This window comes from Tenrec ecaudatus, chromosome 11 (genome assembly GCF_050624435.1).
Source record: "Tenrec ecaudatus isolate mTenEca1 chromosome 11, mTenEca1.hap1, whole genome shotgun sequence".
NCBI classification, from domain to species: Eukaryota; Metazoa; Chordata; class Mammalia; order Afrosoricida; family Tenrecidae; genus Tenrec; species Tenrec ecaudatus.
Genome location: NC_134540.1, coordinates 74,511,479 through 74,741,600, shown reverse-complemented (window position 1 = coordinate 74,741,600; position 230,122 = coordinate 74,511,479). Strand labels below are relative to the sequence as shown.

The window sequence follows — 230,122 nt, the reverse complement described above, 5'->3', positions numbered from 1 at the left end:
CAACGAATGGCAGTGAGTTCACCTTATTGTTTGGAACAAATGCATTTAGATTCTTATAAATTTTCCCAATATACGATTCACAATGGTTCTTTGTAAATAATAATAATGAAAATAACAAAGCAAGTTCATTTCTTGCTTTTTAAAAAAATATTTGGTGTGTAAACTTGAATACTTTATTAACTGAACTTAAAAAAAATCATTTAATTGAGGGTTCATACAACTCTTAGCACAATCCATACATCAATTGAATCAGGCATATTTGTATATGTTGCCTTAATTCTTTTCTAGACATTTACTTTCTATTGAGCCCTTGGTATGAGCTCTTTTTTTATTTATCTCCCCTTTCCCTCTGCAAGTTAATTTCTTACACGTCTCATGTATGGATTCACATTCTATGAGAGAGATTGATTTACAAAAGCATTTGGCTATACAGTAGTATTGCACTTGTGTGCCCTTGGACACTGATTTTTCTGATTTAGGCATTCCAAAACAAAATAAATCTCCCCACATGACTCATAGCAAACCTACATGACAGATGTTTTAGTGAAAAACCTTATGTTGAAGTGAAATTTCTTGGTATGGCTCTTCTATTCATAGTCTTGTAATTCAACTAGACCGTAATATTATTTCAGCTGGGAATAATAAAAACCTCCAAATATGAAGCTCTCACATGCAAGTAAGGGGTCACCCTTTGTTTCAGAGTCTACAAAATAGAGTATTTTAATTGTTTCATAGCAGTTGAGATAAATTAGAGGCAAGACAAAGTGAAACATAGTTCTATGCATCATTGGATGTATTACAACTGTAATGTATTGATTGGCTAAAATAAGCAGTGACAGGGTATATGGTTACAGAGTTTATAACCAATCACAAATAGTGACATAATGGGCATTTTCAGGAATATGTAGCTAAGACCTGGCCAAGAGCATAGAATGTCCTAGGGAGATCTGAAACCAAGAGTTTCTATAAGGCATTGGTTACAAACTCCACGATGCTTCTTCCCTACTTTCTAAGTTGGACTACACAGGGAAGCATTTCTTGAATGTCAGGACTGGCTCCTAAGCAGTGAGCTGGGATCTGTGTGAAAGTTTATGCTGAGACTTTAGAATTAGCTCAGCCATTTTTCCTTAGGCGAGATGCCTTTCCTTTTACATCTCCCGTCTCTCCCTCCTGTTGATCGAGGATTAAAAAAAAAAACAAAAACCTTTGGTCATGATCAAGAGCATATTCTCTTCTTTATGAATTTATTCCTATGCTGCTGTTAGGTTGTGTTTTAGCCTTAAGCCCCCCTGTCCCCTAGTCAGGAACTACAAAAACAGTAACTTGGTTTTTGGACAGCTCTGGTCTAAGTCTACCTTGCTACTGCTGAGCAGCTTTCTTCATTGATCTTAGTATGGGGAATAGATACGGTGTAGTCACATTGGAAGAATGCCACCTGAAATGCAGGGAGTTTTTGGTTTGGTTTTTGAAATGCAGGTGTTTACCTCGGAGCGGCACAGCCAATTTCGTTCCTGGAAGTTAGAGAAAGAAATATAATCTCTATTAGGAGATGCTACCAGTGAGGAAAGCAGCACACCTGGCACCATCGTGCTTGAGATCAGAGAGAATATGTATCGTTTGCGTTGTAATTACTTTCACAGTAACTATAGGAAACAGTTGTTCACCGTGAGCAAGCAAACAGAACAACCAACTTCTCTTCCTTTTAGGCCAGTCTCAGGATGTTGTTGAATAGACAATAGCAGGACCTACCTTTCAATTACTAGCAGTCAGTTAACAGTTAAATAAGAGAAGAAAAGGAGTCATCTGGCCCTTCTGGTGACATCTACATTCAGCCTGTTTGTCTTTAAGCAATGTATCAATTTATTAAAAAATCTATAGAGACTGCAATTATTAAGGTTTTTTTTCTAATGACATTGAGTAAAATAACATGGGTTACAAGAACAATCTTTCAAATGTCTAACCTAAGTTTTGAAACTTTACTAGTTCTGAGTCTCCAAATAAAGTGCTAATAAATGTAAGTTCTTGAGCACAGAATGAAGCAAGGTTTTCCGTCCCTGTAGTAGATATACATCTTGTGATATATTTTATCATCTCAATAGCAAGGATTGATTTTAATATCATTAACCTAGTTTCTAACAGACAGCAACCAAGAAGCTGCACCATGAGGTAGCCAACTGAAGATACTTTAAAAGGACAGTAAAATCACAGTGGGAATGGAATGGAGTCAAACAACCTTTTGATAAATTTTAGCAACATCTTGTTCAACTTTTCCAGTGGTCTTATTCCAAGAGCCACAGAAGGCTTAGCAATGAAACAAATCCCTCTTTGCTGTGCCAAAAGGAACTCTAAGAATATTCATTGTCCAAAGATTTTTGTTTATATGGCTATTCCATTAGCCACATCATCAGAAATCTGGGATATTGTGGATGATATATTGTGAATAAGCTACCATATATACTTGAGAATAAGCCAAAATTTTCAGCACATTAAAAAATCATTTTATTGGGGAGCTGGTACAACTCTTATCACAATACATACATACATGCATTGTGTCAATAACATTTGTACATTTGTTGCCATCATCATTCTCAAAACATTTGCTTTCTACTTGAGCCCTTGGTATCAGCTCATTTTTTTCCCTCGCTCCTCCCCCTGCCTCACAAACCCTTGATAATTTATAAATTATTATTATTTTGATATGTCTTCCACTGTCCGACGTCTCCCTTCACCCACTTTTCTGTTGTCCGTCCCCCAGGAAGGGGGTTATATGTAGATCCTTTTGATAGGTTCCCCCTTTCTACCCCACCTTCCTTCCACTCTCCCGATATCGCCATTCTCACCACTGGTCCTGAAGGGATCATTTGTCCTGGATTCCCTGTGTTTCCAGTTCCTTTCTGTACCAGTGTACGTCCTCTGGTCTAACCAGATTTGTAAGGTAGAATTGGGATCATGATCATGGGGTGGGAGGAAGCATTTAGGAACTAGAGAAAAGTTGTATGTTTCATCATTGCTACGCTGCACCCTGATTGGCTTGTCTCTCCCCGCCCCCCATCCTTCTGTAAGGGCATGTCCTGTTGTCTACAGATGGACTTTGGGTCCCCACTCCACACTCCCCCTCATTCACAATAACATGATGTTTTGTTCTTTGATGCCTGATCTCTTCGACACCTCGTGATCACAAAGGCTGGTATGTTTCTTCCATGTGGACTTTTTTGCTTCCTTAGATGCCTGCTTGTTTATCTTCAAACCTTTAAGATGGAAGATGCTATATCTTTTGTTAGTGGGGCACCAGCAGCTTTCCTCACCACATTTGCTTATGTACCCGCTTTGTCTTCAGTGATCGTGTTGGGAAGGGGAGCATCATGGAATGCCATGTTAATAGAAGAAAGTGTTCTTACATTGAGAGAGTACTTGAGTGGAGGCCAATGTCTATCTGCTACCTTAATACTAAACCTATAAATATATGCACATAGATCTATTTCCCCATCACCATATATAAATATATTTACATATGTACATGCCTGTATTTAGACCTCTATAAACGCCCTTAGCCCAAAGCAGGTGCATAAGCAAATGTGAAGAAAGCTGAAAGACAGCATATGGGGTCTTAAAGGCTTGAAGGTAAACAAGTGTCCATCTAGCTCAGAAGCAACAAAGTCTACATGGAGGAAGCACACCAGCCTGTGTGACCCTGAGGTGTTGAAGGGATCATGTATCAGACATCATCAGAACAAAAAACCATATCATTGTAAATGAGGGGCAGTGCAGATTGGGGACCCAAAGCCCATTTGTAGGCAACTGGACATCCCCTTACAGAAGGGTTGCGGGGAGGAGAGGAGCCAGTCAGGGTGCAATGTAGCAATGATAGAACATACAACTTTCCTCTAGTTCTTAAATGCTTCCTCTCCCCACTATCATGATCTCAAATCTACCTTACAAATCTGACTAGACCAGAGGATGTACACTGGTACAGATAGGAACCAGAAACAGGGAATCCAGGAAAGATGTTCCCTTCAGGATCAGTGATGAGAGTGGTGATACCGAAGGGTGGAGGGAAGGTCGGGTAGAAAGGTGGACGTGAATACAAGGATCTACATATAACCTCCTCCCTGGGGGACAGAAAATAAGGAAGTGGGTGATGGGAAGACATTGGATATGACAAAATAATAATTTATTAATTATCAAGTGTTCATGAGTGAGAGGAGAGCAGGAAGGGAGGAGGGAAAATGAGGAGCTGGAACCAAGGGCTCAAGTAGAAAGCAAATATTTTGAGAATGATGAGGGCAACAAATGTACAAATGTGCTTGACATACAATGGATGTGTGTATGGATTGTGATAAGAGTTGTATGAGCCCCCAATAAAATTTTTTTAAAAAGAGCTGTAAGAACCCCTAATAAGACAATTCATTATGTATGTAAGTTAGGCTCTTGTTAACAGATTGAAGATAGAATGATAAGTCCAGCAATCAGTCAATTCCCTGTGCTAGACACTGACTGTAGTAATTTAACAAAGGCATTGTGTTGCCAAGCAACAAATGAATAGTGGTAGAAATAAAACGACTGTAATAGAGACCATTGTTAAAAGAAAGCAAAAGGATATTATAAACATCCAAAATGGGTTAGCATTCTCAACATATGTTCAAAAGGGATCATCTTTTTAAAAATCATTTTATTGGAGCTCATACAACTCTCATCACAATCCATCCATCCATTGTGTCAAGCACATTTGTACATTTGTTGCTATCACCATTATCCCTTGGTATCAGCTCCTCATTTTTTCCCCTCCCTCCACCCCCTTCCTCCCTCACGAACATCTAAAGGGATAATCTTGCTAGAATTTCCCAAAAGACACAAGATTATCATGGGGCTTAGTATATATTAGTTTTAAGTAAATTAGATTTTGCAAGACCAATGACTTGTTTGTAGCAAATACCATTTTCAACAACACAAATGAGAACTGCACACATGGAGTGCCCCAGATGGAATACACAGAAAGTCAGTCGAGTGCATCTGTAGGAAGAGACCCTGGGGAAGCTCAATCTCAGCAGCTAAAACGAAGCCAGGGGCTGGCGGTGGAACCGACCACCAACTGATCATGTGTAAAGTCAGTTTGAAGCAGGAGAAAATGAAAACAAGTCTACCTGAGCCAAAATAGGGCCGTGAGGACATCCCACCTGAATTTCGAGAACCCCTCAAGAGCAGATTTGTTGCATTAAACACTAATGACAAGAAGACTTGAAGAGTTGTGGGAGTGACAGGAGATAGAGAACCTGCAGGCAGAGCCAGGGAAATCGCAGAATGGCAGGATGTCTGGAAGGGTCATCTCAACAGGACATTCTAATCTTAAATCTGCAGGCATAAGACCCCTAGGCTACGTCTAATCTCTCAGGTTGATGAACCAAGACCTTTTGCTGACTTTTGCATGCCCAGGAAAAGCAAGCATGCCACGGTTTATGATTGGATCTGAGACGCAGGTCCAGCCACGGGAGTGGTCCATTCATAACCCAGAGATGCAGAGGCCAAGCATCCCACACCTGATAAAACCCCCTAGACACAGTTCGTTCAGCAGCAGCTCACTTGAGTCCCTGCCTGTTGCATCAAGTGCTTTCCTTTCCAAATAAACTGCTTTCTGTTTGTCCTTTTGTGATCTGTGAGTCCATCCTGCGGCTCAATACATCACAGAAGTTGCAGCAGAAGAACATCAAGAACACCATTCCTGAAGAAAGCAAAAGGTCATTAAAAAGACAAGAAAGAAGAGTACAGTCATGAAGTTTCGGGCTAAGATCATGGACATAGCCTGTCTGAACAACTTCACTGGAGAACTTTTTCAATGAATTTCAAATGGAAGGCATGTCAGCAGAAAACAATGAGATTGATGTAAAACTGACTCCAGAAAACATATCTCAAGCCTTGAAAAGTGTGCGGAATGTCAGAAACTTAAAAATGAGGCTGGCTATAAGCATTTCCCCTGCCTTATGGGCTATTTCCCTACCATTTTTCTTTCCAAGGAGACCGAGTTCTAGGTTAATGTGATTGAAGTCCTTCCACCCTTCAGTTAATCTCACATATGTTTATTGGCCAGGTTAGCACAATAAACCCTAACTATCTCACCAGCTTTGTAAGGTAGAACTGGGTCATGGTAGTGGGGGGGTGGGGGGGGAGGAAGCATTCAGGATTTAGAGGAATGATGTCTGTTTCATTGGTGCCATACTGCACCCTGGTTGAATTGTCCCTTCCTTGTAACCCTTCAGTGGGTGGGGGGGTGGTTCAGTTGTCTGCAGATGGACTTTGGGGCTCCATCATTCCAGCCCCTCTTTCACATCAATATAATTGTTTGCTTTGGATCTTTTGACACTTGATACCCAATCCCGTGGACACATCATGATCACACAGGCTGGTGTGCTTCTTCCATGTGTGCTTATTTGCTTCTCAGCTAGATGGCTGCTTGTTAAACTTCAAGCCTTTAACACCCCAAACACTACATCTTTTGATAGCCGGGCACCATCCACTTTGTTCCCCACATTTGTTTATGTACCCATTTTGTCTTCAGTGATTGTGTTGGGAAGATTGAGTATCAGAGTGCCAGGTTATTAGAACAAAGTGTTCTTGTCTTTAAAGAGGCCATGAGTAGAGGCCCAAGGTCTGTCTGCTATCTTAATACTTAACATATAAATATATGTACATTGGCCTCTATCCCTTTCATTATAAATAAACATATTTACGTATATACATGCCTTTAGCTATACCCCTACAAATAGCTTTTTCCTCCTACTTCTTTAAGCATGTTGTCATTGTTAGGTGTCATAGAGTCAATTCTGACTTACAGTAGCCCTATTACAACTGAATGAAACAATGCCCGGTCTGTGCCATTGTCACAGTCCTTGCTGTGCTTGTGCCCATTGTTGCAGCCGCTGGGCCAATCCATCTTGTGGAGGGGCTTCCATTTTTCTCATGGAAGAAATGGGAAGAGCCAGTTTTCATTTACCAAGCATGATGTCCTTCTCCACCTGGTTTCTAAGGAGCATTCTGACTGTACTTCCTCCGAGTACAGCCAGAATGCTCCTTAGAAACCAGGTGTTTGTCCTCTGGTCATCTGTGGCACTTTCAATATTCGTCACCAACACCCTTGTTCAAATGCATCAGTTCTTCGTGGTCTTCCTTATGCACTGCCCAGCTCTGTGTGCTTTGATACGTCATGAGGAACTTGGCCCTCCATCGGTGTGGGTTTCCTTCACCAAACCTGTAACCACAGTCTCAAGCCCAGTGCAAGATGCTGCACCTGGGCGTGCTTGTACTTCTACAGAGAATGGCCCAGGCTCCTTCCAGTTTGAACTGGACTGAGAGCCTGATAGATACCCTTCAGCTCCCCCAGACCTACGAGTCACGAGAAGGAACCACAGACCTAAGAGTCACCTGCAGGAGCCTCATTATCTGACCCACTGTTTTACCCAAGAGGAGGCTTGCTGGCATAGTGTTGTGTTGGGTTGCCAGCTGCAACGTCAGTAGTTTAAAACCCCCACTGCTCCTCAGGAGAAATATGGGCTTTCTGCTCCGGTAATGAGTTATTGTCTCAGAAGTCCACAGGGGCCATTCAACACTGTCCTGTAGGAAACCGCCAACCACTGGCAGAAGAAGGATGTGGCTTTCTACTCTTGTAAAGAGCAATTGCCTGAGCCCTCGCCTGTCTTGGAGGTTCTGGGTCTCAGACTGCTGGTGGGACTGGAAAACAGTAAAACGCTCTTGGAAAGTGATATGACACTTCCTCAAAAAAAAAATTGGAACAGAAATGCTGTATGGGCAAGCAATCCCTCTATTTGGTATTTACTCTGCAGAAAAAAACCCAAACATACATGTACCCCGATATTCATTGCAGCACTATTCTCAATTACAAGAAGATGGAAACAATCTAAATGGTTTTGATTTGTGTGTTAGTATAGGTTGATTCAAGAAACAAATTCATAGACATTCATATGTGCATAAGAAAGAGCTTTAGGGGGAGTGGGGAAGGAGGGAGAAAATGAGGAGCCGATACCAAGGGCTCAAGTAGAAAGCAAATGTTTTGAGAATGATGATGGCAACAAATGTACAAATGTGCTTGGCACGGTGGATGTGTGTATGGATTGTGATAAGAATTGTATGGGAAAAAAAGAGTTGTATGATCCCCCAATAAAATGATTTTTTAAAATAATTTCATATTAAGAAAATATCCCAGCCCAGTTCATATATCAAGTCCATAAGTCTGATATTAGCCTATATGTCTGATATCAGTCTATAAATTCTTCTATAGATTCATGCAACACATGCAAGGACACCCAATGCAGGAAGATCCCGGGCCAGTGGGTGGAAAATTTTGTTGACCCAGTAGGGTGGAAGCATCTCAGAGCTGGTGTGAGTCTCTATGTGGCTCCTCCAACCCCAAGGCACCGATTCCATCAGCATAGCTCCATGTGGCTTGCCAAAAGGAATGTCTCACAGGGAGAGTGTGTATCCTGCTTCCAGGGAAGAAGACCAGAGTTCCCAGAATCCTCAGGAGAAGGCCATGCCCACACCAAAGCCTCATTGGCTGTCACCTGATTGACAGGCTAAACTCCACCCCTTCACTCAAGTTGATAGAAGATTATATAACTGCCACAATAACCTTGTCTTTTGTGTGATCCATAGAATCCTTTAGAGATAGCAATTTAGAAAGGTTGTGTCTTCAAGGTCTGGTTATATCAATCAAAGTCATATATGTCATCCTTTTTAAAATAGAGTTTCATATAGTCTTGAGTCAGGCTTTCAGTAGCTACATTAAGGAAAATGTTACCTATCAAATAGATAACACGAGAAAAGAAAAATAAGGCTTATATATATGGTGCTGCTGAAGAACATTGGAAATACCATGGACTCTTAAAAGGAAAAATGAATCTGTCTTGGAAGAAGTACAACCAGAATGCTCCTTTGAAGCTAGGAGGGTTAGACTGTTTCCCATGCTTCAGACATGTTATCAGGAGAGACCAGTCCCTGGAGAAGGACATCATGCTTGGTCAAGCAGAGGGGCAGTGAAAAAGAGGAAGGGCCTCAAGGAGGTAGATTGTCATGGTGGCTGAAATTGATGGGGCGCAAACACAAGAACAATTGTGAGGATGGCAGGACCTGGTGGTGTTTTGTTCTGTCGTTCATAGAGCCGCTGCGAGTTGGAACTGACTGGACAGCCCCGAACAACAATACACAATACCACTCACCATAAAGAACCTAGTTTCTTTTTTAAAAAATCATTCTATTGGGGCTCATACAGCTCTTATCACAATCCACCTTTGCATCCATCTATCCATTGTGTCAAGCACATTTTTACATATATGTTGCTATCATTTCGAAACATTTTCTTTCTACTTGAGCCCTTGGTATCAGCTCATTTCCCCACTTCCCCCAACCTCCCTCCCTCATGAACCCTTGATAATTTATAATTTTTTTCATGTTTTACACCAACTGCTGTCTCCCTTTACCCATTTTTCTGTTATGTGTCCCCCCCCAGGAGGGGGTTATATGTAGATCATTGTGATCGGTTTCCCCTTCCCTCCCCACCTTCCCCTTCCTCTCCGGGTATCACTACTCTCATAATTGTCTTGAGGGGTTTATCTGTCCTGGATTGCCTGTGTTTCCAGCTCTTATCTGTAGCTGTGTACATGTTCTGGTCTAGCCAGAATTGTAAGGGAGAATTGGGGTCATGATAGTGGGGGACGAAGGTGAAAGAAGCATTAAAGAACTAGAAGAAAATTGTATGTTTCATTGGTGGCATACAGAACCCTGGCTGGCTCGTCTAAAACCTACTTTCTTAAAACGTATCCTAGATAAGCTTATTAATGTGTCAGATAGAGAAGGTTCACTCAGATCCTTTTGACTAAAGCGAAGCATCAAATGAAAGTTCATTAGAGAAATAACCAACCAAACAGAACCCAGGAAGACTGAGTCAAATCTGACTCACGGAGAGCCGACAGGACAGAGTGGAGCTGCCTCTGTGGGTTTCTGGGGATTTAAACCGTTACAGGGGCGGGCAGCCTCATCTTTTTCCAGGGCAGCGCCTGATGGCGAGTTTGAACCACTGATGTTGCAGCTAGCAGCTTCATACCCACTGCACCACGAGGCTTCCTTTAGAACAAAGGAAAAGGGAGCTAACTGCCTACGATCACTGACGCTTGAAGCTGTTTCAGCACAACCTAGGTGAGGAGCTGCCACCTCCTGCTGCAGATTGCCATTACCCGTTCTCTCGCAGGAGGAAGCCTTGGTGGCCTAGTGGTTATGCATCGAGCTGGAGCTGAGATCTTCAAGCTCTGAAGTTCGAAACCACCAGCTGCTCGCGGTAGAAAGACAGGGGTCCCTACTCCAGTAAACCATCTCAAAAACTACCAGGGCAGGTCCACGGGGTCTCACTGCGAAGCATCGCGTCCCGTTTCTCAGCTTCTCAGTCAAAAGATTCTGCCATTTCTTGTAACAATACCCAGAGATGTGCATGAAGCCTTAACAGAAGTTTAAAGGTGATGTCCTGACCAAAACAGCTAAGAGAGCTTTGAGACAGAAAAAGAAAACAAAACGCTTGCTAGAGCAGAACTAGAAAATGAATGAATTGAGTATAACTCACTCACTCATCACTCACTCTCTCACTCACTCATCACTCATCACTCACTCACTCACTCATCACTCACTCACTCATCACTCACTCACTCTCTCACTCACTCACTCATCACTCACTCTCACTCACTCACTCACTCATCACTCACTCACTCACTCATCACTCACTCACTCACTCTCACTCACTCTTCTCACTCACTCATCTCACTCACTCATCACTCACTCACTCATCACTCTTTCACTCACTCACTCATCACTCACTCACTCATCACTCACTCTCTCACTCACTCACTCACTCACTCACTCACTCACTCACTCACTCACTCACTCACTCACTCACTCACTCACTCACTCACTCACTCAACTCACTCACTGCCAACCAGTTGATGCCCACTCAGCGACAGGACAGGACCGTGTAGAAGTGCCCCTGTGGGTGTCTGAGGTGAACGTCCTCCCAGTGACCACTAGATGGCGATGAAGACACATTGTGTTCGCGAAGAGCCCGACGCAAACCCTTCCATTTCTGCGACTGCAACTCTGCAAACAGGAGCCTGGTTATGCGATGGAGGGCTAACTCAAGGCCAGCGGGTGCTCACGGGGAGAAAGATGGCAGTGAGTGAGGACCCTTGCTGGTTCGTTGTTTCAAACTGCTGACCTTAACAGTTAGCAGCCCAATCCATGCTTTATGCTTCCCGTGAAAACTTAAAATTCTTTCTAAAGTGAAATCACAACTTTCCTTCTTTTTAGACCATGTGTACAGAACACAGTTCATCACTCTAACTATGTATGTGGACGAGCCTCTGTGTGTTGCGAGGCGTTAACTGCTCAGCTGCTAACGCAATGTTGGAGGCCCGAGTCCTCAGAGTCTGCAGAAGAAGGGCTTGCCAACTTCCAAAAGGCAGCACTGGGCACCTGTGGAGCACAGTTCTCTTCTGCCACTCGTGGGGTCCCCGGCCAGGTAAACGGTTATTATAGAAGTGGTAGCTGGATTTTCTGCCCAAGGCACAGTTATAAAAAATAGCCTTCTCACCATCTCTCCCACCTTTCAGCCACAAATCTGATCTGCTAAGCACCTCCCCTTACATGAGTAAAGCGGCCTTGGTAACAGCTTGGAGATGTCCGTACGACACACAAGGGTCTACTTGGGACATCCGGTGAACAGGGGCTATGGGTTGGCGATTCACCAGTGAACTGGCACGCCCCATTGACTCTTCACACGGCATCACTGTGTATAGTCAGCTGCAACACTTACCCATGTGGGTTACACATAATTGAAATCAGAAGAGTCTAGAAATGCCTTCTTTCCCCTTCCCTGCTTGTCTAATAGGAGGTTCTGCTTCAGGGAGAGCCTGCCCTCACTTGAAAAATGGGGCCTGTGTGTTGACACTAGCATCGGCCCTCAGATGGCTCGTCCTTCCTGGCTTCCATCCATAACAGTTTCTTTCTTTCATGTCCTGATCCTTCCTTTCAAAGCTTAACTACATAGCGATATAATGCTCCAAGCTCTCTGCGCCTTGACTTTCAAAAAGTGACTGGCATCGAGTCATGTATTATCAGATCTGAACAAATTTCTATATAGAGAAACCCTATAGGACAGGAGACTGTAACTCTTTACTGGAGAAGAAAGCATCGTCTTTCTCCTGAGGAGTGGCTGGTGGTTTTGAACTGTTGACCTTAGAGTTAGCAGGTCAGTGTGTAACCACTATACCACTGACTAGGTAAATGTAAATTGATGTTCTCCTCTAATAGAATGTAAACAGTTTGAGACCAGGGATTAAGGGTCTGTCTAGATTTTGTAGAGTGTCTAAAAATCAAGTGACTCAAACCATTGGTTAAATGATATCAGGAATGACCGAAATTGGAATTGTCACAGATGTGCATAAGGAGGAGAAATAGAAAAGGGGGTGGAAAGAACAGAGACAAGAAAGTAGGCTTAGATTGCTGTTTCAGTAGAGGGATTGATTCGCCTGTGGACGTCGACCAGGGCAGGGCAGCCTCCTGTGTATATTACATGATCACTGTAACTAAGAGGTCAGCTGTTTCCACGTGATCCTGCACTGATCAGTGCTCATTGCAACGGTATGTCAGGCAGCAGACAGTGCCAAATTGCCAGGACAGCCATGTCCGTGACGTTAGCAAAATTCTCTGGAACAACAGCTTCAAGTCCTCCACGGTGATGGGGTTCTCAGTTGGTCCCTCTTCCGCCAGTTAGCACGAACCACTGGTTGGTGTGGTTTCTTGCATCTCCTCCTTTGTCCTGACAGACTCGCACCTCTCTTCCTGGAGGATGGATTGACTTGATACGCATTCACTCATATGATGGGATCACTTCCCTCAACGTGTAGGTTAATGTTCAGGTGCCCTGGGGGGGGGGTGGTTACGAGTGGGGCTGCTCACTGTAAGGTCAGTGGTTTGAAACCACCAGCTGCTCCTCGGGAGAAAGATGGGACTTTCTTGCTCCTCAGAGAGTTTTCATCTTGGAAACTCACCGGGGCAGTTCTACCCTGTCCTGTGGGGTCGCGGCAGTGACTCGATGGCATTGCATTTGGGTTTTGGTTTTGTATAGATTGTTTATTTTACGTCCATAAGCAGACTTTGACAAGTTTCTTCTTCAACGGAGGCATTCCCTTCATCCTTTTACTTACTGTTTTTGTAACTCGAACAAAAATCTTTTGTGGAGAAGGCCATGGCCACATTTTACACTTACAAAACCATAAGCAGGCTGATTGTTGTCCCGAATTTATCTCATAATAAACACCACCCCTCCTCTGCCATGACCCTGGACCAGAACCCCCCCGTCCCGCCTTCATGTGGTCCTGGACTCTATTCACTGCGAAGCCCCACAGAAACCCAATGACACTTTGAAGAAATGTCTCGTGGTGGTGGGTGCTGTTCAGTCCCAGATCCCAAGGTCAGGCAGAGGTGAGCCAAAGGCAGGGTCCAGAGCCTGAGCAAACAATGCCCCAGGCTTCTTGCTTCTGCCAAAGCTTGGTGAGAAGAGCGAACGTCCTCAATGGAGGTGCAGCTTTGTCTCCCAGCTGACCCCAGGGGAGACCCAGGGTGGTGACTTCAGCACCCTCTCCAGTAAAGCCGGGTGTCAGAGGCATCCCAGCCAGACTCTGTAACAAACAGCTCCCTTCAAAATGAGATCGTAACTCCGTGCACAGAGGCTAGACTCCAGCACGAAATGGAAGCCAGACCATCATTCCGTGCTCACTCCTTCCCCTCCTGAACTCAGGTGAGGCCTTTCCAGAGATGCTCGCTGAAATCATCACGCCGTACTCAGCACTCCCTAGCACCCTGGCCCCCAGTATTATGTCATAGTGTTCTCTACAGCCCTTGGTGTTGGGATGAGTCCATTTTGGCTCATAGCAACCTGTATGACCCTGCAGAACTGCCCCTTGGGGTTTCCGCGGCTGTAGTTTTTCCACAAGGGAGCCCTGGTGTGTAGTGGGTGCCCTTTGGGCTGCTAAGAGGTCAGCCCCTCAAAACCAGCCTCCACTCCACAGGGCTTTCTACTCCTGCAAAGCGTCACAGGCTCAGAACCCACAAGGGCAGTTCTACCCTGTCCTATAGGTCCCTGGGAGTTGGCAGTGACTCGACGGCAGTGAGTTTGTTGGGTTTAATCTTTACCAGAGTCCTAGTGGCACCATGGGTAAGTCCTCGGCTGCTGACCAGAGTTGGCCGTCTGATCTCTCCGGCTGCTCTGAGGGGGAGCGTCGAGGCAGTCTGCTCCAGTCAAGCTTACGGCCATGGCGTGCCTGTGGGCACGTCTGCTCTGCCCTGAAAGGCTGCTCCGAGTTGGTGCTGACTCGCTGGCAGCAGGAGCAGGCTCAGCGGGCCTTTCTGCGGGGTGGGTTCAAACTGCCAGTCCTCTGGTCACCACCAAGGGCGTATTCATTGCAATGCCACCAGGATTCCAACACACCTGTGCTGTGCTTCATCTTCTGTCAAAAGACGTTGATTGTATTAAGCTAGAGATAAGGATTGGCCACAGGAGAAAATGAACATCATTAAAGAATTCATAAGCCCACCCCCCTCAAACTAACCCTTAATATTTGTCATCTTTTTCCTCCCATAGTTTTGTATTTTTCCTTCTTTAAAACGAAAACAACATCATATTGTCTTGCAACCTGGCCCCCCCACCCCCGACTCAACAGGTAACAGAAACGTTAATATCCGTGTCAATATCATTTTTCGTGTTGTATACTATTTCACGGTAGAAAATTTACCACCATTTTCTTTTCAGGAGCAAAAGGTAAACATATTTCTATACCACTGTCTCTTTTTCATGGTTTCAAAATAAGGCAGCATGTCTGGACCCCACCATTCCTCTAATCCAGATGCACCGAGCCAGCGGGCGCAGTCATCAGCCTGTGAAGGTGGCCAGAAGAAGCCGCAGGGTCAGCTTGAGGAAAGGACAAGGAAGACTTGAAAACAGAAACAAAAAGCAAAGCTTGAGAAGCTTGAGGAACTAAAAGCAAAGGGCCCCGTGGGCACACATGCAATTTTCAAATCTGGCAAGAAATCAGCTGAGGCGATAGGGACCCTTGGTTCCATCTCTGCTTAGACATCTGGATCCCCTGCTGTAACATCCGCTGGCACCTCTGGTTAGAATGAGGTGTGAGCAGGCAGGCTGCTGCATGTTAAAGAATACATTTTTATAAAAATTAACAAATTAATCAATGCCCTTTCGCTGGCTCTTGAATTTGCTTCTAAAACTTAACTACTGTAAATAGTAGTTACGTTTTTATTTACTTAAGTTTTTATGTATTACTGTATAAGTCTGTAATTTGGACAGGGACATTTTAACATAGAGAATGATTTTTTAAATTATTAATTAACTGTAGCAAGGTATTTAATTAAAAAAACTATTGCAAGGTAACGGGAACCACAAGGATCGGCAAATAAGAAGCAAGGTAAATACAAAAGAGTATCGAAATAGCAGCTACAGGGAGAAGCTGTTCTCCCAAGTCTGTGTCCCACCCCACATCCGGGCCTGAGATCCAGACTACAGGGCTTGAAGGCAGCAGAGACATTACTGTGGCAGGGCCGGGACAGAACTTGCTGAAAAGCATCCCTCGGGAACTTGTGAATGTACCGTTCTGGGAAGAAGGACTGGTTGTACAGTGGTTAAGTGTTTGGCTGCTAACTAAAAGGTTGAAGGTTAAAATCCATCCAGTGGCCCAGAGAGCAAAAACCCCTGGCGATCTGCTCCCCTGCTGACTAGTTGCTGTCCTGCGTCCTGCAGTCAGTTCTGACTCCTGGATACACACACACACACACACACACACACACACACACACACAACAACAACAACAACAAAACGCCGCCTGCTTCTGCGTCATCCTCACAACGGTTGCTATTTGGAGCCCATTGTTGCAGTTGCTGTGTCGGTCCATCTCCTGGAGGTGCTTTCTCTTGTGTGAAGACCCTCTACTTTCGCAAGCACGGCGTTCTTTACGAGAGACTGAGCTTTCCTGATACCATGCTCAGTACATGAGACAAAGTCTTGTTGGTCTGTATTTTAAGCAGCATTCTGACTGTACTTCTTCTAAGACAGATTTGCTTGCTTTTCTGGCAACGTGTGATATTTTTCATATTTTTTCACCAACATAATATTTCAAATGCATCAATTCTTCTTTGGTCTTCCTTAGTTAATTTCCAACTTTCACATGCATATGAGGCAATTGGAACGTGCCTGATGGTGCACCTCAGGCCTCGGAGTACCATCTGACGTCTTACACTCATTAACACTTCAGGAAGCTTTGTAGAGCAGATGTGCTCAGTGCAATGTGTTGTTTGATGTCTCCACTGGTGCTTCTGAAGTGTTGATTGTGGAGCCAAGTAAAATGAAATCCTTAACAACTTCAACTTTTTTTCTACTTACTATGATGTTTTCTGTTGGTCTAATTGTGAGGCTTTTTGTTTTCTTTATATTGAATTACGATCCATACTGTAGTCTTGCTATTAATAGTAATCAGCAAGTGCTTCAAGACTTCTTTGATTTCAGCAAACAAGCTTGTGTCATCTGCCTATCAAAGATATTGCCTGTTAATAAGCCTTCCTCCAATCCGGATGCCACATTCTTCTTCATGTACTCCAGCTCCTCTGATGATTTGCACATTGATGCTGAATGACCACAGCTTTATGAACACCTTTCCTGATTTGAAGCCACACAGTTGTTCAAAATGTTCTGTCCCACTATCATGTTCGGCCTTTATTTGGATTTCAGTAATTCCTCTTGGCTACATTGCCTTTGATTAAGCCCCACCAGGCATTCTATGCCCTCCTTGCCATCAATTTGAGATCACTTGTTGTTCCTTTGTCCCTGGGTTTGTTAACATCCACTTCCTTTCCCCTGTCTACTCCTCTCCCATGTCCCCTGGAACCATTGGTCCTGTTGTTTTCTCCTCCGGATTGTTTATCCCGCCCATTTTATCTAGATAGAGGGAATTTCTATTCTTATCAAAACTCCGTGCCCCCAATTGGACTCTGATGCCTCTCAGAGTGGTCCTGTCCACAAACAAGGAGAAGAGGTTCTCCCGCAGAATTATTTGGGATTTTTCTGCCCCTCGGATGAAGCATCCCCTCCTGTTAGCGTTGCGAAGTTGTTCCCATTACCCTGAAGGGCATTGTGGAGGGAGCTACAGCACGTGGGACTCCTTCCCATTTTTCCACATTCAAGTGAAGAGATCAACCCGGTCAGCTAGCAAGCCAGGTGCAAAGGCCCAGCGGCCGATCAGACCAAACTGGGTGGGCTCCCTAGGCTCTGAGGCCAGTAGTCGGGTGCAGAGGTGAGGAGGGGCAGGCCAGCAAGCATATCCCAAGACCCTTCTCGGTGCCCCTTGCCTAGGGCCTCTGGAGAAACTGGGGAAGGACACTCAGCTACTGTTCTTTAAGAACCCTCAGCCTCAGTTTCCTTATGCTGAGAACAGAAACAAGATCGCCCTCAGAGGGCTAGGGTATTGATGGCACAAAGTGGCCGGGGTTTTGTTTTTGTTTTGGGGGGGTCTTCTCTTTACCTATATTTAGAGAGGGGGGAGGAGGTTTTGGTCAAAGGATGCCTCTCTCTGTGGGCTTTATAGTAACTTCATCCAAATAGCCAACAGTTCCTGAGAGTGAATCCCCACGAGGTAGCATTCCTGAGTGAACTGGGAGCCTTTGCTGTCTGTGAAGGAGCCCTAGTGGCACAGTGGTTTAAGCGCTCGGCTGCCAAACAAAAGGTCGGTGGTTTAGAACAAACAGCAGTTCTGCGGAAGAACAATATGGCTCTGTTGCCACACAGAGGGACAGTCTTGGCGTCATTCTCCAGACTTGCTATGAAGCCAAATCGATGTGAGGGCGGTGGACGGGTTTGAGTTGCTCTGTAAGGGGCGTTGGTGGGACAGTGGGGAAATGCTCGTCCGCTGACCGAGAGGTCTTTGTTGTGAACTAACTCTCTGGAAGAAGGATGAGGCCATCTGCTTCTCCAATGACTAAAGCCTTGGAGACTGTAGGACGCGGTTTGACTCTGTCCCAGAGGGTCGCTCAGAGTTGAAGCCGTCTCCGTGGCCTTGGGTTGGGTTGGGCTTTGCTGTCACTAGGCCTCCATAGGGACCCGATAGTTTAAGTGAATGAGGTGAGTGGGTGGGGCTGGCCAGGCCACAGAGACCCCCTCATGCCAACAGCTAAGCTCAGGAGGGGTGAGTTGGTTCCATCAGTGATGTTGAGGTGGTGGTTAAAAGTTGCACTTGTGTTGGCGATCCCACATACAACAGAACAAAGCATTGCCTGGCATTGCGCCATCTTCACGCTCACGAACATGCTGAAGTCCCCCATGGCAGGCACGGTGTACTGAGTGCTTTCTCACCCAGAGGGCTCATCCTCTTGTTCCCCAGCAGAAATAGTCTGCGGCGAGAGATCGAGCTTTCGTTGGCTAATGTTGGAAAGCACATTTCCAGGACTGTCGAGTTTGTTTTCGTCTGGAAGTTGCACTGAAACCTGTGCACCATGGATGGCACTGATAGTATTTGCAATACTGGAGCCACAGCTTCCAGCACCACAGGCACATGCCGCAGTAGGACCGATTTACAATGAGCAGTGGCATCCACCGGGAGGTGCGTGTAAAGGTGCTCTAAAGGGCAGGTCTAGGGGTTCCTGGTGTTGAGAGACATCAGTGCATGTGAGGGGCTGTTTGTAGGTGCTCTCAAGTTGGTTCTGACTTGTAGCGACTCTACAACACTGCATACAACAGAATTTAGATGAGCTATATTCAAGGCCATATATCTGTGGCTTTTGTGGACTTGTTTTAATTTTCTTCAGCTTCAAATTGAACTTGCATAGGAACAATGGACGGACGGCCTGTACCATTGTTGGCCCTGACAGTGTTCTCATTGATTCCGTTGTATGTAGTGTCACAGTGTTGCTTCTTCCATGCTTATTGTACATTCAAGTGCAGCGAAATCCTTGACAACTTCAGTCTTCTCTTTGCCGTGAGGGTTTGATTAGTCGAATTGTGAGGATGTTTTGTTTTACACTGAGGCATGCAGCCCATCTGAAGGCTGTAATGTCGCATCTTCATTAGTAAGTATCCCAGGTCCTCTTCATCTTCAGCCAGCAAGGCTGTGATTTTTCCAGCACCATACGATAGTTTGCCTTCACAAGTTGTCGCAATTGCAGCTTAAGACTCGGAGTTGTTTTCATTTCAGCTTCATAAATGGTTTTCTTTCTCCAGGTTTTTGCACATTTCATCCTAACACTTTTTCTTCTCAGGGTGGCCTTTGAATTTTCCTGTTCAGCTCTTTTACTTCATTGTTTCTGCTTCTGTTTTATGTTTTAGAACAAGTTTCAGAGTCTCTTCTGGCATATATCTTGGTCTTTTCCTTTCAGATTCTTTTTAATGACCCTTTTGCTTTCTTCGTGTACAATGTTCTCGATGCTGTTCCACTACTTGTCTGTTCTTCTAGTGTCCGAAGTGTCAGATCTCTTCTTGTCTCTAAATTTAGATGGGATATATTCAAGGTCATATATTTGTGGCTTTTGTAGACTTGTTTTAATTTTCTTCAGCCTCAACCTGAACCTGCCTAGGAGTGATTATTGGCCCCTGGCATTGTTCTCATTGATGACATTAAACTTCTCCATCATCTCTTCCCACGGGTAAAGTGATTTCATTCCTGTGCATTCTGTCTGGTGAGATCTACATATAGAGTTACCATTTACGCAGCTGAAAAAAGTTGCTTGCAGTGAGTAGGTTATTGGTCTTACAGAAGTCTATCATTCGACCTGTAATGTTTCTTTCACCAAGGCCATGTTTTCCAACCGATTCTTCATCTTTGTTTCTCATTCTGGCAGGCATGGAAGCTCCACATTGAGAATCCTTCCAGGCCTTGCCTAATTTGTATCCTTTTTGCTATAATAAAGCTTTAATTAAAGGTATAATGATTTCTGTGTATTTTATGTCATTCCAGTGCATTATTAAATGCAGGGGAGTAGTGGAAGCCAGTGTATCAGAAGGGAAAGAGAGCTGGTGGGACCTGAACTTGTGGCTGATATCGTGAAACAGGAGAGAGCATCCCCAAATTTGGAGCTAGTAAGTCAGAAGTGCGGGACGTCCTTAAGACTCAAATTTATGGCCGGCCAATGCATGAATACTTTCTTTTATTAAATTTGCACTCTATGATGCTCACTCTCCCGACACAACTGCTGAAGCAAAAGTGGGTGAACAAGTAAATGTGGTGAAGAAAGCTGATGGTGCCCGGCTATCAAAAGAGATAGTGACTGGGGTCTTAAAGGCTTGAAGATAAGCGGCCATCTAGCTCAGAAGCAACAAAGCCCACATGGAAGAACGCACCAACCTGTGTGATCGCGTGGTCCCGAAGGGATCAGTTATCAGGCATCAAAGAACAAAAAATCATATCATTGGCTGCACACCTCCATGATACGATTGCTGAAGACAAATGGGTGCATACGCAAATGTGGTGAAGAAAGCTGATGGTGCCCGGCTATCAAAAGAGATAGTGTCTGGGGTCTTAAAGGCTTGAAGGTGAACAAGTGGCCATCTAGCTCAGAAGCAACAAAGCCCACATGGAAGAAGCACACCAGCCGGTGTGATCACGAGGTGCCAAAGGGACCAGATATAAGGCATCATGCAAAAGAAGAATATATATATATATATATATATATATCATAGTGATTGAAGGGGGAAGTGCAGAGTGGAGACCCAAGGCCTATTTGTCGGCCACTCGAGATCCCCTCATAGAGGGGTTTAGGAGAGGAGGTGGGTCAGTCAGGGTGCGATATAGTACCGATGAAGAACACAGCTTTCCCCCAGATCCTGGATGCTTCCTCCCCCCAACTACCATGATCCGAATTCTACTTTGCAGGACTGGATAGGGCAGAGGTTGTACACTGGTGAATATGGGAGCTGGAGGCACAGGGAATCCAGGGTGGATGATACCTTCAGGACCAAGGGTGTGAGGGGCGATGCTGGGAGAGTGGAGGGTGAGTGGGTTGGAAAGGGGAACTGATTACAAGGATCCACATGTGAACTCCTCCCTGGGAGATGGACGGCAGAGAATGGGGGGGAAGGGAGACTCCGGATAGGGCAAGATATGACAATATAACAATCTATAAATTATCAAGGGCTCATGAGGGTAGGGGGAGTGGGGAGGGAGGGGGAAAAAAAGAGGACCTGATGCAAAGGGCTTGGGTGGAGAGCAGATGCTTTGAAAATGATTAGGGCAAAGAATGTACGTATGTGCTTTATACAATTGATGTATGTATATGTATGGATTGTGATAAGAGTTGTATGAGCCCCTAATAAAATGTAAAAAACAAAAACAAATTATGGCTGGCATTCTGAAAAGGGAGTGGGAAAACCCTAGCTTTACAACTAGAAGACGAGAAGGGAGGGTGTCGTGTGGCTCCCAGCTTACAGCTGGCCCCTGAGGGCTTGGGCAGACGTGGCAGCTGGAGTTCTGTGCCCTTGAGCTGATGAGCTCTGACCTCGCCCTTGTAGGCCAGGGAGTAGTGCCACCTGGGCAGCTCTGCCGGATCACAAGTGGAACGGGATGGCAAGTGTGGAGGTTGAATATTTTCCACCCAGTTGGTGTGAAAAGTGAGGATTTTGATTCAATATCCACCTCCTCTCTCAACTCTCTTCGAGAACTTTTAGGGATAAAAACGAACTCTCCCTTTGACCTTCTTCAATAAAACTTCAGTCTTTAGATCACTCAGTAAGACACACCTATACAAATTACATTGGAAACATATTTTTATATCCTCCCTTGGAGAGAAATCAAACGACCATATGAGAACTTTGGAGCACCCTTTTCATCTATACAGTCATAAAAGATGTTGCTTCCACGAACAGCAAGTGTCATTTATTCACCCAGGGTGGTGAACCCAACTGAAACCTGCTCCGGATAGTAACGTGTACGTTATGAACTCATAAAGGGAAACCAATGAAGAACTGGGCAGTATCATTTTCATTTCCCTATTGAAGATAATTCTACCCTCTTTGACAGTCTTGGTTTTCATTTTATTGTGTTGAAATGCATTCAGCATGACCAAACATGGCGGAGTAAGAAGAGCAATAGTGCAGGCCAGGGATCCCTGCTGACCCAGTGGGTTAAGCATTAGGCTGCCAATGAAAAGTCTGTGGTTCAAAGGCACCTGACACTCCACAGATAAACAACGAGGCATCTGTTTTTATTAAGATTTATAGTCTCCAAAACTCTATGGAGCACGTTTTCTTAGTCCAGTCAGTCCAGCTGTGGATTAGAATTGACTCGATGCAGTGCGTTTGGATTTTTGTTTTATATTAGGGCTTTGTTTTTGACATTAGTGGGGTGATAAAGAGTAAGCTAAAAGCTTCATGGACCATCTCATTTCATTCAGAAAGGAACATCAGTATCAGGGCCTCAGAGTCAGGAGTCCTGCTCTGTCGTGTACAAGCAGCATGGTCTATGTTTCCTCCTTTGTACATGCCAGGTCTAACAGTACCCACTTCAGAGGGAATGATGAACAAGAGGGTAGCTGTGTGTGCCTCGGAGGCCTAACCCTGGCTCTATGGAGGTCCCAAACCATGTCCGTCTGGGCTTCGGGAGTACTTGCTCAGGGCTTTCTGGGGAGACAGCACCTCCCTCTGCGGACAACTTACTGCCCATTTGATGGCTTCCAGGCTTCTCATCTTAGGCCATTCTCAACTTGTTCAAATCTCAAGACCCTGTTTTGCTCTTAAAGATTCTCGAGAGTTCCCAAGAACTTTTGTTACTATGAGATATAGCTGTCAACACTTACCGTATTAAAAATATAGACTAGCAGAATGTTAAGATAGGTATGTATTCACTTAACAATAACTGTGAAAATAGCAGTCTTTCCACAGACAGAGGAGCAGCATCTTTTTACTGTGTCTGGTGCTCTTTGACCGTTGAATCCTGCCTGCTCCTGTTGTGATCTCTGAGCATTGTTTCGGGTGATGGATGAGTGTCTGAGAACCTCCAGCCTTACACAGGTATATCGATGGTCATGGAAGAAATGTTTTGATAACCTTTTCCCAGCCTAGTGGCTATCCTTCTTTGGTCCAAATCGAAGAAGGTGTAGCTTAATAAAATTCATTACAATGCGGAACCTTGGGCCAATTTTTGTATTCACTGAGTGCCAGTGAATATTCATTTTTTGTTATATTAAAATTGGGGTATTTTATATGCTAAGTAGATCTTTTAGTAATGATTGATTTGGGGGATCTGATGCATTAAAAACAAAGCAAAACAACGCTTTGCCATTGGGTCCATTCCGACTTGCAGTAACCCTACAGGACAGTGTAGAACTGCCCTTTGAGGTTTCTGAGACTTTAAATCTTTACAGGATTTCTCCCGCTTGCTTTCTCCCTCAGAGCAATGGGGGTGGTGGTGAAGGGGGTGTTGAGCAGTTGGCCTTTCACTTAGCAGCTCAATGCGTGCAACCTTCCACACGACCAGGGGTCCGAGGATGCGTTAGTGATTAGGGACGGAGATCTGCTGGTGCCGACACATTTCATTATACACTTAAATAGTTCACACTTGTTCATTTTACCACTCATCTTCTTGGGAAATTATTGTAAGTATTGGGAAGCTGTCAAGTTCACAAAGGCAGATACAAGTTTTCCAAAATAATAATTTTGTGACTTGGTACAAAGGTTATTATTGGTCACTGGCAACTACCGGCAGCTCCAAGCAGTTTTCCTTGAAGTGACAGGCTCACATTCAAGTTTAAGAAAACATGCATCAACTACCCAAATCAGAATCACCAGTTTGTCTCTCCATCCTTCTTCCCAAGGAAAATTGGGTTCCATGGGGAAAAAAGTGCTTAGTTCAGTTTTAAAAATAAACGTTTTCCTCCAGACAATTCTGTGTGCAGAAAAGCGCTGTATGCAAACTGTCTATTTTGTCAAATTGAATATTAAAAGTAATGTATTCAAGGAATAGGATTTAATAAAATTGATTTGATGCCTTCTCAGGGACATCCTTAAGTGAAGTGCTTCTTCTTTTGTTTCCAATTGCAGTTAATTCTTAGATATAGGTTGCTGTGAGTCAGCATCGAGGGCAGTGAGTTTGGTCTTGGTTTGATCCTTATAGTTAGATGCCTCCGTCAGAAGTGTGGCTCAGCAGATAAGAACCAAGGTCATGAAATGAAAGGTGTATATATTATTAACTGGAAACTAACTTGTTCCATAAACTTTCACACAAAGTCCAATAAAGAAAAAACAGGAGACTTTAAAAAGGAGAAGAAGAAGGGGGAAGAGGAGGGAGGAAGAAGAAGGAGGAGGAGGTTTAAGGGAGAGAAGAAGAAGGAGGAAGTGGAGGAGGAGGAGCGGGAGGAGAAGGAAGTGTGGGCCATTCAGCTCAGGTCTGGGCCACTCGAGGCTTCCGGCATAGTTCCTTCTCTTTAGTGAGAGGTGGGGGTCCCACGTGTCTTACGCAGTTCCTGAGAGATACTGTCCACTCTCGGCAGTGAGTTCTGGTGCAGCCTCTGTCCTCAGCTAGCCGTTTGTCCTTGGGCATATCTGCTGTAGCTTTCATGTCGGGTTTTCTCAGAAAATTGGGTGGCATGTCCTACAATGAGGCTTGAGCACTTACATGAGATATCCCATGTAAAGTTCTTGTCCAAGTGTCCAGCACAGACCAACACCTGTTAAATATCTGAACAGTTACTGTGTGTCTGTCTGTCTGTCTGTCTGTCTGTCTATCTATCTCACTGCCATCCAGTCCGATCTGACTCTGAGTGACCCTATAAAGGGTGCTTTTTATCGATTCTCACTACAGCATCTCCTCACAGTATTGCCTTGCTGCCTGGGAGCTGGTTTTCCACTAATAGCCAGCGTGACCTTTGGACAAACAGGAGCCATCCCAGTAATAAAGCTGCTTAGATTTTGAACAGATGTTTGGACAGTAAAAGATTAACCTTACTCAAAGAAAGATTGGGTCCTTGCCCAGTTCCTGGGAGGCAAGCTCAAAGCCCTTAGAATGTCCTGACTGATAAGAGTGGCTGGGCTTATCCAAGAGCCTTGGACCATGCCAGGTAGCCTTTGATAAGAGCGGTTTGGTGGGGGTGGGGAGGGGGGGGCACTTAAGCTCTTTGGTATCAGCTTGTCCTCTGGAGAGGCTGGACACGAGGGTCAGCCTTGCAGGCAGTCAGCCACCAAGGCTTCTCCGATTGGCACAGCTTTCAGGGTGTGGCCATACATTGTTGTGGTACGAAGCAAGCTCTGCCCACGTGCCTCCACTGGAGGACAATTGCAAGCCTGAACATGGCTTCCCTTCGTCCCTGCCCCATGTGCCTCTTCCCTAGGTGGTTTTAAGCAGTGTCTTTCCGCTGTCATAAGCCGTAACAGTGAGCGCAACCCCCTTTGCTGAGTTCTGTTAGTAGAGCACTGAATCTGAGGGTAGTCCTGAGGACTGGAAAACTGGGATCCTTCTTCTCAATTCAGGTTTAACCGAGGCAGAATGTCCAGCTTTAATAAGCAATGAACATCTTGCTCACAGTTACCTATAGGAATCCTAATATGACATCTGATGTGGGTTGAACTGCGTTTCCCCCAGAGAGATTTATTTTGGCAGTTTCAATAAAAAATTTTATTACACAGCTATTATGTAATCAACATGTCCCCAAATCCAAATGATACTAAGTACAGATCTACACGGTGGGTCAGAACGACTGTAGCAAAGTAAATGGATTCTATCATCTTACGCCTTTTAAACCAGAAAAGCAAAAGTCCAAGTTCAACATGATCCGAGAGGTCCCAGCAGCCCCAGGGACTGCTGGAGTCCAGGCAATGTTTACAGTCTGTGATTCCACATTTACACAGTCGTCTACAAAGTGTTTGGTCAATGGACTCTTCAAGTGTATATGCTTTTAATAAGTCCACCACCACTCCTCTGCCAATCACACTGAGCTTTTATGAATTCATAACCCGAGATTGGGTAAATCTGCTGCAGAGACCTCTTTAGAGCATCGCAAAGCAAGGATGTTACTTTAAGCACTGAGGTGGGCCAGACCTAAGCCAACCATGGTATCTTCAATTGCCCGTGGTGTAGTGGTTTGTGAGTTAGGCCGCTAACTGCCAGATTGGCAGCTCAAAACCACTAGCTGCTTCTTGGGAGAAAGACATATATGAAGCCTCTACTGAATTCCTCCTGTCCTTCACCAAGGATGTACATAATCTCTTCCTCAGAGAGAGCACATTGGAAAGTGGCATTCTCTTCTCCTGCCAGTCCAGGGAGGGGCAGTCTATTAGGGGCTTGCCTGGGTGTGTCCTTGATGAGTATACTGGGGGGGGGGGTCACATCATCACGAGTCATGCCTTATCAGTCACACCCTGGTAGCCTTGGTCAGAAGGCCCTGGACTAACCTTGTAAGCTCTTCTGTCTAACACCCTGTGAGTATCCCAGTCCTGCCTGTGTAGCTCCAGCTGTAACTGATGTGCTGATCTCCCACCACTCATGCCTTCGTGACGGTTTCCTTTGTTCCATCCTTTCTTCGCTCGTGTCCTGACTAAATCCTTTGGGTGCCATCATGACTTCGTGCTAATGGCTACCTTCGTCTGGATGATGTGTCTGTGTCTTTGCCCCTTTTCAGGCTTAATAAGTGTTCTCCTTAAATTGTATTTGAGACTGGGATCTCTTTTGTACCCTAAAACACCTTAAAAAATAATGACGAGTCTGTCAAACACCTCGTGACCTGGACAAAATTGGAAGGCATTATGCTCAGCAAAGTCAGTCAATCTCATATAGCTAAATATTTCATGATACCAATATTATACAGGGGAAATGAAAAACAAGGAAAGAATGATTTTCACACAAAAGGAAAAGACTTTGAAGTTTATGGAGAGGTTGGAGTGGGGTGTGGGGAAGACCTAGAGGGAAAGAGAGAGGGGTAAGTGGGGGTGAAAAAGAAGAAAGACTTCACATACGTGGAACAGGTAGGGGGGTTTTCGAGGACCCTGTCCCTGCTCTGATGCAATGGTCTGCACCACTACGTAGAGTATGCTTTTCTTTGAATGTCTTATATTCCGCAAAATACAGTGTCAAAAGCAAAGATGTCACTTTGAAGACTGACCTGACTCAAGTGAGGGTATTTTTCCATCACATCATATGCCTGTAAACGTTGGAAAATGCTTTTGAGTTATTGTGTTGGCAAAGAATATGAAATGTTCCATGGGCTATCAGCAGAATATACAAATCGGTCCTGGAAGAAGTACAACCAGAATGCTTCTCAGAAGCAAAGACGGAGAGAATTCATTTCATACTTTGGGCCCATCCCTGTAGAAGGACGTTACGCTTGGTAAAGTTGAGGGGCATCGAAGCAGAAGACCCTCAATGAGCTGGACTGACACACAGCTGCAGCAGTGGGTGGAAACAAAGGAATGACCGAGAGGGTGGTGCAGCCCTGAGCAGTGTTTCAGTCTGTTATCGTGAGGCTACTAGGAGTTGGAACTGAGTCCAGGACCCCCAACAACGGCCCTCATACTGGCTTAGGTAATCGAATCCAATGACTGCCGGCTTGATGAGATAAGGGAAATTTGAAAGCAAGCATACACACAGGGAAGACAGCCATGAGCCAACGAAGATAGGCGATAGTAACGATGCTACCGCGCATCGAGGAACGCCAAGGCTTACTGCAACCACAGCAGCTAGAAGAGGGAAGGAAGCATTTTCGCTGAGAGCAGGGTACTCCAAAAACCCAAATCATTGCTATCGAGTTGATGCCGACTCATAGCGACCCTGTAGGACAGGGTAGAACTGTCCCTGTGAGTTTCGGAGACTGTCCCTCTTTACGGGACTAGAAGACCCAGTTCTTTTCCAGCAGGCTGAGTAGTGGTTTCAAACTGCTGACCTTGCAGATTGCCCCACAGTGCATCACCACTCCACCACCTGGGCTCCTGCAAGCGGTATAAAGCCCATGCAATCATCAATACTCTGTGGCATCACACGCCTCACCAAAGAGAAGCAGTTCTAGTCGTCTACAAAACCAAACTCACCGCCACTGGATCCTTTCTGACTCAGCACCTCTACATGACAGGGTAGAACTGCCCCACACCCCGGGGCGTTGCTGAGACCGTACCTCCTCAAGGGAGCAGAAGGCCCCCTCTTTCTCCCAAGGTCAGCTGGTGGTTTCAAACTGCTGACCTTGCAGTTAGCAGGCCAACTCATAACCTCTACACCGCCATCACATTATGGGTGAGTTAGTGGAATGTTTGATCAAATATAGCAAGCTACTTTCAAAGTTGATAATTTTGTATGGCCCTCCAATGAACTTATAAATATCCACATAGCCCTTGGCAGGAAAAAAAAGTTCCTCTCCCCTTGCCTTATACTAACACTGTGTTGTTAACATAACAAAGAAAAGCCATTCCCAAATGACATAAAAACTACAGTGATGTTCTTGGATTGTTGTTCAGGGTCATCAAGGTAGTTCTGATCCATGGCAACCCGATGCACAAGAGCATGAGCATGACCCGGTCCTGCACCCTCCTCTCAATTATTCCTATGTTTCAGCCCACTGTGGCAGCTGCGGGGTCAGTCCATCTTGTTGAGGACCCCTCTGCTTTTCCACACATGACGACCTTTTCCAGGGCCTGGCTTCTCCTGACAATACGTCTAAGTAAGATGGAATCTCGCCAGCCTGGCCTCTCAGAAGCACGCTGGCCGTACGTGCAGAATTTGGGGTCCTTTTAGCAGACCATGGAGCTTTCCATTTTTTTTGCCAGGCACAATTCACACCCATCGCAGATACAGGTGTTGGGATTTACAGTGTGTGTTTTTTACACAGCACAGCTTAATCTGTAACAATTAAAAGGGTTAACTATTGAAAACTAACTTGGTTTGAAATCCTTCTTTAGAAATAACAGTTTTATTGAGAAATAATCAATCACACAATCCACCAATCTAGAGTGGACAATTCAACAGTTTTAGGTATGAAATTAATTTCCTGTAGAGTCTGCTATGGATAGTGGGTTCTGGATTCTTCTTCAAAAGTATAATCTGATCCTCTCTCAGTGGGTGCTGGGGAAGCAAGTGCCTTTTCTTCTAAGTCACCAATCTCCTCTCCATTGCTTTCATTGAAACTCCGGTCCTCCCCTGCCTTGTGCCCAATGTGCAGAGAACGACACCTGATGGAGTACTCAGCCAACTGTGATGTGCTGGGGCGACTTGAGATTGTAGCTAATAAACTTCCACAATGTTTGAAAATCTTACAAGCAGATGTTTGCTATTTTAATTTTGTTTAAGTTCTTATCTCTACCCAGAAATCTCTGGGTGGTGCAGACAGTTAATGTGTTTGATGAGTAACTCGAAGGCTGGAGATGAGGGTTCACTCACAGGCACTGTGGGAGAAAGACCTGTTGCTCTACTTCTGGAAAATCAGCATTAAAAACCCCAAGGGTTTGTAATGATGCCATCATGAGTCAGGATTAACTCTGCAGTAACTGGTGCTTGTACCAGTGTTCGTCCAGTTCAACTCTTCCTACATTGAAAGTGCCAGGACCTTGCTCAGTGCTCAGTATTGTAAACTCGATTGTGGTAGATTAGTTTGGTTAGGATGTATGCAACTAAGAAATTAGTTTGATTTCTTTTTTGACCCATTTAAATTGTTTCTAGTTTTAAATATTTCCTGACTTTTTCTCATTTGGGGTTTTTCCCTCTGGTTTATCTTGTTTTTTTTTTTTGGTTTTTTTCAGGTAGGCACCTTTTTATTATTTTTTTTATTTTTATTTTTTTAATTAATTAATTTATTTTAACAATTTATTGGGGCTGATACAATTCTTTTCACAGTTCATACATATACATACATCAATTGTATAAAGCACATCTGTACAGTCTTTGCCCTAATCATTTTTTTCTCTTTTCTTCTTTTACATTTTATTAGGGACTCAAACAACTCTTACCACAATCCATACATATACATACATCAATTGTATAAAGCACATCCATACATTCCCTGCCCCAATCATTCTGGTTTATCTTGTTATTGTGGTTGCTTTTTGTTTGCTTTTTGTGTGTGTTTCCGGTAAATGGAATCCACAATAGGAAAATCTGTAGAGACAGTAATTGGATTATTGGCTTATTGGAGTCTGGGAAGAAAAGTTGGAGGGAAATGGAGAGGCAATAATGAATACAAGAAGGAAGAAAATGTTCTAGAACTGGTTGTAGTGGTGATCACACACTTTTTAATATAACTGGACTATAGAAGTGGATGATATGTGAGTTAAATGTCAGTAAAACTAAAATAATAAAAAATTTTAAAATAAAAAACAAAGGAAAAAAAGGAAGTGCCAGGAGGAGCCAGAAGAAGGCAGCGTGTCCTACTTACATGGCAGGGGAGATGCCATGATCACGAAGGTGGTTTTCCCAGGGCAAGGCTCACCCACTGCACTCCGGATGTGCTGACCCCTGCGATTTCCCCAAATGTGGGAAACTCGACTGCATAATTTGTGATAGTGGGGGACTGCATTCGTGTTCTCCCCTGACAAAAAAATAAGTAAAATAAAAATTTAAAAAGAAAGAAAGAAAACAGAAGGCAGCTGTCTCCACACTTAGTGGGGAGCAAGCCCTGTGTGTTTGGCTTCCCTAGGCTTAAGGAGATTGACTCCCTCACTCTCCATTTCCTTTCTTTCTTCACTTTGAAGATAAAGGTCTTCCCTTGCTGATACTTTCTAAAACAAGGAGGTGGGTTACTACTTACAGGTAGAGAACATATTAAGTCACCAAATTCCATGTTTAATAACAACAACCCAAAGTGCCCAAATGTAATGCACCAAGTTTACTGGTTCCCTGGCCTCAAAAATAGAGTACAGAGTTTTGCGGTAAGGTGTTGGCTAGCCATTGACTTCGTGTTTCATTGAGACCCTGCTTCTGGGGTCAGGTGTCATGAGTCCTTGAACACATTCTTTCCAGGAACCCCGTGGCTAGTAAACTGCTTGCTCTATTTTTCCTTGGGAGGGCATCAGATTGGGAAAGGTCTGGGATTTTACGCACCTTACAAGCTAGGAAGTTAGCCTGTCATAGTTTCATAGATGCTGGCAGAGAAGGAGATTCCAGGATCAGAGACGCAGGATGGTTTATTACTCTCAGCAATAGCAGTAGTAAAAGTCCTGGTGGTGTAGTGGGTTATGAGTCGGACTGCTAATCACAAGGCCAACAGTTCAAAACCACCAGCTACTCCTTGGGAGAAAGAGGCTTTCTAATCATGTAAAGAAACTGCCATGTAAAGCATTGTCCCACAAGGACAGTTCTACTCTGTCCTATGGGTTGCTATGAGTCAGAATTGGGTAATGGCAATGAATTCTTGGGGTTTAATAGCAGTAGTCAGAGGATCAGAATTTATACCAGTTGCCCTGTCCCAAGGCCCAGAGCAATATAGAGAAAATCTGGTGGCATATACACACAATGGGGAGAGAAATCATGGAGCTTATGGGTAGTAAATATGTCTAACCTTTGTTCTGGGAGCTTTTGGGGTGCGGGATTTAAAGTGCTCGGCTAAACAAAAGGTTGATGGTTCAAACTCACTAACTGTTCCTTGGGAGAAAGACGTGGTCGTCGGCTTCAGAAACCCTATGGGGCAGTAGGGTCACTATGAAAGACACCTTTATTCATTTCTGCCCTTTCTGGGCAAGGAGATGCGATATCTTTGCAGCCTATTCCTTGCACAAGGATCCCTGAGAAGATCATCTGGAATAAAGGCAGTCAGCGTTCTCCTCCACTAGAGTCAGGGAGATGTAGCTCCCAACACACGTCAGCTGTTAAACAGGGTTAAATCTGGACGGTGCCACCTTTCAATTCATTGGGCCTTGAGGAATATGTATCTCACCTGCAATTCAGTCCCCCTGTCTCTCCTTACTAGAAAATTTACCTTTGAAGCAAAGGGAAAACTAAGTTTCAGTTTGCTGTCGGGTGTTGTTCAGCTGGCTCTGACTGACGTGGACCTTGTGTGCAACAGAACGAAACACTGCCCGCTCCTGCGCCAGCCTCACCGTGTTGCTATGTTTGCGTGTTGTTGCAGCCACTGTGTCAATACATCTCATTATAGATCTGTTCACATAAAGATAGCATTAAGCCAGTAGTAGCAATGGATGTGAAATATGTTTAATATATGATTTGCAAATCGAGGCACAGTTTCCTGTTCCTCCTGTTGTCGTGAGGTGCTGTCGAGTGAGTTCTGACCCATCGCGACCCAATACACAGCAGCGTGAGCCACTATCCGGTCCTGCGCCATCTTCACAATTGTTCTTTTGCTTGAGCCCAGGGTTGCAGCCACCGTGCCAATCTGTCTCGTTGAGGGGCTTCCTGTATTTTACTGTGTCTCTACTTTGCCAAACACGAGGTCCTTTTCCAGTGACTGGTCTCCTGACAATGTGTCTTCCCATCTGAGTTAGTTTGTTGTGTCAACCTGGCTGATAAAGACATGTGGAATTCATTGACGGGCAGAGGGATAGATGGCTCGGTGAGCCTCATTTTTCTAGTTCTCGGGTCTCTTGATTTCTGACGGTTGGACCAGGGTGCAGCTGCCTTGGCCAGATCCCTGCTTAAGCGGGCAAGGCTCACGTCCTGCAAGACATCCCCAAGGAGAAACCACATGGACCTACCCTGATGCAGCCCTGAGTGCTGGAGCAGCTGTGTGGAGACCTCGGCCAGTGCCAAGATGCTTACACATTCACTAACTTGGTTTTCTTCCTGCAGTTGGCATCATTGCATCTGTTTTGTGAGATAGAGGAGGACTTCGTGGAATGGTGTTGGACATAGGGGTTAATGTTGGACTTGTGGGCTTGGGCAGCACTGGGTTGGGATGTTTTCTTGATGCACACATAACCTTTATGTAAAACTCTCTCTTATACATGAGTTTCTGTGGATTTGTTTCTCTAAAGTACCCAGACTAACACTCCATCCTTGCCTCTAAGGAGCTTGAAAGTAGAAAATGTTCTTATACAGATCCTTCTACCCCATTTCTTCACTAGTTATTATACATGACCTTGGACACATGGTTCAAATCACTTATGGACCAGCCACGTCTTCTTGGAGAACAATTCAGAAATATTACTGATTGGCCTTTAAAAGAAACATTCTAGTCTGGCCTTTGAAGTGTTTGTGTTCAAAGTGCACATAGATGACAGCTATTAAAGAGCACATTTCCCAAGGCAAAATGTTCTTCATGGATTAAGCTATACCATTGTGGGAAGTATGGTTGATTTTTAGAAAAGGCTCAAAGACCCCAGATACTATATCTTTTGATAGCCGGGCACCATCAATTTTCTTCACATTTGCTTGAAGATAAACAAGCGACCATCTAGCTGAGAAGCAACAAAGCCCACATGGATGAAGCACACCAGCCTGTGTGATCATGAGCTCTCGATGGGATCAGATATCAGGTATCAAAGACCTAAAACAAACCAAACAAAAAGCATATCAATGGCAATGAGGGGGAGGGCAGAGTGGAGACCCAAAGCTCATTAGTAGTCAGTTGGACACCCCCTGTCAGAATGGCCACAAGGAAGAGAAGAGCCGGTCAGGGTGCAGTGTAGCACAGATGAAACACACAACCTTCCTCTGGTTCTTTAATGCTTCTTTCCCCACTACCATGACCCCAATTCTATCTTACAAATCTGGCTAGACCAGAACATGTACACTGGGACAGATAAGAGCTTGAAACATGGAATCCAGAACAGATGAACCTCCTCAGGACCAATAAGGGGAGCAGCAATACTAGAAAGATAAGGTTGGGGAGGGAAGTTAGGGGGGAACCAATCACAATGATCGACGTATGGTCCCCATCCCAGGGGGACAAACAGCAGAAAAGTGGGTGAAATGAGACAGCAGTCTGTAAGACACGAAAAAGAAGAATTTATAAATTATCAAGGGGGCATGAGGGAGGGGGAAAATGAGGAGGTGATGCCAGGGGCTCAAGTAGAAAGAAAATGTTTTGAAAAAGATGATAACATATATACAGATGTGTTTGACAAAATGGATATATGTGTGGATTGTGATAAGAGTTGTAAGAGCCCCCAATAAAATGATTTTTAAAAAAGAAAGAAAAGGCTCTAAGAATAAAGATTGCCTCAACTTTAGTGGGTCAACTCAACCTCCATAGATCCCAGAAATCTGGATCCTGGAGGACTAGCAGTCCTTTGATCGTTGTTGGTGCTGTGAGGTAATTGTTGTATGGTTAACCACAAGGTCAGTGATTCCAAGGCAACAATTGGTCTTCAGGGGAAAGATGAGGCTGTCTGCTCCCATAAAGATCTATATTTTCAACAGTTTTATTGGCTTATAATTAACATAGTATGCAATTCAATAGTTCAGGCACAACAAGAAGACTTGTACAATCACCACCGCATTCAATGTTAGAACATTTTCTTCATTCTTGTACTCATTGTTATTAACTCCCCATTTCACTCCAACCTCCCCTGCCCTATCTCCAAGGAACCATTAATCCAGTGATTGTCTCTATAGATTGACCTGTCCTGGGTTTCAGATACAGAATAGCACTCAAAACAAACAAACAAAAAAGAACAGCAAGAACAAAGTGGAACAGATACAAGCCTCAATTGTAAAGAAAGCAGGAAATATTAAAAACTAGAACAAATTTAAATGGATCACGATAGCAAGACTATTCACATCCCTGGTCCATGGTCAGACGGGAGTCACCAGGGGCTTAATCCATGTATGTGTATTTCCCCTTCACCTTTTTTTTAAAGTAAAAGACCTTAAACAGCTTTAAAATGGGCCCAACGGGAGATCAAATGATACGATGCTACATTTTTACTTAACTGTGTCTGCCATAATCAGCTTTACAATGCTCTTTGTCTGATAGCTGGGCTATTTAAATCCCTCACTATGATCAGAGGGAATTCACCAGAGGTTTAATCCATGTGGGGTCTCTGCAAATGGATTTAGGATTTCCACTGTCATCCATAGCCTTCTGCAAACCAGGAGTTCACAGTTTAAGCTCTCACACAGTTCCTTCCTGTTGATTTGGATTATATTATTTACAATCCTAGGATCACACAGGCGGATGTGCTTTTTCAAAATGGGCTTAGTGGATGCCTCATTTATATAGCTGCTGTATTAAAAGTCTTTAAGATCCTATTCTTTCTGACAGCCGGGCACCATCTAGTTTCTTCACCACACTTTTCTATAGCACGCCTATCTCCAGTGATCACTTCATGAGGTCAAGCATCAAACAGGACTGTCAGCAGAACTAATTGTTCTTAGACTGGGGTTAGAATTAAGTGCAAGCCCCAAATCCATTCATGCATCTATAGTTTATATAGGTCTCTGGTTTATCTTGGAGACATAATTGTCACTTTATGTTAGAGAACATTATCAATCATCCCCCTGGGGTATCACTTTCAGTGCCATCAAGTCAGTGCTGACTCATAGTGACCCTATATGGCAGGGTAGAACTGCCCCTGTTCCCATAAAAATTTACAGGTTCAGAAGCCTACTTAGTGTTGCTATGAGTCAGAATTGACTCCCCAAGAGAGAGTGGACTTGTTTGATGCGGTTTAGATCTCTCAAGGTGTTTTTCTACAGACTGAAAATTTATCGAAAACAAGAGTGTGTTAGATCAGGTTGAGTAGAGAAACAACCAGAGATGCTCATATATGTATAAGAAAGAATTTTATATCAAAGAGTAATGATATATTAAGAAACCATCCAGCCCAGACCAGATCAAATTCATAAATCCGATATTAGCTCATAAGCCCGATACTAGTCCATAAATCCCTCTTCAGACTCAGGCAGCACATGCAATGATGCCAAATACAGGAAGATCGCAGGCCAGTGGGTGCAAAGTCTTACGGATCCGGTGATACGGGAATTATCTCCAGGACTCTTGCAGATCTGTGTGGCTCTGGCAGCTCACCAAGTGACCCGACAGCAGGAAGATGAAGCAGAGAGAAAGACTCTCACAGGGCACAGCAAGTTTCCATGCGGCTTGTCAACAGGAAGACAAAGGCAGGGTGGGGGGCTGGCCTCCAGAGAGCCATTTTTCTTTTTCTAATCATTTTATTGGGGACTCATACAACTCTTATCACAATCCACACATACATCCATTGTGTCAAGCACATTTGTACATTTGTTGCCATCATCATTCTCAAAACATTTTCTTTCTACTTGAGCCCTTGGTATCAACTCCTCACTTTTTCCCTTACCTCTCCCACCCTCCCTCCCTCATGAATCCTTGATAATTTATAAATTATTATTACTATGTCATGTCTTACACTGACCGATGTCTCCCTTCACCCACTTTTCTGTTGTCAGTTCCCCAGGGAGGGGGTTATATGTAGATCCTTATGATTGGTTCCCCTTTCTACCCTACCTTCCCCTTACTCTCCTGGTATCACTACTCTCATTATTGGTCCTGAGGGGTTTATCTGTCCTGATTCCCTGTGTTTCCAGCTCTTATCTGTACCAGTGTACCTCCTCTGGTCTAGCCAGATTTGTAAGATAGAATTGGGATCATGAAAGTAGGGTGTGGGGTAGGGTGGAAGCATTAAAGAACTAGAGGAAAGTTGTATGTTTCATTGGTGCTATACTGCACCCTGACTGGCTTGCCTCTTCCCCAAGACCCTTCTGTAAGAGGATGTCCAGTTGCCTACAGATGGGCTTTGGGTCTCCACTCCCCCTCATTCACAATGATATCATTTTTTGTTGTTCTTTGATGCCTGATACCTGATCCTATTAACACCTCGTGATCCCACAGGCTGGTGTGCTTCTCCCACGTGGGCTTTGTTGCTTCTCAGCTAGATGGCTGCTTGTTTATCTTCAAGACTTTAAGACCCCAGACACTATATCTTTTTATAACTGGGCACCATCAGCTTTCCTCACCACATTAGCTTATGCACCCATTTTGTCTTTAGCGATTGTGTCAGGAAGGTGAGCATCATGCAATGCCAGTGTAAAAGAAAAAAATGTTCTTGTATTGAGGGAGTACTTGAGTGGAGGCCCAATGCCCATCTGCTACCTTAATACTAAACCTATAAATATATGCACATAGATCTATTTCCCCATCATCATATACAAATATATTTACATATGTACATGCCTGTATTTAGACCTCTATAAATACCATTTGCCTCCTATTTCTTTCCTCTATTTCCTTTTACTTTCCTCTTGTCCCACTATCATGTTCAGCCTTCATTTGGGTTTCAGTAATTCCTCTTGGTTAAATTGCCCTTGATTAAGCTACACCAGGCCTCCTACATCCTCCTCGCCATCAATTTTGGATCACTTGTTGTTCCCTTGTCCCTGGGTTTGTTAACACCCACTTCCTTTCCCCACACCCCCCTCTCCCATGTCCCCCTGGAACCGTCGGTCCCGTTGTTTTCTCCTCCAGATTGTTTATCCCGCCTATCTTATCTAGATAGAACTGCAGGGATAATAATATGCACAAAAAAGCAAGACATAGCAAAACAAAGCACAAAAGAAAACAAAAAAAAATGACAAAAAAAGCCTGTAAATAGTTCCAGGTCTGTTTGTTGACCTTTAGGAGTGTTTTCCAGTAGTGTCTGATGGGGTGCCACGTCCTGGCCCCAAAGTCTATTTCTGGTACAGAGAGCCATTTTTCTTGGTTGCCCTCTAATCAAGCTGCGATCTGATTGACAGGCTAAACTCCATCCCTTCTCTCTTCATACCCTCAGTGGACACAAGATTATGTAAACACACAGAGGCATTAAGTAAAATGTGCATTTTCCTAGACAGGCAGAGCACTTCTATTTCTTGCTTCTTTGCTCTCATTTGCTATCAAGTTGATTCTGACTAAACAGTCCCGCACCGTCCTCACAATTATTCCTATGCTCGAGCCCAGTGCTGCAGCGACTGTGTCAGCCCATCTCTTTGAGGACATGGCTCTCCTTCGCTGCACCTCTACTTTCCCAAGCATGATGTCCTTCTCGGGGACTCCGCTCTCCTGACAACATGTCTCAAGTATGTAAGATGAAGTCTCCCTATCTTTGTCTCCAAGGAGTACTCTGGTCAAGCTTCTGTAAGACAGACGGGTTTGTCCTTTTGGCAGTCATGGTACTTCAATATTCTCCTTCAGTGCCATAATTCAAATACATTGATTCTTCTTCTGTCTTCGTTACTCAATGTGCAGCGCTTAAAAATCTTTTTTTCTTGTTTTAAGTGTTTTATTAGGGCCTCATACAACTCTTATCACAATCCATACGTACATCAATTATGTAAAGTACATCTGTACATTCATTGCCCTCATCATTCTCAAAACTTTTGCTCTCCACTTAAGCCCCTGGCATCAGGTCCTCATTTTTTCCCCCTCCCTCCCTGCTCCCCCCTCCCTCATGAGCCCTTGATAATTTATAAATTATTATTTTGTCATATCTTTCTCTGTCCGACGTCTCCCTTCACCCCTTCTCTGCTGTCCACCCCCCAGGGAGGAGGTCACATGTAGATCCTTGTCGTCAGTTCCCTCTTTCCAACCCACTCTCCCTCCACCCTCCCAGTATTGGAGAAATTGGTGGCGAGTGGCTTCAAACTGCTTACCTGTGGCTAACAGCCCAGCATTTAACCTACTGTGCCACCAGGGATCCTTATGTTGTGACTAAGGAAATGTTCAAACTTTGGTGCGTTTTTCTTGTTTGGTTTTGTATGGCTGTAGTCTGAGGTGGGCGCTGTGTTTTCCGAGCATGGAGAGGATGGGATGCAGGCTGAGCTGCTGGAGAAGTTATCAACGCTGCTACTGACTGTGAGGCAGAGCCAGGACAGAAACAGTGCTTTCTCTGAGAGCAGGGCCCAAGTCCGAAAGGGGTGGGTCGTCCAGAGAGCAAATGATATCAGGCTCTCATCCATTGGTGGTCAGAATGTAAAATGGTCCAGCCACTGTAGCGAATCGTTTGGTGCTTCCTCAAAAAGATAAATGTAGATCTATCCTATGACCCAACAATCATAGTCTTAGATACTTGTCCAGAAGCAGTGAAAGTAGGAACAGAAACTCACATGCCAATGTCCATGACGACACTGTTTACAACAAAAGAAATATCCATCAACAGGTGTGGATAGTCAACATGTGCTACAAACTACTGAGTCATCAGATAATTGAAATCCTGGTGCATGCCACCGTATGGATGAACCTGGAAAATGTGATGTTGACTGAAATATGTCAATCACAAAAGAACAAATGTTTTGTGAAACAGGCAAATATATTGATCATATGGTTATGGGCATGGATATGGGCATGGGTACAGGAGGAGCCCTGTGGGGTAGTGGGTTATGCGTTGGGCTATTAAACGCAAGGTCAACAGTTCAAAACTACTAGTTATGCCTTAGGGCAGGGGTCCTCAAACTTTTTAAACAGGGGACCAGTTCACTGTCCCTCAGGCCCATTGGAGGGCCAGACTATAGTTAAAAAACAAACAACTATGAACAAATTCCTATGCACAGTGCACATATCTTATTTTGAAGTAAAAAATCAAACGGGGCAAAAACACCCGGCGGGCCGGATAAATGTCCACGGCAGACTGCATGTGGCCCGCGGGCTGTAGTTTGAGGATGCCACCAGGGTGCCTGCTTTCAACTCAGCCAGCTTCCCTTAATGTTATTACCTTAAATTGTCATGGTACCTTTGTCACAACTGGGACACCAACCATATGGCTCACTAAGACCCCAAACCAAACCCGCCATCACCGAGTCCTTTCCAACCCAGAGCAACCCCGTAGGACTGAGGACAACTGGTCCATAGGGTCTCCAAGACATTTCAGGAACAGACCGCTTCATTTCTCCCCAGAGGAGAAGCTGGTGGAGTTGAACTTGCAGTCAACCCACTGTGCTACTTCAGATCATATTTGAGTTTCACCCATTTTTACAAGGATGCCCCTCTTTTCTGCTCAAAATCCAATCTGTTTTGTCATCGGGTCTCCCTCATCAATGCTGGCATATGGCAGTTGTCAGTGACCCAGAAAAGTTTCACCTTGTTCTCTCTTTTCTTTTTTAACCAATCCATATTTTAATTCTTAAATTCTTGACATTACAGAACTAAATGGAAATTTAATAACACCCCACTCTTACATTTTGATTGAAAAACAGAAATAAAATTCATGAGCCAAAACCCCAAACAAAACTAAGAACAGGAGAAAGCTTATAAAACTAAATCTGGAGCCCAGCATTAATACCTCCACAGAAAATGTGGTGTTCAAATTCTCAGCAGATGATGGAGTTGTGTGGAAACTGAACACTTAAAAGTTATTTAGAACCTGGAATCACTGACCAGAAATTACACAATTGGATCATGGAACCAACTTGTTCTTTAGGACCCAGAAAGTTCTGTATAGTTTTACTCTTTGTTTTATTGTGTAAAGTAATATGTAATATAGCATTGGCCACCTTAACTATTTACAAAAGTTTACTGTGATAAAATATATGGAACAAAAGCATTGACCTTCTCAGGGTGGTGCAACCATGAGCTCTGTGTATTTCCACAACGTTTTCATCATGCCAACAGAAACTTTGTACCTATTAGCCAATCGCCCCTCACTGTCTTCTTCAGCACCTCCTTCCCCTTCCTCTGAGACATCCCTGGATGTTGAAAGGCTTTCAATACACCTTAACAAAGCATGCTCAGGATCATGTGAGCTCAGTAGGGAGTTATTGATTTATCTGTGTGAAATATTAATGTGTCTTTCAGAGTTATTTGTGTAGTGAGACTGCAGTACACGTGATGCCTCCTAATGGGCCAACTGCACCAGGATCTATTTTTATTTCAGGGAAAACATAAAGTACTTCCCAGTAGCATGATGTCTGGTTCCCCTCCTCCTCCCCAGCTTCATTACACGTCCTGGCATAAAATATTATGCATACTGGCTGGCTCTGTAAATGAACTGTCTGCTTACAGTTTTCGGGATTCCTCTCAGAGGGCTAGCCCTCAGGAGCTCTCCTCACACTGTTTTCCTAGTGGCCCGATGCTCCCCGGACAGATTGAAAGTCATCTCATGACGCTTGTGAAATGTCGTCCCTAATGAGTTAGAAATGCAAAATGGCATGTGATTTTCCAAATGCTCCTCTGTGGGTTTGTTTTGCTTCTGTGGAAAGAGGCATTGCTGATGGGAGCTGGGGTCCCAAGAAGGGCTGCTCTCTCCCTGGCTGCACAAAGAGGGCCCACAGCCCAGGCGGAGCTTCATCGTGACGAGACAAGCTAGAAGGAAAGAAACCCACAGGCTCTTGGGGACTTCTCTATCTGCTGTTAGTCAATAAGGATGCACACAACCAGCTGAGCAGCCGCCCAAATGTGTATGAATGGCTGCGTGCCACCAGACCTCTTCCCTCTCCGCGTGCCAAACGACGGACCGCATTGTAACGAAGGCGCCGAGACAAGTTCTGACCGGGGGAGTCGGGGTAGAAACGTGTGCATAGGCAGCATCGAGGTGTAGTCCCTAACTATGTCCCCACCGCCGAGATCCTCCCTTCTGTCTCTCCCTTTGCTGGCGACTGGACATAGGATGTCTGGGGGGCGCGGCTGCAGGAGCTGGAAGGGCACAATCGTCCTGTACTGCAGGCCAGCCTCCTCTTGCTTATGAATAACCTCTTGTTGTGTTAGCTACTAAGATTTCACGAAGGTAGTAGAGTGTGTACTCAGACCAAAAAGAGAGTCAGATGCCTGGCAAGTGATAGTCCCTTGCGAATGTAATTCGAGAACACGAATAACCCCCTGGTATGACTCACTCTACTACAGCACAGTGGACTTCACAATGACATCTGCTGCGAGCAGCCCAGCAGTTGTAAGATTAGGGTGGGATGGAACACCTGTACTCGGGCCACCGCCCTGATGCAATGGAACGAACGTTTCCTATCAGTAAATGCCGTGAAAAGGCGTGCTTGGCTTTTTGCTACACCTGGATTCTGCATCTGACTCATTGCCCTCGCTTCTTTAGATTTGAGTCGGTGTTGTGCCACGTTGCCTGCCAATCCGGGAGTCTTCCAAGGCCTGCCATCCGATCTGCTGACCTCTATTCATTCATTCATTCACCTACGCAGCTACCGGCCTGACCTGCTGACCTCTTAGACTCATCCCCCTTTGCAGTCAGCCACTAGCCGGTGGTCTTCCTGCCAATCTTGGGTTTATCCGCTTCATAGTTACTTAAGTCAGGAGAAGCTTCCAGCCAACATTTGACCTGTGGATTTATGGCACCTGCTATGGATTTGGAACTTACCTGGACTTGAATTTACCTGCTTCTATAATAGTTCCTATAAATATGAAAAAGAGTTTGGTCGCTCCTCAAAAAGTTAGACATAGATTTAGCAACAATAACCAAACAACCCAGTTCACTGCCTCATATGACCTATGACCCAGCAATCCGATGTCTAGATAAGTACCCAAGGAAAATGAAAATACATGCTTATGCAAAAAGTTTTGCATGAATGTTTGTAGAAGCATTATTTATAATAGTCAATAAAAGTGAGACCAATCCAGATGTACAGCAACTGATGAGTAGATAAAATACAGCATATTTACAGGATGGGTTTCTCTCTCTCTTTTTTTACAATGTAGCTTTCTTATAGCTGGTTGAATGGACTATTCATTCACATTAAAAAGGGGTAATGCACTGGTACTCACTACCACATGGATAAACCTTGAAAGCCTGATGCTGAGTGAAGGAATCCAATCACAAAAGGTAACATATTGTATGAGTCCATTAATATGGAATGCCCAGAAGAAACAAATCCTCCAAGATAGAAAATAGACCAGTGCCTGGCAGGGGCAGAAAAGAGATGATGGAACAGAGTAGCTTCTTTGGAAATGGTTCTGGTCCTAGATAAGGTACCAGATCGTGCAACTAGATGATTGTGCAATCATGTGAGTACACAAAAACCTCATCGACTGTCACTTGAAAGGGGAGAGATCATGGTACAGCAATGTCATCATAATAACAGTATATCACTAATATGCGACTCCATAATAATAAATATGTAAGAAGTCTAATATATTATTAGCACGAATGCTAAGTTAGTTCCCAGGAAACACCAGCTGTTACACAGAGCTTCTCACATCACTGGCACATGTGAAATGTCCTCCGGGGAAAAAAGCCAAAATAAAAGATGAGGAGTGCCAGGTCCTAGCACCACCCATAACCCCTCTGAGCCCTTTAGCAGCATGCAGATGGACCATGGCCTCTGCCCATGCAGGTCCAGCCCTGAACCCCAGACTAACCAACCGGTGCGTCCCCAAATCAAGTAACTCCTGGATCAGTGCTGATCAGTGGGAGTGAGAGACTTATTATCTAAATTTTAGACACGTTAATATTTTTGTCACAAAATAGCCAGATTCAAAAATTGACAGAAGAAACCTGGAGATGAAAATGACAGAAGAGCAGACAAGGGTTTGCCACAGGACTGCCAGGAGAAAAGACGGTGACTTATGTCAAACAGCTCTTCGTGTAGATGACTGAGCTACACTGTCAGTAAAAATGACAGAAAATCTACAATATGAAAACACCAAACAACCTGCTGTGGAGTTGATGCTAACTCACAGTGACCCCATGGGACAGAGTAGAACTGCCCCTGTGGGTTTCTGAGGCTGGTGGAGTTGCGTCGGGCTGCTAACCGCAGGGTCGGCAGTTTGAAACTACTAGGCGCACCAATGGAGGAAGACAAGGCTTTCTTCCACCGTAAAGAGTTACAGTCTCTGAGAGCCACGGGGCAGTTCTGCTCTGTCCTACAGGCTCACTGTGAGTTGGAATCGACTTGATGGCTGTAAGGAATATGAAAGATAATTCTAAATAATTAAAACACTGCTGTGGGGGCATGAGAATGTAGGAATCATCTGAGCCCCGCACTCCTGAAGAGCGGCAACTGCTAGCAAGCACCCTACCCACACCCTCCCCACCTCCCCCTTTAGAAAGGACTAGCTTCCCTGTCTGACTCAGACAAGACTGGATGTCCTGTCCACGCCTCCTCCTGTCCCCACAGGACGTGTGGATGACCGCCTTCACACCTGCCACCACCAGACCCAGCGTTCCCTCCTTTTCTTTTAGGAGTTCCTCGTTACGGACGTTGTGCTGCTTGCTAGTGTCTGAGCGAAAGCACCTCCTTAGCAGGCCCGTGTGCTTTGTCTCCCATAGGCCCACAGTAAGTTCTTTATTTTGCACATAAAGAAAGAGGTATACAATTTTTACTAGTAGACAATCCATGCTTTCTGCCCCCACTGAGAAAATGTTGAAAAATATTTAAAGAATGTCAGTTTGAAGAGGCGCCAAATTACTCGCCAGCCTGGGGTACCCACACGCCCTGGTTGGGTTCATCTAGACCAACTCTGTTTGCTGTTCTCAAGTCTGCCAATGAGGAACGTTCAGGGGGGTTTTTTGCTTTGTTTGTTTTTAAAAAGAAGAGCCTCTCCACCTGCACCATGGTTTTTCATGCCTATCGTCTCCACCCACATCGCCATCTAGTTGCTCTCTAGTTCTAAAGTTCTCCATATGCCAGTCACCTTGCTTGCCCAGTTTTAGGCATTAAGGCCAAAGTTGCATGTACATAGCTACTTTCATGACGTCTCAGCAGCTTTTCCTAGTTATTGCTCCATCTTATTTCTCATTTCTCTCTCTATTTACCTTGATCCTTGTAATAGGGCGTATGTTCAACCGACCTGGACCAGGATTCTCAGTAGTAGTATTGCATGATCTGATCCTAACACAATGTAATCACCGCAGTCAGTTCTAAGAAGATTAGGGTGGGATGCAGCACCCTACTGAGGTCACAGCTGTGATGCACTCAATTGGAAGGCAGTCTACTCAGAGGTGTGGCCTGCTTTTAGTATCAGTGAACCTTATGGAGAAGCTTGCTGGCTTTTTTCTGGGTCTCAATCCTGCATCTGATTATCAACCTGCACAAGGAACCATTAATCCAGTTACTGTCTTTATTGATTTACCTATCCTGGATCTCATATACAGAAAAACATTAAAAAACAAACAAACTAAGATGAATAAAAAAGCAAAACAGATTTAAAAAAACTCAATCAAAAGAAAACAGAAAATATTAAGAACTAGAAAAAAGTTTAAAAGGTCATGAACCAAACGAGACCAAACCCATTGTCGTCGAGTTGATGTTAACTCATAGTGACCCTATTCGGCAGGCTAGAGCTATCCCTGAGGGTTTCCAAGACCGTAACTGTTTGTGAGGGTCGAGAGCCCGGTCTTCCTCCCCCGTGGATCACAGGGGAGATCAGATGATAGGGTGCCGAACCTTAACCTCACTGTACATGCAGCAACCCTGTCCCCGTGCATTCTGCATGTTAGCTAGGCTGCGCTTATCCCTGGCCCATCTGCCCTGCTCACTTGGAATGCATTTGCCTCTGCGGATGTCAGCCAGTGGCCCTCCTGTCACTGTTGGGCTCCTCAACTCTCACAGCTCCTGGAGTCAGGAGAAGCTTCTACCCTAAATGTATCTGACCCATGGACTTGCCCACCTCTACAACAATGTGAGGCATTTTCTGGGTATGCATTTATATTATAGAATAGATATCACTGTCTGTGTTGCTAGTGAGCCCAGCCTAAAGCAACCGTCATATGCTCGTTGCTAGCTATCTGAGCTTCTTAGCCCTGCTGTAACAGAAATGTCACAAGTGGGTGGCGTTACAGAGCAGGACTTGATTTGCTCATAGTTCTACAAGTCCAAATTCAAGGTGTGGCTACAGAGGGGAGTTCTTGTTTGTGTGATTCAGTAGGACCTCACCTAATAGATTGCATTGCATTATATACTACTCTGGATGTTAATCTGCCCTAGCAACTTATTTAAACATATGATTAAATCATAACTCTGTAGGAACTGGTGCTCCAGTGGGTTCCATTTTGGGCTGCTAGCCACAAAGTCAGTTTGAACACCCCATCTGCCCCAAGGAGAAAAGATGAGACTTTGGCTCCTCTAAAGACAATAAAGATATTACAGCCTCAGAAACCCAAAGGAGCAGCTCTACTCTGTCCTAAAGGGTCACTGTGAGTCAGAATGGACTCAATGGCAGTGAGTTTGGTTTTGTGATTGATAAATATATAGATATGTATTGATATATATGACCAATACTTCATTTCCTTAAAATTTTATTCACTCTGTTGTTGTTATTGGAGACATACATGTAAAACATATACCAATTCAACAGTTCCTACATGTTCGATTCCGTGATACTGATTAATTCCTGCAATCATTTTCACTCCCCTTGTCTGAGTTATATGGCCAAGATTTTAATACAGTTAGAAGGGGCCACAATTCAATCCGTAAGACTATGTTTAAACAATCATGGATGACGAATAAAACTGAGCTACTCTGGGTGGCCTCGGTTTAACATTCTAACGGGGTTGTGGTCATAGACGCCCTCGTCACGTCTGTTAATGAGGCCGGTCCGTGGGTTGAGAGGACTCCGTCCCTTGGCCGCGCCATTCCTAGGTTCTTCAGAGGAATCTGCTGGGAAGCTTCAGGGGCTGAACCAGAGGACTTCCATGATTAGATGTCTTCCCCAAATGAGAGCAGGATGATCTGAGGAACCCAAGTGTTGCGAATATTGCATTAGTGACCATTTCTGGTGTCCCCGAGTGGTGTACCCTGGAGGTGTCTTGAAAGAACAACCAGGTGGTGTCTGTTTCTGAAAGGGCACAGCCTTGAGAACGGCGGAGACCAGAGTTCTAGGCCCTCTTCCGCCTCTGCCTCAGCCTGGAGGCTCTGCTGAAACCTGCACGGCGGTCTAGCAGGATGCAAGCTTCCCCGGGCTGCACATGGCTTGCGTTGACTAGGAACAGAAACACCCAGGCCTCATACGGATGAGGCAAGAATTCTCCTACTGACCTGCAGTTGCCTCTATGCCGTTAGGTAGTATACGGGTAAAAAACAGCCTCTTCCCGCTACGAACGGCAAGCTGTGTGGGGCAATAGAAGGGAGTCTGAGCGGGACAACTGAGTTCCAGTCTCAGGCAGTCAATTTCAATTGGTGAGATTCCAGACAAGTGTTTCCCTTCGGCAGGCTGTGTCTGTACTGTAAACGCAGGGAACCAGGCCAAAGGACATAGAAAGCTCTTTGCTGTTGTTCTTCTTCCACATTGAAAGTGATGTGTCAAGGCGGTCCCCCACCCCCGCAAATCGGAATCGCACTGTACAGAGCACAGCTCTCCTTTAGTACGTGTCTTTCCCACTGGGCGAGCATCGAGCAACTTGCTCCGACTTAGGGCACCCAGTAGCGTTGCCCGCAAAGGTTCTCTCTGGTCACAGTGAATTTTTTTGGTAAAAGCAGTTTCACTCAAACCTCATCTTTTGTGATGGCCGATTTAAGAGAACAGAGTGCACCTGTGAAACTTTGTTTCCTGCTCGGGAGAAATGCCACAGAAACCGTTGTGATGTTGAACACAGCTTCCAAGGACAGTGCTCTGGGAAAAACTCAAGTGTACAAGCGGTTTTCTCATTTCAAAAAAGGTGAAATGTCTATTGATGACAAACCTTGTTCTGGAAGTCCGTCACCTTCCCAAATGGAGACTTGTAGCGCATTTGGAGTTCCTTCCACTAGGTCAGACTGTGAATCGAGATTTCGATTTAGTGGTTCTGAAAAGGTAGCATAAAAATGCCAATGGGTGATTGGTTTTGCCACCACAACAATGCACCTGCTCACGCAGCCATCTCTGTGCACCGATTTTTGGCAAAAAAAACCCCAGCATGCCTCTCTTGCCTCACGCACCTTACTCACCTGACCTCACCCTGTGCAACTTGGCCCCCGCAAGTGCAGAGGCGTGTGAAAGGGCAGCAATTTGACGATGTAGAAGAGGTGAAGACAGAAATGAGGGAGGTGCTGTCCGCTATCCAAACAGATGAGTTTGAAAACTGTTTTCAAAAATTGAATCGCAGATTTGACAAATGTGTTAGTGTAATGGAGAGTACTTTGATTAGTTTTCTTTGTAAAAAAAATTAAATACATAGCTTTTGGAGGGAACATTCTGTTTGGGGGCACCCCCTTGTAAGCCTGGCAATGACCAAACAGGGTTGTTTCTAGCCATAGAATTACTATTAGTCCTGGGTGTTTCTGGCAACAGGATGCTTATCAGTATTTCAAGACAAAAGTATTGAGCACCACCTAGGCCCTTGATTAAAAATAAAAAATGACAAAAAAATCGAAGTTCCATATCCCACTCAGAATGTACGTTCTATCTGGAAGACACGAATCCTAAACAAAACCACATAGAAAATACAAATTTACCAAAGAAGAAACAAACCACTTGTTTGGATAATTCCAGCAAACCTACCTGCTCACGTAGCTACTCCAAACCAGCCTGTGGTGGAGGTCTGACCCAAGAGAATAATGCTTTCCACTTTGCCTCTCCTCTTGTTTCCTTAAACCAAGTAGCCCAATTACCCTGTTATGGAAAAAAGGATGAGCGTGGCCAACATGGGACTTTCCCCTTTTTTAACAGTTTTATTGACATATAATTCATGTATCATACAATTCAATGTTTAAGCATACGGAAGAGAGCAGTACCTTTATCACAACTAATTTCAGAACATTTTCTTCATTCTTCTATTCAGTATTATTAGTTCCCTATTTTTCCCAGCCTCCTCTGACACAACTCTAAGAACCGATTCACCCGTTGCTATAATTATAGATTAATAGTTATCGTATAGATAGGTAAACCCTCAGTTTGTTATAAATAGTATTATTCAAGTGAAAAATAAACAGCTCAAAGAACAAACATTCAAATCATTGTGAAAGAGGGGAGTGCAGATTGGGGACCCAAGACTTGTCTGTAGGCAACTGGACATCCCCTTACAGAGGGGTCGCGGGGAGGAGACGAGCCAGTCAGGGTGCAGCGTAGCAACGATGAAACATACAACTTTCCTCTAGTTCCTAGATGCTTACACCACCCCCCCTCCCGCCCAACTATCATGATCTCAGTTCTACCTTACAAATCTGGCTAGATCAGAGGATGGACACTGGTACAGATAGGAACTGGAAACACAGGGAATCCAGGGCGGATGATCCCTTCTGGACCAGTGCTGAGAGTGGCGATACCAGGGAGGGTGGAGGGAAGGTGGGTTGGAAAGGGGGAACCGATTACAAGGATCTACATATAACCTCCTCCCTGGGGGATGGACAACAGAAAAGTGGGTAAAGGGAGATGTCAGACAGTGTAATATATGACAAAATAATAATAATTTATAAATTATCAAGGGTTCATGAGGGAAGGGGTAGCGGGGAAGGAGGGGAGAAATGAGTAGCTGATACCAAGGGCTCAAGTAGAAAGCAAATGTTTTGAGAATGATGATGGCAACAAATGTACAAATGTGCTTGACACAATGGATGTATATATGGATTGTGATAAGAATTGTATGAGCTCCCAATAAAATGATTTAACAAAAGAGATAAAAAAATTAAACAGCAACAACAAAACCCCAGAAAATACAACAGAATAAAGCATAGAAGAACTTCAAGCCAAAAGATAACAAAATGTATTAAGACTAGAACAAGTTGAAAATGGTTTAAAAGGAAAAACAAAGGATAAGATGTTAAACTTTAACTGCATAGAGTTGGTATGAGTCAGAATTGAATCAATGGCAGTGAGATGAGAGATAGCTTCAGTGGTTCCAATTCTGTTTCACCCTGCCTGGAGGCAAGACTATCTATCTCCTTGGTCAGTTGGCCTAGGTAATTCAGTGGAGACTTGCTCCATGTTGAGGCTCTCTAAATGGGGTTTGGGCTTTTGCTTTCTCTGTAGTCTGAAAATCGGGTGCTCAGGATTTAAGTTCTGATCCAGTCTCCCACTCTGATTTTGGATTTTATTGTTAATAATTCTTTGATCTCCCTGGTTGGTGTAATTTTTCTGTGCAGATTTAGCTGACACCTTACTCACTTAGATGGCTACTTGTTTTAAGACAAGCCTTTAAACCCCAAGATGCTATTCTTTCTGACAGCTGGGCACCATCTCATTTCTTCACCGTACTTTGCTATAGCTCCCATATCTTCAGTGCTTTCTTGATGAGGACAAGTATGAAGCAGGAGGTCTGGATTCTTACCTCAAGAGTTGTGTTTTAAAAGTTTAACAAATCAATTTCAAACTAGAGAAGGCACAAAGGGAGACTCCATACTAAGGATGCAGGGGTGTGTCATGGGCCCCAAGGCTGGACATGGACAGAGCCTCCAGTGTTTCCAGCAAGGTGTTCAGGATGCAGAGTGGAAGGAGGCAGTCTCTCAAGTTTGCGCAAGAGTGAGATTGTACACTAGAAGAGTCTTCTTTTAATTGTGTGCTCTGGGTACCTCCCCTTCTAAAAGAAATAATAATAATAGTGTTAAAATACATATACCAAAACATTTTTTACATATACAACTCAGTGGCAGTAATTATTTTGCGTTGTTGAACAGACTCACCACTATGTGTTTCCAAATTTTTTCATCACCCTTAACAGAAACCTTAACAGTGGCATTTTAGCAATAACCCTCCCTTCCCTGTTCCACCCACTCCTACAACCTGCTGCCACTGAGTCCTTTGTGACTCATGGTGGACAGAGTAGACCTCCACCTTTCGGTTTGGGGAGCAGCTAGCTGCTTCTTTCTCCCTTGGGGTGAGTTCAAATTGCTGACCCTGGGTTTAGCCACTCCATGTGTAATTCACGGTGCCCCAGGACTCTGTCACCCACTGCTCACTCGCTGCGCTCTGCTCTATTTCCACACATAGTGATCCCTGAGGGAAGAGTAGAACTGCCCCTGTGGGATTCAAAGGCTGCACATCCTTATAGAGTGGAAAGCCTCGTCTTTCTCCTGAAGAGTGGGCCATAGCTTTGAACTGTTTGCCTTGTGGTTAGCAGCCTAACACATAACCCAGTACACCACCTGGGACCAATCAGCCACCCCTGGTAACATGGCCATTTGCCTATTCTGTTGTCCACTCTGGCACACTCCACTCTAGCCCCCGGTGGGTCACTGAGGCCTGAAAGCAGCTCTGGCCATCTGTTCAGATCAGACTCTGGGTTCAGTCCTCTCCCCAAAGATCCTTCTGACCCCAACACAAGCATACTTCATCTCAAACCAAAATCACTACCATCGAGTTGATGACGACTGATAGTGACCCTATAGGACAGGGTAAAACTGCCCCTGTGAGTTTATAAGACTGTAAATCATTTCAGCAGTAGAGAGTCTCATCTTTTTCCCTGAGAGGGGCTGGTGGTTTTGAACTGCTGACCTTGCAGTTAGCAACCCAACCCGTAACCACTAGGCCACCAGGGCTCTCCCAAGACGCCAATTTCCACATGCATTCTGTTATACAACATGTTAATGATTCGATGATTTGGTGTTAGGAATACTCATTTGATGTAGCCATTTTCCCTTCACATCTGGAAAGTAATGAACATTGTTTTCTAGGACTCAAGCGTTTTCTAAGATCTTTTAAAGAAGTGTGCGCCTGGCTCTCCCTGAGACTTGTGCTCTCTTGCCTGCTGCCATTCCTTTCGGAAAGCTCAGCTCACTTTAACCCCCAAGGCAACCCATTCTGATTGCTTCCTCCCCAAGGGGCCCCCATGGAAATCAATCTGATATCTGATGGCCAGATTTGATAACAGGGTCAGGTAAGAGAACTCGAGCAGCCCTGGGATGGGCTGTGAGTCTCAAAGCAGACACACATTCTCCATTAGCTATCCTCGGAGGAAGCTAATTTCAGCAGAATCATTAAAAGTTGATGATGCTGAAATTGTCTTTTTGTCTGCTGTGCTGTGGGGTGGGAGCGGGGCTGGGGAGGAAGCTGGAAAGGGTAATTTTCCTGTGAGATGGAATGAAGCCCTCGGCCAAGAAAGGCAGAGAAACAACCCTGCACTTCACATTAGACTGACCGTGAATTTCAGCACTCAGAACTTTTAAGAGAGAGTCACAGGAAAGGAGGACTCAGGTTATCCATGGCGTTCCCGAGAGCGGTGAAGCGCTGTGTGAGAATAACTCCGAGCGAGCTCCTGAGGCCCAGGCTTAACATCATGTATTCCTCAAATAGTACATTTCAGGTGTTAGACACACCACAGCGGGATGTCAGGGTGTCCTCTGATCCAGTCCCAAACCAGGCGGGGGCCCAGCATCTGCACCAAAGCTGTGGAGAACCTGAGAGATTGTCTTAGAGCTTCCTTCTGGGCGCTTGGTTTACCACGGGACCCCTAAATTCGTTTTTGAGTCTATGTAGATACCACCTCCATTGAGTGCTTTCTGACCAACAACCAGCAAGATGAAAAGCACCCTCAGGTGTTTGAGAGTGGATTACTACCACTGCGCAGCCAGCCCAGGGAGAGGCCGCCTCGCAGCGCTCAGGGACCTGCCTGGGTAGAATTCGGGGTACTAGGATTGCGTGGTCAAGGGTCTTACTCTGACTGCCTTGGTCAGGGGGCCTTGAACCAATCTTGGAGGCTTTTTAAACTGGATAGTGTCTATATATTGTCTATATATATATTGGGAGACTATGGTCCTTTCCCAGCCTCTGGTTACTCCAGCACCTGTGATGAATTGGTCTGCGGCCAGTCTTGGTTCCATGACAGCTTCCTTTGTTCTCCATGGTCTACTTGAGAGACCGCGTTTCTCTGAGTCCTGGAGCACCATCATGGGCTCCTGATGAGGCAAGATTTGCCTCTGTCCTGCTTCTGACTTAATAAATGCATCTCGATAAACTATATTTGAATCTTGGGTCTCATCATCCCCTAGAACAAGAGAAACAGGTGAACAAACAACCTGATGAGACCTTATCATCACAGACTGGACCTCCTGATTCCTAGCCCTCACAGGCGTTAGCATCCTCGGGTTCTTCAAGCAGTAGATGCGTTTGGCCGCTAGGCAAAAGGTGGGAGGTGAGAGTCCACCCAAAGTGCCTCAGAAGAAAGGTCTGGAGATCTTCTTTCTTCCTGCTACTTTCTGAGCTTTACTTTCAAAGCAGTCGGCCTCTGAAGGTCCTGTGGAGAAGAGGGCTCCCCTAAACTATGTGAGGTTGCCATGACTCAGCGTCAACTTGATGGCAACTGGCATTGGGGGAGCCAACCATTTGGGCAAGCTGTAAGTCATTTCTAACTTCTAAGTTATATTGCTAAATGATCTGCCAACACAAATCATTTAAGAAAGTGGTTCCCTTAAAACAACCAGCCGCCTAAGTGAAATTTCAACTAAGTCTAGACGTTGTAAGCACACCAACCTGTGTGATCCAAGGAATAAAACCTATGAGTGGAGAAGGGAACGGTGCTAGAGCTAAATCCTGAGCATCTGGTTTTCAGAAGGCAGTGGGTTCCCACTTGGTTTAACTCTTGATGAAAACCCTCTGCCCGTGGACCATGCGTGTGACTAGACTTGCTACAGACAGCATGCCTTGCAAAGTGCATTAGTCCAGACAGAGCTATGTTGAAATCCAGCACCTCAGCATTTGATCACCCTATGACCTTTCTAAATTTATTCCAGCTTTTGATATTTCCTGCTTTCTTTTTGATTGAAGTTTTTCTCCATGTTATTTTGTTATGGTTGTTAAGACTTTTGTTTTGTAAATTGTTCTGCACATGAGATTCAAAATAGGTAAATCTATAAGGCAGTAATTAAACAAACCATTTTATTGGGGGCTCATACAACTCTTATCACAATCCATGCATCGATTGAGTCAGGCGTGTTTGTGCATAATTGTGCATAATGTTGCCATCATTCTTTTCTGGACATTTACTTCCTATTGAGCCCTTGGTATCAGCTCCTCTTTTTCCCCCCTCCCCCCCCGCCTCATAACTCCCTGATAAATTGTACATTGTTATTTTTTTCATCTCTCAAACCAACCGCTGTCTCCCTTCCCCCATGTTTTCTGTTGTTCTTCCCCCTATAGAGAGATGTATTGCAATGGGTTCCTCCTAGTAATTTTTTTTATAACTTTAAAGACAGTAGGATTAATAGTTTTTTATAGCTTTAAAGACAATAGGATTAATAGTTTCTTCCCCACCTTCTATCTTTTAAATTTTAATAAATCATTTTATTGGGGACTCTTACAGTTCTTACAACAATCCATAATCAATTGTATCAAGCACATTTGTGCATATGTTGCTATCATCATTTCCAAAGGATTAATAGGTTCTTAGGGGTTTGGTACAAAAAATTTGGGGAAATGGGGAGCTAATAACAATGAATCCAAGAAAGAAGAAAATGGTTTAAAACTGATCGCGGTGACGACTGCAAAATGATAGTTCCACCATATTAAAAAGACTTTTTAAATTGCATGATATGTGAATTATATGTCAATGACATGGTTTTAAAAAAAGATAAAAAATGATTCTTAAATTTTTGCAGTACTTAAAAAACACACCCATCAGATCTGAACACTGGTCTGAGTGGCTATAAAAGGGAGCAAAGTAAAATCGAACCAGGCTTAACTTCTTTTGTGACGCTCGTGCTAGTTCCAAATCAACCAACAAAGAAATCAAATGAAAATAGAGTTCATGTTCCCTGGAGTCGATCCATTCTCTGTGGCTGTGGGCTACTGGCCGCTAAGGGATCAACATCACCCTTGGAGCAGGGAACAACAGCGTAGGGGCAGTTTCACACCATAAAATCACCTGGATATTACTGAGCACGGAAGCATGCCTGTAAACACAAAGAACGAGAGACTTCACGAAATTGAGAGACACTTTATATGTGAGACGTTGGCTCCCTCTGCTCTGTTCACAGTTCGGATCCTGTGCCCTTTCTCTCCCACAGGAGTCCTCTGGAATTCTCCTCCCTGCAGAGCAGAAGCCTGGGCTGCTGGGACTGTCCCAGGGCAAGGTGCTGGGATGCTGTCAGACTTAGTTGTCGGTTCCCTTTCTCAAGCCCGGATGGTGTTTCTGGTCACTTCCTCCCCTTTTGTGGAGTGAGAGGGCTGCCTGTGCTGTGGCTGGGAGGGACACCAGCTGGGAGGGACACCAGCCGACCAGCCCAGGTGGAGACAGGAGGCTTCAGTTTCTCTCTGTTAACCACAGACTCCCCTGCACTGCCCTTGGCAAACCCCTTAGCTTGCATTCCTGTTAACTCTTTGCAGGAGTTCAAAGCAGAGCCTTTGAAGTGAATTCTTCCGTGAACCCCAGTCCTGCTCAGCAGGTGGGCGAAGGAAAGGGTAACCCAAGGTTGATAGCTTCCTGCGGAGGGGGTTGACCGCTCCTTAGTGAAACCCACCCCAAGATCTAGACCCTTGCGCAGCCAGACTATCTTCCTCCTCCCCCCGCTATTTCTCCAACTGCACAAGACGCCCGAAGGAACTGAGACCAGAGAGGAAGGTGAGGAGGCCCCAGATGGGGGAGCATCTCGACACGCCAACGCCCAAAGCTCACTGCCATCGGCGTGATCCCAGAAACCCTATGGGGCAGTGCTACCCATCTTACAGGGTCGCCAGGAGTTCACAGGAAGTTCTCTTAATTTATATATTGTTTGTACTTTGAACGCTTCTGCGCTGGAAGTAATAAATGGTGTTTCTTCCAAGACAGAATATCCAAACCGCAAACAAAACCCATTGCAGTTGAGTTGATTCCAACTCACAGGTGGGGTGTCTTAATTAGCAGTCTCTGTTTTTGCTTCTCTGGGTTCTAATCCCCATTGCAATGGCTACACAGAACTCACACACAAAAGTCGTAATTAAAAAGTTTATTAAAGAGGTTAACAAGTTGTAATGCCAATGATAAATGCTCGGGGTAAATGTTCTAAAATTGATTGTGGTGATGATTGTGCAATTCTTCTTCATGCGACTGAGTGATTGGCTTGTCTACTATGGCTTGTATACTATGTAGATTAGGTGTCAATAAAAGTAGATAAATGAGCTGTTTATCAGGACATGTTACAAAGTTCTGTCATGTCTGCTCATAAATAACCAAAGGACATATTATAAGCCTCAACCCAAAGGCATTCAGACTAAGCTCTGTGGGTTGGCAAGCCAGCTTCCTGAATTAAATGCCCAGAGGCAGCTCACTCCAGGAAGCCTCAGCCCAAAGGCACTCAGCATCACTTCTGTGGGTCTGCAAGTCCAGGATCTCCAATGAAGTGCCCGGAGGCACCCCACTCCACAAGGCAGCTCCTGCACAGAAGCGCTCCTCTTTATTTGTTCCAGGGGTTGGGGAAGCCCTTCATATTGTGCCTCGCTCAAACTCCTACTTCTGCTGCTGCTTCTCTGATACTATGACTGTCATCTGGATCCCAGGCATTCACTGTGCAGGGATCTTGGGTCCAGAGGATATATTTCACTCCTGGCTCTTTCTGGTAATGAGCTCCCTCCTTCTGCTTCTCAGAGGGCTTATTTTATACACAGCAGGATGCCACTACAGGGAATCCAGTTGGAAATTACTCACAGGTGAATTCTATCTTCTTATCAGACCCATGCGAGGGAAGGGCATTTGGTGGGAGTTAGAGATGTTGGCTAAAAGACGACATTAATTGAGTCCCTGCCCCTGCAATAGGGACCCTCCAGGGAAAAGTAGACTGCCCTGGAGGGTTTGCAAAGCTTTGATCTTTACGGAAGCAGACTGCCACATCTTTCTCCCATTGGGTTGCAGGTGGGTTCAAACTGGCAGTCTCTGGTAAACAGTGACGTGACCAAAGCCCACGGGTGGTCTTTGGAGGAAAGGGTGCTGCATTTTCAGATGGTAGCATCAAATGGGGAAGAGAAGGACCCGTGAGTTTGGAAAGGACCATTCGTTGATTCATTTGTCAAATAGCTGTGATGGACAGCCACCACGTTCAGTTCTGGAAAGGGAAGTGTCTAGAACACAGACATGCATCCAAGAGGTTGTGGAACAGCAACAACCTATGGTAGAGTGATGGCAAAGCTTTTGACTCCCTGGAATATCAGGCAAGGCTTCCAAGAGGAGGTGGAATAGAGCTGGGTTGTGTAGGAGTTTGCTGGATGGAGCGGACTGAAAGGTGAGGAGGAGAGTGAGCATCTGCAGGACCCTGAATCTCAGTGTGGTGTGGACACAATACATGGGGCTGGGCGAGGTGAGGCTACAGAGGCGGAAGAGCCTTGTCGTCTTACATACCATGCTAAGGGGGTTAGCCTTTATCCTCTGGTCAGTTATCGCTTATAATTTTCTCGGCAAGAGCTTTAGCAATGGAGGGAGCGAGGAGATGAAGTTAAGAGGAACAACAGAAGTCAGCGACGGGTAGAATGTTATTTTTTGGATGGTGTATTAGTTAGGGCAGAAAATGACGTGGCTCTGACCCAAAGGTCCTAACATAAAATGGCTCCAGAGAGAAACTTATTTCTCTTTCATAACAGTCTCAGGCAGGGGCTCTATCTCAGCAGAGACTACTCCACACAGTCACTCAGAGCCCTAGGCTGATGGTAGCTCTGCCGTTCCCGGGCTTGACTTCCGAAGATGCGCTGGTTGGTACCATGCTTACTAGAGGGGAGGAGCCAAGGGTGTGGAGGAGGCCTCGGGGAAGCTTTAGAGATTAGGCCTATAAGTGGCACCTGTAACTTCTTTCTCACCAGGACTGGTGAGCAGTGATTCTAGTGATCTCTCCTGTCTACAGTGGGTGAGAAGTGTATTCTAGACTTGAGTCCAGAAAGAGGGAGGGCCACAGTCTGTTGGACGGCCAGCAAACTGCCAGGTGTATGACAATGACCTTAATTAAAAGGAGACCCTCTAAAGAGGAAACTATCTCCGCGTTCAGCGCAACCTCTTCAGATCTAGGACTTCCTTGGCAGGCTTGCTTTCACGAGGCCTGCTCTCCACTCATCTCCCAGGCATTCTAGACCTGGGATCCGAAGTCCCAGCACTGCAATCCCTGGGGACTTGTTACCATTCAAGGCTCGTTTCTTTGGATCCAGCAGGAGCATCTTGGGGCTCTGTTTTCAAAGCCAAGTACTCGTTCTGTGAGAGTATTGGGGTCAATTGTATAAGATGTCCAGTTGAAAACAATCCACTTCAGTTGGATCATTCCTGCGCGTCTTATAACCATCAACCCGTAGGAGACCAACAGGACGGATTTGTCCAAACACAGTGCTCAGAAGGCGGGAGGGCAGGAAAGAAGGACCAATGGGAAGCTGGAGCGAAGGGAAGAAGTGGAAAGAGTGCCGTTACATGGGGTGGGGGCGCTTTCACTCAAGCTCATAAAACACAATGTGTATAAATCGTTGAATGGATAACAAATTTGCCCTGTAAACATTGACTCAAACCACAATAAAAAGTTTGTACAAATTAACGTTCCCATTAGCATAAGGTGACCAGATGTCCTGCTTTTGGCGGGACAGTCCCGATTTTTAACAATTTGTCCCACTTCCCGCGGTGTTTTAAGAAAGTCCTGATTTTTGGAGAGCATGCACGACAAGCTAGGGAATGGCGGGACAGCAGGAAGGGAATATATGGTTTTCGGCTGCCATGTGGCTATTTCACCAGGATATGAGTTTTGTATTATTTTTGTTAATTTTGTACTGTTAAACTTTAATAAATAATTGTTGAGAACTGATGATCGAGAACTGCTTATCAAAGTTCGCATTGTTGATCAGTTGTTAGAATTCGACCACCATTGTTTGGACTTAATGAACAATGGCATTTTTTGGCATTGGCAACAATGAAAACATTTTGTAACTGTCTCTCAGATGATATGCATCATACTGCGTACTAGTGCTATTCAGATAATTTAAGTGAGTAATTTATTTATTCATTTCATAAATACATAAATTTTCTTGAATTTAGCAGACAGTACTCATATTATTTATATTTTATAGTGGCAGCAAAAAGTCTAGTGCCAGCCTTGAAAGTGACTCTTACAACTTACCTTATGGCAAATTCAGAGAAAAAATAATACAAGGTAGTATTGTTACTATTTAGAAAGAAATATAGGTTTAAAGTGAAAATAAAATTTAAAATATAGTTACTTTATAATAATCAAATTAAGTTTAATTTATAAACTAACAATAAAATATGTACATATAATTATGTACCTACTTGCTGTGTTTTTAAGCAATATGCATATAATAATTTATAATATAATTTTAAATTATTTTTTTAGATTTTTAAAATAGTGAGTAAGAAAGGATGCAAATTCAACGATGATCTAAGAAGTGAATTTCTTTTTATTAAAAAAACCAAAAGCAGTTACATGGTAAAATGTGAGAAATATAATGGTGAATTTTCTATTTCGCACGGTGGGAAGAATGATATTTTAAAGCACTTGGAGACACAGAAACATAAAATATATTTAAATACTGCTGCATCTTCCTCCAAAATACAGGATTTTTTTCGGAAAACAACTTATGGAGACGAAGAAAAGAAATTAGCATTAGCAGAAGGACTTATGTCTTTTCATGCTATTAATCACAATCGTTCCTTCAGATCTATGGACTGTACATCGCAAGTTGTCGAAAAGTTAATCAACAAAAATTTGCCTGTGCTAGAACAAAATCCGAGGCAATTGTGTGTAATGTGCTTTCCTCATATGCATTTTCAGAATTAAACAAAAATCTAGAAAAAATTAATTTTATATCCATATATTCTGGCACATCTAATCATAAGGATATAAAATTATTTCCAACCATTATTAGATTTTTTTATTCGGAAACTGGAATAAAATTAAGAATTTTAGATTTTGTTTCTGTGTCCAGCAAAACTTCTGAAATAATTTTCAGTTCCATTATTAATATTTTTTAAAAAACAATTTAAAACATAAAATGATTGCATATTGTGCAGACAACATGAGCACAAATTTTGGAGGAAAAGAGAAGAGATACAAATAATATTTTTTAGAAATTAAAGACCTTAATCAAAACATTATTGGTGTTGGTTGTGCAGCACACATAATACATAATGCCATTCACACAGCTGCTGATTTGTTGCCCATAGATGTGGAAATTATTGCTATTAAAATATATTCTTTTTTTAAATTTATTTAAAAAAATTTTTTTTTATTTTAACAATTTATTGGGGCTGATACAATTCTTTTCACAGTTCATACATATACATACATCAATTGTATAAAGCACATCTGTACAGTCTTTGCCCTAATCATTTTTTTCTCTTTTCTTCTTTTACATTTTATTAGGGATTCAAACAACTCTTACCACAATCCATACATATACATACATCAATTGTATAAAGCACATCCACACATTCCCCGCCCCAATCACTCTCAAAGCATTCGCCCTCCACTTAAGCCCCTTGCATCAGGTCCTCTTTCCCCCCCCCTCCCTCCCCATTCCCCCCTCCCTCATATGCCCTTGGTAATTTATACATCGTTATTTTGTCATATCTTGCCCTATCCGGAGTCTCCCTTCCCCCCTTCTCTGCTGTCCCTCTCCCAGGGAAGAGGTCACATGTGGATCCCTGTAATCAGTTCCCCCTTTCCAACCCACTCACCCTCCACTCTCCCAGCATCGTCCCTCACACCCTTGGTCCTGAAGGTATCATACACCCTGGATTCCCTGTACCTCCAACCCTCATATGTACCAGTGTACAGCCTCTGTCCCATCCAGCCCTGCAAGGTAGAATTCGGATCATGGTAGTTGGGGGGAGGAAGCATCCAGGATCTGGGGGAAAGCTGTGTTCTTCATCGATACTACCTCACACCCTAATTAACCCATCTCCTCTCCTAAACCCCTCTATGAGGGGATCTCCATTGGCCGACACTTGGGCCTTGGGTCTCCACTCTGCACTTCCCCCTTCATTTAATATGATATATATATACACATATACACATACATATATACATATACACATATATACACATACATACACACACTTATATCTTTTTTTTTTTGCATGATGTCTTATACCTGGTCCCTTGGGCACCTCGTGATCGCACTGGCCGGTGTGCTTCTTCCATGTGGGATTATTTGCTTCTGAGCTAGATGGCCGCTTGTTCACCTTCAAGCCTTTAAGACCCCAGACACTATCTCTTTTGATAGCCGGGCACCATCAGCTTTCTTCACCACATTTGCTTATGCACCCATTTGTCTTCAGCGATCCTATTATGGAGGTGTGCAGTCAATGATATGATTTTTTGTTCTTTGATGCCTGGTAACTGATCCCTTTGGGACCACTCGATCACACAGGCTGGTGTGTTCTTCCATGTGGACTTTGTTGCTTCTGAGCTAGATGGCCGCTTGTTTCTCTTCAAGCCTTTAAGACCCCAGTCACTATCTCTTTTGATAGCCGGGCACCATCAGCTTTCTTCACCACATTTACTTGTTCACCCACTTTGGCTCCAGCCGTTGTGTTGGGAGAGTGAGTAAAATATATTCTTATTTCTATATATACACTGTACACATTGAAATTCTTAAAGAATTTTGTGAAGCTGCGGAAGTCAAATATCAGAAAATACTTGGATACAGTAAAATTAGCTGGTTAGCTCTTTTGCCAGCTGTCGAAAGAATCTTGAAAATATACGATCCTTTGAAATCCTACTTTCTATCACAGGATAAATGTCCCAGAATTTTATGAAAAAGAATCTTCAAAAATTTGGCTAGAGTTTGTACACAATCAAGCAGCTCTTTTTCAAAATGCTACAAAACTTATTGAAGGTGACAATATTTCGGTAATCGAAGTAGCAAATGAAGTTAGTAATTTAAAATTTCAGTGTCAAAAGCGGTTAGAATATAATTTTCTTCCATTAACTATCCGTAATAGTACAAGCCAACTAGATGAACAAGGTGCAATAAATCGTGCAGATATCATGAATCATGTTAAAAAATTCTATAGTAACTGCATAGATTATTTAGAAGAGTGTTCAATACATTACAATGATATTGAACATTTTCATTGGGTTACATTAAAACAAAAACTTAATTGGAATGATGTGCAAAAATCATTTGATCATATTACTCAAAATTTCCCATCTAGTAATATTTCTGAAAATGATATTTTTAATGAGGTATCAATATTAAAAATATATATTGATAAGAAAAAGGTTAAACCTTGGGCATCAGCAAAAATCACGATAGAGAACAAATGGTTAGAAATATTTCATCATTTTGAAACAAACCATGTTCCGTACAATAATGCACTAAAAATTGTGGAATACATGCTGTCCTTACCAAGAACTAATGCTGTGATTGAACGTGTTTTTTCTACGGTAAATAAAGTGTGGCCATCAGAAAAATCACAATTAGGTGTTGAGATTTTGAAAGCCATTTTATGTGTGAAATATAATTTAGCAAATTCTTGTGAAAAATTTCATGACCTTTAAACAACAAAAGCAACCTACTAAAAAACACTTACTCAAATAAGAAATATGCCAAAGAATAAAATAATAGTATACATAATTTTAATGTATTATATTTGTAAATTGTACTTATGTTGAAATTAAAAAATATATTTTACAATACTATTTTTGCATTCTATGAAAATCTTTGTTGCCCCATATAGGCATATAGACCAATTTTTTCACCAAGAACCCCCCACCCCACCCCAGTCAATGGTGTCCCGCTTTACCAATGTTAAAATCTGGTCACCTTACATTAGCAATGACAAGATGTTCTTTCTTGATTTTTAAAAAAATGATTGTCCAGCAAGATAGCAGCTTCAGTGTTCTGTTCAGCACACAGCCTCATGCCATTTGGGTAGACAAAACCTTCCCATACATCTAAGCTCATGCTAGAAAAAAATATTGAAGAATTGAAGTGTATAACTTTTTTTTTTTAAGGATTATCTTCTTTTCCCGTCTCTATGAAGTTGCTTGACCTTTCCCTAAAGTTGGACTAGTAACTAGAGATTCGTTTGAGGGCACTTGACCCAGAGGTAGACTCAGATTTGTACGGGATTCCATCTAGACCAGAGGTCAGCCAAACTGGTTCGGGAGCAAGGCGGGTCTTTCAGGACATGCCTGTAGCTCTGAAGTAAAATTGAAAAGTGTTTATATTTCTGGCTCTCGAATAATTTCTAAATTGTTGTGAAGGATAGGATCGGCTCTTCTGCTTCAAAAGTTTGCCGACTCCTGCTCTAAATCATAGGCGTCCCAAAAGGAAGAAAAGTGAGGGGAAAAGATTTTAAAAATGAAAAATCATAGGCTTCCAAACTTATTTGACCCCCCCACCCCCTTTTCAAAAGAGTCAAAGCAGAACCATACTCCATGCCCTCCCTCTGGCCAGTGAACCTCATGTGCACTGCAGTGCAGAATCCCGAATGGAGAGCAGATCTCTGCCCGGGCAGCCTACCCCCTGGATCGCTACAGCGCCCCCCAGGAGGTGGGGTCACTCACTTTGACAAAGTCTGATCCAGATGCTATTTCCAAATTGCACTTGGTTTAGGGGGCTTGGAACTTTTTGGTTTCGAATATGGGGAAGAATTGGCTCAATTTGTAGTGACCACACTTGGATTCCAACAGGAAACTCCAATCAAACCACAGTCTTGACTCTTTGGAAGTGGTCAGTCTTCACCTGTCAGGATACTTACTGTCTTTCCCATTTGTCCAGCTTACTCTCCCTTCCTTCTCCTTGTTGGGCCTTTCTGTGGTTTCACGGGAGTTGGCACACACAAAGGAGGGCAGGAGGGCAGGAGCTGCGCTCTGGCTACACATGTTGCTTTGGAATGACCACGGGAATCCGACTTAGATAAAACTGTTTCTGAGGAAATGAATGATTTGTTGTTTTTTTTTCATGACAAACTCTATGTCAACCTCATAATCATATACCTTCCTGCCCTTTTCTCTCAATCAATCAAAAAAATTCTGCAGGCTTTATCTGATTATCTGAGAGCTGAACACACTCAGGCATAAAGGTTTGCACTATATTACCTGTAAGTAACTAGTTTTTAACCCTAATGAATCAAGTCAAAGGAATTAATTTCTAGTCCCAGAAACAAAAGCCTGTAAATTACCTAACAGGGAGTTCCTGAAATCCCTGCAAAGAGGCCACCTGTCTGACTGCTTTTTTTTCCTTATCCCTAGTCAGTCTGGGGTCTAGTTCATAAGCACTAGAAGGATTCATCATCAATATGTGAATCTCATGAAGCCCCTTGACTTCTGCAAGCCTGTGTCTCTAGTGAGACTCCATGCCCACACCCCACACCCCATGATTTTTTTCAAGGAAGCAGCTTGGGACAGAACATCTGAGATGCTGCAGCTTGTGTCCGCAGTCCCAGGGACTGGTGTCCGATGCCAGCTGCCAAGCAACCAGAAACAGTTGTACTCCTGCCTTCTTTCTTTCACTCCCTCCGAGAGGGTGCTTGGAACCGTGCGCGCATGTCTAAAGCGAGCATCTTACAGCACAGCAGGGAGCAGAAAGGAAAGAAAAAGGAGGGCAAAGTGAAGACAAGCCGATAGGGGAATTTTATAAGGAAGTTTTTCATGATCACCACCCTGAAGGAAATTAGTTCCACCCACTTTAAAATTCTAACTCTCGTTCCCAGAAGCTTTTGGCAATAGAAGTCCATTAAAAGTGTTTATGCATATTCTACTTAAGATAGTATCCAAAACAACAAAATGCCTACAACATGTTCCGTCAAAGGGAAAGACTTGGATGGTCAAAACTACAAAACACGATTGAAGTAAATTAAAGACCTAAATCAATGAAAGGGAACTCATGTTCATGGATTAGGAGCCTTAATATGGCCGATGATGGTGGAATAATGAATTCATGTTACGTGGCTGGGTTATGATTTTCAGAGCTTTGGAAGATACGGTGCTGGGTGGGTTGCTGTGCTGCCATGTACTGTCCCACAGCTACAGCATAATGGGGTGCAGTCACTACGATGGCAATGGGCGTGTCCCATCCGTGGGGATGTGATCTGTTTCCAGTGTATAAATGGGCACAGCTGGCTTTCTCTCGGACGCTTCGTTCTTCCCTTCACTTGACTCAGGGACACTGGGACATACAAGCCTGCAGAAGTCTCTGCTGCCTGACCTATAGATTAGGGACTTGGAAGCACCCAAATTGTGACGTAAAGCCACCTAGGCCCTAGTTGTCTGTAGGTGTACGTCCCTCTAGTTGTAGGTATATGTCTCCCTAGTTGTCTGTAGTTGTACATCTCCCTAGTTGTCTGTAGGTGTACGTCCCCCTACTTGTCTGTAGGTGTATGTCTCCCTACTTGTCTGTAGGTGTACGTCCCCCTACTTGTCTGTAGGTGTACGTCTCCCTGGTTGTCTGTAGGTGTACGTCTCCCTGGTTGTCTGTAGGTGTACGTCTCCCTGGTTGTCTGTAGGTGTACGTCTCCCTGGTTGTCTGTAGGTGTACGTCTCCCTAGTTGTCTGTAGGTGTACGTCTCCCTACTTGTCTGTAGGTATACGTCCCCCTGGTTGTCTGTAGGTGTACGTCTCCCTGGTTGTCTGTAGGTGTACGTCCCCCTGGTTGTCTGTAGGTGTATGTCTCCCTGGTTGTCTGTAGGTGTACGTCTCCCTACTTGTCTGTAGGTGTATGTCCCCCTGGTTGTCTGTAGGTGTACGTCTCCCTAGTTGTCTGTAGGTGTACGTCTCCCTGGTTGTCTGTAGGTGTACGTCTCCCTAGTTGTCTGTAGGTGTACGTCTCCCTACTTGTCTGTAGGTGTACGTCTCCCTGGTTGTCTGTAGGTATACATCTCCCTGGTTGTCTGTAGGTGTACGTCTCCCTGGTTGTCTGTAGGTATACATCTCCCTGGTTGTCTGTAGGTATACGTCTCCCTGGTTTTTCACTGCTAGAGAAACCAAAGGAATAAGTGTATTCAACACTATCTCTAGCAAAATCCCACCTGGCTTGTTTTCTTCTCTCCCAAAATGAACAACCAGGTTTAAATATCCACATGGAAATTCAGGTGGCTCAGAGTAGCCAAACCAATCTTGAAAATGAAGAACAATATTGGGGGATGCTGCACTTCCTGCTTTCAAAAAAACAACACAAAGCCACAACAATCTAAACCAGCACGCCACCGGCACAAGATTATAGAGCAGTGAGTATCAGCTCTCCTAATGTCAAAGCTTTAATATAATTCCTTATGTTGTGGTGACCCCCAGCCATAAAATTAATTTTGTTGCTACTTCATAACTGTAATTTTGCTACTGTTATGAATGGGGTGAGCCCTGTGAAAGGTTTGTTCAGCCCCCAGAGGGGTCCTGACCCACAGGTTGAGAACTGCTGCTACAGAGGTTGCAAGTCCAGAGCACTTACGGTCGGTTTTCAACAGGATGCTCAGGCAGTTCCAGGGGGGAAAGAATGGTCATTTCAACAGGTGGGACTGGGACACCTGGAAATCCACATACAAAGAATGACGCTTGAGCCCTACGTCATTATCATGCCCCCTGTATTTCAAATACCAACCAAGTCACCCGTGTTGGACAGGTTTAAGCAGTTTCCAGAACCAGGACAGAGGAGGACGCAAGTCATGCTCATTCATTCTACTTTCAGAAATCGGCCCATACAAACTGGGGGATCCCAACAGACTGGGCCATGTCTTCAGCCGGGGTCGGTCCATCGAGGCATGCTTGATGAGGGAGGAGGCCAGTGAGGGTGTGGGTGCAACAATCTGCTGCGAAAGCTGTGAAAGCTGCAGGGATGCACTTGAACCTGTTGGCAATTGCGAGCAGGATGCAGGAATGAGTGGTATTTCATTCTGTTGTATATCTCAAGCACACTGCCACCGAGTCGATGCTGACTCACAGTGACCTTGTAGGACAGGGCAGAACTGCCCCTGCAAGTCTCCAAGACTGTACCTCTTATGGGAGTAAAAAGTCTGCCGTCTCCCCTTTAAGTAGCTGGTGGCTTCAAACTGCTGATCCTGCTGTTAGCAGCCCAACTCATAACCACTACACCCGCAGGGCTCTCCCTCCCTTGTATAGTTCAACATAAGCCAGCGTCTGCTCCAGGGCAGCTAATGTATGACAACAATCTCACACCCGATAGAAAAAGTCCTCCCCAGTGGAGCACAGACATAACCATACACATTAAAAACCGTAAATCGCTTGGGAGAACACATAGGTGTAAGCCTTCATGACGTTGGATTTGGCAGTGGTTTCTTAGATGTGACACCAAAAGCACTAGCAACAAGAGCAGATATAGAAAAGCTGGACATTATCACCATTGGAAAGCGTGTGTGGCTTAAAGGACACGCCCAAGGAGAGGAAAAGAGGACTCTCAACAAGAGACAATTCTTACAAGCCATCCACCGACGAGGGGCTTCAATCTAGAACATACAAGGAAATCTTACAACTACGCCATCAAAAGATGGGCTGAGTGTCAAAAATGACGTTTCTCCAAAGAACGAACACATGAAAAGACACGCCGTGTCATCAGCCTTCAAAACGATAACGAGATACCACTCGACATAACAGGTGGGTATGAGGCTAACGGCAAGAAAAGACAGGCGGGCCACCGCTTAGCAAGGAGCAGAGCAGCTGGAGGCCGCGCCCGGGACGGGTGGAATATAAAATAAATAGTGGGACTGTGGTGGGTTTGCGGTTTGGCAGGTCCTCCAGATGTCTGACCCAGAGTTACTATATGTCTCCACAGTTCCACTCTTTCTCTTTTACTTCCAAGGTGGATGTAAACATGCTGCAATATATGCTGGCCTCCCTAGGACTGTGATGCAGGAGTCCAGACAAGCCTCTCAGGTCCATCCTTCCTTACCTCTTCTGACACCCACCTGCCGTCCTGTGCCACTCTCCATCGATGTGGCGTCGTGTGGTGGAATGGCCACCCAGAACTCACAGACGCTTCTAGCTGTTACAGGGAAGCAGACAAGACAGTAGGGCTTCAGATACTGGGCTCCTCTCTTAGAAGCCAAGTCTCTCTCCAGTTCTCATCCTCTCAGCCATGTGGTCCCTTGGCCTTGCCAGCCTGCCAGTCGCTCTGTCCCATGGTTCTCTAGTCCAGGGCCAGGTAAGGAGAAGGTGCCGGATCGTCTCGGTGCTGTTCCTCTGATTCTCTGCGGCCTCTGCCACTGAGACAGAGATCTTGACTGTGCTCTTCCCTGGTCCTCAAGCCTCTGTCTTCTCTGCTACTGCTCATCCTTATCGCCAGGAGTAACAAAAAGTGACCAATCCCGTCTCTTGTGTTACACACTCCCTGTTTGCATGGTCCCGCCCAATCATTTGGTGGGAGTTACAGAGGCTTGGGTAGAAGAACCCTAGTAAGAAGTTTCACTCCACCCCTCATAGATTCATACATGATCTTGTATCTGAATGTTGGCAGCAGTAGTATTCATAATAGCCCAAATGTGGAAACAATCCAAACATCCATTAACAGATGAATGGGTAAACAATCTTGGAATATACATGCAATGGAATGTTCATAAGCCATAGCAAGGTATGGATCAACATTGCTAAGGGAAAGAGACCACATTCTGTATGGCTCCGCTTCTCTGAAAGGTTCTGAACAGGCAAGTCCATTTACACACAAAGCCAGGGGCTGAGGTGGGGGTGGATTGTTAATAGGTACAGGACGTCTTTTATAGGGCTTGATGAACGTGCTCAGGTCCTGGAGAGCTGGAATGATTGCACAGTCATGTGACCATAATGAACACCACTGCACAGCACATGGTAAAAGGAAGAATGTAATGGTGTGTGAATTATTTCTCAATAAGGCTGCTATTAAAGTAAAAATCTTCTTAGAGTCCATGCAGGCATGTGAGTGAAGAGAACACAATAGCTGACATAACTTTTCCCACCAGATTAAAATACCTGGGAAACTCGGTGCCACTTAACTTGTTCTCTTGCTTCTCTGGGCTTTGGCTCCCCTCTCTGAAGGATGAGCACCTGGTTGGGAGTCCTCCCATTTCCCCCCATCTGGAGTGATACCTAAAGGGATGTTCTGAGCAAACGGCAGGTGCTCTGGGCAACTGTCTCCCCGTTCCTTCATTCGGTTCTGAGGGCAGGAGGCCCAGGGCAGGGCTTGTCTGTGACATCAGGAGCACCTGATTTTTACAGGCCCCTAAGCATGTACATGGCCCACACCACTCCTTTTTCAGAGGCTATACCACATGACCCCGGCCTTCAAAGAACTTGCTATATTCAGGGGCCTATAAAAAATATCTGATGATGACATGGAATTGAGGATTTGGTACTTGGACTTTCAGTGAGTGGAAGAATCATTTTTCAGTGTGTATTATTAGTTTATACTGCTTGAGTTCTCACAACGTTTACAGGTTCGCCCCCCTCCCTAGCAATAATAAAAGTAACACAAAAGAACTTGCCATATTGTTTAGATACTGAGTGAAATGAAGCAATATATCATTAATTAGACAATGAATGGTATATAGAGAATAATTCATTGTCTTCTTATTCCCTCTTTCAAGGCAACCATCTTCCAAAATGCCTTCCTTAGCCGGCTTATCTCTGCGCCCGCCTCTGGTTCCATCTTTCAGACCCCTCAAGTTCATCCCTGCTTGGGGAGCATCAATTTGAAAAGATGTGCTTTTAACTCCCGGAGGATTCTTAGAGAAATGGCTGCCTTTGATCCTCATCATTGCCATTGATTTTGTAAACTTTCTAAAGAACATGCCCACCTCGTGAATCTAAAAGGTTTTTACCCGGAGAGATTTTTTCGGTCACCTCCAACAGGAGAGAAGATAACACCCAATCAACTCTTTCTACTTACTTGCTTTGGGTTAAAAAAAAAAAGCCTTAATTTCCACAATTATGGAGTTGGAAGGTGTATTAGACTTGGTACTTGGAGCTTAACTTCTGAGCACTGGGTTTGCAGATGAAGATCAAGGATCGCAGCCTTCAGCGTGGACTACAACTCAATGTAAAGAAGACTCAGATCTTCACAATTGGAATAAAAAGTAACATCACGATAAATGGAGGAAAGGTTGAAATTGTCAAGGATTTCATCTTGCTTGCACAATCCATGCTCCTGGGCGCACAGTCAAGCGATCAAAAGGTGGCGCATCGGGAGGTTGAAAAGCAAGGATGGTACTATGAGGATTAAGATGGGCCGGACCCAAGCCAGGCTATTTTCATTGCCTCTTACGCAGGTGAAAGTTGGACATTGAATAAGGAAGACCAACGAAGAATCAATTTGTTTGAATTGTGGTGCTGGATAAGAATATTGAGAGTACCACGGGCTGCCAAAGTGGGGTGGGGGTGGGGACTGTCTTGAAAGGTGCGTGGTTAGAGCGCTCCTGAGAGGCAAGGGTGGAGAGACCTCATCTTACAGATTTTGGACATGTTGTCAGGAAGAACTAATCCCTAGAGGAGGAAGCATACTTGGTAAAGTAGAGGGGCCGCGAGAAAGAGAAAGGACATCAAGGAGATGGATTGACACAGTGGCTGCACTCTGCTGCACTCAGGGTCGGGATGGGTCAGAACCGAGTAACAACAGCAACAGGTTTGTAGAGGCTATGGATAGCAGTGAATGCCCCAATCCATTAGCCAGGTTCCATGTAGATTAAGCTTCCACTGAATTCTTTCTGACCATTCCCCACCAATGTGAACAGTCTTGCTATTAGAAAGTGCGTTACCTCCATGCTCCTAAGCAGCCCAGAGAGGAGCAGTCTCCTTCAGGGGCTTGCCTGGGTGTGCTCCTGATGGAGACGGCCATGCTGGGTCAGCTAGTTACAAGTCATGCCTGGACGGCCGTCATCAAAGAACCTTGGACCAGTCTAGTAAGCGCTTCTGTCTAACATAGTGTACATGTCCCAATCAGAGTCCCACCTATAACTGTGACATATTAATCTGCCAAGTGTGGGACAGATTCTTTCCCCCTCTCACGTCTTTTTTTTTTATGCTCCACATCGCGGCAAACCCTTGGACGCCATTATGACGTTGTACTCATGGCGTCCCTCATCCGGATAATGTGACTTTCTTGATCTACTATATAATAACTGTCTCCGTAAAGTATATTTGACCCTTGGGGTCTCCTTTGTACCCTACAGTGAAGGGGAGCTCCAAGATTAGGCTTTTTGAAAAATGTGCCCATCATTTTACTCTCAGTCTTTTGTCAAAGTAAAATTTTCACAGAAGTAAAACCATGAGTCTCACACAAATATAGGACATGATAACCTGTCAGATTTCCTCAGCGCTTTAATCAATTCAGAACTCGTGAGCTGAGGTGACGCGTAAGGTGCTACAAGCACTTCAGAGGCTCCGGAACTTGGTGGATTGCTGAGCTTCATACAGAACGAGTTAATGTTCACCTGGGCCATAAAGGATACCTCTGGGCTTATCTGTACCCTGGGTAGAAAGTCATTTGCACTTTCACCAGGAAAAGTCGCGAAGTTCATCTCGGTGCCTACAGACTTGTGCTATAGCCTTGCCAATGAAGTGGGCAGTCCACACCCACTGATCTCTTGCCCACTTCAAAGTACCTAAAACAGCCCAGACCGTGTAGAGCGGAGCCTCGAGGGTGTGCTGAGCGGACAGCTGGGAGTTGGTACAAGGGAACCCAGCAGGCATTGCCGTCATCGGGCCATGGGGAGAAGCCTCCTGAGGCGCTTCTCTTGTCAAACAGAGGCAAACAGGTCCTCATTTAAAATTGTATCATTTTATAGGTTTTCAACACCGATTCTTTCTTAAACTCTCTGTCAGAGTGAGCTATAAAGTTCCTCCCCAACCCCCGACCCCCTTCCCCCACTCCAACAAAACATCTCACTACCACGGAGTTGATTGCAACTCACAGTGACTCTAGAGGACAGGGTCGAGCGGCCCCTGTGGGGTTCAGGGACCGTAACTTCTTATGGGAGACGCTCCACCCTTTTTTCCCACGGTGATTTCAAACTGCTGACCTTGAGGTGAGCTGCCTAACACTTAACCCTATGCCACTAGGCTCCCCACCCAACCTAGCCAGTTCCTCTCAACCCCTAAATCTCTCTGGTCACAGCTTGCCAGGAGCCCTCAGGCTGCCCCCTCCTCCACAGCCGATGGGGAACTTTCTGGGCTTTTGCTCAATGAAAACTGGAACTTCCTCTCGCTCTCATTGGAGAAGTTCTTTTAAAAATTTTTCTCTGATTGACTCCTTGATTTCCTGGTTCCCATGCCCACCCTTCTTGATTTACTCCCCGTTCTCCAGCGTTTCCAGAGAAAGCATATTTGGTAAGTACAGTGTGTGAAACGTCAGAAAATGTCTTTCCTCAACCCTCAAACTTGATGAATAATGCGGTTGGAGAATTCCTGTTCAACAGGCCTTCTCCATTCCAGCTGACTTCTAGAATGCAGGATTTGCTCCGTTGTCTTGGCTAGTTTCCCGTGTTGTTATATCAACATGCTCAATCCTAACCTCTTGGGTCTCATGTGCTTCTGCTCTTGGGAAAGTTTCGGGATCTACTTTTTATTCTAAGGTTCTGAAACGGCCTGGGAAATGTGGTCATTGGACATTGCCCCTGAAACTTTAAACAGAGTCCCTAAAATTGAGCTCTCATGGACAGTGGACCCTCGCTTCTATGGGCACACAATAACTCTAGTAAACTCTTTGTTCTGTTTTAAAGAATTTCCTCTCCTTGGTTTCATCTGTCTCCTTTGTTTTTTTTTTCGTTAAAGCCTCTTTTTATCAGACGTGCAAGCATTTAGATCGACCTTCCAATTTTCTTATCTCTTACTTCTCTTCTATTTTTTATATCCACTACCCCGCTTACCCACACATGGCCCCCCTCTTCTGGGAAATCTGTCCTAGACGCCATCTTCAGGCCTTCTATTGAATGTTTCATTTCTGCAATTACATTTCCCTGGGTCACTCTATTCTCTCTTCCCGTGCCGTGGTCTCCGGCACCGATTTTTCTGACACAATATTTGTTTTAATGCTCTGAGGTCATTACTGACCCCTTTTTAAACCATGCTCTTTTGCTTCCTGCCTTGTTCCCTTTCGCCCCCTCCTGTCTTATTTGCTTGTTTTGTTCTCTGTCTTCCATGAAAAGGCGTTCTCCGTGTGTCCTGTGATATTTTGTGTTCCACTCGGAGTTCAGAACAGGTCACTAAAAAGCTGATTGGAAGCTGTGTGTGCCGTGCATTAATGAGATGGATTCGTTGCTTAGCTTCACCATAGGGATGAGCTATTTTGCTGGCTTTCTCAACAAAGGAACCCTAAATGTCACGCAGAGCCAGGACAGTGGGCAGCGGGACTTGGTTGGAGGACAAGGACCCTGCTCCATCCGGCACCATCCTCGCCACCGTGGTGAGGGCGGAGTCCCTGCTTGCAGCCACTGTGCCGTTCCATCTCATCCAGGGGCGTCCTCTCTGTTTGCTGACCTTCTACTTCATGGGGGTCATTTTTCTTGAACTAAGTCACTAGTGTGAGGAAAGTCCTAGACTGTTCTTGAAACTTCCAGCCAGTCCTGAGTTTCATCCACAATCTCAGAGGGAACTGGGACTTCTCGTTCTGCAAACCTCTCTCAGTTTTGTGTGACTGGAGGCCCATCCTCTCCAGTCTCTGTCAAATTTTTCTGGTCTTCCAGATCAACTTTCATTCCATTCTATCTTCCAAAATATTATTAGGCTCTAGCCTGCTGGTGTTCTTTTTATATCGTCTTGTTCTCTTTATCTTTATTGGTTTATATCCTTATAATTCCATTTTGTTGTCATTTTAGTGAAATTCTGGGAGAGAGAAGAGATAAATGGCGCCTGCCTTCAGCAAACCATATTAAACGTAAATTCTTCTTTTTCCATGTTTAAATTACTAAATCAAAGCCTAGATAATCCAGACTCAACTGCTCTTCCCACAAGTTCTAGGGGAAACCAATGCTTCTTTTCTCTGAACTCACCACCTTCCACTCCCAACATGCATATTCCCCACCATCCTGACAGGTAGCTCCATCTTTTTAGAAGTCTGCTCTAGGTTCTGGAGTGCCTTTACAATGCAAATAATTAGCTTAAGAAGGTTCTCCTTGTATCTGCCTCAAGGAGAAGGTGGCCTACGGAGGAGGGTAGTAAGTCAATGTGGTGGTTGTTTACCAAAGGAAAGTTAAGGGAGGAAGTAAAGATTTATAGGATGCAATTATATTGATCATAAAGTCATAGCTATGTGTGTATTCCACTTTCCAGCTATGATACTATAAGGTTGTGCTTACCAGTAGAATGTTCTGTGATGATAGAAATATTCTATGTGTTCACTGTCCAATACAGTAGCTGCTAGCCAACTGTGGCTATTAAAATGTGAATAAGCACACAGACAACTGAATTTTAACTTTTAAAATGTTTTAATTAGCTTCTATCGAAATAGCCACAGATGCCTAGAGGCTACTTTATTTAATAGGCCATCTATAGGGGCTCATGGAAATGTTTCCCCTTCATTTCCTAGCATTTTTTGGGATGGGAGGTATGTTAGGCTGGGTTGACTAGACAAACAAATCCAGAGACACTCATATGTGTATGAGAGAACTTTATATCAAGAAGTAATTACACATCAAGCAAACATCCCAGCGCAGTCCAGATCAAGTCCATAAATCTAATACTAATCCATAAGTCCCTCTTAGAATCACACAGCTGTATGCAATGATGTAAAATGCAGGAAGGTCACAGGCAGGTGGGTACAAAGACTTGTGGATCCAAAGGCGGTGGCTGCATCTCCAAGGCTTTGGCAGCTCTCAGCCAAGTGGCTCACGAACAGGAAGCTGAAGGAGAGAGAGAGAGAGAGAGAGAGAGAGAGAGAGAGAGAGAGAGGAAGTTCCCAGGATCCTCCTGGTGAGAAGGCCACGCCCACCATGAGGTGCCATCAGGCTGTGACCTAACTGACAGGCTAAACTGCACCCTTTCACTTCTTTATCTTCAAGTTGATATGACATTATGTAACTGCCATGGTAGGCCAATTAAACATTTGGTTTTGCTTTCAATGAAACTATCGGTTTATGTGACTAGAACTGATATATAACAAAATACCTGTGACATGGATTGTTTTACATAGGTTTATGTAATTACTGAGGTAATTAAATAATATAACCAACACATATTTGAAAGAAATCCTGGGGCAGGGGTGGAAAGTATTATGTCAATAGCTGTGAAGAAGTGAAAAAGAGACTTGGCATATATTCTGGTGAGTAGCCATCAGCAATCAGACCAGGGTTGAATTGAATTGTCAAATGTTACACACACACACACACACACACACACACAACCATATAATAGAGCACAGCATCAGGACCACAGGAAGGACTACTAACAATCTGTGTGAGATGCAGATGACGCAAGTTTACTTGCTGAAAGCTAGGGTTTGAACCACTTGCTGATGAAAATCGAACTGTACAAAATTCTCACACTAGACCAATAGACACCATCCTGATAAGTGGAATGGGACTGAAGTACGCAGAATTTCATTAGGCTTGGGCCCACAATCAACGCGCATAGAAGCTGTTTTTGTTGTTAGGCACTGATGCGTTGCGACCCTATGCACAACAGAGCAGAAGACTGCCTTGCCCTGCTCAGTTTTCAAAATCGTCCCCATTCTCCCGCTCATTGTTGCGGCCACTGTGTCAAAGCCATCTCAATCCATCCTCTCACTTTGCTGAAGGCCTTCCTCTCTTGTGCTGCCCTCTACTTTACCAGGCATGTTGTCCTTCTCCAGGGACTGGTCTCTCCTGACAGCACGTCCAAAGGATGTGAGATGAAGCCTTGCCACTAAGGAGCACTCGGACCATTCTTTTTTCCAAGACACATATTTGTCCTTTGGATAGTCTATGGTATTCTAGCACCACATTACAAACACATTGATTTTTCTCTGGTTTTATTTATTCGGTGTTCAACTTTGACATGCACATGAGGTCGTTAAAAATACCATGACTTGCATCGGTCCTCAATGTCACATCTTTGCAAAATTCTAAAGAAGTCTGTGAAGCAGATTTACCCAATGCAACACCTTTTTTGATCTCTTGATTGCTGCATCCATGAACATGGCTTGTGGATTCGAGCAAGACACAATCCTTGACCACTTCAATCTTTTCTCCATTTATCATGTTACCTATTGATCTGGTTGTGAAAATTTGGTGTTTTTTACATAGAGTTATAATACACAACTAAAGGCTGAAATCCTTGATCTTCATCAGAAAATGCTTCGAGTCCTCTTCACTTTCAGCAAGCAAGGTTGTGTCATCTGTATATTACAGGCTGTTAATAAGCCTCCCTCCGATCCTGATGTCTCATTCTTCTTCAAATAATCCATCTTCTCTGATTTTTTTGCTCATCATGAAGATTACCTAAGTATGATGAGAGGATATAACCTAGATGCACACCTTTCCTGATTTTAAACTATAAGGTCATTCCCTTGTTCTGTTTCCAGAACTGCCTCTTGATCCATGTACAAGTTCTGCATGAGCACAATGAAGTCTTCTTGAATTTTCATTCTTCTCAAGGGCATCCATGATTTGTTATGATGTAAACAGTTGAATTCCTTGGCATAATCAATAAAATGCAACTACCCATCTTTCTGATATTCTCTGCTTTGAGCCAAGATCCCTGTGACATCAGCAATGACATCCCTTGTTGCATGTCCTCTTCTGAATCTGCCCTGAACTCTGCCAGCTCCCTGCCAGTGTACTGCTGCAACCATGGTTGGATGACCTTCAGCAACATTTTACTTGCATGTGATATCAACAGTTCTCTAATTTGAGAATTCTGTGGGTCACATTTCTTTGGAATGGGTACAAATATGGATCTCTTCCAGTCATTTGGCCAAGTAATTCACTTCCAAATTTCCCAGTATTGACGAGTGAGTGCTTCCAGTGCTTCATCGGGTTGTTGAAACATTTCAGTGGGTATTCAATTAATTCCCGGAGCCTTGTTTTTGAATAATGCTTTCGGTGTGGCTTGAACTTCTTTCTTTAGCGCCTGGTTCTTGCTCCTGTACTATCTCCTGAAACAGTGGAACCTCGTCGGTACAGCAGCTCCATATGTTCTTTCCGTCTTCTTGTGATGCTTCCGGCATCATTCAATATTTCCCCATAAACTAGCTGACTCTTGCAGATCCATATTTCTTGAGTTCTTTCAGTTTAAGTTATACCGAGCGTGTTCTTCCTTTTTGATTTTCTAAGTCTAGTCCTTTGCGCATTTCATTATAATATTGACTCTGTCTTCTTGAGCTGCCCTTGGAAATTTTCTGCTCGCTTCTTTGACTTCATCATGCCTCATCTACTCTATGATTACGAGCGAGGGTCGGTCTATTCTGACACCCACTTTAATCTTTTCTTTCTTCCCTTTAGTGATCTTTTGCTCTCTTTATGAGTGATATTCTTGATGGCCTCCCATAGCTCACCAGGTTTCTGTCATTAGTCTTCAATGCAGCAAATCTCTTCTTGGGCTGTTTTCAAAATTCAGGTGGGATAGACTCAAGGTTATATTTTGACTTTCACAGACTTGTTTTTAATTTTTTCATCTTTATCCTGAACTTGCATATGAGCAATTGGTGGTCTGTATCACAGCCTGGCTTTAGATGCTGATATATTTGCTTCTCCATCATCTTTTCCCATAAATGTAGCAATTTGGTTTCTGTCTATTCCATCTGGACAAATTCAGGTATATAATTTGTGTTTGTGTTGTTGAGACAAAGTATTTGCCATGAAGCAATCATGGGTCTTGGAAAATTCTATGCTGTCATCTCTAGCTTCATGTCTATCACCCAGACCACATCTTCCAACGACTGTTCCTCCTCTTTGTTGTCAACTTTTGTATTCCAGGCACCAACCATGGAAGCAGCTGTCAAAAATCCACCTATTTCACTGGGCAACGCTGCAGAACAAGGTCCTTTTAAAGCGTTAAAGAGTCAGGATGTCCTTTTGAGAATGAAGGTGCACCTGACTTAGGGAGGTATTTTCAATTGCCCCCTCACATGTGAAAGTTGGACAATGGAAAGGAAGACTGCAGAAGAAATGGTGTATTTAATTATGCTGCTTGTGAAGAATGTTGAAAGTACTGTGGACTGTCAAATGTCACATGTGTGTGTGTCAAGGTAATATATATATATATCTACATATGTATGTGTGTGTATACATATAGATTTCAAGAGGCGATAGCTCACTTTAGTTTTTTTAGCGTTAGCCATGGCATATTTTTAGTTCGGATCTTGGGAATCTCAGAAAAAAATATACCATTTTGTTTTTCAAACCATGCACCATTGTATATTCAAAGGCACTGTGTAATTCATGAAATGTATTTTGTCAAAAAACCTTCTCTTTCTACTTTCGAAGTTCATTATTGAATTAGAATGCAGATTCTGTATCAGCTAGTGTTTCCAAGATAATTAGACAGGGCTTTGAGGCTTTGCTCTTTGATTTGATACTGTGATAGTATAAATGATGGATAATTTATATTGTAAATTACGGGGCTGTTAGCATTGATTCTGTGCCTTACAAAGCATGGAAACAAATGGTGGCAAGGTGGAGGAGGAGTCCGGCAGGGGAGTGAGAGTCTCTTTGATACCCTTTTTCTCTCATTTCTCTTTTTTTCCCACCTTTTTCCTACAATGAAATAAGTCCAGAATCCTGCCAATTAGGGTCTTATTCTCCTCACGCTAAGGTTTGTAATTTTCAGGAACTTCAAAGCCTGGCTCTTGTGCGAATAGAAAGTGAACATAAAAGATTGTATCCAGCTAGTTGATTATTGAGGGAGTCAGTAAGATGTTAAGATAGAACAAAAATATAGATAGATGCAGATAGAAATGTAGAGTATGCAGATAGAAGTGGTGACATGAATGTTCTAGTACACGTGAAACTGGTTAGTCTCCTCTATGGGCTATCTCTATGGAACAAAGTTCATTTGCAGTGCTTTGTCAACAATAACCTGTATTGCCATCACTTTTCCATAAGCCACCAGGGACTCTGCTACCATGACCGGAAGGAAGCCAAACCCACTGCCATCAGGTAGATTGCAATTCAGAGTGCCTCTGTTAGTCTTTTTTTTAAAAATCATTTTATTGGGGGCTCATACAACTCTTATCACAATCCATACACACATCCATTGTGTCAAGCACTTTTGTACATTTGTTTCTCTAATCATTCTCAAAACATTTGCTTTCTACTTGAGCCCTTGGTATCAGCTCCTCATTTTCCTCCCTCCCTCCCCAGTCCTCCCTCCCCCGTGAACCCTTGATAATTTATAAATTATTAGTATTTTGTCATATCTTACACCATCTGACATCTCCCTTCACCCACGTCTCCACTGTCCATCCCCCAGGGAGGAGGTTATATGTAGATCCTTATAATCTGTTCCCCCTTTCTCTCTCACCTTCCCTCCACCCTCCCGGTATTGCCATTTTTACCACTGGTCCTGAGGGGTTCATCTGTCCTGGATTCCCTGTGTTTCCAGTTCCTATCTGTACCAGTGTACATCCTCCAGTCCAGCCGGATTTGTAAGGTAGAATTGAGATCATGATAGTGGGGTGTGCGTGTGGGGGGAAAACAGTAAAGAACTAGAGGAAAATTGTATGTTTCATCTTTGCTGCACTGCACTCTGACTGGATCATCTCCTCCCCGCAGCCCTTCTGCAAGGGGATGTCCAATTTCCTACAGATGGGCCCTGGGTCCCCACTTCGCACTCCCCCTCATTTACAATGCTGATAATTTTTTGGTCTCTGATGCCTGATACCTGCTCCCTTCGACACCTCGTGATCTTACAGGCTGGTGTGCTTCTTCCATGTGGGCTTTGTTGCTTCTCAGTTAGATGGCCCATTGTAAGTCTTTATGAGAGCAGACAGCCTCATCTTTCTCCCTGGTTAGTTAGTGGAATAGTCCAAGGTCTAACCCACAGTACCACCAGAGCGCCTTTCTACTTTGACAGATTTATCAAATAGCCTTGTGGAAATAAATTTAAAAACAAGACAAAAATAGGCGTGCTGCTATTGCTATTCGCTCCATAGAGTTAGCTCCAACTCATGGCGCTCTGATGTACAACTGTGGCAAAGCGGATTATTTAATATGGCTCTTTAGTCACCATCTTTGTAACTTTTACCAAATGATCCCCCCCCCCCAATGGGTCTGGATAAGACGAGGTGAAATATAGACTCTGATTGTTGTGTGTCACAACCCTGCTAGCTGTGTTGTAAAAACTTGGAGCTCTAATGAGGGGTTTGGTCAATGTTGCCATCCTGCTGGGCATGACACGAGCCACTTCAGCAGCGGGAACAGGAGTTATCACCACCTTTGAGACGAAAGAGACAGGAGTGGGGCGCTCCCTTGGATCGTGAGGTCCCTGCACAGTGAGCTTCTTTAATTCAGGGACAGAAAGCTCTGACCCTGGAGAAGCAGCAGAGGAGCAGCAGCCTCAGGCCCAAGAGCAGAGCTGAGACAGAGTGGCGGGATCTCCAGCCCACGGATCAAGTAAAGCTGAAGCCTCCGGCAGGAGGCTTGCTGGTGAAGTGGAATGCCTCCGTGCATTTGCCCGGGGAGCTGGATTTGCTGACATCTCCCATCTGAGGCTCACGGTGGAGTAGCATGCCCGTTGGGCTTTTATCAGCACTAGGAAAAGAGCATTACACCGTTACCCACGGCCCGTTAGCCATGCCAAGGACCTTGGGCCGGAAAGGTTCCTGCCTGGAGGAAAGGCAGAGAAGTGGCTGTCTTGTCCATTGGACTGTGTCCTGAACATTTCTGATCTTGAACTGTTCCCTGTTAACCTCAATAAACCCCCTAATTGTGAAGATTGATGGTCAGTTTTGTGTGGCCATTGCAATGAATTTAACAAGGCCTGTTAAGAAGCAGAGTGCCATCGGAAGGGTAGCCGGGGTCAGAATTGGCAAATAGGTTGGAAGGGGGAGGCAGGTCTGATCTCGCTCCCATAGGATTCGGCCTTGGGCGGATGCGTTTGATTATCCTTTACCCCTTGTGAAGTCGGATGCTGCCTCCAAGCTTTCTTTATAACAGCAGGCCAAGGAGCTGCCGGTCCTACACCATCTTCATGAGCTGGAGACCATTGGTGCAGCTATTCCGTCAACCCATCTCGTTGAGGTTTTCCTTGTTTTCTATTGGCCCTCTACCTTACTGACAGCCTTCGAGAGACCGAGTAAGGGGGCCAAGCCTTGCCATTCTCGCTTTTAAGGAACAATCTTCTTTAAAGATTGATTTGCTCACTTATTTGGCAGCCCTTCTTATATTAAATATCCTTTGTCAATGCCACAGTTTGAGCACGTCAATTCTTCTGCCCTCTCTTATGAGTTGGGCACTTAACTGCACGGCCAGCAACTTGAAACCACCACCTGCCTGCAGGAGAAAGATGAGCTTGTGTACTTCTGAAAAGAGTGACAGGTTCAGAAACCCACAGGGGCCATTAACTCGATGGCAGTGAGCTTGGCTTTCGTGGGTTCCCTTTTCACTAGCCAACTTTTGCATGCTGGTGAGACAACTGAAAGACTGTGGCATCAGTCAGCTGCACCTGGGTCAGGTGCAACTCAGCCTTCAAGGAGACATCGTTGCTTTTTAAAATAGCCTCTTCAGCACAAAAGCAGCCCTGGTGGTGTAGTGGTTCTGAGCTGGGCTGCTAACCGCAAGGTCAGCAGGTGGAAACCGCCAGCTTCTCCCTGAGAAAGACGGGGCTTTCTATTCCCTTTAACAATTACAGCCTTGGAAATGCAAAGGCCGTTCTACCCAGCCCTATAGGGGCTCAATGGGGTACCACCCACTCGATGGCAGTGAGTTTAAAAAAATATATATTTTTAAATCATTTTATTAGGGGCTCATACAACTCTGATCACAATCCATACATACATCAATTGTGTAAAGCACATTTGTACATTCATTGCCCTCATCATTCTCAAAACATTTGCTCTCCACCTAAGCCCCTGGCATCTGCTCCTCATTTTCCCCCTCCCTCTCTGTTCCCCACTCCTTCATGAGCCCTTGATAATTTATAAATTATTATTTTGTCATATCTTGCCCCATCCCCCTCCCTAGAGCCTGGGAAACCAGGGACCCCACCCATTGTGCTGTGTAACCAAGGTCCCCATTTCTCTCTATGTTGCAATTTGCTGTTTCACATTTTGCCTGTAATGTAAAAACTTCCACATGAAAAAAAATTTTTAATGTTTTTTTCTTCATTCAGAAAAAAGCCTATTAAAGGTTTCAAAAACCACTGCTATCAAGTCCATACCAACTTTTTGTGACTCTATAGTGGGTAGAATTGTTTCATAGTATTTCTGGAAGCAGATTGCCTCATCTTCCTCCTGCAGAGCAGCTGGTGCACTTGAACCACCAACCTTTTAGTGTCCCACACCAAATGTGTCCCACTGTGTCACCAGCGGTCCTTAGGGAACTTTTTTGTCAAATTGTAAGTGGCCACCCAGAATTTGGTCTCCTGTATTTAGTTCGGAAAATCCAATGGTGACATTTTGTGCAGGTCTATTTATACATCATGTCTTGGATTATCAGTTTACTGTACCTCTTGACTCCTGGAAATAGAGGCATCAGTGCCCCCAACTCTAATTAGACAAGCCAACCCATTCCAGAACCCTAGTACCAACCCGGAGAACTCATCCCTAGAAGGGAAGATAGATCAATGGAAACGGAAGAGACTGAATGGAAATAAAAGGAATGCTGACACACGGTGAAAATGGAACCAGTGTTACTGAGCAAGGTGTCTAGAGCTTGTTACAGGGGGACCTAATTGCTGTGTAAACGTTTCCTAAAATACAATAAAGTATTTATAGAAAAGAAAATTCATCCTTAAGATTCTGTTCCTCTAGAATCACTCTTAATAACCCAAATCTGTATCAATCAGAGATTTGCAGAGAAACAGAACCAGTATGATAACTGTGTTCGGCTAGGTTGACTAGAGAAACAAATATATGTGTAAGGAAGAGCTTTATATCAAAAAGTGATTGGAAAACATCCCAGCCGCGTCCAACTCAAGTCCTTAAGTCTGATACTAGTCCATAATTCTCTCTTTCGACCAATGCAGTGACATACAATGATGCAGTATGCAGGAAGATCACAGGCGGGTGGGTGCTAAGTATGTGGATCCAATGGTGGCTCTGGCAGGAATCAGGGTCAGCCAGCAGGAAGGTGAAGGCAGAGAGAGGGAGGGGGTTCCCAGAATCCTCCTTAGGAGAAGGCCACACTCACAAGGAGGCACCATCAGGCTGTGTCCTGATTGACAAGCTGAATACCACCCCTACACTTGTATATATCTTCAAGTTGACATGAAATTATCTAACTACAATAGCTCTATCCCCATCTCTATCTCTATAGATCTATATCAGCATCTATATCCAGAGAGATAGAGATGGTTAATGAGAACTGGCTCATGTGATTACAGGTGGGAGAGAACTCCCAACCTCTCAGCAGATGATGGTTGTGACACCAGGACTATTCTGTAAGATTGCAGCCATTGGAAACCGAAAGAACTCAGTTCTATTCAGACACACACAGGGTGTCACCATGAGTCAGCGTCAACTTGATGGCAACGGGCTTGGTTCTTGTTTTATTCGAGACTAATGTTCTATCAACAACTGGGCATGATAGCCTAGCCAAGCTGACACATAACATTAAGCATCGCATTTTCTTGTTTCTTGCATTGATTACCAATACATACTCCACTCTATACCTGATAATGTTCATGTCTGTCTGTTTTATGAATTCCTTACTAATTACTAATATGGGGATGCTTCAAAATGTTGATGGAAAATGACCTTCTGAGCCCCTCCCCCCAGGTTCTTTTTCTCTTGCTTGTTTGTCATATGATGCTTTTCAATACCTGGTAATGTGTTGAGTCCTGCCTATGAGAAATTGTCGGGGGGAGAAAAATCAAGACTAAATGGTGCTTTCATCCTTCTGAAGGATCTATTTTTGTTTCTGACAGGTTGGGTCGGAAAGATCTTGTTTCAGTCAGAGATTGAGATGCTGGGGTAAAGGCACGTGCTAGTCTTTGGGGAGATTTTAAAAAAATTGTTGTTGTTCCCTTTTAGAGTGGAATACTTGGCTGATTAACTCCAAACCTGGGCTACTTACCATGGCCCCTCCTCTAGATAGACTCAAATTCTAATGCTTACCTATCTTGTGTGCCTGGCTTCTTTTTTGCCTCCCAGCAGACTTCGGAGAGAGAAACAAGACTGACCATTAATCTCTCCTCTCCAGAGTCTTGGGCCCTCGAGTCCTTGCTACCATAGTAGTTCCTTGTGCCTCAAACACAGGTTTTTATTTTTGACAATTTGTCCAGATTTTAAGGCAGTCCTTAGAAGGAGGGCAACACAAATGCTCCCCAAGGTTTTTTTTAATTAATCATTTTATTGGGGGCTCTGATAGATCTTATAACAATCCACAATTCAAAATTGTATTAAGCACACTAGCACACTTGTTGCCATCATCATTTTCAAAACACTTTCTTTCTACTTGAGCCCTAGGTATCACCTAATCTTTTCCCCCTCCCTCCTCCAAGTCCTTGGTCAATTACATATTGCTATTGTTACTTCACCTCTTATACCGTCTGTTGTCCCCCTTCACCCACATTTCTCTTATTCATCACCCTGGGGCATGGGGTGGGGTATATATCCAACCTGTGGTCAGTTCTCCCTATCTTCCTCCAAGTTTTTGATGTGTTAATATAGAATGTTCCTTGGTGTGGTGGTGGAGTGGTTACTGAATCTGTTGCACTTAATAGTGCCTCTCAAATCTCCCATCTCCCATACATTTACACTCTGGTCTAACATACGGCAGGGACATTTCCACATCTCAATCTCATTGATGACAGGTCACTGTAGAATTCAGGCTTCCATAAACCAAAGATACAAACTTTAGAGTCTCACCGATTCTGAATAAGCGCATTTCAAGAATTTCCTGGAGAAAATAAAAAATATCACTTGGAATCACTACCATCTTATCAATTCAAATTCATAGTGACCCTATTCAGGGTTTCTGAGGGTGTAAATCTTTGCGGGCATCTACAGCTTCATCTTTCTCCCACAGAGTAGTTGGTGGGCTTGAACTGCCAACCTTGTGATCAGCAGCCCAAGGCTTAGCCAGCAGTGCTACCATAAATCATATGCCTCCCATGTGAGTACATGCATGGTCACAGACTTTGCTGAATCCAGTATTGCACGAGGACACTCTAAAAGGTGTGTGGGGAACTGGAATGAAACTATAGAGGTTTTCAAAGAACATTTTGAAGTCCCCCTCTCCTATTTCTTCCTCTTTGGTCTAACTCTCTAAAAACCCATTCCCAAACACACTTCTCAGCTTCCTCTCAAAATTTACTGGCCACATTTCCCAAAGTTCTTGTGACATGAAGGGGCTTCAAAAAAATTCACAGGGAAATTCCATTGTATTTTAATGCTTGAGTGCAAACCTTCTGATTCTCCTGGTCATTCTTGGGCAATATATGGCAAGGAGCCTCCTTTGTAGGGTTGGGCTGGGAATAGCACTCCTTGCCCCCTCTCCCCGCCTCCTGGAGACACCTCCACTTTCTCAGTAACTTTTTGAGGTCTCTGTGTATAAGCTGGTTCCCCACAGACTGTCCAACTCTCCTTGTGAGCCTCTTGTTATGGGTTTGGAGTCGAGAGGGCATAGTGGGAGTGGACACCCACGTGGGAGACAAATGCCCGAGGTGAAGTTTTGAAAAGTCTTCATGCAAGCGATGACCAAGGTCCTCAAATAGGGAAGAAGGGGCTGCTTCCGCCGGATGAAACGGCTCGGGCTTTGGGAGTTCAGCTTTGCCTGTGCTTGCCCAGACGTTCCCACCACAAGCCTATGCTCCCACTCCTTCCCAATGAGTGTTCTCATCTTACAGAGAGACGGGCTGAGGTTGAGCACGTAACCTTTCTGACAATTGTGTAACCTGCACCATTAGACTTCAGACCTGCTCTGCGCCTGGTCTGTCCCATGGCTATACCAGATAGGGGAGTCTTCTGATTCCACCATCTTTGTACCTGGAGATGAGAATTTAATACTCCATGTTTATCTTTATCTTGCTCTCCAGAGCAATAAGAAACCCTCATTTCATTCTACAATCTTTATAAGGATCAGTGTCGCCATAGCAATCAAGTGCACCGGCCTTGTCCTCCATCTGCCCCTCATGCCACCTGGGCAAATTCCAGGCATCCTGCTTCCGCTGTCTGTCACCGGTCACCAGCATCTCTTTTGCCCAGTACATTCATAAATACATGAGGAATCCAGTATGTAATATGTAATCTACTATGTAGCATGTACTATGGAATCAACATATTAAATGCTGGATGGTACTCATGCAAGAGGTAGACTGGTGACCCTGAATTTAAAGTCCCATGTTGAAGAGCTGTATTTCCTGAGACCACTCTTGGTCCCACCTACTGTTAGCAGTCAGGGTTCTGAGCCGAAGGAAAGAGTCCATCTCAGGCTGCTTCAAGAGATTTTAATGCCATGATGACTGAAGAGGTGTGGGCAAGGTTCCAGAACCAGCAGGGATGATGAGCACCCCGAGGGGAGCAACAGCAGGAAGCTGGATGACTGACATTCCCCACTTGCCCCCGCAGAGCCCTCTCCATCGCTCTGGACCCAAGAGGGTTGCTCTCAAGACAGCATCCCTTGGGTCCCCATGCCTTTGGGCTTCCATTTGACTTGGCTACAGGAGGCTCAGGCCGGAGCTTGGAGAATGGAAGGAGGGAGAGAGAGGTTAGGGCAGGCGCTTTTCATAGTTTTAAAACCTCCTTGTTTTAAAACCTATTTCCATGTTGTTTCCATATTTAATAGATAGCAGTATGTGTCCAATAATATATAAAATATGGATGTATGTGTATTCTTGGTGGCGTAGTGGTTATGATTTGGACTGCAAACTGAAAGGCCAATAGTTCAAAACCACCAGCATCTCCACAAAAGGAGGCTTTCTATTCCCGTAAGGAGTTACAGTCTTGGAAACCTATGGGGGCAGATGTACTCTGTCCTATAGGGTCGCTAAGAGTCAGAATCTACTTGGTAGCAGTGGGCTTCATTTGACTGTTTTCTCCAGGAGCCTTTGCACATTTGGTGATCAGCACTAACATTTATTGAGTGTTTACTATGTGTTTCAAGTGCTTGAACACATTAGATGCTGGATGGTACTCATCCAGGAGGTAGTCTGGTTACCCCAATTTTATAGTTGAGTACATTGAAGCTCACAAAGATTTATATCTTGGCCAAGATCAAGGCTGCCCAGCTTATTAGCAGCAGGAGTGAGATTTGAACTCGGGCAGTTTGCTTTCCAGAAGTGTGCTCTAAACAAGTGTTATATCTATTAGCATTAGCCAGACACGCACTCCTACTTGACCTGACTGGTGAACACTCATTGATTTTCTCAAGTGCCGGTCAAGCAGCAAGTGTCCGGGGAAGCTTTCTTAAAGTCCTCTCCCGGGATGGAGTCTTCATTCCCTGCATCTCTATTACGTGTGCATCCCCATTGCCCCTTGGTACATTCCCACCATGGTGCTCACTACACTTTTTGCAGGCTGTTGTCCTACCTGGGAGTTACTTAGGACAACCAAAAACCAAGGTCACTGCCATTGAGTGGATGCCAACTCATAGTGATCCTATAGGACAGAGTAGAATTACCACTGTGGGTTTCTGAGACTAACTTTTTTGAGACTTAACTCTTTATGGAAGTGAAAAACTTCATTTTTCTTCCTTGGGTCAGCTGTCAGTTTTGAACTGCTGACCTTGAGGTTAACAGTTCAATACAGAAACACCAGACCACCAGGACTACTCCTTATTTAGGTCAGGGTCCATCTAAAATGCTCACTTTCATCTCTGCTCCTCCAGGGGCTGGCAATGGGTCTGAGATGAGGATATTTCTGGAAGGAATAGTTACTGGTCATTCCTGACTGCTTTGAATCTTCAGAGAGCTCCCTGATTCTAGATGCTGCCTTCCTGGGTTTTACTTGGAGGATATGAATGGCCATATAGTCTCTGGATCACTAACTTCTCCTCTGAACTGTCCTGCCTCCCTCGAGGGGCATTCCCGTTTGCTGCTCTTGGACAGTCTATTCCTGCTATGGTCTCTACCGAGCTAGCCCCTACGGCCTTTCTGATAGTTTGTAAACAGGTTCTGTCGCTTCCAGTGAAGAGGTTTCACTGCGTCTCCGGGCAGCCTACGGTGGGCTTACCTGACTTCTATGAATTCTGTTCTAAGTAAGTCACATTTTGTGATGGACTCCTTTGTGAGACCCTGAAGGGCATTATTTCCCTCTTCGACCAGACAATACTGGAAACTGCCCTGGATGTGACTGCCTTCCTGTGGAGCTCACCCAGCCTGCCTGCCTGTTCAGGGGAAATACGGCTCACCTCCACATGCTGTCCACTGCCCTCAATGCCATGTTTTCCAGCTTTTCAATTCTCGCAGAACTTATGTGACTGGTTTCAGACTGGGTAGGGAACTTCACAGGGCGGTGGCTTACACGTTGGGGGGCTCACCGCAAGGCCAGCAACTCAAAATCATTGGTCAGTTGTTGGGAGAGAGATGAGACCTACTCCTGCCAAGGGTTCCTTTCGGAAACCCACAGACCAATGCCCTATAGGACCCACTGGTAACTGGAATCGACTGGGTGGCTGTGAGTTTGTACGCTCAAGTGGTTCTACAGTGTGGGGTCTGGACCCACAAAACCGTGGCTGCTTCAGCTATTCAGTCGATAGGTCTTGTGAGAGCATCAAAACCATGTACTAAGCCTTCATACACACACACAAATAGTTTTAAATAATTTGAGCCGTGAATCTTTCAATTATTTTTGTTGTTGTTTTGGTAAATGCTATGTTATCCCAGATGTACCTGATTATTCTGGGGTGCATTTTGCCCCCGACCACCCTCCAAATAACCAAAAATCACAATACGAAGCTAAAACCCCCTATGCGGGGCAACTAGGCAGTTGTGAGAAATGGATGCGCCCCCTCCATCTCAGGATGAGGTGCCGGAGACAACGGGTGGGGCGGAGCAAGGAGAAGCGCCGCGGGCTCCCCAGGCACCCCGTCCCCCGTCCTGGCCGGCGCGGCCGCGGCGCGCAGGGTGCGGGAGGCCGGGAGGGGAGGAGCGGGCCTGGCAGCGGGCGCTGGACTTCCTCCCTCCATTCCGGAACTGTGCGCCCGAGCGGTCGGGACGCGGAAACCGGGGCGGGAGCGGCTGCGGGGCCGGCGGGCGGGCGGGCGGGGGCGGGGCTGGGGGCGGGGCCTCGCGCGGGGCGGGGCCGCGTGGAGGGGGCGGGGCCGCGCTGCGCCCGCTGCGCTCCGCGAGCCGCCGCCACTGTCCGAGAGGCAGGGCTCGGGCTCCGGGTGTTGTCCCCGCGCGCCGCCGTCGTTGCGTCCTCCAGCGGGCTCGGCCCGGCGCGGCCGGTGGCCGGGGCGATGTGACCCGGGGCCGGCGGGCGCGGCGCGGCGCGGCGCGGGCTGCGGCCGGACCGCAGCGATGTGGCTGAAGCCCGAGGAGGTGCTGCTGAAGAACGCCCTGAAGCTCTGGGTGACCCACAAGAGCAGCTGCTACTTCATCCTGCAGCGGCGCCGCGGGCACGGCGAGGGGGGCGGCCGCCTCACGGGTAAGGGGCGCGCGCCGCGGCGGGGGCGGCCGGATCGGGGCCGGGGCTCCCGGGGCCTCCCCACCCGCCGCCGCCGGCGGCCCCAACCCCCGGGGTTGCGTCGCAGGTGGCGATTTCTTGGGAAACGCCGGGCGAGAGCAGGCGGGACTCGGGCTTGTTTGCCTTTTTTTCGTGAATGTCTTGCAAGCCCCAGTCCAGGTTGTGGCCAAAGGGACTTGCGGGCTCCAGCGTTTTCCTGGGCAAGACAGGTGCCTTGGCTGCTTGGCCTGGTGAGCTCCTGGAGGCCAGATTTCGCTCGGGAAGCCGATGAGAGAAACCGCTCCAGCGTGTCCCGGAGAGCTAGGGCCCGTGGGGCGCCCCGGGGCGCTCCGGGACGCTCACTAGCAGCAAGGACCGTCGACAGGTGCCAGGTGCCAGCGGGGTGCGCCTCAGGCCAGCTCTGACTTGGCCATCAGGACTCACCTAGAGTCCAAGCTCTGAAGCGGCTGGGGACAGGCGGCCATCCAACGGCACAGCGCACCTTGGGAGACCGGGTAACCTGGGAGTTTTGAGGGCGTGTGGGCGGGGTCTGCTGGGACTGCCTCCTGTAGCCCGAAGAGAAACTGAGGCACTGCAAAGCCCAGAGCTCTTGACGGTCGTGTCAAAATTGAGCCAGTCAGCTGTCACACACACACACACACACACACACACACACACACACACTCCCACCCCCTTTGTTTTTTTCCAAGGAATTAAGTGAAGGAAACAAAACAAAACTCTTGCTTGTAAAGTTTATGAAAAACAAAGCTTTAAAAAGTTGTCATAAAAAGCACTTGGAAAATTAACTTTTTGGAGAATTGAAGCCAGCTTGCAGGAGCTGGTACACCTGTTGAAGCAGGTCACTGAAGGAACCCTTACTGAGCCCTTTGCAGTTTTATTTAGGAGACCTATATAGAGTTTATATATATTGGGCTCCACTGAGGCTCCCTGGTGGCATAGTGGTTTCTATCCACTTGGTCGGCAGTATGGAAACCAGCAGCTCCTCGGTGAAAGACGGGGCCTTCCACTCCTGTAAACAGCATCTCAGAAACCCACAGGGGGTCATCGGCGTTGACTTGATGGCAGCGTGTTTGGAGCAAGTCTTCCCACTACCTACCCCCTTACACAAAGGATGGAACTCTGGAAAGACCAAGGGATCTCACTTGGGTTCTGGGCCCAGCGAGGTGTTGGTGAAATCAAGTGCAAGGGAAATGAAGCTTAGTTTATACCAGGAGGTTTTAAAAAAAATTGTGGGAAAATTCCATTATTTTTTAATTCTACTTTTTTCCCGCGTGAACTTTCGAACCCCCTTGAGTCTTGGAGTAAGAAAGCTGGTGATTGTTAAGTGCTGCAGACTTGATTCGAGTTTTAGCTATCCCGTGTACGGGAGAATGTACGCCTCCTGCTCCCGGGCCAGCCTCCCGGCCATTGCCATGGTTGAAACCAAAGTTGCCGCCTCTATCAGTCCATGTCACCCACCGAGGGGTCTTCCTCTTTTCCACTGACTCTCTACCAAGCTCAGTGTTCTTATCCAGGGACTAGTTCTTCCTGAAACCTGGCCAAAGTACGTGAGACAAAATCTTACCATCTTCACTTCTAAGAACAGGCCGACTCCTTCCAAGACAGATATGTTTGTTCTTCTGGTAGTCCAAGACATCTTTCTTTGTCTTCACCAGCACCATAATGCAAACGCCCCAAGTCCGGCTCTCACGTGCATGTACACTCAACAAGACAAACTCGCTGCCATCGAGCCGATTCTGACTCATAGTGACCTTCTAGGACAGGACAGAACTGTCCTTGTGGGTTCTGAGACTGTTTATACATACCCTGGCTAGATAGAGGAGGGTAGACTCCAGAAAGAGGTCACAGCTGATGTGACTTCCGGACGGAAGGAGGTGTTGGGTATTTGGGAGACCCTATGGTAATGGCCAGCAGTGGTCTGGTGATAGTGAGGGCCAGCTGGGCAGCAGGGGGCGTGCTGCATGCTCCTTGTAAGTTTCTGTGAGCTGCCTGCAGCGGTTAGTGTGGAAGTGAGGAGTCTAGGAGGGGCCTTGACGAGCCTCTGAGCATGGTGATTTACCCCCAAGCCCTCAGGAAATGGAGGTTGATGGAATGGCTCGAACCACATCAGCAGCAAAGAGGCCAGAGGAGGGGATTTGTTCTCTGGGTCTTCGATGGCAGTGCTCTTTCAAGCAGGGTGCTTTAAGCACGATACCTTTCGTAGACAATGAAGACAAGACTGTCATTCGTTCTTGTAGCTGATTGCACACGGGGTGAGTAATGCTCTAGGAAAGAGTTCCCAGAGACCTGTGGGTAAGCCCCTCTGGTCTTCAGGTTATTCGTCATCGAGCAGAGTAGATGGGTCCAGACAAGGAGCTGCGGTCACTAAGCCTGGTGGACGATTGGGCAGCTTGCCTTCTGGAGAGTTTCTGTGTTGTCCACTTTCATCTGTGGGGACCTCGGGGCGCTTTCTTCCTGTGAAATTTCAAAATCACACAGGCCTCCCTCACATTTCTGCACCTGCCTGGGGCTTTGGCCTTACTTGGTATTTACCTTGATTTGGGCTTAGGCTTAAAGGCACTGAGAGTAGTCCCAAATGCAAAAACCACACACACAAAAGGGAAGAGAATGTGCTTATTTCAGACCTCGTGCTGACTGAGAAAGGGTGAGACCTCTGAAGCCAAGCACTTCACCTTGGGGCACTTAGTTGGGAAGGAAAGAGCCTTGCTGTGCAGATTGAGTCATATTGAGTTGCCACAGCTGCCGCCAGGCTAGTCTTAGTGGGCGCCGCTTAGGAGTGTTGTAAACCCGAGACCAGTAAGATGACACACAGAGCACTGCATGCTGACTGTGGTCGTCAGAAAACACCGAGTCCTAATTTGGACGACTCTAGCCATTTATTTGAAGGGTTGAAGGCCTGAGTGGGTTTACATATGAAGATAGAGGGGCTCAAGTAGTAGCCACAGCAGGCTGAGTTTGTGATAGAATTCTTGCCTTCCATGTGAGAGGCTCAGGCTCGAGTCCTTGCTCAGACACCATCAGTTCAGTCCCCAGAGTTTGTCGGTGGAGGCTTGTGTGTTGCTATGATGCTCCACAGATTTCAGCGGAACTTCCACGCAAGAGGAAGAAAGGCTTGGCAGTCTACTGCTGAAAATCAGCCAGTGAAGAAACCCTTGATACACACATACAATGGAATACTACTCAGCCACCAAAAAAACTCTGCTCCCATGATACAGTTATGGACGGAGCTTGAAGGTCTTGTGCTGAGCGAAATGCATCAACCACCAAGGGACAAATATTGTGTGACCTGACTGACATAAAAAAAGAAAAGAAAAAGGTAGGCAGGCCCAAAGTGTACTAGTTACCAGGGGTCGGAGGGAGGAACAGGAAAGGGGGTAACAGGCATGGAAAACTCACATTGATTTCAGGACAGGCTGCACAGCTGATGGCGATTAGCAGTGGTATCAATAGGTTACACACCTATAAAAGTGGAATCGGGAAAGGTTGATGTACAACAATGAGATTTTTTTTTAACACACCTGAACTACAAAGAAGCACCTCATGGGATTTGGTTCCTTGGTCTTGTGGTTTAAAGTCATGGTCTCATGGGACATCCCAGTTCATGGACCTACTTTCCAATAGTGCTTCCCTTTGACTTCCTAGTTTCTCATTCAGTGACTCGGGTCTTAAAAGCCCGAAAGTGGTCAACCAAGGCACAACATTGGTCTGTATTCACGTGGAAAACAGCAGATGAACGAGAGGCAGGATTAGGAGGAGAATTTGGAGTGAGTGGCTAATTGTCTTCACAAGCAATGGCCTCTTTTGCGATGAGTCTAGACGAACCGGATGGTGTCCAGCTACCATTACTGAACAGCCTGATCAAAGATTCCATAGAAGGATCTCGATCAAATGCGGAGACACGCAGCACAGAATTTTAAATCCTTGTGGGATCCAGACTTTGTAGACTCAGGAAGGTGGTTGAACTCCTGAGATCATCTCTAAACTTAACTGGATAGTAGCCTGGCTGGACTAACAAAACGTGGCTGTGCTAGGCATTATGGTCTTTCATCTCTCGATGAGGGAGCTTCAAAAAGCTCAGGGAAAAGTAGATTTCAAAGAGAACGGAATTTTCTCATGGACCTTTTGAAGCCCCCTTGTCTATGGGACCAAAGTGGGGTTAGCTAGGATCCTTGGAGGACAGTGAGTTTATGTTCATGAGAGAGGAGCCACTAGAACAGGAGGGTGTGAATGCACAGCGTGAATAATGTAATCGGGTCTCTACACTGTACATGTTGAGACTGCAGGTGCATTTTCATAACCACAAAAGGAAAAACAGTACTCGGGGTGGGGAATCTGGTGCATCACAGTGGGCTGCACACACTGTAGGAGTTGGAAGCAACTTAGAGCAGCTGATTGCGACAGAGTGGTGCCCATTCTGTCTGGCCTAGGTGTTTGGAGTGGAAGGCAGCAAAGAGAGTAAGAGACCTCGGGACTAAGATGTGAGGGAGCTGTAATAAAAAAGTTCTTTGTAATTAAAAAGTTTTCTTTGTTGTGATACTGAATTTGTTAGTCGATGTGGGGGAAAAACCCACACTAAATCCACTGCCATCATCTTGATTCTGACCCCTAGTGGCCCTATACAGAGTTTCTGATGCTGTAAATCTTTACCGGGGCAGACAGCCTCATCTTTCTCCCAAGGAGCAGCGGGTGGATTTGAACCATCAACCTGTGGTTAGCAATCCAGGCAGTCCCACCAGAGCTCCTGTTGTTATTAAATAAAATCAAACCAAACTTGCTGCCATTGATTCAACTTGGACTCATAGTGACTCCGTAGGACAGAGTAGAACTGCTGCTGTAGGTTTCTCAAGACTGTAACTCTTTACTGGAATAAAAAGTCTCATCTTTCTCCCAGGGATCAGCTGGTGGTTTCAAACTGCTAACCCTGCAGTTAACAGCCCAATGAGTAACCTACTATGCCATCAGGGCTCCTTCTGTTATTAGATAGTAGGGCCTAACTCCATGATGTCTCCATGTTAAAATAGGCTTGGTTGCTCAGTGGGCTGTGTGGTAGGCTACCGACCACAAGGTCGGCTGCTTAACCTTGCCAGTTGATCTGTGGGAGGAAGTTGAGGCTGACTGTTCCCGTAAAGATTTACAATCTCAGAAACCCAGAGGCAGTTCTACTCTGCCCTGTAAGGTGGCTACGCGTTGGAATAGACTTGCTGGCAGTGCGTTTGAGTGTTCCATGTCGAAACAATTTGACATGTTTAAAAATGGCTTACCCCCAGAAACGTAAACTTGCTTTCATTGAGGATTATGATTTGTCCTCCTCCACACACACACTTCTCTCCAGCTTTCTATTTTCTTAACTCTGCATCCATCCTCCCCTGGATCCAGGAACTTCAGGGTAGGGCCCCAGGTCAGTGAGACACACTTCACTCCCTGCACTTCTTTCTTGTTGGTGGTAGGTCTCTGATCGCTGCTCGCTTCTTCTTTTACGGTTGTGAGATGAAAGGTGTTGGCTGCGACCTCAGAAAAGCTCCCATTGGATCAGGTGTGTGGCAGGATTCAGGCAGCTGTGAGGAGGCATAGTGGCTATGCATTGGGCTGTTAACCACAAAGTCAGCAGTTTGAAACCACCAGCTACTGCATGGGAGAAAGAGGAGGCTTTCTACTCCTGTAATGAGTTACAGTCTTGGAAACCCACAGGGGCAGTTCTACCCTGTCCTGTAGGGTCATTATGAGTTGGAACTGACTCAATGGCAGTGAGTGTTTTTTTGTTTGTTTTGAGTTTTTTTTTTTTTTTTTAGTTTCTCCCACCAGTGTCCTCTAACTGGTAATCACATTAGATTACATCATAGGGGATGATCACATAACTGACACATTATATCATTACATAACTGCCAAACTACTGAGAATCAGGGACTAGCCAAGTTGATACATATTTTGGAGGGATATAATTCCATCCAAGACACCCCATCCCCTCCCCTCCCCACCGCCCCTCAAAACCATGTCCTTGCCACATACAAAACACCTCCACCCCATCATATCATCCCCCTAATCTTCCAAGTCCAAACACCAAGCTGGGGACAATTCCTCTTCAATTCGATATCCAGAATACAAATTGTGTGCTTCTGAAGGATCATCGTGGGACAGGCACAAAGTAGACATTTCCACTACCCAAAATGCTCAAAACCAAACCCGACTCCCTGCCATCAAGTTGATGCCAACTCATAGTGACCCTTGAGGGCAGGGTAGAACTGTGCTGTTAGTTTCTGAAACTGTAACTCCTTAGAGAAGTGGGAGTAAAAATCCCCATCTTTCTCCTAAGGAGCGACTGGTGGTTTTGAACTGCTGGCCTTGCGGTTAGCAGCCCAATGTGTAACCACTATGCCAGCAGTTGGAGGGAAAGAAGGGATAACTAGCACCAAGCAAGTAAAAACACAGCAGAATAATTTACATTGGCTCTCCAAGCCTAGTTTCCGAGACTGTCTAAACAGCGGCCCGCCTCTGAGTGTTGGCCATGCTATTAGGGTTCTGGGTGGAGGCCCCTGGTCCCTGGGCTTCAGCTTCACCTTCCAGGCCCATTGGAATGGCAATTCTGTGTCCTCTGCTTCAGACCCCAAACAAACCAATCCACTACAATCAAGTCAACTCTAACTCATAACCACCCTATAGAGGATTTCTGAGGTGATAAATCTTTATGGAAAGATAGTTTCCTCTTTCTATCGGAATAGCTGGTGGGTCTGAACTGCAGGCCTTGTGGTTAGCAGCCCAAACGTAACCCCCTGTGCCAACAGAGTTCTACTTTAATCCCTGCCACCGAGTCAATTTCGAGTTACGGTGACCCTATGAGACCACCCTTTGGGCCTCCAGGTGTGTAAATCTTTGTGGGGGCAGAAGAGCTCGCTCTTCTCTGGCTGAGGAGGCTGGTGGTTTTGAACTGCTGACTTGACAGTTTGCAGCCCACTCTGCAGTGCTCTACACCAGTGCTTCTTCGCACTCCATTCTCCTCTAGTCTGAGTGGTGACCCCAGCTTCTTAGATACAGCCCTTTTGGCCTGGTAGCCCCTTATTCTCAGCTTTGAGGGGTAGCCCCACTTTAACAGCAGCCCCACCTTAATGGCAACCCCCTACTCTGGGACCAAGTGGAAATCTAGGAAATCAGAGACCACGGCGGTACCCCCTGAAGCCCAGGGGTCATAGTCCTACCTTTTGAGGCAAAGCAGCCCCTCTCCCCACTTCCTAGTTTCTTCAGCTTCTGCTTCCCAGTTGCTTGGTCTCTAGATGAGGTCAGCCTGGCCTCTGTGTCCAGTGCACTTGAGCTCTTCCAGTAAGTGACCAGAGGCACCCCAGCCCACCAGTAAGCCTCCTGCCTGAAGCCAGTCAGCTCCCTCACGTCATGGGGGGAGTCTTGTGCTGGCTTGCACCGTCCTGGTTCAGCTGCTGCCATTTCTTTACCACCTCCCGGGTGACAGCTTTCCCCACTTCCCTTGGTGTCTTCATCAGAATTACCTTGGACACCTGTCACTTCACCAGCAGTCTCTTCAAGGTGATCTAGACGTTTGCTTTCAGGTAGAAGACGAGAGGCTCTTCTAACCTTTCCTCGTTACCCAATTCCATAGCCGTTTGCACATTTCAGGCGTCTGTCAGGGCAGCTCCCCACGTCTGGGAGCAAATGCTGTCTTAGTGGTCTAGTGCTGCTGTCACACAAGTGGGTGGGGGATGACTTTGACAAACAGAAAATTATTCTTCCCCTGTGGAAGAGGCTAGAAACCCAAATGCGGAGTGGTGGCTCGAGGAGAAAGCTCTCTGCTGGCTCTGGGGAAAGGTCCTTGTCTCCTTTCAGCACCTGTAGGCTCGGCGTTCCTCGGAGACACATCTCCATGTGTCTTGGCATCAATCTTCCCCTGGATCGAGGGGCTACAAAGGGCAGGGACCATTGGGCCGTGGGACACACTGCTGTCTCCGCTTTGCTTTCTTGGTGGCACGTTCCTACCTCAATGCCTTCTTGCTTTCTAATACATGATATCATTTCCTCAATGCATTTTGCTCATTCTTTTTCTTCTACTCGAATGCCTGTCCTGGAAGAGCAAGTGCTTGACTTTCGATTCTGCCTGGCTTTTATGACGTACTCTGTAAACCTTTGTCAAATGAATAGGGGAATGAGTTCTTGCGTGGATGATGGGAAAGCTGGGTTTCCTGCGAGGCCCTGCTTTATCGGCGGGGTGGAGGCGATCACGTGGTACAGAACGTCCTTCACGTTTCTAGGCTTTCTCTTTACCTGGATGCTGTGGAGGGGCAGGTGAGCGGGGAGTGGAGTGAGGGGAGTTGGGAAACAGAGGCCCCTCTTCATGCCTTTTTTGATAGCTCTGGTGAGGAAGGGCTGGCCCAGACATGGGTGCCATAACTACCCCCGGGATCCCTCTAGGAGCACTGGTGGTGTGGTGGTGACAAGCTGGGCTGCTAACCTGGAGGTCAGCAGTTCGAAACCACCAGCCTCTCCTTGGAAGAAAGATGAGGCTTTCTATTCCCATAAAGAGTTACAGTCTTGCAAACTCACAGATCAGTTCTCTGTCCTGTAGGGTCTCTGAGTCAGGATCAACTTGATGACAGTGAGGGGCTTTTTGGGAGGGTGGTCGCGTGTGGAATCCATCCCAGAAGGAGCTCCGGAGCTCTGTGCAGCCCTGGAGGCTGCCACCTTCTCCGTGAGAACTGGAGGCTGTCGAATTCAGCATTATAAGGCGTTTCCAAAACTCTGCTGACAGAAGTGGTTTTACTTCCCCGGGAAAGGAAGTCAAGCTATGCTGTGCTCACTTGGATAGAGTCTCGAGCCCGTGGGAATATTTGCTTATAAAAGTTCACTCTGCTTCTGGAGAACAAAGGATAGAAGTTAGCGTTTGGGAAGCAGGGGATGGGAAGGACAGTCTGCATCCCTGGCCCCCCAGCCCTTCCCTTCCTCCCTGTCCCCGAGCACTTGCACCGTCACGTGATCCACTTGGCTTTCAGGAAAGAATAACACCACTGCAGTGTGCCCCTGGGAAGGGGTTTCCACCCATGTTTTCCTACATGCATTTCTATATCCTCTTGCTAGTCTTTTCCCAAACATGCTGTTCATTCAAAGAGTTATCATTTGACTAGAATACCGATGTTTTCCTTTTCAGAATACCTACCTACTTTTGCTTCTGTAGGGGCTATCCGGTCCCTAAGCATTTAAGATGGAGGAAGGAAGTCTGATGTGGAGAGAAATGATGAGCTGGGCAGCCAGATAAGTCTACGGGTTAAGAATCTGGCCTGAGAGGCCTTGGGCTCGTTTATATCACTTCTCCGAATCCCAGTTCCGTTGGTGTTGTCAGCTGCAGTGAGTCAGTTTGAACTCATGGTTGCCCCCGTGCACACAGAATGAGAGGTGGTCTAACCCTGCACCCTCATCCGGATCGTCGGGCTGCTCAAGTCCAGTGTTGGGCCCACGGATGAGTGCCTTCCAACCTAGGGGGCTGCAGGGACCAGCATGGGGAGGGGAGGTGGAGGTAGACCGCAGCTGACCTCTGGCTTCCCTGCTGGCACGGGGCAGGGGGCAGACATGGGTCTCCACTCTGTCCTTCTTCATGCTGATACCATCTGTTCCTCAGACCATATTCGAGTGTTCTGCAGAGTTTGGTGATTCCTTGCAGGGGGTGCAAGACGCCCAGACGATACTCAATGAAGAAGGAGGCTTACGAGAGGTGTGAACAGTGACCGCATGTCAGGACCAGCACATAGGAGGACCAAACTCATTGGCCCATGGCAACATTCTCCTCGGCCGGCCGCAACCAGTCTCTCGCTGGCCCTCAGCCTCTCAGTCACATGGTCCCTTGGCCTCCACCTGCACGAACCAGGAAGCCTGCCCTTCATGCTGCCCCACAGCCCATCATCTCCATGCTGCTCCTCTGCTCCGTGTCACGGTCCCCTTGCCTCAGCCCTGGCCGCTGTCTAGCTCCTTTGTTCTGTCCCACTGTCTCCATCCCACAGCCTCTTCGGACAACAAGTTTGAATGTATTCTTCCGGTGGTCCTGGGATTTCTCTCTGTGTCCCGGACGACTCATGCACACAGGAGTGGCTTTGGTGGAGGTGTGGTTTTTATCTTTTAGTGGACCATAACCCCCAAGGAAATGGGGGTCAAAAAAGTCAGGACTGAACCCCATCTTAATCACATTCATTAGGATCGCAGAGAACTCCCTCCCAAACGGCGCTAGAGCCAGCGGCGTAGAGTTCAGAGTGGTGATGCATCCCAGAAGGGATTACGGCTTGAGGGGCCGTATTTCTTGACTACATCTCGAGGCTCATCTTCTACCCCTAGATTGGACAGTATTTTGTTGTGATTCTTAGGGGTTTCACTGGCAAACATGTAGAATTCAAATGCTTGGCTTCTCTTCCCAGTTTGTCCTCTTCTGGAAGCTCCCCTGGAACCTGGCCACCATGGGTTATTCCGGCTGGTACTCAAAAGACCAAGTGCCATCACTTTCAGCACCGTAGCCACACCCAAGCTACTTGGTTCGGACCCGTCTTGACCCTCAGTCCCACAGAGCACAACACTGCCTGCCCCTGTGCCTCCTCACCATTGTTCTGCTGAATGCATTGCTGCAGCCACCGTGTCCATCTGTCTCCTTGGCAGTCTTCCATGGAATGCGGCACCCTCAGTTTTACTTCCCCTTAGTACAAGAGCAATAAGGAAACATACTGGCAGGGTTATTAGAATGAAAACAAACAATATACATTAAGGGCGTACATATGCCAAATTGGTTTGAAAATGAGAAAACCCAACCTCCATTGAGTAGATGTGGACTCCTAGCAACTGTGTAGGGCAGGGTAGAACAGCCCTTGTGGGTTTCTGAGACTGTAACTCTTTATGGGAGAAGAGAGCTCCCTCTTTCTCCTAGGAGCAGCTGGTGGTTTCAAACTGCTAACCCTGAAGATTTTAGCCAAATGCATAACAACTAGGACTCCCCCAAAAGAAAAAGAATGACATTAAAAATAAAAATCGAAGAACAAGAGGGGGCTTCTCAGAAGAAAAAATAAAAGGACTTGGCACATGGGATCGTGGACCAAGTCCGATTAAGAAGAGAAATCTCTCCTTGTTACCCTGTGAGTGTGGGCGCTCTGCTAACACTCTGAACAGAATGAACGTGTCCACTTACTGTCTTTGGAACAAAGCCCATCCTAGTCCCTGTTTCTGCGGAGCAGGGTGACAGAGGTGACATTGACACCCAGCGATTCAATTGGGACCACAAGGCTTGCTCTGTCATCAAGTGCCAGTGGTCATCTGCCACACTTATACCAGGTTATCTGTGCCGCTGACACATAGTCTGGCCATCGGCAGACCTTGCCAGGCAGGTGCCCTGGGTAGCTTGGTCTTGCTGCTGGTCTGGTAACTTCTTGTTTTCGTTCATCTGCGATGACCTTGCCTTCTAAGCCCCAGATCTTAATGCGGAGGCCCTTGGTGACACAGCCAGTAGTGGTTGAGACCGAAGCACAGGGTGTTGGTGTCTAGGGTGGAGAGCTGCTTCTCTTCGAGGGGGGTCCAACCTTGCCTCTGGAAACACAGAGGGCTCCATCCAGAGAGACAGAGAGACAGTCACCATGGCCGGCTAGTCTCTGTGGCTGAGCTGGTTGGTCTTCAGCTTGCAGTTAGCCAGGCTCTGTAGCTGGGCCAATTTGTCACAGCCACAGGAGACAGTGATGGGCTTGCTGCTGCTGGCTGAAAAGTGGACATGAGACACCCACTCTGAGGGGCTTTTGTCCTGAACTGTGTACTGGTAGATGCCCAGGGTATCCCCCAGCTTTGTGGTCTCATCTCAGGAACCAGAGAGTCTGTCAGGGAGGGCAGAAACTGGTGAATGCCATACGCAGTTGCCTGTCTTATGTATTGCTTTAGTCCCATGCTGCTAGCTGGATTATATTGTGTAGACTTCCAAAGGCTGGCTCAAGTGTCTTATGCCCAGGTCTTCTTTTCCAAAGGCACAACCAGGAAGAAACCACCAATATAGGAAGTCGTGTGCTCTCTCTTGGTATCTTTGCCATTCAGGGTGGAGCCCCGGTGGCATGGTGGGCTGTGAATTGAGTTGCTCACCAGAAAGTCATCCGTTCCAACCCACCAGGCACTCCATAGAAGAAAGATGAATTGTCTGCTCCCATGAAGCGTCAGAGTCTTAGAAACCCTGGGAAGGAGTTCTGCTCAGTTTGTAGGGTCAGTATGCATTGGAGTCAACTTGATGGCAGTGAGTTTGATTTTTGGATATTTTCAATTCATGAGCATCAGTTTGAAGAATTAGTAGTACAATGGGCGCAGGCACAGGAAGAGTTGTGAGGACGGTGTGGCCCGGGCAGTGTTTCCGGCTGTTGTGCACAGGGTCTCAAGGGCAGAGCCCACTTGCTGGCACCTGACAACAGCAACCATTAACTAGGCTAAAATGACACATTTTCCAAGGGACTCACGGAACTCTATGGGGTATGTGTTGGGCTTCTAACTTCAAGTGGGTGCTTTAAACCCACCAGCCACTCCCTGGGCGAAAGGTGAAGCAGTAGTCTGCTCCTGTAAAGATGTGCAGAAATCTTATGTAGGGTCATTGTGAACTGACTCAACGGCAGTGAATTTGGTTTTTAAGCCATTAGTAAAAGCTTTGGCGTTTCCAACGGTTGCATTTCATGAGAACATACTGAGGGCAATACATTTATGATTAGACCATCAAACAAGGCACTCGCCGTATCAACCCCAAACCACCAGGCCAATGTCCCTGCCATGTGTCCATGGGACTCAGAGACCCATAGGACGGAACAGAACTGCCATTGTGCTTCCAAGGCTGTCAGGAAAGCGACGGCCTCATCTTTCTCCCACGGAGCTGCCGGTTTGCTCCAACCATGAGCCTCGTGGTCAGCAGTCAAATGCCTAACCCAGTGTGCCACCAGCATTCCATGTGTCACTCCAGTGCATATATTTTTAAATTTAGGTCTTTATTATTTTTATATTTATTTATTATTAAATCCTTTTATGTGGGCTCTTAAATATTTTTTCCAAACCCATGCATCCATCCATTGTGTCAAGCACATTTGTACATTTATTGCCATCACCATTCTAAAAACATTTGCTTTCTACTTGAGCCCTTGGTATCAGCTCCTCTTTTCCCCCCCTCTCTCCCCATTCCCCTCTCCCTCATGAACCCATGCTAATTTATAAATTATTATTATTTTGTCATATCTTAGACTGTTGGACGTCTCCCTTCACCCACTTTTCTGTTGTCCATACAGGTTATATATGTGATCGGTTCCCCCTTTCTAACCCACCTTCCCTCGACCCTCCCGGTATCTCCACTCACACCACTGGTCCTGAAGGGATCATCCGCCTTGGATTCCCTATGTTTCCAGTTCCTATCTGTACCAGTGTACAAATCCTCTGGTCTAGCCGGATTTGTAAGGCAGACTTGGGATCATGATAGTGGGGGTGGTGGAGCGGGGGAGGAAGCATTTAGGAACCAGAGGAAAGTTGTATTTTTCATCATTGCTACACTTCACCCTGACTGGCTCGTCTCCTCCTCACGACCCTTCTGTGAGGGGATGGCTATCATCATTTTCAAAGCATTCTCTTCCCACTTGAGCCCCTTATATCAGCTCCCCATTTCTCTACCCTCCCTCCCTCACAAACCCTTGATAAGTTATAGATTATTATTTTTATATTTTAATCATTTTATTGGGGGCTCATACAGCTCATCACAATCCATACATTCATCTATTGTGTCAAGCACATTTGTACATTTTCATTTCTTACATCATCTATTTCACAGTTTCATTGATACTTCACATGTCATACCATTCAGTAATTCAATCATATCAAGAGTTATACCATTATTACCACAATCAATTTTAGAACATTTTCTTCTTCCTTGTACTCATTGATATTCATGTAATTATTATTTTTTCTTTAATTGGGGCAAAACTATACGCAATAAAACACTCTCCAGTTCAACAACTTCTATGGGTATAATCTGCTGCCATTGATTATACTCGATTGTGTTATACAACAGTTATTGATATCCTTTTCCAAATTATTCCACCACCATTAACATAAAACTCAATACCCCTAAGCAAAAACTCTTCCTTCTTCTCCCATGGTAACCACTGGACAAATTTGTTTTTTTGTGTGTTTTTTTTTAAGTAGTTTTCTTGACATAGTCACATATTACACACTTCCATAGTTAAACTGCTTAAAAAAAAACAGTTGTATATACATCATTGCAATCCGCTCTAATGCTCCTTCCCCCTCCCAAATTCATTGTGTGCTTCCCAGATCCCACCCCTCCACCCTCCAGGATATAATTAAAGCAAACCAACAAAAGCACAAATCCATTCCTGCTGACTCGTAGGGACTTTTAGGACAGAAGAGGACTACTCCATACAGTGGCCAGTGGGTTCAAACAGCTGACCTTTCCATTAGCTGCCAAGCTCTTGAGGGTTTCTCCCAGGTCATGAAGGAGGCGCACATGTGCGTGAGTGATAGGAACAGGATGTGCGTGAGTGATAGGAACAGGATGTGCGTACTAGAAGGTAACCCTTTGAAGATCACTGACACGACTTTGAAATTACTAAAAATGATGGAGAAGCTTGTAACTTTTAGATACTTCATTTATTAGCAGCGATGGGATAAGGGTGTTATCATCTTTACTCCACATTCCAGCAGAGTTGGATAAAGAAGGGAACGTATTTTAAAATAAAGACAGTAGATCTAATAGTATTTCCAGTACAGACTCTTTTCCCTTATTTGTTTAACTTTAATCAATTAAATCCAAGGTTGGCAGGTAAGACAGCAGGCTACTAACAACTCCTAGGATTGGCAGGCAATATGGCAGGCTACTGGCCCCAAACTAGAGAACCAGAAGTCAGATAATGAACCAGACTCACAGTTCACTTCCCGCAAAAAGCTAGCAAACATTGCCAGCACACTGACATACTCAAATATTGGAAACAGGGCACACCCTTTCAATCAACTGATCACTCATTGCAGGTTTCATCGTGCAGGTGCTGACATGATATCAGATCTCATCATGGGGGATGACTACATCGTAGCTGCCACACCACTGAAAATCATGGCCCAGATACTGGGAGGGTAGAAGAAGGATGAGGTAGAAAGGGGGAACTGATCACAAGGATCTACATATAACCTTCTCCCTGGGGTAAGGATAACAAGAAAATGGGTGAAGGGAGACATTGAACAGTATAAGAGATGATAAAATAATACTTAGCTGGCAGAGGAGACGCCATGATCCCGAAGGTGGTTTTCTCAGGGTGAGGTTTCTCCATTGCACTCCTGATGTGCTGACCCCTGCGATTTCCCCAAATGTGGGAAACTCGACTGCATAATTTGTGGTAGTGGGGGACTGTGTTCGAAGATATGATAAAATAATAATCATATATAAATTATCAAGGGTTCATGAAGGAGGGGGTTGCAGGGAGGGAGGGAAAAATGAGGAGCTGATACCAAGGGTTCAAGTAGAAAGCAAATGTTTTGAGAATGATGATGGCAACAAATGTACAAATGTGCTTGACACAATGGATGGATGGATTGTGATGAGTTGTACGAGCCCCTAATAAAATGATTAAAAATAAAGAAAGTCATGGCCCAGCCAAGATGGCACAGAACCATCACCATCAGAATAAAGTAAAAACCAAGAAATCCGAATATCCACTGAAGAGTGGATTAATAAATACACAAAGGTATAATCATTCAATGGATTGTTCCGCACCAGTGAAAGGGAGACTGAATCGCCATAAATAACTTACAGCTACATGCATGGCCTTGATTCAGTGTCGAGAAAAAAAAACACGGGAAATACATGAAGTATGATTTGTTTTGTATAAAGTTATAAAAACTAAGCAATATATTGACTAATACACTCACATATACACTAAACCTATAAAGAAAAGAAAAGGGAATATCTAAATATAATTGAGAACATTATTTCACAGGGGATGGAGGGGATTATATTCAGAAAGGGAGTGGCCATTAGGCACTGGTCATTTTGACCCCTATTTTTAGTGACAGGTGGTGGATAAGTGGTGTTCTGTTGATTGCTTATCTTCTGTATTTACACTATGAACTCTTATGTCCATGAAACATTTCATATTAAACTTTTGGTGTTTGCTATTAGTATATTATTCTATTTTTGAGTGTCTAGTCTCTCTTAGTAACCACATATACAGAATAAAACCACCAACAAAATGCAGTAGTTTTACTTAAGAAAACCTTAAGAGGAAATGTATTTAGTTGCCATTCATATCTCTTTCTCTCTGGTAAAAAGTAGTAAGCAGGAAATAACAAAGTCCAGTGGAACCCATACCATAAGTCAGTTCTGAGTTGGGGTGACTGGTGGGTTTGAACTGCTGACTTTTTGATTAGCAGCCAAATACTTTTTTTGGTTGTCGTTACATAAATTGACCCATTTATGACAGTCCAGAGAGGTTTCAGGTCGTAGAGCTTCTCCTGGTCTTTCAGTTCCTGCAGTCTTGTGGCGGCTTTCTGGGACAGCAGGTGGGGAGGGGCGTGTTGCAGGTCCAGGCCCCACCAGCTACTGTCCTCATGCAGGAACCGCAGTGCCGGGGGCCGAAGCGCGTCTCCTCATTTTGGTTTAGCTGCAGAAGGAGCAAGTGTACGTGGCATGTTGGCTGATTTCAGTTTCCTTCACCATTTCCCTGAGGAAGGCATCATAATGGGTCCCATATTTGCCCACCATCCCGACCTTCTTGGTGCATTTGGCCATCTAGCCGCAAACTAACCCTAAGCCAGAGCGCAGCAGCCAAATACTTTCACCATGGACTGCTGGGGCTCCTTTTTAGTAATGGGAGTGGTCTTCAAAAAGTTCATGGGAAAATTCCATTAAATTTTAATTGGCTTTTTCCACGAACTGTTTGAAGAACCCCTTGCATAAAAAGTAAAATGCCAGCTAGTGATTTAACCAGAGTATTGCATCATTATCGTCGGAAAAAAGAGCCCTGGTGGTGGTCTTGGTTAAACGCTTGGCCGCTCCCCTACAGGTTGGCAGATGGGCCCCACCTTCTCATCTCCGGGAGAAACTCGTGCACACGGGCCATGAGCGTCTGTACACTCCAGGGGGAAGTTCTCCTCTGCCCGTAGGCTCGCTAGGAGTCAGAATCTATCCCGTAGCGACGGGCTAGTCATGTGGGCGGGGTGAATGAAAAGCAGTTAGATCCTCTACTTCTGTGAGGGGCCGTTGACAGGTCATCTGCAAACAAAAAATTCAGGAAGTGGTAACAACATTAACGTGCTTGGGGGGATTTGGAGGTCCGTCCAAGGAGAACCCACGAAGAAGTGGAAAGAGTTGCATTTGGAGAACAGGGACCGGCAGTGGCTCAGCGTTCCCAGGGTTGGAGGAGAGAGATGTGTCCGTCTGCTTCTGTTTGGATTCGAATTTCAGCCTTGGAGACCCTCTGAGGCAGCTCACCTCTGCTGCTCTGTTGCATCAGGTTGCCACGAGCCAGAATTCACATCCTTGCAATGGGTTTGGGTTCTTGGGACACTGGGAAGTGGAATATGGAAGGGGCAGGAACTACTGTTGAGTCTCTAATGAGCGTTGTAGAATGTTATGCTTCTACATGGGCACCGATGACAAGATCAGCAGTTCAAACCCATAAGCTACTCCGCAAGAGAAAGATGAGGCTTTCTACTCCTGTAAAGAATCATGGGCTTGGAAACCCACAGAGGCAGTTCCGCCTGCCCTAGAGAGCCACTGTGCCTCAGAATCGCCTCAGTGACAGTGAGTGAGATGTGGGCACATAAGGAACAATGAAGGCGCTAGGGGTCACAACCCTGCAGTTGGCAGTTCAAACCACACCAGCTTTTCTGCAGGAGAAATCTGAGACTTCTTGCTCTCATACAGATTTACAACCTCGAATCCCTACTGAGCTGTTCTCTCTTCTCAAGGGTCCCTGTGAGCCAGACTAGACTTGACAGCAGTGGGTTTGATCTCGGCACATGAGACTTTAGTAAAATGTAAATGAGGGTCTTCCATTTGAGCAAGCTCGGCGTTTTTCGGACTTACGGCTCTAGCTGAGTAGATGAGGGTGGGGAAGACGAGGCTCTCCCAGCACTGGCTCATAGATGGCTGTGCTTCAGCTGTGTGTCTTCTCAGCAAACTATGTTTAGCCTGCAAGATGCCTAGCATGTGTGGGGTGTGTTGATTTCATAGACACTTAAGAACTATTTTCAGAAATCCATGTAATCTAGTCAGGTATTTTTATTTGAAATCTAAAGACATCTATCCTGAAACTTAGGAGCCCTGGTTGTGCAGCGGATGAAGCACTCAGCTGTTAGCCACAAGATGGGCAGTTAACCACAACCAGCTGCTCTGGGGAGAGAGGTGGCAGTTGGCTTCTGTTAGTGCGCACTGCCCTGGAAACCTTTAAGGAGCTTCCCTCTCCTCTAAAGGGTCCCTGAGTTGGAATCTACTCCCCGGCAGGGTTTTGTTTGTTTGTTGTTGTTGTTTTTATCTAGGATTTTTTTCTGTCTAGTGAGGAAATCAGCTCCAGAGTTATAAATTTGTATTTTTTTTTCTTCCCCAGCTTAAGAGATGTGGCACTGGGAATAGAACCCCTTCCTTTTGGGGTCTCAAGTTTCCCAACCTATAAAGCAACAACAAGAGCAGCAGCAGTAATAACAAAAAACATTATTGGGTTTCTTGGCGCTATCTATACTTCAGATAGTTCTGAAATCCTTTTAGCTCCTGTAGTCAAAGAAAGGGACGTGCCCAGAGATTAGTTCCTTCAGCAGTGGTCTTAAAGCTTATGTCTCCAGAGGTGGGGTGGCGGGTGATGGCGCACATGGAGATAGGGAACCATAGCTGGGGAGTGCAGTGGATCACGGGGGTCGCTAATGTAGGTCGGAGCGTCGCAGAGGGCTTCTCTGTGATCTCTGCCGAGACCTGGCAGGTTGAGGGCTTGGGGAAAGAGCAGGTCGAGCAGAGGAAATGGATGTATCAAAGCAGGGAGGGCTCCGAGGCTAGCTGGGCATTTGAGCTTGAGCTCCTGTGAGGCGTCTAGTAAGACGTGTGGAGAAGGACACGACAGAGGGCCATGGAGCTGCCAGGCGGCCGTCCACAGTGCATTTCTCCGCAGAAGTCAAGAGACGTGTCTTTGCAGATGAAGGGCGGGACCGAGGGTGCCGGGTTGCGGTGTGGTAGGGAAGGGCTGGGAGGACTTTGGTGACTCCTGTCCAGCACTTTGGGTACAGGTAGGAAGACTGGCTGGGGCGAGGAAGTCGGGGTGCCTTGGGAAGGTCACTCTGTCAGGGGACGCTGTTTTCTTTTGGTTGCAAGTGGCCTGTCATCCAGAGACGCCCTGTTGACTGATCTACAGGTGGTGAGGACGCCATGGTAGAGCTCTCGGGCCTTGAGAGGTGGGTGATGGGTAGAACTTGAATGGGACAAGGCAGCAGGTAAAGCTTCTGGTGAGAGAGCCTGCAGATACTATCCCCATGGGGTTTTGTTTGGACATTTAAGTATGTAGCCCTGAAAGTTATAATAGCTTCAAAGGATTCGCAACTCAGGTAATTTACTACAAATCCAATAGTTAAAATCGAACATAAGGATTTGGTCTTAGCACTGGACAGTGGCTGCCTCGGTTGCAGGAGACTGTGGCAGCCTAAATACTGGCTACTGGGACTTGCTGGCATTTGTCAGACTCGGAGGCTGCTGGTTTTGTGGGTGCCATGTTACGAGGGGCTCAGCACTGGGCTGCTAACTGAAAGCATGGTGGTTTGAGCCCCCCAGCCACTGGGAAGGAGAAAGATGTGGCAGCCTGCTTCCACAGGAATTGCAGCCAGGGCGCTTCTGCTCTGTTTGAAAGGTTGCGGTGAGGCCGGATCCACTGGTTGGCTGCGAGTGTTTGGGGTTTGGTGCCGCAATGAGGCCTTGGTTATCCTGGGACCTTCTTCCTGATCTAGCCGCACTTCAGTCTTCAGCTCTGTAGGCACAGTCCTCTGTTAGGATGATTTCAGGATTCAGCAAGTGTAATCTGTTTCTAGAAGGAGGAAACAGGTTAAATGTCATTTCAGTGACTCCTTTCGCATCCTATTTGCTGACAGGATTATCTAATACACTGAATTATTGCATCTGCGAGCCCGGGGTTGGAGTGGGTGGTCTCTAGGTGCCTTTATTCGCTTGTTACTGGTCTCTCCTGATAACATGGTTACGGAGTGTAAGGGTGTTTGAATCAGAAAATGTAGTGACGTTCCTAAAATGGGATTTGCCTAGTGATGGAGGGTTTGGAATTGCCTTCTGGAATTTCTCACTTGAGCAGCTGGATTTGCATGACAGGAGCACTTTACAAGGGCATAACCAGCATGGCTGGGCTTCAGATAGAGATTTGGCTAGTTTACCCACCACGGGAAGATGGAGAGCTAACATAGTGTAAGTGGTTATTTTAAATGTAACTCCACTGTTTAAGTTAAAAGGGGGGGGGAAGTAAAATCTAAACAAGGTATTACTTAATTCCTTCAGAATAGATAGCTCATGATCATCGATCCTTCCAGAATTAAAGAATGAAAACAAATCAAGTATTTTTTATTGCCTGTGCAGAGGCAGTCAGCTGGGTGGAGCACGGCAAACTGGCTAAGGGTGAGAATAGGGGATCCAGACCACGTTATTGTGCTCATGCTGAACCTGTGCTCAGTCTAGAGGCAGGCATTCCCACAGAGCCAGGGGGTTCTGCGCGTGTGGGAATCAGAAAGGTGTGTGCCAGCGTTGTATCCTCTCACCCTACGTGTTCCAGCTGTACGCTGAGGAACTCATCAGAGAAGCTGGACTGCATGAAGAGAAACGCAGCCTCGGGATGGGAGGAAGACTCGTTAACACTATGCAGATTGCTTGCGTGCTGAAAATGGCGAAGGTTGAAGCACTTAACTGCTCAAATCAAAGATTGCAGCTTTCAGTATGGATTGACCCTCAATTTAAAGAAAACCAAAATCCTTACAGCCAGACCAATAGATCACGTCATGATAAGTGGAGGAAAGATTGGACTTGCCAAGGATTTAATTTTGCTTGGATCCACAATCAATGTTTGTGGAAGCAGCAGCCAAGAGATTGAAGGATGCATTGCACATAAAAAGTGGATAATGAAGAAGCAAGATCGAAGGAGAATGGATGCACTTGAATTAAGATGTTGGTGAAGAATATTGAAAGTGCCACGGGCTATCAGAAGAGTCCACCGATTTGCCTGGAAGCACAGGCAGAATGTTCCTTCGAAGCGAGGCTTGCCAGACCTGGTCTCATGTACTTTAGACCATGTATCAGGAGAGTACAGTCCTTGGAAAAGGATATGGTGCTTGGCGAAGTGGAAGGTCAGCAAAAGTAAGAGGAAGGTTTTCATTAGGTTGGATTGACACAGTGGCTGCGCCTGGACCCACAGAACAGTACGAGTGTGAAGGTGGTACAGGGCCGGATAACGTTTCGCACTGGGTCACTGTTTTTTAAAAAATAATTTTATTGGGGACTCATACAACTCTTACCACAATCCACCCGTCCATCCATTGTATCAAGCACAATGTTTCCATCATCACTCAAGACATTTGCTTTCTACTTGAGAGCCCTTGGTATCTGCTTCTCAACCAACAACAGAAACAACAAACACTTGCCTAGAGAGAAAGGTTGGGTTGCCTCCTGGCAAATCAGACGTCCTCAGACACGCGTCTGGCTCTGGCTGGCAGCTGTTGTTTTAGTCTGTGCTTCCCATAGATCTTTTAGGCAAAGTAGACTTCAGACACTCCATCAAATGAGCTCATCCAGGTTTCAGTGTTTAATGTCATTATAATAGAGTTTATTCTTCTTGTGGGTGTTAGGTTCCAAATTCCATATAAAAGACAAGAATTACTTTAAGAGATAAGGACGCTTTAATTAGCAGAGTGGCCTCTTTTTTTTTTTGGCTAGCTCATGTTTTAAGGGGGAAGGGAGATTCCTGCCTCTCAACCTGCTCACACTAGGCTTTCTGTTCATTGAGTAGTGGATACCCACAGAATTTTTTCTCTATTTTTTTTGTGGCCAGCGCATCTATTGAATTTTATAAAGTAAACATGAGATGTGTGTCTACTCTGTTGTCCCATTGCAAGTGGCAGTAGAGTCCTTGCGTTGGCTTCATCGGTGGCTAAGAGGAGCCACGATCCCACCAAAGTGCTCCCCTCTGTGTGTTAAGCTGGGGACTGCAGTTGTGAGCGTGATGCTGGAGCTTCCCGGAACTGTGATTGCTTTGATTTCAGATGACTGTAACGATAACTTGCAGTATAGAAGCGGCTATATGAAATGGATGTTGTTTTGTCTTATAGTCATTTCTCAAACACTTAGATTTAAGCATATAAAAGGGATTGGAGAGCCAGCCATTTGTGGGATGGGAGGGGCCTCTTTCTTTCATAAGGTATGGATCCCACTGTGAAACTGCTTTCCTGATAAGATTTTTTTTAAAATTTTTATTTTATTTTAACAATTTATTGGGGCTGATACAATTCTTTTCACAGTTCATACATATACATACATCAATTGTATAAAGCACATCTGTACAGTCTTTGCCCTAATCATTTTTTTCTCTTTTCTTCTTTTACATTTTATTAGGGACTCAAACAACCTGATAAGATTTTTAACATGATTCAATTTTCTAACTTTGTTAAAAAATCTTATTAAAAAGCTGCTCTTAAAAAAATAAATAAATAAAAAGCTGCTCTTGAGCATTCTATATTAATTGTCAAAGTTAGATTAGAATTGTGTAACAGTGAAATTATTTGTTTTGCTTAAATTAAAACCTATAGTAAGTAACCCTAGTTATAGCCAAAGCCAGAGATCTGAATTATGTTTCTGGTGTCTGAACTCTTATTAAGATTCAAAACCAGAATCCCCCTAGGTGAGGCATCCATTTATACCGGAAAGATCATTACAAAGTCTGCCTAACGTGTTTGTGTGTGTGACTTGAATGGCTGGTAGATTCAAACAGAGGCGTGATGTTGCCATGTGAATTCTCTTTTCCTTTACTTTTACTTTTTGGTAATGACTTGAGTGAAGGTTTGCAGAGCAAACTGGTTTCCCCTTCACCAATTCATGCATGCTTTGTTGCATGGCATTGATGGGAGCCACCCAGATGTGACACTGCTGCTCCCGCTTCCTCCCCGTGATTACCGTTTCCATGGCCCCTGCTTTCTGAGCTGGCTCAAAACACTCCCAGCCATCGAGTCTATTCCGACTCCCAGAGACTCCCTATAGCAACCCTGCAGGACAGGGTAGAACTGCCCCTATGGGTTCCGAGACTGTAACTCTTTGGTTTTTAAATAGTTTTCTCGGCATATAATTCACACCCCATACAATTTAATTGCTAAATCGTGTCAAGAAGAGTGGTGCAATCGTCACCACCACAAAGTTCAGAACAGCTTCTTCTCTTGCTTGGTATTGAGACTGTAACTAATCCTGGGAACAGAGTGGTTTCCAACCGCCAACCTTGCAGTTCGCAGCCCATGTGTGACGGGTAGGCCACTAGGGCTCAGTGGGTTTTGTGGGGTTGATTGTTCTCAGGAGTGAGGCGCTCAGGTACGGACCTCCCTGGTGTTTTGTTCACCCTGCCTAGGAACCCTGGTGGCGAGGTGGTCTTCATTGAGCTGCCGAGTAAAAAGTCGGTGGTTTGAATCCAGGACTCACTCTGAGGGATAGAGATAAGGCTTTCTGCTCCCCTAAAGGTTTAACGTCTCAGGAACCTGAGAGAAGGATTTCTGCTCATTCTATAGGCTCATTATCCACTTCATGGTAGTGGGTTTGGTTTGGGGTTTGATAGACCTGTCTGCTGTTTAGCTGGAAATTGAGCCATGGGGGCGAGTTCACTTGGTTGTTCTGGACACTTGTTCCCACTCCTGTTCTAGGATGGTGTCTGCTGAGACCCTTGGTTTTCCCTCTGTTTTTTAATCCCCCCACTCCCCCCGGTCTCTGTGGACTTGACCACACGTCCAGGATTACATTCACTTTGCTGAGACTGTAACCCCCAATCCTGGGTCACCTACTGCCTGTGTAGCCTCAACTTGGCTCTTGAGAGCCTGTCTGTGTTAGTCTGGGTATACCAGAGAAACAAATCCAAATAGAAATGCTGATGTATATAAGAGAGAGTCCAATATAAAGGGTAAGTGTACATTAAGAAAGCATCCCAACCCAGTGCTAGCCAAGACCACAAGTCCAACATTAACCCTTATGTCCGACACCGATCCACAAAGTCCTCCTCGATCTCACAAAACACACCCAATGACGCTGACTGCAGGAGGAAAATCGAATCAGTGAATATGTAAACATCTCAGCACTGGCAGGGGTCTCCACATGGCTCCTCCAGCACCCAGGGCTGCATCAGGGTATGTCCATGTGGCTTCTCCTCAGGAATGTCTTGCAGGAAGTCAGCCTTGCCAGCTCAAGCAGGGAACTGGCTAAGGCAGCTGCACTCTGGTTCAACCACCAGAAAGCAAGAGACCCGAGAACTCGAAGGACAAGGCTCACTGAGTCATTTATTTCTCTGCCCTTCAGTTAACCCCACATGTGTTTATCGGCCAGGTTGGCACAAAAAACCTTAACGATCTCACTGCCTTATCTTCCCATTGAGGTGGTCTGGAGAATTCGGAGAAGCTTCTTTGGAGGTGTGTCCTAATTCATCGAGGGTGCGGTGGGGTGGGGAACGCTACAGTGGAACCTCGAGCCCCTTTCAGGCTTACCGTCGTGTCATCTGTCTTGGATTTTACTTAGTCTTTTTTTATATAACGGACCTATGCAGTAAAATGCTTAGACAAAGTTACTTTGACTTTGTTGCATTTTTCTAGCACCTTCTCAAGGAAACCTGTGTGGAATATTTTTAACTGTGGTTGGGGAGGAGAGGAGGGCTATGAGCAAAGTGAAGAACTGCTGTTCGTATGACCTTGAGCCTTGGATTCCTTTTCGGTGCTGTGGTTGTTGGTTGCTGTTGCGTTAGTCCAGACACATGGCAACCCCATGTGCGTCAGTGGAGAACTGTTCTCCACCGGCCTTTCTGTGCCTGTGATCTGATAGAAGCGGATCCCCAAGGGTTTTTCCTGACGTACTTCTGGGTGAATGTGAGCCTCCAACATTCCGGCTAGCGGCCTAGGGTATTAACCCTTTGCACCACCCTAGCTCTGTGGGATGACTACAATCTAACGTTTGATAGCCATGAGCCCCCCAAAAAACAACAAAGAAAAATCTGCAGTGCGGGATATTCTCTTCACGCGTTCTTAAAGGAAAGGCCATTTGGAACCGACTGGGTACTTCCCTAATGGCATCATCTCAGACGTTTATCATGCACAGAAGTAGGAGGGCAGGGGCGAGTTTGAAAAGCAAACCATCCTCAGCCCAGGGTTCCAAAGTCAGGCTCCTGTCACTGGCTGTTGGTGTTAGATTACAACCTAGCACACTCCCCTCAATGTCTCTGAAGGGGATTGCCAGCCCTGGGCTGAAGATACCAGTAAGCCAACCTGCACGTACAGAAAGAGAACAGGCAATGAGAAGGGGTAATGAAAAAAAGGTGGGGGTGGAGAATAAAAGGGAAAAGGAGTGATGAAAATGAGAAAGGGGTAGTACAACGTGAAAAAGTTGCGGTCTTTCCTCCCCTCACCCCCGTGGGCAGTAGACATCACTCATTGTCCCAGCTTTGGCTGTGAGGCCAACTTCGTGATGCACGTTTCAGTTTACTAGTAGCAGGACGCAGTTCCTTGTCCTTTTCAGCACTAAGCTACGCCACCCTCACAGAGTTCTCTGATGTCTTTGGAGGGACATCATCTTCCTCAAAGGCACAGACTTTGTGTCTGCTCACAGCTGTTGTGTCCACGAAGAGCTGTTGTGTTGGTCTGGGTGGACTAGAGAAACAAATCCATGGACACTCATATGTGTATAAGAAAAAGGTTTATATACCAGAGCAATTGACTATTGAGAAAACGTCCCAGCCCAGTCCAGACCAAGTCCATAAGTTCAATATTAGCCCATATGTCTGATACCAATCTATAATGTCCTCTTCAGACTCAGGAAATACATGCAATGATGCCGAATGCAAGACGATCACAGGCTAGTGGGTAGAAAGTCTTTGGATCCAGTGGTGGTGTAAGCGTCTAAGCGTTGGCAGGGGTCTCCACGTGCCTTCTCCAGTGCCCAGGACATGGGGTCTGTCAGCGTAGTGCCATGTGTCTTGTCAGTAGAGCATCTCCAAGGGAGTGAGCAGAGAGTCTCTCCCGCTGCTTCCAAGGGAGAAAAACCAGACTTCCCAGAATTCTCAGGCAAAAGCCATGCACACACAGAGGTCTCATTGGCTATGATCCAAGTGACAGACTAGACTCCACCCCTTCACTCTTAATCCTCTCAAGTCCCAAAGCGACACCAGATTGTGTGACTAGCACAGCTGTGAAGAGGGTGAGAGGGATGGATGGTAACACCCCTGAGCACCCGGCGGGAAGAGTGCTTCCTTAGGACAGTGTTCGGCAGCCTCTGGACTTGGTTGTGCCCGAAGTCCTGTGTGTGAGGATGGATACAGTGGCCCTAACTTCCCAAAGGTGAATGGCAGTGATGGGAAGAGCCTGGAATTAGGGGTCAGAGCTATGTTCTGGTCCCATTCATAACTCCCTGGACTTGGTGATCTTCTGTTATTTTCTGAAATTCCACGAGACTCCGATTCCTTAACATAAAACGAGTAGGCGGCCAGGCATTCTCCTAGGCATGGTTATTGACAGTTCTAAAATGACAGTGACTCCAAAGATTGTTTGTGTAACTTGGGTCCTTTGAGCAGGTAATCCGAGAAGGCCAGTCACTAGAAAAAGGCATGTTTAGCTAAGCAGAGGATCAGCAACAAGGAAGGAATCCCTCGGCAAGATGGGCTGACATGGACTCCGCATACCTATGAGCGTGAAGATGGAGGCGGACTAGGTGCCCTCTTGTTCTGCTGTACATTCAGGTCCCCTTGTGGCCAAGCTGACTGGACAGCAGCTAACAATGAGCCTTCTGGCATCTGAGCACTCTCTTTCCTACCTACTGAACTCCATCAGGAAACAGAGTGGTAGTAGACGCATCCTGCGATAGTTACACAACCTGTTGTCAACTTGAGACTTAAGAGTGAAAGGGTGGAGTTCAGCCTGTCAATAAGGTCGCAGCTTGATGACCTCATTGGGAGGTGCTAAGGAGATAAATAACTCGCTGGAGGTAGGACACATGCACATTCCCTGAGAGACATTCCTGTTGAGAAGACACATGGAGCTATGCTAGAGCCCTGGAGCTGTAGGAGCCACATGGAGATCCCTGCCCGCACTGAGATGCTTCTACCACCACTGGATCAATAAGACTTTCCACCACTGGCCTGTGATCTTCCTGCATTCTGCATCATGGCATGTGTTTCGTGAGTCTGAAGAAGTATCAGTATCAGACATATGGGCTAATGTCAGACTTGATCTGAACTGGGCTTGGATGTTTTCTCAATATTCAATTGCTCTTGTATATAAAGCTCTTTCTTGTATACATGCGAGTGTCTATGAATTTGTTTCTCTAGTCCACTCGGATGAACACACATCCCCTCAGTAGAGTGTGACATGAGTTCAGATACACAGAAATGCAGAGATGCAGATATTTCAGGGGCTGCTTCTCCAGGCCAGGTGGGTCCACAATCTCTTGTTTCCAGCTTGGTTGCCCAGCTTGCTTCTAGCCTAGAATTCCAAGGACCTGAAGGGAAAACTGCCAGTGTCCCATGCCCCTGGGGCCATCTGCAACTAAAGAGGGGATGGGAGGTGGAGAGTCCTCCACTTGGGAGAGAGGAGAGGTGGAGAAAGTGGAAGAAGTTGTAGATGTAATTTTCATTTGCTCAGAATTAGAGTGAAACTTGAATCTGTCTTCGAAGAACTAGGAGAGGAAACTCCCTTCTTCTGCCACACCAAGCCTTGGCCAGTGGCTACCAATGACCTGGGCTCTCTGGATTAGAGTGACCTTTGCTCCTTAGAGGGACAGCTAGCTTGGAGTGCCAGTGCCTTTCCATCTATTGTTTCTTCCACTTTATCTCATGTAATCTGTATATAGAGATGTATATAGGCTTCGTGGTAGGAGCCTTGGAGGAACAATGGTTACGCGTTGGGCTGCTACCTGCAAGGTCAGCAGTTTGAACCCACCAGGCCAGAGGAAGACTGAGTTTTCATCTCTCATAAAGAGTAGATCCCACCTATGATGCAGGGTGGACCGGATCTGGTTTCCCACATTTTCTGTATTTTCGTTTTGTTTGTTCATAATAGAATGTATCTCCGAGAGGTCTTATGTCAAGGGAGGTCAGCCTCTTGAAGCTCTGTTATATGCGTTTCCGGTTTTTGGATTGATGAAGCTATAGGGACAGCAAATAGAATAATGGGCTTGGTGGGTACAGTCATGGAGGGGGAGTGTTTAAAAGGGAGATGATGTCAAGGAGTCCAGGTAGAAAAAGATTGTTTGGAAACGGTGATAACAATTGTATAATTCTACTTGACGTGATTGAAATATGGAATGATATATGTGTTAAATCCAAACTTAAAAAAAAAGAGAGTTACAATCTTGGAAACAAACGGAGACAGTTCTACCATAGGGTTGCTACTCGTTGGCATCAACTCGATGCCAAACAGTGAGTTTGGTTTTTGGAGGCTTCTTAGTACCCTTTTGCAAACTGAGGTCCAGTGTGGCCATCCAATTTGCCAAGTGTTGGTGACAGGGCCTTAATACCAGGTTTAAATTTTTGTTTTTTATAATAGTAAAATAAAGCTGATCAGTTAGCCGTGATCAACAAGTACTTATGGAAAGCCCAAATATGTGCAGCCTATATGCTTGTGGTTCCGAATCTTTACATAACAGGGATCAAGAGGAGCCTCGATAGCATATCCGGGTGTATGTGGGGGCGCTGCTGAGCCTAAGGCCAGCAGTTAAAAACCCCCAGCTGCTCCTCAGGAGAAGGATGAGACTCTGCACTGCTGAAAGAGTTACACTCTGGGAAACCTCCCGGGGCAGATGTCCTCTGCCCTATAGGGTTACAATGAGTTGGAACGGACTCGGGGGCAGGGAGTTCAATGGAGGGTCTTAAAGGGGTGATAGTGGAATCTGAGTTGATTACCTGCTGGGGATTCGGTTCATTAAAATGCCTGGAGGATGGAGGAGGAGCTGTGAACTTTTGAGGGTGAAGTTTGAGGATGTCTCTGAATTTGATAGGAAGGCATGCTGGTTCTCCTGCCTTCCTCAGTGTTGGTCTAAGCATCTGAATGTAGATCCCCTTCATACGTCACACCATGAAAGCTGCTATTCTTGGTCTCTGAGATCTGACTCACACTGTTAGTAGATGTGAAAACAAAGGAAACGTTGCCTAACATGATTTATTTCTGATCTTGATGGGTTGTGCATTTGAGTGGCTTTCTTTTTCCCCCTGCCCTTTGTTCTAGTGGGCACATTTCTTACCATTAAACACAAGACACACACACACACACGCACGCACACACACACGCACACACACGCCATGCCCAGAGTCCCAGGCCCCTGAAGGCAGGCTCACTCAGCCCCATTCTGCAGTGACCTCGGGCCTTGGCCGCGGCCTAAGCTGCACTCCGAGCGGCAAGCTGCTGAGTCTCCTGGCTCATCATCCCCATGACGGCCTCTTTCATGGCATGCTTTTCAGCAACAATGCCGGCTGGAGTCTCCCCATCTGCTTGGTGCGGAAATCAGTCTGCCTCTTCAAGAAGACCTTGGCATCCTTCGCTGTCTTCTCTGCCTAGTCGCCGCTTCCCACGTTGATGAGCACATGTTCCACATCCTGTAGCTTCCCAGGGACCTACAGAGAACTCGTCAAGTGGGACAAGTGGCTCTCTCCCTCTGCTGCCCTGTTCAGCACGTTCAGACAGCCCCGGGCTTCCATGCACGTACTTGGTCTGCAGCGAGGCAGCGGACACAGTCAGGACTGCCATTTCTGGGCGCAGCAGGGGCTGGAGCCTGCCTAGCCGCTCAACTAACTTCACATGCTGTGAGGCCCTGGGGTGCTTCACATTGCTGGGAGGCCCTGGGGTGCTTTTGCAGAGCAAAATAGGGGCATAGTGAGGGGGGCAGACTCAGGGCTTCCCTTGACAAAGAAGGGTTTTGTTGTTGTTTTGATTGTTTTAAAGACACTGGAGAAAGTCTATCCTAATGGATGATTAGACTATTGTGCTTTGTGGAAAGAAGGCTTATGAAAGGAAACTGTGTGTGTGTGTGTGTGTGTGTGTGTGTGTGTGTGAGATCTACAACTATTTTCTCAAACTCCTGACCTCTGAGATGTTTGATAAATCTGTAGGAACGGTCTTCAGATCTGGATGACCAAGACATGGGAATGTGGTGTTTTCCGTGCTTCTCCTGTAGTCCCTCATCCAGTCGACGCCGGGAAAGGAGTGGCTGTGACTAGGAGGCTCAGGAATGTGGGGTGGAGGTTTCAGAATCTGACCTCTGGCCCAGGGCGCCCCTGCGAGCCCAGGGGCCCCCTGTGTGGTGCCTTTTTTCCTGATGGTGCTTGTTGGTGGGAAGAGATGCTGGCCAGAGGAGTGGCCAGAGGTGGCTGGATTGTTTGGATGGTGAATGCCTTTGTCATCTGACGTGCGTGCATGCGTGTGTGTGTGTGTGTGTGTGTGTTTTTAAAACAGGCATACAAATATCGTTTGCTCAGGGGAAATTAAGTCCTACTAAAGGGGCTGAAATCCATTACCCACGGGTCTTGTATTATGTATTATCTGTGAGACAGTCTTTTTACTGGCGACCACAGTTGGACGGATGGCGCTGGGGAAGACGATGGCTCTGATTTTCTGAGTGTCGGCCATTTGGGGAGAGCGCTTGGCTCCTTGCCCTGTTGTTGGGGAGAAGCCATACCACACCTGCAAATGCTTAGAAGAGGATCCTTGCCCACGCAACTGCTTCATGACTCTCCAGCTGTAGTATATATTCCCATCGCTTCCCAAGGAATTAATTGGGGAGTACTTGCTTGGCAGCTGGTAGATGTGTGATATGTATCAAGACAGGGGCCACATCCTCAAGAAAGTTGGGAGGGAAAAACCCATCATGCTGGGTTTGATTTGCTGATTCTGTTTGGCCTGGTGGTGAAGCCCACGTCGAGGGAGATTTCTTTGTCTGGCTGTGGCCCGCACTCCCCATCCACCAGCCTGAGGTCTATGGGCCACCCTTGCCAAACCCACTCACGTGCCTCAGTCTGCCGTCCAAGCAGCATGCGGGGGTCCCCCCCCCACCTCCCAAATCTAAAAGATTTCCGTACTTTTTCATTTTTGTATTTTGGGATTTGGAGGCTTGAAAAAAATGCACAGGAATTTTTATCTTGGTTAGCCTAGAGAACTCTCTAGAATGGTTTTAGGAAATTTGAAGGTGTTTGTCATACTTGCCTACTAGTGGCCTTCAGGTACACTGTGACTCCTGGCAACTGTCTGTGTGCCAGGGGGCTGTTCGCTCCATTGGGTTCTCAAGAGTTGATTTTTTTCTTTGAAATAGGCATTTACTACAGAGCCTGGAATTAGCAAGTGAACATTTATTTTTGCATGTAGCACTTGACTACCCTATTTATGTAATGATTGCAGGGGAAGTGCATTATTTAATGTGACTCTTCTTGCCAAAGTTTCTAACGCCCACCAAATGACCTTTCCTCGAATGGGTCTGGGAAGAAGGTGGATGGGGAGACACTGATAAGACTCACCTGTGAGTAATTTCGACCAGGATTCCCTGCAATGCCATCCTGCTGTGCATAAAATGAGCCTTCTGAGAAGCAGGAGGAGGCGGCATTACCAGCAAAAGCCAGGCGTGGAACATGTCCTGTGCATCTGAGACCCTGCACAGTGAACCTTGTGGATCCAGATGAGAGTGCTACCATCAGAGGAGCAGCAGCAGAACCAGGAGCCAGAGCTTGGAGCAGAGTGGTGGACTTCCCACCCCACAGAGCCAGTAAATGAGGGATTTTGAGGCTGGCTTGTGGAGTGGGGTGCCTCCGGGCACTTAATTGGGGAAGCTGGACTTGCTGACCGATGGAAGTGGAGCTGAGTGAGTGGTACGCCCTTGGGATATTTATTAGTAGACTTGACAGAACTTTGTAACTTGTCCTAATAAGCAGTCCAACCTTTAGCATTTCTCACTGCATTCCAACTTGTCAAGTTCCTTAATAAACCCTTAAACCATGATTTAATTTCTCCCCATGAGTCCTGTGTAGCCATTGCAATGGATATTAAAACCAGAGAAGTAAAATAGAGAACATCAATTGAGACTAAAATTATGCAAGTACTTTCTTAAATGTGTAAAGAAAGGAACATGGTCTGAATTATTTTTCTGTGGGAGATATATTTTATGGTGAATCCTCTACTTTCTCCTGCTCCTGGTGGCGTCTGCGATGTGCTTGTAAGGTGTTAGAGACAGCCTGTGGCTGTGCAATGAGTGTGTTCTCTGGCTTGTGGAGGGGCTAAGGCGTCCGTTCTAACTTTCTGAGGCGGCCTCGTGGGTTACAGGTTGGGCAACTAAACGTGAGGTCAGCAGTTTGAAACCACCAGGTGCTTCTTGGGAGGAAGATGAGGCTTTCTACTCTTACTATTAACCTAGGAAACCCACAGGGGCAGTTCTCTTCTGTCCTATAGGGTTACTATGAGTCAGAATCGAGTCAATGTCTGAGGTTTTTTGTTTGTTTTTGTCTTAGGTGATGTAGGTGGGTCATCAGTTAAACAGTCTATTGACATAATAAACTATTTTATAAGGTAGACCAGTAGGTGAGCCTTTTAAGTCCATTTGTTCCAACTAGTACATAAGAAAGTCTGCAGCTTCCTCATGTAGGAAGTGGTGCTTAGTATCTCCAGTTGAAAGACACCAAGCTTTCATATAGTTTTGGAACAAGTTGGAAACCAGCCACGCAGTTGCCTGAGCCATGTGCAAGGATTTACAGCTTGCTTGAGATACCATATCTAGGGCAATGGCTACCCGATATGTCTGTGGCCAGGGCATACTTTAGAACTTTAGCCGCGTTAGTTAGCAGTCAGTACAGCCCGGCCCTGAGTCCAGTCCGGAACAGCTCTGTGGCCATCACACCATTGCTTGTTTGCCTGTTGCTCTGGGGGTCCGTTTGTTCCTGGTTCTGTGGCTCCGCTTTCTATATTCACAAGTCTTTGATCGTGCGTTTTCTCACTGGCGCACACCGACTGATGCTGCCTTAACGGTTTTATTTGCAGCCGCTCACACGCCCATGTCTTTGTTGCTGCCCAACTTGATAATTTGATCAACAAATAGCACCACTACCACCAAGATAGTGGTGACCCCATTTGTGTCAGAGTAGCACCCTGTCCCATCGCGTTCTCTGGGGCCGGCTTTTGGGTTGACTGGGGAAGGAACCATCAAGTCCACAGCGGCGGCATTCCCGCCAACACTTGTGGTTTGCAGTTTGCCTGATGATAGCGTTCTGAGTTGGGATGAACATGGTACCTCGCGGTGACTTTGATTAACGAGCGTCTTAACAAGCCGTGCTGTCGTTAAGCACTCAGCTGCTAACCTACAGGTCGGCAGGTCGAATTCACCAGCTGCTCCTTTGGAGAAAAATGTGGCAGTCGGCTTCCAAAAAGATTCCCAACCTCAGAGAAGCTGCAGGAGGAGCAATCTGTTCGGTTCTCTGGGGCCACCGTGAGTGGGAATTGACGGCAATGGGTTTGGTTTGGGGTAATGATGAATGATATTGGTCATAATCTGTGTGTGCCGATTGGATCCTGGGAGCTCTTTTGGCCTGGTGGGTACATATTTTGCTACTAACTACAAGGTCAGTGGTTTGAACCCACTAGCTGGTCTTCCGAAGACAGTTGAGGTTATCTATCCTGTAATGATTTGAAGTCAGAGCAGTTCTGCTCTCTCCACTAGGGTCACTGAGCTGGAATCAACTCGACAGTGAGTCTGGTTTGGCTTTATTGGTTCGTTATCTTCTTTGGTGAAATGTCTGTTCAAGTTTTGTTGGGTAAGTTTGTTATTAGGTTACAGTTTTTAATGTAGTATGGATGTGAAACTCATACCCCCTACATGAGTTCCTCAATATTTCCTCCTATTCTGTAGGTCAGAGCTCATTTTTAAAGCACATGCTCATTCTTGATTCTCAGCTAGGTCAGTGAATGAGTTAGAGCTCAGTGTTCTGGGTGCAGAAATTAAGGTTGGGGGAGACTGTCTAAGCCACTCCAAGAATTTTCATTCTTTTTGACACTTGGTGTCAGATTGCGCCCTGGCTAATAAAGAGAAAGAAAATGACGTTCTGCCAGTCCTACAGTTACTCGGTAAATTGCAATGTGTTGTTCTTTCTGCTCCATCATTAGCATGCCAACCAAGGGGTGGCTGGGAAGCGTGTTTACAATATTACTGAGGGCCAATGCTTAAAAGCAGGTTTGTTTTATATTAGTGAATTGGAGCCCCTTGCTCCTGCTGCGCAGTCCTCAGTATGCATAACACCTGCATTCTGGAATTCCTTTCCAACCCTGCAAGGTGGTAAGGATGTTGACTTTAGCTTTGTAAAGTGCAAACGACCCAGCACTTTGAATCATTGTGTTCACCTTGCTGTGGGTATCTCAGTGTACATCGTCCTGCCATGCTCCGGAGTCCGTTCTGGTTCCTGGTGAACCCCCTGTGTCTTGGCAGGGCAGCATATCTACATTACCCTGCATCCTTCCTTTGTGAAGAACCAGCTGGAATTTGGTGGGTTAGTTGGGTTGAATGAAAGACCCAAACAATTGTTGAGCTTTCATGTAGCCTGGATCCCTTGACCCTAAGTGTGCTGGGCCCATCAGCAGAGTACGCTGTGTGTGGGTTCCTTTTTCCCTCTGAAGGTCTTGGGAGTATTCAGGATGATAGGGGCCCTGCCTGAGTTCCGTGGCCACCAGAGCTCCTCAAAAGGGCTAAGAAGTTAAAAAAAAAAAAAAGGGATTTCCCCCCCCCCCCCCTAACCCCCACACATACAGCCTGGCAATGACTTGTTGAACATTGAACTGCAATAGGCCTAGAGGTGTAGCATGCAGGGTAAGCTTGCCTTCATCCTGAGTTTCTTAGAGACAAGAAACTGTGTACTCTGTGGTCGACTTGTCATTGAAAGCCCTGTACTCCAAGCCCTGGCAGGTGATAGTGATGAAGTGCCTGGTAAGGTCAGCTATGAGTCAGCGGCCTGTAGGCCCCTTGCCATTGTTCAGGACTTTCCCTAGACTCCCTAACCTAAGACTGGCATCCTTGCTCGGGCTATTTATCCTTCTGTGTTTATTGGCTATTTTACTAATGAGGCTTTTAAATGGGGGGCTTGGTTTTTTTTCTTCCTTGTACTGTATGCTCTCTTTGGCAGGTTTTAGCAGGCAGCTCCATCAGAAAATAAAGATAAGTGGTTGGTTGTACACATAACAGGGGTAGAACCAGGGGCTCGCAACTTTGGCTGCAGAGTTGAGGGTCTGGAGAGCTTTGGAGAACTGCCATCCAGGCCACACACACCATTGACCTGTCCCATTGCCAGGGCCAGGAATTTGAAAGCTCACCAGGTGAGTCCAATGCTCAGCCAAGGTAAAGTACCAATAGTTCATTTTAAGATATGTTAGAAAGAAGCTGATCCAGGTCCAAGAAGGACTGTTCTGTAGGCCATGAGGAGGCAGTAGCTGAGGAGGAAGAAAGGTCAGGAGCCCCACCACTGGCATCCAGAGCTGATTTCTAATTACAGTGCATCTCTCCCAAGTCCTATGCCTGAGAGCCTGTTCTCTAAAGCCACCTGCATGTGGGCTTCCTGCCACAGCAGCACCAGGAGACTAAGATGGTGTCCGGTCGGTGACCAGCCTCTGGGTAATTGTGTGCATGGTGACCAAGGTTATGGCTATAGAAGTGGGGGCCACGAAGGTGTTCCACTTCTGTTACGTTCAAGGTCAAAGTAGAGAAGTGAAACCAGCCCCTCAAGAGCAAGCACAGCTGGAGCTAGGAGCTTCCTAGCCTAAGGTGACCAAATTTTAACCTTGGTAAAGCAGTACACCATTGGCGGGGGTGTGTGTGTGGGGGGTTCTTGATGAAAAATTTGGTCTATAGGGAGCAACAAAAATTTTCATAGAATGCAAAAATAGTATTATACTATATATATTTTAAACTTCAGCATAAGTACAATTTACAAATATACATTAAAATGACGTATAGTATTCTTTGGCATATTTTTCATTTGAGTGATTTTTTTTTAGTAGATTGCTGTCGTTTAAAAGGTCATGAAAATTTTCAAAAGAATTTGTTAAATTATATTTCACACATAAAATGGCTTTCCAAAGTCTCAACACTTAATTGTGATTTTTCTGATGTCCACACTTTATTTACCATAGAAAAAACGCATTCAGTTGCAGCATTAGTTCCTGGTAAGGACAGCGCATATTCCACAAATTTTTAGTGCAGTATTGTATGGAACATGGTTTGTTTCAAAATGATGAAATATTTCTAACCATTTGTTCTGTATTGTGATTTTTGCTGATGCCTAAGATTTAACCTTTTCCTTATCAATATATATATTTTAATAATGATATCATTAAAAGATCACTTTTGAAATATTACTATATGGGAAAATTTGAGTAATATGATCGAATGATTTTTGCACATCATTCCAATTAAGTTCTTGTTTTAATGTAACCCAATGAAAATGTTCAATATCATGGTAATGTACCGTCCACTCTTCTAAACAATCTATGCAGTTACTATAGAACTTTTTAACATGATTCATGATATCTGCACGACTTATTGCACCTTGTTCTTCTAGCTGGCTTATACTGTTAGGATAGTTAACAGAAGAAAATTATTTTCTAACTGCTCTTGACACTGAAAAGTTAAATGATCAACTTCATTTGCTACTTTGATTACCGAAATTTTGTCACCTTCAATAAGATTTATAGCATTTTGAAAAAGAGCTGCTTGATTGTGTACAAACTCTAGCCAAATTTTTGAAGATTCTTTTTCAAAAAACTCTTCTAAAATTCTAGGACATTAATCCTGTGATAGAAAGTAGGATTTCAAAGGATCGTATATTTTCAAAATTTTTCGACAGCTGGCAAAAGAGCTAACCAGCTCATTTTACTGTATCCAAGTATTTTCTGATATTCGACTTCTGCAGTTTCACAAAATTCTTTAAGAATCGCAATGCGTACAGTGTATACATAGAAATAAGAATATATTTTAACAACAATATTTTCCACATCTCTGGGCAACAAATCAGCTGTGTGAATGGCGTTATGTATTATGTAGATTCCCTTCCTGTACTCCCGCCATTCCCTAGCTTGTCATGCATTCTTTCCAAAAATCGGGACTTTTAAAAAATGCTGCGGGATGTGGGACAAATTGTTAAAAACTGGGTCTGTCCTGCCAAAAGCGGGACGTCTGGTCATCTTATCCAAGCCCCACTCCAACACCGACTTTAGCTCTTAGTACAGTTGGATTATAAAATCCACCATATGTTATGAAAAATCAGTTGACTGGGTGAGATGGATGGCCTTGTCTCTTGAGGGAATTCTTTGCTGCGCGCGCGTGTGTGTGTGTGTGTGTGTGCAAGAGCCTGTTTATCTAGCTGCCCAAGTTGAGCTGTGAGTAGGCCAGGTGCTTTGCATATATTTCTGTTGTAATCTTTGCACAGACTCATTGAGCAGATGAGGAAGCTGAGGCTGGTAGAGGTAAGTGCATACTATCCGAGGTTAGGGTTAAGTGCCTACTATCCAGTTACAGGCAAGTCAGTTTTGACTCAAGGAGACCCGATAGGACAGGGTAGAAGTTTCCACGTGGGTTACGGGACTGTAATGATTTACTTGTGAGTAGAAAGCCTTGTCTGTCTCCCACAGAGCAGCTGGTAGTTTTGAACTGCTGACCTTGTAAATCGTAGCTCAATGAATAACCACTATCCCACAAGAGAAAAATGCTCCTGTGGTGAGTTTCTGAGATTAGCTCTTTACAGGAATAGAGAACCTCATTTAAAAGACAGAGTCAGCACTTGAACCCAAGACGTGGTGATTCTGGAGCAGCATATAACTTCTCTAGTTTGGACAAACTACAGGTGATCCTTCCGGTGGAACTGGTACTTTCCAACAATTGAGTCTTTCCAGGACTGGGACATTTTAAGCAGCCCTAGGAAACCAGTCAAATTCTAAGATTCTACTTTCTGGGGGCCCACTTGCCATTCTTGGTAAAATAAATGTCATCCACCTACCGGGAAGAAACGTGGAAACATAAAATTCATTTGATTTTTTTTCCGAGCTACTGGAACAGAGGGGATTTTTCTTATATTTTCACTTCTATTTTTATTGCGCCAACGGCAGTGGGTACTATAATGTGCTAACCACTTATCATTCTCTTTAATGCGATGGTATAAATAGAAGCTTTTTAGGGCTTGGCTAATCGGCACTCTGCAGAAAGATGCTATCCTTCCCCCATGCTTCCTTGGGGTAACCTGACCTTTGCTACATGCCAGGGCTTAGAGCTGCAGCACCCAGGATGGGGAGGGCGCAGGCAGGCGGCTTGCTCTGCCCTGCCCATGCCTGTCCTGTCCTGTCCAGTGTGCCGGCGGCTCCAGAGTGGAGGTAGGACACGTGCAGACAATGCCATGTCACATGGGCCCAGAGTCTTGATAGCTTCTCCCAGTTTGCCCGTGCGGAAGGCTTTGAGCCACTGGATCTCTGTCAGGATTCCCAGAAGAAACTGCACAATAAAGAGATGTCCACAAGTCTGAGGAAGTAAATTACCTCTGTGAAGGCTCCTCAATTCCACTTCATTAAAATTTCATTTCATTTGATTTTTTTTTCTTCTAAATTACCGGCTCAGCCACCGCAGCCACAGCCAGCCAGTCCGGCTCGCTGCCCTTGGATGTCGACTGCTAAGCTCAGTGGGTTCAGAAGAACAGATTTCCTCAGGAGATTAGGTGACTGCTGTCCCCTGTGACACGTGGCCAGTGCTCCCAGCTCAGGCCTTAGCTGTCCTCTTATGCTCTCCCAATCTGCCTGACGCTGGCATGGACCCCGTCATGACTCACATGCTTGAATCCTGGTCCAAGGCTGCCTCTGTCCCTGAAGAAGGCAAGGAGTCCTTCTCCTCCCACCTCTCCCCCGCACCCCAAACAAACCACTGCCATCAAGTTGATTCTGACTCATAGAGACCCCATTGGACAGAGTAGAGCTGTGCCTTTGTTCTCCAAGGCTGTATCTCTTTACAGGAGCCGAAAGCCCCGTGTTTCTCCCTTAGAATGGCTGATGGCCTGAACTGCCAACCTTCCAGTTAGCAGCTTGATGCCTAACTACTGGCACCACCAACCGGTTCTGTGAAACGTGCCCGCTGACAACATTTTGCACATCAGGTCCACAGTAGCTGCCATATGATGGAAAGTGGGACAGTGAGCCACAGACTAAATTCTCTCCATTTCCATCACTAACGCCTGCTCTGGGGGTGGGGGGGGGGGAAGGGTGGTGGTGTTCCAGCGCTTTGCTGTCTTGAGTTAATGGTTAATGCCCATCTGTGTGACCCTGCAGAAGCGGCACCACCGGCACCCCAGAGTACACCATGCATCCAAGCTGGGGCCTCAGTGCTGAAGAGCTTTTTTTCCCCCCTGAAAACAAACAAAAAACCCGCCACTTAATCCCCGAGACAAATGTCGTGGCTGAAGCACTTACCTTCTGCCTGGTCTAAAATAAGATTAGTGGAGAGCTGTGTAACTGAACCAAGCACCTGATGCTGTGTGGCCGGGCTCAGCAAGAGAGTGACAGATGGCAGGCTTTGAGTACTAATCAGATTTCACGTTCAGAATCCATAGTGGAAGAAACTCCAGCTACTCGTAGAAGAAAAGAAAGAAAATTCGTGTTCCTGAGTGAACAGAAAGCACTGTGACCATTGGTTTTGTCATTCAGAGATTCATTAAGCGCCTGGGAAGGAGTCCTAATGGGACACGGACACGGTCAGAAATTCTAAACCCACCAGCCGCTCCAAGGGAGAAAGCTGAGACTGCGTGCACCCATCAAGATTTACAATCTCGGAGCTCCACGGGGCAGGTCTACCCTGCGGTCTGAGTCAGGAGTTTGGTGTGGTGGTGGAAACCTGACGGGGCAGGCGCATTCTGGCGAGTTTGTTCTCTGCAGCCTTGGCGACTCCCTGACATGCCTCACACTTGAGGGGCTGGCATCCACGTGAGCATGGCTGATCGCTTTAAACTTAAGCCTATGGAGATGTCTTGCTCCACTGCCTCCTCTGACTGTCTTATTGATTTCCATTTAGCAAAGAGGCCATTTGTGCCTTATTTTTGCTCTGATCCTTCTAGCTCCATTTCTTGCCCCCAGTCATATCCAAGGACAATAAAACACGTGTGGCCTGTCAGGTGGAGGCAGAGCTGTGCCCGTCACAGTGTGTGGTGCTACCTGGCCGTTCTTAGGATGACGCTCAGCTGGAACGCTGACTGGGGCACCAGGCACCAGGGGCCTTGTCAGACAAGTTTAGCAGCCTTTCTGCAGCAGGCTCGAAGCACAAAAGGAGGACTCTTTGTATCTCACGTCCAGTCTTGTTTTTTCACTCTCAGTTCTCCGGAGAGAGAGTTCTCCGGAGAGTGGAGGGTACTGTAACACCCTGGGCTAGGTGTTGGTGTGCCAATGTGGAGATTGCAACCTGTAAAGCTGCTGCTCGTGAGGAAAGAGGCTAGTGACAAAGACTCCTGTATTGTGATTGCAAGTTGCCACGGGGTCGATTCTGGTGTGTGGCGACCCCACGTGTGCAGAGTGGAAGTGTTCTGAAGGGCGTGACCTCTCAGTAGCAGATCACCAGGCTGGTTTCAACCTCTGAGCTGGCAGACACGTGCTTCACCCTTTGTGTGCCCAGATGTTGCAGGAGCAGGTGGTTATTGCCAAGTGGCAGGGGGATGAGCTAATTGTACTGGTTTTTTTTTTCATATGTATTTTTAAAGTTTCAATCATTTTCTTGGGGACTCTTACAGCTCAAGTGTACTGTTCTTGATGCTTTTATGTTTCCCAAGACTTCTACAATAGCAATTATGTTTACAGTAACTGGAAAACAAAACAGAAAACGAAAGCCAAACTCATTGCTGTCCAGTCCATTTCTCCTCGAGGTGAGCCCACACTTTACAGGGAAGAACTGCTCCCTGGATTTTCCTGACTGCAATTATTACCATCTTGGAACCCCCCAGGGACAGTTGTGCCCTGTCTCACAGGGCCACGATGAGTTGGTTTGGTTGTGTAATTGTTATGGAAGCAGGAGGTTGGACCCTGGGTCCAACCTTGAACCACCAACCTTTAGCAGTCAGGTGTAAACTGCTTGTGCCACCCAGGGACCTTATAAAATGTACCCCCACCCCCAGGGTTTTGGGAAACTCACTGGGAGTTTCTGAGACTATAACTCTTCGTGAGAGTAGAAAGCCTCATCTTTCTCCCATGGAGCAAGATACTCTTTATACCTGGTTCTCTTACTGCGATTTTAGAAGTTTAGGTAATACCTATTCAAAACCAAAAACTCACCACCAAGTAGCTTCTGCCTGATAGCAACCGCTACAGGACTACAGGTTGTAAATCTTTGTGGGAGTAGAGAGCCGCATCTTTCCTCCTGGTGCATTTGAACTGCTGACCTTGTGATTAGCAGCCCTGTGCATGACCCACTATGCCAGCTGGAGCTCCTTTGCCCTTGTTAAAAATGGGACTTTGAAAGTGGTGGGTTACTCACACTTAAATAGAAGCCTGCTGTTAACAGTCAGCAGGTGGTTAAAATACTTGCCCCTAGGCAGCGGCTTTGGCAACAAAGGTTGGGAGATCAGAAATGTTTTGCCAAGGGATTCTTGTTCTTTTGAAGGAGCAGACGTTGGCAAAATAATCTGCCTCCATGATTATATTTGATGGTAGCGGAGGGCTATTATAACGTGGCACCCCCTATGCCACCCCACTTTCCACCCAAAAAAGGCTTCATAGATGCTATGCTGCTTCTTGGCCTCATGGATTAGAGGTTTGCAGTGTCCCAGGAAAGGAGGTCCAGACTGAAGTCGGCATTGGGGTGCTGCCAGCACAGCATTGACCCCGAGGTTACAGCCTTTGGGAAGCACTGAGCATCCCAAGTCTGTTTCCAGGGAGCACCCGAGGGCCAGCCGAAGATTGTGTTGAATTTCTTGGAGTGGAGAGCCTCTGGATTGTGCAAACTGTTAATGTGCTCAGACGCTAACCGGCAGGTTGGCGGCTCAAGCCCACCTGGAGACAACTTGGAAGAAAATCCTGGTGATCTGCTTACAGACAAACAAACCACAGCAGCTACAGAAAACTGTGTGGAGACCAAATCTACTCTGACACATGTAGTTTCTCAAATGTAATCACATCGGCAAGCAATGTGTGTTTGAGGAGTCTGTGGGTCAGAAGTGGGAATGACCATGTTTGGAAGTGGCTGCTGTCACGCGTTTTAGGGTCAGGACTCTTGGCTGTCATGCATTTTCGGCAGTTAGGACACCCTGCTTAGGGGTTCGCAGAAGCAGTACTGCTTGGTTTGCGGCATAGCAGGCCGATTGATCTCCGTCCAGGGCTTGGTTATTTATGGAGAGACTAGACCAAGTGTTCACTGATGTTCAAATGTATTTTCGATTCAGTACATGGGGACAGTCAAGGTCATTTACTGGAGGAATTCAACTGTGAACATCTCTGATCATTAGTTTTCACTTTTTTTGTTTTTTGAGTGAAGGCCAAAAAAAATTTCTTTGAATTCTAACATGGGTAGGACAGTCGCTCGTGCACTGTAACTGCTTAGGACTGACAGAGTGCTCTCGGTGAACAAGCCAAGCCCCACAGCCCCACCGGCCTTCCTTCCCGAGAAAGCCAAGAGCCCTTGAGTGGAGGGCATTGTTCTCCTGTATCTGGGACACTACGTACAGGTGATGGGCTCGTGACTGCCCGCCCTGTTCCTGAGATGCAGTGGCGGCGGGCACCAACCCTCCCTCACAGTGCCCTTGGAAGACTCCTCTCTGGACAGAACTAGCTGTGGCTCGCACGCACTGGTGGGATGGGCTTGGCAGGTGTACCCGTCCTCCGTGATGGGCACGCGGTGGCCTGTGTTCCCAAGTAGCCAGAACAGATGATCTCAGGCGATGATGGGCACCGGCCCCTCCCCCCACAGGATCACCCTGTGGCATCTCTGAAAGTAGCACTGTATGCTCTGGGCAATCACAAGGGGTTCACACCAAAAGGGGTACTGAACTGAAAAAGCTTTGTACAAACCAAACCGTCTGGTCGTTTGGATTCCGAATTGTGCTTTGAGTGCATCGGGGCTCTCGAGTTAGGAATGCAAATTACCCATCGGGCATCTTTTCACTCTAGTGCATCAAGAGGGCTTCATGTGACACCCCCCTTGGAGTGATTTGTTTTTTTCACACGTAGAAAGGTATGTGTTATGTGGACTCTTGATGAGTTTATTACTCTCTAACCCGCCAAAGCAATGACAACACACTCAACAGCAACAGCAAGAATCCAAAAAGGCGTAGATGGGTGGAGAATCTTTTCTCTGCCCCTGGCCATTTGGATATGTGTAACCTCAGTCCTGGACACAGTGGCTCAACAGTGAACTCAGCTGAGCGTGGTGGCTAGAACAACTTCTCTTGGTGAAGGTAATTAGCTGGGATTGATGAATTTACAGGCCTGACGTTCCCACCCTATTCTAGACCAAATCTGTTTTCTAGCAGTGGTTCAGCATGCTGGGCTCAACTGGGAGCACACGTGCCACTGTCACATCCGGTGACTTGTGTGTAAGGGAAAGCTGTGACTCTAGTATAATTTTCCTTTTAAGTCATGGAGCTGTTCAGATCTATGGTTCAAGCGAAAGCCAGTGGAAAGACAGGATGGCAGCTGGTAGGTCAGCGGCAGACTCTGACTCTGTGCAGGAGACCCGGAGTCGAGGCCCAGCCACCGCACCTCCTAGACAGTCACCACCTGCCTGGCAGTGGAGGCTTCCTTTCTGCTTTGGTGCAGATGAGGTTTCATCAGTGATTCCAGACTAAGATGGACTAGGAAGAAAGGCCTGGTGGTCTCCCCATATGAGCCAGGGAAAACCCTGTGGATGGCATCTGATGGTGGGGATGGCACAGGTTGGGCATCTGCTGTCGGTAGGCTGGCTGGCTCTGAGTTGGGCACTGAGTTGGTGACCTAACAATGGCCATTAGTACAGCAGGGGAGAGAAGGATTTCTGACTGCCTGGAAGGCTCCTTGCAGGAGGTGTGCAGTGCCGCTTTTTAAAATGGGCTTTATTGCACGTGGGGTGGGGGGATTGCTGCAAGAACAGAGCTCCGCCCACACAGCCGCCTGTGGTGAGCATGTGTGCGGGCATCAGGACACCCCGAAGCCGGGGAGGCTTCCCCAAGTGTCTTCGTTTGCCCTGGTGTCTGTCGCTGCCATTTTCCACTTGGTTCCATCCATGACCGTCACATCTCTCCAGAAACGACAGAAGTGCAGCCCCATCGCGTGGAGGCAAATTATTAATAGGCCCCTTTTGGGGGACTAATTATAAAACTTGTCACTCCACAGCTACCTCTGCTGGAGCTGTTCTTGTAATGGTCTAAAAATAGGGGTGTTGTGCTGGCTGAGATGTGGGAGGGCTTGCCTGTAGCGCCAGACAGGCCACATGGAGCTGCCTGTGGTGGGGTTTCTGGAGTGGGGGTGAGAGCTGCCCCACAGCCCCTGGGTGTCAGGACTGGCTCTGGATAAAGGAGCCCTCCGTGGTGCCAACAGTTAGATGCCTGTCAGAAGCACATTGGCACAAAGTCCTGGCAGTCTGCTTCCAACAGGTCATGCCCTTGACGGCCCCATGGAGCACACTGGACTGTGACACACACGGGGTCTAAACTACTAATCAACCCTCATGCGTTTTGGGGTTCGACGCATGTGAAATCGGCAGTCATCTGATCAGCATGATGGCTTTCTTTGCACGCGTGCCGTTGCCACTCGCCCGCCCGAATATTATCTTGCTAAACGTGCATCTGTCATTCTGACCTTCACCTCCCCTTGAGCCTTGTCGAGAACTCTCACGCCCTCACTCCTCCTTTGTATCTTGTCTTCAAACTCGGCCCGGCCTCTCCTTTGGCATCTTTGGCATCTGGTTGAATTGCCCCTACCCTTCTCCTCAGGTTACTGCAGAGCAAGGGGGGTGGTGGTGGTGGTGGTGGTGGTGGTGGTGGTGTGTGTGTGTGTATGTGTGTGTGTGTGTGTGTGTGTGCGTGCGTGTGTGCGTGTGTGCGCGCGTATGGCTACCCTATCTGTGTACAACAAAACAGCACCGACCGATCCTGCTCTTTTCTCACCATTGTTCCTATGTTTGAGCCCAATTTTGAAGTCGCTCTGTTAATCCCATCTTGGGGGTGGGGGTGGGGGGGTTCTTCTCTTTTGCTGTCCCTCTAATGAGAAGCTGTGGCTCTAGTAGTATAATTTTTCTTTAAGTCCTGGAGCTGTTCAGATCTATGGTTCAAGCTGAAACCAGTGGAAATACAGGATGGCAGCTGGTAGGTCAGCGGTAGACTCTGACTTTCTGTGTAGGAGACCCGGGGTCAAGGTCCAGCCACTGCACATCCAGGACAGTTATCGCCTGCTGGACGCTTGCCTAGTGGGAAAAGTGCCTACTGCGAGAACTCCGCCCTGCGGCTATGAGGTAACTGAAAATACCGTACATACTCGAGTATAAGCTGACCCGAATATCAGCCGAGGCACCTAATTTTACCACAAAAACTGCATTGAAAATGTGCTGGAAAACTCTGCTTATACACAAGTATATATGGTACCATGGCCTGGGTCAGGAGCCCCTTAGTCCTCACAGTGACATCTTTACTTTTCAACACTTTACAGAGAGCTTTTGCAGAGATTTGCCCAAAGCACTATGTTGTCATCTGATCTGACTGCTGCTTCCATAGACGTCGGCTGAGGGTCCCAAGTCCAAGGCAATCGCCGGCACATTAATCTTTGGTCATGATGCTATTTATTGCCCAAGTTTAATCCATACCCAAGAGTGTAATCTCTGATTTTCATCAGGGAGGCCTTCCAATCCTCTTCTTTCAGTTATGCAAGGTTGTGTGTCATCTTCAAATCGAAGGTATTCATGAGTCTTCTCCAGTCTGGCTGGCCGAGTTCTGCATAGTCCACCTCCCTTCGGATACTCTGCATGCGGATTGAATAAGTATGTGAAAGGAGACAGCGCTCGCTTGCGCTCTCTCTCTCTCTCTCTCTCTCTCTCTCACACACACACACACACACACACACACACACACACACACACACACACCATGATTTAAACCACGGGGCGTAACCTTTTTCAAATGACTGCCACTTTGCCTACATATACATTCTTTATGAGCCCAAGGGTTCTTGAATTCCCATTCTTTGCAGTGTTGTCCGGGATGATGGATTTCTCCATAGAACCCTGTGTAGCTATAGTAAGCTAAACGTGAGTTCGTCCTGGTGTCTCTAACTCCAGTCATTTGCCATATGAATCATGCTTTCCTGTCTGCCTGGTGTCTGTAAATTCCTGCTCCAACAGCAAGAATCCCAGCTCTCCGCACCTGAATTGTTCCATTCCAGTGTGCATATTCATCAGGACCAGAGTTGTTCATGTGCATCTGCATGGGAGTGCAGTCTCTGTGGCCTGACTTCCTACAGCTGTCACTCATTTCCAGTTATTTGGGTTCACACCATCCCCTGCCCCTTCGATGCTTTTCTTCCCCGTGCACTGGCAACACCATGAGCTGGCCTTATCACAGTCTACATTCAGTACTGGGATCCCTCCCACTTCCATTGTAAGCGTTAAGGTTCTTCCTTGGTGCCTGTCTGTGGGTTTCAGCACACATGTATGTCATCTCTTCACAACCACAGTATCCTATGGCAGGGTCTCGCCCCCCTAAAAACCCCCTGCATTTCACCCACCTATCCCCACCCCTCATCAGCCACTGCTCTTTTTATCATTACTGTAGTTTTGCCTTTTCCAGGATGGAAAAGCATCGTACAGTGGGATGAGCTGTCTTAGCCTGGCTTCTCCAGAGGAGCAAAGCCAGTGAAGTGTGTATGTAAATTACATATATGTATATATATGAGAGAGAGAGAGAGACAGAGACAGACAGAGATTGACCTCGTGAATAGGCTCTCACAATTTTGGGGTCAGGTAAATTCCAAATCTGTGGGTCTGGCGGCAGCCTGGAGACCCCTGCTGGCTAGCAGAGCTAAAAGCTGCAGGTCTGGTGGCAGGGGAAGGCATCGCTGACTCATGTCCTGAGAATGGAGGTCCGAGAATGAGAAGCTGGCACGATGGAGAAGGGAGCATGCTTAACAATGGAAGCAGGCCCCACCATCACAGAAAGCCCCCTTTAATTGATTGGTGCTCATATCTGTCCATGAAGTGGAAGGTGATCATAGTGCCAGCCAGAGCAGCCAAGTTGACCTGTAACGGGGCCCATCACATTATCTTTTCAGACACACTTCTTTCAGCAAAAAGACGGGACTTCAAAAAGTTTATGGAATGATTCTTCCACTTTCTTCTGAATTTTCTTCCCTGCAAAATGTTTGAAGCCTCATATCCATTTCAGATTCATCTATGTCCTTATGTGGCTTGGTAGATCCTTTATTAAAAAGTGTGGTAGAGTATATGTTCCAATTTTGCCATTTCAACCTGTTTTGTGTACAATTCAGTGATGCTGATTTGCTTTCACCCATGTATTTCTTTTGGTTGAGTAATATCCACTGAGTAATGGTACCGCAGCGTGTGCATCCGTTCACCTGTTGGAGAACATCTTGGGTGTTTCTGGTATTCGGCATTTCTGAAGCCAGCTTCATGTATCAACTATCCCATTTTCTGATGTTTTGCATTTTTGACGGTAGTGAAAAAAATCCACGACCTGACATTTTGCACGTCACTGACATACATCTGGCAGTAAGGCACCGTGGTACAAGGTGAGTGCCACATTGGCCGTGCTGGCTTAGGTTTTGTGTCAACGTGGGTTGGCCGTGCCTCTCAGAGGTCTGGCAATTGTGTGCTGATGCCAGTGGGCAGCGACGTAATGAAGCAGCCATCCTGTTTTGTCATCTGGTGTGATCATCCTCTGTGTTTACCTTATGCCGATTTTCACTTAACAACCTGGTCTTTGAAACTAGCCTGGTCGATAAGCGGTGGGTAAAGTGCCTATAAATATTTGTGTGTGTGTGTACACATGAATTTTCTAATCAGCCACTTCTTCCTCCCTTAATTTATGAAATCTGCTCTGAGTGCTGCTAAGTGCCAGGCCCAGTTCCTAACGCTGGAGAAATGGGCACAGGCAGCTAGAGCCCTGGGTCTCCCGGAGCTGGTGCTCTTGTGGGCGGGGAGTGTGGGGGACCGGAGGGGACTGCAGGCACTGCTCTCCCACCTGGGCGGGGGATTCCCTGTGCTCAGAGGTGCACTTTGTCCTCTTTTCTCTCCAAGGTCGCCTGGTGGGTGCTCTGGATGCGGTGCTGGATTCCAATGCACGGGTGGCTCCGTTTCGAATCCTGCTTCAAGTTCCTGGCTCCCAGGTGTATTCTCCCATAGCATGTGGTGAGTTACTGAATGGATCAGACGTTTTCTGGGCCATAGCCACTGGTGAGTTTTGTTCTAGTTGAATATTCCAAACCTTACAGTCTAAGCATGCTGAGTACCTGCATGTCCGTGAAGCTGAAGGTAACCACTTTTAGAACCTTATATGCTTCTTATCTTTTTCTAACCATCAAGCACACATGGAGACTGTCGGCTCGGCACTGAGCGTAGATTGGGCATGCCAGGCCGCTGTGTGGACTGTTGTCCTGGGGGCCCGCACACTGTGGAGTATGGATCGAGGCATTTGCTTCTCATCTCTGACATAACAAGTGTGTACACATGCTGCAGTGGGGTGCAGGAGGGACGGGGAGCGTGTGTGCTGTGCCTCATGTCAGCTGGTCTTCAACTCCTTGTTCCATGTTCAGCTGAGTCAGTGGGTTTACCAGGGTCCAAGGGAACTTACAGCAGCTCTAATGGCCCAGTGGTCGAGCGCTGCTGCTGCTAATCCAATGGTTGGCAGTTCTAACCCGCCCTCTGCTCCCCAGGAAAACCTGTGGTCTGCCCCCATAACAGTTGAAACCCAGAAAACCCTAAGGGGCAGTTCTGCTCTGTCCCACAGGGTCACTGGAAGTTGACTAGCCGACTCTGTAGCACACAACAACAAGGGAGCCCCAGACCCACTTCCTAACCTCCCACGTACTGTGAGGGCCAAGAATCCTTTGCAAAATGGAAGTCCCTTCTAGTAAAACCAAGAACCAACACCTGCCACTTAGATTATACAAGTAATAAAGGTTCACCTTCAGGAGATAAAAAACAGATAAGGGAGGAAACGTTATGATTCTGATTCCAGTGTTCATCACTCTCCTGACTAAATTGCTCATTTCTTCCGATAGGTCTGTATCCACAGTGCTTCATTCACTTTTCCTATTAATATTTTATTAGAGCCATACACGTTCTTCAATCAACGTCATTTCGTGTTCTCTGATAACATTGAATAAATTCTTTATAAGGTACACAAGTACAAAAAGGACAACACCCAGAGCCTCCTATTTTCTAGAAAGATGGCTAGTATCTCAGCATGCTTGAGGTTTTATTCCTTTGTTTTTAAATTAAGATAAAAAGGACACTATTTGGGTAAAATAATGATATAGGCACAATGTAAAGAAACCAAATTATATGAAAAAATTCACTGCCATCAGCCAGTGCTGACCCCCAGGGGCCCTGTAGGCAGTAGAGAATGACCCGTGTGGGTTTCTAAGATTATTATTCTTTACGGGAGTATACTGCCTCATCTTTCTTCTTCAGAGCACCTGGTAGTTTCGAACTGCTGATCCTTGTGACTAGCAGCCCAATACATAACCCACTATGCCATCAGGGCTCCTATCAAGTGACCCAGGAAAGTACAAAAGAGAAAATACTTATTGCCCCAAATCATGGTCTCCCAGAGTCACCTCTGTTCACCTCAGGTGAACATCATCCCAGACCATTTGCTAAGGCATTTAGACAGACACACGGATAGTAAGGAAAATCGGTAGAGATGATTTTATTAAACATGCAGCTTGTCTGCAAGGCTGTGTTATACCAATGGTGTTCCATTTACTCCATTTCAACAGAAGCTAAAGGGAAACAAGACATGTTGAACTTCAAATACATATTTTCTTTAACATAAGTGATTATTTTCTAATGGGGTCATTGAAGGTTAAAGGAAGAGAATTTTGAAAATAGTACAAGTCTAGAATGTTGTTTTTTTTAAGAACAACTTGTCAATTCTGATGGTACTCATTTTGCCCCATCCACACCCCCCACCCCACAAATAAGTTCACCACCATTTTACTCTCCCCCATACCTCCTTATCTCTGTGATATATATATAAAATTCAGTGTCAATTCCCATTCCATTCTGTAGCTGTACATCTTTGGGTGTAGTCCTGTGCTTAAGTAGAATTAATGCTTCTCAGGTATGGCTTTCCCATTCCAGAAACCTTTGTTTTGCTCCATCTCTTACTTTTTCCCTCTACGTTTCCACGTGTGCAAATGTTGGTCCTTGCTTTTGCACTTGAGTGACACCTTGGCTTGGGCTTGTGGATTGAACTGTGTCCCCTTCAAGGTATGTGTCGTAAACCCTAACTCTGATGCCTGTGATCATAATCCCATTAGCTCATGGGCTGGCTATGTCTATTGAGGCACTTTTAGTTTAGGGCAGTGGTTCCCAAAGTGGGAGATCCTGCCCCCCAGGGAGCCCTGGAATGATCCAGGGCGCTGCCAAAGCAGATACCTACACTTTATTCTGGATTCTGGGCTACAGCATAAAAAGGTTTTCATTATTAGGGGAGGGGGGCTGAGTAATTATTTTTTTTAAGTTGGGAGAGGTAGGTCAAATTTTGGGAATGTATGGGGTGTGGGGTATGTCTGAAATTAATCTTTTAATATGTACAGGGTAAATTATGTAGGTGAGCAAGCAGACATGGGGCAGAGAGATGCCAAGCTGAGGGATGAAACACCTGAAGGCCTTTCCTCAGAGTGGCGGAGGGGTGGAGAGTCGTCTGGAAAGAGCTGGTCCTTAAACTGGGATGAGATATGTTTGGTTGTCAGAGCTACCTCTCATGATACTGTTGTTGCAGCAGCACTAGGTAGGAAAAAGATGGCGGTCTTAAAGGGTCACACTCTAGAGCTTGGTGGCCATTGTCCCCAGGCCTCCCAGTGCGGAGTGGCCGCAGTTCAACTCTGCCCACCCCCTTCTCCACCTTGAGGGGAGCTTGCCTTTTCCTTTCTAACATTGTGAAGCTGAGAGGCGTGATTAGACCCTGTGGCTGCGCTGAGCACGCCTTGCTACCGTTTTTCTGGGGCATGATGTGCTCTTTCAACCTGCAGGTTGATTTAGTTAATTCCAGAAATTTTCTCTCATGTCTCTGTGGGTGATATTTTACAGAGCAATTTGCCTGCCTTTGGTTTGATTCTCCACTTCAAGGACATCTCCCCTTGGGTCGTGGTGGTTGGCTTTTTCCTTTCTGATTTTCCTGCCTTTTCCACCTTTCATTCCCATGGCGCTCACAGCCTCCAACTCGGGTGGTTTGCTTCTGCGCTGGGGTATTCCGTTTCGTGGATTCAATGCACGCTGTGTCCTGCTGGTGTGGCCTCCAGTTCATTCCCCAATCTCCCTTTCCATCTGTACTCTTTCAGCATCTCATCTTTGAGCTCTTTGTTTTACCAAATCCCTGTTCTAAGAACTCTTTTGCTTTGGAGCAGGGCGCGTTTGTGAGAAGTTCTCTTTTCCTTCCTTGAGGGTTCTGCTTGCTCCTAGGATGGCGTCATTCTCGTGAGCACCTTGTTCCCATGTGTTCACCCTCTCTGCTCTGGAGCTCGTGCTCGCTGGCTGCGTTTCCCCTTTGGGTGTTCATGTGCAGCACCAAAGCACCGCTGTCCCGGATGCTCTTGACTTCTATTTGCATTAGCCTAGTGAGTGGACCTTTTTTTTAAACTGTCCCCACCCCCTCCCCACTGAAAGTTAACAACATTCAGTGTTTTTGTTGAGACTTTACAGAGCAGCAGAACACACACCCTTTTCAGCAATAGGTTAACTTGGCCAGTCTTAAGCATGTACTTTGAGGATCTTTCTATCCACAGGGGATCGAGTTGGTAAGAGAAACTCCAAAAGATGAAAGGGAAAACTTAGGGGAATTATGTGACAATTCGGAAAAGGACAGTGAGCATGTTTGCACGACTCAAGGAAGGGAAGCAACATCAAGGCATGGTTGCTTGGTGTTAAGAAGACTTCAGGGGCTGTTGTTTACGGGTTAAAGTTGATCTCAGGGCATTGGTGTCAAGGGTTCACCCAGCCTCCATTGCCCCAGGGAGTCTACAGTCCATGGGAGTGAGACTTTCGGTTCTGCATTTTGCCTCTCCTGATCCAGATTCTTCTATAGAATCTTTGATCAAAGTATTCAAGAGACAGACACCATCCAGTTCTTTTAGTCTTTTATCTCCATCTTACCCCCAAATAGTTTCTTTTTCTCTTGAACCCCCCATAGTTTGATGTGCTGAGTATGTTTCATTCAGTCCAATTTCTGTTGCCTCGTGAAATGGCTGTAGGATAAGGGGGGGTGGGTTGGAGCGTGGGAGGTGGGGGAGATGCTTGAGACTCCCGGGAGCTTCTCAGGTCACTTCTGAGGATTTGTGTTTGCAAGGGGGGCTGACTGGTCCAGAAGAGGCTCACCTGGAGGACTGGCATCAATTAGCCACAAGAGGCATGATTTAATCTATTATACAGGCCAGCCAATGGGAACCCTGAACCCGGAGGCTCAGAGGGCTTCCTGGTTGGTGAGAACATCTATTCTTGGAAGAGGAGTGTGTCCCCTGAGGCGTGGAAGCTCTACTGGGAACCCTCCCCGACCTTACCTTTAAGCCTCCCTTCCTTTATAGCCTTTCTGGTTGTACTAACTCTGGAGTTGTGAGGATTGTACCCTCACTCTCTGAGTTCTTTCCGTAAACTCTCAAGCCCAAAGGGGCAGCTGGCACCAAGAGTTCAGAAAAGTAAAAGTGGGCTCCTGAGCTTGCAGCTGGCATCCTGAAGGAGTAGCGGGAAACCAGCCTGAAACTTGGGAGCAGCAGGTCAGAAACTTGGGGTGTTACATGGATTCTCCAACCTTGAGGCTTGCATGTACCTACTTGGCTGTCTGAGAAATGGTAGCCTTTTAACTTGTGAGCATGAACAAGTGGGAATATGATTACTAGGTCCGTTTCCACATTTGGGGGATTGAATCCTTGCTGTTTCTTACAGCACACCTAATGATTCCATATGTCATCCCCTAGTCTTCTTATCATCCAGTCAACAGCCACCAAATATGAATTGAGTACCTGTTCTGGTTTAGGCTTTCCTCTGAACACTGGTGACACGTTGGTAATCAAGACTCCATGCAATCCCAGCCCTCAGGAACTTTCATTCTAGGCAATGTGACAAATCAGAAACCTAGAAACATCAGTGGTTTCTGACAGTGGCAAGTCTTATGAAAGCACACTGGCAGGCAAGGGAATGGAGAGTGTGGCAGTTACATAAACTCCTGTCAGCTTGAGGGAAGGGATGGAGGCTAGCCTGCCAATCAGGTCATAGCCTCTGAGGCCTCTGTGTGGGCATGGCCTTCTCTTGAGGATTCTGGGAACTCCTGTCTTCCTCCCTGGAGGGTGGGACAGACTCTGCTTTGTTTTCCTGCTGACAAGCCACATGGAGCTATGCTGATGGAGCCAGAGCCCTGGAGCTGGAGGAGTCACGTGGAAACCCACACCAGTGCTGAGATGCTTCCACCACCACTGGATCCTCAAGACTTCGCACTCATTAGTCTGTGATATTCCTGCATTTGGAGTCATTGCATGTGTCGTGTGAATCTGGAGAGGAATGTATAGCCTGGTATGGGGCATATGGCTAATAGCGGACAATGGACTTGATCTGGACTGGGCTGTTTTCTTAATATACAATTACTCTTTGAGATAAAGATCTCTTTTACACACATGACTGTGTTTCTCTGGATTTGTTTCTCTAGTCAACCCGGACTAGTACAGAGAGTAAGTATAGTGAAGGGGAAGAGGGCTATGAGGTTGGTATCTGGAGCACAAACCTAAATGAAGTGAGGGAGGAGTGGGTGATGCAGAGATCCTAGGGAGGGGTTGGGGAACCAGCAGGAGGAAAGTCCTGAGGAATGAATGGGGTGGTGTTGGTGCATCGTGGGCCAGTAAGACCCAGCAGCCCATGCCGAGTTCGGAAGGTGAGGCTGTATTGCAAGGAGACAGCAGTATCTACGACATGTAGGATTTCAGCAGCCATTGGTGCGCTAGAGGCAGGTTGTGATGACCCTGGTTACTGCTGTGGGACAAGAGCAGGTGCCAGGGAGGAGATCAGGGTCCTGGCAGGTGATGGTGGAACTTGGGTATGGATGTCAGTGGTGGGGGGGTGAAGAGGGGTCGGGTCTGATGTGGAATGTGGAGTCAGCAAAAAGGACTAGCATGCTGCTGGACAGACTGGGGTGTGAGCAAGGGATCGTGCTCCCTCCTCCCATCCTTTCCTCGTCCACTCTTCCCCAGGCAAGTCCAGAGTGGGTTTTGCTCCAGTGTTGGAGCTTTGTCTCTTTCTTGAGGTGCATGCTTGGGTGTGGGATGGGTGGAGAGTTAGAGTTGCCATGTTCCTGAACCCTTGGCCTCCGCCCACAGGTCTAGAGTAGCCAGCTGGGGCTCTGTGGAGCACTTTGTAACCCTAGCAATGCAGTGTAGCTCTTAATAGCTACACAGTACCCAAGGGCCCGGTGGTTCCCTGATAGAATTCTGTTCTTCCACATAGGAGATCCAGCTCAATTCCTGGGCAGTGCATCTCCTGCACAGCTACCACCGCCTGTCAGTGGAGGCTTATATGTTGTCACAGGGCCGAACAGGTGTAAGTAAGCAGAGCTTCTGGACTAGGAAGGACTAGGGAAGGATTGGTGAGCTACTTCCAATAGTTAGCCATGAAAACCCTCACGAAAGTACCAGTCCATGCATAGCGTCGTCATGATTTGGGAGCCAACCAGATGTCAGCAAGCAATAACACAGGACACTCAGTCTTACAGCTGTGGCTGAATTTACTAAGACTTACTGCTGCCCAGCGATTCGGACTCATCACAACCTAATGTACTGCAGGAGTCGCCGATGTGCAGTCTGTGGTGTATGAGGAGTGTGAAATCAATACCTGCCAACCACACACGCCTCATCAAAGAAGCCATCCGGCCATGGCATTAGAGGTGGAATTAAAGGCTTGAACCCCCGCTATGCAGAATTTCCGAGACGAGATATTTATTGGAGCAGACAACCCTTGAAGTTCTTTCTCCCGAGGAATGCCTGGTAGTTCGAACCAGCAGCCCGGTGCCTGACCCAAGGCCCTACCACATCCCTTATTTGAGATGAGGGGGCTTCAAAAAGTCATGGGGAAAATTCCACTTGCCACACACTTTTTGAAGCCCCTTCAATCTATGAGATTGATGGCTGAATTTCTCTCTCTCTCTCTCACCACCCCCCTCAAGGTTTGTGACAATCCTGTGTCATGCAAGCCTGTGAGCACCTTTCTCCCCACGACATGTGCTCAGTTGGTGACTGCGCATTCTGTGAATTCTCGCAGTATTTCAGACTCGTTCATAACGCTGTTTCACATGTAGCAGACTTATCTATTGTGAACATACTTTTTCTAACACGTGCTGGGAAACCCCCAAATGGGTGGCGTGTAGCACTGTAAACATTTGTGTCCCTGTGGCGGTCTGGAACCAAATCCACACTATCTCTGCGGTCTGCACTATGTTTGTAATGCATTCTTTTTTCTTTTATGTACCAAGAAGGTACCCATCATAAAGTTAGCGCCCGCTTACAGTAGCTCCTCAGCCCCAGCTGTGTGTGTGTTATAGGACTTGGAAATCTCTCAAGTCAATCTCACTGCCATCGAGTCAATTCCAACTCATCCCAGTCTTATAGGACAGGGTTCCGAGACTGTAATGCTTTATGGGAGTAAAAAGCCCATCTTTCTCCTGAGGAGCTGTGGCTGGTGGTTTCGAACTGCTGACCTTATGGTTAGCCCAGTGCATACCCTATACAACTGGACAGCTTTAATTCCTGGCTCATTCTTTCTCTTGAGCCAAGCTGTGCTACCTCTGTGAGATTCCACTTGACTGGATTCTTGGGTCAGGCTCACATAGTCTTGGTTTTCTTTTGTCAGAAGGTCTCTCAGAATAAGCAGCCGTTCATTGTGGGTTGAAGATGAGAGAGTGACGAAGAATGTTTCAGCCTTGCGTCTGTGCTATTGATGGAGCTACTTCAGGGACTTCTCTGGCATCTTGGCACTGTGCTGTTGACTCACCCAGATTTAATATTTCATTGTGTCCTGAGTGTTGAGAAATGGTCTCTGCCCAGAGTTTCAAGCCTCAGATAAAAGCACAAACAAGAGCTGGAGGAAGGGACTGGGCGGTACCAGGACATGGGTAGGAACAGGAAGAATAAGTAACCTGCAAGAATGATTTATATTTTCATGTACTCTTGGCTGTTTAAAGGGCAGTGAGAGGAGACATGGGGGAGAGCCTTTGAAAATTAGTCTTTAGCTAAAAATAATTTTTTTTCTAAAGACGTGGAGGAGATTGGTAAATGATTTTACAGGGGACACTCGTACTGCAGTTTGGGAGTGCAAGTTATATGAGGTATTGATTTAACTCCTTGAAGCTCCTGCTGATAGATGCTTCCCAGTCCCACGTCACCATGCTGTGGATGCAAATGTTTTCTGTTTCACCTAGGTCCTGAGGATTGACTGAGCTGTCTCTGCGTAGTTCTCAGGAACGCAGAAAACGCACAGGCATGGACTGCGGGACTTGGAATAACCTGAGCAGATCGTTCTAGAAATTCATCACACACAATTGACCCTTCTTAAGATAAATGAGACATGGAGGTGAACAGTATTTTCCCGATGACTAAACATTGCTCTTTGTAGAGGCAGCCGAGGAAGGCATCCTACCAAGGACACGGCCAAGGTTGTAGATAGTTTACGAAAAGTCCTCCAGCCCTTTCTATCAGTGGCCTTTTGATGGCGCCCATGTTTTTGCAGATTTGCTTCTGGAGCCCAGACGAGTTGAGTCATTAAATGGTGGCTGTTTCTGGCAGTGTCGTTGCAAGGTTCCCACCTTGCCCATGGGGTCCAGTTTTTGCTATTGAGGAAGGAAAGAGGGAACAGGAAGACACCAATGAAAGGAAGGAGTAGGTCATGACACCTTACAAGGGGCAGTGTGTAATTTGGGGGTTGACTTTTTTTTTAAGGATCAAATGTGATCTTTTAGGGCGGGAAATCATGTCTAATGATGAGTTTTCTACATTTGTTTTTAAAAGAATTACCTTAAATTAAAATATACCTCAAACTACTATCTCACTTCCTTGTTGGCATAGTGGGTATTGTGTTGGGCTAGGAACCACAAGGTCAGCAGTTCAAAACTACTAGGTGCTCCTAGGAAAAACATTCACCGTCTTGGAAACCCGCGGGGGCAGGTCTTCCCTGTCCTGTAGGGTTGCCATGAGTTGGAATTGACTCGATGCCAGTGGCTATGTTGTTGAGTCTTCCGTCCTGAGTTTTGCCCTTACACCATTCCCCACAGGTTCAATTTCGTGACTCTGGTGACAGTCACCGGGTTGTGCACCGAGCATCACTCTGGATTTTTCCCTCTTCCGTAACAAAAATTAGTGTCCCCCCTGAGCAAAGTCTCCCCAGTGCACGGATGCTGGAAGTCAGAGTTGGGGGAGCATGCCCCCTGGATGAGTGGGGGCAGTCTGATGTTTGAGGGTAGCCGGAGTACTGGTAGTGCAGTAGGTACATGTTGGGTTGTGATCTGCATGGTCAAACGTTTGAAACCACCAGCCACTCAGGGAGGACGATGAAACCAATTGGGGGGGAGTCGCATGAGTCGGCACTGACTCAATGGCAATGAGGTTGAGGTACATGTTGGGCTGCTAACCACAAGGGCAGCAGTTTGAAATCTCCAGCTGCTCTGGGAGAAAGAGGAGGCTTTCTATTCCCAGTAAGAGTTACAGGCTTGGAATCCCCAGGGGCAGTTCTGCCTTGTCCTATAGGATCGCTATGAGTCGGCATTGGCAGTGAATGAGGCATGTGTGTAGAAACTTAGTTGCTATCTTAGATTTGGAAAATGAGGAACATTTTGAAATGTCAAAGGATCAAGAAATCTGGGCCATTCTAGGCAATCCAAAAGTGACCTATGTTTTGGAGAACTGAGCATCGCAAGAGTTAGGCTTTCTCATTTTAAAAGCAGGTGCTTTTTTTTCCCCCACACTTCCTGGTTCGGTCCTCTGGGCCGTTCAGCTCATAAGCACCGTAGGGGAACAGGGAGAGCCGTGATCTTCATGGGGTATTTTCTGTCCCGGGGAGCTGCTGGGTAGGTCTGAACTGCAGCCCTTCCGAAGAGCAGGCCGGTGCTTAGCCATTGCTCCCCCAGGACGCCCGCCCGTGCCCCTCTGCATTGGGATGTGGAGAGGGCCGGAGCCAGAGTCACCTCAGCATCAGGACTTGGGCGCAGCCAGAAGCAAGCTGTGCTCTTCCCGGCGCCTTCTCCTCCCTGCCTTCCTCTCTGCGGTGTTAGGGCCCTGTCTGCATTCCCCGCTCCGTCTGCAACATTGTTTTTGTTTAAGGGAGGAAATGTTCCAGGGTGGATCAGATTAGCGTCTTGGTGCACTATGTACCAGGGGCACAAAGGAAGTGCCCGCCAGGTCTTGCTTTTCTTCTTCTTTATTTCTTCAAGAACAGAACTCCGTGTGCACTTCAAGGAAAAGCCGGGATGTAGCCCTTAAGGAGGAAGATTAGTGCCGTTTCTGGGGAGGCGACCTAAGGTCACTGTGGGAGTGAGCACACTTGGGTTGGCAGCTCTGAGGTTCCCTTAGGCCCCAGCGCTGAAGGTTTCCATGTGGGTTACAGACTAGGCAATGGGGCAGGGGTGCCGCAGCTCAGGGACGTTTCTTTTTCTCTCGTGGGGTTACTGTCATCAGGCTCTGAATAGTTCAAGTGCTATCATTTGGTTAATGCTCAAAATGACTCACTGAAGGTACTTCCATTTAGCGGTGTTCGTTACAGTTAGTTTAAACAGCGGGCAAATGCTCCCCGGGTCACACTTGGCCACCTCGCAGATTCCAAGGTGAAAAGGGACCCAAGTTTCCCCCGCTGCCCCCAAGGTAGGCATTTCTGTGAAACCTTTTCTAAGCTCAAATATATAACCCAAGAAAGCCATTAATTCAGACAGAGAACACAACACCCCAAGACCCTCGAATCAGCTACCAGGTCTCCCTAAATGACATGAAACCCACAGGGACACTGGCACAGTTGTTTCAGGGCTCAAGGAGGTGGTGGCTTGGTGCTGAGGGGCTGAGTGTGGGTCTGGGAGACGAGCTTGGGGAGGCTGCGCTCGCCGCCCAGGGGGCACGCTGCCCCACTGCCAAGCAAATGCCCAAGGCTAGTGTGCCTTCTCACTTCTTTCCTCCATGAAAGCAAAAAGTTCCGCTGGCTGCCTTTTTGTTAGTAAGCCGAAACGCTGAACTCGCTGCCGTCAAGTCAGCCTGCAGTCACGGCCACCCTACAGGACAGACTAGCACTGGCCCTGGAGCTTCTGTGACTAACTCTTGATGGGAGGAAGCCGTATCTGTCTCCCACAGGGCCACTGGCCGTCTCAAACTGTTGACTTTGTGGTCTGTAGTGCAGTGCTTAACACGCTGCACCACCAGGCCTCCTTCGGTTAGTGAAAACAGGCGCTAGTGTCTGTCTTCCAGAAAAGGGAGGTGATGGAAGGCGAGCTGTGGAAACTTGGGGATGCCAGGCTCTAAACTCAAGTATATGCAAGGGCTTCACGGAGTTCGTGGACAAATGGAACGACGAGATGATGGCATTTTCCATCATCTTTTTTTTTCCCCCAAAACTTTTATTGGCTCATAATTTACATATCTTCAATTCAATTGTTCAATCATATCAAGGGGTATTGTCCAGTCACTGCCACATCAATCTTAGAGCATCCCCTTCCCCCACGGTTAAACCACCTTTAACATGAGTTGTGTGATCACAATCCGTTCTAGTGCTCCCTCCCCCTCCTGCCTTGATTGTTTACTCCCCAAATCCCCTTCCCTCCCTATTGCTCACCCCCATCCCTGCATTCCCTATAATCCCTCGTATCAGTTATTCTCATTATGCATCCACTTCTCCTTTGCTTTCGAGCTGGGAGACCCAACAGAAAACAAAATTGCACTAAGGTGGGTAAGGCTAAAATTAGAATAGTATAAAAACAAAAATACAAATAATGTGTAAGGAGGAGACCACCACCAACATTCAAAAAACCAGGGAGGAAATTTCTGTCGTGGAACAAGTAAGAGACACTGCACCCAGTACAAATTCAGGTCTTGTCTGTGGTGGTGGGGGCAGAGAAGGGGTTGGGGGGTAGGGATGGTCAACTGACAAGTATTGAGTGCAATCCAGCATAATTAATATTACAGTGGTCTCTGCTGATAGTAAGGTTGTTGGAGACCCTTGCCTTTGGGTGGAATGGATCTGCTGGTGGCGCAGTCTCTCCAGATGGAGCTTGGGGTCTGAGCTCCCCGTGATCGTAACTTCAGCTCTGGTACTTTGTCACCGTATTTGAGTGTTGTAATTGTCATCTTTGGATCGCACAAGCTGATGTACTTCTTCGTGGGAACTTAGATGACTCCTTGCTTAGACGGCTGCTTGTTTCATTACAAGCCTTTAAGACCCCAGACACTGTTCTGATCGATAGCCAGGCACCATCAACTTTCTTCACCACACTTTGCTTGTGCTGTAGCACCCTTATCTTCAGTGATCATTTCATGACGGTGAGTATCCAGCAGGGCCATGATATAAGAACTCATTCTTCTTAAGTTAGAGCTAGGATTTAGTGAGAACCCCAAAATCCATTCCTGGATCTATGCCTTTTTTTTTCTTCCCCTGTAACTTGGGAGTTCACATATATGTCATATTATTCTATAGTTAAATCCTTTCAAACATGATTGTATGATTGCTTCCCTAATCAGCCTACAAACATTCTTTTCCTTCCTGGTCCCAGGAACTTTTTTGAAACCCTGGTTGTGTGTGTGTGTGTGTGTGTGTGTGTGTGTGTGTAAGTAATACCTTCAATCAAGACTTTTTGCTATTTTGTGGGTGCCTAACTTCTGCATCAGGTGGTCCCGTTTAAGGAAAGGTCCCATCAGCACGCATTCACTTGAACCGCTTTCCTCTCAGTAGATGGAGGAGATTGACAAAGGTCCGTGGGTTGTGGGTTTCAGCTTTATGAAAAGGTTCCTGAACATGTAAACTAGACGCGCTCTGTCTGACCATGGTGTGTGCATGCGTGTCCTCCTAGTGGTCTCCGTGAGTCTGATACTGACAAGAAGTGTGCCCACATTCAGCTCGAAGCTTCCGGCTGTCCAGAGCACAGGGCTTGCTCTGGCTTCTGTGAAGTATGCACGCTCAATGACACCTACTGCCGTCCCGCCCGCTCCGACTCAAGCTGACCCCGTGTGTGACAGAGCAGAACCCCACAGGGACTCATCTTCATGGAAGCAGATGGCCAGGCCTTCACTCTGGTGGGCCGCTGGGTGGGTTCAAACCACCAACCTCTAGGTTAGTTGCTGACCGTGAACTGCTTTTGTCCCCAGGGGACCTGTGAAGTTCACTGCCCATTGTCATCCACTCTATATAGAGCTTTGAAAGCTATAACCCTTCACAGGAGTAGGCCGCCTCACCTTTTTCTCTAGGGGTGGCTGATGGGTTTGAACCGCCCACCTCCTTACAGTTAGTACTTCAGTGCTTACCAGATGGCCCCACCAGGACTGCTTGTGAAGTAGCAGTCTGAACTTACTGCCACTGAGTAAACCACAACTCACAGCAACCCTATGGGACAGAGTAGAGCTGCCACCCTTTGGTTTTCTGTTACTCTTTCCGGGAGCAGAAAGCCTTATCTTGTTCCTACCAAGCAGCTGGTGGTTTTGAACTGCTGACCTTGCAGTTGGCAGCCCAATGCATAATTGGGCATACTGCACTGTGGAGTTGCTTGGGGTTGGGAGTGATGTTGATTTTTCAGACGATGAGAAAGGAAAGAAGGTGGTGTGGATTTCACCACCTTGTCCTCTTTATCTTCTGTGAAGAGCCTGCTTTTATTTCTGGTTCTAACTTCATTGTGGCTTTTCTGTAAGGTTTTTTATTCCTCAGTGACAAATTTAAAATCTGTTTTCCCCCATTGTAAATACTTTAGGGACCCGTGCATTTGAAGCCAAAAAGCGTTATGTAAGAACAGACTTTTAAAATGTACTTGAGTGAGAGAAGCAGGGAGGTAAAAATGGCCTTCATCACGGTCACATGGTGTGTGAAGGTCACTGCTGTGAATGTACAAATTAGAGACTACCGTATCCAGTTTAAGACGGTGGCGTTTGGGAACATTAGAAGCTTTGGGTTGAGCCTTTTCCTTCTCTGCTTTCCTTGTTGTTTTTTCTTTCACTTTTATGCTCTGCTCCTGAGTTTCTTTGAGGACAAAGGGGTGTTGAGTAAAGTTTGCAATGATCTTGCCATGACAGTTGGGCTTTTAATTAGTTCCCTGATGGTCTCTGGAGCCCTCATGCTGCTCACTGAGAGGTTGCAGGTTCGAGCCCATCCCAAAGCTCCCCAGACAAGCGGCCGGGTGATCTGCCTCTGAAATGGCAGCCACTGGGCACCCTTTGGAGCGCAGCCTGCTCTGTGGCACCCGGGGCATAGACTTCCCGGGGGCGAGAGGGACTGACGGTCGGTATGGTTTCAAGTCCAGGCATACAGATGGTGGATGTTTTCTGTTTAGACAGTAGGGAAACATGTTGCCATTGTCAAGGGAACAGATGTGAGCCAGGCACACACAGCATGCCCATTTGACTATAAATCAGGACTTTGGTATCTGGAGAAGACATTTATAATGCAGTTGGATGTTTATTATGTGGAGCGCAACACTTGCTTTTAAGAAACGAAGCTCGGATGGAGTTATTTGTGGCTGGTGTTCGTGCAGAGATTGTAGGTATAGACAATGAGATGCTTGCTTTATTTCCTGAAAATACCTCAGGGGAAAACCAGAGAGAATAAATATTGTGTGTGTGAGTGACTCAGCTACTGAGACGGCCTTTTCCTGGTTCCCCAGCCTCCTGTAACGCTCTGTGGTGTCACAGGCCTTAGGGGCTGGGAAGTTAGGGCTCAGGGTTTGCTTTTTTCCCCTGCACTTTAGTTTTCTCACTTGGAGAAATGGAAATAATACTGACTTCCTGATAGTTTTATGGAGAGAAAATCATAGTAAGTGCAGGACACACTTAACCAAAGGAGCCGTGGTGGTGCTATGGTTTAGGAGATGAGCTGCTAAATTCAAGGTCAGCAGCTCAAATGCACCAGCCACTCCCCGGGACAAAGCTGAGGCCGTCGCTCTGGGAAACCCTAGATAGGGTGGCTGGCTATGAGTGAAATCAACTCAATGGCCCTGGTGTTTTGTGTTGTTGGTTTTTTTATTTGGTTTTTTTTTGTTTGTTTAGCTTTTTGGTTTTGATTTTGGTTATACCTAGTCAATCCTTGGCATACAGTGACCTTATGGGACAAGGTAGATCTGCCCCTGCAGGTTTCTGAGACTCATTCTTTACAGGAGCAGAAATCTTCATCTTTTCCTCAAGAAGCACCTGTTAGTTTTGAACTGCAGTTATCAATTCAATATGTAACCACTATGCTATATCCTCCATCTGTTACCCCGGCTGTTCTGTCTTCTAGCAACACAGAATTCGTTATTCAAAAATTACCCCGGCGCTGTTTGTGTGGCTTGAGATTTCTAGTACTGCATTTACTTTTGCCTACCAGACTAAAGAAAACAAAAGTCACGCCCAGTCAGTCAGTCTCGATGTGCAGCAACCCTGCAGGAACGAGTAGACGTGCCCCTTGTGGGTGTCCAAGTCTGTACATTTTGACAGGCGGAAACAGTCTCATCTTTCTCCTGCAAAGCGGCCAGTCAGTTCGAACCAGAAACCTCTCGGTTAGCAGCCCTGTGCTTACCCCACCGTACCATGGGGCCTCTTGGTACAGTTTTTGCATAGCTATTTATAAATCCGAACTTTTATTTCTTATGTGGGTAACGTTTAAGATACATTGGACGTTCATTTTCTTAGGAGGGGGATTAGCATTTTTCCGCAACATAAGGTTTCATAAAACAGGTTCCCTTCTGCTGACTGGACCCCTGTTCTAGGCCATAGCATTCCTGGCGTCTGCAGCTCTCCTCTGTCTTCATTTTGGAGGTTGGCAGCAGAAGTGACTGCAGAATTGCCATCACCTGGAGTGCCTTTGTAGCCTGTCTTGACCAGCCTGAGTTCCAGCAGCTGACAATGTCTCCTCCTTACCTTTCCCACCGCTGGCTTTCTCTCATGCTTGCAAACTTGCTTTAACCATGACCTGCAGAGCGCAATCTGTTTAGGAGCTGTGTGCATCGATGAGACTGTCCACAGACAGGACTAACTCGAATAGTATTGCCCCTTATTTTTGACTGTTTTTTCCCCTTTCTTTTTTTCGAGTTTTATTTTCTAATGGGCTGTCATATAACTTGAAAAAAACTGCTACAAGAAGGGGCTTCAAAAGGTCCACAGGAAAATGAACTTGAAAGAGGGTGGAATTTTTGCTCTTAAGAACGGCGTCTTGGTATCAGCTACAAGATTGATCGGTCCATCCAGCAGCAGCCTGGTTGTTTGGTGGTGGTTGGGGGGGTGGGGGTAGGGTAAGGCTTGGTGTGTGTGTGTGTCTGTGTCCGATGTCTCCCTTCACCCACTTTTCTGTTGTCCGTCCTGCATTGAGGAGGTTATATGTAGATCCTTGTAACCGGTTCCCCCTTTCCACCTCACCCTCCCTCCACCCTCTCAGAATCGCCACTCTTGACATTGGTCTTGAAGGTATCATCCACCCTGGATTCCCTGTGTTTCCAGTTCCTGTCTGTACCAGTGCACATCCTCTGGTCTAGCCAGACTTGCAAGGTAGAATTGGGATCATTGATGGTGGGGGGAGGAAGCATTTAGGAACTGGGGGAAAGTTGTGTGTTTCATCGTTGCTACACTGCAGCCTGAGTGGCGACCCTTCTGTAAGGGGATGTCCAATTGCCTACAGATGGACTTTAGGTCCCTACTCCGCACTCCCCTCATTTACAAAGATACGATTTTTTTGTCCCGATGATGCCTGATACCTGATCGTTGGGATAGGTATTTATTAGAACACATATCATAATACCCAATAACTTGAAGGAACATTATTTAAATTTTTTTACTTAGATGACTTATCTGTCCATTGTTTATTTTAAATTAGTGGCATGCCTTCATGATGCATCACAGTTCTTGGTGCACAGCGAGAAAGATAAAATAGATACCAATCCAGTTTTCATGGATACAATCACTTTAAAATGCATCAATACCCAATTTTGTCTTGCACTGTGAGGAGTGAATAGAAAAATGGCCCGACAGAAATCGGGGATTTCACCTTGTGCTCTCTCTGGTCACAGAGAGAAAGAGACAGGAACCCCTCCACGGCCTTGTGGAGGCTCAGAGATGGGACTCAGGTTCAGCACGCAGGTCTGTTACAGAAGCTGGTGAGGACTTCTTCTCCCTCCGCCCTCAGTCCTTCGAGATCACTGATTGGTGGATTTGTGAAGCCCATCGTCCTCGAAAGACTTCCCGCAGAGGAAGTGATCCTTTGGAAAATCTCCCAGCCTTTTGGCAACTTGGGTCGGAAACAGAAGACAGCAGGGTGGAAAAGTCCCATGGCCTTGTGTGTCTTTGCTGGGAGAGGCAGGCAACGGCGCCCGATTTTCAAACCGCGAGGGTGGCTCAGGGCTGTTTGTTTGAGCTTTTACTTTCTTTTCAAGATGTGGGGCCTGGATTTGTCTCCAAGTCCTCGGTCCCCACTGAAAACTCTCCCCTCGAAGATCCAGGCGTTTTTATCGAAGAAAAGTCTCCTCTTTGGGGATGCTCCCACAGGGCTTGATGAGCGTTGTGTGTGTGGAATCTAGAGGTGTCTGTTGGGGAGGCCTCACGCAGGGAGTTCTGTCTGGCTCATCTGTGTGGGTGCTATAAGCTTAGGAGCATAACGGAAGACCACTTTCATGCCATTCAGAAAGGCCCACTCAGGAAAGGGAGAGGGCAGGAATGCAGGTCTCCCTTGCTAAGTGTCGACACAAAGTTATTTTTAGTCTCCGACAATAGCAAGCCCTGGAGCTAAGGGTTTTGTAAGTGATACTTAAAAGTTGAGTTTCTCCTGGGAGGACATCGGGGACCTCAAGGTTGTGGGGGAAAGAGTCAGTCCTAGTTTGCTTGCCTTCCTTTTGATCTATGACCTTGGACGAGATTCTGAGCCTCCATTTCCGCATTCATTTTCATTACAAATTTCTAAGGTAGTGCCTGGAACTGAACAGGACTACAAAGATGAGCCCTTCCCTCCCGTCCCCCACCCCCGCCCCCTGCCTCTTCCCTGTCTTGTGGGGAGGGGAGGCAAATGAAGTCCATGAAAAGGCTCCGCGAAAGGCTGGAGGTCAGTGAGGACACTCCCTCGACAGCTTGTTCCTCACTTATGTTACTGTAACAAATAATAGAAGATCCAGATAAAGCCTTCAAGTGTCAGGGAAGAGCTGCCATCTGTAAGTGTATCAGCTTCAACAGAAACCTAGTAACTCTGGCCTGAAATTCATTACGCTGTGTGCCCACCTCCCTTCTGATACAAAGATACCATTGCTGCCTGTCCCATAGAGAGTGGGGTCTTTGAAGGACACTGCACACTGCTGCCCTCTGGGGACACTAAATGTAGCCACGGGACTTGAGCATGAGGTAGATGCTCCATCAGCCTGCTCTGCTCCTCTGCAATCGGTGTACTTTGCTGTCACTAGCGTGTGGGCCATGCAGAGATAAGTGAAGCCCTAATTCTGATGGGGAAAGGTGGGAAACCAAGGGTCTGTTGAAGACTTGCCCTGATGAGACCAAAAAACAAAACCCCAAACCCGCCATCGAATCCATTCTAACGCATAATGGCCCCACAGCACAGAACTGTCCCTGTGTGTTCCCAAGGCTGTAAGTCTTCATGGGAGCAGAACTCATCTTTCTGTGACTGCTGACTGTCTCACAGCCTCACGGACAACCCCCGATCAGGCCTCCTTTCAGATGGAACTGGATGGGGGAGTAGGATACGGGTGATCGCTCACACCAGACCTAGCTTCTCCTAAATGACCAGAATTTGAGGTGTTGTTGGTGTGTTTTTTTTAATGTTTTTAAATTGTATTTTAGATGAATTTTCACAGAGGAACTCATAATTTTTTTATTCAGCAAGTCATCAAACCTCCCAGGGTCTCGCCCTGTTTCCATCATTGTTTGCCCACCTCTTATTAGATGTTGCCTTCCCCTTCCCTTAAGCTAACACCTCTGTACCCTCGAGCAGGCGCCCTGGTGCTGCAGCGGTTAGGTGTTGGACTTCGATCCGCACAGTCAGTGGTGTGGAAACCATCAGCTGCACCATGGGAGAAAGACGGTGCTTTCTACGCCTATAATCAGTTACAGTCTCAGAAACCCACAGGGTCAATTCTAAACCCTGTCCCATAGGGGCACCATGAGTCGGAATTGGCACAATGGCAGTGAGTTTGAAACCCTTGAACCTGTGACTTTCCCTTCCCTGCTACCTGCTCCTTGCCCGCAACAAGGCATTTTTAATTTCAGGAGCCCTGGTGGCACAATGGCTAAATACTCAGCTGCCACCTGGAAGGTGGGCAGTTCAAACCCACCAGGCACTCCATGGGAGAGAAGGCCTGGCCTGCTTTCCCTGGAAAGAGTCCAGCCTAGGCAGCCCCACTCTGTCCTACAGGATCGTTCTGTTGCTAAGAAGGACAGAGTCTGTTGATCCTTAAAAAGCAAGACGAGGAAGGTGAGCATGAGGGATGACTGGTGCCCTTGTTAAGAGATGGGGCTGCCCTGTACTTCTCACCCAGATGGACAGAGAGCAATGGGCTGGCCTTTGGAGTTCCGACATCGGTGACAGAGGACATCGTGTGAACATGTCCACACCTAAAGCGTGGAGTGCTTGAGGGGCGTAAAGGTTGTTTCAGACGATCATTTGTCCTGTGCCGTGTACTTACGGGGAGTCTCCTCGCTGCCTCCCACGCTGCCCTCAGAGCAGCTCCTCATGCGATCCGTCCATCTTCTGAGCCCAGGCCCCCACAGCCTGGCGTGGGTTCATGGGTTCTTTGTATTTTTAACAGCATGAGCCTGCATTTATGAAACCAGGTGATGCTTTAGATACAGTGTTTACCTTTCATTCTTTTTAATTTTCTGTACAGTTTTATTGGCACATATTCCACACATCACCCAATCCAATAGGTCAGTCATATCAAGAAGAATTGTACAATCATGACTCCAATCGATTTTAGAACTTTCCCCCATGGTTAAATTGCTTTTAAGATGAGCCGTGCAATCACCATCAGTCTAGTGCTCCGTCCCAACTCCCACATTCTTTGCCCCCCCGACCCCCTCGACATCTCCCACCCCACACCCTTCCCTCCCTGAGAAACCCTTGCATCTGTTCTCATCTCTGTGCACCTGCTCCTTCTGGGCTTCACAAACCGGGAAGCCCAAAAGAAACCATAAAACCCCAAACAGAATAAAGTGGTCAGGATAAAATAATACAAAATTAAAAATACAAATAAGACATGAAAAAATAATTTATAATTTATCAAGAGTTCATGAGGGAGGGAGGGTTGGAGAGGGAGGGGGGAAAATGAGCTGATACCAAGGCCTCAAGTAGAAAGAAAACGTTTTGAAGATGATGGCAACAAATGTACAAATATGCTTGACACATGGATGGATGTATGGATTGGGATGAGCTTTATGAGCCCCCAATAAAATGACCTAAAAAAGTACAAATAAGTAAGAAAGAACTTGCCATGAGTATTTAAAAGGCCGGGTCATGGAACAAGCAAGAAATACCTGCAGAGTATCTAGTCAGACTAAGCCGCTAATGGTAATCCGCCGGCGGCTCAATCTGACTTGCTGCTCTGTAGATAGGGTTGGGGCTCCCACTGTCCTCCACAGCCTCCTGAAAATCGGGTGTTCACAAGTTAGCTCTAATAGTTTTCACTTTGTCATAATTTAATGCTATTGTCCTCGGATCACACAGCTGGTGTGTTTCTTCCGTGTGGACTCCTTGCTTAGATGGCTGTGGTTCAGGGGTTCGTGGTATGTTTTGGCATTGAGCATTTAAGAATCCATACACGGATTCACACTCTGCGGGGAGGAAGAAGGTTACCGACCCATAGCAGGGGATGCTTGCCTTTCACAAACAGCCTGTGTCGGCCTTTTGTGTGAAGCCACACCGGCTCGGGTGGCTGTGTGCTTCTCCCACTGGCTTACCCACTACTGTGCTGGGTCCAGTACCCCCTCATTTCTTTGAGGCTAGAATTTCTCCTGCTTCTGTTTGGAAACGTCGATCCCCTCTCCGTGCATCTGTCGATTTTCTCCTACAGAGACACGCTGCGCAGCTCACGGCTCTGCGTATGCACGCCCCATAGGGTTTTCAGCAGCCGATGGCTGGGGAGGAGACAGCCAGGCGAGTCTTCCAGTGCAGCACTGGGTGGACACCAACCTTCCCACTACCAGCCAAGTGTGTCAGTCGCTGGCACCACCCAGGGACTCCCATGTCTGGTACACATCGGCCTTTTCCTGGTCACGACCATGCTTGCTTTGAGTTCAGGAAGTTTCCTGAGCATCCGGTATGTGGTACATAACTGCATTAGGAGCTGGACCAGGTGCCTGCTGCCTAACAGAGATCACTAGGAGGGCCTCCTTAAGATAAAATGAATCACCGAAAATTAACCGCCTCGGTAATGATGCTTGCTTAATGCTTCAATAACCCCAAACTCTACTCACCGCCACTCAGTAGATTCCATCTCGTAGTGAGCCAATACACAGGGTAGGCTTGTGAGTATCTGAGACTGTCACTCTCTAAGAGAGTAGAAAGCCTCATCTTTCTCCCTCAGAACAATGGGTAGGTTTGAACTATTGACCTCGTGGTTAGCAGCCCGACGTGAAACCCACTCACCAGTAGGGCTTCTGCTTCCATAACAGGCTGAGTTGATCTTATTTTTGCCTTTGAAACAAACCGAGGTGCTGTAAGTGCTTTTGTCTTCTTGTGCATTTGCTATGGATATGTACTGTCAGGCCTCTCTGTATATTTTTAGGGGATGATGTAAGTGGCACGGAATATGAGCATGTACATTTCCTAGGTGATTGCTTGTTCTCTCGTGAGCCAGCATCAATGCAACGTCAGCTGATGATTTGTGATGGCGAAGAACGATGGGCTGCCTGCAGAGCTCTCTTAAGAGGCTCTTTTCCTGTGTGAGCGTGGGCCCGAGTTCCTCTTCAGCAACTCTGGTGCTGGCAGGGAAACTGAGAGACTGATCAGAATGCGTGTGCTACTCATTGTTGCTTCATATTGTGGATGCAGATCTATCCATTATTAAAGACGTTCCTGTCACTGATGGCAGGAGTGCCCTGTATTGGGTATGCTACAGCCCTGGTGGCACAGCGGTCATGCCCTTGGCTGCCTGCTAAAAGGTTGATAATATGAACCCATAGCGGACTCTACACAAGTGAAGACCTGGAGATCTGCTTCCATAAAGATCACAGCCGGTTAGTTCAGTGGATGACTGGGCGGAGCAAACATCTGTCTGCAAAGCCCTGAGACCAGAAGAATGGAATGATGCCCAGCCTTTACGACCAGTGATCACATGAGAAGGGCCAGGAGAGAGTGGGAGTAGAAGGTAGACCAGGACTCAAAATCCTCAACCAGACAAGGCTTCATGGCCAAATAAAGACCGGCAGAGCTCCCAAGACTTTAACCCTCAGTCCCCCATCAGGTCTGGAATTGAACTCCCCCTGGGTTAGAATAATTAAGACCAAAGGGGAGCCGTTTACCCAAAGACAAAGTTCAGAGGGTTAGGAAAGAGGACGGACAACAGGAAACGGCAGTAAGTAAGTGGGAGAAGTGACGGGTATGTGGAGGGGATTGTGGTGGATGCATTGAAAGAAAAAGGGTGTATGTGCTGTTGAGTGGGAAACTGATGATCTGCTCTGTAAACTTTCACCTAATTCACAATGCAAAATAAAAATAAAACCGTTCCATCCGGTACCATCAGATCAGTAGGAATTAGAATGGACTTGGTGGCCCAGGGCGGTGACAATAGTGCCGATGGGCGGCTCACAGAGAAGGTGCAGGTGTAAGTGGCCTGGCATCTGGGCCATTTGTGCAGGAAAGGGACCGGTGTTGCACATCCCCAGGGCAGTGGAGGGGACCGAGACTGTATGAGGGTGGCTGCTTTTTCAGAAGACTTGTGCCCCAGGATGTGAGGCACCAGGACACTTTCGTAATTTAAACGCAGGGATACACGACACTTGGAAAACAAGTCCAGGCTCCCGGAACCCTCTTTGTTTGGTTTTCCACCTGCCTTCTTTCTGCTCCGCTCTAGGTGCGACCTTAGAAGAAATAAGCCAGCACTGGGACTGGCTGGAGCAGAACCTCCTGCACACGCTGTCCGTCTTTGACAACAAGGAGGACATCGCGAGCTTCGTGAAAGGGAAAGTCAAGGTAGGCCCCTGCACCGCTCACACTCCTGCCCGTGTCGCCCTCTTCCTCATCGCCGCCTCCTGGGATCCCAAACGATGTGTCAGTTGCGTGTTACGCATCGGGCTGCTCCCGGCAAGGTCAGCAGTTCGAGTTCACCAGCTACTTCTCAGGAGACAGATGGGGCTTTCTACTCCTGTAAAGAATTAGTCTTAGAAACACACAGGGACAGTTATACTCGGGCTCCTAGAGGGACGCTCGGCGTCAGCACTGACTCGACGGCTGTGAGTTCTGGAAGGATGCACTCTGCTGTAACTGGACGACAGAAAGAAAGCCATGGAAACATGGCCTGTCACCTGTCAAGCTCAGCACTTTTGCTGGCGGGCGCTGTCACACTACTCTCCAGACGGTAGCACTGTCCCCTGAAGCTGTTCTCGGCTGTACCCTTGGCGGAAGCAGATGGCCAGGCTTTTCTCCTGTGGTGCCACTGGCTGGGTTCAGACTGCCAGCCCGCCGCTCGGCAGCCGAGCTCCTTCAGCTTGGCGAAACCCATCTTGATTTCAGGCAGACTTCAGTAGTCAGTCCGCCCAACAAAAACACACTTGAAGCGAAGAAAGGAGGGGGGAGATTTACTCTCCCTTTTTAATAGATCATTTTATCGGGGCTCTTACAGCTTGGATCACAATCCATCCGTCAGTTGTGTCAAGCACATTTGTGCAGATGTTGTCATCATCGTGTGCTAAACATTTACTTTCTAATTGAGCCCCCGATATTGGACACCACCCACTGTCTCCTTTCACCCACGTTTCTGTGGAGGAGGTGGGAGGGGTGGTTACTACATCGATCATTGCAGTTGTTGGTGTGCTATCCTTTATGGCACCCTGGGTAATGTTTCGGCTGCTAATGTCCAGGTCAGCAGTTCAAAACCACCAGCTGATCTAAAGAAGAAAGATGATTTTTATATGCCCGGGAAGAGTTTCCGTCTCAGAAACTCAGGGGTGGTTTACTCTGTCCTGTAGGGTCACTATGAGTTGGATTTGACTTACTGGCTGCGATGAGGGTTTTTATTTCTTGGTGGTTGTTTTTTAGATAGAAATCAAGTGCCCATAGCCCACCACCACCATAACACACCCTTTTCTTTTTTTTTTTTTTTTTTGCTCTCGGGGGAAAAAATCATATAAAGATTTATGTTTCACACTGCTAACTGCAAGGTTGGCAGTTTAAACTCACCAACTACTCCAGAGGAGAAAGACGAGGTTACCCATACAGATGCACTGTCTCCGAAACCATATAGAGGGAGGCTCTCAGTCATGGGTTTTTATTACTTGTTTTAGCTACTTCTGCTTCTACTAAAGGGCATCACAGCGGCATGTCCTTGACTTTAAAGGAGCAGAAGAGAAACACTGCTTTTTGCCTTTGCAGGTTAGGTGTTGTCTTAGCCCCTGAGTGCTGCTTTCACAGAAGCACCGCACGTGGGGGGCTGGTCGGAGGTTACGAGTGGAACTCGGGGTGCGAGCTCTAGGAAAGGGACCTGTTGCAGCCCTGGGTGGTGGAAGGTCCTTGTGGTTTCTTCAGCATTCTCAGAGACCTCAGTGCCCCATCCCCCAGTCCTGTTTGTGCTGCATAACCAGCTTTCTATGGCTCAGAAGTCACGGTGTAAAACACACCCTATTCTGATATGGGCTTCTAATACAACGAAGAAAACCTGATTCCAAAATGGGGTTACGTTGCCCATAAACCAGGAGCCTGTGGGACAGAGCGGGGTTTCCCCAGCTGTCAGTCTTCATGGCAGCAGACTGCCGCTTATCTCTCCTGCAGAGCCGTTGCTAGGCTCAAGCCACCAACCTTTTTGGTTGGCAGCTGGGCACTTTCCCTCGGCTCCACTGCTCCCCCTGTTTCATAGCCTAGCCCAGGATGTGGGGCTTTCCCTCCTAAAGGTGCCAAGCCTCGAGCCTCTTCATCAACAGCGAGTGACCATTCCGTGGATCCCAAAACTCACGGCGATCCCCAGGGGTGTCGGAGCAGAACTCTCCATGTGTGGCCTTTGGGAAGCAAATCACCCGGCCTTTCTTCTGAGGCACTTCTGGGTGGATTTAAACCTCTGTCCTTTCAGCAGTGAGCCATGAGCCCCATGTCTATGTCACCCAGGCACCCTGACCTTTTTTATGTTTAAAAAAAATTTACAAAATTAAATTTTAAAAAATTCTCTACTTCCAATGGGAATCTGCATGGTGGCCATTTGTGGCTGCATCAGAAGCCACCAGAGCCTATTCTACAACCTTGGCCTGTTTTTCCCTCACTTTCACTTTCCAGAGCTAAAATATGGGAAGAAAACCCAACCCACTGCTCTCAAGTCGATAGTACCACATAGCAAACCTATATTCTGTATAGAAAGTTTCTGAAGCTGAAAATCTGTACCGGAGCAAAGCCTCATCTTTCTCCCTCAGAGCGGCTGATGGATTCAAGCTGTTCACCTTTCAGTTAGCAGCCCAAGAAGCCACCCACTGTGCCACAGGGCTCTTTAGAGCCAAGAAGAGCTAACTCATTGTGGGATAGCGCCTGGCTACCATTGCTGCACAGTTTGGGTCGAAGATTCTATTTAAAAATCCATAATCTTCTCATTCTATATTCCTATGAGTGGTTTGAAGAGCAGAATGGACTCCAGACTTTCTGGAGTCGTAGAGGCTGGATGAGCCCTGAATCTATTGCCCCAAAGTCAGGTTTAAACCTTAAACTAGAGCTATCCCTGAAATCTTTTCAAAGCAAATGATCTTGTCTAGTCAAGAACGTCTGCCTGGAGCCCTGGGCTCTCTGAAGATCTATTGTTGTGGCTTCCAATATTGGCAACAGCAACTCAAGCCATTAGACAGCAAACGTGGGGGTTAGTGAGTTTCGGTTAATGGGGGAGGAACAACTCAGCAGAGACTGGAAATAGTTACCCAGCGTCAAGGGTGTAATCAGCGCCACCAAACTGAACACATGGGAATCAGTGACCTGGTACGTGCTGCGCTGTGTCCATTCTGAAAAATGACTAACACCTTACCCGTCATTTTATAAAAACCTATTATGCCAGACATGCCTTTCAAGATCGTTGCTTTTCCGAATTACAATGCTTAGTGTTGTGCAATACTTCACTGTGTACATTTCAAAAATGAAAGCACAACCGAGGAGATGATAGTCAATTTGTGATTTCACCAGTCCTGAGATTCATTCCACAATACTTTGAAATGGCATTCTTATTGCGATGGGGGAGTGTCCAGGTTTAATTTATAAAACAGTTGGATGGTGCAGGCCTCTCCTAAGGAAAGATCCTCAGGATCTGCCCAAGGAACCCAATCCTGCATGAAACGTATGGACAGAAATCGGAAGAAGATGTTACCATTACGGAGAAGATAGTTACAGATACATCTTTCTAATTTGGGTGTAACATAAGTAAGGCCTTAAGAGTTTTTATGCATCACGAGGGACTGGTTAATTTGCCATTGTTACGGTGACGCACGGGTGTGGAGTGAAACCACTCCCCATGGTATGGTTCTGCAAGTTGTGAGCTTTTGAAAGCAGCTCCCTTCCAAGATGCTTGTGGTGGGTTTGAACTGCTGGCCTTTGGGCCAGTAGTTGGGTGCTTAACCATTTGCGCCACCTCAGTGTCTCCATAGGGAGATCGCAAGTGGAAGTTCTCAGGGAGAAGTGTGCTGTGAGCACAGAACCTACTCACTGCCCTTGAGTCACTACAACTCCGGGCAACCCCACAGGGCAGGGTCGTCTGGTCTGTAGGCTCCCGAGCTGTACAGGACCCTTACAGGAGAAGACAGCTCATTTTCTCCCTCGGTGTCACCAGCGGATCTGAACTGCTGATCTCGAGTGAGCCACCCAACCCTTAACTCACTATTCGACTAGTGTTCACGAGCACAGAGAGGCATGGAACCAGAATCCTGATCTTGTCAACCCCGTGGGAACAGTCCACAAGCTCAATTCTAGGCCCTGCTGTACCTCCCTTTCCCACCTTCAGAAAGAGCTCTTAGTGTCTCCTATTGGCAAAGAGAGTAAGTAGCCTTCTGCTCTGATGGGCTATGCCTTGGGATGACACCACCTACCACTCCTTGGGAGATAGATGAGGCTTTCTAATCCCGTAAAGCTTTAGTCTCAGAAATTCACGAGAACAGTTCTACTCTGTCCCGCAGGGTCGCTATAGTCAGAATCGACTCACTGGCAGTATTTTGGTTTTGTTTTTAAATTGGCAAAACCACTATAGATTCAGATTTTCTTTTCCTTCATATGGTTTTCTACCCCTGGAATGTTTGGAGGAATTTATGAACCTTGGCCAATTGTAATCTTTTTCTATGTTAGAAGGAAGTAGCCCATACTTCATCTTACGTACTTTGGACATGTTGTCAGGAGAGGCCAGTCCCTGGAGAAGGACATGATGTTTCGTAAAGTAGAGGGGTGGTGAAATAGAGGAAGGCCCTTGATGCGGTGGATAGGCACAAGGGCTGCATCGATGGGCTCGCATACAGGAACAATCGTGAGGACGGCGCAGGACCGGGCAGGGCTTTGCTCTGTTGTGCACAGGGTTGCTATGGGGCAGGATTGACTCGATGGCACCTGACAACAACATTCACGGTAGAATTGGCATGCACTGGGTGGTGGTGTGTCATGCAGTTGTTGGCTTTATACCAAAATGTTGAACCTAATTAGTGTTTTGTTATTTAAAGAATGATTTACAGCTCAGACTGGGGTAACAGCTCTCCAGGGGAGATGCAGTGGGTTCACATGCCCAAGCTAGTCACAAATACAGTTTATCGCTGAAGGGGAAGAGCGGGGAAGTGCTAAAAAATGGCCTGAGGACAGGGCTTCAACTAGGCAAAAGGGCTCTGTAGAGACCCATTCATTAAGCCTTAAACAGGACAAAGACAAAATCCCAGGAAATCCTCTGAATTGGGGGAGCTATCAGCTCGCACCCTGCTGTACCCAGAGGCTGCTGGGCTCTGGGATCACAGTCCATGTCGGTGTGTGTGATGGGGAAACAAAGGACAATGTATCAAGAGCCCAACTCACTCCCTCGTTGAGTGCCCTCCAGCAGACCCTCTGAGTTCAGGGTAGAACTGCCCCTGTGGGCTTCCAAGACTGACATGCTCTAGGGGAGTAGAAAGTCCTGTTGGTTTCAAAGGGCTGACCCTCCAGTTTCAGCCCAATGAGTAACCCCTGTGTGTCATCATTGCACCACTAGGGGGTTGCTCCTTGAAGATCCTGATTGGTGGCAGGTCTATTGTCACTGCTGTGGGCGGGTCTACAGAAGCAGGAAAAGGCTCCAGGGGTTGAGCCCCCTACATAGTTGCCTGTTAAAGGCCGGGATTGTTCTGGGGTGGTTTTTATTACGGGGCTCTGTAGTGGTTGGGATATGATTTATGATAACGTAACCCTGAGTTCTAGTCTCAGGCCAATCCCAGGACCTCAGCCTGTAACTTCAATCCCATCACGTGGGCCTGAGTGCTAATTTTGATCCCTCATTTAGGATAAGCAGGGACAAGGTCCCCGAGGGCAAACTACCTTTCTCTGGGCTTGCCAGGGGTTGTCTCCGCAGAGCAGGCTTGCCGCTACCGCGAGCAGCAAGCACTTGGGGAGTAACATACCCATCTCAATCAGGGTCTGGACTTAGGTGGAATCGGCTTCTGAGGTAGACCCTGTGGCCTTCCATCAACCAAATGCTGTAGCGCTTAAGCTTCCCACACAGGCATAGACGCTGCCCACAGCCCCTGCTTTCACTGGGCCCATGAGAGACTTTCTATGGTGGATCTTCCGCCCCTGGCATTTTTCTCCACATAAGTACTGCCGCCGTGGTTCTGGGTAGATAAGCCGATGAGTGAACCTCTCCACCCGTGATGGGTCAGTTGTTAAAGCAGCGAAGACGCTTCAGGGCACCCGTGCTTGTCTGTCTTTTCACCTTCCGGACCCTCCCGGCCACCCACTCCCATCTGCTCTTCTCAGCCAACAAAGGGGGCTGCATTGGTCTCCCGGTGCTGCTGTAGTCGCGGAAATAGCTCGAGTAAGGGGCTTTGTTGTTGTGAGGGGCTGTCGAGCCAGTCCCCACCCATAGTGACCCTGTGCCCAGTAGCTTGAGGCTCCACCCACGTGGTTGGTCCTGGGCCATCGTCCCAGTCCCGGTGTCAGTCGGTCTCCTCGAGGGCCTGCCTTTTCCTTCCTGCCTTCTCGCTGCTTCCTCCCCTCTACAAAGTAGGGTGTTCTTCTCCAGGGACTGGTCTCTGCTGATACCATGTCGGACCACTAAGTACAACAGAATTTTTTTTCTTTTGGTCTCCTAGTGCAGCAAGCCAGAATTCGAACTCGAGAGTCCAGCCATATGGGACTGCTCTCTCCGTCTTTGTTGGGGAAGGTCCTTGTCCCTTTCAGTTTCTGTTCCTTGGTTTCTTGATGGTCTTGGCATCCGCTGTGCCCTGTTCAGGCTTGTTTTATGCCCAATCATTTTTTCCCATCTTCTTAGTGCGATCAGGCTTACATCACACCCTACATTGCTGTGAATCAATAGCATAACAAAGAAAACTTTGTCTCCAATGGGATTGCCTCCAAAGGTGTGCAAACGCATCGCCGTGGAATGATCCTGACTCATCACGTCCCTCATGGACAGCATAGAACGGCCTCATAGGATTTTCTAGAGTGTAATCTGTAGGGAGCCTGGCGGCATACTGGTGATGTCATGTGTTGGGGTGCCAACCTCAAGGCCAGCAGTTCGAATACACCAGTGCTCCACAGGAAAAGACGAGTCTTTCCACTCCCAGGAACAGTTAGTCTCACCTCCACAAGGGCACTTCTGCCCTGACCTCTGTAGGGGTCTATGAGTCTAAATTGACTCTGTGGCAATGAGGGGGGTCTTTTTGGCAGTGGGTGGCGGCAGAATAACTAGGGAAGCAGATTGCCGAATCTTTCTCCCCTGGCATAGCCAGTGGGGTTTCAGCTGCTGGTTGGAGGCAGCACCGCCGTACCCCTAACAGGCTGTGCTCTCTGTCGCCAGGCACTGATTGCGGAGGAGACCAGCAGCAAGCTTGCAGAGCAGGAAGAGGAGCCCGAGAAGTTCCGAGACGCCTTGGTGAAGTTCGAGGCCAGGTTTAACTTCCCGGAGGCAGAGAAGCTGGTCACCTACTACTCCTGCTGCTGTTGGAAGGGCAGAGTGCCCCGCCAAGGCTGGCTCTATCTCAGCATCAACCACCTCTGCTTCTACTCCTTCTTCCTGGGCAAGGAACGTGAGTGGAGGCTCGGCGAGGTCCCGGGCCTGCTCTTGTCCCTCGCAGTGCTTCGTGCCCAGAAAGGGCATCAGTGGGGAAAGTGAAACAGGGACAGGCTTGAAGAGCTGGGGTGAAAACAGGGCACTTGGTTAATTTCTGAATGACTTGTGTAGACAGTTCACACATGCACACACACACACACGCACACTAAATCTAGAAAGCCACCCTGCTTGATACTGGACTCAAGGTGATGCTTGTATGCAGAATAGAGCCAGCCACTCCAGAGTTTCCAAGGCTATGGCTTTTAGGAAGTAGATCAGCAGACCTGTCTTTCCAGTGGGGTCTGGGGGGATTTGTACCATCAACGTACAGTGAGTACTTCACCATTTTTACCACCTAGGGACTCCACTGATACTATGGGGGGGGGGTTTGGTTTGTGAGAATTTGGGGTTTTTTGTTTTGTTTTCCACCCTGTTTCTGTGTGGCTCTCTCTACATCGCTGTGAATGTAATTAAAGATCTTGCCACTGAGGCAGAGTTGGGCTGCTAATTGCAAGGGCAGTTCAAAACCACCAGCTGCTCCATAGCAGGAAGATGAGGCTTTCTATGCCTGTAAAGAGTTAGTCTTGAAAGCCCACAGGGCAGTTCTATCCCGTCCCACCAGGTTGCTCACTCTGAGTCGGCATCGGCTTCAGTGGCAGTGGATTTGCTCTGGTGCATCTGGGACTTGGGTGATTCCCTTAAACCCATGTGTCCAGTAGTGCAGATACTGAGGTGTGAAATTCACTGCCATTGAGTCAATTCCAACTCATAGCGATCCTACAAAACAAAATAGAGCTGCCTCGTGGGTATCAGACTGTCAGTCGTCATGGGAATGGGAACCTTCATCTTCCTCCCAAGTAGTAGCCAGTGGTTTTGAACTGTTGACCTTGTGGTTCGGAACCCAATGCATAACCCACAACACTGCGGGACTCCCGAGAGGGTGGTAGTAGTAATACCACCACCTGCCTCACGTCAAAGGGGTGTGTTAGTTATCTTGTGCTGTTGCGATGGAAATACCGCAAGTGGGAGGTTTTCACAAACACAAATTTGTCACCTGCCAGTGTAGGAGGCCTGAGCTCACAGTGCCGGCTTGAGGGGAGGGCTTTCTGTCTGTGCTGGCTCCAGGGGAAGGTCCGTGCCACACTCAACACCGTGGGCCTGGCCCCTTGGAGAGCTAGCTCTGTGTGCCGTGGCCTCGACCTCCCCCGGGTCTGGGAGGTCCCTGGTGCAAGGACCCTGGGTCTGAAGGACTTGTTCTTCCAGCTCTTCTCTCTTGGTGCCACCACAATTTCTGCTTCTGTTTTTTCCTATTTAAATGGGCTCCCTGCATGCAGATTTCTTTAAAAGTAGATGCTTAATGAATGAATGTTGATGGAGTAGCCAGTGTTGCCTAAATTCAAGGCGGCACCACAGCAGATGGCTGCACTTTATCCTGGATGATGCGCTGCAGAGTACAAATGTTTAAGTTGCCGAGGGGTTGCTGAGTATGTGTTCTCTGAAAAAGGGTGCGTGAGTTGGAGCAGATACTTATGTGTGCACGGAAGACCTTTTTGTGCCCACAACTAGAAGGAGCTGAAGACACTTTCAAACCCAATGCAGAAATCCGGCCGTTCAGCACGATCAATGCACTGAAAACATGATTGTGAAATAGGTGGAAAGAAACGATAGCTCTTGAAAATAATTATATCATATTTGATTTGATCAGGAAAATCATCCCTCGCTCCCCTCCCCCCAACAATTCTCAATCATCATTAAGCCTGGTTTTATTAAGATGATAGCAGTTGGGGGGAAATGAATGATTCTTAACATTCTGATAATCACTGTTAAATCGTCAGTGTGTTTCTTTGGGAAAACCAGTCAGTCTAATGAAGCTTTATGTACTTCTCCCCCTGCACCGCCCCCACCCACCCCACCCCCCGCCCCCGGCCCATGTAGTCTGCCTTAGCAAACACTACCTACTTCTTTCTGAGAACCATCCTGAGAATGGCACACTTGTTCTTCAAATGGGCTGCTGTCGGCACTGTAGGACTTTTTAAAGCGTTCACAAAGACAACTTGCACTCTGTCCTCTTCGGCTGTGAACTGCTGCTTGACGCAGGGTAAAACAGTAAGCCCATTTCTCCAAGCAAGATCATGTAGCATCTCTTTTGCCCTCACTTTTTTTCTTTCACCCCATTTCTTCTCACATCATGAGTACTGCCTTTGAAACCAGAATGTATGAGAGTTGACAAACTTTTCTCTGATTCTTTAAGCTTCAGTATTCCCGAGACAGTCTACCCGTTGTGACGTTGGCGTTCCTTGTAAATGGGCAGCGGCCTGTCACTCAGGAGCGTTTTACTTAGATCTGTAGGAAAATCATCCGCAAGGGGGTTGTGTTCCCAGCAGAGGGCTCCCAAGCGATTTTGGGCTTCCCCGCCCTGCTCTGGTTGACACGCACCCTGGTTTGCGTTTGCCTGTGAGAGAAGCCCTGGGCAGTTATCTGCAGAGAGCCTGGAGCTGGGCTTACGTGCGCGTCTTACCTCTCTTCCAGTCAAACTAGTCATCCCGTGGGCGGATATCTACAAGTTAGAGAGGACGTCCAATGTCTTTCTGACGGACACCATCCGGATCACCACGCGGCACAAGGAGCGCGACTTCTCCATGTTCCTCAGCCTCGACGAGGTGTTCAAGATCATGGAGCAGCTGGCGGATGTGACGCTCCGGAGGCTGCTGGACAATGAGCTCTTCGACCTCGACCCCGATCTGCAGGAGCCCAGCCAGATCACCAAGCGGTAAGAGCGTGCGTGCTGGATGCGCCCCACCCTTGCGGGGGACCCATGGCCTGTGCCTCACCTCTGTCTCCTTGTCAGCCAGCGTGGCAATAAGTGTAAGTTTTCCTTATGGCATAATCCAGCCTGTCCTATACTGGTAACCTCGACAGAGATAACATGGTTTTTATAAAACCACCACAATCAAACCTGTGGCCACTGAGTTGACGCCCCCTCATGGGCACCCTATAGGACAGAGTCCAACTGCTTATAGGGTTTTACAAGCAGGTCTTTTTTTATCCCATGCTCTCCCAAGTGTATAGTTCACAATAGCAAGAAACTGGAAGCAGCAGCCCAAATGCCCAACAGTAGGAGAATGAATAAAGACACTGTGGCAGGCACACACACACACACAATGGAATGCTCTGCCTCCTCCCAAAACAGGCATGAGAGCTTGAAACGCTGCCTGCCACGGGAGGGCCTGGGCACCATGATGCCGAGTGGAGTCTCGGTGGCTGCCTGCAGGGGCCGGCTCTCTCACCTGGAAGGTCCTGAACTGCCGCTGGTGGCTTATTAATGAGCATTAAGAAAGTTTGCGTTTTCGTAAACGACTTTACAGAAGTAACTTTCAAGATGAATGGCGCTAATTTTGGGTGCCAACTGGTCATTACAGCCACGCGGTGGTGAGGTAAAGTTGCTTGTTATGGCTTTCCTATTTATCTTCTTTGTGACTCCCACCAAATAACTGGGTAGGAGCGTGCAAATAACGTGAGGGAACTGGTCAGGTTTGCCATTCCACTGGGCACAAAAATGAGCCACCTCAAGCAAAAAACCCAGATCGTCCCAGAGTGAAGTGTATCTGAGACATGTGCATGAAGAGGCAGAGAGCAGCAGGCTTTCTGGCCCACAGAACAAGTAACGCTGGGTCTTCCAGAAGGAGGCTGCAAGCAGAGTGATGGAGGTTTGTCGGCGCTAATGCAGTTTGGGGAGGGTAGAGGCCAAAGGGCCGAGGACCACAGGGAGATGTGCCTGCCAGTATGTCTGAGAAGAAGCATTGTGGACAAACAAACTGTATCCTTCACATTTCTGATCCTTACTTGTAATTGGTGACTCCCCCCAAAGCCCCACAATTGTGACTCTTTTCTGAGAGTTCTGCATGATCATGACATGGATTTTTGAACTCAGCAGAAAAGTAGAATGTCATGGGAAGGATGGCTGGTGTCAGAATAGGGTAAAGGAAGTTGGCAGTTGGAGGCATGTCTGACATCTGCCTTGTGGGGTTCATCTGTGGCCTGCTGTGGATTTGGATTCTCATCCCCCTTTGGCCAGAGAAGGTCGGATGCAGCCCTTAGGCCATATCCTCACATGCTTTATTAATAATGTGTCAAAATTCTTGTTACCCCAAATTGATACGTCACGGACGGGTGAGGTAGCTGCTTGCATTGCTTGTCACTTTAAGGAGGGAAAGTTCAGCTGAATTGTCTGAAGACAAACCGGCGTGTTTCTGTGTCGAGGGGGATGCTGGCTCTGCAGTGCACAGCTGGGTGGCTGCAGACCTGACACAAAGGCAGGCAGTGACAAAGGTGACCTCCGGAAACAACCTAACAGCAGTCTTTGTCCCGGTTGAATGTTTTGTAGATGTGGCCACAGAATCACACATTGCCATTTCCCTATTTGCTAGTCTTTTATTTTTAATATTAACTCCTTGTAACATTCGCATCTGCCTTCTTTTGGGTAGCATTGTATAAAAGATATTTAAGCCATAGGTATTACACTTCTGCTTAGGAGATGACTTAGCACGGGGGGTGGGGGGGGCGGAATTCTGTGCATGGAGATGAGCAGAGCGGGTCTTTAAGTCTTCTGGGTTTAGTTTCCTCTATCTGGGCCGGGTGACCTGCCATTAAGATCCTTCACAACCCTTATGGTGCTCAGTAACTGCACAGACAGCTGCCCCACCTCCCCTTCCGAACTTAGCTGTGGTTTCACAGTGTGGTTAAGTGGTCAGCCGTGAGAACCCACCAACCATCCTGTAAAGATGACTGTCTCTCTGGCAGGTCCTACTCTGTCCTCTAGGGTCACGGTGAGTTGGAATGGACTAGATGGTAACAAGTTTTTACTAATCCTCAAACTGCTCGCTGGCTTCTCCAAACTTCTGGAGAAATGCATGTCTTCCTAATTAAAACAGAACAAAACTCACTGTTACTGAATCAGTGGCTCACGGTGACCCTGCAGGACAGGGTAGAACTGCCTCTGGTGTCCGCGAGTGCAACTCTTTACAGGAGCAGAGAGCCCAGCTTCCTCCCCCAGAGTGGCCACTGGTGGTTCCTTAATGGTAGCACTGCCATGTATTCAAAATGAGTGCAAGACTCGCCCTTCTGTGTGCATAAATTGTAAACTGGTCACAAGGAAGGCAAAGGTCAAACTAATGCTCTTGATTTGGGGGGTGAGAAGGGGGGAAGGGCATTCCAGAGCATTTCATATCACTTTGTAACATCTTCGAGACTCGAGTCTGACATTTTTCTCGCAAGGTGGGGCGCTTGTCACTCCCTTGGGAAAGGAGACATTGTAGGGAACCAGCTATTGGTCTTCTGCCTTCCAGCGCCAGCTACACAGTGCCATTCTCAGCCCCAGGCTCTCCATGTGGTCTCTGGCTTCATCAGAGGGGCACCTGCTTTCCAACGGGAAGTAATCCAGGATCCTGAGCGGCCATGTTTTCTTGGTCCTCCGTGAAAAAGACAAAAGTTTTTGAGGCCAGATGATACAACTCTCAGTTGTTAGAGATCGCATATAAACCACTCATGAAAACTTGTAATTACTTAACTGTGTGTGTGTGTGTGTGTGTGTGTGTGTGTGTGTGTGTGTGAGAGAGAGAGAGAGAGAGAGAGAGAGAGAGAGAGAACACGTGCACGCACCGTGGTGGTTAACCATTGAGCTGCTAAGAATGTGGTCAGCTGTTTGAGGCCACCAGCCCCTCTGGGGAGAAAGATGAGGGTGTCAGTTCTTGTAGAGCTGGGCATGGGAGCTCTCCTTTCATTGTCCGCAAACTGGAGCCTTCACATGTCTCAGCAGCCCTATGAGCCTGTTCTCTGTCCGCCAGGGCTGCTGTGCATCAGAATCGACCGTTGGCTGTGGGCTTGCGTTGGGGTTGGTGTGTGTGTCTGAGCCCCAGTTCTCTAGGAAAGCCAAAGCACTGACGCATGTCTGTGTGTATACACGGAAAAGTTCCATCAGGAGAATGGCTCACACACTGACCGAAGTGGGTGCGTCCCAAGCCCAGGGGTCAAATACCAGACCGAAAGCTTCTCCAGACTTACTTTTACTTAAGCTCATCCTAAGTTTGCCAACAGCATAGTTGACAGAGAATAGCCAGCAGGTCAGGTCGGATTCAGAAGAGGACATGGAACAAGGGATACCATTGCCGATGTCAGATGGCTCTTGACTTAAACATGAAGCTGTTTACTGGCATTTCATTGACTGTGCAAAGGCACTCGACTGTGTGGACCGTCATAAAGTGGATGACCTTGAGGAGAATGAGCATTCCAAAGCACTTCATTGCGCTCCTTCAACTTGTACATGGATCAAGAGGCAGGTGTGCAAACAGATCAAGAGAATAGTGCATGGTTTAAAATTGGGAAAGGTGTGGGTCGGGGTTATATTCTCTCCCATACTTGTTCAATCTGTATGCAGAGCACATCATCAGAGAAGCTAGGTTATATGGAGAAGAGTGTGGCATCAGGATTGGCAGATGAGACAAGGCTGTGAAAGTGAGGAGGCCTCGAAGCACTTTCTGATGAAGCTCAAGGATTGTAGTCTGTCCTTGGTGTGGATGACAACTCAATGTAAAGACCAAAAGCCTGGACCAGCAGGTAACATCATGATCAATGGAGAAAAGATTGAGGTCAAGGATTGTTGCCTTGCTTGGATCCACAGTGAATGCTCCAGCAGCAGTCAAGGGTTCAAAAGAGGCATTGCATCAGGTAAATCTGTTGTGCCAAGACTTTTTAGAGCGGTGGCTCTCAACCTGCGGGTCGCGACCCCTTTGGGCATTGAACGACCCTTTCACAGGGGTCACCCGATTCATCACAGTAGCAAAATGGCAGTGATGAAGTAGCAACGAAAATAATCTTATGGTTGGGTTGGGGGAGGGGGGGTCACCACAGCATGAGGAACTGTATGAAAGGGTCGTGGCATGAGGAAGGTTGAGAACCACTGCTCTACAGTGTTAAAGAGCAAGGATGTTCCTTTGAGGAGTAAAGTGCACCTGACCCAAGCCATGGTATTCTCCATCGCATCATGTGCATGGGAACGTTGGACACTGAAGAAGGAAGACCGTAGGAGAATGGAAGCATGGAGAACAATATTGAAAGTCCCATGGACTTCTGGAAGGGCAACCCGATCTGTATTGGAAGAAGCAAGGCCAGAGTGCTCCTTAAAGGCAGGGATGGCAAGACTTCGTCTTACATACTTTGGACATGTTAGGAGCAATCAGGCCCTGGAGAAGGACATCATGTTTAGTAAAGTGGAGGGGTGGCAAAAAGTAGGAAGGCCCTCGATGAGCTGGACTGATACAGGCGCTGTCTCAGCGGGCTGAAGCGCAGGGACAGCTGAGAGGATGGCGCAGGACCGTGCAGTGTTTGGTTCTACTGTGCATAGGCTCACTATGGGTCGGAACTGAGTAGAAGGCATCTAACAACCACAACATGGCAGGCTGAAGTTCAAAGAATCAGAAATGAATGAGCCAGATACAGGATCCAGTCTAGCAAAAAAGCAAGCAAGCTTTTCCACAGCATCTACTTATATCAGACACCCCCCAACCCCATCCATCCTCTACCCTCCTCCATGGAAACTCCCTGTGTTAGTCTGGGTTGACCAGAGAAACAAATTTATAGACATGCATATGTGTATAAGAAAGAGCTTTCTATAAAAAGTAATTGTATATTAAGAAAACATCCTAGCCCAGTCCAGATCAGGTTCATACGTTCAGTATTAGCTCTTATGTCCGATACCAATCTATAAATTCTTCTTCAGACTCATGCAAAACATGCAATGGTGCCGACTATAGGAAGCTCACAGGCCAGTGGGTGGAAAGTCTTGTGGATTCAGTGGCAGTGGTGGCATCTTAGTGCTGGCATGGGTCTCCACGTGGCTCCTCCAGCTCCAGGGGCTCTAGCTTAGCTCCATGTGTCTTATCAGCAGGAAGATGAAGCAGAGTGTATGTCTGCCATCCAGTGAACTATTTATCTCCTTCGCACTTCCAAGTGAGGTCATTGAGCTCAACCTTATTGACAGGTTAGACTCCACCCTTTCTCAAGGTGAGAGGAGATTGATTGGTTGAATCAGATCTGTGATCTGAGGGTGTTGCCTCCCATCCTTATAACTGATTGGCTGCTCATAACAGATCTCATTTGGGGTGGGTGATTATATTATGTTAGGTTATATAACTGACAACCCACTGAGAATCCTGGCCCATCCCTATTGTCACAAAACCCAACTATAGTTGTGTGTGTGTGTGTGTGTGTGTGTGTGTAAGAAACTGTGTGTGTGTCTGTTGCCACCACACTGAGGAACAACATGAGGCCACTTAATAGTTTTTTAGGTCCGCTTCAGCTTGATGTTGGGATTTCAGGAAAATTCCTTGTCAGTTGCCTGATGTCCTGGCTAGGCTTCACTTCCGGATGTGGTTTGAGATAGACACGAGGAAAGAAGATGATAGTCCAACATCCGTGACACCTTCTACCACCACCCCCTGCTGTGGAGTCAATTCCGACTTAGCAGCGACCCTGTAGAGCAGAATGGAACTGCTCTCCCTTGGAGCCACACAGCCGAATCTCTCTCCTGGGGTGCAGCTGGCCAGTTCAAACTGCCGACCCGGGTGGGTCGCAGCCCATTGTGTAACCCCTACACCCTGCACTTCTGGTCAGATCTTCTGCCTTGGAAGGAAAAGTTCATTACATCCACACTCTAGAATTCAGATACTGCTTTCACGCCCCCCCCCCCCCCCCCCCTGCAAACTGTTAGGAGAAAAGAACAAAACAAGAGCCTGCGGTGGAGCTGTGAGGGTGGCCCTGGGCCAAGCCCCAGACACACCTCCCAACTCGGGTCCCCAGGGTGCTCTGCTGGTCACTGCCCTTGGAGTGACTTCCTCTCAGAGTGGAAGGCATGGCGTTCCCTACAGACTCAATGCCAGTTCTCATTGGTAGCTGCTGCTTTTTTCTCCCCACTAAGACGTAGGCCTTGAAATATAAACAGGTAATGACTCAGGCCGCTTGACCACCTGCCAGAAGCGTCCAGGCTTGAGGCTTTTGGGGACGAACACCGCCTCTTCATGCTGTGGGGCACATTCAGAAGTGCTGGAGTGCTCTGGGGGTGTTTCCCAGTGTTGTTGATAGAGCTTCGCCCTCCCTTCCCACATCACAGCTCTGCAAAGGTGGCCCTCAGGTCAGGAGGGCAAGGCCCCCTCGGATTGCAGATGAGTCCTAATTACTGTCTGTGCTCCCTGCAGCAGGCAGGGTGGATGCAGAGGGAGCCCAGCTGGGGGCTCCCTGTGGGCAGGGACGAGAGATGGGCCTCGGGCACTGTTCCCATGAGGGCACAGGAGGACAAGCGCCTCACCAGGGCTGCTGATGTGCAGCCTGCTATAGTCCTGTTAAGGGTAGTCCAGGAGTCTGTGCCAGCCAAGGTGGGGTGGCTGTAAGGGGGAGAGGGCGCCGGAGGGCACTTGCCCAGGGAGAGAGAGGAATCCATTCTGACTCAGACCACTGCCAGGCATGCAGCAAACTCTGCTCCCAGGGTTTGTCTTGTGGTGACTAGTCTTCCGAAATGCCTCTCGGTGGGGTTGAAGCGCCTTTCTTCCAGTTAGTAGTTCCAGTCACTAGTTGCCTGCTTAACTGCCTGTGCCACCTGGGGTTCTGCAGAGCAAGAGGGAATGAATGGACTGGCCCTGCACTTTTAAAACCTGGAAATACCTATCCTTCGGCCCGTAGTTGGCAGGGACAGAAAAGTGCACCCGGCTCTTCTGTGATGGCCTTTGCTTGTCTGCTTGCGTCTGAGGTTTGGTGGCTGACTTGCTGCAGGAAAGCTCGGTGCACGTTTTCCAGGATGTGAGCGCGCTCTGTAGGGACTGGTGGTGGTGGCCTGGGCAGCTGTCTGAGCATTGTGCCCTTGTCTTCTGCATCTGCGCTCCCTAGCTCTTGGCTTCCCAGAACCCCCTGTTGTCTCCCCGCCTGTTCTAGTGTCCACAGAAACTGCCCAGGGCTTTTCTGTGTTTATTCCACTCTAGACAAGCCCTCCTCTGTGTCCCTGTCCTATTGGATCTGTCGGGCTATCGAAGCCCTCACTCAGCCCACAGACCTATTAGCTGGGACCGGCAGTAGGCTGGGTCAGGTGGTTCAATGGACACAGGAAGGTAAAAGCAGAAACCTTTTCTGGAGAAGGAAAAACCTTCACAGATGGTCCGTGTTGATGGGGTCCTGCTCACCACGGGGGGATAACTCTGAGTAGTTTTTAAAGAAATTGGGCACTGTGGAGACAGCAGCTGACACACTACCTCTACACCATGCTGTTGGTTGTGTCAGGGCCAGGAGCTCACATTTGTCCTCCTTGTCTGTGTGATTGTAGTCTAGAATTTCTGTGTGTCTTAGTTTCAGCTTCGACAGCAGACTTGGTCTTTGTTGCTGCATGTTCTGAGCAGCCTATGTTTAGTTACCACATAAGCCCAGCCACATGTAGAGCGGATGGCTCTCAGCCACGCTCTGGCCTGTGTGCACCGGAGATGTGGGTGATGGGTAGTAAGTGAGGTTGGGCTCTTTGGGTGGTTTACCATCCTTGGGGCAGGGGGGCACTTGTGAGTGGTTTATGGCCTGGGAGGAGCACCTGCTTTCCCGATGTTGTGCTGTGATTGATGTCCGGTGCTCTTCTCTGTGGACTGAAAGCGGAGAAGGCTGCTGTATCGATCCTTCGGGTAAATCTGCACAAGGCCTTCTGTGGAGTATTGAAAAGCAGGTGTGTTAGACCGGGTTGACTAGAGAAACAATTCTAGAGACACTCATATGTGTGTAAGAGAGAGCTTTATATCACAGAGCAATTGTACATGGGGAAGACCTCCCAGTCCAGATCAAGTCCCATAAGTTCTTTAGTACCCATATGTCCCATACTAGCCCATACAGTCCTCTTTATACCCACGCAGCACATGCAATGATGCCTGAATGCAGGAAGATCACAGGCCAGTGGTGGATCCAGTGGCGGTGGAAGCGCTTCAGCTCTGGTGTGGGGGTCTCCACGTGGCTCCTTCAGCTTCAGGGCTCTGGCTGCCATCAGCCTGGCTACATGTGGCTTGTCAACAGGAATGTCAAGCAGAGAGAGAGAGAGAGAAGCCCGACTTCCATTGAGCTATTTATCTCCCTTAAGCCTCCAAATGAGGTCATCAAGCTGTGACCTCATGGACAGGCTAAACTCCACCCTTTTACTCCTAATACCCTCAAATTGGCAGGAGATTATGTAACGCGCACAGCAGGGATGCTACTTTGAGGAGTAAGGTGCAGCTGGCCCAATCTGGGGTATTTTCAATTGCCTCACATGCATGTGAAAGTTAGACATTGAATAAGGGAGACCAAAGAAAAATCAGTGCGTATGAATTGTGCTGGTGAAGAATATTGACAGTACCATGGACTGCCAAAAGTACACCTAAATCTGCCTTGGCCAGAGTGTTCCTTCGGGGCAACGATGGCAAGACTTCATCTCACATGCTTGGGGCCGCCTGTTAGGGGAGAGCAGTCCCTGGAGAAGGGCCTCGTGCTTGGTAGAGGGGCAGCGAGGGAGAGGAAGACCCTCGACAAGACGGATTGACACGGTGGCTGTGACCATGGACTCAGGCACAGGGACCATCGTGGGAATGGCGCAGGCAGTGTTTCGTTTTGGGTACCTAGTGTCTCTGGGTCAGACCCGATTCGATGGCAAACCACCCCCGCCCGCCCCCACCAACAAACAACATACAGATGCAGGTGTGAGAGGCGAGTGTAATGGGGGCTTTATGTTTGACGCTGTTCAGAGGAGTTGATGTGCAAGAGGGTTTCAGAAAGTTTTATTATCTTTTCATTTTTCCAGACTTTTTGCAGTCCCCTCCTACTGAGCATCAGCAGATTAATTGGCTACAAAATAGGCCCTAAAGGGCGTTCTTATTTCTTGCCCCAAGTCTCTTCCAACTCCTGGGGACCCCACGTGTGCAGAGCAAAACTGAGCCACGGGATTTCCAAGGCAGAAACTGGCCGCTGGGCCTGCCTTCTGACGCAGTTCAGCGTGGGCTGGAACCACCTACTTTTCAGCCTGTAGTTGAAGGCTTACCGTTGGTACCACACAGGGCCTCCAACCTCCAGGACAGGGCAGTCCCAATTCTGAGTTTCCCAAGAGGGCTTGCGCTTCTCATCTCTCATGTGGCTGACTGCATTCGCCACAGTTGGGTTATGCATGTAAATCATCCTTAAGGTGACAATGAGAGAGAACTTTCTAGGACAGAGGAAGAAAGGAGCTTGGATCTGAGCTGCTCCTGCTTACTTCCTGTCTTTATCTTGGGGCCTTGGGTGTCAGGGTGCCGAGGGCTCAGTGAGGACAACAGCCCAGAAGGGAGGCAGTGTGTGCACCAGGGGCCCGGCCTGCTCAGAAGCCCACAGAGAAGCGAGCAGATCTGAGCTGTGCATGGAGGCAGCAGGCACACTGGGGAAAAGGAAAAAGTATCAACCAGCCTCTGCTAACACCTTATTCTTATCTGGGGGTGTGTACAAAATAAATGTCCATCTCAATCCTCTTCCTCACGTGCAGGCTCGGGGGTTCCATGCCAGGCTGTTCACCAAGAAGTTAGCTCTGTCGGAGAACAGACTTGGTGTTCTGTTCCTGTCAGCATGAACATGAAACTGAAGCCCATTGCCACCGACGCCATGCCAACCACAGCATCCCTGTGTAGCGTGTCCTAGGGAGCACACTCTCATCTCTTCTCTCAAGGAGCGGCTGCTGGGTTGAAACTGCCGACCAATGCTCACCTGAGAGCATCCCCAACCTAGAAGACATGGGTCGCCTCTCTGAGCTATGAGACAGCCATTACAGAGGAGAGCTATTAGAATGGGCTGGATCTCACCCAACAGCAACCCAAGCTGCTGTGAGTCATATCACTTACTGCTGCTCAAGGGGAGAGGGGCGTGAAGAAAAGGCTGGTGAGCGTCAGTGGGGACTAGACCCAGACTTGATAGAGATGCACTGGCAATAGGGTGGGCGGGCATTACTTTCCCCACAACCAGCCTGCACAACATACATTTGGGACAAAGATGGGGAATTTCCAGTGCGTTGTGTTCAGCACATCAGCTCCCAGGCACCTCGGGGCAGTCCTGAAGATCTTGCAAGGTGTGGGCTTCTAGAATGATCTCAGAGCTCTTCCGTAGTCGCTAGCCCTTCTCTGGAAGAAGTTCAGGCCACTCGGGAAGCAGTTGTCCCTATTGCATCCAATGTTAAAGGGACTGCCCCTCTGGCCAATGGGCTCTGGGACCATTGTGATGCTTGGAATCATAGTCTCGGGGTTTTTTTGCAGAGTAATTTCTGGACATGGCTGCATTTTCTATTTTGGAGGGTTTGAGATGAAATTCTATTTGTCACTTTCTCTGTGGGGCCTCTCTGTGTCTTCGTTTCCTCCAGCTGCTTGGAATAGAGGGGCCACGAACGGTGGCTTTAAAGACTGAACGTTGCTTTCTCACACTTTGCGACGCTAGAATCTGAATCCAGGGCAAAGCGCTGTTTGCTCCGGGGAAATCCTTCTCTCAGGTTCTCTAGCGTTTTTCTTGGCGTTCCTTCGAGACCCCCCATGTGCTCCCCTATTTGTGCTTGCTTGCCTCTGTGCCTACCCTGCCTCTGATTTTTTTCTCTCTATCTTTCTCGAAATCTTTGTCAGTTGTTGGCTTTTTAATCATTCATTTTACTGGGGGCTCTTATAACAGTCCACACACCAATTGCATCAAGCACGCTTGTACATATGTTGCCACCATCATTTTCAAAACATTTTCTTTCTAGTTGAGCCCTTGGTATCAGCTCATTTCCCTCCCCCTCTTTGTCACTTTTTAAAAGATTCTTTTTGTTGTGATTTGGGTAAAAGTTTACAGAGCAAATTGGTGTCCTCTTCAATAACTCATATATGTCTGTGCTTCCTGGGACAGGTTACAGTCCCCGTGTCTTGGAGTAGCACTGTTCCTCCTCCTGCCCTCTGTTTACTGTTTTCCTTAGCCTTCTTTTCATATCCCCTGGGAACCTCCCTTATCCCTGGGCAAATGCTTCCCTTTGATCGTGTATTGATTGTCACTGCTGGCTGTTCAAAGGTCTCTCTGTAGTTGAGCTGTGGGGGTGGGATTGGAGTGTGGTTTTAGGTCTGAAGGATGTCCGAGAAGCCCTAGTTTCTATCCCCCGTCCCTATCAGGTTAGTTAGCCTGATTTTGTTTTGTTTATGATTTTGAGTTTTATTCTACCTCTCACCCACTAGTGTGATCCCTTTTGGAGCGGTCTCCAGTGATAGCTGGGCCCCTTCGAGTTCCTCTGGCCTCAGGGTGCAGACCTGGGTTTTGCTTGGTTCATGAGCCCTTTGGAGTAATAGTTTCTCACTCCAACATTAATAGGAAATATTTTTTAAAAAGAAGAAGAAAACAAATGCTGTTAAGGCTATGGGGAGACTGACACCATCATTAACTGCTGGACAAACCAGCCAGCCTTACTGCCATCTAAACAGTTCCGACGTACAGAGCTGTCACACGGTGCAGCCACTGTGGTGAGTGGTCTGGTGCTCCCGTGGAAAGGTGGAACTAGAAATGCAAATGTGATGGATCCATTCTCTAACACCAGGTATATATCCTGGGGAAATACCAGCTGTTCAAAGCACAGGTAAAGAGCGTGCTCACCCACATTAATCACAGCAGTACTCAGTCACAAAAAGGTGGAAACAATCTCATCTGCTCTTTTAAATCTCGAATGTGCTGAAATTTAAGACCCACCCATCCGTCAGGGCCTCACAAACAAAGAAAACCCAAGTCCCGATACCATCAGAACCCACTGACTTTGTGTTCTGTGGGAGGCACAATTTATGCCCTTGGAGGACCACCGTGTGCTGAGGTGATGGGCTGGCCTCCTGGAAGTGGAGCCAGCAGAAGGTGCTTGTGTATGCTAGCAGAGCCTAGTGAGATGGTGCCCCAGGGGCCCTCAGGCAGCCTGGATAGTAACAAGATCCCTCAGGCTGCAGTGCAGAGTCTGGGGTTTAGAGTTCACTATCTTGCATTTGTGTTACACTTTATAAGGGTTTCTTTTCCTAAAAGAAAGAAGAAGTATACAGTCTTATAGAAGAGTTAAGCAAAATAAAGGGAGGTGCAAATCCTGCTAACCAAGAGACACCATTATTAACATTTTTCAGGAAAGCCCCTTTACTCAGTCACTTTTAGTAAATTTGTATAGCCTTTCATACATGCTATTTCTAACCTGCCTCTTTTGGGCAACATGTGATATGGACATCCTCTCATATTCACAGGGATCCCTTGATGCAGAAAGGACAGGCACTGTTTTCAACTTACGTATTCCCAGAGAGACATAGAGAAGGGTTAGCTATGGTCACCCAGCTGGTAGGAAAGACAGGAGTGGCGAGTGCTGCCTTTGATCAAAGCGCTAATTCTAATCCACATATATTTTTATGAGCCTCCTTATTTGCTGTGCCACAGCCTGGGTGACACCAGCAGTTTCCATAGGCTCTGCCGTTGGTGGCTCTGCGGCAGAAAGTACCCGGCAAACTGCTCCTGTGAAGATTACAGTGAAGAAACCCCTGTGGCAGTTCTGGGCTGTCACGTGTGCTTCGCCTGGAGACCGGGGCCAACGCGAAGGCAGCCAACAATAACAATGTGTCAAATAATATTGTTCCCTCAGTGGTAGGACTTCCTCCTCTACTAGAAGTTTGACTCATTACTAAAATCCATCAGTCATGTTCATGCTTCACTGAGTTTTAGGGCCAAGAAAGAGCATGCAGGGAATTCCTTGGGGTGGGGTGGGATTCTACCCCTACCCCCCATTCCCCATCACCATCATCCTATGTTGTTAATACTGAAGTGACACTGATGGGTCTTCTCTAGAGTCCCGACTTTATTTTTGTTTAAGATGACAATAACTCATACTTATTCAACACTCTCAATAGGCCAGGCATACGTATCATTTTAGAGCTTCATTGAAACGTAATTACTTAACAAACCCAGGGACAAGGGAACAACAAGTGATCCAAAATCGATGATGAGGAGGGTGTAGGAGGCCTGGTAGGACTTGATCAAGGGCAGTGTAACCGAGAGGAATCGCTGAAACCCAAATGAAGGCTGAGCATGATGGTGGGACAAGAGGAAAGTAAAAGGAAATAGAGGAAAGAAGTAGGAGGCAAAGGACATTTATAGAGGTTTAAATATAGCCATGTAAATATGTAAATATATTTATATATGATGGGAAATAGATCTATGTGCATATATTTATAGGTTTAGTATTAAGGTAGCAGATGGATATTGTGCCTCCACTCAAGGACTCCCACAATGCAAGAACACTTTGTTCTATTAAACTGGCATTCTATGATGCCCACCTTCCTGACATGGTTGCTGAAGACAAAGCAGATGCCTAAGCAAATGTGAAGAAAGCTTATGGTGCACAGCTATCAAAAGACATGACAATCTGGGTTCTTAAAGGCTTGAAGATAAACAAGTGGCCATCTAGCTGAGAAGCATCAAAGCCCACATGGAAGAAGCACACCAGCCTGTGTGATCACGCGGTGTCGCTGGGATCAGGTGTCAGGCATCAAAGACCCAGAACAAAAAAAATCATATCATTATGAATGAGGGGAAGTGCAACGCAGAGACCCAAAGCCCATCTGTAGGTAGCTCAGTGACAGTAAGTTTGGTTTTTTTAGTCTGTTGTCTGACTCTGTAGCTTTGCCTATGCTGAACATCTCAGATCAGTACAATCAACACAGTACTCATATGAGGCTGTTTTAGCTCCTTTCCCACAGCCTGCAATGCTTTCGAGGTTTGCCCATGTCGGAGCATGTGTCAGAATTTCATGCTCTGCCGAACCCTGATTTCATGGTATGGATTCATCCACAATTACTTTATCCATTAGCCCGCTGGGCTGTTTCCTCGTTTTCAGTTCTCGTGAGTCATGCTGCTTGTGAACATTTTCCTACAGGCTTTTGTACTTTCTGGGGTTGCTCAACCATCCTCTATTCCCAGTAACAATGGAGGAAGGAAGGGGTCACGTTCCCTCCACCTCCTCGCCAGCCCCTATTACATGCCTGTGATCCTGGATTCCTACAGGGTGGTTTTTAGGATGCTTTTGCAAATTGCCCAAACCAGGGAGGAATGCTTGCTTGGGTCTGTGCAAGGCGGTGAAGCGGGCAGCGGGTGCTCCTTTGAGTCCTTGCTCTGACGCTGCCTGTGAAGGGGGGGGGCGAGGTGGGGGGGCGGGGGCAGAGATGCCTGGGCGAACACCTACAGGGATCGGCTGCACTCGCGTCATTCTGAACCCAGGCTGGACCAGTGGGCCTGAAAGTGTTTTTCTTCGAAATCTTGGGTGTCCTCTCACCCTCCCACCTTTTCATTTTCCCTTCTCCCCTTTCCTAGGGATCTTGAAGCTAGAGCACAGAAGGAGTTCTTCCGGGCGTTCTTCAGGTTGCCACGGAAGGAGAGGCTGCACGCAGTCATGGCCTGTTCCCTGTGGACGCCGTTTAGCCGCCGTCATACCGCGGGGCAGATGTTTACCTCTGACAGCTACATCTGCTTTGCTAGCAAAGAAGACGGCTGCTGTAACGTTATCCTCCCACTCAGAGAGGTAGATGCCGCTGGTCCCCTGTCACCTTTCTTCTCAGGAGTCCTGTTGGCGTAGTGGGCTACATGTCGGACTGTACGCCACAAGATCAGCAGTTCAAACCCACCGGGCACGCTGCTGGAGAAAGTTGAGGCTTTCTGCTCTTGTTGAAGTCACAGCCTTGGAAACCCACAGGTGCAGCCCTCCTGTGCCCTGCAGGGTTGCGATGGGCTAGGATGGACTTGATGGTAGTGAGTTTGTTTCTGAGTGGTGTAGTGGTTACCAGCTAGTCTACTCACCTCAAGGTCGGCGGTTCACACCCACCAACTGCTCCAAAGGAGAGAGCCGTGGCAGTCTGCTTCTATACGATTCCAGCCCTGTGGGGGAAGTCCTGCTCTGTTCTCAGTGTCGCTGTGAGTGGGGATCCATTAGAAGGCAGTGGGTTTGTTCAGCCACCATAGCATGTACTTAAGCCAGCGTTTTGTCATTTGAACCTGCGGCTGCTGGCTCTGAAAGCCCCCGGAGGAGACAGGAACTCCGTCAGCATCCTCAACATCTGGAGCTGGACGTCTAGAGGTCTTGGCTTCTGGAGGGCAGCAGGGCCTGTGTGTCACCATGGCCCGTTTGGCCTTTGCTCATCCTGCTGCTGCTAGGACAACTGAGAGTTTGCATAGAAGTGGTGGGCCACACCCTCTCCCTGCCACGTTGCCGATAAAGCTGGCATGAAAGTGCCCATGGTGACCACGGGCCCACAGCCTCCCGGAGCCTGAGACCAGCAGAGCCGGACGCTGCCCAGCTCCTGCCCCACCTCTTCTGACCAGGGACACAATAGAAGGTGCCAGTGAGAGTGGGAGGGAAATGTGGACGAGAACTCAGATTCCTAAGAGAGACCACACCTGCTGGCCGGGTAGAGACCAGAGGAACCCCTAAGACAGTTGCCTTAAGAAACCCCTTAACCTCAACTGTAGCCACTCCCGTGGGTCTCCTTTCAGCCAAATAATAGATTCACTAATAAATTAAGCAATAACACCTGTGAAGACTGCTTCTTGAAATGATGACTCTCAGAGGCCAAAGGTCAGCCTTCACCCAGAAGCAAAGATGAGTGACAAGGAGGGCCCGGGAAACCAGGTGGAAGGCAGGTGGGGTGGGAGTAAGAGAGCGCTGACATGTCGTGGGCACTACCGTGAAATCAGGGAATCATTTGTGTGACTGGTTGAGGGGGAATCTAATTTGCTGTATAAACTTGCCCTGGAAGCACAATGCAATATATATTTTAAAAAATACATGTTTAAGCAATGGAAGTTCCTCCCAAAACTCTTAGGAATCCATCTGTACCTTCTTTTTTTAAAAAAATAATTTTACTGGGGGCTCGTACATCTCTTATAACAATCCGTACATCCATTGTGTCAAGCACATCTGTACATGTTGCCATCATCCTTTTCAAAACATTTTCTTTCTACTTGAGCCCTTGGTACCAGCTCCTCTTTTTCCCCTCCCTCCTCCATCCTCATCTTTACCTTTTAAAAGTAAATGGCAAACTGATTTTTTGTTGGTGTTGTTTTTAAAGCCTTTTCATTGCGATTTGGGTGGAAGTTTACAGAGCAAATGAGCTTGTCATTCAGCACTTGGCCCTCGCTTCTTTCCAGCTATTGGTGCTAGTCCCCAGAGGGTAACAGCACTCTCCCCACTTCCTCTCCAGTGTCCTCTGTCCATTCACCCCTTCCTGTCCCAGCCTGTCGGCTGGCCGTGGGTTTCAAACTCACGCTGCCCTGTTGGCTCCTCAGGCTGATGATGCCGAGGAGCATGCTGCTTTCTCTTCACTGTCTAGGTCTGTCTACTGTTTGGCTCCCCGGACGCTCAGAGGAAAGATGGAGCAGCCTGCTTCTGTAAGGGTTTGCAGCCTTGGAAACCGCAGGGGACATTTCCACTCTGTCCTGTAGGGTCACTCAGACTTGGAATTGACTCAGTGGCAATTGGAACTGAAAGTTACTATCTGGGAATAGATTCAGTTCCAGGCTTCAAGCGTGTCTAGGGGACTACGGTTTGGGGGCTTCCACCAGACTATCAGAGTAGTAAGTCTGGTATTTTTTTTAATGATTCTAGAATTTTGTTTTCCCAGTACCTTCTATTCCGGTCCCGACCAGAGCAGTCCGTGGTAGCCGGCCACCATCTAGCTCTTCTAGTCTCGGGGTAGTAGAAGCTGTGGTTCATGTGACCCTTCAGTACACTGCACCAACTGTCTCCTTGTGTCTCATTTCCGCCTTCCTCTTTGCTCTGGGCAGGGAGAGAATCAATCAGTGCATCTTGAGTGACCACCTCACAAGTTTTGAAGACGTGGTTGCTGCTCACAAAGTCGGGTGCAGAGCACCTTTGTAGACTCGGGACCCACAGTTGTCTTCCTGAGCTGCGGCCCCCACCCCTGGGGCATTAGTTACACAGTAAAAGCAGCATTTTCCATTTCTGTCTGCTCCCATCTTCGCATGTTGTTCAGTGCCATTGAGTTGGGTCTGAATCACAGTGACCCTGTGTGACCCAGTAGAACCCACCCCGTGGGTTTTTTAGGCTGTGATCTCTATGGGCGCAGATCACCAGGCCTTTCTTCCGTGGTGGAGCTGCAAGGTGGGTTTGAAAGACCAACCTGTTAGCGCACAACCAGCACATAATCGCATCATTTCTTCTTCTTAAAATGCTGTGATTCTGTTCTTGGGAAGTGGGGTGGGGAGGGGTCTTTAATGCTCAGACAGTGCTTTGCTTCTCTGGCTCTGAGAAGAGCCGGTGACTCGGACACCTCAAGGCCACCACATTCTCCCTACTACTTCGTAGCACAGAGACGGGTGGGCTGAGCCCTGTTGTTTGGGAGAACTCAAAGCTCGTTCGTACGTGCTCGCTCCTCCTGCCATGTCATCAGTCTGTGAGAGATGGTTTCCGTTCACTCAGACTTGTGCTTGGGAGAGTCGAGCGAGAAATCCAGTGCTGCCCTCTTTGTTATCTAGCGTGCCCGTTCCTAACTGCAGTTATCTGGCCGCTCTTTCTGCTTTGGAAGACTTTCTGGATGTGCCATGACACGTTCTCGCTCTCTGGAAACAGGTAGTGAGCATTGAGAAGATGGAGGACACCAGCCTGCTGCCCAACCCCATCATTGTGAGCATCAGGAGCAAGATGGCCTTCCAGTTCATCGAGCTCAAGGATCGAGACAGCCTGGTGGAGAGTCTGCTCGTAAGGCTGAAGCAGGTTCACGCCAACCATCCCGTGCATTATGACAGCTCAGGAAATGAAGATATGGTATGACACTGCCACGCCAGGGGGGTCTGTACATTGAAAGCCCCATATGTTGCCATCATGAGGGCATTGGTTTTCAAAGGGGGGGTTGGTGCATGTAAAACTGTTGTGCCAAGGTCAGGAAAAACCCTGAGTGATACTTGGGGCAGTCTGTGGGTCAGAGCGTGCATGCTCGCTTCAGATACATGGAGTGCCCTGTGTGGATGCTCCCAGTGTACTGGAGTTGGTTAGGGTGGTTAATGCAATTTTCCCTAGAGGTTTTAGGGACATCCCCTCACTGGTCAGATAGGTTGATAGGGCAGCCTTCACCCATTGGGAAATTTGATGGTGTATCTCCCACATGGTAGAGGGCTTGGTGGATGCTCACAAGTTAGAAGGGTTACTTGGCTTGGCTCTCTCTTCTACTTGACAGGATTCACAATGTGTACCACCCACATTGAGAGGCATTGGTGGAAAATATCCCCCTCATAAAGGGAAGTTATTTGGAGGCAAATGTAACTTTCTGAACGAGAGGAAGATTATTGTCCTTCAGAAAGGACAGCTGCACGCTTGGCCCTGGGTCTTCTGGTACCCAGTCCTCTTGTCCTATCACATCTCTCCCTCCCTTCATCTCGCCCAGGGAGAGGAGGAGAGAAAGCATCTCTCTCTGTCCTGTGGAGTTGTTTTCTGGAGATGAGGGCCTCCACAGTTGAAGGAGGAGAAGGGATACTGGGCTTGAACTCATTTTAGCTTTCCTGTTCACCGCTTTAGACTCACGCTCTGTGCATTGTCGGAAAACCCAGGGTAGATCATTTATTTCTTAGGATCATATCCTGTGGGGATTCATGTTAGTTGGGGTATAATTGCACTCTTCCAGGGTTTCTGTGGCTAATTCTTTGGGAGTCGATGTCCAAGCCTTTTCCCAAGAAGCCTTTAGGTGTTCTTGAATCAGTCACCGGCCTTTGAGCAGCCAACCACTTACATATATTTGCACCACAAATAGATAAACCCAGACAAAACCCAAGTTTGACTCATAGCAATCCAATAGTACAGAAGAGAACTTGCCCCTGTGGGTTTCAGAGATTGCAAATCTTTATGAGAGCAGGCAGCCTCATCTTTCTCCTAAGCAGCAGTTGGTGGGTTTGAACAGCTTACCTTGTGGTTAACAGCACAGTGCTTAGCCCAAAGTGCCACCAGGGCTCCTGTGTTAAAGTAGACTAGAGAAACAAATTCAGAGACTCATGTGAATAAGAAAGAGGTTTATATGGGATCAGGTATCAGGTGTCAAAGAACAAAAAATCAAATCATTGTGAATGAGGGGGAATGCAGATTGGGGAGCCAAGACCCATCTGTAGGCAAGTGGACATCCCCTTACAGAAGAGTGTGGGGAAGACACGAGATGAGCCAGTCAGGATGCGATGTAGCAAGGATGAAACATAAAATTTCCCTCCAGTTCCTAAATGCTTCCTCCCTCCTCCTCCACTGTCATCCCAATTCTACCTTACACATCTGGCTAGACCAGAGGATGTACACTGGTACAGACAGGAACTGGAAACACAGGGAATCCAGGACTGATGATCCCTTCAGGACCAGTGCTGAGAGTGGCAATACCAGGAGGGTGGAAAGAGGGTAGGGTGGAAAGGGGTAACTGATTACAAGGATCTACATATATCCCCTCCCTGGGGGAGGGACAACAGAAAAGTGGGTGAAAGGAGACGTCGGACAGTGTAATATATGACAAAATAATAATTTATACATTATCAAGGGTTCCTGAGTGAGTAGGGAGCAGGGAGGGAGGGGAAAAAATGAGGAGCTAACAAGCAGAAAGCAAATATTTTGAGAATGACGATGGTAACATGTACAAATGTGCTTGACACAATGGATGGATGGATGGATTGTGATGAGTTGTACGAGCCCCCAATAAGATTAAATAAATAAATTTTATAAAAAGGTTTTATATACAAGAGCAATTGAATATTGAGAAAACGTCCCAGCCCAGTCCAGGTCAAGTCCATTAGCCCATAAGCCCATATGTCCAATAGCAATCTGTAAAGTCCTCTTCAGACTCAACGAAACACATGCAATGACCCCAAGTGCAGGAAGATCACAGGCCAGTAAGTGCAAAGTTTTGTGGCTCCAGTGGCAGTAGAACCATCTCAGCCCTGTCAGGGGTCTCTACATGGTTCCTTCAGTTTCCAGGGCACAGGGTCTATCAGCGTAGTGCCATGTGTTTTGTCAGAGCATCTCCAAGGGAGTGAGGAGAGAGAGAAAAGAGGGGAAAAAAAGAGAAGAGACTGTCTGTCTCCCGCCTCCAAGGAGGAAATCAGGAATTGCCAGAATTCTCAGGAGAAGGCCATGCCCACCCAGAGACCTTCTTGGCTATGATCCGACTGACAGACTAGACTCCACCCTTCACTCTTAATCCTCTCAAGTCCCAGATGGACACCAGATGCTGTAACTACCACCGCTCCTTTACATCTGAATGTTTCCTCTCTCCTTTTTCCCTTCCTACGCAGGCTTCGCCAGTGTTCCCCTCCACAAGCATGTGCAGTGACCACAGGTTTGGGAAGCTCGAGATGGTGCCTTCTGAAGATGGGGAGGACCATGACAAAGAGGCGAGCCCGCTGCTCAACCCTGAGGCCCTGATCGCCATCTTCCAGCAGTCAGGCAGCCAGAGCCCCGACTCCCGGATGGTGGGTGAAGCATCCCTGCCCACTTTGAGCATCTTCCCAGCTGTCTGTCCAGTCATGAGAGACGGCACCTACTAGCATGGCTCTGGCCGGGCGCCGGGAGCACTGATGCGGCTCTGGGCTGCCAGGCAGCCGTGAGCAGTGTGCACTTTGGCCCTGAAAGCTGAAGGGTTCAGTTGGCGCCCATTGTTTGAGCAAGTCGGGTGAGGTGGTCAAAGCCTGAGGACATAGTCAAAATGAAGTGGCCGGCTCTGCTGGCCCGCCCCACAGGCGGACAGAGAGCCATCGGTGCTGTCGCTGCTGGGGTTTCTAGATGCAGAATAAGCTTTCCCCCTAGTCTGCACTCCCTAGTCTAGTCGCGTGTGTGTGTGTGTGTGTGTGTGTGTGTGTGTGTTTTCTCTCTCTCCACATGTTCCTTCTGGGGGACCAAACGGCACATTCTTCTAGCTTGGCTGAGCTGGAAAGCTCTCCTTACGTTTACTTGCGGTTTTCCTCTCTAGGGAGGCTTCGAGCAGCGACGTACAGTACGGTGATTAGTCTAGGAGGTACTTTGAGAGCGTGCTCATTGAGGCCACTGTTGCCGGGCTTAGGTCGCCAGGCAGTGGCTCCAAACACTCGTAACTTCATCGCCCAATGGCTCTTTCACATCTGACTAAGCGCCTTGCGGGCTTCTAGTCAAATCTCCAATCTTTTCACACATAGACAGATGCTCAGTTAACTCTATTTGGACCAAACCCCTGGGAAATACTGGGGGAGGGGGACATTATAGCAAGCTTCCAAAATTTCATGGAAGAATTCCATGACCTTTTCATTCTGTTTCCACAGAATTTTGAAGGCCCCCTCATGCTTCCCTGACAGAGAATACAGATGATTTAGAGCATATATGCATTCCTTCTTGAAAGGGCGCATGAAAATCCCTGCCATCCAGGGATGACTCTTGAGTCTTCAGTTGCCAAGGAACTGGCACCGCCCGCTCCCCCCCCCCCACACACACACGCCGGTTAGAGGGCCTGATGGGGAACCTTGCCTATAGCTTAGATGAGTTGGCCAGGTGCCCTCTGGCAGGTATCTTGCTTGTTCCTGATCATGGAGACACTAATTTGTTCAGGTCCGTTGTTTCCTCTAGATGTCGTTAGTTAGGCTCGGGACAAATTGTGACAGTGCCCCACTTGTGCTGCAGCTGCAACCCCAGCCGCCAAGCGCCTTTGTGCAGCTGCTGCTGCGTTGACAGGCAGTCCCAAGTCATCAAGGACGCCGAGCACCTGCAGGCTTCTCGGCCTCTGACGCTGGTTTCCGAGTGAGGAGGGGCAGGGCCGCAGCTGGGCTGTGGTGCCGGGTGGGGGCGGGCTTCTTGGTACAGCAAGAATCTTCCCATTTCCAGTCCAGAGAACAGATCAAAATAAACCTGTGGAACGACCACTTCGTGGAATACGGCAGAACCGTGTGCATGTTTCGCACAGAAAAGATCCGGAAGCTTGTAGCCATGGGGATCCCCGAGTCTTTACGTGGCCGACTCTGGCTCCTTTTCTCAGGTAAGTATTTCTGGTGCCTTCGTGCCTGTTTGGAATGGACTCAGGATCAGAGGGTCCCCAATGGAGGGGTGGGATGGGGTGGTGTGTGTGTGTGTGTATATATGCACCAGTGATATCATCTACTTCTGGATCGTCGCTGCCCAGGTCCCAGTGACGTACTTTGGAAACCTGACTGCTCGGCCTAGCTGCCTGCAGTCTCTGGGCTGCAGTATTCTCCAAGCCTGGGAGTCTGGGCCAAATGATCGATCCCCTCTGGTTAAAAATGACTTCCTCCATACATAATGATGGAAATTCTGTTAGCAGCCCCTGGAAGCATCTTCAAGGAGCCATGGTGGCAAATTGGTTATGAGCTAGACTTAAGTTCTCAAGGTCAACAGTTCTAATACACCGGTTGTTCCTCAAGAGAAAGGTGGGGCTTTCTCTTCCCATAAAGCGTTTCAGTCTCAGAAACTCACAGGGGCAGTTCTACCCTGCCCTGTAGGATCACTGTGAGTCAGCAGCTACTCAGTGGCAGTGAGTGTGTTAAGTTTTAAGTTTGGGAATAGATGAAAATAAACAAGAAATCTTCATAATGGTCCATTGGTGGCACGGTGGCTAAAGCATTGACTGGCTAACTGAGGGGTTGTTGGTCCAAACCCACGAGTGGTTCTGCGGGAGAAAAAGGAGGAACTCTGTTACGTAATAATACAGTCCTGACAAAGGTACTTAAGACAATTGATGTGTGCATTGTTATCAGAGCTATAAGGGCCCCAATAAAATAATTTACTTACAGTAAAAAAAAAAGTCTTATAAACTGTATGGAATAGTTCTATAGATACAGATTTCATGTTCCCTGCCATACTTGATAGCACTGGACCTCATTGACATTGATTTACTCTGTGTGTGTGTGTGTGTGTGTGTGTGTGTAGGAGCACTGGTGGCATAGTGGTTATGCATTGAGCTGTGATCTGCAAGGTTAGCAGTTCAAAACCACCAGCTGCTCCTCGGGAGAAAGACAGGGCTTTCTACTCCTGGAAAGAGTTACATTCTTGGGAAACCCACGGGGAGTTCTACCCTGTCCTGTAGGGTCCCTGTGCGTCTGCAGCAACTCGATGGAAGCTTTTGTGTGTGTATGTGTGTCAGAAAATACATAGAGTGAACTAGACATCGATTTCGTCACGTTTCTCTGTACAGTCCAGTGGCAATTGATTTCATTCTTCAAGTTGCTCAGCTGTTCTCGTGACCGTTTTACAGACTGTTCCACTTGCATGAAGATAACCTCGCTGCCCGTACGAGTCTCATGTAGCCTTTCGAGTGTCTGTGCTCAGCCCCATCCCATATAGGTAGTTCTTGGCAAAGCGCCCTGCTCAAGATAGCCGCTCCTTACTAAAGAAGTTACTATTTATCTTAAAGGTGACTTCGAGGGAGCTTGGTTTAGGGTTAAAGGTTATTTTAGGGCCATAGTTTCCAGGGTCAGTCTGGCCTCCAGCTGCACAGTCATTGGGATGGTTGATGCTTACTGCCACTTGCTGTGCCACTGCTCACCTGGGCTCCCATGCCCAGGCATCCCACCTCTGCCCTGGCACCACTGCTGGTTCCCAAGTGCCTGCCAAAGATGCATCTCCAAGGCTCACTGCTATCGAGTTGATGGCGACTCAGAGGGATTCCCTGCAGGCCAGGCTGGTACTGGCCTGTGGGTTTCTGAGACTGTAACTCTTTCTGGGAGTCCCATCTGCAGGCATGTCCTTTAAAAACTAAGTGCGTCTGCTCCTTTGTATGTCAGAAAAGCAGGAAGTATTCCTCACTGAGAAATAAGAAAATATAGGAGAGCCAGTAAAGCAAGGAGCTCCTCAGAATCACCCCCCCCCCACCTATGATGAACACCTGTGGGTGCCACGGCCATGCATTCTTTTAGGTCTCTTTATGGCACACAGACACCCATCCTTTTTATCACCTATTTAATCACTTCACACATTCAGCCATTAACCTGCAGCTCATGGCAGAATCGAGCCCCTCTCTGCAGCCCCTGACCCTCCCGGTATCTCCCCTGGGAAGGGGATATGTTAATATGTGACTCCACTGTGCCTCCAGTTCCCACAGTCTTGATATCAGTTGCAACCTCACACTCACTGCAATCTCATGCCCAGGGGAACAGAATGCCGCCCAGGCCTGTGCCTGCGCCTGCACCGTCACCACCACAGTCAGTGTGGATTAGACGGCTGCGACCCATAGAGTTTCATTGGCTGAGATTCAGAAGTAGTCTGTCCTGGTCTGAAGGCCCCTGAAACCTGTTCAGCAAGGTAGCCACACACACCAAGCCATCGTGGACAGACAGGTAGTTGCTGACCGACAGATGGGAGCTGTGTGTGAGGTGCCTTGACTGGGAATTGAACCTGGGTTTCCCACACGGAGGGTGAGAATTCCACCACTGAACCAGGAACCAGCTTGGTGCCGGCTGATAAGTGAAGAAGACCTCACCAAGCACTGATTCCTGCCTGGTGGCACCCTGCTGGCCAGACATCAAAGCCCAGGGAGAGCTGGCTAGTGACAGGCAGTGTTCTGTGCAGGGGTCGGGGGAGGTCTCCCTGTTCCTTGACACGCTGAGCCTCGCCTCAGAGCGACATGCGGGCCCACACCTACCCCTTCTCGTGGGCCTTCCACACAGGGCTCCATCCTTCCTTGTGGAACCCATAAGGACACTTCTGACGTACATGATGGGGGTGGGCTGGGGGTGTTCAAAGGTGTGTGGGAAACTTCCATTATTCTTTGATTCCATTTTTTCACAAACTTTTTAATGCCCCCCTCCTATGTGTCCATCCCCTGCTGCTATTAGGAAATTTGATATGAGAAACATGACTATAATTATTTCTAGTAGAAACTCTCCCCCCGCCCCCAACCCCTGCCCCACATGAGGTTATTCTTAGAAAAGCCACATTCGCTTTTTTGTATTTTCATTTTGGGCTACACCAGCTGCAGGACCGAAGTGAACTTTGGTTGTGTGGCCTCAAAATACCTGATGTCCCTTAAGTCACTCGATCCCCCTGAGGCTCTGTGACAGCCCAGCCCTTCTCCAGAAGGACGCCATCCCGGTAACCACCCGCTTTCACCCCTCAGATGCTGTCACAGACCTGGCCTCGCACCCGGGGTACTATGGGAACCTGGTGGGGAAGTGCTGCCTGGTGAGCGAGGAGATCGAACGTGACCTGCACCGCTCCTTACCGGAGCACCCTGCCTTCCAAAATGAGACGGGCATCGCCGCCCTGAGGAGAGTGCTGACAGCCTACGCCCACCGGAACCCCAAAATTGGATACTGCCAGGTGACGTATTCACTGATGCGCAGCCTCCTCCCTCCAAGGAGGCGCTATGTCACATGCGTCTCCAGGGGGGATCCCCTGCTCTCTGCGCCTTTCAGCCACCAGACTGTGGGCCCTGTTTCTTCGAAACTGCATCTGACTAGGGCCAAAGGCTCGTCCTGGTGTGGTCACGCTGGCTGGTGGGGAAGTGATCAGGACCGTCCAGGGGCTTGTTTGAGGGAAGACGTAGAGGTGCTGAGTTGCCCCCTGCTCACTCCAGGGAGGATTCCGACCTCACCACGGGATTACTGTACCTCTGCAGAGCTTTGTTTGTCTAGACTGCTACAGAACAGAGTAACGGCGACTTTAAGAATAGCAGTGCTAGGCGGGAGGAAGGAGAGAGTTGAAGGCCTAGCCTGTCCCTTCAAGAAACACAAGGAAGACATCCTCTTCCTCTGAATAGTTCCTGACTTCCAGGGCTTAGGGAACCCCACAAGCTGAGAACAAGTCCATTTAAACGGCAGCCACCCCAACACATGAGAGATGCTCTGACATTTCAGCCATTTCAAAAAGTAGGATTTCAAACTTTGCTCACCTGTGTGTGAGCAGAATCTACGGCTGAATGAAGGTGTGCGTGCGCATGCGCGAGGGAGAGAGGGAGAGGATATGAATATGGGCCCAGTCAGTGGTGGGTTTGATCAGAGCCCGAGGTGGCACACAGCACAGCTAAATCCAATGCTTCCAGGTGGAGACAGTGACTCAGTCTTGGCTAGTTGTGGAATCAATCCGTCTTGCGATGACCCATACTGATATAGGTGTTGGTCCATGTCACATGGTCAGTACGGCTGGACTGTGAGGTTTTCTCTCATCTGAAAAGTCCTTGATATTGTGGAAGGAGCCGGGTGGCAGTGTGGGAGAAGCACAAGGTCAGCAGTTCCAGCCCAGCAGAGCACTGAGAGAGAAAGACAAGAGTGTTTGCCCATGTGGGGATCGACAGCCTCTGAGCCAGAGTGCACACGGTGGCAGTGGGTTTGGTTTGGGGTTTGAGCTTGTCCATTTTTAAATCGCTGTGGTATCACATGATCCAACCAGTGACTTTCCGCTCCCCTCCCTCTGCATCCCGAGCAGTCCATGAACATCCTGACGTCAGTGCTGCTGCTGTATGCCAAAGAGGAAGAAGCCTTCTGGTTGCTGGTTGCTGTGTGTGAGCGGATGTTGCCCGACTACTTCAACCACCGAGTGATAGGTACACCACCCCCCTCAGTTGTTGCTACCTGGCTGGGGGGCCATGACGAAACCTGGGTCAGGACGTCTGTCATCAGTCCTCCTTATACAGGCCTCTGTGTTTGCCACCCACGTAGTCTCTGTGTAAACACTCCGACATTCACATTTGAAAGCTAACTTGGGTCATTCATTGTAAAAGGAGTAAGGTAACTCAGAGACTCTCCTGCTATAAGTACCTACACGTTTTGGATCAAGGAAAACACATTCTTTTAGCTGGGTGGCCCGAACTTACTGGAAGGAATTCCTGGGCCCAAGAATCAAGTTGTAAAGTAGAAGGCCCTGTGGTGTTTGCATTCATGCTATGAGTTGGTCGAGGGGAAGGGCTGTTACTCTAGGGAACTCAGTGGCCCTGTGCAGACAGGTGGAGGTCCCTGGGTTCTCTGGAGGAGAGGGAGGTGGAGTTGGGGCCTCGGTACCGGTACCGTGTTGGAGAACCTGCAGAGCTGTGCCTTCAGTGAAAAGGCAGACTTGGTAAATCTCTCCCACCGCTTAACGAGAGACAGGAAGGACGAGAGACAGGAAGGATGTGTACTCCTCCTGCCTGGGTCTGGACAGATCTGTGACCTACAGTGCTTGTCCACTCTGCACCTCTGCCCCTCCTGAGATTAGGCTCTAAATTTACCCCATTTCTGTGGTCCAGGAACTTCTTAGTGAAGAAATTAATATAAAGTGTTTCTGGTTGATGATACTCCAAGAGCCACCTTTAAGTAAGTAATCTAGATGAGAGATGAAGGGGGCCTAACCTGGAAATGGTGGCAGTGGGAACAGAACCAATGTGAGGGAGAAGTTGGAGACTATTTGGGGGGCAGGCCAGAAAGAAAAGACTGATGTCTTGAGGCCTCTGAGGATTGTGGAGGAACTGGAAGGGACGGTTGGCTGGGAAGGAGGTGACTGCCTTTTGTGAGCATACAGAGTTCAAAGTGCTGTAGGTCATGGCCAAAATAAACAAGTAGCCAGACAAGTCTGTCTTAGAGTCTGCGGATTGGACATCTGATGTGCTTCTCAGTGTGCCTGTTACTGTTTCCATCAGTTCCCTTCATGCCCTTGTTGCGGTGAGCAGTGGTATCGTATAGCACGTGGTCTTGGTCTGTGTTCATTGATGGCTGTGGGTGTGGAGCAGCTTCTCCTTTGCTTTGTGGACCGTTGGTTTCACCTGGCCCTTGAAAGTGTCTCTCCGAATTGTTTGCCTATTTCCCCTAACATCCGATGGTCACCATCTTCTGACTAAGTTGCAGGAGTTCTTTATTTTAGGTTAGATTCGCTGTCAGCAGGCATATGAATGGCCAAGACTCTCTTAGCTTGGCACTTGCATTTTCATTTATAATGATGTCCGTTGAGGAAGACCAGTCTTAGGTTGTGGGCACGTTGAGGGGGTGGTTTTCAACTGCAGCTCGTGCTTTTTCATGTCCTGTATTCTCCTCTCAGTGTGTTAGCTTTCATAATCCTGTCTGTGCTCCGCTTCAAGCGTACCTTTCTGCATGCGGTGAGATAGAGGTCGCTTATCTTCCAGACAGATGCCCGGTGGATTGCCATTTCCCCACCTGGTAGTCCCTTCGCGGAAGTGCCAGAAATCAGGGCTCGAAGTGTGGCGTTCTTTCCTGGGTTCTGTGTGCCGTGCCACTGTTGTGCTTTTCTCCGCGGTGTTGTTTCGGCTCCCTGTAGAGAGGGTGAGCCCCTTCTGACGCAGAGCCCCTTGCCCCCCCCTGCCTTTTCCAGGGGCTCAGGTGGACCAGTCTGTCTTTGAAGAGCTCATCAAAGAGCACCTCCCAGAGCTGGCTGAGCACATGAATGACCTCTCCGCCCTGGCGTCCGTGTCTCTCTCGTGGTTCCTGACCCTGTTCCTCAGCATCATGCCCTTGGAGAGTGCGGTCAATGTCATAGACTGCTTCTTCTACGATGGGATCAAGGCCATCTTCCAGCTGGGGCTGGCCGTGCTCGACGCCAACGCCGAGGACCTGTGCAGCAGCAAGGACGACGGGCAGGCCTTGATGATCCTCAGTCGGTGAGTGCCTGCCCCGAGTCTGTGGCAAACCAGGGATAGAGCGGACAGCAAGCAGATACCTACACTTTATCCCAGATTATGGGATTTCACACCCAAATTTTACATTGCCAGTGAGGGGCACTGAGTAATTTTTCCCCCTGAAAGTGGGGGTGGGGGTGATAGCAGGCTGAATAAGTTTGGGAACCTGTGCTCTCAATTGGGTTTGGGGAAAGTCCAGCCCGCTGGCCATCTAAGGCACGTGAAATCAACACCAGCCAATGTCACAGGCCTCACCAAAGAGAAGCAGTTCTAGTCATCACATTAGGGGTGAGTTCATTAAATGATGGACCAATATGGCCCTCGGATAATGTTATACTATCCACATGGCCACGGGCTGCAAAATTTCCCCACCTGTGGTCTAGATCCTAGGTTCTCAACCTGTGGGTCAAGACCCCTTTGGGGGGTGGTGAACGACTCTTTCACAGGGGTCGCCTGCTTCATAACAATAGCAAAATTACAGTGATGAAGTAGCAACAAAAATACTTTAATGGTTGGGGTCACCACAACATGAGGAACTCTATTAAAGGGTCACAGCATTAGGAAGGTGGAGAACCACTGGTCTAGATGGACTCACAGTGCCTTTGGGCTGGGGGAGGGGGAACTCCCGGGACCACTGGCTCCAGTAGCTGACTGGTTCTTTCAGGCGTTTTATGTGTAGGAGCCAGTGTATTGAAAGAAATAGCTGTCATAGGAAGGTGAGGACTATAGCCAGGTTCTCTTGGAGCTGGTGGCAAGCCCAATGGCATTTAAAAGGCTGGGGGTAGGGGTGGTTCACCGTGAATGCTCACCCTCCACCCGAGAGGCCAGGGTTCCATTCCCAACCAGTAACAGCTCATGTCACGCACGGCCACCGCCTGCCTGTCAGTGGAGCGGAGGCTTGCGTGTTGTGCTGCTGCTGAGCAGGTTTCAGCAGAACTTGCAGATGTAAGAGGAATGTGGAAGAAAAGTCTGGCGATCGGTTTTCAAATTCCAGCTAGTCAAAACTGTAGACCATCGCCACGATCTGACCCACACCGAGCATGTTGATGGCGCAGAGCAAGGTTGTGTTTTGCTGTATTGCACGTGGGGTTTGCTCTGAATCAGCCCTCCGAACAGCAGCATCCTTTTAAGACTGTGGCGGAGCTGGGACTCTCACACACGCACAGGCTGTTATCTCTGCGTTCTCCCTGCAGAGGCACCGACTCCACCGGCCAGTCTGGCTGAATGGCCAAGTCGCCCTTTCCCTCAAATGAGACTGTTAATTGCTGGCTTGCCTTCCTTGCGTGGCGTGTGTGCGAGTGCTTAGACCTGCGCAAAGGCCCCATTGAGGGTCGGCGGTGCCGTGCGGTTCCCGGGCCAGGCGGACCGGGACCGGGCATTGACGTGCTGGCTGTGCTCAGGTTTCTGGACCACATTAAGAACGAGGAGAGCCCCGGGCCCTCGGTTGGCAGCTACCACGCCTTTTTCTCCGACGACCAGGAGCCCTACCCGGTCACCGACATCGCCGACTTGATCCGGGACTCCTACGAGGTAGCGAGCCCCGCACCCCCACCCATGCCCCTGGGACCCTGCAGGGCACTGGGGGCAGAGGGGCTTCGAGGGGCCGTTCCGGGGGCGTCTGGTCCCTGGGTTTACCCAGAAGGGGGTCCTGTAAGTGAGGGCCCTGTGTCTGCAGAAATTCGGGGACCAGACGGTGGAGCAGATAGAGCACCTGCGTTGCAAGCACAGGATCCGAGTTCTCCAAGGCCACGAGGACACCACCAGGCAGAACGTGGTGAGCGCTGCGACCGGGAGAGGCGTGCGTGCGTGCGTGCGTGCGTGCCTGCGTCAGTGCGGTGCGTCGATCCCTTCTGGGCACGTGCCGGAAGACTGGCAGCTCTTCTCCCTTGGAGTTAAAGCCCTTAAGAGTGGTGCCTGGGTGGGCAAAAAGCTCGGTTCCGGAAGTCAGACGGAGTGTGAGCGAATGAGCTACTCTAAGCCTCAGTTTCCCCGTCTGTGCAGCGGGATGACCGTACCGACCGTGCAGGAATCAGTGGGCAAGCATCTTCGCCAGCTTCCCCCGCCCGCGGGAAGCTAGTGAACTGGCCCTGAAACTGTCGGGAACCAGGGAGGTGGAGGAGGGCACCGGGGGAAGACACTGCCCAGCCCGCTTGGACGGGAAGCTGCGCCCGTGGACCAGGCGCCCGCTCCACGGGGCAGTGGGGCCACCGGAGGGCGAGCCGCCCTGCCTCCCTTCACCCGTAGGCGGGGCACGCGGGAATCCACTCGCTAGCTCACTGTTTGTTCCTTCCCGAAGCTCCGCGTTGTCAGCCCAGAAGTCTCTCTTCTTCCTGAAGACTTAGAAGAGCTGTTCGACTTATTCAAGGTATGGATGGCGTCCGGGAAGGTGAGGGAGGCGTCGGGCACAGAGCACACAAAGGCCCGCAGGGTGGGAGCTGCCCCTGCTGGCCAGCTTTGCCTTACCCACGTCTACCCGCGTCGCTGGAGAAGCTCCAGCCCCGTGCCGCTCTCGGCAGTTCTCTTCGGGGTATGAGCATCCAGCCGAACCGGGTCTCGGCCCAGCATCAGGGAGGGAGGAAGCAGGGTGCTGGCCGGGAGCCTCGGCAGGTGCTCTGCTTGTGCTCTTCTGAGAGGCCTTACTTCCTGCACTGCCCTCTGCAGAGGGAAGAGACCTTTATTAAACTGTATTGAAATGACACTCGAATATATTTTTCACTACTCATAACCCTCCCCCTGCCATACAGGGGTGTACACATGGCTCTGTTTGTATGGCTTGGTATGCTGTCAGAGTAAACCAGCCTCTAACAACGGGCGGGGGGTGGGGGAGCCTCCGTAGGTGCAATTGTACGGTTATAATATATAAAGACTATAGGAAAGTCATAAAATATAAAATAAAGAAGTCAAACACATTTCTTGGTAACATGCTCACCTCTGGGACGGGCATGATTTCAGCAGCCAGGTTCTGTCTCTGTCTCTGTGTCTGTCTGTCTGTCTGTCTGTCTGTCTGTCTGTCTGTCTGTCTGTCTGTCTCTCTCTCTCTCTCTCTCTCTCTCTCTCTCTCTCTCTCTCTCACACACACACACACACACACACACACACACACACACGGAGAGACAGAGAGAGAGACTGAGACTATTTCTAACCAAGGCTTATATACACGTACGGGTGTGTGCAAGCCCCCCTGATTACAGGTAGCCTCATAACAAGAAGGGACTGTCCAATACCCATATGCATGACAGGAAGGGGGTGAGCTAGGGGTGTACACGCAGTAGTAAGGGGAGGGACTAGGGGTACACATGTGACCAGATAGGTGGATCCTAGATTCCAGATGGCAGCCTAACCTTGATCCTCCCTGAGTTGGCTTGACCCTGTCTCTGGGCTCTCCTTCAGCGGAACAGTCACTATCCTGATCAGTAGGGTATGGGCCTCACCTCTGGTGGGACAGACAATAGTGTCTTGATTGCTCTAGACCAGTGGTTCTCAACCTGTGGGTCATGACCCTTTTGAGGGTTGAATGACCCTTTCACTGGGATCACCCGATTCATCAGTCGGAAAATTACAGTGATGAAGTAGCAATGAAAATAATTTTTTGGTGGGGGGGGTTCACCACAACATGAGGAACTGTATGAAAGGGTCACAGCATTAGGAAGGTTGAGAACCACTGCTCTAGATGGCCCATGCCCTCAGGGAGGTAACGTCAAAGCAGCTGACCTCACAGTGCCCTGGCCAGCAGGTCCTAGACTGGGTTTACAATATGGGAAACCACCTGGGAAAAAATATTTTTGTATCCCACAGTATGCCTGTCAGTTTTACAGTTTTTCTTTCCGCTGTTTTAGCGCTCCCCTGTTTGCTATGTAGTCTTTCCCAGTTTTAAAATAATCTCATCACCTGTCACTTGGGTCAGCTAAGGATTTAGTTGTGCTCCCAGGTCACCCTGCAAAGAACACCTGTAGGCATGTGATCAGAACTGGACTTGCTTGGCACAGTAAATACAAATAGAGAAGCAGACGGGTGGATTTAGTGTCAGTATCTGCCAGGGAAGCAGGAGGTCCCCCAAACCAAACTCACTGCCATCAAGTTGACGTCGGCTCGTAGTGAACCCCCTGTAGCATAGGGGTAGAGCTGTGAGTATAGGTTTTGAGACCCTCAACTTTCTCCTAAGCACCGTTGGCTGGTTTTGAACTGCTGACCTTGCAGTTAGCCAGCACATACCCTCCTATGCCCCTAAGGCCTGAGGCAGGAAGGCACAGCAGCCTTGCCGGGAGAAATATCCAGGTGCTGGAGGGACAGCATGGCGAACGTGTTTAAAGTCACTGAGCTGTCTCTGTGAAGACCACTGAAATGGCAAATGCTCTCTATTGACCACAATAAAAACAAGTGAACTGTTCTAGATGGAGAAAGAATTTGTGTTCTGCCTAGTCTGATAGCTCGAAGCCTCTCTCACCCCTGGGTTCGCCTTGCCAAAATCACCAGAGTCAAAGCAGACAGCACTCCTGGTCCCAAGAGCAGTCTCGGGCTTTGGCAAGTCCGTGTACCCAAGGTGGCACATGGCTCTGCAGCCTCCGGCACGGCTGTTGACTTAGTATTTCCTGGCCTTCCTCATCTGGGAGAAGCAGGATGCCGGTGGGGGAGAGCGGCCCAGGCCCATGCTTCTCATTACCGTTACCTGTTTACAAGTTCCATCGCTTCCTCTCGCATTAAGCTCAAGCCTACAGTCAAAGGTTAGGAGGTGTCTGACCCTCCCACGCTCTCTTGGGTCTTCAAGGAGGAAAAATAAGGCAGCCTCGGAGCCTTAAGAGCAGAGAGACAATGTGTTTTGAAGCTTGACAGGCCTTTCATTTACTTAGGTCTAAATGTAAATAAATAGCCACACACACACACAAAAGAAAACTCCACAAAAACTCCAAAACCCTATAGAGTATATTTTTCAGATATACTTCCAAAGGAAACTCAAGCAAAATAATCAGTCTAGTTTGGTTTGCACGAGCCAGGTGCCGACCTGATGACACTCACCTGGTACCTGAGTCCCTTCCAGCTCCAACTCCAGCATTGCATCCGGGAGACAGGCTCGCAGAAGATTCCCTCCCCCGGCGGTTCTCTGGCCTCTGAGCTGCCCCAGGCAGACTTGGTGTGTTCTAATACTTGCTGAAGTACGCTGGGGTCTCCTGTTTCTCTAGTTGGCGGCATAATCAGAAGAAAGCCAGGACTTTCTGCTCCCACAGTCACCGTCTCAGAAACCTGCCTGGAGTCGCTATGAGTCAGCATTGACTCGCGATGGCAGTGAGCTTGGTTTCTGGGTTTGGTGGCATATTGGGTTAGGCAATGGGCTGCTAACCACAAGGTCGGCAGTTCGAAAGCCCTAGTGGCTCCAAGGGAGAAAGACTAGGCTTTCTACCCTCATAAAGAGGAACCGTCTCAGAAACCCACGGGGGCTGTTCGACCGTGTCTTTCAGGGTCGCTGTGCACCAGCATCACCTCGGCTGGCGGTGAGGTTTTGATTGAGTCTGTCTGTTGAGTCAGGATTCCCTTTTCTCAAGGCAAAGGACCACGTAGAAATGCCTCTCTGATGTTTTATAAGGATGTGTATGTAGGTTGTTAACGTTTTACTGTGGTCAAATGTGTCTGATAAGACCTTTGCCTTTCAACCTGTTTTGTATGTAAACACAGCAACACTGGTTACCTTCCTGTGGTGCTAGTACCAGCCCCCTCCTCTCTGTCTCCCACTGTCCCAGCCCCCTCTGTGCCTGGCCCCCCAGCCATATGCTCCGGGCTTGGTCTAGACATTCTGTTCTCAGCATGTGACATTTGGTGACTTGACTTATGTCGCTTTTATGGTTCATGTTGGAGCAGGTATCAGAATGTCATGTCTCTTTACAGCTGAGTAATAGTCTATCTTTTATGCCTGTACCATCTTTTATGACTCCATCCATCCATTGATCCCACCTTTGGAAAATTGCAAGTAATGTTGCAGTGAACATTGGGACATATTTCATTATGTTTGGGGTGAAGGTTTGCTTCTACACAGTCGTTTCAGTGACACTGCTTACAATCTTCACAGTGAGTGCTCATTATTTCCCTTCTGGTTGCTCCATTTCTCTTCATCTAGTTTCCCTGCCCCCGCTTACATTCTCATTTTTGTTTTAAAGTAATTGTTGGCCATTTGATCTCATACAGATGATTTATAAATTTTTCTATTTTGTGAGCCTGTGATTTAAGAGGTGACCTCAGGGCTCGTTTCCATCCAAGGATTAGAGACTGGGTGTAATGGGCTCTTAAGAAGGAGACTGTGCCTTAGCATCCTTCCAGGTGGCCGTAAGACGAGCCTGCACAGACATGAACGTCCTTTATGTTACCAGGAAACCATTTAGTTCTGTTCTCCAAATACTCTCCTTTTCGACGTGCACTATGTGCTTAGGGCGTCCTGACTTGTATTTTCACTGTTCAAGTCATTTTAATTACATAAAGTCTGATAGGTGGTGGCTCATCCTCTTGGAAATTAAGAGTAGGTTCTTTCACTTTATTCTCCGAGTTGGAGTTGGACAGTCGGAAAACCGGCTCCGTGCAGAAGTGACTCGTGGCCATGCTCCCTCGCACCAGCAGTGCCTCATGTGCGCAGTCAGCATGCCCTGTGAGTGGTCAGTCAGACGCTTCCAAGCTTCTGGCATCGTTGTGATGCCCCAGAGGGCACTGGCTTTCCCTTGAGGATATGATTTTACTTGCCTTGTTTCTGGGAAAGCCTTTTATTTTCTCTTCTAGCTTTTGAAAATAGAAATACTTTTATTTTAAAAATTTAACTGAAAGACATGAAACCAAATAAAATGAGTTTGTCAATTATTAACATTAAAAAAACCCAAAAGTTTTTTGAGAAAGGGAACTTTTTTTTTTTGAGAAAGGTTACTTTTAAAGTAAGAAATGAAAGGGCCTAATCCTAGCCTCTGTAGCCCCCTACCCCCTTGAACAGGCAACTCTGGTTAATAATGGAACCAATATCTTCCCTGATTTCTGCCCCTTTGTCTCTCTCACACACACGCACACACTCTCCCCCATAAGCACAGAACCCCGCACCACACTTAATTGCTTTGTCCCCTCGTCCATGGGTCAGTGCTCTTTCCTGGGTAGTTTGTTTTTTTTAAATTGTGAATTAGGCCAAGGTTTACCAAGCAAGTCATAGTTTTACATTCAATAATTCACAGTACTTCTGATTCAACTCATTGATTATAATCCCGTCAATTACATTTTTAAAAACTTTGTGGATTGGGTCAAGGTTTGCAGAGCAGGTCATCAGTTTTACATTCAGCAATTCATACACATTTTGTCTCAATTCACTCGCTGCAGATCCCTCAGTGTGTACCATCCCTTAGCCTACTCCTCCGTGTAAATAAAAAAAAACCACCACTCCCTGCCATCAGGTCGATGCCCACTCATAGCCACCCTATAGGACAGGGTGGACCTGACCCTGTGAGTTCTGAGACTGTAACTGTTCTTTGGGAGTAGAAAGTCCTGTCTTTCTCTTGCGGAGTGGCTTATGATTTCAAACTCTAGACCTTATGGATCACAGCCCAATGTGTAGCCCCATATTTCTCTTACTCCCTCACTCACTGAAACTTGTCCTTGGGTAGATGATGCCCTCTGATCTTAAATGGTTGATTATTCTCATGCAGAGATGAGTGTTGTTCCATACCTGAAGGATAAGGGCCGTAGTCTTGGGGGATGGGAGGGGTGCCAGTAGTCTCTATGATCCTGACTTCTGGCCCACGTTTTCTTCCACTCTCTCCAGTGCCTGCCAACATGATTCTTTAAAGAATGCAAGGTGGAGGTGTCTGGGCACCATCTAGTCCTTCTGGCCTCAGGGTTGTGGAGTCCAGTGCTTACATGGGACTTCAGTCCACCAGACTGACTGGTCACACATTGTATCTTTGTAACTCCTCTTCCCTCTGGAAGAGATCATCTTTGACCTGGTAACTGTTTTGGGGTGTTTTTTAAATCATTTTATTGGGGGCTCATACAGCTCTTAGCACAGTCCATTGTGTCAAGCACATTTGTACATTTGTTGCATCTTCATTCTCAAAACATTTGCTTTCTACTTGAGCCTTTGGCATCAGTTCCTCATTTCCCCCTTCTATCATCCTTCCCTCACTCCCCCTGGATAATTTATAAAATATTATTATTTTTTGATGTCTTACACTGGCCTATGTCTCCCTTCACCCACTTTTATGTTGTCTGTCCCCCTGGGAGGGGGTTATATGTAGATCATTGTGATCCATTCCCCCTTTCTCCCTCCACCTTCCCCTCCTGGTATCGCTACTCTCATTATTGGTCTTGTGGGTTTATCTGTTCTGGATTCCCTGTGTTTCCAGCTCTTATCTATACCTGTGTACATTCTCTGGTCTAGCTGGATTTGTGAGGTAGAGTTGGGATCATGATAGTGGGGGTGGGCACTAAAGAACTTGAGGAAAGTTGTATGTTTCATTGGTGCTATACTGCACCCTGACTGGTTCATCTCTTCCTTGTGGTCTTTCTGTAAGGGGATGTCCACTTGTCTACAGATGGACTTTGGGTCTCCACTCCACACTCCCCCTCATTCACATTGATATGATTTTTTTGTTCTGGGTCTTTGATATCTGATACCTGGTCCCATCGACACTTAATAATCACACAGGCTGGTGTGCTTCTTCCATGTGGACTTTGTTGCTTCTCAGCTAGATGGCTGCTTGTTTGTCTTCAAGCCTTTAAGACTCCAGACACTGTATCTTTTGATAGCTGGACACCATCAGCGTTCTTCACCACATTTGCTTATGCACCTGTTAGTCTTCAGCGATCATGTAGGGAAGGTGAGCATCACAGAATGACAGGTTATTAGAACAAAATGTTCTTGTGTTGAGGGAGTACTTGTGTAAAGACCCAATGTCCATCTGCTACCTGATACTTAACATATAAGTATATGTGCATAGATCTATTTCTCTATTATGTAAAAATATGTTTGCATAAGTACATGCCTGTATTTAGACCTCAATAAGTGCCCTTTGCCTCCTAGTTCTTTCCTCTATTTCCTTTTACTTTCCTCTTGTTCCACTATCATGTTTGGCCTTCATTTGGGTTTCAGTAATTCCTCTTGGTTACATTGACCTTCATCAAACCCCACCAGGCCTCCTACGTCCTCCTTACCATTGATTTTAGATCACTTGTTGTTCCCTTGTCCCTGGATTTGTTAACACCCACTTCCTTTCCTCCTCCTCCCCCTCTCCTGGAACCATCAGTCTCATTGTCTTCTCATTGTTGATTTCGCCTGTCTTGTCTAGACAGACATGCAGGGGCAGCAATAAGCACAAAAACAAGCAGAGCTAAATAAGCAACAAAAGAAAACAACAACAAGAAAAAACCCAACAACCACAAAAAGCCTATAAATAGTTCCAGGTCTGTTTGTTGAGCTTTAGGGGTGTTTTCCAGTGGAGTCTGATGGGGTGCCACGCCCTGGCCCAAAATCTATTTTTGGTCGGGGACTTCATTGCTTTGCTCCCATTGCTGCTTTGTTGCACGCCCTTCGTGCCTGATGACAGTTAGATCTAAGTCACTACTCAGTGAAGTAGGGCATAAGGCATTGTCAGTGTGAACTGTTATGCCAGTTGTCCTTGGTGTTCCCTGAGACTATGGTTCTGTTCCTCAGACCCAGCAACTCATTCTCTCAAGGTGCTTAGTTATGTCTAAGACATTTCATAACCAGGCTCCCTGCATGCTCGACCACATTCATGGCTACATATGCAGCAAAAGTAAATACACGTCTATGCAAATATCCGCTGTCAAATTTATTTGTGTTCAGGGGTATTCACTCTTTGTCATCGGTTCAGTCTAAGTGATTATCATTCTCTCTGTCTCTCTCTCTCTCTTACTCTCTCTCTCTCTCTCACACACACACAACTTGACAATGTGTAATGCGTCTGGGGTTTTAGGAGTGGATATTTATGAGACCTTTATGTGGCACACAGCAACTCTGTACGTCAGAATAGAAGCAATCTCTCTTGAACAGTTCAGGCCATCAGGATCCCTGGGTAGGTAATCAGGGTAACTGTTTGCTTCGGTGCCTGTAGATTCCGCGGGGAGTTTGCTTTCCAAATAGGATTCTCTTGACAGTACAGGCCCCTGGTGGCGGAGTGGTTAAGCACGTGGCTCCTAACCCAAGCTTGATGGTTCAGCGTCCCCCTGGATCACAAATGAAGACCTGGTGGTCTGCTCCCGTGGGGGTGTCTCCTGCCCTCTCGTTCCGCTTAAGTCAGGATCAGCGTGATGGCACCCAGCCACAAAATTGATGTGATGAGACTAAAAACAGTGTCACCATGATGTGGGCACCCCGTCTCGTTTCTGTGAGGGAACGGACAGTGTCCACATCTGCATGGCTAGCATGGAGGCGCTGTGAGCCATCTTCACGTGCCCCTTGTTGGTGTCATCCCGTGGCTGAAGCAATAAGCATCCTGCTGAGAGGCACAAGCAAGGGGGGAGTGGGAGGGCTTTGTTAGTCTCGTGCATTCATCTCCAGCCCAGGAGCCTCGCCTCGTCCTCAGGGACCCTCCCGCTCTTGTTTCCTAGCGAGAGCACCTGATGAGCTGCTACTGGGAGCAGCCCAGCCCCGTGCTTCAGCGCCACGACCCCAGCAGGCCCTACGTCGAGCAGTACCGCATCGGCCCCCAGCAGTTTGCCAGCCTGTTTAAGCTCGTCTCGCCGTGGACGTGCGGGGCCCACACGGAGATCCTCGCAGAGAGGACCTTTCGGCTCCTGGATGACAACATGGACCATCTCGTCGAGTTCAAGGGCTTTGTCGGCTGCCTAGGTATGGCGCTGTGGGGCTTCTGGTGTGGAGTGAGAGTCAGCGGACAGAAGGCAGCTTTGCGATGGCCTGACCGTGTTTCCTTCTCTCAATGGCATGTTGGTTGTTGAGAATATACACAGTCCCATATGCTAGTTCTACTGTTTTCTGCTCCCGCCTTCAGTGACTTATGGCCTTCATTGAGTTGTTCCTCTGCCAGGAGCAGGCCCTCGCTGCCCCCTGAGGTGGGACTGATCTGAAAGATCACACAGCAGGCGGCTCAGGGCATCTCTGCTTTCTTCCTCTATGGGTCTGTGGAAAGGCTCAGGGCAGAGACCGCCACAGCCTCTCAGAGTACCTTGACCTCCTTGGCCCCCAGGGGCTGCTGGTGTGACTCCTTAGGGGCCATGTTCCTCACCTTGTGACATCAAGCGAAGGTCTTTCTTGAGGCATGAGACCAGACACAATCCATGAGGCTACCCAGCAGCTTCAACATCACCAAGCACTTGCCTTGAAAACATGTGAATTTCCCCATGAAAACACGTTTTAAAGCTACCTCCATTTGAAAAGTAAAATAGGTTCATAACTTTAAAACATGCTTTAAAAAAAGAGTAAGGCACTGGAATACTGCAAAGTATCAGACAAAAGTGAGACTCGTTTCTCTTGACAGTGCAGTGTCTCAGAGTCCCTATATTTGCAGTGTTGCGTACGTAGTAATGATGCAGCGGAGGAAACCGTGTGCACAGAGGCTGTGTCGCGCCCACAGCACACCGTTCTAGTTGCCGCCCCTCGCTGTGGGCCATAGCGCCTGTGTTCGGCCGGGTTGTCAAGAGAACAAAACCGGTGACACTCCTATACGTACAAGAAAGAACTTCGTATCAAGAAGTGATCCTCTATCAAGAAGGCTCCCCTGTCCAGTCCAGCATGAGTCCATGGTTCTGTGCTAGCTGGAGCCTCCTTCAGCTCTGCAGGCTAGTGCCACAGAACGGTAAGACGGGACGCAGGGAGATCATGGGTCGGCGGGTGCAGGCACGTGGACCCAGGGTTGGTGAGCAGGTCAGGGTGTCCGTAGCCCCTGCGGTTAGCAGCCCACATGGCTTCCCTAGAAGCAGACACCGAATCAGGCAAACAGGCCCCGCAAGGTGTCTCTCACAAAAAGGCCACACCCCTGAGGCGGCACCGTTGGGCGTGACCTGATTGGCAGGTTGGACTCCATCCCTACTTCCATGCAAGGTTCAAGTTGGCATAAGAGCTAACCATCACAGGGCTGCACAGGAGTTTGTGTCTAGTGACCGGGGAGGTCTGTAGCTGCTGTCGTGCGGCCCTTCCGTTGATGGCCCTTCCCCTCGATGCAGGGGCCCGGCTGCCCTCCGTGTGGCCATTCATTTCATTTTCCTGACCTGCAGACCTCTTCTGTCGGTCTCTTCCAACCCGGTGGAACCACCTCGTTTGCCCTGCTCTGACGGCAATACAATCTTGAGTAGGTTAAAAATCTGAAAGCCAACAAGTTCTAATTTCAGACGTGATGGGGGGAGGGTGTTGAGTGGTGGCCTTGAGCGCTGGGTGTTTTCATAGGTGTACTGTGACCACTTGAATCTTCTTAGTTTCCCTCTCATCTTAAATGTTTTGCAGATATCATGTACAATGGAGAAATGAACGAAAAAATAAAACTGCTTTATAGGCTTCATATCCCTCCAGGTAAGAAACCCCGAGTAGAAAGCCGGTGGGTGCATTTCCCTAAATAAGACTGGCTTCCCTTGGAAACCAAAGTCCTCCTGTGAAGCTCCATGAAGACTTAAAAGCACCAGGTTGGGGGCTGCGGACCCTGGCTTGGCAGTCCTGCGTGTTCGATGGCAGCAGTTCTCAATCTTCAGGGCACACCAGAATCGCCTGGGAGCCCTCTGAAATCACTAGCACCTTGGCCCCACACCCTGAGTTTCTGACTCATGACAAGATGTGTGACAAGACTGAGAATTTGTGTCTCCAGTGAGGTCCCAGGTGGACACCAATGCTGACTGGCTGCTTTAACTAGATGGTTCTGAAGAGCCCCTCCAGTCCTCCGGGAGCTCTCGTAGCACACTGGTTACTTACACACTAGGCATCAGCAGTAGACACCCCAGCCCCTCTGCAGGGGACGGCACAGGACGGGACAGCCTTCACTTCTGTTTTGTGGGGTTGCCATGTGTGGAGGACCAGCCCAACAACGGTCACCAGGAACAGAGGACACAGTGAGGTAGCCGTTGAGAGCAGACTGAGCAATGAGTGCAAACAGGCCAGAGTTCAGGTGTGCCTTCCAGCTTGGTGGTTGGCTTTTTCCTGCCAGTGTTATCGGCACCTAGTCCCGCATGCCATGCGAGTCAATCACCTCTCAAGAGCTGTGTAGTCATCATCACCATCCGTTTCAGAGCATTTTCTCCATTCTTGTCCTCATCGTGATTAGCGCCCCATTTCACCCCTGCCTCCCTGCCATGACCCCAAGGAACAATTAATCTCAGTACTGTCTCTATAGATTTACTTACGGATTTTATACACAGAAAAACAGTAAAAATCAAACAGAAACAAGAATAACAAAGTAAAACAGATTTTAAAAACCCTCAAAAATAAAGCAGAAAACATTAAAAATGAGAAGTTTAAATGGATCATAAGAGAGATGAAAAGATAGACTGCTACATTTGAGCTCAGCTGCATCTGCAGCAGTCCACTTCCAGTGCATTCTGCATGCTAGGAAGGCTCTTCACATGCCTGGCCCATGGTCAGAGGGGATGCACCAGGGGCTCCTTAGAGCTTTAAACCGACAGAGATGGATCCGGAATGCCAGTGGGTCTCTGGACCCCCGTGCCATGGCTGTAGCGTGTGACAGAACATCCCACTGGGGGAGGCTTGGCAGGCTGGCAGGCAATGAGGAGCCAGGTGTCACGGGGCACTTACAGCGATTTCAATGGATATGAACATTGAAGTTATATGTGGTCATTAGTTGTGACCATGCTGGCTAGACCTCCTGGATCCAGTCATTCCTGAGCTGGCATGTGTTGCCCTGTGTCAGTATCTCCAGAGTGTTCTGTGGCCTCTCACAGCTCCTCCCGGACCTTCCTGAGGCTCGTAGTGCTTTATCTCAAATTGCTCAGTGTCAGTGAAGTTCCTTGCTTTCTATGACCATATTAGGCTACTGAGTTTTGTTTTCTATTTAATTTGGCCTCTTATGTTCACGAATATTTTTCTATTTATGTAGAAGATGTATCTAATGGGGTATTTTTATCATCGTAATCTCCATGTGCCTCTGTGTGTGTATGAGATTAGCATCAGGATTGAAGCTACAGAGCAGGGAGTGGAGTGCCCCATGGCTGTCTAGGGCAGCAGTTCTCAGCTTGTGGGTCGCGACCCCTTTGAGGGTCAAATGACCCTTTCACAGGGATCACTTGATCCACCACAGTAGCAAAATGACAGTGATGAAGTAGCAATGAAGGTAATCTTGTGGTTGGGGTCCCCCAACATGAGGGACTGTATGAAAGGGTCGCCGTATGAGGAAGGTGGAGAAGCACTGTTGTAAGAAAAGGGAAGGTGTGCTGGTTTCCCTGGCGCTTCACTCTCCGGTCAGCCTGTTTCTGAGAGCTTTACCAACAGACAAGTCTAGATTAGATTCCTCCGCCGCCTCCTTTTCAGAATGCGCAAACGCATCAAAATGTTGAAACCCCAAGAATCCAAACGGCTCCTGCACCGGCCCAAACGGTGTCCACACGAAGGGATGAAATACCAGCTGGGCGATGACTCCAGCCACGGTTGGGCACGCCCCTCAGAGCAGAAGTGACCAGTGTGGAGACTCGGTCAGGAGTCTCGTGGTCCCGAGAGGGGATGATGATGGAGGGTCCCTGGAAAGGCCACTTCTCCTGGGGCACCAAACACACTGCCAGTCAGCCAGGCTGCTGCAAACACGTCAGCAGTGAGACCAGGCACGTCTTGTGCGTCAGCCAGATAAGAGAGCCTTCTCTGGCTTTGGCTTGGGATCCTGGGTTGAAAATGCAGCTGAGCATTCTGAAAAGACACCCAAGTATAGAAAAGAAACCAAGGGGAAAGCCCTTGGGGAATTGGCAGGCGGCGCTGAGCCTTGTCTGGCAGAAGGAAAGCTGGGCTCTGACAATCCCTGCTATTGTCCCAAGGATCCCGATGCCACGGATGCATTGGATGTATGCGCCCTGCCCCCAGCAGCTTCCTTGCAGTTGATGCGGGAAGGTCCGTGGGATACCTTTGTCGATTTTCACAGCGCTGACGTGGACGTGTCAGAACTCCCAAGGAATCGGGATGCAGCTAGGCCATGCCACTACAATGTGGTTGCTGTGACCGCAGAGGGATGAAGGGAGGGTGCGGCGCTGCTTGCGCAGGAAGAAACGTGGCGGAGGAGGGGAGTGCTTTGATGGTGGCCCTACTGCACCTGAAGGCCAGATTGTCCTCTACATGGTTTGTTTTCCGCACTGTGTAGCTCACCCTCCTTCCTGTTTCCAGCTCTCTTGCCTTCCTGACCCTCCTGAACCTTGTCCTTTTGACTCAAGTGGCTGATGATGCTAAGGTGTGCGAACTTCACCAGTGTTTCCATTCCGTAGAGACCTGTCTATTGTTTCACTGAGAATTGAGCCATGAGTATAAGTAGTTCATTTTCATACCTGAGCGGTGACTAAGGACCACATTCTCGGGCTTTCCACCAGCCTCTATTTGCCAAGTAAGCCTGGTGGTTGGTTTTTTGGTGGGGCAAAGAAGTCATTCTCTTTTAAATTTACTTTTCCATGAGCTTGTTAAAGAAGCCCCTTGTTTGTACCGCTGCTTAGAATTTGTTTTGGACAAAGTTAGGGAGTGTGGATTAAACCCTTCGTTTGCAGAACACCACTTAACAAAAAAATCAAAACCATCACCCAGAAATCTGGCTCCCAAGGGGGTAAGGAGGCGGCTCAGCAAAGGTTTGGTGCCATCTTGTGGGCATTTGTTGACCTACAACTGAATTTTGTTCTGATTTATTCTTTAGATGGCTGATTTATTCAGTACATTCTTTGCAAATACGGGAATTGTTAGTCTGTTCTAGCTTATAGTTAGGATTTTTCTTGTAATTGTGTTATCAGGCTATAATCCACACATTCGGTTCATCCCTTTAAACGTAAAATTCAGTTGGTTTTACAGTATAACCATCCTCACAATTTTACAACCTTATCTTTATCCCAGAAAGAAACCCCATTTGCTTTCGCCGTCATGTGAGCCTCACCTCCCTAACTCCCCTCAGTTCCAGGAAAGCACTAATTTCCTGTTGTCTCTGTCAGTTTTCTGATCTGGACATGTCATACACCATCTAGAACAGCAGTTCTCAACCTGTGGGTCTCGACCCCTTTGAGGGTTGAATGACCCTTTCACAGGGGTCGTCTGATTCTTAACAGTCGGAAAATTACAGTTACGAAGTAGCAACGAAAAGAATGTTATGGTGGGGATGTCACCACAACATGAAGAGCTGTGTTTAAAGATTGCGGCATTAGGAAGGCTGAGAACCTCTGGTCTAGAAGGAGCGTTGGTGGAGTAGTGAGTGGGCTATCAGTTGGGCTGCAAATCCCAAGGTAATCAGTTCAAATCCATTAGCTGCTGCTCAGGAGAAAGAGGAGGTTTTCTGCTCCTGGAAAGGATTGTGCAGTTAGATCTAAGTTAAGTGGCTGCAGTGGTGGGCACAGGTTTGGTGGTGGCAGAAGCAGCGGCGGGTGCGCGTCCCTGTTTCAATAAGGCTATGAAGCACCCGTGGTGCGGGAGGCAGCTGTGGCCCAGTGGAGGAGGAAACGCACTGATCCGCCCCACAAAGAACTACCTGACAGCCCACATGATTTTCCGTTTGAAACTGACATAATGAGAAATGAACCTGAAAGACTGGCTGCTCGACAACGAATTGAATTAGTTATGAAATGAGAATGAGCTTCCAGCTCTTTCGGCAGATCAGGAAGATGGTATTACTGCATGACAAGAGTGTGGCCCAGTGAGAGCATCAAGCGGTTCCAACTGAGAATCTGGGACGAATGTCACAGCACGGGTACAATGTCCGACAGCATCATGGAACTTGAGTGCATGTGACTGAAGATGGCCCAGAGAGCTCCACAAGTTACGGAGACCGTCAAGATGCAAACTGGCAGCGAAAGAACATGCAACTCACAGCTGGGTCTCAACTGAGAGATGGAGTCAACTTGGGCATCCCTGGTTAGTAAGAATTGGGAGATTGAACGGACTATTCTACAACTAGAGTGAAATCTTTCACATGAAGCAGCAACATGGAGAGGCAACCAAAACATTTGACGACTTCTGAAGAAAGAGGTTATTTTGTAAGAAGGAGGGCAATTTGGGTTTCCAGACTTCTCCCAGGCACGGAACTGTTTCTGACCTTGAAGAAACCATCAACTGTGGAAACTCAGTCGGGTGATGTTTAGGAACCATAGGATATATAAACTGTTGTATTTCCACTTGTACATTTTAGCAAATAATTTGGTGTTATTGTACAGCCTCAAAATATGAGGCTTACAAGATACGTATGATTTTAGAGTATTATTTTGACAGTTAATTTTGAGCCAGCTGGACCCGTCTTATTTTGCATCCAAGAGATCTTTCTGAAAAGTTTCAACATGTACAAGGATTTGAAGGAATTGCAGTGGATGTGATGAAACAATGTGTATAAATTGTAAACACCTGGGCAGTTTTTCCTGCTCCGTAGGGTCGTGTCAGCCAGAACCCCTTGCCGGTGGACACGGTGTGTGCCTAGCTTCTTTCCTTAGCAGGCTGTTGACCAGGTTCTTCCACCTGGCATGTTGGGACTTCCTCTTATGGGTGAATAGTAAGCCCATTATGGCGATGGTCCACCTTTTGTTTAAGATCATTTGGATTCTCTCCCCTTTGGTCCATTATAGGTCATGCTGCTATGAACATGTGCCTACACTTTGTGTACACAGGTGTATTCTTGGGTATGCACCTAGGAGTAGAATTGCTGGGTCCGATAGTAATTGTTTAACTTTTTCTTTTATTTTTGAGCTTGACTTTTTTTTAAATACTTTCATTGGGGGCTCTTACATCTCTTATCACAATATATTCCTCCATTGTGTCAAGCACATTTGTACATATATTGCCATCATTTTCAAAGCATTTTCTTTCTACATGAGCCCTTGATATTAGCTCATTTCCCCCCTCCCTTGATAATTTACATTTTTATTTTCATATCTTACATCATCCTGTCACCCTTCACCCACTTTTCTGTTGTTTGTCCCCCTGGGAGTTATATATTGATCCTTGTGATCGATTCCCCTTCTCCCCCTACCTTTTCCCCTTATTCTCCTGGTATTGGGGGCTCTTACAACTCCTATAACAATCTGTACGTTAATTGTATCAAGCATATTTGTACATATGTTGCCATCACTTTTCTAGACATTTATTGTACTTGCTATTGAGCCCTTGGTGTCAGCTCCTCTTCCACCAGCACCCCGCCTGTTGAACTTCTTTTGGCAGGCACTGCCAAGCTTTGTGGCTGTACCACTTTACAGCCCCACATGGCAGCAATGTAATTGTAGCTTTAATGGGTTTCACAGGAATTCCTAAAATGCCCTCACAGGGAGTTAGGGAAGCTGTTTTCAATGTTATTTTTTTAAAGAAATTGTCATAGCAGTACATGACCATTCTAGAAAAAGTGTTATGGAAAGGTTTAAAGCATAACCTATCTATATTTAGAGTGGCTGTGAACACTGGTGTCCAAGTTTACACACACGGCTTGTTAGTCTACTCTAGGTCAGCACCAGCAGTGTTTATCCCTGTTTTTGTGCATTGTTCGTTGGCAGGACACGCATACTCAGTCAGCTTAGCTCCTCAGTGTTTGCATTTGGGTTTGTGGACCAAACAGATGCCACAGCACAGATCTGAGGCTTTGGTGCCTGCTGGCTTTGACTTGCATTCTGCTTCAACTCAAAAAGTGAAATTACTGTTTTGACAAGAAAAAAAAAATCTTGATTTAATTTTTTTTTCTTTTGTTTCTAAAGCCCTCACTGAAAATGACCAAGACAGCCAGTCACCACTGAAGAGCCCTCTGTTGTCGACATCTAGACCCCTGGTTTTTGGGAAATCAAATGGTATGTACCTTCTTTCGTTGCCCCTCTCCCATTGGATGTAGTGCTGCTGTTGACTTCAGCCGCAGCTCCCCAGGCTGGTCTGTCCAACCCCTTCTTCCCTCCCGCGAGTTAAAGGCCAGCACATGGCTTTCAGAAGCCAGAAACCTCCAAGTACACATGTGGCCAGGTGATCGCCCCTCCAACTTCCCATGAATTCCCCGGTGACCCTGGGCCTTTTGTAACAACGGAAGTCGTCCCACTCCTACTCCTTTCATTCAGTAAAACCAGCCTCCTTTCAGAACTGCTCCCACTTAGTGGAGGCCCACACCCTTGACCTTCACCTGCTACCTAGTCTTTGCTCCCACTGGGCTTGTGATGGTTAAGTGACATTGACATGCCCTCTTTTGCCTGTCTCCAGGTGATGCAACTGACTACCAGAAACAGCTGAAGCAGATGATTAAGGATTTAGCCAAAGAAAAAGATAAAAGTGAGAAAGAGCTACCCAAAATGAGCCAGGTATGGGGTCAATCTGCGCAAAGAATGAGTAGTTTTGCCAAGTGATCTGGGGGGCGGGGCCAAATCCCTGGATCCCCAAAGCCATAAGGAAAGGGTCTGTGATTTCTGAGCTGAACACTGGTACAGCTCTCTCAATGCCATCAAGTCAGTGCCGACTCAGTTACCTCGTAGGACCGGGCACAACTGCCTTGTGATTCCCGAGACTGACTGTTTATGGGAATAGAAAGCCTTTTTCCTAGTGGGAAGCGGCTGATGGTTTCAAACAGCAGACCTTCTGGACTGCAGCTTACTACATAATCACACTACCAGAAGCATATTGGGAGCCAGGGGACCTGTGGACACAGCATTCTTGCTTAAAAGATTAGTGCACATGCCTACCATTGACTACATGACATATAATCCTGATGATACGCTCCTTTGAACTTCTGAGCATTTCTAGTTAAGGGTTCTGTGGTGCTAATACAAGCTTACTGCCACCCAGTTGATTTTGACTCATAGCAACCCTGCAGGACAGAGAATTGCCCCTTTGGGTTTCTGAGACTGAATCTTTCTCATCTTTTTCCTGTGGAGCGGAACCACCGGTGTTGGAAACGGCTCCATGCGTAGCCCATGATGCCACCAGAGTGCCTTCAATGTGCTGGTGATCGGTGGTGGGCTTGTTTGTAAAAAGCCCGTCCAGTGACTGGGCAATGTCAGCGTGAAGCTGCAAACATTATTTTAGGGCTAAGGTTTCTAGTACTAAGTCTCAAGAAAGGAGTTTAGCATGTGCTGCTCCTCAGTTTGTTTTTCTTCTTTTCCACTCGGATCTCTATTTCTGTGCCCATTTGAGAAATGCTGTCCCAGCCTTGGGGTGCTGGGTTTGGATTTCCCAATCTCTTTGATATGAATTCTAGGCCTCGGCACTCTTAAAGCATCATCATGGACTTCTTGGAGTACCGGCTTGTTTTTTTTTTTACCTTTTTAAAACTGGTAATGCTTTGAACAAGAGTAGGTCACATTGTTTAATATTTACCTTTATTTACTTCAAAATAACCAAGGCTGTCTCCCCGAGTTCTCTCCTTTTGCTCTAGTCCTAGTGTGTAGCCAGCTCTGCCCTCTCATTGCATTGTTGTTGAGGCAGGGGGTGGGGGATGGTGTTAGAACCCAAGGAAACAGCATGGGTTTTCATCTCCATCTTCAAACCTGGAGTTGAGACATGGTGCGGCATTTCCACCAGATGGTGTTGCTGTGTTTAATCACGGAGTGTTGCTTCCCACTTCCTTCACCTTTCCAAAACCTCCTGAAGTTATCTTCTCCAAACTTTCTTATTGTGAATTGTGAAAGCTTTCCGTAACAGATGAGTTTCTCATTCAACGATCCTTGTACATTTCGCTTTGTCTGAGTGATTGCAGTACCCACAGCGACCCCCGTCCCCCGCTCCTCCTGTTTCTATTCCTTTCCCTGAGCTTCGTCCTTGAGGACAGTCTTCGCCTCAGACTGGGCTGCAGCATGGACACGCCACAGGTGCTGTGTTTCCCTGAGGGCCCTTACAGGGTCAGCTGGGTGACAATTGAGCCAGAGGCCAGAGCAGTTCCAGCCCTGAAGGGTTGGTGATGTAGGGCCCCAGTCCAACAAGTAAACTTGGCCTGTTTTTCCCTCGTGATTTTTGTCATTCCACATTTTTCTCCCGTTCTATCCAGAACTTCCTAATATGACCCCTCCTGAAGTTACCTGTTTCCACAGTGCAAGGGCTCTCTTGGCTCAAAGACTCGCTGTCCTCGTGGCGATGTTGATTTGGTTCCAGTGGAAGGGCAGGGGCTCCTTAGGGTAGTTCTTTAGTGCTGTCACATTATGAAATTTTCCTTTTAATTCCAGAGAGAATTTATCCAGTTCTGCAAAACCCTGTACAGCATGTTCCACGAAGATCCAGAAGAAAACGAGCTCTATCAAGCCATCGCCACGGTGACCACACTCCTGCTACAGATAGGGGAAGTGGGGCAGCGAAGCAGCAGCTCCGGGAGCTGCTCCCAGGAAGGCGGGGAGGACCTGCAGGCTTCAGCGCCTTCTCCTGACCAGGACTCTGTCTTTGCTGCTGCTCCCCAGGACTCCGTGTTCCCTGAGGCAGGAAGAGAAGGGGATTGGACTGTCTCTCTCGAACATATTTTAGCCTCACTTCTGACGGAACAGTCTTTAGTCAACTTCTTTGAGAAGCCACTAGAAATTAAATCCAAACTTGAAAATGCCAAGATCAATCAGTATAGTCTCAAAACAGGGGAAATGAGCCGCCAATCTCAGCCTGAACTCAAGCTGAGCAACCTGTAGCGGTGGAGTACACTGAAGCCACCATACCAAAGCCAGGCCTGCAGGCCACTCCTCGGGCTGTGAGCCCTAAAAGCCAGACTGTAGACTAGTTCCCTGTGAGCACCCTATACAAACCAGGGGTCTGGCCAGATAAAGCAATCCAGCAGTTGGAACTGTGGCCAGAAATACAGGCCTCCACGTCTCTATTTATTCAGGAACATCCAGTTTGGGCCTCGTCCGTGCTATAGGGTCTCACACAGCCGTGCAACTCACCACTGGGTCTCGGCAAGGCCACTGTTGGGTTTGTTTGTGATGTTGCTCCAAGCCGGGTCTGGTTTGTCAGACTTGACGAGACAAGCCCGGGCTCGTTCTACACTTGGGATGGGTGGTTTGTTCTCAAGGTCTAAGAGCCACTACCTGTGCAATTGTATTTGGCTTTTTTCTTTTGCACTAATTTGTTTCAATGCTGGTAATTGAAACCATTTTAATATATTTGGTTGTTTTCACTTTGTATGTCCCTCCAAAAAACGTTGTGTACAAATCAAGCTTCCCATGTTGGCATCAAATTTTTTAATAAGAACTTTTTCTATTGACTGGGTCCCTTTCTTTCAGAGCGTATCCTCCCCAGGCTCAGCTGGTGTGCCACTGATGAGCTGGACAGACCCCCACCAGGCTCTCCTCACGAAGAGCAACACCCAGCCCAGAGGGTGGAATTTGAAAGCACATCAGTTCCCATTAGGAACTTACCTCCGAAGCCAAAGTACAACTAAAAGTACCCCCAGAGGATCTTCCAGATAACAGACCACTGCCGGTCCTCAGGGCGAAGCACCCACGGTTATCTGTTACCCTCATCAACCTTGACTCCATACTGAAATGGAAAGCCATTGGTTAATTTCCCACCTAGGTCCACCTCCTGAAAGGGGACGCCATCCCATGTCCTTCCGTGAGGCTGAACACCCAGGAGCGGCTGTGTGCTGGCGTATGGGACAGTGGTGCGTCAGCACTGATGGCCCTGTCTTTGGTGACAGGACTCGCTCACTGCCACCAAGAGCCCTGAGGACAACCGAGTCCCGAAGCCTTGTCTAGAGCAGCTGGTGGTTCTGGATGGACTTTACAGTTAGCACCCCAACTCCCACCCCTCTGCGCCACCAGGGCTGCCAACAAGATGCGCATACAACAGAACTCATCTGTAGCCAAGCACAGATGGAGGGTACACTCATGTTTTGTTTAGAATAAACATTCATGATCCGAGCTGAAACTAGTAGCACTTTTGAATGATCTTTATATGTACCCTTGGACATGTTAGAGAAAGATTAAGGAGCTACAGCTGCTATTTGACCTACAATTTCTCAAATGTCCTCAATGTTTCTCAAACCAGGTGGCATTTAACAGCTTTTAAAGAATTAACTGCTGCTTAAGCACTTCCCAAATACAAAAAGCTCTTGGGGCAGGAGCAACGTGCTCCAGGCAGCTTCAGCTCAGTGAGCAAGCTTGGGACGCAAATGCCTCCAGGGTCCCTAGCAGCCTCTGGAAGGAGGAAGCTCACAGGGTGCCTGCAAGTTCACAGCCACCAGGCCTTAGGGAATACCCGTACTCACGAAAACGAGTCGACCCACAGAACGCCCATACACGGGCCGATCCCACGGCATTCTTAAGGAAAACTCGAATCGCATGAAGGCAGCTTAAAAACCTTTATTAGAGAATCAGTCACTAGTTTTCATCCACGTTGACGGTCTGTAGGTCTGCAAAAGAATACACAGTCAGTTCCCACACTCACGCCTCATCGCACAATTTTGACTTCAAAAATATCCCTTGAAGGCTTGGGGCAGGCACCCCTTCTCCATCTTCTGTTTCCCCAACCCACATACAATCACTACTTGGCATCTCTTCTGTGGTTAACAGACTGCAGGTTCACAGATCCTTGAGTGTTTGCCCACACCGCTGTGGAACTAAAGACAAGGTAGTAGACTCACTTTTGAAAGTGGTGACGGGCACGTAGGTGACCAGTGTGTACAGCTTGTTTGGGGAATCTTCATCCTCGTTTCGTTTCCTGGACAACCGCACACGGATGCGGTACGGGACATTCCTGAGTGAAAGAAATGCTTCACCAATGTCACTGTCTCCTCTCAAAGAGCCGCCAACCAGTCACATGGCCACCGTTCCCCTAAGTCTGTAATACCACCAACCAGCTTCTGGACCACTGTCCCCCAAGTTCGTGAATGACCCCAGGGTGGCTGCAAACAGACACTATCTTGACCATGGGCTATACAGCACAGGTTTCAAATTGCCGATGAAAAGGGAGTCAGAAGCCAAATAAGCTTAGAACTTACACTCTGAATGTTATTAGCTTCCGGGGACGTTCACTGCATAAGCAGGTAGCCATCACTTACACCAAATGCCTTTTCTACCAAAACAATCTTATGAGAAATCATCTTTCTGAGCTCAGTGTAATCTCAGAGGAATAGCATTTAAAACCCGACTATCTTGGATGTAAAGGGGCTGCGATCTGCAAGGCCAGCAGTTTGAGACTACCAGCCCATAAAGATAAGTCTCCGAAATCCCTATGGGGTCGCTAGGACTCAGAATCGGCTCAATGATAGTTGAGCTTAACTGACCCACACAATTCTCCGATCCTGTTTCACCTAACTTGTCAGCTGACCACCTCTTACTGTTCATCTGACCACACAGTAGAACTGCCCACTAAAAGCAGGACTTCTCGTTCATGCAGCACCGCTTGTATCTCATGGCAGCCCAACTAGAGGTACCTTTACCAGATAAGCTACCTGTTATGTCACATTGAACCGCAGGTCCCTTCCCACTCTCCAAGACAGCCCACTGCAGGACCAACCACCCTCCTGTGCTCACTACACTGTAAGAAAGGCTTTCATTACAAAAGCATGGTCACCATCTGGAGGCTGGGTAACTGTGACAGGGAGCTGTCCAGACATCCTCCCTATGACAACCCTGAGCACCAGTGGCAACTCCTAGTAGTGATGACCACTTAAGTATCCCCTGCAGGGCAAACCCACCCATTTTGCCGAGAAGAAATCCTGGCTCTTTGTCTAAGATTCAACAAGCAATTTAAGCCCCTCGCCCTACAATCCAGCTTCCGTGCCAGCGCGCTCTACTAGATCAGCCTTCTCAGAGCACAATGCTGGCCCTTCAGTTCAAATATTACTGTAAAGATGGCCAATCCACCCTCCAGTCCGTCGTGTTTTTTCCTCTATTACTCCGAGCAACTGCACAGGCCCTCCACATACACAACAGAGAACCTCCCACCTGATTCCTTTGGCCCACACAGCTTTGTTGAGCCTGGTGTCGATTCGTACATCTGGTGTCCCCATCTCCTTCATGGCAAACTTCCGAATCTCCTTGAGCGCCCGAGGGGCACGCTTCTTGAAGCCCCTAAGATTTAAACAAGACATAAATCAAGATCGTTTCTATTTCCAAAAGCAGATCATTCCACACACTACCTTACTGGTCCTGATACATTTTAGTGCCATTTGTGGTTAGTTCTGAAACCGACAGCATGAGAAAATGACTACTTAGCAGGAAGCAGAAAAGCTTCTCTGAACAGTAAGCCTTTAAATCCCCTTGTCAAATAGCCAGTGGCAGAATCCCCCAAATGGTGAAAGCTTAAAAAGCAGAGGCTCACATGTTACAGCTGATTATCTCCCAAGAATAATGTGACCAGGCTGCATCCTGCAGCACTTTGAAAAGTCCCGATTTTTGGAAAGAATGCACAAGATAGGGGACACGGTTTTTGGCTGCCATGTGGCTATTTTGCCAGGATGAGTTTTATCAATGGTGTCTCACTTTACAAATGTTAAAATCTGGTCGCCTTACCCAAGTACAATGGGGACAAAGGCTAATTCTGTGGTGCTCACATCACACACGGTCCAGTCCCAGCCACTTTGCATACGGTGTGCTTGTAGCTCGCTCTGTGAGTTAGGGACTATTACCTTCTCTCTTACTAAGGCCCCCTGGCTCTCTACACTACCCTAGAAAGCAAGCTCACTCTATTCAATATTCAGCCATCTACAAAGAACTGCAATAAACGTATCTGGAAAAATCCCATTCTACACATATGATCAAGGAAAGTTCTGCAAATGGAGTGAAGATGCAAAGAGAATGAGAGTAAATCAGCTACGTGAGTAAAACAGTCAGGCAGTCGTACCAAAAACAGAAGCACACTCAATGATTGATAGAACAGGGCAGGGCGACTCCAGCAATAACTCAGTTTCTGACCTGGTGAAGATTTATGAACAGACTATGTACATCTGGGGCAGGGGGAGGCAGCGAACAGGAGGTAAAAGCTGCTACTGTAACCACCCAGCTAAGAATGGGGACCAGGACTATGCCTCCCAACATGTAGTCGAAGGTAAAGCAAGCGGATCTAAGCCAGTGGTTCTCCACCTTCCTAATGCCACGACCCTTTCACAGTTCATTTGGTGGTGACCCCCCACCATAACATTCCTTTTGTTGCTACTTCATAACTGTAATTTTGCTACTGTTGTGAATCGGTGAAAGGATCATTCGACCCCCAGAGGGGGGTCGAGACCCACAGGTGGAGAACCGTGTGCTAAACCATCAATAACTAGAACCGTCCTGGGGGAGAGGTAAGGTCCCAAGGTTTGTGATTTAACCACATACAGAGCCATCAACTAAGAGGCGATATCTCTATCGAATTCGGGGTTCACAAAGAAGGCATGAGGTTAAGATTGGCTATTAGGACATGTGAGATGAGCCAACAAACCACACAGGGAGCAGGGAGTTAAGTAGGAAGAAACACCAAACGATGGCGCTTCTGTTTTGTTGGCTGCCTGCACGGCTGATCCTCATTATTCCTGGAGCCTTTAAAGCAATTACCCCGTCCCCCCACCCTGGGGTCAAACTCTCTTGGAGCCTTTCCCAAATGATAACCAAATACTTGTTGGCCTTCTTCTAAGACAGGGTCTTTGATTCACACTTCGCCTGCAGAGAGCCCAAGACAGCGCCTGGTACAATGTTAGGTGTTTGACACGCACGCAAAGCACTGCCATCGAGTCGATTCTGAAGACTCCTAACAACCCTACAGGGCAGGGTAGAACTGCCTCTCTGGGTTTCCAAGCCAACAAGTCTTAACTAGAGCAGAAAGCATCCTTTCTCCAATGGAGCGCGGATGATTTGAACCTGACCTTGCAGTTAGCAACCCAACACACAACCCTCTAAGCTACCAAGCACACTCCGCCCCCCCCAAACTGAATGCACGCACGTTCCAAATAAAGCATGCAGTTCTTCACAAGCTGACCCACGCGGGTCTAAGGCCAGCACAAAGCACTGCATAAAAATAACGTTCACGGGGTATCTTCACAGCCTTCCAGAAGCTTCTTACGTGCCCGACCACTCATCTCAGAGAAGTACACCTCTAGTCCTTTCAATGGTGCTTCTGAATCAGGAGCCAAATCTAGATCTTCTAGCCCTTGAGCAACTAAGCTGACTCTGGAGTAACAAGAGGGGGCCTCCGAGTCGCACCTTCCAAGCGGCAAGGCGCGGGGGCGACACCTGGGGTACTCACACGCCATGGATACGCTTGTGAATGTTGATGGTGTATTCCCTGGTCACGACCTCGTTGATGGCCGAACGGCCCTTCTTCTTCTCACCGCCCTTCTTCGCGGGAGCCATCTACAACCAGACACGAAGGCTCAGAACGGGGCACGCCCGGCCGAGGCTTCCTTCCGGGCCCGGGCTCACGTCGCCGTCCCCGCGGTGCTACCGTGCGCGGGTCCCGCGTGGACCCGCACTCGCTGGTCGGTGCAAAGGACCCGGCCACTCCGCGGGACCAGCACCCGCGCCCCTCGCTTACTCCCGCCCCAGAAGCCCCTGCGGCGCCGGCACCCCTAGACCCCCTCCCTCCCAGAGCCCGGGGGCCCTAAAATGCAGCGGCAAACCCCTCTCCCCGGCTCGCGAGCCCTGGGTCAGCTTAGGAGAGACCGTGCCGTACGGACCAGGACGGTCACTGGCGAGGATGACGCTAGATACCCGGGGCCCAGGACAGCCGACCATACTTACAGCGCCGGGACCAGGCTGGAAAGGAAGAGCGCAAGGAATTGTGGGAGAAGGAAAGCCGTGTTCGCGCTTACAACTTCCGGGTCGCCTGGAGGCGGGGCCGGGGCATTGCGCGAGGTGGGGCGGGGCGGGGCCGGGCGGGCTGTGACGTGCAGGGCGTGCGCCGGGCTGCGGCGGGCTTCCGGCGGGCTTCCGGCGCAGGGCTGGTGCTGTGTTCGGACGGCGCGGCGGCGGCAGGATTCCTGGGGGAGCAGCCCGGGGAACCGAGCCCCCTCGGCGCGCTTGCGCACCACCGCTGAGGGCACGTACCGCTTAGCCTCTTCACGTGACCACGGCTAGCTGTCGGTCTGACTCTGCGGAGGAAATCAAAACCTAGAATCAGTCCATCGAGTCATCTAGCTACCTTGGCCCACCTTTGGATTGGACCCGAAGAGAGGAAGACTCCCCCCCCCCCCACACACAGTGTACATTATTATACACCTGGTGCCAAGTGCCAGCTGCAAAATCTTTTTTGGTTGTAATTTAAAAGAAAACAATTTTATTAAAACATTTTATTGGGGGCTATTATAGCTCTTGTAACAATCCATACATACATTGTGTCAAGTACATTGGTATATATGTAGCCATCATCCTTTTCAAAGCTTTTTCTTCAAGATCATTTTATTGAGGATTCTTGCAGCTTATAACAATCCATACATCAATTGTATCAAGCATATTTGTACAAATGCTGCCATCATGATTTTCTAAAGATTTACATTCTATTTGGGCCCTTGGTATCAGCTCGGTTTACCCTGCTGTGGGGGTTCAAACTGGATCCCCCCCCCCCCCCGTGTGTCCCCAGTATGCACCAGTGAGGGCCATCATGTCTGGAGCTGTGGTCCACCCTACAAGCCTCTGCCTCAGCAGCTCCGTGCCGGGACATCGTCCTGAGGGCTTGGTGTGTCAATATGGGGTCTAGAACCTCACTCTCTTTTCCTTCTTGGTTTGCTTCTGTGTGGGTGTGGCAGGCCAGCCCCTCTCCCCAACCTGTAGGTTTAGTGTGTCCTCTGTAGCACTACTTCTAGGGAGGGGTCAGTTTGGTTCTGATTGGGGCTGGCCCTGTAGCCCACTCTGTTCATGCATTGCTCCATTGGTTCCATCGCCCTCAAGGCTTGGTGCGCCATCCCACTTCTGTGGAGGAGAGGAAGACTTTTGACAAGGCGGGTCAACAATAGACTCCAACATGGCAGCAGCTGTGAAGATGCCTCATGATCAGGCAGTGTTTCCTCTGCTGAGCGTAGCATCTTTATGAGTCAGCATCCACTTGGCGGCACCGAACCACAGGGCCAGCAGGAGCAGACGAGCATTTCCTCTTCCTGTCCCATCCATCCAACCAACAAATGTTTACTGAATGTCTGCCATGTGTCAGGCGCTGTGCTTGGCTGATGGTCCTAGAGATGCCACAACTCAGGCCTTTTCGTTGAGGTGCTCCTGTCAGGAAACTCCTTAATGAAAGTCTTTACATTCTCGTGCGGAGGAAGCACACAAGGATCTGTCCCTCCGGATGCTTGGGAGGGTCAGCGGGCAGAAGGAAACAGAGTTTGCCTTCGGTCTGGAAGAAGTGGAGTAGACGGTGAAAAAGCAGGACAAATTCCCAGACTGTAGCTTGTCCCTGGAACGTGTGGAAATGCGGTGAGGGATGCAGATAGTCTGTGGAGCCGTATAGACTCAAGAGTTGTAACTAATATGGGTAATGAGTTACTGAAAGTTTTTAGAAGGGGGATGCCATGATGAGATTTATTTTAACTTGGCTACACTGGGAAGAATGGATTGGAAGGAAGAGGCCATGCTGTGGCAGGGAGACCAACAGAAGGAAAGCTTGTATGTGGAAGCAGCAAGCAATGGACTGCATGGAGCATCTACAGCATTCTCAACCTGTGGGTGGCGACCCCTTTGGGGGTCGAACAACCCTTTCACAGCACTTGCCTAAGACCATCGGAAAACATATTTCCGATGGTCTTAGGAACTGAGACACCGCTCCTCTATCCATTGCCAGGCGGGTCCACCCACACGCAGATACACCCACATACAAGTACCCAGCGTGAAAACTGTTACCCATGCCACACCATGCTTCAAGACAAAATTTCATTGATTTGTCACTAGAAATCAATATTTCACAATGTATAATTACCTTTTGGTTTGTGATTAATCACTGTGCTTTATGTTCAAGAAAAAGTGTTAATATAAAAAATGATAATAACTAGCAAACACCCCCCCACACACACACAAACCGGAAAAGCATAGATAATTCCACTGACCTTTATGACCATCTCCCCACTGGTCCCGAGGGGTTCCGGGAACTTCCCCTCCTAGCCTGAAGTCCATTTGGGGGGCTCTATTTTC

The 230,122-nt window shown here is 47.2% G+C and overlaps 2 protein-coding genes, 1 non-coding gene and 2 pseudogenes across 5 annotated transcripts; 4 read left to right on the top strand and 1 right to left on the bottom strand.

Moving 5' to 3' along the window:
- Positions 1-30,430: 30,430 nt before the first annotated feature.
- Positions 30,431-30,594, top strand: LOC142461766 (U1 spliceosomal RNA). The gene has a single exon (XR_012786964.1). It is a non-coding gene; the product is annotated as a U1 spliceosomal RNA (small nuclear RNA).
- A 58,430-nt stretch (positions 30,595-89,024) lies between these two features.
- TBC1D8 (TBC1 domain family member 8) lies at positions 89,025-222,938 on the top strand. The gene is made up of 20 exons (XM_075563263.1): positions 89,025-89,301; positions 137,819-137,929; positions 160,983-161,101; positions 168,105-168,333; positions 170,886-171,126; positions 185,760-185,967; positions 189,031-189,225; positions 191,718-191,894; positions 193,273-193,423; positions 196,517-196,719; positions 197,824-197,941; positions 199,696-199,981; positions 201,400-201,529; positions 201,675-201,773; positions 202,296-202,364; positions 210,581-210,821; positions 212,430-212,495; positions 218,828-218,917; positions 219,315-219,412; positions 221,267-222,938. Exons 1-20 carry the CDS (start codon positions 89,175-89,177, stop codon positions 221,711-221,713), a joined length of 3,405 nt encoding a protein of 1,134 aa, XP_075419378.1. The 5' UTR covers positions 89,025-89,174; the 3' UTR covers positions 221,714-222,938.
- LOC142461824 (U1 spliceosomal RNA) lies at positions 104,583-104,736 on the top strand (annotated as a pseudogene).
- LOC142461551 (pre-mRNA-splicing factor SPF27 pseudogene) lies at positions 214,459-217,275 on the top strand (annotated as a pseudogene).
- Positions 222,939-223,364: 426 nt separating the features above from the next.
- Positions 223,365-227,895, bottom strand: RPL31 (ribosomal protein L31). Of its 3 annotated transcripts, none has more exons than XM_075563264.1 (5): positions 227,744-227,891; positions 227,250-227,356; positions 224,972-225,097; positions 223,666-223,778; positions 223,365-223,434 (listed from the first exon to the last, which is right to left on the bottom strand). In XM_075563264.1, exons 2-5 carry the CDS (start codon positions 227,354-227,356, stop codon positions 223,403-223,405), a joined length of 378 nt encoding a protein of 125 aa, XP_075419379.1. In that variant the 5' UTR covers positions 227,744-227,891; the 3' UTR covers positions 223,365-223,402. The 3 variants fall into 3 exon arrangements, with proteins under 3 accessions (XP_075419379.1, XP_075419380.1, XP_075419381.1); XM_075563265.1 differs by lacking the exon at positions 227,744-227,891 and adding an exon at positions 227,680-227,737; XM_075563266.1 differs by lacking the exons at positions 223,365-223,434; positions 223,666-223,778 and adding an exon at positions 223,787-223,926 and having other exon boundaries at positions 227,744-227,895.
- Positions 227,896-230,122: the final 2,227 nt, after the last annotated feature.

Coding starts and splice junctions, on each gene's coding strand:
- TBC1D8 (XM_075563263.1), top strand. CDS start 89,175: ATGTGGCTGAAGCCCGAGGAGGTGCTGCTGAAGAACGCCCTGAAGCTC. Junction 161,102..168,104: donor TCGTGAAAGGGAAAGTCAAG/GTAGGCCCCTGC, acceptor CTCTGTCGCCAG/GCACTGATTGCGGAGGAGAC. Junction 185,968..189,030: donor TTATCCTCCCACTCAGAGAG/GTAGATGCCGCT, acceptor CTCTGGAAACAG/GTAGTGAGCATTGAGAAGAT.
- RPL31 (XM_075563264.1), bottom strand. CDS start 227,356: ATGGCTCCCGCGAAGAAGGGCGGTGAGAAGAAGAAGGGCCGTTCGGCC. Junction 223,779..224,971: donor GTGTGGGCCAAAGGAATCAG/GTGGGAGGTTCT, acceptor TCTTTCACTCAG/GAATGTCCCGTACCGCATCC. Junction 223,435..223,665: donor GCCCGTCACCACTTTCAAAA/GTGAGTCTACTA, acceptor ATTCTTTTGCAG/ACCTACAGACCGTCAACGTG.